Raw genomic sequence first — 213,937 nt, forward strand, 5'->3', positions numbered from 1 at the left:
GGGGCGTTCAGTGATGGGGGCGTTCAGTGATGGGGCGTTCAGTGATGGGGGCTGAGACCTGGCTTGAGGATTCAGGGATGTGGAGGAGGCTGCTGCCAGAACTTCCCTGGTCCAGACCACTTTTACTCTGATGCCAGGGGGTGCACTTGAACTTTACCCCTGCCTGGTGACATCAGCCTGTGTTCTTCAGGTAAAATGGGACCACCTGAAGTCTCACCTGTGCACTCCCACCCTCTCCTCCAGGTGGTCCTGGCTGTGTGGAGAACTGCTTTTCTTACTCTCTGTGGAGGTGCCCTTCCCACTCTCTTCTGTGGCGATTTTTTTCCCCTTTTCACTTAAGCTTTCTTTGTGGTGAATCTCTCTTGCTGCTAATGCCTCTCTTCAGAGCATGTTTAATTCTTTTTGAAGTGCTTTGACTTTGCTCTCCTTTCTTACCTCTCTTCCCCTTACCTCTCTTTTCACAAGCTTCACACCCGGGCACCACCACTTTGTGAGCCTGAACCAACAGCGGATGTTGCCCGTGGACACCGCATTCCTTGTTGCTGGACCCCGAGGCATCCTTAGCGTTGTTCTCCACACAGCACAGCACGTAATCACAGCCAGTTCAGAGCCGGCATGCAGCGTGAAAGCTGTTTCCGACCCCTTACCACTCGTCATCTACCATTCAGATAAACTCCTAATAATTCTTCATTTTTACCTTCTTTCTATCTTTTCAGTTAATTCTCCCAGTCATAGTTGGAAATAAAATAAGCGGTAACTGGGTAATAATTCTATATCTGGGGATTTTAGTCCTCAGGCTAATGTGAAGTCTTATGCTGGTGCTGGTTTAATTGACAGCCGATATGTAACCCCTCCGTAAGGTCTTTAAGCCCTAGGACCAGTCACGTACTCCTGAATTATCCTTCTCTGGCATCAGAGATCAGAGGCAAGACAGCTGACAGGAAGGGAAGGAGTTCCCCTTAGGCAGCTGTGTCCATGACTCTGTGCCTTTGAGGAAAGGTCAGAAGGGGACAGGGGCCCTTTGTTACCATAATTTAACCCATGAGTGAAATGAAGAGCCCAACTGGTAGGATGGAAAAAACAAGAAACTTAAACCGAGGATCTTTTTTTTTTTTAAGTTTTAACTCTGCCACTTAAGAGTTAATGTGGCTTTGGGCAAGTCACTTGATTTCTCAGATTGCCACAACTGTGAAATGAGCACAGTAATGATTACATCATCCATCTTATGGTTTTGTTTTGTTTTGGTTTTTAGAGAATCAAATGAGAGAGTATATGATAGTAATATTTTGAGGCATTTTATGAATTCCAGACTTTATTCACTCACCCATTTGGTCAGCACATATCCGTGGAGTATCCTCTTGCAGAAGGCTCTGAGGCCGGTGCCCAACCCTGTGCTGCCCAACTGCATTCTGGGAGCAGCCCTAGGACGACAGAGCCCAGGAGGGGCAAAGCTTCCGTCACAGCCAGAGCCAAGAGAGAGGACTGGCTTATCAGGAAGAGAGAGCAAACCCATTTCCTGTGAAGTTCTCAGCTTCCCCTACTCACATGTTCTCCAACCTGGGTTCCCACCTCCCCGCCACCTTTGAGAGCAGCCCGTAGTGTCACTGCATATATGTTGTCAGTGTAGCCCGCAGAGCTGCCCATTTATGCTTGTGTTGGCTCACTGCTGCTTATTGTTCCAAGGAGACAGTGCTGGTTTGCGCTGGCAGGATGGGCCGACCCTGGCCCTTGGCCTTGTGAGTTCCACAAACAGAAGCCATGACTTCTTACTCAGCTCCCCAGCTCTGATTCCCATCAGACACTTCCTTAAGGTCTTCTGTGCTGTGACCCTGAATTAGAATAGGCCATTAAGGATTGCTGTCGACATTAAAAAAAAATATATTTTTAGCTTCCTTTATCCTTGTTTTTATTTATTTTTTAATTAATTAATTTTTTTTTTTGGCGGTACGCGGGCCTCTCACTGTTGTGGCCTCTCCCGTTGCGGAGCACAGGCTCCGGACGCGCAGGCTCAGCGGCCATGGCTCACTGGCCCAGCCGCTCTGCGGCATGTGGGATCTTCCCGGACCAGGGCACGAACCGGTGTCCCCTGCATCGGCAGGCGGACTCTCAACCACTGCGCCACCAGGGAAGCCCTATCCTTGTTTTTAGTCAGGGTTCTCCAGAGAAGAAGAGCCAATCTCTCCCCCCACCACATATATATATAAAATGCATGTATGTATATATACACACACACATATATACACACATACATAATTATATAAACACATAATTTTGTGGAGAACATACATATGAATATATATACACACATATAATTATATATACACATGTAATTTTATGGAGAACATATATATAATTATACACACACACACATATGGGGAGAGAGAGAGAGAGAGAAAGACGAGTAGAGAAAGGAAAAAAGAAAGGGAGAGAAAGATTTATTTTAAAGAATTGGCTCACATGATCGTGGAGGCTGGTAAGTCCAAAATCCATAGGGCTAGCCGGCAGGCTGGAGAGTCATGAGTCCCACTAGGGAACCAGCAAACCAGCCATTGTCCTGAGTTCAATATCTGGGTGTTTTGGAGATTCGTGTCCTGCGAATTGGGGAGTGTTTAGAATTTCCAACAGCACGGTAAGACCTAGTCCCTCCTGTTGAGGATCTCTTAGTCTGATGGAGAAGGTGGACTGCATTTACATGTTAGCCATGAAGCAGGTCAGTCAGACCCATGAGTTGCCTAATAGAGATATAAACAGATTTTAATGGGAGTTCAGGTGAACAGTGATTCATTTCAGTTTCAGGGGATTGAGGAAGACTCAGGGTTGAGCCTTGAAGAATGTGTGAGGGACAACCTTTCTCTCTAATTTTTTGAGTCCTCCCATCCCTTTCTCAGACCTTCAACAACGAAGTTCAGCTTTCTACATCCTGTACTTAGACCTAAGCCCAGTGCAGTTTCTTGGACGGTGCAGATAATTCCATAGTGAGTTCAGTCAGATCCTGAAATTAGGATGAGGTGGCAAGACAGAGACAATCACCCAGTGGCTGTATTTCCCTAGGAGGGGAAAGGAGTCTGCCTCTGAAAGCTGGGTCTGAAGATGCCCTCCAGGCAGAGGGTGAATCTGCCTTTGCTGGGAGAGGCAGAGAGACAGCTCCACACGGTGGTATAGTTGGAAAAGGAGAACTAACTTGAGCTTGAAATCCAGCTGCTTTCTGCCGTAAGCGTTGTGTATTTTACTTTGCCAGTTGGACAAGAAAATTATTGAAAGACAGTTTAAACCTAAAAGGTACTAAGCAACTTGAGTACCTAAATAGGAGATGACTAAGGAATACCTTACAGCTTTAGGCCAAAGTCACATTAACCCTTTCTGTTTTCTAGTGGATACAGGCAGAAATTCACACCTCACAAGAATTTCCCCTGGTATTCTGGTGAAATCTTCAAAGGGCTTTGGCAATGCTAATCCCAGTAGGCCTGGCACAGGTGCCCAGACAAATGTGTGGAGTTAGCTCAGGGCATCATGGCAGCAACTGCCCCAAACAGCCAGGGTTCCAATTCTCTATTTAGCAACCGTCAGTATTTACCAAAAGAGGGCTCAGTTCCAAGGTGCATCTTCTCCCAAGGACATGCTTAGGACTCTTAACCTACCCCACTCCTCTCCTCAGTCTGTTCTTTGCACACACACCCATATGCTTAAATAAAATCCTAGGTTCGTTTTCTAAGCTAAGAGAAAAGGGAAGGACCACACAGTGTGTTAAGCAGGTACAACTATAGATTCAGTGAGCCAGAACAGACTTTAAGAAGCCTTTTGCGCAGGAAGACAAGGGGAGGGATTGATTAGCTTGCTTGAAATCACTGGAACCTCTAAAGAACATGATGCAAGATGGTTCTTTTAAAATGAAAAAGAATCAGGAGAGCAAATGAGTTCCTTGGCTCTCCTTTTTTTGTGTGTGTAGAAGAGTTTAGGGATTTCTACCCTGATCTTATTTTTTAGACTTGCAACCATTTTTGGAATCTGGTAATAGTCCCAGGAACTATAGAACAGTGAGCCTGTCCTGCAAATGGGACAAAATGTTCAAATCTAAATAAAGGACTATCACTTAATACTGAGGGAAAAAAAGGTAAGTAAAAGGAAAAAAAAAACTTGCTAAGGCAGAAACAGCATGTTTTTTTCTTTAGGGAAAATTGTGCTTCATTTTTGGTGAGTGCGTTCCTTTTCTACTTAAAAACATTGAAAAGGCATCACAGAGTAAGACCCAGGCTGCAGCGTGACGCTTAAGCCTCCCTCTCAGCCCTACCTCCCACTCCAGAGCCAGCAACCCTGCCATTTCCTCAGCTAGTCTTGCACTGGTTTTTGGAATGGCTCTCCATCCACCTGTAACAACCTCCTTTCCGTTCTCTTCCCCAGAGAGTTCCCACCTCCCTTGGGTTAATAAATTCCTTCTCAGTTTTCAAGATTCAAGTATCTTCTCCTCTAAGAATCTTTTCTTGACCCCCTCGACCCCCCAAGTGTGGAGTGGGGCCCCCTCTTCCCGGCTCCCTACCATCCCGAGTTTACTTCTCTAGGCCTCTCCTGCCACCGTCTCTTTGCCCTTCACCTCTGTGACCACCACACTGCTGCACAGCAGTGGGCCTGGCACAGGCTAGGCCTTCGGTGAATGTCTAGGGAGAGGCAGACTCCCAGATAAGATGTGGTTGAAGTCTAGAAGATCAGAAAGGGCATGCAGAAGGTGAACAAAGATTTCTTCACCAGACTATGACATAGTAAAAATTTTGAGGAAGTAAACAAGAAAGGATGAAGCAACATCTTGGGGTATAAACAGACTGAAAATACAAATAGATTCAGGAAGGGTTTAGAAAAATTGATGGACGTCAGAAGCGTGAAGCAGTTTTAGAGGAAACTCTGGAACGTTTGAAGGGAGACGCCAGTGGAAGTGGCTCCACGTCCTACCAGATGCTTCACGGGACACTGTCAGAGAGGGTGGGCAGACGACATGGGTAGTCATTACTGCTTTTAGGACTACGTAGTTCCCAGGTGTGCGGAGGGGAAAGCGGGAACCACTGTGGGTCCCACGGCCTTCAGACTGTGCCCCCGCCTCTCCCACCTAGAATTCTGTTTGTAAAGGCCACGCTGAAGGGTTCACGTCCATTGTTCCTCTGAACGCCTCCGTCTTCTCTCCTCTCTCTCTTCCTGTACAGGCCGCCAGCCTGCCAAAGGCCATGCCAGGAAGCAGCTCTGGCTCTGATGAGTCTAGACCACCGGGATTCACATTAATTTTCCCATTGCTAAGTTTCTAGTTTATATTTGGTTGATCAGAGAAATATGTGTGATGTGGGTTGCTGGCAAGTCAATCTTCTTTTTCCTTCTTCTCTCTTTCCCCAGTGTATGTTTTCAAACCATTTTATTCCTTCGTCTAGTCCAAAAGAAACTCCCCAGTTCTGCTAGCCAGCCCTACTTCACAGCAGCACTGGAGTCAAATAAATGGGATTGTCTACAGACATCTTCTCTGTTCATCTGGCTGCCAGACTCAGTGGAGAAACGGCTCCCATCCTTGGTTTGTGTTCAACGATTAATAACATTTCTCATTCTCATATGTCTTTTAAAAAATATATATTTTTAATTGGTTCAAGCCAAGAAATTCCTGAAGCATTAGGCCAGTTTACTGCAAATCATTTAATGACATTGCAAACTAGGTTCTTTTTCGTTTCCTCCTCCTTCCTCTCGCACCCCTCCTTTTATGCCCTCTCTCCTGTCCTCCCCACCTCCAGTCTTGACTCTGATCTTCTGCTCTCCTCCCTCTGGGCCTTTCATCTCTTCCCCAACCTCAGCTTTCTCCCACTGCTCCAATCTAGGTGCACACCCCACCTTAACTCAAAAGAAAAGAAAGAAACACAAGATTTAACAACTAATATGTTTGGCATCTACCAAGGTTTTTCTCTCCCCCATAGAAACTGTTTTTATTTAAATAGCATGCCTTGCTTTCATCAGAAAGTGTGTGTGAGAAATTTCATGTCACGTTTCCATGGCTGTCAGGAGACAGCTTTGGAGCCAAAATTATGCAATTGAACAGGCAGAAAAAAATCCTGAAGAGAGCAAATGTATTTGTCCACTCTTCCAGCCTGCAAAGGGACGGTTACTCACTCCACCAACCCCCTTTCTAAGTTGTTCTGGAGATCGAGGTAACCTAACTTAGGTTGGAATGCTGGTGAAGGTGGCAGGGACTACACCTGGGGACACCACTCGTGCGAATTGTTGTACCCTGCCTTGTGTGTTGTTTTAACTGTCTTTTCTATTAGAGTAAAGCTCCTGTGGTTAGGAACTACGTCTTTATCTTCTTGGTATCTTTGCAGCTTCTGGATGGCTGAGTGAATGAATCAGTGGTGTCTGGAAGGATGGTATCGTGCCAGATGCCGACTGCATAATATGCAGATTTTGCCCAGCCTTGTGGGCCGCAGTTGGGTTTGACTTCAGTGGTCTGTGTGCCGGGGCTATGGACTAGTCATAGGCTTAGTCACTACCCAGAATGCGTGGCGTCTGAGAGGCCCGCCCATCCCACAGTAAACCCCGTCGACTCACCAGAATCCAGGCAGTCCCACCTCTAACAGGAACACCGTCAGGACCCAGCCTCCACTCCGCTTCTGCAGTCCGTCACCATGGTTTTCCACTTGTAGCGCACTTCCTTTCAGAGGCTTGACCATGGGGTCGTGCCAGGCCATGGCTCCTCAGGTGACTTGGAGATCAAGTCGTGCTGTGATTCTCTGCCCGTCCGTGAAGCAGTTCAGGGCACTGGAGAGCCCCTGCATCGCAAGAGCCCACACAGGGAGGCAAGGCCTAGGACCCTTCCCCTGCTCAGACAGCGCCTCCCAGTCCATCAGTAGAGCGGTGAGCCCCGGGCGCTTGGTTCTACTTCCTCTGCACCTTTGCTGCCTTTCAGAACACGCAGGGATGGGCCACAGGGTCAGCATGTCACTGGGGTACTCCATCAGGCAAGCTCTTTCTACGTTTTGTAACACTGGCCGTAGACGCAGCAAGCCAGCACAGGGGCAAAGTTGAGGCCTGGCGGCCAGGAGAGTTAAGGGGTTGGATGATCAGTCAGCCTAGAAACTTGCCGATGGCCACGAGGCTGCTGAGCCTCCCGGCAGCGTTGCCAAGTGAGCCCAACTCAGTCGCCTCACGATCTGGTGGATCCCATCCAGCCTCGGCAGATGCGTGCAGGCTCGTCCTGTGCTCCCCGAGAACAGGCAGGAGGGTAGGACGGGACTGACTAGGTACGAGAAATGCCTGGAGGCGTTGAAAGCCGGAAGTGCTCAGGGAGATGGGGATGTTGGTAAATCCAGGCAGCCTCCACCTGAAGGCACCGTCTTACCTGACTTCTTTCTTAAACAGAAGCGAACTTTAATTTTCAGCCTAAGGGAGGAACTCGGGGAGAAGACGATCAAATAAGGAAACTCCCTGAAAGTAAAAGTTGGGTTTAGTGATCACACTGGGGGCATTCTGGGGAGGCAAAGTGTACCACGCGACGGGACAGGTAGAGTCTATAAAAACTGGAGGATGAGCCTACCATCAAGATTCGACAGTTTTGTGTTACGAGAATGAACAAACATACACTGAATATTGTCATTGAATTCATAGATCTACTGAGCCTTTTATTCTTAAAGGAAGGATCAGGCTAGAAGGTGGAGAGAAAGAAATTCAGAAGGGGCTCAAGGGGAAATTTGTCAGTTTGTAGTTTCGCCTATGATCCTGGTGATGGCAGCCACACCCGACATGCCTCTGAAAGTTTTTATTTTCCTCCTTTTATCCCCACAGCTAAGAAGGTAGGAGCCTGATGTACCCTGTAAGTGTGGAGGAAACTCAGAGCATATTGCATGATTTGTGTCTGAGCAGATCCCTGTAATCTGTGTATCCAAGGCTCCTACGTAAGTGATATATGAGAAGATATATGTTCCGTTAAGAAATTGCGTGCTTAGAAGTCAAGGAACCGGGCAGGGTTCCATATGGAGCCTGAGATGTTATGGGCTTTCTCAGAAAGCACGAAGCTCTGTGACAAATAAAGAAGGTCCATAAACCCAGAGATGGCCTCAAAGACCAGGGGCTTCTGACCTGTTGAGAGCTGAGAAACAGGAGTGAGCCCATTGGCATTTGATGAGCGCCGACCCGTTAATAAAATAGTTGGAAGAATACACAAAGAGGGGATGCAGAAGAAGGGTCTGAGGGAAGGTAAGAGGATTAAAGCTGCAAAAACATTCCTCTGATGGATTTCTCAAACACACCAGCCAACAGGCAAGGGCAGGTGTCCTGTCAAACCATTTCCCCCAGGAAACCTGATGCATCGTTGTGCAGCGAGGCCTGAGGCCTGCTAACCCCATCTGTAACTGAAGGGCCTGCCCCTTACTCCCAGCGAGGCGCTCTGAGCAGCCCAGGGACTCAGGAAACTGGCTTTGCAGACAAGGGGGCCTGAGAACAGGCTGCTTCCCTTCCTATGCAGCCAACGAGATCTCCCCGCATCTGCCTCTCATCTGGTGGCCGATTAGAGTGTTATTGATCACAAAGCCTCTGCCCCTGCCTGGCCTCCTTCCTGCCCAGAACTGCTAGAAGAGGGGGTGCTCTGATTTTCAGATCGTCCATCACTTCATTACTCTGCCTTTGATCCCTTTTTAGTGAAACTCAACTTTTGCTCCAGCAGCCAAATTGGGAGCATTTGTCTAGTGAAGCAACAGCTAAAGCTTAAGCTTTGGGGGGACAGGGCCAAGGACCCAACTGCTGCTTATTTGTTTTGAAGCCAGGAGGCTCGCCTGCCAGTCGGCCCTTGTGGGGCGCTGGAAGCCCAGCTGGGGTGTCCTGGGTCCTGCCCGCATGGGCTGTCGTGCACATGTAGGCATCAGAACAGAGGGGCCATGGCTGACCAGTGCCCCCGCTACTGCACACACAGCCTGCTGTCTCCAAGGCAGCAGTGGATTGTCCGAGCATGCAGAAGGCACCACGAGGGGCTTAAGGGGGAGTGCATAGTGTTATCCAGTGTTGGGGCAGTGAGGTGGGTACATGGAGGACAGCGTGCTCCGTGCACGGATAAGACCTCAGTTACAATGGGGCAGAAGCCAAGGGCTAAGCTGGAGATGGCGTTCTGATCCCAGACTCCTTTCCGTTGCTCACATCTTTCTTGCAAAATGATCTGTTAGGCTTAAGTACATTCCTGCTTGAGGCAGATTTTCTTAGAACGAGGTAAAGAAGAAGGGTGAAGCAAAAACTCAGAAACTCTTGGTGGAGTCGTTTTTAGATTTATTAGAGCGTGCATGGGAGTGCTTCTCAGTGACTGAGGAATTTTCCAGGTGCCCCTGAGCTCACGATCGCCCACGGCTCACTTTGTGGGGAGCCTCCTGACTCGGCAGGTAGGGCACACCCTGTGCTGAGGAGGGTTAAGACCTTTGCATTGCTGAAGTGCCTTGCTTGGGAAAGCAGATAGCAACGTCCAGCTAGAACACGCTGAGCCCAGGCAGTCCACCCTCCCTTCTCTCTGGGAGAAAACACATCCGCTCTCCTGGCTGAGAGGCTCAGCCGAGACTGGGCTCCATATTCTGTGGGGCTCAGTGCAAAGGGAAAGTCTTCCAAGCGCAGGGCCCGGCACAGCTGCACAGCGTGCATGCCCACCAAGCTGGCCTTGGGCACAGCCTTCCCAACTAGTCACTCAACAAGAACTAAGTGAGCATGGTGCATCCTGAAGACGGTGCAGTGGGGCTTGGGGCGGGGGCATGGAGTGCAAAATTAATAGGTTGCCCGCTAGGAATTTGCAACTTAGTTTGTGTTGGTTATCACCAACACAAAATTAAATAACGATGAGATAATTCTTTAAAAGCCCAGAAGGCCCTGCACCCACCCAAAGGAAGGAATCCATGAGAGAGCTCACCTTGACCCCCAGGACCCACTGGTTCAGCCTGGAAAGCAAACTGTGGCCATAGAGATGAATCAGGCATTCTGTCATTGTTTTTGCCACACTACTTGGTCAACAGCATGTATTTCTTCTAGTGTATTTTTCATTTCAGTTATTCTTCAACTGATTGGTTGTTCTTTATATTTTCTAATTCTTAGTTAAAAACGTCTTGTAACTTCTTGCTCTATGCATCCATTCTTTTCCTGAGTTCTTGGATCATCTTTACGATCATTACTCAGAACTTTTTCTCTGGTAGATTGCCTATCTCCACGTCACTCAGTTGTTCTTCTGGGGTTTTACCTTGTTCCTTTATCTGGAACATATTCCTCTGTCGTGTCATTTTGTCTAAACTTCTATTTGTATTTTTATGTATGTGGAAGGTTAGTTGTGTTTCTCAGCCATGGAGAAGTGACCCTCAGTAGGGGATGTCCTGTGTATCCCAGCAGTACACTCCCCTCTCGTCACCTGGTGGCCAGGGACCAGCTGGTCCCAGGGTGGGTCCAGACCTGTGTTTTTGGACTCAGTTCCGCAGGCTATGTGACTGTTTTTCTTGCTTCTGGTGTCTGCCCCCCCGGTGGGTGAGGCTGGTCTAGAGGCTTGTGCAGGCTTCCTGGTGGGAGGTGCCAGTGCCTGCCCACTGGTGGGTAGAATTGGGTCTTGGCCATCTGGTGGGCAGGGCTGTGTCAAGGAGCGTGTTTAGAGGTGGCTGTGTGCTCAGGAAGTCTTTAAGCAGCCTGTCTGTTGATGGGTGGGACTGTCGTTTGGCAGAGGTGTGCCGGCACTGGAGCCTGCAGGCTGTTGGGCGGGGTCAGGTCTTGGTGCTAATGGCCCAAGCAAGATGTCAGCCTTCAGATGAGTAATCCCGATACGTTCACCGCCAGCTTTTACGTCCCAAGAAAGAGCCACAGCCACCCCCTGCCTCCCCAGGAGACCCTCCAAGACCAGCAGGTAGGTCTGGCAAAGGCTCCTATGAAGTCACTGCTTTTGCCCTGGGTCCCAGTGCCCACAAGGCCTTGTGTGTGTCCTCTAAGAGTGGATCTCTGTTTCCCCCAGTCCTGTGGAGCTCCTGCGATCAAGCCCCACTGACCTTCAAAGCCAAATGTTCTGGGGTCTCCTCCTCTCGATGCCAGACCCCCAAGCTGGGGAGCCTGACATGGGGCTCAGAACTCTCGTTCCCGTGGGAGAACTTCTGTGATATAATTATTCTCCAGTTTGTGGGTTGCCCACCTGGGGGTATGGGATTTGATTGTATCTCGAGTGTGCCCCTACTACCATCTTGTTGTGGTTCCTTCTTTGTCTCTGGATGTAGAATATGTCTTTTTGGTAGGTTCCAGTCTTTTCTACTGATGGCTCTTCAGCAGTTAGTTGTGATTTTGGTGTGCTCGTGGGAGGAGGTGAGCTCAAGGTCTTCTACTCTGCCACCTTGTCCCGACCAACAGCATGTATTTCTTATTCCACATTTATTACACCTATTTTTCCTGTGACCCTGGAAGTAATCACTCAAGAAACATGCTATTTTCAAAATATCCAAACTTAGATAAAGGTTGGCCACACTTGGATAAGAGGTTCATGGAAAATTTGTTGTGCTAAGCCCTTGAGCTCATACTGTAGACCCAACTCAACTATGAAATTCGAGTTCACAGGCAACATGCGTGGGCATCTTGTACCTGACATGAGTGGCCCAGCTCCAAGATAGTCACTCATCGGTCATCCAGCATTCACTGAGCATCTCCTTGCGCCAGGCGCTGGTTAGGTTCAGAGGACACATACATGAAGAAGACTTGGTCCCTGCCCCTAAAAAGTTCACAGTCGAATATTGGAATCAAGGGGACAGTGATCCTTTCATAGAAATAAAAGGGCTTTCCTCCCCTGCTCTGGCTTGGCTTGACTAAGAACTTCTTGAAAGTTCCATTAAATGGGAAACCTCTTGACCTCCCTGAGTGCCTTGATCACTGAGCTCTCCTCTGGTGACAGCAGTTTGTTTTTGGTAATTAGCTCACGTCTTCTGTGAGAAACCTGATTCCCACCGCTCCTTCTGCTTTGTCTGGGAACCAACCGCACAGGTAGGTGGAGTCTTGCTGCGAACTGCAGTTACGCTGCGAATCAGAATGTGGTGTGGTCGGCACTGAGATGGTGCCTCAGGGCTTTCTGAGTACCTTTATGGAGAGAGTGTCTGGGTAAATATTTTCATCCCTCTTATCGTATTCTCTATTAGTTTTATTTCCTCTCTTAAATTAAATGCAGCCACAATCCTGAACACCAACTTTGGAATGCGGTTTTGTTGCACAAATGGCCCGTTTTGTTCAACCACAGCAGTGATTTGGCTCAAAGAGAGTTTTGTTGTTTGGACCGTTGGATTGTTTAGGAAACATCCTGCTTTGGTTCCAGATGGATCTCCATCCTCTCCAGTTTAAATCCCAGTCTTCCTGCCACTGAGCTAAGTCAGGAGAGACTGCAGCCTGGCGTCAGGACCCTCGGCTCGCCCGCATTCCACTGCCATTAAGCCACCCTGGGGACATCCCTCTTTGCCCTAGAAAATCCTTCGGGCATCCACAGATCCCCATCCTTAGCTCTGAGAAAGAATTAGCCATGACACGACATGTGGTCGGCTCTCTGAATCTGCAGGTGGAAAATCCGAGGATACGGCAGGCCGACTGCAACTGCTGTCCAGCACAATTTTGTATAAGGGACTTGAGCATCCGCCGATTTTAGTGGGGCACCTGGAACCAATCCCCGAGGATACTGGGGAGGACTGCGTAGCTCCTGGGTAGCAGGAATCAGCCTTCTGGTTGTAACCACGGTTAGCAATTGAGCAGAATCTCGGACCTTTCACTTTTCACTGTGGATGTCTGAGGAGAAGGCGATTCTTGATTGAACTGGAAAACAGACAGAAGCATTCTCTATCGTTGTTCCTTTCAGTCTCCATGAGCTGTGCCGGGACATCTGTGCCTTGACTGTGACCCATTTCCAGCCAGGCTCGGTGGGGCCGATGGGCCTAGCCAACTTGCCCCCATGTCAGTGTAACAAAAGAGGCTGGTCTGCGTCACCCGCATCACTTCATGGAATTCTCTACACCCCGCCCCCTCAGCTTATATACACCCAGCTGAGCTCCCCATGCAGTGACGCGGGCCACACGTTCCCTCCTGTAAACTCCTCTAGACACCGAAAGGTTGGAGGAAGGACTCGGAGCGCCCCCAGAGCAGTGTGTGAGCTTCTTGCTGCTGTTGATTGTGACCAAAGACACGGAGGCACAAGCCCACCCTGAAATGTCGCACTGTCTGCCTCTGTCAGCCATCGAGGCCCAACCGGCCCCTTCCCTTCTCTCCACAGATCTCCAGGACTTCAAGTTAGACGTGCAGCACGTGATTGAAGTGGATGAGGGGAACACGGCGGTCATCGCCTGTCACCTTCCTGAGAGCCACCCCAAAGCCCAGGTCCGATACAGCGTCAAACACGAGTGGCTGGAGGCCTCCAGAGGTGAGCCCAGCGGCCGGGGCCAGGAGGGAAGCTGGCCGTCTCTGCAGCGCTTCCCAAACCCCCGTCGCCACGCCGGCAGCCCCTCCCCATGCTCGTCAGCTGTCTTCTGCCCTGACATTTAGCCCTGCGGGATCCTGAAGGGATTGGCCTCCGCTGTGGAGGTCCCGTGAACCTGTCGCGAGGAATCTCTTCATCCTTTGAGGCCCTGGCAAATGCTGCTGAGCTGCTGCCATGGATGAGGGCTGAGACTCTCCCTGTGCAAGCTCCCCGCCACCAGGCACACACAGGAGGGCTGCCTGACATACCAGACATTCCTGGAGCTGTGGGGTTCCCTGTTGGGAGACGGGGCTCTTCCCCCGCACAGCAGAGCTGGTAACGCAACCTCTCAACAGTCACAGCTTCCTGCTAAGTGGACGTGACAGCTGGTCCAGTGGCGACCAGGCTTTCGTCCACAGAGTGCCAGCAGGGAGAGAAGCTCTCTCTCAAGGCCAAGTCAGCTTCTTTCCACAACTGACCTGCACCCAAGGCCAAGTAGACCCTATGGCTGGACCCGACACTTCAAAATGTGTCCCTTTTTAAATGTCCTAGAGATTTAAAAATATCTTTGTTAACTTTCTGGTTATGAAAGGGGAGTATATGTTTACTATAGAAAATACAAAAACCTTTTTTTTTAAGGGTAAAAAGCCTAATCCTGCCACTCAGAAATAACCGGAGACTGAGGAGAGTATGAATGTCTATTGTCCCTAGCAGAAGCCTGGCAGTAGCCCCTAGAGAAGGCCTGCCCATCCCATAAGAGTCAAGGGCTTTTTCCTTTCCATCTGGCATTTGCCTTAAGCAGCTCACACCTGGGGCGGCCCAGTGACAGCCAGGTACCAGACTCAATGAGCCTAGACTGCAGGGACATCCAGATTGCCAAGGGCAGGCCACCAGGAAGCTCAAAGCTGATGACCAGTGCTTTGCCTGCCAGGAAGCTAAACACCAACCCAGCCACCAAGTGTACTGTGAGTCGCTGTGAATCTGTCTCCTGTGGAAAGAAGCTGAACTCAGCCCTGGGACCCCACCCCCATGGCACCCCTGGTCCAGAAGCAGACAGAGCCTAGCAGGCCAGCGATGCAGGGGGAAGGGCTTCAGTGGTATTCATGGAGAGGGTGGGGCTTGGGGCTTAGAATATCCCTCCCTGGCTGCAGAAATTCAACAGTGAGATGGCTCAGAGCTGTGACCGTGACAGAGACTGATGGGAAATTCTAAAGTCAATTCCCTCCTTCCTGGTGGCTTGCAGGAATGATCAGCTCATCTCCCATGTGTGCAGCACGGGCCTCTCAGTCCTTACAAATGGCTCTGAGGCAGCACACGTCATGCTGTTTTACAAATGAGGAAACAGGATCTGAGAGGTTAATGGACTTGCCCAGGATCACACAGTTAGTATGCGGCAGATCCAGAGCTGGAGTCCAGGACTGGCAGATCCCAAATCCTGCCTCCTTGCCATGGCACGCAAGCCCCCTTAAAAGTTATAAAATGCTCTTCCACAGACCCATGTATGAACTTGGGATGGTGGTGGGGTGTCAGCCAGCCAGTTTGTTAGCTGGTTGGTTAGTGTCACTCCCGACACTTCCGCCCCACTAGGCGTGAGGTTTTATGGGGAGAATAGCATTTTCAGTTTGGGCTTGTTGGAGTTCAGGTATACAACTTCTGACTTGGGCCCTGCCTGCCCCGATCCTTTGTGGGAGCTGCTGAGTGCAGTAGTCTGGGCCCACATTCATCCCTGTCCTCTCTTCAGATAACTACCTGATCATGCCGTCGGGGAACCTGCAGATCGTGAACGCCAGCCAGGAGGACGAGGGGATGTACAAGTGCGCCGCCTACAACCCAGTGACCCAGGAAGTGAAAACCTCGGGCACCAGTGACAGGCTGCGCGTGCGCCGTAAGGGGAGGGTCTCATTGACGGAGGGGGGCTGGGGCCGGAGGGGCATCCGGCATGTGTTGTGTTGATGCTACTGCTGCACTGCTGTCTCACTTCTTCCTCCTGACAGCTCTCTGCAGGAAGACCTCGGGGAGCCCAAGGGAATTAGTATCTTGCCCCACTTGGCATAGGTCATAAGCCCCTGAAGAGCTGTTTGATTCCAAATCCACAGTCTCCAGGCTGCCGCCTGGGGCTGGGCCACCTGAGGCAGGGCGGAGGGGATCCTCTGCGCCCAGTCCTGGTCCTACACGCTGTCCTTCCTCTCCTTGCCCCTCCAGGCTCCACTGCTGAGGCTGCCCGCATCATCTACCCGCCAGAGGCCCAGACCATCGTCGTCACCAAAGGCCAGAGTCTCATCCTGGAGTGTGTGGCCGGTGGGATCCCACCCCCAAGGGTCACCTGGGCCAAGGATGGGTCCAGTGTCGCCAGCTACAACAAGACACGCTTCCTGCTGAGCAACCTCCTCATCGACACCACCAGTGACGAGGACTCCGGGACCTACCGCTGCATGGCTGACAACGGGGTTGGGGATCCCGGGGCCGCGGTCATCCTCTACAACGTCCAGGTGTTCGGTGAGTGTCTTCTGTAGTCCTTCTTTTCCTGGGCCTTCTCTCATCTGCACGGCCTCTCTAGAAGCTCATAAGCTGAGGCTCAGACAGGGTCACGTGCCTTGTGAGAGGTCACGTGCCAAGTGAGTGATGGAGGAGAACTGAGAGAGTAGGAGGCCTTGGATCCCAGGGGCCAGGCTGTAGGGGCCCGGTAGCCCTTCCCTGTCAAGACTCTGATGGAGGAGACATGGGACCTTTTCTCTCCTCTACCAACATCATGGGGAAGGAGGGAGCCTTGCCCAACAGCAGTCCCCTCCCCAGCCTGTCTGGGCCTGGACGGAAGGGCTCAGCCTTTCTTACCTCTGCTCTGGTTTCCTGGCAGAACCCCCCGAGGTCACCATGGAGCTGTCCCAGCTGGTCATCCCTTGGGGCCAGAGCGCCAAGCTCACCTGTGAGGTGCGAGGGAACCCCCCGCCCTCCGTGCTGTGGCTAAGGAACGCCGTGCCCCTCACCTCCAGCCAGCGCCTCCGACTGTCCCGTAGGGCCCTGCGGGTGGTCAGTGTAGGGCCCGAGGATGAAGGCGTCTACCAGTGCATGGCCGAGAATGAAGTCGGGAGCGCCCACGCTGTGGTCCAGCTGAGGACCGCCAGGCCGGGTGAGTGCAGCCCAAGGGTCTGAGATTCCAGCTGAACGTTTATAGAACCCTTTTCTCAAATGGAATCCAGCTTAAAACCCCAGTATATAAAATAAATAAAAGTGGCTTTTAGTTGTAAGTTTAAATTTACATTGACTTCCTAATAAGTCAGAAGTGCAGATTTTTAGTAGTGCAGATGACCCATTTAAATACTGTATTTAAAAAAAAAAAACAAACCTTTTAAATTGGTTTGCAGAACCTGTGGCTTCCGAGAGTTCCGTGGAACCCAGCTGGACAGCCACTGGTCTAGCACAAAGGAAAGCACTTCTGTCTTTCTTAGTTTGATTCCTTTCAGTTGACATCTGCATGGATTGAGCAGTTGCTATTTGCTCAGCACTGGGCTAGGCAATGAGGGGGATGCAGAGACCCTACCTTTCCTAGGGAGGAAATAAAACTTACCGAAGAATCAACTGGAGAAAAACACAGCAAGGAGTAATGCTGACTCGTCTTTATCAGGAGCCGACCTCCTGCGCAGGAGGTCGGGCAGCAGAAACTAGTGTTGGCGGAGTCTGTGGACGCTTCCTGAAGGAGGAGCGGCCCCTCCTGCCTCTGAGAGTCTCAGACGTATTTACATTCACAGTTCGCACCTCCAGGTCCCCGCAGTGGAGCAGGGAGAGGCCCACACTGTCCCATGGTGTGGATCCCACAGGGAAGGGGACACGTCCCCACACCCACACAGAATGTGAGAAAAAGGACGCAGGCTCCTGCACCTCAGGAGCAAATTGAGATGGTTTGCTCAGACGCACCTGGTGCAGACACAGGAAAACAAGCCGGTGGCGAGAAGCCCGGGCAGGGGCGTCCAGCTGCCTTTCCCTCCTGGCCAGGCTGGGGCACAGCCCTCTACCCCCACGGAGCCCGGCTGTGTGTCCAGTGGGCTGATGGTCACTTCACGTCCTGAGCCAGGGGCTCTTCCTGCCCTGGCAGCCCTTCCCTCTGACTTCTCCCTGTTTTCTCCATGGAGACAACAGCTCAGCAGGTGGCCAGGGGACTAAGGGCTCTTCCTTACCTTCTCCTTCCGGCTCTGTCCTCCAGGCACCACCCTGAGGCCATGGCGGGATGCTAAGCCGGCCACTGCCACAGCTCCTGTGCCCCCGCCCGGACCCGGAAGCCCTGCCCAGATGCCGAAGGGCCATCCCGGGGCCCTGAGGCCGCCGGCATCGGCGCTGCCAGCGCCCTGGCCGTGCCTGGGAGAGCAGGGGCAGGCGGCCCCCGCCGAGGCTCCTGTCATCCTCAGCTCGCCCCGCACCTCCAAGACTGACTCGTACGAGCTGGTGTGGCGGCCTCGGCACGAGGGCAGCGGCTGGGCACCGATCCTCTACTATGTGGTGAAACACCGCAAGGTATGGTGTCTGGCATTACGCCTGCCTCTCGCTGAGGCTGGGCGGGGGCCTCCGCCCGCTGGCCATCTCCCCTTGAGCTCCTGAAGCCTGGATGAGTCGTATCTGCTGTTGATCGTGACCTTCTGATCCCTCCGGCGTGCTTTCCCACCACCTCCCGGGAAGCTGGTTGTGAGATGGGCATCTGGGGCCCTAAGAGGCCCGGGAAGAAGCCGTGGGTGTGCTTCCAGGTCTGAGCCTCGCACACCAGCCTCTAGTCCCGAGGAGAGTTCGTAGGCTCCCTAATGACCACCCCAGTCCTCCCCTCTGCCGTTCATTGTTGATGTTTTGTTTTGTTTTGAATCTAAGCTCTGCTGGTGCATACCTGCAGGAACCCGGGTGTGGCAAGCTAGCTTCAGAGCCAGGAAAACAAATATCTGTGAGCAAGTGTTTTCTCTGAGGGCTACCAAATACTGCCTCAGTTCTCAGGATCCCTCCTGGCTCAGCTTTGACAAGCAGGCCTTTGAGCTAAAAGCACATTGTGTTGTTCAGACCTCAGCTATTTCTCCTTGGCAGGAGGAGGTCTGTCCAGGTGGATGTGTTGGGAGCTCTCAGGGAGGGATCCGGCCCACCTTCTTAGACACTCTGCCCTCCGAGACAGGACGCAGCCCCCGGGCTGCCACCCCCCCCCCCCCCCCCCCCCCCCCCCCCGCAACCCCCGTTCAAGGCTGCACTCTCACCTGCTGTGACCCCTCAGGGGAGAAGGACATGAAATTCCCCTTAAGAAAATATCCTTGAAAACATTTCTGTTTATCCCAGGTGCATGCTGTTCTTTTCCTAAGGGCATTAGACAGTAGAAAATTATTCTTAATGGATTTTTTAAATCTTATTTGATAAGTAATAATGTATCATAAATGCCAGGTTTTATTATGCATCTCTTTAGTTGTTGCTAACAAAAGTACCATGTGCACTTGGTAGAAAATACGGAAAATATAGGAATGCGGAACGAAAAGCATTTATCAACTTGCCTCCGTCTCCAAAAAGAAACAAAACCAGCGAAACTCAGTGAAAGGTGCCGCCTGTGCAGAAGCTGTGCCCCTGCTCCGGACCCCGACAGCCCCGTCGTTCTGGTCTTCCTCTTAACACGCTCTCCGAGGAGACCTCCGGCCAGGACAGGTCCACAGAGGCACCTAAGGCAAAGCCGCCTCCTAGGTGGGGGTCGAGAGGGGGCAGTTTCTAATTAACCCTCGGCCTGCTGGCCTCTTCATAGGCAGCCAGCAAAGGGGGTGGATGAGTTTTTAACAAAAAGCCGTGTTGTTCAACCCAGGTTATGGGCAGGGCTGGTCCTAATCCTCACTTCCCCGTGTAACTGGACACCTCCATCTGCAGAGTTGGAGACAAAGATCAGGGCGGGCCAAATGCTCGTGGTCCCCAGGAGGCAGGAACCAACATGAGAGCAAGAATAATATTTTTCGGGCCAATAGGTGGCCATGAAACGGCCTCACCAAGAGGCAGGCTGGCAAAGGCCACACGAGGTGATCCGGAAACGCCAGGCTGAGGCCGCATTCACCCTCTCAGTATGCGTGACAGTGACTAATTACCGTTCCATTTCTTATTTTCATTTCTGAGCCCAGTGGAAGTGAGGCCAGCGCTAGGAGGCAGAGGGAGAAAAGGGGCACAGGGGAAGTGAGACGATGGTGCCCCGCTGGGTCTGGCTTCTGTTCGCCTCTGGCCCGTGGGGCACTTGGAGCTGTTAGGTGGACGTTGCCAAGGCACAATTATGTCTTGAAAGCAGTTTCATTCTTGAGGGACTAACGTGTCTTCGAGATCATCACACAAGAAAGGATTTTGAAAGCAAAAATCAGCATTTGGGTTGTGTTTTTTCAGCCCCTCCCCTCTTGCTGGAGACTGGGAGTCAATTCAACTCATTTTCACTTTTTCACATGCATGAAGCCAGCTTTCATTTCCTGGTGCATCTGCAGACCCTGGGCTACTGTGTTTGGGTTTCCAGCACCACTGGGGATTCTCAGTTTGTAAAAAGTTCTCCCTTTGGAACAAGTCCTGGAAGCCTAACATGAATGAGCCCAGACCATCCCTGTCCCTTGAATAGTAGGTTTTGTTCTATTTTGAAATATTCTGCTTGGGGATAAGAGCTTTTCCTACCAGCTGTTTAATTCCTTCAGCAAACCACAGCTTCAGGCCCCAGCAGGCTCGCGGAGATGTGCACAGTTAGCAGTGAAGTCTGTGTCCTGAAAGGTGGGTGGGTGAGATGAAGCAACCTCTCGGCAACGCCTGTCCGGAAGCCTGGAACTCCTTTTTTTTTTTTTTTTCTTTAAAGAGCCAGGAATTTGAAGCCATTAAAGATTAATCTCTAATGGTTACCGTTCATCCACGGCTTTTAAGTTCTAAGCAAGGCCTGAGGGCAGGAGCAGAAAAAGGAGGATGAAATCCTCACCGAGCGGAGGAAGAGGGGGCGCGGCATGTCCTTGTTGGGAACCTACTGTGTGCCAGCTTCAGCGTTCGACACGTCACGTGAATCGTCGGATTTAAACTTCAGAGTAACCTGAGAGGTTTTATTTGCTTCATTTTAGAAAAGAAAAGCTTAGGGATCAGAAAGATTAGGGAACTTGCTCAGGGTTACACAGCTGGTAACCTGTGTGTGTGGTAAGAGACACAACCCAGATTTGAACCCAGGATTTTCTGGCTCCCAGACTTCCTTTCTAGGGTAGGTTACGATGATGAGTTTGATCTCTGGAGTCAAGTCAGGGTTTCTGTGCTCACTGGCAATGTGGTCTTAGACAAATTGCTCATCTCTCTAAACCTCAGTCTCCGCATTTGTGAGGTGGGAACAATATTAACACCCATCTCTTGGGCTGTTGTCGTGGAGGCGTGTTATGGTGCATACAGTGTGCTTAGCACCTAGTAAGCGCTCAAAAAATGTGGCCATTTCTATGATGCTTTTATCATTCTCATCATCATCTCATTAGACTATAAACTAAAGGTACTGTGTGTGTTTGGTTTAAATAGATCGAGGAGAAAGAAAGTTAAATAGGGAGGTTTTTACACTTGATCTTAGGCAAAAGGCCGGGAAGCGATAGGGAGGTTTTTAGAAAGAGAGAAGGTCTTTGGAGAAACTCTCAGCAATGTCGGCTGGGCATTTTGACCCTCCCCACAGAATTTTGATGAGATCATTAGATGAGGGGTCAGGGAGTCCCAGCAAGGATGGATGTCCCAGAGCCAGCAGGAACGGTCTGCCTTCTGTAGGGCCACCTCTCCCCCAACCTGGCCCATTTTCCCTCCCTTTCTTCTGTCCTCTTGGGCTCAGTTCTGCTTTCCTTGCAACCTACAGCCCACCTGTAGCTCCAGGCCAAGATGCCAGTCCTTATACCAGCCACCTTCTCCAGCAGGTCACAAACTCCTCTGACGACTGGACCATCTCTGGCATTCCAGCCAGCCAGCACCGCCTGACTCTCACCAGACTCGACCCTGGGAGCTTGTATGAAGTAGAGATGGCAGCCTACAACTGTGCAGGCGAAGGCCAGACGGCCATGGTCACCTTCCGAACTGGTAAGGGTCCAGTGTTGCCCCCAGCTTGGGGCTTCCATGGGCCTGAGCGGTCCTACCAGGCCAGGTGGGCGTCCTGCTCACCTTGCCCCAGCTTTTCACCTTGAACTTCATCTTCCTTTCAGCTCCTGCCTCCCTCCGGTCTGCATGCCTAGGCTGAGGTCCCACCTCGTATCAGGACAGGCACCAGCTGGCCTCTGGCATCCCTCTGCCCCTTTCACACTCGGGGGCCACGTGCAATCTCATGACTGTCGGGCAGAGCTGGAACTCAGACCACACTTCCAATGTCCTCTATTATTTCCATGGTCTTGTCAGACCCCCTGGCAGAGCTTCAGGCGGAAAGGACTGTGTGCAAAGAGAGACCTAATGCACACTCCCTCTCGTGCTGATCTCAACCCATTTCTACCCAGGACGGCGGCCCAAACCTGAAATCGTGGCCAGCAAAGAGCAGCAGATCCAGAGAGATGACCCTGGAGCCAGCCCCCAGAGCAGCAGCCAGCCGGACCACGGCCGCCTGTCCCGTAAGCCCCCGGCAGCCCCGAGGGCGGGAGTGACGAGCAGTCAGAACTGGAACCGGGTCCACCGCCTCAGAAGGCTCACTGCTGCAGGTTGAATGCGGTCTTGAGTCCCGGAGTCCTTGTGACATTTTCCTGGCCTCTCCCCAGTTAACCACAGCGAGGCGATATGGATTGGAGCTTTTCAAGGGCTCCTTCCAGGAGAGAGTGACCCAGAGAGCCCTAGGGAGATCTGACGCGGCCACCAGGGCGTGAGGGCTGTGGGGTGAAGCTGGCCCCCATCAGGAACAGGCCAGGTCTAGTCACATTGCAACCATCTTCTCATCATGTCCTTTCCTCCCACTTCCTTCCTCCCTTGGGTATGGTCTCCTGCAGCCCCAGAAGCTCCAGACAGGCCCACTATCTCCATGGCCTCTGAGACCTCAGTGTATGTGACCTGGATTCCACGTGGGAATGGCGGCTTCCCCATCCAGTCCTTCCGAGTGGAGTACAAGAAGCTGAAGAAAGTGGGGGACTGGATTCTGGCCACCAGCGCCATCCCTCCCTCCCGACTCTCGGTGGAGATCACAGGCCTAGAGAAAGGTAGGGCCCTGGCCACTGCCCTCCCTGGTCCCCCGGCTGCCCCCGGCCCCCTGGAGGAGAAGGGAAGCTTTGGGGGGTCTTCTCTCTGCTTGTCGTCCACCCACCACCAGGCTCCTGTGGCCACTCTTGGTTGTGTTACCTCAGTCCCACAAGGCCTTCCTTCTCCCTCCCTCTCTCCATGATTGGTCCCAAGCCACCTCCTGTGTGGTGCGTCCTTTTTTTTTTTAACTTTTTATTTTATATTGGAGTAGAGTTGATTAACAATGGTTTGTTAGTTTCAGGTGTACAGCACAGTTATATCCTTTTTCAGATTCTTTTCCCGTTCAGGTTACATAATATTTTTTTTAAAACTTTTTATTTTATATTGGAGTATAGCCAATTAACAATGTAGTGATAGTTTCAGGTGCACAGCAAAGTGACTCAGCCATACATATACATCTTTCCATTCTCCCTCAGACTCCCCTCCCATCCAGGCTGCCACATACCATTGAGCCGAGTTCCCTGTGCTATACAGTAGGTCCTTGTTGGTTATCCATTTTAAATACAGCAGTGTGTACACGTCAATCCCAAACTCCCTAACTATCCCTCCCCCGCCCCACCCTTCCCCCCCTTGTCAGTCTGTTTCTGTTTTGTAAGTAAGTTCATTTGTATCTTTTTTTTTTTTTTAGATTCCACATATAAGGGATACCATATGATATTTGTCTTTCTCTGACTTAACTTCACTCAGTGTGGCAATCTCTAGGTCCATCCATGTTGGGGCAAATGGCATTATTTCATTCTTTTTTATGGCTGAGTAATATTCCATTGTATATAAGTACCACATCTTCTTTATCCATTCCTCTGTCAATGGACATTTAGATTGCTTCCACATCTTGGCTATTGTAACCAGTGCTGCAGTGAACATTGGGGTGCATGTATCCTTTCGGACCATGGTTTTCTCTGGATATATGCCCAGGAGTGGGATTGCAGGATCATATGGTATAGCTCTATTTTTAGTTTTTTAAGGAACCTCCATACTGTTCTCCATAGCAGTTATACCAATTTATATTCCCACCGACAGTGCAAGAGGGTTCCCTTTTCTCTGTGTGGCTCCTTTCTAATGAGGGTAGGAGTGCTTAAGTCCTTTGGGGCTTGCTTTTGGGGAAGGGCTGCCCAAAAGATCCCTCCAGGTCCTGAGCCTGGATGGGCTGAAGGGGAGGGAGATGGTGTCTCCCAGCCCCCAGGTTCAGTGAGTGTCTCTCCCCAGGCACCTCCTACAAGTTCCGAGTCCGGGCTCTGAACATGCTGGGGGAGAGCGAGCCCAGCGCCCCCTCTCGGCCCTATGCTGTGTCAGGCTACAGCGGCCGTGTGTACGAGAGGCCCGTGGCAGGCCCTTACATCACCTTCACCGATGCCGTCAACGAGACCACCATCATGCTCAAGTGGATGGTAAGTGGCCTGGCGCAGCCAGCAGCGGAAGACGGTGCTGAGCTCCATGTTAGGTGGGAGCTGGACGCTGCAGCCCGGGCAGGAAGGGATCACCTTTCTCCCTTGGCTCATCCTAGGCTGCTACCCCTTTAAGTGTTCCTCCACCTTCGTACCTGGGAATTGGGCCAGAGGGACTCAACCTCACAATACCCGGGAAACTTCAGACGGGACTTAAGTCTTTGAAGAAATGACCATTTGTTTCTTGTCTCCAAAAGTTAGGGACTCCTAGGCTAAATAAAATAATGAGTGATCGCTACAGCACTGTCCAGAGAGCCTTGGGGAGATCATCAGAAATGTTTGTCAGGGTCTCCAGTGAATTTTTTACTAATTTTTATTGGAGTATGGTTGCTTTACAATGTTGTGTTAGCCTCCACTGCACAACAAAACGAATCAGCCATACACACAAAGATATCCCCTCCCTTTTGGACTTCCTTCCCATTTAGGTTACCACAGTGCATTAGGTAGAGTTCCCTGTGCTATACAATATGTTCCCATCAGTTGTCTATTTTATACATAGCATCAGTAATGTATATGTGTCAATCCCAATCTCCCAATTCCTCCCTCCCACCCCTTTCCCCCGTGGTATCCATACATTTGTTCTCTACATCTATGTCTCTATTTCTATTGAGAATCAGCCATTCTGACCAGTGTAAGGTGATACCTCATTGTAGTTTTGATTTGCATTTCCCTAATAATTAGTGATGTTGAGCATCTTTTCATGTGTTTGTTGGCCATCTGTATGTCTCCTTTGGAGAAATGTCTATTTAGGTCTTCTGCCCATTTTTGGATTGGGTTGTTTGTTTTTTTGATATTGAGCTGCATGAGCTGCTTGTATATTTTGGAGATTAATCCTTTGTCAGTTGCTTCGTTTGCAAATATTTTCTCCCATTTTGAGGGTTGTCTTTTGGTCTTGTTTATGGTTTCCTTTGCTGTTCAAAAGCTTTGACGTTTCATTAGGTCCCATTTGTTTATTTTTGTTTTTATTTCCATTTCTCTAGGAGGTGGGTCAAAAAGGATCTTGCTGTGATTTATATCATAGAGTGTTCTGCCTATATTTTCCTCTAAGAGTTTTATAGCGTCTGGTCTTACATTTAGGTTTTTAATCCATTTTGAGTTTATTTTTGTGTATGGTGTTAGGGAATGTTCTAATTTCATTCTCTTACATGTAGCTGTCCAGTTTTCCCAGCACTGCTTATTGAAGAGGCTGTCTTTTCTCCATTGTATATTCTTACCTCCTTTCTCATAGATTAGGTGAGCATAGGTGCATGGGTTTATCTCTGGGCTTTCTGTCCCGTTCCATTGATCTATATTTCTGTTTTTGTGCCAGTACGTGAATACCGTAGCTTTGTAGTATAGCCTGAAGTCAGGGAGCCTGATTCCTCCAGCTTCACTGTTCTTAAGATTGCTTTGGCTATTCGGGGTATTTTGTATTTCCTAACAAATTGTAAAATTTTTTGTTCTAGTTCTATAAAAAATGCCACTGGTAATTTGATAGGGATTGCATTGAATCTCTAGATTGCTTTGGGTAGTATAGTCATTTTCACAATATTGATTCTTCCAATCCAAGAACATGGTATATATCTCTCCATCTGTTTATGTCATCTTTGATTTCTTTCATCAGTGTTTTATAGTTCTCTGAGTACAGGTCTTTTGCCTCCTTAGGTAGGTTTATTCCTAGGTATTTTATTCTTTTTGTTGCAGTGGTAAATGGGATTGTTTCCTTAATTTCTCTTTCTGCCTTTGCATTGTTAGTGTATAGGAATGCAAGAGATTTCTGTGTATTAATTTTGTATCCTGCAACTTTACCAAATTCATTGATTAGCTCTAGTAGTTGTCTGGTGGCATCTTTAGGATTTTCTATGTATAGTATCATGTCATCTGCAAACAGTGACCGTTTTACTTCTTCTTTTCCAATTTGGATTCTTTTATTTCTTTTTCTTCTCTGATTGCCTTGGCTAGGACTTCCAAAACTATGTTGAATAATAGTGGCGAGAGTGGACACCCTTGTCTTGTTCTGATCTTAGAGGAAACGCTTTCAACTTTTCACCATTGAGAATAATGTTTACTGTGGGATTGTCATATATGGCCTTTATTATGTTGAGGTAGGTTCCCTCTATACCCACTTTCTGAAGAGTTTTTTTTTTTATCATAAATCAGTACTCAATTTTGTTGAAAGCTTTTTCTGCATCTATTGAGATGATCATATGGTTTTTATTCTTTAATTTAATTATGTGGTGTAGCACACTGATTGATTTGCATATATTGGAGAATCCTTGCATCCCTGGGATAAACCCCATTTGATCATGGTGTATGATCCTTTTAATGTGCTGTCAGATTCTGTTCACTAGTATTTTGTTGAAGATTTTTGCGTCTGTGTTCATCAGTGATACTGGCCTGTAGTTTTCTTGTTTTGTGATATCTTTGTCTGATTTTGGTTATCAGGATGGATGATGGTAGTCTCATAGAATGAGTTTGGGAGTGTTCCATCCTCTGCAATTTTTTGGAAGAGTTTGAGAAGGATAGGTGTTAACTCTTCCTTTAAATGTCTTATGGAATTCACCTGTGAAGCCATCTGGTCCTGAACTTTTGCTTGTTGGAAGGCTTTTAATCACAGTTTCAATTTTATTACTTGTGATTGGTCTGTTCATATTTTCTGTTTCTTCTTGGTTCAGTCTTGGAAGGTTGCACTTTTCTAAGAATTTGTCCATTTCATCCAGGTTGTCCATTTTATTGGCATATAGTTGCTTGTAGTACTCTCTTATGATTCTTTGTATTTCTATGGTGTCAGTTGTAACTTCTCCATTTCATTTCTAATTTTACTGATTTGAGTCCTCTCCCTTTTTTTCTTGATGAGTCTGGCTAAAGGTTTATCAATTTTGTTTTTCTTCTCAAAGAACCAGCTTCTAGTTTTATCGATCTTTGCTATCGTTTCCTTCACTTCTTTTTATTTCTGATCTGAGCTTTATGATTTCTTTCCTTCTACTAACTTTGGGTTTTGTTTGTTCTTCTTTCTCTAGTTGCTTTAGGTGTAAGGTTAGGTTGTTTATTTGAGATGTTTCTTGAGGTAAGACTGTATTGCTATAAACGTCCCTCTTAGAACAGCTTTTGCTGCATCCCATAGATTTTGGGTCATCGCCTTTTCATTGTCATTTGTTTCTAGGTATTTTTTGATTTCCTCTTTGATTTCTTCAGTTATCTCTTGGTTATTTAGTAGCGTATTGTTTAGCCTCCATGTGTTTGTATTTTTTACAGTTTTTTTCTTGTAATTGATTTCTAATCTCAGAGCATTGTGGTTGGAAAAGATGCTGACTGTGATTTCAGTTTTCTTAAATTTACTGAGGCTTGATTGGTGACCCAAGATGTGATCTATCCTGGAGAATGTTCCATGAGCACTTGAGAAGAAAGTGTATTCTGCCACTTTCGGGTGGAATGTCCTATAAATATCAGTTAAGCCCATCTTGTCTAATGTGTCATTTAAAGCTTGTGTTTCCTTATTTATTTTCATTTTGTATGATCTGTCCATTGGTGTAAGTGGAGGGTTAAAGTCCCCCACTATTATTGTGTTACTGTCGATTTCTCCTTTTATGGCTGTTAGCATTTGCTTATGTATTGAGGTGCTCCTATGTTGGGAGCATAGGTATTTACAATTGTTATATCTTCTTCTTGGATTGATCCTTTGATCATTATGTAGTGTCCTTCCTTGTCTCTTGTAGTAGTCTTTATTTTAAAGTCTATCTTGTTTGACATGAGTATTGCTACTCCAGCTTTTTTGATTCCCATTTGCATGGAATATCCTTTTCCATCCCCTCACTTTCAGTCTGTATGTGTCACTAGGTCTGAAGTGGGTCTCTTGCAGACAGCATATATATAGATCTTGTTTTTGTATCCATTCAGCCAGTCTGTCTTTTGGTTGGGGCATTTAATCCATTTACATTTAAGGTAATTATAGGAATTAAGGTAATTCCTATTCCCATTTTCTTAATTGTTTTGGGTTTATTCTTGTAGGTCTTTTTCTTTTCTTGTGTTTCCCTCCCAGAGAAGTTCCTTTAGCATTTGTTGTAAAGCTGGTTTGGTGGTGCTGAATTCTCTTAGCTTTTGCTTGTCTGTAAAGCTTTTGATTTCTCCATCGAATCTGAATGAGATCCTTGCTGGGTAGAGTAATCTTGGTTGTAGGTTTTTCCCTTTCATCGCTTTAAATATGTCCTGCCATTCCCTTCTGGCCTGCAAATTTTCTGCTGAAAAATCAGCTGATAACCTTATGGGGATTCCCTTGTAGGTTATTTGTTGCTTTTCCCTTGCTGCTTTTAATATTTTTTCTTTGTATTTAATTTTTGTTAGTTTGATTAACATGTGTCTCGGTGTGTTTCTCCTTGGGTTTATCTTGTATGGAACTCTGTGCTTCCTAGACTTGGTTGACTATTTCTTCTCCCATGTTAGGGAAGTTTTCAACTATAATCTCTTCGAATATTTTCTCGGCCCTTTCCCTTCCTCGTCTTCTTCTGGGACCCCTATAATTCGAATGTTGGTGTGTTCGATGTTGTCCCAGAGGTCTCTTAGACTGTCCTCAATTCTTTTCATTCTTTTTTCTTTCTTCTGTTCCTTGGCAGTTAACTCCACCATTGTATCTTCCAGCTCACTTATTCGTTCTTCTGCCTTGGTTATTCTGCTGTTGATTGCTTCATATGTATTTTTCATTTCAGTTATTATGTGGTTCATCACTGTTTGTTTCTTCTTTAGTTCTTGCAGGTCCTTGTTAAATGTTTCTTGTATTTTCCCCATTCTATTTCCTAGATCTTGGATCATCTTTATTATCATTGCTCTGAATTCTTTTTCAGACAGCTTGCCTATTTCCTCTTCATTTATTTGGTCTTGTGGGAGTTTACCTTGCTCCTTTGTCTGCAGAGTATTTCTCTGTCGTTTCATTTTGTCTAACCTACTTTGTTTATGGTCTTCTTTCTGCAGGCTGCAGGGTCGTAGTTCTTCTTGTTTCTGTTGACTGCTCCCTGCTGGGTGAGGTTGGTCCAGGGGCTTGTGCAGGGTTCCTGGTGGGAGTACCTGGTGCCCGTGCTCTTTTGGGTGGAGTTGAGTCTTTTCCCTCTTGATGGGCAGGGCTGCATCAGATGGTCTGTTTTGGGGTGTCTGTGAACTTAGTACAACTTTAGGTAGCCTATCTACTGATGGGTGGGCCTGTGTTCCTGTCTTGCTGGTTGTTTGGTGTGAGGTGTTTGGCACTGGAGCCTGCAGGCAGTTGTGTGGGGTCGGGTCTTGGTGTTGATATGGATACCTTCAGGAACGTGCACGCCAATTAATATTCCCTGGGCCCGGGAATTCTCTGGTGTTCCAGCGTCCTGGACTTTATGTCCCCACCCTGAAGGCCCAGGCCCAACCCCTGGTCAGGGTCTCCAGTGAGTTTTAAACTCTAGGCCAGGGTAAAGTTTCCATCCCCCAGTGGTTTTGATCACACGATGATTTCTCTGCTCCATTGTCAACTTGTTTCTTCTTTCTTCCCTGTAGTATATTCCAGCAAGTAACAACAACACCCCAATCCATGGCTTTTATATCTATTACCGACCCACGGACAGTGACAATGATAGTGACTACAAGAAGGATATGGTGGAAGGTGAGAAACACGTGTGTGAGATAGTTTCCTCTGTTGGCAAGGGGCTCTAGGAGTTGGTGAAAGTAGAAAACGTGGGCTGGCCTGCCCCACATCGTTGGCTCTTTCTGGACACACTTGGGGTCATTGAGTTCATAAACCCACATGCTTCGTTCCATGGTGATGGGACAACAGGAACATGGTGGGCACCTAGAACATTGCCTCCAGTGGGGGCCAAGCAAGCCACATGCATAATCATCACGCTGACTCTCTCTCTGTCTTTCCCAGGGGATAGATACTGGCACTCCATCAGCCACCTGCAGCCGGAGACCTCCTATGACATTAAGATGCAGTGCTTCAACGAAGGAGGGGAGAGTGAGTTCAGCAACGTGATGATCTGTGAAACCAAAGGTGATCTCTTTGGGTTCTCTGATCTCCTCTTGCTCTCCCCCCAGCAGACTAGGGCAACGTCACTGCTCTGTGTGCCATGCTGGGTATCTCTTCTCCAGAATGACTCCTTATTTTCCAAGTATCCCCAAACTTTGTCATCTTAACCCTTCTCTTCCTCTGCCTGTGCTCCGTATTAAGTACGAGTGGGCTGCCATCATGACGGTCTCATGGAGCTTGGGAATTAACCCACACGTGAACTCGTGCGTTAGAACCCACTCTTAAGTTGGGAGCTTTCTATAAACACTTTATTCCTACAGTAACATTTGGTACTCACATTGGTTAGTTTACTTAATTTAACTACAACCCCACGGGAAAAGAAAGAAACTGAGCATCAGGACATGTTATACCTTGACCAAGGTCACACAGCTGGTTAGCGGTGGAGCACACTTTGGGCCAAGTTTGTCCAACTACAAGCCCAGACTCTTTCCCTGCACTAAAACACGTTAAATACATTCATATAATAACTTGAATTTTGCACATCGGTCAAGTGGATAGATATCATTTCCATTTTGCAAATACTGAAAGGTGTATTGCAAAAAAATGTAATCAGGAGAAGATCCCAGAGGAACAGGGATAGAGCCAAGAAAACGATCCATTTTCCTGTCACGGCAACATTCTGTCTCCTGTGTGCCCTTCCTGCCCTCTTCTGTCACATACAGTGAGGGGCAGATGCACACACAGCCAGCATTCCTGTGTCAGGGGACACGCAGAGTGCCCGGGGCAAAGAACAGAGACTTCACACAGCCTTCACATTGGTCTTCTGGAAGGACTGAACCTTCAGCAGGGTGGAGGCAGTGGCCTGGGGCATAGGACAAGCCTTCACGTAGCTCCACATGGCGGGAGGATGTGGCACTGGAAGGACGAGAGAGGGCAGTGCTCAGGGAAGAGGCCACGGGCATCAGGGACCCTGTGGGCTGTGAGGTGGAGAGGGGTCGTCGTTAGATTTGTTTGTCAGGAAGGGTCACTGGTGACTATGCAGGAATGGGCTGAGGGGAGAGAACGGGGGCCGCGAAGGAAAGGTGAAGAGAAGGGGTGGGTTTGAGCCTCTTTTGTGAGGGAGCGTAGGGAGGACCAGGGACTGATAGTGTGTTGAGGCTGGGAGAGAGTGAAAGGAGTTCAGCGTAAACCTTGAGGTTTTGAACTTGAAGAAACACACAGGTGGTCATGCCATCTATCGAAAAGGGGAAAAGCCAGCGGGGAACTCGCTTCCACAAGAAAGGAACAACGTGAACCACTTGGAGGCGTACCTGAGTCTGATTCTTCTGAGACGTTGAAATGCAAGTGTCCCGTGAGGGAAGCAGGTCTCCTGCCCAGGGTGGACCCTGGGTAAGGGTATTTGGCGGTCACTGGGATGTAGGCTGAGATCACGGGAATAGAGGGAAGAAGACAGAGTGTAGTCTGAGAGGGACTAGAAGACTTCTCAGTGTCTGAGGCAAAGACAGGAAGAAAAGGGCAGGAAGAGAGAAATGTAAGCAGCAGCGGCAGAGAGGTTACGGGAAACCCAGAAGACTGTAGTATCAGAAAGTCATGGGGGAGGACGGCTGCGAAAAGGAGTTAACGATGTCAGATACATCCTGATAACGGCAAAAGCCAGATGCCGAGGTTGCCACCTCGTAAACTTTCGGATTGGCATTTCTCTAGCACTGTCAGTCCTAGTGAGCCCCGAACCCCGTCTCCCTGCTCTGCACCCCAGCTCAGACCTAGGACTTCATATCTCTCGGTGCACCCAGGAATAGCAAATTCACGGGGAAGTTCTTCCATTCCCAGTTCTTTCTGCTTTCAGGTACTTCTTATATTTTCTTCCAGAAGTTCCCCAGCTATGCTTCTAGAAAACCCCTATACCACTTCTGCCCCCAAAGACCCAGTCTGCCCCTAGTGCTTGGTCCACAAATATCTCAGGGTGTTTTTGAAGTATAAGGCTCAAGTGTCTTCAGCGACGCCCAATTTCACCTTAGAGGTCAGTTTCACGCTGAGCTTGGACACCACACTCATCCGAAGGCCCTGTCTTACAAGTTTGACCCAGCTTCTCACACCCATGGAATCAGGATATTGTTTTCCTATTTTTCATGAAAGGAAATGTCAAAGAAATAGAGGCTGACGTGAGTTTTGTCCCAATTAACAGCCCGGAAGTCTTCTGGCCAGCCTGGTCGACTCCCACCCCCAACTCTGGCCCCGCCACAGCTACCACCCCATGAAACCATAGAGCGGCCGGTGGGCACAGGGGCCATGGTGGCCCGCTCCAGCGACCTGCCCTACCTGATCGTCGGGGTCGTCCTGGGCTCCATCGTCCTCATCATCGTTGCCTTCATCCCCTTCTGCTTGTGGAGGGCCTGGTCTAAGCAAAGTGAGTGAGTGACCGTCCTCAACACCAAGGGGAAGGAGCCTGGGGCGGGGGTGAGGGGAGGAGGGGTCTCCCAGTTCCTAAGGAGGCCTCTGCCCAGGGCAGGATCCCAGGCGCCCTGCTTCACACATGGGAGCTCAAGTTCCTGGTGGGTCCCCCAGAGGGCTTGGAGAGAGTCGGAGAACGCTCACAGATGGGGCCTTCCCTTCGGCTCATAGATGTTGGCAGATGGAGAGGATGAAGTGGGGAGTCGGTCTGTGTTCTCTGCATCCCTGGAGCTCAGTACTTAGCTGGCTCTGTTTTCTTTTACTGTCTCAAGCTCTGACCACGTACTCATACTTTCAGTTGACCCTGCCTCTTCCCGCCTCTCTAGGTCTGTGGCTCCCTCGAGCTTTCCCCCTAATCCTAGGTTAATCTGATTTATCCACTGATTTCTGCTTCAGACGGTAACACATCTGGTCAACTTGCTTCATTTAAATATTGTTCCTTGTGTTAACTTGCCACTTCATTCTCCCAAATCCTGGTCCTGTGTCTCCTCTCCCTACTGCAAAAAACAAAAAAAAAAGTCTAGATGTTAGGAAGAAGTGGGAGACAGGAAGAATTTTCCGAGAGAAAGAATATTCTCTACCCTGGCGCGATGTCAACTCCCCGCCTACCTCATTTGACCTTTAAGTCCTCAGGAGTTTTCTGAGATTCACGTGGGACTTTTTCAAGCTGTCCCAGGCCTCCTTGACCTAAGCGTAGCTCTATCCTTCTGTTCTTCCAGAACATACAACAGACCTGGGTTTTCCTCGAAGTGCCCTTCTGCCCTCCTCCTGCCAATACACTATGGTACCACTGGGAGGGCTCCCAGGCCACCGAGCCAATGGGCAGCCCTACCTCAGTGGCACCAGCGGACGGGCCTGTACCAATGGGGTACATGTGAACACGGCCTGCCCTGCAGCTGCCATGGGCTACCCAGGCATGAAGCCTCAGCAGCGCCGCCCAGGGGAGCTTCAGCAGGTAACGTAGTTCTGGGAGTGTGGGCATACAGGGATGGGTCACCATGGAGGGCGTGGCCGGGCCACCTCCTGAGGCTCCCTCCCTTCTAGCCTCTAATCCCGGGCTGCTGGGCCTGCTGAACAACGAATGGGGAAGTTACCTGGACTCTCTGACGTGACCTTCTCGTTCCTCGTTTGAGCAGCAGGATGACACCGACAGCACGCTGAGGCAGACCGTTCTTGGCAGTGGACGTGACCCCCCCAGTCACCAGATTCCCAGGTACCCAGGCCCCTCCCTGCCTTCCACCCCTGAGCCCCAGCGCTCGCTCTCACTAGTTCCTCAAACCCAGCATGGATCACTGAGAGGTGAGCACAAGTGCTTCACTCACGATCCCCTCATCTGACAAACTGCTCCCCTGGACTTTTTTTTTTTTTTTTTCCTCGGTACGCGGGCCTCTCACTGCTGTGGCCTCTCCCGTTGCGGAGCACAGGCTCCAGACGCACGACGCGCAGGCTCAGCGGCCATGGCTCACGGGTCCAGCCGCACCGCGGCATGTGGGATCTTCCCGGACCGGGGCACGAACCCGTGTCTCCTGCATCGGCAGGCGGACTCTCAACCATTGCGCCACCAGGGAAGCCCTCCCCTGGACTCTTAGCCTAAGGGGGTCAGTTGTTGTGTTTGCAGTTATGATGCCTTTTCTGCTCAGCAATTCCTCCCTCACTTCTCAGGCCAGAGCAGCCCCACCCAGCTGGCTCTGCCCATAGGCCCCACGTCCTCTCATGTACTCAGGACGCGCGTGGAGTCGCATGGAAGGAGACTAGAATTGCCTGTGGAAGCGATGGTGTGGCACCTTTTGATGTCCAAAGGGGAGCAGCCCCTGCCCCGCCTGAGCCCTGCCCAGCTCTGCTGCCCCAGACGGGAGTATCCAGGGCAGTGGGATCCAGGCCCACGCTGCCCCTGCCTCACCCCTCCGCCTGGTTTTGTGCACGCAGGGCTCCCAAGTCGAACCCGGACGAGGGCTCGCTCTTATACACGCTGCCCGATGACTCAGCTTGCCAGCTGCTCCAGCCTCAGCAGGACTGCCACCACCTCCAGGGGCAGCCAGCAGCCACGGGCCAGCCCGGCATGAGGCGTGTACCCCAGGGTCCTGGGCTGGAAGCCACGTGGGACCCTCTTTCTCACCCAGGTCAGTGCTGAGGGCAGGGCGGGCGGTTGAACAGGCTGGGGATGAGGTGAGGTGTAGGCGTCCACGACCCGGGAGTGACGTGCAGGCGGGGTGAGAACAGTCCCTGAAGGCGGTGTCTGGTAAAGACCGTCCACAGCTTGTATATCTGAGATGGGGGTGCAAAGGGGAGCTGGCCACCTCCTTCCCTGCTGAAGGCCCAGCACATCTGCAGGGAGTGTCAGGTGGGTCCAACATGGCAAGCTCTGTCCTCAAAGGCTGAGAGAACGGGCACTTCTCCATTTCAGGGAAAGAAGCCCTTTTGGTCTCAGCATCTCAAGGCCACTCACCAATTCCCGCCGCCTCTCATCACACTAAGAGGCACTCTCTAATCACTCCGAAGTACCTTGCTTTGCTGGGTCTTGTCTCTTAATTAAGGAATGAGGTTGCATCCATCATTAAGCCAGGTTCTCACATCATCAGAACTCTGTGCTTCCAGAGAACTTTCCCTCCTAGGGACTCGATGCACAGCGCGCCCAGCCCACTGTCCTTCTTTGTGCCCATCTTTTTGATACCTGGTTGGGCACAGGCTGGTTCAGAGAATTAGCTGCTGTTTCTTATAGCCTCCACGGTGTGGCTTCCAGGTCACATGCAGCTCCCAGACCCTGGGAGATGAAATTCTAAGACAGGTACCTCCTAGAGCCAGACCCCAGTAGCATCTACACGGGACTCCCTCCATCGGGGGGCACGAGTTGTGAGTGAGATGCTCATGGCCAGAAAGCATAGCAGAAGGGTGTACTAGCAGCCCACACCTGGAGAGAGCAGAACTTTCTTGCACGGTTCCTGGGCTCAGTGACGTCATCTGCCCCTGGTTATAGGGTAGATGCATGAGGGTCTCCACGCTTTCACCACTGAAATGTGCAGGTGGGACGTGGGTAAGAAGTGGCCCATACTTAGAGGGAGTGTAATTGTCCTTTTTGTGGTTGTAGGTCTCTGTCCTTCCTCTAAAGCCAGTAACCAGCTCCCAGAGAGAGCCCAGAGAGAGGGTGACCCAGTACTGCTGAGCACTAGTTCCTGGTCAGTCTGGATTCTAACGTTTCCCACTTTTCTCTCCCCTCAGGGTCCCGGTGCTGCTTGGGCCTCGTACCGGTTGAAGAGGTGGCCAGTCCTGACTCCTGCCCTGCGGGGAGAGGAGACTGGTGTCCCCAGCACCCCATGGGGGCCTACGTAGGGCAGGAACTTGGGATGCGGCTCTCCCCCAGCCCACCGGTTCACATGTCTTTTGAAATACCACCTCCTACAATTTAGGCAGAAGCTGATATCCCAGAAAGACACTATATATTGTTGTTTCTTTAAAAAAGAGAGAAAATTGGTATTTATTTTTCTATAATAGCCATATTTATATATTTATGCACTTGTAAATAAATGTATATGTTTTTATAATTCTGGAGAGACATAGGGAATCCTCCCCACTGAGGTCTGAGGTGGGAAGCAAAGAAGCCGCAACGGAACCGGAGTCAACCGGGAAAGAGCAGCACAGACTGAGGAGGCAGCCCGTCCCTTAGACCCTCCGCCGCTGCCTGGGCCCCTGCAGAAGGCCCACAGAGAAGCCCGTGGAAGGAGGACTCCTAGGCACAGTGACTGCAAGAGAAGGGCCAGGGCCGTGCGATCAGAGGCTGCAGCCACCCGTGACAGTGGCTGGATCTGGTGCTAAAGGAAACGTTTTCCCAAGATGCCCGTGAGACTAGACTAAGATGTGTATAGTACTGTAAGCATTAACAAACCTTCCAGAATCAATAATCTGTGGCAACATATCTCTGTAAAAATAAACACTGTAATGTCTAAATAAATGTTTAGTCTTCCCTGTAACCTACAGCTTAGTCATGTATGAGTCAGCATTCTCTTTAGATGTTAGGATTCAGTCTGAGTATTTGAAGAAACAGCCACTTGTGATGTTTTCAGATCCATCGAGGAGAAGTCTGGAAAAGGTAGCAAATGTTTCTAATTTTGTCTTTTTAAATATTGACTCTCAGTTGTGTTTTCATTAATGCAGATGCGTGGTAACTGTTTAGTCCAAGAGGGACACAGTGTACAGTGGGCGAGGAGAAGCAGATTCACCGTTCTCTGACTGGACTTGAGGTAAAGCTATGGTCAGATCGGAAGGAATGAGGCTCATCTTTTCTATACAGGTGTGTGTTGAAGACTAAGTATTTTCTCCAAAATGCCATTTAGTGAAGTGCTGTGCTACAGGTGAACATATGGTGCCTCGTAAAATTCACTTCCCTTCTTTCCAGAGAAACAGCAACGTGGCCAGGGGAGTTGACTCACTAGTTGTTTAAAATCAACATTTACTCACTGCCGTCCAACCACAGGATCAACCTTTGTCCGGGCAAGTGGAAGTAGACGGAGGCTGTAGCTTTTTGCCGAGAGCCCTACCACACTTTAACTGTTTTCAGGAGGGAAGGGTACCTTTTAGATTTCAGTAGAGTTGAGTTACAGATGAAATGCCACTTGAAACACTTAATCCTCTTCCGGGTCATCAATGGCAGACCCTAGCTTCACACTCCAGTCACAATAAAGTCCTAAGAAAGCCCCAGGAGGTGACTGATGGTCTAGGGCAAGTGCGCCCTCTGCTGGCCAGAAGAGATTCCTGCATCCTTTCTCTGTCCAGCAGCTAAATTGGAACATGGTTTTCAGAAAAGCAGTCTTTTAAAAATATTTCAAGAAATGAAATGAAGGACTGTAGGAATACGGAAATGATAGGAAAGGAGACGTAGAGCAGGGAAGAGAAGAGAAAAGATATTGTGACTTCAGACACAATCTGGCATCAAGGGCCTAGAGGTCACTTCCAGGAGGGGGACAGATCTCACCTCTCAGGTCTGGGCTATAACTCAACTTCTAGCCCATTGGCTTTTGAAAACAAAAAAACTCCCCTGTCTTCTTAATGCTTGATGATCCCAGTGGTTGTCAAGGTGAGTTTTGGTGAACTTCATGGAAGTGGTATGGTTCCAGTGCTGTGCAGAAAGCAGTTTTATGTGACAACAGTGCTTTTAGCTCTCAAAAAAAAAAAAAAGCCTGGGAATGAAAAAGCACTTCTAAGGCAGGTTAAATGAGATAAATGTGCATATTTACTTTAGCCAATTGCAGGAGAGGAGGAAGAGGTTAGGCATCAGGCCTTTAAATTTTAGCCTAGAAAAGGAAACAGCTTAGATATTCAGTTTCATCACATCTTGCATTTCTTTAGATTCAGGTTAATTATTATAGTGCCTTTTAAAAATCTGATTCAGTCAGCAGTGGCTATATAAATTAATCAAAAGGAAGAGTAAGACCTAGTTGGGCAGGAGCTGGTGGTGGTGTAGAGTTCAGCTCATGGCTCAGGACAGCCACACAGGACAGGCTGAGTCGGCAGGAATGAGAAACTCCTTTTCCTGTGAAGTTCTGACAGAGGGGCTGGACTCTACAGTTTTTCTTTCAATGTTGAGATTTGATGATACTATGGACGAGGGTTCAGAATAACCAAGGGACATTAACAGTTGATCCTCGAGTAACTCAGGCAGATTTTTGGCCTCTTTCAAAGGTGAGGCTGCGTTCTCTAAGGGCACAGCAGGAGGCAGAGCACAGTTAGATCAGGAGACTAGGACAGCTTTCCATCCACCCCCAGCCAGGGCTGCACCCTGGTGCTCTCCTGCTTGCTATTAAACCTCCCGAAGACTCAGTTGCTATAGGTTCAAGACTAAGCCTGGGATCAATGAAATGAAACGAAAGCTATCTTTCTTATCTAATTCAAAATAAAAATGAATTAACTGTATTGTCAAATCCCAAACATGCTGTATGAATGCCTAATATTGTAAACTTTAGTGATTTTTGTCTAGTTCAGTTTGGGAAAAAGTAATAATCCTGACTGGTTTTACTCATCCATAGACTAAATTCATTCTTGCTGCAATTAGAATCTCAGGATTCAGAATGGGAAGAAGCCTCAGAGCTTATCCAGATCTCTCATTTGTCTGACAGTGAGGCCCAGGAAAATAATGTAATTTTTACCCTAGCTCTCACCACAACAAGGGGATAGTGTCTCCTCCGGGACCACCCACGGTATCCAGGCGGCCGCTCAAGGTCGTAGCCAGCCAGTTACGTAAGTTTGGTGGTAGCCCTTCCTGCTGCAGCCAAGCTTCAGATGGACGCGGCCCCAGCTCACAGCTTGACTACAACTTCGTAAGAGACCTGAGCTGGAAACACCCAGCTAAGTAGCTCCCAGCTTCCTGACCCTCAGAAACTGGGTGAGATAATGTTGTTTGAAGCTATGTTTGGGGGTGATTTTTTATGCAGGAGTAACTAAGTAGGTAAATCACTCAGAACTGTGACTAGCACATGTTTTTGAAATGCTTGAAGGGCACACATAGTTAAGGGTGTACACACATAGTTTAGGGTGTACAGCAGAGAATGTGATAAAGGGTGCTCTCCAGCAGAAAAGCTGCTACATCAGAGCTCTGTGGTGACGGGCACAAACAGTGAGCTATTTGGACCTCTCAAATAGGAGTATGAAAGGATCTTAGAGACACAATAGGCCAAGTGGCCCCCTGTAATATATATATATTCCAACATACAAAATACCCCAAGTCCTGTCTATAATTTTGGGGGGCAGATCAGCAGGCTAGACGGGTTACGAAAACTTGACCTTGCTGAGGTCGCTTTCTACATTGGTGCAACATTGCCGCCTTTCCCTTTCCTTTTCGGTAACCAATTCATATTCTGGGATGGCCTCAAGGGAGTAGCTCATTAAAATGGACCCATAGAGCACGGAATTTAAAGTGCTATGTTCTAGTACTAACAGGAATCCAAATATCAGTGAAATCATTCTTACCCCCAAACCAAAAGAATACTCCCAAATTAGTTTAAATGTTATATACAATCAAAAGTGATTATTAGAGTTGATCTCTCAGTGATGGGATCTATTTCATTACTTCCTGATCTATATCAAAACCAGCAAATGACTCAAGTAGAAACAGAAAGAAAATGGCACAGGACATGAGAAACTATAGGAAGTGCTTAGAATACTGGTAGAGTTGCAGACACCTTCAGAGAAGAGACTCCTCAACCATTTTGCAAAACACACTTCTGTGCTCCACCCAGAGCTGAGGAGGTTGCTAAAACTATGGGTGATTCGGGAAGCTGTTTATTTTTTTGCTTTATGCCAGTCTAAAGCAAACTGCTCTGCTCTTTCTGTCTGCATTTCCTGAATCCCGACCCCTCAAATAACTGCTTTATGAAGTTAACAATGTCAAAATTCTAAATTGCATTTTTCTCAGATATTGTTGGCAAAATAGTTTTTGTTCTCTTGTGTCCTCTCAGAGAATACCTGATAACATCAAAGTTTATTTTCCAAGGATCCAACGACCAAGAAAAGGAAGTTTTCTCATGGTTTGCTGAATGATCGCTTTTCTTGCTAATGGCTAAGAATTCAGATAACCAAAAAACAAATTTCCTGAAACAGGATATATTACCGATGGTTTCTGGCGATTTAAGGTAACAGCCTCCTAAGACTTCACATTTGACCCAGTTGGTTGCAAACACATCTGCATTGGTTCAGTTCAATAATAAGTAGCTGTTGGGTGCTGTAGTCAGTTTTAAGATAAGCAGTTGGGGGGAAATTATTAAAACTACATGACTGGATGTGGTTTTAGACTTTCAGATGAGTTCACTTTAAAACAGTAGGATTGTTGCAGGCGACAAGGAAACAGAACATCTGTTGAATGAAGTGTCAGAAATCTTGGCTGGATTTGAGAAAAAAGCAAACTTAAGGCCCACGGGCTTCATTCATTCTCTTGTGGAGAGTGAATGGGGGGGAGAACAAGGCCACCTTTCTTACGCAAAAGAGCAACCTCTTCCTTTAAGGCCATAATCCTTTCGGCCTGGACTTGGATCAATTCAGTGACCTTCTCTCTTGCCACAATATCTGCTTTCCGGGGGCCCTGGAAGGCATTGCCCTGTTGAGAGAAAACACCTCCCTGCTTTAAGCACCATTTGGACTATGGAAACACCCCTGTCTTAATTTGTCTTTTAGGTGTGCCTGACTTAAAGAGCCACCGCTCCTGATTTTAAGATGCCTTCAAGTCCTCCACTGAAATCCTACCATTGGAAAGGTGTCCCTTTGAGCTAATAAGGCAACTCTTAGAATGCAAATCCCCTTTAGAGGGTCACTCATGAAGCTAGCTCTCAGTCACTCATACCCTACAGGGCTCATCGCTGCAATTCTAAAAGGCCAGGTACCTCCTTTTCCTAGACAACCCATATCTTGTTTTCCAAGAAAGAAATCTTTATTCCCTCATCTGATTTCTTCCCCTGCCCAGCCAATTCCTGCTCATGTTTCAGACATCAGTTTTAGGGAGGATTTCTTCACCCCATGGGCTGGGTTAGGGTTCCTGTTCTACGTTCTGTCAAATCATCCATCACTCATCATTGTAGTTATTAGACTGAACCATTTGAAATTTGTGACATGTGACCATTTTTTAGCCTAAAAAGTAGCAGTTTCCTATGGTTTGACCTAAGTGCTTGTTTGATATCTTTCTTGCTAGATCCTGTGCCTTAGAAATAGAGCCCAATATGCCTGGATCTCACCACTCTACCCAGCATCCGCCCTAGAACTTGTTACATAAGTAGACGCTCAATAAATCTGAACGTGCATTAAAGGAAGGGACATAACACCTAGTTATCTTCTCCGTGCCAGGTGCTTTATGTCTGCAACCTCATGTGATCCTCACAACTCAGAACCAGGTGGTGTTATTCCAATTTTAAAGATACAGAAACTGACAGGTTTATGAACTGGCCCAAGTCACTATAATATTAAGGACTGGAAGCAAGATGAGAACCAGGTTACCTGAAGCCAAAAGCCCATGATTTGTCTGTTACCCCACTTACTATGGCAGCCCTTCCTCATAAGTAGGGGTTGTCATTACCCAGTACCTTCTTTTTTTTTTTTTTTTTTTTTTTTGCGGTACGCAGGCCTCTCACTGTTGTGGCCTCTCCCGTTGCGGAGCACAGGCTCCAGACACGCAGGCTCTGCGGCCATGGCTCACGGGCCCAGCCGCTCCACGGCATGTGGGATCTTCCCGGACCAGGGCACGAACCCGTGTCCCCTGCATCGGCGGGCGGACTCTCAACCACTGCGCCACCAGGGAAGCCCCCAGTACCTTCTTGCCTCTTCTCCCTTGCCCACCTTCACTTCAGGGGCTGTGAAAACTAAACACTAACCTTAGCCACTTTCTTTTCCAGCTGGGAGTGGCTAAGTAGATGTAGCAGAAAACATTTGCTTTCTTAATGAAAGGGACACAAGAGTCTGGCATTTGGGCAGCAACCACAGAGCTGGGGCAGCTGTCTGTGACTCTGAAGGAAACTTCAGCCACGGAGAGAGTCACAGAGATACTGGCCCTGACATCACAGCCCCACTAAACTAAAACCCCTCAGTCATCTCCTGCAGACTTCTTGTTGAGTGAGGAAAAGCACCCCTATTTGTTTAAGCTACTCTTCAAAAGTGGGGCTTTTGGTTACTTGTAGCTAAATGCATGGCCCCTCATGCCCAGTCAGTCACTCTGAAGTCACCTTAGCTTTTCCCTCATTCTCTTTACCATATCCAAACAAATTTTGGCTCTTCTTACTTTGAAATGTCTTTGACTGTTGGTTTTTTGTCCTTGCCATCTTCATCCCAATCCATGCCTAGATTGTTGTAAGAGTAATAGCTATGGAGTCAGACAGTTTAAAAACAAACTTCCCGTTCACTGCAGCTCTATTTACAATAGCAGGGACGTGGAAGCAACCTAAGTGTCCATCAGCAGATGAATGGATAAAGATGATGTGGCACATTTATACAATGGAATATTACTCAGCCATAAAAAGGAACGAAACTGAGTTACTTGTAGTGAGGTCAATGGACCTAGAGTCTGTCATACAAAGTGAAGTCAGTCAGAAAGAGAAAAACAAATACCATATGCTAACACATATATATAGAATCTAAAAAAAAAATTGGTTCTGAAGAATCTAGGGGCAGGACAGGAATAAAGACGCAGACGTAGAAAATGGACTTGAGGACACGGGGAGGGGGAAGGGTAAGCTGGGACGAAGTGAGAGAGTGGCATGGACATATATACACTACCAAATGTAAAATAGATAGCTAGTGGGAAGCAGCCGCATAGCACAGGGAGATCAGCTCGGTGCTTTGTGACCACCTAGAGGGGTGGGATAGGGAGGGTGGGAGAGAGATGCAAGAGGGAGGAGATGTGGGGATATATGTATATGTATAGCTGATTCACTTTGTTATACACAGAAACTAACACACCATTGTAAAGCAATTATACTCCAATAAAGATGTTAAAAAAAAGAAACTTCCCCACGCATTAGCTCTGAGAGCATGAGCACGTTACTTCACCACTCTGAGCTTTGGAAAGTGGTATTTTGAAGATTCAATGAGACAGCCAATGGAAAGAGACCATACATGTAAAGCTATATATATAAAGATATACTATGTAAAGAGACCTACACAATTAATTCCCTTTCCCAGTCAACTGATCTGCCTCCAAACTCTTTCCTCTCCAAGGTATCTGGACGTTCAAAGCACATCAAGTCAACAGATGTTTACTCCCTGACGACTCTGTGAAGAGTCTGTCTAGGCATCACCGCTCTTGAATACTGCTGTGACCCTTCATTCAATAATTCTTTAGTGGATAAAGGGCCTTTGATATTCAGATTCGAGGCTTCCTCTCTATTTTAGTTGTAAACCTCCCAGAGCCTCTTATTCATTCTTTCTTTTGGACTTTTGCTTAGACCAGTGCTTCTTCAGCTCTAGCATGCAGCTGAATCAGCTGGAAGGCTTGTTCTAGATTGCTGGACCCCTCCCCCACAGCCTCTGATTCTGTAGATCTGGGGGAACCGCACTTTGAGAACCCCTGGCTTAGAACATTTCCTGGGCACGTAAAGAAAACCAAGAGAAAAAAAAAAAAAAAGAAAACAGCATTTTTGCAGGTACTATTAAAAGATTATAGCACATAGTTGTTCAGAATATGCCATACATGTGTTATGTCCCTAGAAGGCAAGGCTTAAATAGGGTGAAACTTTATAAATAAGTATTATCCACCACATGCTGTATTAAGTACTACTAGGTTAGCCTCAATAAATATTATATAAAAGCAAGTTGAAAGCCCTAAAAAGTAACAAGTGTTTTAATAAGTAACATGTGGCCTCCCATAATTCAGGAGGCCCCCTGTAGGTCAAAGGAAGTAAACCTGTATTGGAAATGGATGTTTGACACCAAATTCAGGGAGCATGTTGATGTCATTATTTATACCTAAGTAACCCTACATCTGCAAGGGCCAAGGCAAATCCCTTTATTAGTACTTGTATGAATTCATGGTACCCAGTAGGCATACAGTAAAGCTAGTCCCTCAGGCTCATTTTAATATAGACGGTATCAACTCTGTCCTCAGGGACCCAAGTGGGCCAGAAACGTCCAAGATCAAGGTTTGTTTAAAAGCCAGCACTTGATATTCCCTTTATAGAACATCCCCAATTCTGACAAAAGGTCTGAAGAAAAGGAACATACCTGTTGGTTCTGTAGAATATTCAACTGAGAATCAAGTTTCTTCTTTTCAGTACATAAATCATTCATCTGATGAAGTTTTTTGCTGTGTTCTTTTGTCTTCATCATCAATTCCCGTCGCATTTGAGCAATCTTTTCCTACCGGGGCAGAAAGATGCAAAATGGATTAAGTGAATGAGGAAGCAGAGAAAAATGAATGATTTGATCAAAACCACCAGGCAAATGGAGTGATATGCACATAGAAAAATACAATAAGCCAATAATATCAGAAGCAAGTGCACTGGGTCTGGTTTGATTAAAGAAGAATGTAAGCAGGATGAAAGTAGGTAAAAATAAGATAGACATCACTCCATTGTTGAGCAATGACATTAGGGTGCATACTGAGTGATGGTATTCATTCATTAAAAGGGAGAATGATCCTTTAAGCAGGAAATGTTCCTGTATTGTCTTGGCCCAGGATCCTCAAGGTGACCCGCTTGAATGGCCATACGTGTGCCAGTGGCTTTCCTTTGTTCTCCTACTACTCCAACAAATTATTTTAGATAGCACATATTATCTCCAGCACTACCCTGATAGGGACCATCCCACTGACACGAACACTGAAGTAATTTGTTTCTTCACGGTACAGTGGCAAATCTTCAATGAGACAAGATAGCACTAGGAGGGACTTCCCTGGTGGTCCAGTGGTAAAGAATCCGCCTTCCAGTGCAGGGGACACAGGTTCAATCCCACATGCCATGGGGCAACTAAGCCCACGCACCACAACAATTGAGTTTGCGCGCATCGACCAGAGCCCACGCACAGCAAACTACAGAGCCCACGTGCCCTGGAGCCCGGCGCGCCACAACTAGAGAGAGAGAAAACCCTCACGCCACAACTCGAGAGAAACCCGAGCAGACCTTGCGCCGTCACAAAAAAATCCCGCATGCCTCAACAAAGACCCCGTGTGCTGCAACTAAGACCTGAGGCAGCCAAAGAACAAATAAGGAAAATAAATAAATATTAAAAAAAAGATTAGCGCTAGGAACCTCTCCTCCTCCCCTATCTACTGTGAAGACAGAAAACTGGAGAAGCCATAATTATTTTTGGGCTTATAAAATCTCGTAAAAGTTCCTGTCTCTGAATCAGGCTGTCACTGGGGTACTGCCTCATCTCATGGCTCCGGGAACAGTGTAGGCATTTAATACCTTCTAAGACCCTACCAGCTAAATAGTAGATACTTTGTTATAAAATGTATTACTCAGAGATGTTTTTCTAATTTCCAGAATGGAAATAGCATCAAAAGCTATTTAGAATAATACAATTAGGTCCTCAGAGTATAGCAGTTCATGTCTAACACTATTAGAACGTTTATACCTTAATGCAGACCTCAGAGTAGAATCTCTCTGTAATCTTTCATGCCACTTTGCCATCATATTTACATGAATCCTGGATCCCAGACCCAATGCTAGTGCTTTCATCCCAAGATAGACCAGTGGCTCAACTAAGTGAATGGTAAGAAAGCCGAGACAGGCTTAAGATCATGGAGGAACCAAGTGGGGCTCACACACGTGCCTCCAGGTATACAGATGCTTCGCAGGAACCACTGAAAGCTCACCAGGAGTCCTTGCCTCCACCCAGTGGATCACCTGCCCTCTCATCCTAACCTCCCACATCTTCATTTCCTTTGCGTTTGATAGCTCCTTTCGAAGTTTCTTGATCTTTAGTTCTTCAAGTGTTGTATTCACAGAAAGTGTCTGAAGGGCTTCTAGGTTGACCACACGGCCAAACTTGCTGACCATTAGTTGATTGACTGTTTCTTCCATTTCTAAAAGAAGACAGTCACTGTCAGGTTGTTCACCAGATCCCACTGTTATTAAATGAATAATACCAATACCACTACCATTCTGAGGAACAGCTTTTGCAGGAAGATGATAAGAGATTTTACGTTACCAGTTGGGTTTTCCTCTGTGACTTTTCACCTACTACTTTCCTCACTTAGAATGCACATTGCTCTCTTGTCTTTTCATCTACTTCAAATTCCTGTGTAAAAGGGACTCATCTTTCCCAACTGGCTACACCTTCTGATCTGCCCCTCCTCAGATTATTCATGGGCCCAAATGGGATTATGAGGCCTTCAGTTTTTAATTTTTTATTACTGATCTCTATAACATCTGGTGTTGAGAATAGAACAGTCACTGAACAGAAGTTTCCATCTTATTCCAAGTAAAAATATTAAAATCCTTGCAGTGGTTCACAAGGTCCTACCTGTCCTGCCCTGCCCCTATCATCTCTCCCACCTCCTTTCCCACACCTCTCTCCTCATTCACTCCAGACATCTTTTTCTCAACCTTCTCAAACATTCTGGGCTCACTTGGATATTCTCGTATGGAATTGTCTGGAATTCTCTTCCCGAATAGCCACATGACTCACTCCACACAGCCCATTTTCTGAAAACAAGTTGTGAGACTGGTGAAAGACTCATTTCCAAAACACCCATTTCTGAAGGTGTAACCAAATGTAATTTGTCCCCTAACCAGGGAGAACCACATCTTAGTAAGTATATCACCTTTCCAGGGAGCTCTTCCCTGGCTTCCTATGGACCTCAGCACCCTTTCCCAGTCCCTTTCTATTTTTTTCTTCTTAACAATCCTCTCCATCTAACATGCAATATGTTTTACTTTTGTTTACTGTGTTTCCTCAACATGTGAACACTGGAAAACCTGGAGAAAATTCCATTTGTGGAGTCTGAGCTCCCCAAGAAAGTGTAATCTTGTAACAAGATTTTCTCAGTCACCAGAGTCCCCTAAGTGAAGTCTGAAGGCCCTAAGGTGTAACAAGATGATGCAATTCTGTTACAGTACAGGAATTTGTATTCAGGTATAATCGTTATGGCTGAATGATAATGGTATAATCAGCATGGCTGCCATTTTGCACAATCCAGGGAGGGTTATTCATTTCTATTCTACGTGAGTGGCGCCCCATGGACTTGTGTCATGCGGTGGCCATGATAATCAGTGATGCAAATGAAATGACTGGATTATTGGCACGTGTGGCTAGCCTGTGGCTGCCTGCTTGGCCTCCCTCAGTAAGAACCTTGACTTCCCCCAGCTAGCCCCATATAACAGGGTCCCTCTCCCAAGGCAGCCTCATGTACTAGGACATGGACTCTGGTCCTCGCCACTGTGGAACCAGCCTAACAACACCCTTCTCCTGACTCAGGCCAGCTAGTGTTCCCTGGGCACATAAAGGCTTCTGGAACACTCCCTATCCTCTGTCCCCATGGCTGCAAGCTGTGCTCTCCCCACCCCATGTTCTAGACTCTCCTCTTCTTCCCCATTGGGTCTAGGGATGGAGGCAGGCAACAGTGAGTGACTGTGGTGTTTCTCATCACTGGTAAGCATTTGTTCTTTGAGATACAGTAAAGGAACCACTCCTAGCTTCACCTTCTGAATTAGGAGATCAGTCTTTAACCAGACTCACAACTTGCTTTCAGAAAATGGACCGGGGGTAGGAGAAGAACTCAAAGTCACTGAATAAAACTTGAACCACATGGGACTTTTTTTTTTTTAATTTCAACTAACATTCCAGAAATGTGAATACTTCATTTCATCTTCTTCACACATTTTTCCAAACTGCGAGGTTACTCAGATGGAAATAAGCTTCTTTCCTCATTTTCATACTAGTTTGTTCCTTGGTTTGACAAATAGTATTTCCAAATATAAACAACATTCACAGGCTGCAGAAGCCAAAGGAATGTGAAGTACGTGTGAAACATTGGGGCCTCAAGGTTTATACCTGAGAAAACTCTATGTCTCAAATAAGTGTTATTCAAACATAGAGTCCTAACATGTATTTTAAAATTTTATAATCCAGCCACCCATGAGGGTAGAACCATCATCACTCATTAGAAACTGACCTCTACAAATCCAAGCCACTTGGATTGACTGACCGCTATATTCTTCCCATTATTTTTCTTTTTCAAATTTTCTTTCGAAAAATATTATTCAATTGTGGTAAAATACACATAACAAAATGTACTATTTTAATCTTTAAAGTGTACAGGTCTGTGGCATTAAGGTAGATGCTATTATAGTATTGGTAATATTATTATTAAAGTTGGAATACTTCATCACTTACACATATGTTCCATATATCAAATATTCAAACGGTATTTTAGGAGAATTGTCTTTACTCCATACATCTTATACTATACACCTCAGTTCCATCTGAATTAAGAACGTAAATGTGAGGAACACTAATAGAAGAAACGATAGAAAAATATCTTTGTGACCTGAAAATAGGAAAGGATTTCTTAAGACACACACACACACACAATGAACAAACCATAAATAGATTGATAAAATTAATTATATTGAGATTTTAAAATGTCTGTATCCCAAAAAGATACACTAAATAAAGTAAAAAGGCGAGACACATATTAGAAAAGATTTGAAGTGAATGTAATGGACAAAGACAGACATAAAATATAGGAAAAAACTCCCTACAATCAATAAAATAAAAAAAAACAAGTAAAAAAATGGGCAAAGTGTATGACAGGCAAGAAAAGGAAACAAATAAACAGCAAATAAGCTATGTGAAGACATTCAACCTCAAGGACTTCAGGAAACAGTGAAATACAATTTTAACATCTACGAGGTTGGCAGAAATATGAAAGTCTAGCAGTATTAAGTGTTGATTAGACTATGGAGCCCAGGAAATTCTCACACTGCCAAGGGCGAGAAAAGGGTACAGCCACTTTGGAGGGCAACTTGACAATACCCAGGAGAGCGGAAAATGCACACACACCCAGAGCCCCCAGTCCTGGGGACTCACCTCCTTCCACACATGCACCGGGAGACATGTATAGGAAGGTGCACTGTAACACTGCCTGTGATCATGAAAAATTACAAGTACCCTAAATATCCATCCACAGGAGACTGAAGAAAAACTCTTATAGTCCTACAATGGAATATTGTAGTACCAGTTAAAATGAGTAACTATCTGTAGCAATATGGATTACTCTCAAAAACTGGTTTAATAAAGTGAACTGCAAAATGATAGGAATAATATTATATTACAGTTAAAAACATACAAAGGCACTTTGTATACTGTGTGTGAATACATCCATATGTATACAGACGTGCCTGGTGGTAGATTCTGGGGAAGGAGAGAGCAGAACAGTATTATAAGGAGAAGGGCCTTCAGTTGTATCTTCAATGCTTATTTCTTAAGCTTGCTAGTGGGTACAGGGGCTATTGCTGTATTATTCTATAATTTATTATACATAAAACCTTTAAAAATTGCGAGAAACTGTTTCTATGACAAAATATTTATCCTTTTAAACCAGGAGAATGACCTTTTGATAGAATCAGGAGAGAGAGTAAGTGGGAAGACGGGAAGGTGTTATTTCCTCTCAGTGGTTCCGATCTGTGATGACCTACTGTTTTCAAAGTTGGAGATGGTCACTTGACAGTTCCCTCTCTAATCAATAAATATTACTAAATAAGCCACGGGCTTAATACTCACTCTGTATAGTTTTGGCCATCTCTCTCTTTTCTCGGATGAGCTGTTTACGCCGTTCCCGGCAATCTTTGTTAAGTTTTTGCTGCTGGGAATTTTCCTCGTGGAGCTGGACAATTCGTTCTTGCAGTCGTCCCAAGGAGTGGTTCGAAAAGACCAAAGTTCCAGAAAGATCACTAGGTATTTCTCCGAATACCACATACTCTATCTACAAAAACAAAACAAAACAAATCAAAATAGACAAAGACCAAGCTAAACTGAAGGTCATGGAAAGCATAAGGGAAACACTTCTTTCTCTGTCCCTTGTCACCACTGAGTAAGGTAAAAGCAGGAAGCCACTTTCAAATAGAAGTCACATTATGTCCCTCTGGGACAGCACTTCTTTCCAAAAAGACCATGCTTGATATCTACTGCATAAGGATGGAACGGACATTTCAGGGTTGGCATATTAGGCAAATTGCTACAGATCGCTAATCCTGTTTGGGTCAGGTTAAACAAGATGTATGTAAGGCTGATCTTAGGTTTTTCTTCTAACATACAGCTTTCTCTATTTACGTGACAAAACATGGTACTTCGCTGATATGATCTCTGCATTTTAATGTAAGTTGTAGTTTGAGCGGGATATAGAGATGAACAAAGAGAGGGAAAAAAGAGAAAGAATATTTTCCTTTTATCTTAACCTCCCTCATTAACAAGTAGAGATTAAGTGAAGCTACTTCTTGCATCATTAGTTCATGTCTACTTAAAGATGGTGTGAAAAGCGACATGTGCCCAAGAGCCAACATTTCAAACTCCAAGCCATTCCCTTAAGTCATAGGCTTCTCATTTCTTCAGACTTGAAATGATTCAACTTTCAAAGTGATAATGGACCACAGGGAAATATACATGTTTTCATATTATGCTTTTATAACAATCTCAGAAGGGGTAAGAAAAGTTGGGGTGTCATTCTACAGGTAGATTTCTCACAAGGACTGCACTTCTGCCCCCTAGTGGCCCACGAATTTTTCTCTGGAAAAGCCTGAGTGTCATATGGCTTTCCTGCTCAGACAGGGTGGGGCGACCTCTCAGACCCGTCACCTGGTGGAGCTTGAGAGGAATCACAACCAGCAGCTCATTCAACCGCTGCTGCTTCTCACGTTGATAAGCCTCCAGGGCCTCCTCGGCCATGTTCAGATTAGTTGCCACAATCTTGACCTGTGGAAAGCCCCATGGGTGAGATGTTGAAAAGATTCACTGAATATATACCCGAGGTGGTAAATGAAGCCTTTCTGGGAGGAAGCAAAAGCATGAGCTGGATCTGCTTGGTTGGACTGTGATTAAACGGATGATCCCAGTCTGCAGCCCAGCAATATATATTATTCTCTTCCTGCTAAGTCATGATCCACACCACTTTTTCAATTGTTCTAATGACCCCAGAGTTGTATAGGTTTTGTTAATGAAAACTCAGAAGACTTGTCCCCATCTCCCTTTTGTTTTCTGCAGTAAAAGCATCCCTCAGGGCTTCCCTGGTGCAGTGCCCCGGTCCAGGAAGATCCCACGTGCCGCGGAGCGGCTGGGCCCGTGAGCCATGGCCGCTGAGCCTGCGCGTCCAGAGCCTGTGCTCCGCAACGGGAGAGGCCACAACAGTGAGAGGCCCGCGTACCGCAAAAAAAAAAAAAAAAAAAAAAAGCATCTCTCAGCCTGGAATGTCTTTGTCAGGATGGTTCAAATCTCATTTGGTCATAATGACATCAATAAACTAGAGAAAAAAGCCCTTTAAAGTAATGAAACTACTAACTACAGTATTTCTAAAGCATATAGCTTCATCTCCTAAAATACTAGAAAGTTTTCCAAATCATTTCCTTGTTCAAGAGAAGAAGCAATCTATCAAAAATATTTCTGAATATGAGTCAAGTGACGCTGCTCTAGGAAAGAGTACTTAAGAGGGAAACTGAGCAGATACAGCAGAAAAATCACAATAATTGTACCAGAAGTTTAGCTTAGTGGCCTCCCACATGGAATGCATACACCCCAGAGTGTCAAAGTCATCTACTGGGGTCCGGAAAGAAGTTTCAATTTCTATTTACTTTTATCTTATTCTTGTTAATTTCTGTTTTTGCAAATGTTTCATAATACATAAAATATATTAGTACAATAGTTCATGTATATAATTTATAAATAAATATACATTTATTGTGGGAATATGTGCTCCACAATTTTTTTACTTATAGAAGTATGTAATCAAAAAAGTTTGGAGGCCAATGATTTAGATAAAGAAAGTCCCAGTCATTAAAAGAGCAATGGCCCCTCAACCACAACTGTAAATGGATATAACATGGGAAATGTCTGTTCTCTTACAAGAAGTCCTAACTCATGCCATTGCTATGAAATAGCAATATTATAGCTGCAAGGAGATGTAGCTTGTTGGGAGAGGATGAACAGACCTGAGAAGGGCAGACCAACATACTTTTTTGGATAATGTATCATATTCCTTTCTGAGGTTATCGATCACTTTCTTTTCTTCAACTAAGGCCTCTTCAATGTCCAGCCTTTTCTCTCGAAGTTGAAGGGCCAGTTCAAAGAGACCCTTATCACAATCTGAAAAGACAGTCAAAACAGCAAAGCAGCCCCATTTGTTAGGGAATGTAGTAATACAATAAGTGTGGACTTTGGAGCTTCAGAATTATTAATGTCCATCTACTCCAGCAAGGTTCCATCATACTTAGGGCTCCAGGTAGAAATTATTCTGGGTAGAAATTATGAATGGTATTAATAATCATGATAGTGGTTATGATACTAGTATTGATGTTCTGAGCAGTGCTCTGAGCCAGGCTCGGTGCTGGGTCCTTTATGTACCTTATCTCATTCAAGGCTCACAGGCCCTGCAAGGTAGAGACTGTTGTTCCCATTTTATAGGTCACGACCACCCGACCACCGTAAGCCTCAGAGAGGTCACACAGCTGATATGTGACAGAATGGGATTCAAGTACAGTACCTCTGTATTAATTTCCACTATATCACACTGACAGCCACATTTATCCACTGAGTAATTGATAAAGAATGTGAAAATATAATGGATCACTACAATGGAATTTAGGAACCATAGCTCCATCCCGAGTTCTACCACTAAACTAACTGTGAGCCTTTGTTCAAGCCGTTTAATCCTGCTATAAGATAACAAGTTGCACTACAAGATTTTCTAGCTTTCTTCCACTCACAAATATGATTTTAAGGAGATTCTTATTTTCAAAATCAAAACAAGATTTAAACTTTATTTGACTTTAAAATTTGATTTATAATTGATATGAAATACCTAGGAAAATAATTTCAGATCAAGAAGAAACAGTTTTCCTACTGAGCCATTCATGTATTGAGCCTGTAAGAATATTGGTCTGGACTATAAGAATATTGGACTGTAAGAATATTTCAGACTGGTTTCACCAAGCATCTCCAGGAAACGTAAAAATTGCCCTTACAAAACAGGTTTGAAATATGAAAACTGAATGGTTTGGCAAAAAGGAAGAGCTTTATAAAAATATACTTAAGTATATATTTTTATATATAAATCTTCTGTTTCTCTATAAAATGAAACTTTCTGCATAATTTATGACTCTGAATCAACTAGAGATTGTCTGCAGATTATTTAATTGGGTACTTATAAATATCTGCCTCAAGAAACAGAAAATTAATTGTCCAGAGAGCCCCAAAGAGTATCCATTAGACTATACTTCATACATATTAAGCCATCCTTTCCTTAAATATCATTATGAGACAATCGAGAAACCAATAAAAGGGAATTTTTGGTATTATCAATCCACAGTCACACGTAACAGAGAATGCATGGTTTTATCCCACTTACTTGTTGGGCAGATAGAATCATCAAAAACCTCATCTTCAGATCCAGACTCATCCTCATCACTCTCCAAGCTGGATTCTTCTTCACTTGATTCATCACTTTCTTCATCTTCATCTGAGGAGAGAGGGAAACATTGTTAATAAGCAGAGAAGTTCCTGTGTTAAGACTTTAAAAATAAATCATTTTTCAATGAGTTAGTTACTAGGGAAACAACAGGTAAATAAGGAAATTATTCAGTATTTTTAGAAGAATTTTAAATGGTTACGGATACAGAGACCACAAACTCAAATGCCTGCAGAAGGTTGTGCAATTAATTTCAATGCATTGAGTCAGAGAGGCTGCCAAGCTGCTTATGCTGTGACCCACCTAACACACACTTGGTTATACAGTCCACAATTCCTAAACCACAGTGCTCTGAAAACAGAGAAGGTTTTTCGTAACTTCTCTGAACCGAAGTAATACCATTTATAATCTTCACTTAACCTACTTAGTGTGAATATTCATGTCTTGCTGCAGAAGTATTACGACGTTTGATTTAGAGATTCTGCACCAAACCCTGCTGGGGGTGTTAGTTGACAAAGACTCTCGCCTTTAACCAAACTTGAGTCAGACTCCTCTGAGTCCTCTGACTAGTGCTTGACTTTGAACTAAATGGGCTCTGTCCTGGGCCCATTTGGTTCAGTTTTAGCAAGAGTCCTGCTGAGTAATTCCCCACCCTTGATAGCTGGTCGAATTCCTTATTCCCTACCCTCAATATCTTATCACTCTGGCCTGCCTTCAACAGAAACCCTGTTAGGTCAGTTTAGCAAAGAATTACCCTACCTCTTAGTAATTTTCTATCAACTAACCCTGACCATGCTCCTTGGCTATAAATCTCCACTTGCCTTGTTGTATTCAGAGTTGAGCTGATCTCTCCCCTACTATAAAATTCCATTATAGTGATCCCCCTGAATAAAGTCTGCCTTATTCTTAACAAGTGTCATGAATGATTTTTTCCTTTAACAATGTCATATTTAATATATTTTATAAAATTTTTTGAATACTAAAGTACATCTGCTCCCAAGAGTTTTGGATTAGGAATTGTAGACCTCCCCCACTCAACTCTAACCCCATTTTCTTTTAAAACACCTTGAGCCCATGTGGCAATTTCTATTATATGGAACATCAAAAAACAGAGATAAGAAGTGGACCTTATACTCACTAGAAGATTTGTTAAATTAAAATGTCTCAGAACTTTCCTGGTGGCACAGTGGTTAAGAATCCGCCTGCCAATACATGGGACATGTGTTCGAGCCCTGGTCCAGGATGGTCCCATGTGCCGCGGAGCAACTAAGCCTGTGCACCACAATTACTGAGACTGCACTGTAGAGCCCACGAGCCACAACTACTGAAGCCCGCATGCCTAGAGCCCGTGCTCCGCAACAAGAGAAGCCACTGCAATTAGAAACCCACACACCGCAACAAAGAGTAGCCCTCACTCACCACAACTAGAGAAAACCTGCACCCAGCAACAAAGACCCAACGCAGCCAAAAATAAATAAATTAATTAATTAATTAAATTAAAATGTCTCTTAAAATGACTACAAGTGATCTGTACCACCTTATGGAATAAATCAGCAAAGTTTAAAATTAGGCTTTAAAATTCTTACATAGATTTCTGTTTTCAAGAAAATGAAGCAGATCTACTTCCCCTATTCCTCCCACTAAATACAGCCCAAACCCCTGGACATTATATGTAAAACAAACACAAGAAGACTCTGAGAAGTGGGGAGAAGGCAGCAGACCTACTAATGCACTTCGAACCCTGAGGAACAACACTGTGGTGAGTTCCTTGGGCCTTCTTTTTTGCCCTGTATCTCAGAGGTGGAGAAGACTAAGAAACCTGAAACACCAACAGGTGCAGATAAAGAAAGGCCCAACCAGAACCTGCTCTCTCTAGCCAAATGACCTCACCATGCTGTCAGTAGAGATTCTGTGGGGAGCTGGGACTCCCATCTGCACACAACAATAGTAAGGAGATCTCCCTTCCCTTGGGTTAAAAAAAAGGCTGAGTACCTCCACCTGGCAGTAAGGAGGATGCACCCACTCCTTCCTCTGGCAGTGTTAGAGAAAGCCAAGTAAACAAGTAAGCCAGAAGATTTAAATAAGATACAGAATCTCATACATAATATGAACGTCTCCAGCTCTCAACTGAAAGTCATGCATCATACCAAGAACCAAGAATATCTCCAACTGAATGAGAAAAGACAACCAATAAATGTTAACACTAAGATGACAGAAATGTTAGAATTATCTGACAAAGTACTTTAAACAGGCAAGATAAAAATGCTTCAATGAGCAATTATGAACACACTTGAAGCAAATGAAAAAATGCAATGCCTCAAAGAAATAGTCTCAGCCTATTTATTTGTATAAAGAAGAACTAAATGGAAATTTTAGAACTGAAATATACAATAATTAGAATAGAAACTAATGGATGGGTTCAACAGCAGGATGGAGGGGACAGAGAAATGAATCAGTGAACCTGAAGAAAGAACAGTAGAAAGTAGCCAGTTTGAACAACAGAGAGAAAACAAACTGGAAAAACAAACAGAATCCAAACCCCAGAGCCTCAGGGGCCTATGGAACCATAATGAAAGGTCTAACATTCATGCCATCAGAGTCACATGAAGGAGTGAGGAAAAGAGGGGGTCTTTAAAAGGACTTGAAGAAATAATGGCTGAAAACTTCTCAAATTTGGCAAAGGACATAAACCTACGGATAAGTTGAATGAATTCCAAAGAGGATAAATCCAAAAAAAAATCTACACTAAGACTCATCACAGTCAAACTTCTGAAAACTAAAGAGAAAAAAATCTTGAAGGCAAACAGAGAAAAGGGGATAAGCAATTTGAATATCAGAGGGTTTCTCATCAGAAACTATGGAGACCAGAAGGAATTGGCACAATATTTTTCAAATGCTGAAAGAAAAGAAATGCCAACCTACAATCCTATACCCAGTGAAAATGTCTTTCAGAAAAAGAGGAGAAATCAAGACATACTCAGACTATAGGAAAATTTAAGAAATTGCCACTAGTATACCTGCCCTAAAAGAATGGATAAAAGAAATTCTTTACACAGAAGGAAAATTATTTTTTAAAACAGGAAACTTGGAGCAGAAACATGAATAAATACAATAGGCTTTCCTCCTCCAAGTGTTTAAATTATGTTTGATAATTGAAGCAAAAATTATAACATTATCTGATATGGTTCTAGATGTATGTAGAGGAAATATTTAAGACAAGCATATTATAAATAGGGAAGATAAAGAGATGTAAAGGTAGACAAGGATTCTATACTTGACTTAAACTGGTAAAATGATGACACTGGAGGACTGGGATAAATTATGTATATATAATATATCAATAATATATAGAGCAACCACTAAAAAAAGTATACAAAGAGATACATTAAAAAGTGCTAGAGAAAATTAAAATGGAATTCTAAAAAAAATGTTCAAGTAACCCACAGGAAGGTAGGAAAAAGAACAAACACAGAAAACAGAGAATAAGAACAAATAAAAAATAAAATGGCAGACTTAAGCCCTAATATATCAAATGTAAGTGGATCAATATACCAATTAGAAGACAGAGTGGATGAAAAACATTATTTGACCATATGCTATCAGAAATTCATTTCTAATATAATTATATAGTCAAGTTGAAATTAAAAGGAGGGGAAAGGCATATTATGCAACTATTAATCAAAGCAAAGCAAGACTGGCTATACTAATATAAGATAAATAGACTTCAGAGCAAAGAAAATTACCCAAGACAGAAAAAGACCTTATATAATGATAAAAGTGTCAATCCATCAAGAAGACATAGCAATATTAAATGTGTATTCATAAAACAACAGAGCTGCAAAATATGTGAAGCAAAAACTGACAAAAATGAAAGGAGAAATAGACAAATCCATGATTCTATTTGGAGACTTCAACACCCCCTCCCTCAACATTTGATGCAAAAACTATACAGAAAATCAGCAAGGATATAGAAGACCTGAACAGTATCATCAATCAGTAGAATCTAACTAACAGTAATAAAACACTTCACACAAAACAGCACAATATACATTCTTTGCAAGTGCCCACAGAACATACACCAAGATTGACCGTATGTCAGACCATAAAACAAATCTCAACAAATATAAAAGAACTGAAATCATACAAAGTGTGTTCTCTGACCACAATGGAATCAAACTAGAACTCAATAACAGAAAGATAACAGGAAAATCTCAAAACACTTGGACCTACACAACACACTTGTATATAATCGATGGGACCCAGAAGTCACAATGTAAATTTTAAAACTACATTGACCTGAATGGAAATGAAAATGCACTTGAAAATTTGTGGAATACAGCTAAAGCAGTGCTGAGAGAGAAATTATAGTACTAAACTAGAAAAGAAGAAAAATTCTCAAGTCAATGATTTAAGCTCCCACCTCAAAACCTAAAAACAGGAGTACAAAATAAACCCAAAGCAAGCTGAAGGAAGCTAATAGTAAAGATAATAACAGAAATCAATAAAATTGAAAGCAGAAAAATAATAGAGAAAATCACTTATACAAAGAGCTGATTTGTTCTCAAAAAGATCAACTGAATTGACAAACCTCTAGCAAGACTGAAAAAAAAATAGGAAGATAAGAAACAACTTACCAATATCGAGAATGCAACAGGTGATATTACTACAGTCGCTGCAGATATTAAAAGGATAACAAGGAAATACAATGAACATCTCTATGCACATAAATTTGCTAACTTAGGTGAAATAGACCAATTCCACAAAAAATACAAATTACTACAACTCACCCAATATAAAATAGATAATTTGAATAGTTCTGTAACTATTAAGAACATTGAAATTCTAATTTTAAAACTACCTTGAAGAAATGCATTGGCCCAAATAGTTTCACTGGAGAACTTTACCAAACATTTATAAAGAACTGCCATAAATTCTTTACAATATCTTCCAGAAAAATCAAAAAGGAGAGAAGACTTCCCAATTCACATTCTGAAGCTATTATTCTCCTGATAGTAAAACCAGATATAGTACAAAAACAGTACAATGATCCTCATGAATATAGACATAAAATTTCTTAACAAAATATTAGCAAGTAGAATTCAGCAATATATAAAAAGAATTTTACATCACACCAAGGGAGATTTATTTCAGAAATGCTAGTCTGATCTGGTAATCAGTAATCAGCCAATATAATCCACCATCTTAACGGGCTAAAGAAAAAAAAATCACATAATTGTCAATACAGTAAAGCATCTGATAAAAATTCAACACCCATTCGTGATAAAAATTCATGAAAAATAGGAAGAGAGGGGAACTTCCTGAACTTGATAAAGACTATGAAACACAGGTGTTTCTTAATGGTACAGGTAGCATACTTAATGGTGAAAGATTGAATGCTTTCCCCCTAAAATTGGACTAAGGCAAGGATATCAGCTCTGAGCACTCTATTTCAAGATAGTACTGGATGTTCTAACCAGTGCAATAAGGCAATAAAAGGTAATTGGCATACCGACCAGAAATAAATAAAACTGGCCCTTTTTACAGATAGAAATTCCCAAGGAATCAATCAAAAACCCCTAAAACTAATAAGCAAGGTTATAAGATATAAGATAAACATCTAAAAAGCAATTATATTTCTATATACTAGTATGAATACGTGGACACCAAGATTAAAAGCAATATACCTTTTAAAATTACTCAAAAAAAAGGGAAATACTTTGGTGTAAATCTAACAAAACATGAACTTGAATTGTATGTTGAAAACACAATGCTGATGACAAATCAAAGCTTTACATAAATACATACTATGTTCATGCATTGGAAGACTCAACACAGTAAAGATGCAAATTCTCCCCAGATTGATATAGAAGTTTAACACAATTGCTATCAAAATTCCAACAAGATTTTTTGTAGGTTGAGAAAAAAAATTCTAAAATATGGAAATATATAAGAGCTGGAATAGCTAAAACAATTTTGAAAAAGAAGAATAAACTGGGAGAAATTAGTCTACCCGATTTCAGAACTCAGTAGCTACTACAATCAAGACTATAGTATTGGTGGAGAGATAGCCACATAAATCAATAGAAGAGAATAGAAAACCCAGATATAGAACCACACAAATAGGCCCAAATGATTTTTGACAAAGATCAAAAGCAATTCAATGGGAGAGAGACAGCCTTTTCAACAAATGGTGCTAGAATTGGAGATTCCTAGGAGAAAAAAAAACATTGACCAAAGTCTCACATCTTATACAAAAATTAACTCCAAATGGATCACGGACTTAAATGTAAAATGATAAAACTTTTAGAAAAAAATAGGAGAAAATCTTTAGGACCTAGGGCTAGGCAAAGAGTTCTCAGACTTGACACCATAACAAGATCCAAAAAGGGAAAAACTCAAGATATACAAACAGCTCATACAACTCAACAACAAAAAATAACCCAATCAAAAAATGGGCAGAAGACCTAAATAGACATTTCTCCAAAGGAGAAATACAATAGGCACATGAAAAGATGCTCAACATCACTAATTATTAGAGAAATGCAAATCAAAACTACAATGAGGTATCACCTCATACCAGTCAGAATGGCCATCATTAAAACTATATAAATAACAAATGCTGGAGAGGGTGTGGAGAAAAAGGAACTCTCCTACACTCTTGGTGAGAATGTAAGTTGGTACAGCCACTATGGGAATAGTATGGAGGTTCCTCAGGAAACTAAAAGTAGAATTACCATATGATCCGGCAATCCCACTCCTGGGCATATATTCAGACAAAACTCTAATCCAGAAAGATACATGCACCCCTATGTTCATAGCAGCACTATTCACAATAGCCAAGACATGGAAACAACCTAAATGTCCATCAACAGGTGAATGGAATAAGGAGATGTGGTACATATATACAATGGAATACTACTCAGCCATAAAAAAGAACAAAATAATGCCATCTGCAGCAACATGGATGCAACTAGAGATGATCATACTAAGTGAACTCAGAAAGAGAAAGACAAATACCATATGCTATCACTTACATGTGGAATATAAAATATGACATAAATGAACCTACCTACAAAACAGAAACAGACTCACAGACATAGAGAACAGCCTTGTAGTTGCCAAGAGGGAGGGGGATGGGGGCAAGATGGAGTGGGAGGTTGGGGTTAGCAGATGTAAGCTATTATATATGGAACGGATAAACAACAAGGTCCTACTGTATAGCACAGGGAATGATATTCAGTATCCTATGATAAACCATAATGGAAAAGAATATTAAAAAAGTGTATATATGTGTATAACTGAGTCACTTAGCTGTACAGCAGAAATTAACACAACATTGTAAATCAATTATACTTCAATTTAAAAGAAGAAAAAAAAATTTAAGGGAAAAATTGACAAATTGGACACTGACAAAATTCAAAACTATTGCTCTGCAAACTCTGTTAAGGGAATGAAAAGACAAGCTATAGACCAGGAGAAAATACTTGCAAACCGCATATCTGACAAAGGACTAGTAGGTGTAATATGTAAAGAACTCTCAAAACTCAACAGTACCAAAGCAAACAATCCTATTCAAACATGGGCAAAAGACATGAAGAGACATTTTACCAAAGATATACAGGTGGCAAATAAACATATGAAAAGATGTGCTTGTTAAATTAAACTATCCTATGATATCTTATACCAGATACACACAGACACACACAGACACACACACACACAATCCAGATGGTTAGAGACCTAAAGGTTTATATGCTCTCATCTGTAACCCCATAGTGCCTCTACATTGTCTGTGTTGTAGTGAAATAAAAGGGTGTACTATTTCCCTTAGTTATTTCTCTATTTCATGCTAATGAGAAAAAAATAGGATCATACGTAAAAAGAAATACAAACCAGCATCTCCTTCAACCTTCTTTTTCTTCACCCGCTTAATCCTCTTCTTTAGTACCTTCATGAGAAAGTTAGCAAATTTATTGTTTTCTCCAAGGGCTGCTTGGAAACCAGCATAGAGTGCCTTTTCTTGGTCCTGGATCTTGGCGACTTCATTCTTTTTCTCTTCCATCTCTTTAAGAGTTTCATTTATTTTCCACTAAACGAACAAAAAATAAGAACAAATGATCAATATTTCTGATAAACCAGGTTCAGAGAACAATGTACATTACAATGTAAGGTTACAGCCTACAAACATTTTTTAAGCTTCTTAATAGAAGTTTACATTTCTGATGTTTCTGAATGCAGAGTCATTCATTTATTTGATTAAAATTTTATAATTCTTTTGTAAAAATCAGTTAAGTTCAGAATCAGATAAGATCGATTCTTTGACGTTTAACTTCCTCAAGAAATTAAATTAGGTAAATTGAAATTTTTACTGATATGTGGATATCAGCTAGTATTCTTCCATGTGTGGTCTCAAAAAAGTTTTTTTCATATCAATACAAGATAACTAAAACAAAAAGGCACATCTGCTCTTAGTGAAACTGATATACCTAAAAACTGACATCACTACTGAGTATGTATTATCTAATACAATCCTTCTTCTTTTAAGACAAAGATAGATGGTCTAATTAATCTCTTTAAATTTAACATATATGTAACAAATAAACTTAATTTCCTGTGCTATTCAATTATTTATTACTCTAAAACTGGCTATAATATTTAAGAAATTTACCAGCTTCTTTCCCAAGTATGTTCATTCATAAGGATAATATATAATCAAAACTCAACTTCACATGATAGCTACTGACAACAAAAACAGACTTTTAATTAGGTAAACTAAACATAAGGGTCACTTTTGAAAAATTTATTCTCCTACCTTACAAAATATCAGATCAAATTCATTAAAAAGTATGATTCACTTCTCCCTGAGCACGGCTACCAAAAACAGAGAGCAAACAGGAATAACGGGGAAAAGGAGGAGGAAGAGAAGACAAGAAAGAGATGTGGACTAGAACAAGTGGGGAAATTAAGTTGAGAAGAAGAAAGAAAAGAAGAATCAAGTCCCCTCCATAACTAAGGCTGTAGCCAGCTAGCACTCTTCTGCCCATTCATACTTGCATGTCCTGTTCCTCTTTGTCTAATGAATTAACACGCTCTTGAAGTATGTTCTCCTGTTTCTCAAAATTCTTCAGGAGAAGCATTTCTTGAAATAATGTGACATGGTGCAGGTCAGATAATTTCATCTGAGTATCTAGTTTCAGTTTCCGATGTCTCAGGAGACGGAGTTCTGCATCAAAAGTGACAATCAGTTCTTTGATCTGAGGTGGAAGAAGATTTGAGGGTATGTTAGAAGTTTAAAACAGGTACATGCATTTTTAAAACTATCCAACAATACTGATTTGTTTGGGTAAAAGCATTTTCTTATTATGCCCTTATTATGGATGGAGAATTACAAGGGTGGGTGGGTGGGGCACATGGGTGTGTATACAGTCTCATAATTTAATTTATGTACATTTAATACCATTGATGAACTGGTTTATTAAGTGGTAGGTATTCTGTAACTGCAGTCCTTCGAGCTGTTTCTTCACCATTGATTAAGCCATTGATCAGGAATGCCCTTGGGGCTTCCCTGGTGGCGCACTGGTTGGGAGTCCGCCTGCCGATGCAGGGGACACGGGTTCGTGCCCCGGTCCAGGAAGATCCCACATGCCGCGGAGCGGCTGGGCTCATGAGCCATGGCCGTTGAGCCTGCGCGTCCGGAGCCTATGCTCCGCAAAGGGAGAGGCCACAACAGTGAGAGGCCCGTGTACCACCAAAAAAAAAAAAAAAAAAAAAAAGAATGTCCTTCTTGCTGGTTTCAATCAGAGACTGTGAGCTCTTTGTGGGTAGTATTGTGTCTGTCTCCACTCTATTCCCATGGTATCTCTACACTGCCCTTCACACAGTAAGTACTAAAATAATATTTTCCTCACCTTCTTATTTTGAAAAGTTTCAAATCTACAGAACAGTAAATATTTTTAAACAGATAAATATAATTGTGGAGCCACAAGAAACCTGTACAATCTTCTTGGTTTATTTACAGATGAAGAAATTGAGACTAAAAGTGACTTCCCTGAGATCAAATTTGTTACAGAGCTTGGATAAGAACCCAAATATCGGGCTTCCCTGGTGGCGCAGTGGTTGAGAATCTGCCTGCCAATGCAGGGGACACGGGTTCGAGCCCTGGTCTGGGAAGATCCCACATGCCGCGGAGCAACTAGGCCCATGAGCCACAACTACTGAGCCTGCGCTTCTGGAGCCTGTGCTCTGCAACAAGAGAGGCCGCGATAGTGAGTGGCCCCCACTTGCCGCAACTAGAGAAAGCCCTCGCACAGAAATGAAGACCCAACATAGACAAAAATTAAAATAAAAAAAATAATAAAAAAATAAAAAAAGAACCCAAACATCTCATGTCCTGGTCTAGACTTTATTCCACTGCAATTTCAAATGATTTTAAATCCTCAGTTTTACTTTGATTTTGACACAGCGTCTCCCTTGCCCCATCCCAAAGGAGATGAAGAGATCAACAGAGAGCCCAAAGAGCTGATTCTCCCAATGAAACTAGTACACCAGGAAAAAGACAAACCATTCCATGTTTTTCATTAGGCTGTACTTGAATGGGGAGCCTCGACTATCAAATGCCTATAATGAGTGAGGGCTCAGCCTGGGGCTGAGAAAGAGGAAGATATCTGTGGGTTTGGGTCTGTGAAACTGCTGGAGAATTTCAGAGAGCTAAAAAGCAAAAACAAAAAACACAACAAACCAAGGAGAAGAAAAATTAAACTTTTAATGTATGACTGTAGACTAAGTGGGTTCCACTTTAATGCTTGTTCAACAAATTTGAATTATTTTTAAATTTCTTTGGAGGAAGCACTATGTTTTCTTCAGTGCAACACCATTCTGCAACTATACCACATAGGTGTCCAAGGTTGTAAGGGTTATGCCTGTTTTATTCTCACTACCCCTCATAGCCTGTAAGCTGTATAGGATAGAGAATGTGTATGACTTGACAATTGTTTCATCCCTACTACCTAGCTAGCACTGTTTCTGCACATAGAATGTCCAATAAATATTTGTTAAATTAATAGTTAAAATTAAATCAATTAAACTTTTTACTGAATATCTACTATATGTCTGGCATTGTCCTAGACACTTCAGGGGAATCCTAGAGTTGTATCTAATGAAACAGAGACTAAAAAAAAAAAATAGAAAAAAATCAATGAAACTAAAGCTGGTTCTTTGAAAAGACAAACAAAATTGATAAACCTTTATCCAAACTCACCAAGAAAAAAGGCAGAGGACCCAAATGAATAAAATCAGAAATGAAAAAGGGAAGTTAAAACTGACACCACAGAAATACAAAAGGTCATAGGAGACTACTACTAACAGCTATATAACAACAAAATGGACAACCCAGAAGAAATGGACAAATTCTTAGAAATGTACAATCTCCCAAAACGAAACCAGGAAGAAATAGAAAATTGAACAGACCAATTACCAGTACTGAAATTGAATCAGTGATTTTAAAAACTCCCAACAAACAAAAGTCCAGGACCAGAGAGCTTCACAGATGAATTCTACCAAACATTTAGAGAAGTGTTAACAGCTATCCTTCTAAAACTATTCCCAAAAAATTGCAGAGGAAGGAACACTTCCAAACTCATTCTATGAGTCCAGTATCACCCTGATACCAAAACCAGGCAAAGATATCACACAAAAAAGAACATCACAGGCCAATGTCACTGATGAACATACATGCAAAAGTCCTTAACAAAATATTAGCAAACTGATTCCAGCAATACATTAAATAATCATACAGTATGATCAAGTGCGATTTATTCCAAGGATGCAAGGATAATTCAATATCCACAAATCAATGTGATACACCACATTAACAAATTGAAAAATAAAAAACATATGATTATCTCAATAGATGCAGAAAAACTTTTGACAGAATTCAACATCCATTTACGATAAAAACTCTCCAGAAAGTGAGCATAGAGGGAACATACCTCAACATAATAAAGGCCATATATGACAAACCCATAGCTAACACATTATTGACTGGGGGATCTTTGCAGAAACTAATGCCTGTGGCCATAATATGCCTCTGGCCAAAAATGTGTTAAAGGTGAAAAGCTAAAAGCATTTCCTCTAAGATCAGGAAGAGGACAAGGATGCCCACTCTTGCCACTTTTATTTAACATAGTATTGGAAGTCCTACCCACAGCAATCAGACAAGAAAAAGAAATAAAAGGAATCCAAATTGGAAAAGAAGAAGCAAAACTGTCCTTGTTTGCAGATGACATGATACTATGCATAGAAAATCCTAAAGACACCACCAGAAAACTACTAGAGCTCATCAATGAATTTAGTAAAGTTGCAGGTTACAAAATTAATATACAGAAATCTGTTTCATTTCTATACACTAACAAGGAACTAGCAGAAAGAGAAATTAAGGAAACAATCCCATTTACCATCACATCAAAAAGAATAAAATACCTAGAAATAAATCAACCTAGGGAGGTAAAAGACCTATACTCGGAAAACTATAAGAAACTGATAAAAGAAATTGAAGATCACACAAACAGATGGGAAGATATACTGTGTTCTTGGATTGGAAGAATCAATATTGTTAAAATTACCATACTACCCAAGGCAATCTATAGATTCAATGCAATCCCTATCAAAATACCAATAGCATTTTTCACAGAACTAGAACAAAAAAATTTTTGTGTGAAAACACTAAAGACCTCAAATAGCCAAAATAATCTCAAGTAAGAAAAGTGGAGCTGGAGGAATTATGCTTCTTGACTTCAAGACCATACTACAAAGCTACAATGATCAAAACAGTATGATACTGGCACAAAAACAGACACATCAATCAGTGAAACAGAATAGAGAGCCCAGAAATAAACTCATGCACCTATGGTCAATTAATCTATGACAAAGGAGGCAAAAATATACAATGGAGAAAAGACAGCCCCTTCAATAAGTGGTTCTGGGAAAACAGGACAGCTACATGTAAAAGAATAAACTTAGAACATCCTCTAACACCATACACAAAAATAAACTCAAAATGGATTAAAGACCTAAATTTAAGGCTGGGAAACCATAAAATTCCTGGAGGAAAACATAAGCAGAACATTCTTTGACATAAATCATAGCAATTTTTTTTTGGATCTGTCTCCTAAAGCAAACAAAAGCAAAAGTAAACAAATGGGACCTAATTAAACTTAAAAGTTTTCAGACAGCAAAGGGAACCATCAACAAAATGAAAAGACAATCTACTGAATGGAAGAAAATATTGGCAAGTGATACGATGGACAAGGGGTTAATATCCAACATATATAAACAGCTCATACAATTCAACATCAACAAACAAACAAACAATCTGATTAAAAAATGGGCAGAAGACCTGAATAGACATTTTTCCAAAGAAGAAACGCAGGTGGCCAAAAGGAACACGAAAAGATGCTCAACATAGCCAATCATTAGGGAAATGCAAATCAAAACCACAATGAGATAATCACCTCACACCTGTCAGAATGGCTATCATTAAAACACACACACACAAATAAAAAATTTTGGCAAGAATGTGGAGAAAAGGGAACACTCACACACTGTTGTTGGGAATGCAAATTGGTGTAGCTCTGTGGAAAACAGTAGGGAGGCTTCTCAAAAAACTGAAAATAGAACTACCTTATGACCCAGCAATTCCACTCCTGGGTATATATCCAAAAAAACCAAAAACACTAATTCAAAAAGATATGTGCACCCCAATGTTCATAGCAGCATTATTTACAAGATATTGTGAAGATATGGAAGCAACCTAGGTGTCCATCAACAGATGAATGGAAAAATATGTGGTACATATATACAATGGAATATTACTCAGCCATAAAAAAGAATGAAAATTTGCCATTTGCAACAACATGGATGGACCTGGGGGATATTTTGGGTAGTGAAGTAAGTCATCCAGGTTAAGACAAATATTATATGTTAGCAGTTATATGTGGAATCTAAAAAAAAATAAAACTAGTGAATATAACAAAAAGCAAGAGACTCACAGATATAGAGAACAAACTAGTGGTTACCAGTGGGAAGAGGGAAGGAGGGAGGAACAATATAAGGGTAGGGGATTAACAGGTACAAACTATTATGTATAAAATAAGCTGCAATGAACTAACACACCATTGTAAAGCAATTATACTCCAATAAAGATGTTAAAAAAAATAAGCTACAATGATATATTGTACAACACAGCATATTTTATAATAACTACAAATGGAGTATAACCTTTAAAAATTGTAGATCACTATATTATACACGTGTAACTTGTAATATTGTACATCAACTATACTTCAATTAAAAATTGTATAATTTGTAAGACAAAACTAACACATATAAAACAGCAAGAAAAATAAGTACAAAACCTAAGATGCTGATTTTAAGTGCAAATGGAGTTTAGAAGAAAGGAGAGTATGTAGTGTGGGCAGAAGATTCTGGAGAGGGTTTGGAAGTGAGCTGAGTTTTGAATGACGACAACTTTGGAAGAAGTCATTGTAGGTAGAAGGAAATAGCAAAGAAAAAAGCACAGATATGAAACTCAGAAGTGGGGTGGTAAGTATGGAGAAACAGAAAGAGTGAGAAAACAGCACTGGAAGAAGTAGAGATAATGGGTGAAGAATAAGTTTGGGGAGTAATAGGTGCTGCTTTCAGACACACTGAGGAAGGGGACTCTATACGGCTGGCAGGAGGGAACTTCCATCCAGGAAAGGACCTTTTCCTTCCATATTCAGAGCACCTCCTGCACACAACTGGCCCCAGCCTGGTCCTGATTTTCTTACAAATAAAAATATTTGCCATTCCAGCTCCAGAACAATTCTGAAGCTAGTCATTACCGTGAACACTCTCACTAAAGGGGCAAATCACACATTAGAGAAAGAGCAGGGGGTGAAAAGCAGAGGGTGCCCCATTTTCACCGGAAGGTTTTTAGTTATGCTCCATCCATCATCTGAAGGCTGCTTTATCACTTCTCCTTTACCATGACTTCAGTTAGATACCAATTAACATGGATTTGCCCTTAATTCTTAGCTTTCCAAAAAGAAAAAAGTTGAAAAGCTCCAAAGTTCTGAGCAGAACACAATGATTTTCAGAAGACCAGGGATGGGGAGAAAGCCAAGCCATCAGTGAGTTGTGGGCTGGTCAGGGTTTGGGGAAGATTAAGGTAGAGAAATTAAAAATAATTTTAATTATTTTTAATTAAATTATAATTCAATTTTAATTATCCTGCTCTTCTCTCCTTCAGCTTTAAATAAGCAGTCTCATTTCTTACCCTGTTGATCAAATACTGTTGCATGTACAAGTGTTTAATCTCATCCCTCTTCATAATCTCCAGCTCCACTTCAGTTGGATCTGTTCTTTCAAATTCCATGAACTTTGGAATATCTAGATTGAATACTGTTGCTTTTGATGATCTAGACGATGAATCACTTGTCATCAAATCCCCATCCTTTCCAGAAGAGAGTCTGAGGAAGCTTCCAGCTGAGCCTGCAGACGCTGCCTTTTCCACTCGAGGGGCCGTTTCAGCCTGATTTTTCATCTGCTGCCGCTTAAAAGCTAGGAGGGTTTCCTCATCATACTGAAATCTCTTTTCTGGAACTTCTTCTGGGTATATCTGAGGGATTTGGGGAATGGGGATGTGCTTGGATACGTGAAGAGTCGACTGAATGTTCTTCAGTTCTTGCACCAGGCACTGTATTTCCTCGATGACAGCCACTTTAAGGTCTCGAAGAGAGACAATGCACTTGTTCATGTGCATTTTCTTTGCATAGGCCTGATAAAAAGAACAGGAAGAAAGCAAAATGACAACCTGCTCACAAAGGGCAGCTTGAAATACAATTTGCTTTTGTCCCTTGACTGGAATGCCTAGCAAAAATTCAAGATAAAAATGTATCTGATCATTCCTGTTCTCTACTAAGTTATTTTCTCTAGTTTTTAGGCTTTTCCCCATTTCACCTCTCCATAAGGGGAAGACGGTCTGGATGTGACCTCTGGTGTCCCCCAGCTGGCTTCTAGGGCTGAGTTCCCCCATCCTCCTTCCACCACTCAATGGAAGTCCTTCCTGAGCCCTGTACTCAGCCAGATCCCAGGGAAGGGAAGGCCATTCTTTGGTCAGGAGCACACAGTAACCGTCCTTCCCTGATGAAAACTCAAATCCTATTGGCTTAGACTCACTTAGGGTTGCCCACCTCGGGCCACTTTAGCCTGTTGTCATTCTGTATTTTGGCCACATTCTTTCTGTTACTCCTTGTGCAGGCAAGGTCACGATCCTGAATTCCAGTACCACGTCACACTGAGAGGTTCCTGGACTTTTCCTTGGTTCCTTCTCCACTCATCCGAGCCCAGCTATGCCCCTGCCTCCAGTCACAGGTGCCAAACAGGCCCACTGCTCCCTCACTGCCAGCTCTCTCCCCAGGTTGTGTTTCCTAAATGCCCTGACCAGAGCCTCCAGTCACATGCAACCCTGCTCCTGGTGTGCAGTTAGGCAACTAGATGGCCCAAAGGCTGTTAAGAGTAACTTTGCATAAATATACAGGTTAAGAAAAATAAAAGATCGAAAGGCTTTTCTTCAAGTCGTCTTACAAAACTTACCTGTATATTTACTATCTACTGTAACAAAATAGAGGAGATGTTTTACATACTTAAGAACAAATCTTTAAAGCATTAGGGTTTAAACTCAAAATCCAGCCCTTGGGTGAGTGAGGGACCACTTCTGAAGTACCTGGAGGACCGAGAATTAAGTGGAGAACAAACCGAAACCAGCCTGGTGGCTGTAAGGCCTACCTCTTTTAGGAGCCCAATTTACATACCAAGCCTCTCTTTCTAATTTTCCAAATACCACACACCTAAACACTAGCCATGGATGGGGGAGGTGGGGGAGGAGGCGGTGGTGGGGGGGAAATGTATAATACACAACTTCTAAAATGCTTGATACTTTTCAGTGACTTTGAACTTAACCATGATAAGAATGACTGTTTATTGACTTTGACCATTACTTTAACCCTATGAAGAAGACTAGACGTGTCTTGTCTTACCGTTGTTCATTGGTAGTAATACCTTTTTTTTTTTAAACAGACAATACAACTGAGGCTTAGGGAGAGTTACATGACTAGCCAAGTTCATATAACTATTAAGTGGCAGAGATTGGAACGGAACTCTGATCTTCTGACCGGTAGAATTGTGTGCTCTGCATTATTTAATGCTGTCATTTTAATAAAATAGATTTCAGTGCAATGCAGTTCCATTCAAGACATCACACCTGTCCATCACCTCTACCTGGACTATGAAATTTCAGGTGGGATGACTGGCAAATTGTGATCAAAAGAACATTTGTCTGTGACAACGGATGAAACATGATAGTTGAAACAAGAATTGCCTTAGACAAACAGATAGAAAAACAATCCAAACGGTCACTAATAAAATGTTCAAAATGTCCATTTGATCAGAAAGTTATAGGTATGAGCTATGAAAATTGACGTGTGGCTATGAATCGCCATACCAGGATCTCTGGAGTGCTGGCATGTACAGCATCTTTAGTGAAACAGAAAAAGACACTCCTTCCTCAAGACACTTTACACTTCCATTTGTCAGAAAATTATAAAATATTCAAACATGCTCTATCTGTGGTATGATTGGCACTCTTTTCAATGTGATGCCTTGAAATGGGCAACCTGCACAGCCATACTAGGTGGCCATATACAAAATTCTCCTCAAAATGGTAACTCAGATGCCTTCTGAGCCTCTAAGTGTGAAAAGTCACTTGTCAATTCAAAGCAAGGAATTACTATGACAGGGAGAGGAAACTTTAGGATGAAAACAGGTATGAGAAATCAGGATGATTAGAAGCAGTTTGGGGAAATGCAGAGAGAATCAAAAAGGAATATATTAACTGCTCAGTATTGTGTCACCTACAAAAGTTTGGAAGTCCTTCAAACAAAGGCTAAATACAGTGGTCTATTTTCCTAAGTCTTGGTGGTCCACAGCAGCCAAAAACAATAGCCAACAAGGATGTGTTTGAATTTCAGAGATTCAAAGTTCATAAAATATAATGCCTTCACTCATGAAACTGGTATTGAACCAAGTAATTAATTTGAAGGCTGGTTCTGCCATGTTAACTAAATAGTCATGAATAAATCTCTTATGTTTGGGACTCAATTTCCTCATTTGTAAAAAGGGGCATTATTCTAGATAATCATGAAGCCCTTTTCCAATTCTAAATTTCTATGACTATATATCTTTATGGACCAGCTAACAAAATGGGTGGTTTCAGCAGAATTCAATTAAAAAATCCAGGGTGTGTGCCTCATTGTCATGAAAGCTACGGGTAAGTACCATAGAGTCGAGGTGTCCCAGTTCCTCTTCCTTCTTGGCAGCATTTACTCTCATGTGTTCAGGTATCTTATAGTCTGGGGCTGTCTTCAAATTGAAGTCTCCCATATACAACTGGGCCTCTTTGATGGCTTGAACATCTTTGGGATCTTCATAGTCATCACCAGGTTTACTGTTGTACCTATCAGAAAAACAGAAAACTCAGCCATAAACGTGACAATAAACTCTAATTCGTCTACTTTAGGCATATAATCAAATTTAATCATGAAGCAAAAGCATAATTCTGAGTCTGTGGTGCTGCCTTTTCCTATAGAGCCCAAGATTTTTTTTTATGTTAATGGCTATTTTTAAAGCACCTCAAGCAAAATAATAAGTAATAAATAAAAACTAATCAACTAGATGGTGCTGAAATAATCTGAATCATTCTTAGGCTTTGGTTAACTTCAAAGTAATTTAGATCAACACTGTTATTTATTCCCTCAACAGAAATTACGCTTTGGATACAGGTTTGTTGTTTTTTGTTTAATCACTAAAATGTTAAAGTTTTTAAAAAACATAAATGACTGTCATAAAGTTTGTCATAACATTTTCAAAAAAAGGCATGTGATTCAAAATGATAGCACGAGTATATATGTATTTACCTCCCTCTCTTTTCCCACATTCCATGGAAATGGCACTGTGGGGTGTCAAAGGAAGTAAATCACTAGGAAAGCTGAGAATGGGATAGAAAACCATGAGCAAACTAGTGATAGAGATACATTTCTAGAAGACAGAAAGAAGATGAAGTTGTATTAATGGATAAACCAGACCAATGAAAACTCTAGTCCCAGATACCCGCAGGAAAATGCTATAAAAAGAATTGGATTGGGTCTTCTTGATAGAGTTCCTAGGAGGCTCCAAGCAAAGATGGAGCAGGTATGGAGCAGGGAATGGAATGCTAGACATTATTTGGTAAAATTAATTAGAGGATTGAAAAGGAATGCCTGAACCAGTTGCGCCCTCCCAGCTTTCCCACCTACACACATGCAAGGCAGTAGCAACCTTATACATAAACTAAAACTGAAGTACTAATCTCTACAGAAACTGACCTCTCTGCTTGGGAAATACTAAGGTAGCTATGTTATGGGTTGCCCCCCCCCCCGGAGGGGATCTTCATTGGGAGACCCTAACCTACCTAATTCTTTAAAGTGAAGCCTGTCTGTCAATATGAGCATATAGCTTCAGTCAGCCCTTTAGGGGAAAGCAAACATGCGTATAGCAAAGGAAACACACGCCATCTAATGTATTAACTGACAATTGTTCATTTGTGTATAACAGCACTAAAAGGAAAGATTAATATTTTTAATGAAAGGAAAGGAAAGGAAAGGAAGGAAAGGAAGAAACAAAATACTTCTGCTCTTGCCATGTGAGAGAAACGCAGCCCATAATTATCCTCATGCTACAAATAACTAGAATTGAACAAAAATATATAAAACAACTATGTTCAGACATTGAATGATAAGCAGCACAGGACTGTAATTCCTGAGAAAAGTGAAACAAAATAAGTAATCCTTACTGTCTCCTAGTTTCTGCATGGAGGAAATTACCATACTATGGAGTAGGGTTGGAATCCCAGAAATGAGATTCCACAGAGGCCAGAATGGCTAGAATTTTGTGGTAAAGACTATCAGAGCTACACAAAGAAATCTATAGAGGGCTCTCTTGAGTTTTTGGCTGAGTATTAATTTGTACACTTGTAATGTGAAACACCATGAAGGTGAACAAATTCAGTAGACATTCAGAAGACATTCAGTAGAAACCCCAAAAGAGTCATGCCTTCAAAGTAGGAGAAACAGAAGATTTAGACAATATTATCAATCACCTTGTCCTCATTGACACGTATGGAACAGTACACCCAAGAATACAAGAATACACACTCTTTTTCAAGCACACATTGAACTTTAACTAAGAGACTATATGCAGGCCTATACAATTTCCAATAAATTTAAAAGAATTTAAATCACACAGACTATTTTCTATGACCACAAAAAATTAAATTAGAAATCAAACAGAAAGATATTTTTTAAACCTCAAAATATTTGGAAACTAAACAGCATATTTTAAAATAAATCACAAGTCAAGGAAGAAATCACAAGGGATACTAGAAAATATTTTGGACTGAAGAATAATGAAAATATATCAAAACTAGTGGAATGCAGCACAGGGCTTAGAGGGAAAATTTTACTTTAAATACTTACATTAGAAGAAAAGTATAAAATCAAAGTTTACACCTTAAACTTAAACCTCAACAAGAAAGAAAAGAGTTAATTAAACCCAATTAAACTAGAATGAAGGAAATGATATAGAACAGAAATCAATGACATAGAAATCAGAATCAGACAAACAATATATTTTTTTTAATCTATAACCAAAAGCTAGTTGCTTAAAAAAAATTAATAAAATTGATAAACCTCTTGCTGGAATGATCAAGAAAGAGAGAAGATACAAATTAACTATGTCAAAAATAAAAGAGGACAACACAACAGATACTACAGAAATTAAAATAATAATAAGGGAATAGTATTGTATGAACTATATTATGCCAATAAATCTGATGAAATGCACAAATTCCTTGAAAGACACAAATTACCAAAACTGACCCAAGAAGAAATGGAAGATCTGAATAGCACTGTAATAATTTAAAGTTTGAGTTTATAATTTATAATCTTCCTTCAAAGAATACTCCAGGTCCAGATGGCTTTACTGATAAATATTACCAAATATTTAAGGAAGAAATAATACCAAGCCTAAACAAAGTCTTTTAGAAAATAGAAAAGAAAAACTTCAACTCTTTTTATGAAACCACTGTTATCCTGATAACAACCCAGAGAAGACATTGCATAAAAATAAAACTAGAGAACAATATTCTTCATTAATAAAATATAAAAGTCCTTAACAAATTACTAGCAAATCAAATACAGCAAAATATTTTTTGAAAATATCAAAAGTCTATTTTATTTTTCTGTTTCATTGAGATATAATTGACATACAATATTGTATTAGTTTAAGGTATACAACATAATGATTTGATATGTGTATATACTGCAAAACATTTACCACAATAAATTTAGTTAACATCTATCACCACGCAGTTACAATTTTTTCCTTATGCTGAGAATTATTAAGATTGACTCTCTCAGCTCAAATACACAAAACAGTATTGTTAACAGTCACCATGCAGTAAGTTACATTCCCAGAACTAATTTCTTATAACTGCAAGTTTGTATTTTTGACCACTTTTACCCATTTCTCCCATCCCCACCTAACACCTCTTGCCTCTAGCAACCACCAATCTGTTCTGTTTCAATAAGGTCAGATTTTTTTAGATTCCACATACAAGTGAGATCATATAGTATTTATCTTTCTCTGTCAAACTTGTTTCACTTAGTATAATGCCCTCAAGGTCCATTTGTGTTGTCACAAATGGACTGCTTTCTTTTTTTATAGCTGAATGATATTCTGTTGTACAGTATACATGTGCCACAACTTTTTAAAATCCATTCATCCATCAGTGGAGATTTAGGTTGTTTTCCTGTCTTGGCTATTACAAATACAATGAATATGGGGGTACAGATATCTCTGAGATAATGATTTTATCTCCCTTGTATGTATAACCAGGAGTGGAATTGCTGGATTATATGGTAGTTCTATTTTTAATTTTTTGAGGAATCCCCACACTGTTTTCCATAGTGGCTACACCAACTTATGTTCCCACCAACAGTGCACAAGGATTCTCTTTTCTCCACATCCTCACCAACACTTGTTATCTCTTGTCCTTTGGATGACAGACATTCTAACAGGTGTGAAATGGTATTTCATTGTGGGTTTGATTCGCATTTCCCTGATGATTAGTGACGCTGAACACTTTCACATACCTGTTGGCCATCTGTATGCCTTCTTTGGAAAAATGTCTATTCAGTTCCTCTGTCCATTTTTTTAAATTTTATTTGCTATTGAGTTGTATGAGTTCTTTATACATTTTGGATATTAACTCCTTATCAGATATATGATTGCAAATATTTTCTCCCATTCCATGAGTTGCCTTTTCATTTTGTTGATGGTTTCCTTTGATGTACAGAAGCTTTTTAGTTTAATGTAGTACAGTTATTTACTTTTTGTTTTTATTGCCTTTGTTTTTGATGTTAAATCCAAAAACAAATCATTGCAAGGCTGATGTCATGGAGCTTACCACCTATTTTTTTCTAGAGTTTTATGGTTTCAGGTCTTACATTCAAGTCTTTAATCCATTTTAAGTTTATTTTTTTGTATGGTGTGAGATAGTGGTCCAGTTTTCCCAACCCCATTTATTGAAGAGACTCTCTTTCCTCATTGCATATTCTTGGCTCCTTTGTCATAAACTGACCATATATGCATGGGTTTATTTCTGAGCTATCTATTCTATTTTATTAGCCTATATATCTCTTCTTATGCCAACACCATACTATTTTGATTGCTACAGCTTTGTAATATAGTTTTGAAATCAGGGAGTGTGATAGATACTTCCAGCTTTGATCTTCTTTCTCAAGATTGCTTTGGTTTTTCGGGGTCTTTGGTTGTTCTGTACAATATTTAGTATTTTTTTCCATTTCTGTGGAAAATGCTATTGGCATTTTGATAGGGGTTGCACTGAATCTGTAGATTGCTTTAGATACTATGGATATTTTAACAATACTATGTCTTCTAGTCCATAAGCACAGAATGTCTTTCCATTTATTTGTGTCTTCTTTAATTTCTGTCTCACTGTTCTTATACTCTTTGGTGTACAGATATTTTACCCTCCTTGGTTAAATTTATTCCTTAGTATTTTATTCTTTTTGATGCAGTTGTAAATTTGATTTCTTTCTTAATTTCTCTTTCTGATAGTTCATAATTGGTGTATAGGAATGCAACTGATTTTTGTGTATTGATTTTGTATCCTGCAACTTTATTGAATTTGTTTATTAGTTCTAATGGTATTTTGGTGGAATCGTTAAGATTTTCTTTATATATGACATCTGCAAACAGAGATGGCTTTACTTCTTCCTTTGGATGCCTTTTATTTCTTTTCTTGCCTAACTACTCTGGCTAGAACTTTCATTCTTATGTTGAATAGAAATAACAATAGTGAGTATCATTGTCTTGTTCCTGACCTTAGAGGGAAAGCTTTCAGCTCTTCACCACTGAGTATAATGTTAGCTGTGGGCTTGTCATATATGGTCTTTATTATGTTGAGTTATGTTCCTGCTATATCCAGTGTGCTGTGAGTTTTTATTATGAATGGACGTTGAACTTGGTCAATGCTTTTTCTGCAGCTATTGAAATATGATTTTTATCTTTTGTTAATGTGATATGTCACACTGATTTGTGGATGTTCAATCATCCTTGCATCCTTAGAATAAATCCCACTTGATCATGGTATATTATCCCTTTAATATGTTGTTGAATACAGTTTACTAAATTTGTTGAGGATTTTTGCATCTATGTTCATCAGGGATACTGATGCAAAGAAGGGTATGTGTGTGTGACAGAGAGAAAGGGAGACGGAAGCAGAGCGAGCAAGACAGAGTGAGCCAGACAGTAAAAAGACCTAGTAAGCTTTTGAAATCTCCACAGATTAAATTTCCACTGATGCCTGAGCTTGGTGGAGCAGCTCACAGATGACTGAGTAACTACTGTCTAAAGTAAAGCTCACAGAAGAAGCAGAATTCAGTAGCTTCTCCTAAGGCAACACCAGGTTTAGGATTCTGGTCCAAGGTGGTGACATATGAGGTTCCTGAACTCACCATCTCCTACAGACACACCAAATCTACAGCTATGCATGGTATAATTACCTCTGAAAGAAGTTCAGAAACTAGCTGAATGATTCCCACACGTTGGTGAATGAAAAAATACACATATTGCAATGGATCTTGGCACACTCTCAGCCATTGGGGGCCATTAAGAACAAAGATGCCTTGGATAATCACAAAGGTCTAAGAGACAATGAAGATCTCAGGCCAGGCTGAAAGATAAGGCTCATCTCCCATGAGACCAGATGACTGTACTACTGTAAACTACTGTAAAGAATCTGAAAAAAAGTTACTACACCAAGTAGGCTTAGCAACATCATCAGATTAAAGATAAATATGAGAAAAATCAATTGAGAGGAGTTCCACTTCCAGGAAATGGAATAGACCCACATTTTTCTATTTTTTCCAGCAAGCAGAAAATAAAAACCCTGGACATTATATATAAAACAAATATAAGAAGATTCTGAAAGGTGAAAAGGAGGTAGGCCACATAAAACCTTGGGACCCAAGGAAGTATATGATGGCAAGTTCTCTGGGTTTTATTTTTGCCTTGTATATCTCAGACTTGGAGCTAAAGAAAACAGTAACTCATGTCATATGATCTGTCAATCCCACTCCTGGACATATATTTGGACAAAATATAATTCAAAAAGGTACATGCACCTCTCTGTTCATAGCAGCACTATTCACAATAGCCAAGACATGGAAACAACCTAAATGTCCATTGACAGATTAATAGATAAAAGACGATGTGGTACACGTACGCAATGGAATACTACTCAGCCATAAAAAGAATGAAATAATGCCATTTGCAGCAACATGGGTGGACTTAGAGATTATCATACTAAGTGAAGTTAAGTCAGAAAGAGAAAGACAAATACCATAAGGTATCCCTTAGAAGTGGAATCTAGAATATGACACAAATGAATCTATCTATGAAACAGAAACATACTCACAGACAAAGAGAACAGACTTGTGGTTGTCAAAAGGGAGGGGGCATTGGGGAGGGATGAATAGGGAGTTTGGGGTTAGCAGATGCAAACTATTATATATAGAATGGATAAACAACAAGGTCCTACTTGATAGCACAGGGAACTATATTCAATATCTGATGGTGATAAACCATAATGTCTCACAATATAAAAAAGAATGTATATATATGTATAACTGAATCACTTTGCTATACAGCAGAAATCAACACAACATTGTAAGTCAACTATGCTTCAATTAAAAAAAGAAAAAAAACAGTAACTCAGAAACACCAGTGTGTTTAGACAACAAAAGCCCAACAAAATCCTGCTCTCTCTAGCTAAAGCATCAAGAAAAGAACAGAATGGCGAGAGAAAAAACTTGTAAACACTAAACTCTCTACTCCAGCCAATACCACAGAAAAAAAATTGTGGTGCTACTTCCACCCATGCCAGCAAAGGCCAAGTGGGGAGTCTAAACGTCCTCCATCACCAGGCTTTAACAAGGCAACACAACCCCAACAGAGTGGTGTTAGAGAAAGTGAGTCCTGGGAACCGGGACTTTCATCACCAGTGTGTGGAACAAACCTCCCTACCACAGTGTCAGTGGAGACCCCAAAGAGAATCTGGACTTCCACTCCTGCCTAGCAGTATCAAGGTGATCTACCCCTCCCCCTCCCTGCTGCAGTTGTGTGTGAGGAGCCCTAGTGGAGAGTAATGATTTTCACCATGCTCCACAGTAACAGTGGAAGTCAACTGGAGAGCAAAGTGGTATTAGTGGGAGCCTAGTGGAATCTGGAGCACCAACTTTTGACCAGCGAGTAGCCTCTTCCTTCCTAAGGTGTCAACTGGAGAAGAATGGGTAACCTGGACTTCTATACTCATAATAAGATGGCACTCCTTATCCTGCTGAAATCAGAGAAAGCCAGCTAAAACAGAATGTATAAATAACATCCAGAGTCTCATAATACCCCAAATGTCCAGATTTCAATAAAAAATAATCTGACATACCAAGAATCAGGATGACCTCAACTTGAATGAGAAAAGACAATTACCAGATACCAAACCCAAGATGACAGAGATGTTAGAATAATCTGACAAGTTTTCAAAGCAGCCATCATAAAGTTCTTCAAAAAATCATTAGGAATATGCTTGAAACAAGTGAAAAAATAGAAAGTCTCATAAATAAATGTAGGATAACAAAGAACCAAACAGAATCTTTGAAAGAACTGAAAAACATAATAACCAAAAAAACCCCAAAAACTTAATAGATGGGCTCAAAATCAAAATGGAGGAGACAGAGGAAAGAATCAATTAACTTGAAGATACAATAGAAATTACCCAATCTGAATAGCAGAAAGAAAAGATACTAGAAACAAACAAACAACAACAGAAAGCAGAGTCTCAGGGATCCAATATTGGTCTCATTGGAGTCCCAGAAGGAAAGGAAAAAAAAGGACAGGTCTTCAAAATAACTATAAGAAATAATGGCTGAAAACCCTCCCAAATTTGGCGAGAGACACAGTATACAGATTCAAGAAGTTTAATAAATACCAAAAAAAAAAAAATTCAAAGACATACCAAGATACATCAAACTTCTGAAAACTAAAAGAAAATATATTGAGAGCAGCAAGAGAAAAATAACACCTTATATTTATGGGGAAAACAATTTGAATGTCAGCAGATTGATCATAAGAAACCATGGAGGCCAGCAGGAATTTTTCATGTTCTGAAAAAAAGAATGATAAACACAGAATTCTATGTACAGTAAGAATATCCTTCAGAAATAAAGGGGAAATCAATCCATTCTTAGATCAAATAAAACTAAGAGAATTTGTTACCAGCATACCTACTCTAAAAGAATGGCTGGAGGAAGCTCTCTGAACAGAAATAAAATGATAGAAGGAATCTTGGAACCTCAAGAAGGAAGAAATTATGATGTTAATAGTAAAAATATGGGCAAATACACTTTTCTTCTACTATTGTCTAATTTATGTTTGATGACTGAAGAAAAAACTGTAACTGTCTGATATGGTTCTAAAATGTACATAGAAGAAATATTTATACAATTATATTACAAACAAGGGAAATGAGGAAGGGTGGGTAAAGGGACATAAAGGCAGGTAAGGTTTCTATACTTCAGTCAAGCTGATAAAATGTCAACACTAGGAGACTGTGATTAGTCATGTATTCATAATGCAATACCTAGAGCAAACACTAAAAAGCTACACAAAATGATGCACTCAAAAACATTACAGATTAATCGTATTGGAACCCTAAAATATTCAAGTAACCACAGGGAAGCAAGAAAAAGAAGAAAAATGAAAAATAGAGAATAGAAAGCAAAATATAAAATAGCAGATATAAGCCCTAAACATCGATAATTACATTTAGTGTAAATGGTCTAAATACACCCAGTGAAGAACTGAGATTGACAGAGTGGATTTAAAAACATAAGCCAACTATATGCTGTCAAAAACACACTAAAGTCAAATGTAGCTATATAAGAAGATTGAAATAAAAGAATGAAAAGTTACACCATCAGTACTGAATGCTTCTCCCCTAAGATCAGGAACAAGTTGTGGACACCAGCTCTCCTTATGCTATTTTGACATGTTACTGGCAGTCTTAGCCAGTGCAGTAGGAAAGGAAAAGAAAAGAAGAGGCAAACAGATTGGATAAGAAGAAATAAAACTGTCTCTATTCACAGATTACATGATTGTCTACACAGAAAATCCCAAGGAACCTACAAAAATATTCTCAAAACTAATATGACAGTTCAGCAAGGTTACAGAATACCAGATAAACCTACAAAATACAATTTTATTTCTATACCATGAACACATAGGTATCAAAATTAAAAACAATACCATTTACAATTGACCCCAAAAGTGAAATATCTGTGTGTAAATCTGACAAGATATATATAGGACTTTTATATTAAAAACAACAAAACACTGACGAAATCAAAGGAGATCTAAGTAAATGTAGAGTCATACCGTGTCCACGGATTAGAAGACAACATAATAAATACATCAATTCTCCCCAAACTGATATACAGGATTAAAATAATTCCTAAAGAATTTCAGCAAGATTTTTTGGGGGTAAATATATGATTTATATGGAAAGGCAAAATAACTAAAATGGCTAAAATAATTTTGAAAAAGAAGAATAAGATGAAAGGAATCAGTTTACCCAATTTCAAGACTTATTACATAGCTACAGTAATCTACAGACACTATGGTATTGGCAAAGGGATAGACATATAGATTAATGGAACAGAAAGCAAACCCAGAAATAGACCCACACACATATGCCTAAATAATTTTTGACAAAGGTGCAAAAGCAATTCAATGGAGGAAAAAGAGCCTTTTCAACAAGTGGTGTTAGAGCAATTAGTCATCCACAGGCAAAAAAAAAAGATGAAATTACATCTAAATCCCACATTTTATACATCTTACACAAAAATGAACACCAAAATGGATCACAGACTTAAATGTAAAATGTAAAACTATAAAACCTTTAGAAGAAAAATAGGAGAAAATCTTTGGGACCTATGGCTAGGCAGAGTTCTTAGACCTGATACCAGAAACAGGATTCATAGGAAAAAAAATTAATAAATTATCTTCAACCTAATTAAAAACTTTTGCTCTGAAAAAGATCCTGTTAAGGGAATAAAAAGACAAGCCACAGACTAGGAGAAAATATTTGCAAATAAAATATCCAACACAGTACTCATGTCTAGAATATACAAAGAACTCTCAAAAGTTAACAGTACAAGATAAACACTGTTATCTGAACATGAGCAAAAGACATGAAGAAATATTTAACCAAAGATATAAAGGTGGAAAACAAATAAATGAAAAGATGTGCTTGTTAAATAAAAGTACCTTTAGAGACCTATAGATGAAGACCCAAACTATAGGATGTTAGAAGAACGTACAGGAGTAGTATCTTCTGAATGTTGGGATAGAAAAGAATTTCTTAATTCTTAAAAATCACTGAATATATTAGCAAAATGAAATTCGTAGACCTGAAACTCAAGGGGTCACTGAAGGTCTACCACACTATCACCACCCTGAAAGATCCACCTAACCTGACTTTAATATCTCTATCGGTTTCTACTTATTTTAGTTCTTTATTTAAATACCAACTTCAATAAATGTGAAGATTTTAAAAGATATTTTGAGACTCATTAAAACAAAAGATTTCAGGTAAAAAAAACTTACATTTCCTCCCATTCTTTTTTTCGCTGCTGAATTTTCAGTTGGGCCCTTTCAGCCTTTAATATAAGTTTCCTTGTTTTCTCAATTTGACTTTCCACCATAATTTCACTTAGGGTTTTAGGCCGAAATTTCTTCCCTTTTTCTATGATTGATTCTTCTGGCACACTAATACTCCCACCTGTAAAGAGAGTCAACATTTTTTTTCGATCTTTTTGAAACATCAAAATAAAACTTTCAAATATTGTTTTTAACCTGCCACATTATAAAAATCCAAGAATATAATGAATCTGTAGTATATATTATAATCTGCAGTATATATTAAGCAACTACCATGAGTTAAATCCCATAAGTTATTTTAGAATACCAAAATAAAGAGATCTAAATCACAATTTTTGCTCCTCCGAACCTTATTAAAAAGTTGGTGAGATAGCAATTAGAGAACAAGATAATGAATAACAGACCACTGACAGATATTGAGAGGCAGGGAAAGAGTGTCTGTAACATGATGATGGGGGAAGGGAAAAGCAAGTGAGTCCTATTTGACATGTATAATTTGAGGTGCCATATACCAACTGCAGTGGTCTGTGACCAATCAAAAAACTTGTCAGAAACACACATCTAGAATTGAAAAATTATGGGCTTTATCACAGACACATGAAAAAATGCTCAACATCACTAGTCATCAGGGAAATGCAAATCAAAACCACAATGAGATATCACCTCACACCTGTCAGAATTGCTGTTATCAAAAAGACGACAAATAACAAGTGTTGGTGAGGAGATAGAGAAAAGGAAACCTTTGTGCACTGCTGGTAGGAATGTAGATTAGTGCAGCCACTATAGAAAACAGTATGGGGGTTCCTCAAAAATTAAAAATAGAACTACCATATGACCCAGGAATTCCACTTCTGGATATTTTTCCAAAGGGAAAAAACCCCACTAATTCAAAAAATGTATGTGCCCCTATGTTCACTGCAGCATTATTTACAATAGCCAAGATACGGAAGCAACCTAAGTGTCCATCGATAGCTGAACAGATAAAGAAGATGTGGTATACATATATATATATATATTATACACACACACAATGGAATATTACTCAGCCATAAAAAAAATAAAATCTTGCCATTTGTGACAACATGGATGACCTAGAGGGTATTAGACTGAAATAAGTCAGACAAAGAAAAATACTGCATGATTTCTCTTATATGTGGAATCTAAAAAAACAAAACAAATGAACAAACATAATAAAACAGAAACAGACTCATAGATACAGAAAACTAACAGCTGGTTGCCAGAGGGGAGGGGGTGGGGGGATGAAATAGGTGAGGGAGATTAAGAGGTACAAACTTCCAGTTACAAAATAAATGAGTCGGGGGATGAAATGTACAGCATAGGAAACACAGTCAATAACGTAGTAATAATTTTGTATGGTAACAGATGATAACTAGACTTATCATGGTGATCATTCTGTAATGTATAGAAATATGGAATCACTATGTTGCATACCTAGAACTAACAGTTTTGTAGGTCAGTTAAACTTCTATAACAATTAATTAATTAAAATAATTGATTTTATCAGTTATAAGTATCTACTGGGGGAATTACTCTATGTTCAAGTTGCATAGAGATATACTTTGGATATACACAAAAAAAGTTAAATAATATGGATGGTCATATAGTTATAAGCTACCATTTCACTTCATATTTCAAATATATGGCACCACAGTAAAATAACAGTTTAATGTGGCCTGAGTGGCCACAGAAAGGCTTTATAGTAAAAGTGTAATTTGTATATATAAAATAGATAACCAACAAGGTCCTACTGTAGAGCACAGGGAACTATACTCAATATTTTATAATAACCAATAAGGGAAAAGAATCTGATAAAGAATATAAATATAACAATCACTGTGCTGTACACCTGAAACTAACACAACATTGTAAATCAACTATACTTCAATTAAAAAATTAAAAGTATAATTTGATCTGGATCCCCAAGGACTGGGGAGAATTCAGAGAGGAGAGGAGTGAATTGGTCACTCCATCAGGAACCTGGATGTGGAAGTTTCAGACATAATTAGGAAGCAACAAGCAGGACAATAAGCTAAACATGCCAATCACGCAGTATGAGAATGCGCTATTGGAAATAAATTAGGGATATTGTGGAAGGATTAAATATGGGGATAATGGTTTCAAATTTTATCCTAGAGGCAGAAAGAAGCCATTAAAGGTTTCTCAGTGAAGAGAGTGAACCAGTATTAAGGTCAGTACTGTATCCTGGGCACTAGTCTAGATCTGGCCAGGCTACAGTGACCTTTATCCTTGACTGGGCTCTGCAAGCCATTCCCAGAATTCCTGTCTTCCTCCTACTCACCTGCAGTCATCCTGCAGGCAGTCACAAGAGGCAGGGCACAGGGATTAGAGGCACTATTTTCACATCTGTATTCTCAGCTCATCACTGTTTAAAGCATATGCTCTTGGAAAAGTGTGAAATGCTGTGTTCTAGCCCTACGCTCTGGGATGGGGCCCAGGAATCTGGGAACAAACACTGCCTAGGAAAACTAGCATCTGGGGAAATCCTAGATTTAAGAACAGCTGGACATGGGAAGTAAGAAATCCGCAGCACCAGGTGCTCTCATCCACTCTCAGTCCCATGACTGGGAGTCAAATGTTCTGCTCACAAAAAGATAATTCAACTTTGAAGTTTTAATAAATAGGGACTTAAAAGCCTTCTTGTCATTTAGGTTACCTGTATCTCTCTGACTGTCCTTTCTTCCAGTTCCTTCTTTTTCAAACCTCTCAAATTTGCTCGCTCTTCTCTCTGATTGACTTGGCCGTTTGGATTTGGAGTATTTAGAGGATTTCACAAGCCTATAGGAGGATATCTTGTGTTCACTTTGTATGGCATGAACCACAATAGTATCGCTTTCCAACGAATCACGAAATCTGAAGGGCAAAAAAATTATTTGCAATCATCACCAGTTTAATCATGCTGCATGATTATTACATAATAAAATAAGATCACAATGTACTATGCTGATAAATGATACCACTATATCACACTGGATCCAAAATTCAACCATGCTTATACCAACCCAACAAGGATGTAGTGGAATTTGAATAGGACTTGATTAAAGAGCAAGTCGAATTTTCTTCTTAATGAAAATACTAAACATCTCATTATAAACAGTATAATACCATTGTTTTGATAGTATGAAGAGTCAAAAATTTTCAGACAGACTACAGTTTAAAGGTAAATGGATTATATCAAACTCTGAGGAAATGTAATTCATCTTCCTATCTATTATCTCATTTATTATATCTAATATTTCATATATTACATACATGATAGATAACAGGTGGTGATACATGTATGTACATATTACCCTATTTGTCTCTATAAAAAACATTAAGCTCAGGAGTCTGTACTACTCTCCAGTTCAGCTTTCTCTTATAGCTTACAGACATCTATCTTTTAAAAGTTCTTCATCAATTTAATTGTTGTTATTTTTGGCTGGTTCACAATTATTTCCTCATCTTTTTATGTCTAAGTTGATTTATAGATTCAATGTAATTCCAATCAAAATCCTAGGTTTTGTCATGAAAGTTGACAAACTTATTCTGTGCAAAGGACCTAAGCAATATTGAAGGTGAAGAACAATCCAGAGGGTGCAAAATATCAGATGTCAAGAATAATTAAGGTCTTGTGACACTAGCGCAAAAACAGACAGGCCAATGGAATAAAATGAAGAGTTTAGAAACAGAGCCATATATATGTGGTTACCGGATTTTTGACAAAACCATCACTACAATCTAGTAAGGAAAGGATGGTCTTTTCAGCGAATGACAGTGGGACAATTGGATATCCATATAGAAACAAAAGACACTTGATCGCTATCTTACACCACCCACAAAAATTACCCAAGATAGATAATGGCAAAACAGTAGAGCGTCTAGAAGAAAACGGAGAATTATTCATGAATTGGGAATAGGCAAAGATTCCTTAACTACAACATAAAAGCACTAACCATAAAAAGTTAGTGAAAATATTGATAAATAGCAAAGGAAAACACTGATAAACTAAACTTTATTAAAATGAAAAATTTCTGTTCAAAAAGACACTATAATGAGGATGAAAAGACAAGCCTCAGAGTAGGGCAAGATATTTTACATGCATGCATACACACACATAGATATGTCATATATACATGTGTCATGTGTATGACGAGACGCATCCAGAATATATAACTCCCACAACCCAATTTTTAAATGAACAAAAGACTTGAGCAAACCCCTAACAAAAGAGAATATAAAAATAACCAGTAAGTATAGGAAAAGTGACTGAAAATCGTCACTCATCTGGAAAATGCCAATTTAAATCACACTGAGACACTACTACAGAATAGCTGAAATTTAAAGAGCTGACAATGCCCAGTGATGGCAAGCATGAGTGTTATGGGTTGAATTGTGTCTCCCCAAAAGAATATGAAGTCCTAACCCCTCAGGTACCTCAAAATATGACCTTATCTGGAAATAAGGTCTTAACAGAGGTAATCAAGTTAAAATGAGATCATTAGGGTGGATCCTAATCCAACATGACTGATGTCCTCATAAAAGGAGAAAAGTTGGACAAGCACAGAGGCAATATTATACGAAGAAACACAGAGAGAACACCATGTGAAGACAGAAAATTTAGAGTGATGCATCTACAAGCTAAGAAACACCAAAGATTGCTGGCCAAGCCACCAGAAGCTCAGAAAAAGGCATGGAACAGATTCTCCCTCCCAGCTCTCAAAAGAAACCAATTTAGTCAACACTTCGATTTTGGACTTCCGGTCTCCAGAATTATCAGATAATAAATGTCTGTTATTGTAAACCAGCCTGTCTGTGGTACTTTGTTATGGAAGCCCTAGAAAATGAATACAATGGGAATCAATTGGAATTCTCATACATTGATGATCAGAGTATAAATAAATTGAGCCATTTTGGAGAACTGTTTGTCAGTGTCTAATAAAGCTAAACATGCTTAGAACCTATGGTCTAGCAGTTCCACTCCTGATTATATAGAAAACAGAAATACGTGCTTATGTCCACCAAAAGACATGCACAAGAATGTCAGCATTATTCATCGAAGCCAAAAAATAGGAACAACTCAAATATCAGCAGTTAAATGGATTAATAAATTGTGGTATAACCATTTAATAGAATATTACAAAGCAATGAAAATGAATGAAGTACTGCTACCTGCATCAACATGGGTAATCTTAGGCATGATACTGAATAAAGAAGCCAGATACAAAAGCGTTCATACTGCAGCTTTCCATGTATATGAAGTTCACAGACACAACTAATCTATGGTGATAAACATTCATCTTTGGAGAGTAAATATTTATCGGGAGGAGGCCACGAGGGAAATTTCTGGAGTGTTATAAAAGTTCTTTTATTTTTTTAATTTTTTTGAATTTTATTTCTTTTTTTGGCTGTGTTGGGTCTTCGTTGCTGTGCTTGGGCTTTCTCTAGTTGTGGCGAGCGGGGGCTACTCTTCATTGCCGTGCACAGTCTTCTCATTGTGGGCTGCAGCTCGTGAGCTCTAGAGTGTAGGCTCAGTAGTTGTGGCATGCAGGCTCAGTAGTTGTGGCGCACAGGCTTAGTTGCTCCGTGGCATGTGTGATTTTCCTGGACCAGGGCTTGAACCCGTGTCCCCTGCATTGGCAGGTGGATTCTTAACCACTGTGCCACCAGGGAAGCCCCCTTGGCTCTATTTTAATTTTCTAATATATACATGCTCACATGTTAATTAGTTATAAAATAAATAGTTTGTTAAAACCGAAAGTAAATATGTATGACATAATTTGGTTTGCAAAAAATTTTGCAGACTTAAACTAGGAAGGAGTGAGCTCAGGAAGTCAGTAGCACTGACAAGAGGATTCCTTGAGATTTTAGGAGTTAGTAGGTACTTCAGGAGACCTCTTAATCTGACCACTTCAATAAAGCCACTGGAAACTACTTTCTTCAAATATATGCTCTCAAACATCTTAACTTGCAAGGAATATGCATCCTACCTACTCTGTAGCTTCCTTAGGCCAAGTTGGTGTTTCTCTTTTTCCCAAGCTAATTCCTTTTCCACTCGTTGAATTTTATTAGCTGTTTTCCTGTCAATCTCAGCACGAATTTTGGAATCTAGATCAAAATCCTGCAGATAAGTAGATTTGTTCATCAAAATGAGTACCTTTATCGATAGACTTTATCAATCCTATTTCATACATAAGTACAGATTTTTAAGGTTTGTCCTCAATTTTATGCTACATCATAACTGTCTCCTAAGTATCATAAACTCTCTCATTCTAGGAAAAAACAACATACTTTTGATTTTACTGTCACAAAATATGGAGAAAAGTTCCCAGAAATAATTAACAATGATGAAAATACAGTTACATATTAAAAGATTTTTCCCACAATATAAACAATGAATGCTAACAGAATATTTGGAGAGTTTAAACAGTTTTTTTTAAAAAAAAAAAAGGAACTCTCTCCACCCCAGAATAACTACTGTTACATAACCAGCTGGGCATGGGGTAAAAGTTCATGGCACTTGATCATTAGCTGATCCTTCCTTCCCATGTGACTCCCCACCTAGGAAAGACAGTAATGTCTTTGGTGTCTTCCGGATATAACCAAGTTCTGGTTGAATATCCCTCACCAAAGGGGCCATTTTCCCCATAAGGATACTTAGGGGCCTCGTGTTTCTTTCCTTCACTCCTGGAAAAATATCAGGGCCTTCATTCACACTGAATTGAAAGTAATTATTCTTTCCAGGTGTGTTGGTGCTTTAAATAATGGTGTATGTAAAATGCTTAGCCACAGAACTTACCTCAGTTGTTCTTTATTTTGAATTATGTAACCATATTCTGCAAGTGTCAACACTTTTCTTAGTAAAATAACAAACATCTTTTAACCATTATAAGTTGGTCTTTTAACCAATATAATGAATTAATCATTATGATTTCACCACAGTTTTTTTTTTTAATACGAAATTGGCTAAGTGCTTCTGGAATTATAGGACTGGGTAACCCATGGGTATAGTCAGGATAATAAATTCTGAGTTTTTATTTGATTAGGCTCTTGACAGTAATTCCATTTAAGATAATGTAAAAAAAATTAGGAAAAAGAGTTATCACTAGGAGGTAAATGGGGCTTTGCAACAAGTCACAGAAGAAAAAAATTTAATACAATATTAGCTTAAACAATTTGGTGATTGTCCCCATAGCTACAACTATACTAAGTCATCTTTTAGAAACTTTGTGGATGAACCAGGTACTATCTTTTCAATAGAGTTGATGAATTATGGAAAAGGAACCACAGAGAATCAAATTATATAGTATGTACCTATCCAACGGTTAAATATCTTGGCTAGGTATGGTGATAACCAGATTCAAACTTATATCTTATTACCAAAAAAATGTGAAGTAGCTAAATCCAGAAATAAACTTTGTGTAAAGAGGCTCATCTACATCCAAACCAAGTTGCATGACAAGTTCCACAGTAGTTTAGTTGCTGCCAACACACTGACAAACCAGACAAGGGAAATTTAAAGATGGTTTTAAGTGTTCCTACTTGTTGGGAAAATAGCAGCCTCAATTCAGAAATAGCATATGTTAAAATTAAAATCAAATTTATTTTAGGCTTACTGTCCGTTTAAACTGCATATGTTTTGGTAATTCTTCATTCATCTGTAGTAGTTTCTGTAATTGATTCCTTAAAGCTTTGATTCGTTCTCTCTTCTCAGCCTTGACTTCTTCCCCTTCTTTCACTAACTTGTCATGTTCTCTTTTTCTTCTGGCATTCTCAATACTGAAAACAGAAATTTTAAAAGGTAACAGGTTAAAGATAGAGAAACAGCAGAGAAAATTGGTATTTAATAATTTGGAAATTCATTTAACTTGGTCAGCTTTGGTAAAATGTTGGTGTGTTTTGCAAAAGCCCAGTCCTATTAGGTATTGATCGAAAATTCCCATACCTGTAGGCTTTAGGATCTTCAATATCTTCTGGAATTGGCTCTGTTTCTATTCCAACCTGTAGGAAAAGGAGTAAAAGCTTAGCTCCTTTAAATTGCATATTTACCTTAAAATATCTAATAAGTAGTAAATTGAAGGGTTTTCTCTGCTAATTTCTAACAACCGTAGGCCTGGAAAGTATTGTCACAAAAAATAAACTACGGAAAAAAACTTATTTGTTTCTACTTCATTTAAAGAGGTATGTAGAAAGGTATGTAGAAAGAAAATCACATGTATGCAAAATGTTAATATCACCATATTCCCCTCCAAAATACGAATTAGTAATATTCATGTGTTACTAACAAAAAATACACCAAAAAAATGCTCTAGATCATTTATTTTAAAGTACTGTTTTTTTAGCATATTCCTTTCATACATGCTTTGATTCCCACCACAATACCTCATGTGTATACAAGGAAAAAGTTATATTTTTTAAATTTTAAGTGTTTCACTTGATCTTATCACAGATATTCAGTGAGAAATACACAGAATATAATCCCTCTCCTTGAGAAAGATATGAAATCAGAAATATGACTCTCCCTTTAGAAAGGAAATCAGTTTAAATTAAGTACTATGAAGTAAATCACTTAGAAGTACTTTGTTTATTCAGGTGCTGTGCTGAAAAATGTCTTAGGCTGTTAAAGAAGAGGATTTATAACCCAGTGAATGAAACAAAAAGTCCTAGTTTGCTAGCTAACCAGTTCTTAAGTAAAACTGAACTTATTTTCTGTTCTCTTCATAGCGCATAGGTCTCTGTTTCGCTATCATTTGTTGTAAAGAAATAAAGATTCTCTTTCGATCAAGTTGTTTTATTACAGTACTAGTCTTTATACACATAAAATATAAATCTAAATTTATATAAGACAAGGTTTATGATTTTCATAAAGTGAAGTCATAAAACATGACCAATGTAAGAGACAAGTGATGGCTAATATATTTTAGTTACTATTAATCACTTAGGATACAACTTGACTGAACTCTATTCTTTTATTGCTCAGAGTTAAGCCTCTTGCTTCTCCAATATCAGTTATGATTTCCAGGATTTGATGCTGATATCAGCCAACTCTCTCCTGACCTCAGCTGTTTACAATAAATTTGAGTTAAACAACGGTGCTTCCAAAGAGTTCCAAAACACCTGCCAATTGTTCTCAATCGTGACTGCACTCTAGAACCACGGGGGCTGGGGGGAGGGGTGACTTTTATAAAATACAGACGGTCCCTTACTTACAACGGTCAACTTGACGACTTTGCATTTGGTAGAAAGCATACTTCAAGTTTGGAATTTTGACCTTTTCCTGGCTAGGGACATGTGGTAGATCCTCTCTCGTGATGCTGGGCAGCTGCTGCAGCCACAGCTCCCAGGCAGCCACATGATCATGAGGGTCAACAACCGGTACCCACATAACCATTCTGTTTCTCACTTTGAATACAGTATTCAACAAATTATGAGATAGTCAATACTTCATTATAAAATAGGCTTTGTGGTAGATGATTTTGCCCAACTGTAGGCTAATGCAAGTGTTCTGAGCACGTTTAAGGTAGGCTAGGCTAAGCTGTGGTGTTTGGTAGGTTAGGTGTATTAAATGCATTTCAACTTATGGTATTTTCAACTTCTGATGGGTTTATCAGGGCACAATCCCATCGTATCTCATGTTGAAGAATGTCTGTACTGATGCCTGGGCCTCACTTTCCGAGATTCTGATTTAACTGCTCAGGCATGTATAGTTTTAAGAGCTCCCCTGTGATTCTAAAATATGGTAAGAACCTCAGACCTATGCAGAGCTTAGTTTTTTATTTTGTTTATTCAATTCTTTCTGATTTTGCCTTCTAAAAAGCAGAGGCTGCTTCAGTGACTTCAGAAATATTTATTGCAGTCATAAATAAAAGGAGACCATTATACAAATGTGGAATGGATTTTTTCTATCCCATATGGGTTTCCATAGAGAGTTGGCACTAAGTAGAAAGATAAAGATTTTCTTCTTGTTCATACACTTTCCCTTCTGGAAAATTCCTCTTCCTTAGCTTGACCTCATTAGACAACAGTTCATTCTCCAAATTTTGCTGCTATTAACAGAAATGAAAATTTACCTGCTCAAATCTTCCCTACATTCTTTGCATATTCTTTTGAAGCAGGCTACGTGTTAAATAGGAAGCCAGTGTGTTCACAGGAATTTTAACTTTGGTCTAATACAATCCCTTATGCTTTAGAAGCAATTCTAACAGTTATTAGTCATTTTATCCAAAGGAACCATTTTTTTTTTATTGGAGTATAATTGTTTTACAATGTTGTGTTAGTTTCTGCTGTACAAGAAAGTAAATCAGCTTTATGTATACATATATTCCCTCCCTCTTGGACCTCCCTCCCACCCTTCCCCCCGCCATCCCACCCTTCCCCCCGCCATCCCACCCATCTAGGTCATTACAGAGCACAGAGCTGAGCTCCCTGTGCTATACAGCAGGTTCCCACTAGCTATCTATTTTACACATGGTAGCGTACATATGTCAATCCTAATGTCCTATTTCATCCCACCTTCCCCTTACCCCTCTGTGTGCACATGTCTGTTCTCTACATCCTTGTCTCTATTCCTGCCCTGGAAATAGGTTCATCTGTACCATTTTTCTAGATTCCACATATATGCATTAATATACAATATTTGTTTTTCTTTCTGACTTACTTCACTCCATATGACAGACTCTAGGTCCATCCACATCTCTACAAATGACCCAATTTCATTCCTTTTTATGGCTGAGTAACATTCCATTGTATATATGTACCACATCTTCTTTATCCATTTATCTGTTGTTGGACATTAAGTTATTTCCATGTCCTGGATATTGTAAATAGTGTTGCAATGAACACTGGGGTACATGTGTTCTTTTGAATTATGTTTTTCTCAGGGTATATGTCCAGTAGTGGGATTTCTGGGTCATATGGTAGTTCTATTTTTAGTTTTTCAACGAACATCCATACTGTTCTCCATAGTGACTGTATCAATTTACATTCCCACCAACAGTGCACGAGGGTTCCCTTTTCTCCACACCCTCTCCAGCATTTATTGTTTGTAGATTTTTGATAATAGCCATTCTGACTGGTGTGAGGTGGTACCTCATTGTAGTTCTGATTTGCATTTCTCTAATAATTAGTGATGTTGAGCAGCTTTTCATGTGCTTCTTGGCCATCTCTATGTCTTCTTTGAAGAAATGTCTATTTAAGTCTTCTGCCCGTTTTATGATTTTTTTTTTTTGATATTGAGCTCCATGAGTTGTTTGTATATTTTGGAGATTAATCCTTTGTCCGTTGCTTCATTTGCAAATATTTCCTCCCATTCTGAGAGCTGTCTTTTCATCTTGTTTATGGTTTCCTTTGCTGTGCAAAAGCTTTTAAGTTTCATTAGGTCCCATTTGTTTATTTTTGTTTTTATTTTCATTAAGAGGTGGGTCAAAAACTATCTTGCTATGGTTTATGTCAGAGTGTTTTTTCTGTTTTCCTCTAAGAGTTTTATAGTATCCAGTCTTAAATTTAGGTCTTTAATCCATTTTGAGTTTATTTTTGTGTATGGTGCTAGGGAGTGTTCTAATTTCATTCTTTTACATGTAGCTGTCTAGTTTTCCCAGCACCACTTATTGAAGAGGCTGTCTTTTCTTCATTGTATATTCTTGCCTCCTTTGTCATAGATTAGGTGACCATAGGTGTGTGGGTTTATCTCTGGGCTTTCTATCCTAGACCATTGATCTATATTTCTGTTTTTATGCCAGTACCATACTGTCTTGATTACTGTAGCTTTGTAGTATAGTCTGAAGTCAGGGAGCCTGATTCCTCCAGCTCTATTTTACTTTCTCAAGATTGCTTTGGCTATTTGGGGTCTTGTGTTTCCACACAAATTTTAAATTTTTTTGTTCTAATTCTATGAAGAATGCCATTGGTAATTTGATAGGGATTGCACTGAATCTGTAGATTGCTTTGGGTAGTAGAGTCATTTTCACAATGTTGATTTTTCCTATCCAAGAACATGGTATATTTCTTCATCTGTTTGTATCATCTTTGATTTCTTTCATTAGTGTTTTATAGTTCTCTGAGTACAAGTCTTTTGCTTCCTTAGGTAGGTTTATTCCTAGGTATTTTATTCTTTCTGTTGCGATAGTAAATGAGATTGCTTCCTTAATTTCTCTTTCTGATCTTTCACTGTTAGTGTATAGGAATGCGAGAGACTTCTGTGAATTTTGTATCCTGCACCTTTACCAAATTCACTGATTAGCTCTAGTAGTTTTCTGGTGCTGTCTTTAGGATTTTCTATATATAGTATCATGTCATCTACAAACAGTGACAGTTTTAATTCTTTTCCAATTTGTATTACTTTTATTTCTTTTTCTTCTCTGACTGCCTTGGCTAGGATTTCCAAAACTATGTTGAATAAGAGTGGTGAGAGTGGACATCCTTGTCTTATTCCTAATCTTAGACGAAATGCTTTCAGTTTTTCACCATTGAGAATGATGTTTGCAATGGGTTTATTCATATATGGCCTTTTTATGTTGAGGTAGGTTCCCTCTATGCCCACATTCTGGAGAGTTTTTATCATAAATAGGTGTTGAATTTTGTCAAAAGCTTTTTCTGCATCTATTGAGATGATCACATGGTTTTTATTCTTTGTTAACATGAATATTAACATTGATTGATTTGCATATATTGAAGAATCCTTGCATTCCTGGGATGAATCCCATGTGATCATGGTGTTGATACTTTAATGTGTTGTTGGATTCTGTTTGCTAGTATTTTGTTGAGGATTTTTGCATCTATGTTCATCAGTGATATTGGTCTGTAATTTTCTTTTCTTGTGATACCTTTCTGGTTTTGGTATCAGGATGATGGTGGCCTTGTAGAATGAGTTTGGGAGTGTTCCTCCCAAACTTTTTGGAAGAGTTTGAGAAGGATAGGTGTTAGCTCTTCTCTCCAAAGGAACCATTTTGATAATAGAAAATTTAGGTCTTGTGATAGGGCAAAGGGATATAATTTGGGGATTCAAACCCTCAATCTTCATTACAAAGCCAATAATTTACCTGAATCTTTGATAAAACTCTCACATTCTAATACTAAAGATAATAATATTTTTACAACCCCTTTCAAAGGTACAAATTATGGTATATATCCCACATACGCCTCCTCAATAAGCAAATGAATAAATAGAATGCAAAATATATCAGAAAAAAGTTGGGCATCTTGAAAACAAAAAAACTTTGTGAAAGTGATGGAGACAGAAAAATTGACAGTCTTTTTAATAGAGGGACTTCTACACCTTTAGTAATAAGGTGAATTCAACATCTTTCATATTTGATAACAGAGGCACCAGAAAGGCAAAATTATAATACTGGTAGGAAGATTAGACTGCAAGGTATTTGCGTCTAAATAGTTTCATTTTTAAAGAATATGAGCATTTTAACATCACAATATTAAAATAAAGTTATTATTATTAGTTACATACCCTGGGAGATGGCACCTTGGCTTTCATGACCTTCTTTAACTCAAATTCAGAAAAAATGTTGAAAACAAAGATATTACTGTCTGCTCCAGCAGTCACCAAGAAACGGTCATCAAAGCTAGTGGAGATGGCATTAATGCATCCATAATTATTGTCATGCATGCTGAAATGCCAGTAATCCTCCATATTGGTCAATGAAGGATCATTCTTATTTAGGATATAGACTCGAACTGCTCCATTTTGCATTCCACAAAACATCATTTCTTGGTTAATGCTATGAAACAAAAGGAAAGTAAATCGTTCTTCACATTAATCTGAAAATGTTTAATTTTAAGTTAATTGAAAAATGACTAAAGTTTTAAAAACAAAGATGTTATGGAGTAAGTTGTGTCCCCACAAAATTCATATGCTGAAGCCCTAACAAACTATGGCAGCTCTAGCAAGCTAATACAAAAGAATAGAAGGAGAAAAAGACAATTTGAAATTTGGAGCTATTATATTTGGTCTTCAAAAGAATGACCAGGATATATGCTTAATTCTTAATTATTAAAGGACTAATGTTTCAATTAGTGATCTTTCCAGAATCATTGTAACCCAGAACTTTCGTTATCTGACTGTGCAGTAGCATCCTCCTAAGTAACAGAAAGAAAATCCATACAATTGAACTGTGTGACAAATTCTGACAGAATATTTGATAGAAGGAATTTAAGTAGGTTCAGGAGTAGCTTAGATTCTACTTTAGTCATTTGATTTATTTAACTAAACATTGTTTGAATACTCCTCCATTTGGACAGATCTTTAAAATTGACAATATTAATGATGGACAAAAACAGACAGTAATGGGATATAGTTTTTTTTAAAGCTTTCTGAAATTCTGGTCACCTGAAAGTGATAGCTGTGATGGGATTATCCTCTGTATCCTCAAGAAGACGGAAATCAAAAGGTTCATCTTTCTTTTCTGTGATATCACTGCTTTTGTCATATGGGGGAAACTCACAGTGATATAGAAAACCAGAATCATAGCCACCCTGGAAAAGAGATAGATAACATACAAGGTAGTACCTGAATATAAGAAACCTATGACCACATGAGGAGTTTTTGATTATTTCAAATTTTAACACATGAAATAGGTGTCTTAAAACATATACTTTTGTATGATTTCTATGGTTACAGATGGAGATGCTTTATAAAACCTATTATTAATTTATATGCAACTACATAATTATAAAAATAAAACACCTTACAATGATTTGTTCCTACTTAAAAGACAATACAAGAGGGACTTCCCTGGTGGTCCAGTGGTTAAGAATCCGCCTCCCAATGCAGGGGACGTGGGTTCGATCCCTTGTTGGGGAACTAGGATCCACATGCCACGGGGCAACTAAGCACGTGCACCTCAACTAGAGAGCCCATGCACCCACAACTGCAGAGCCCATGCACTCTGGAGCCCACACACTGCAACTACTGAGCTCATGTGCCGCAAGGAAGAGCCCATGCACTGCAATGAAAGATCCCACGTGCTGCAACAAAGACCCGACACAGACAAAATAAATAAGTAAAAATAAATATTAAAAAAAAAGACAATACATGAGAGATATCATTTCTTTTTTTTTTTTTTTGCGGTACACGGGCCTCTCACTGTTGTGGCCTCTCCCATTGCGGAGCACAGGCTCCGGACGTGCAGGCTCAGCGGCCATGGCTCACGGGCCCAGCTGCTCCACGGCATGTGGGATCTTCCCGGACCAGGGCACGAACCCATGTCCCCTGCATCGGCAGGTGGACTCTCAAACACTGCGCCACCAGGGAAGCCCAAGAGATATCATTTCTATCTACATACTGAATTCCATTTTATTTTAAGGATTATTCGGCATAAGCAGTATTTAACAATAGAGTTTTGTAGATCATGGTTTTCAGAGATTTCCAGTCCAGGAGATTTTTTTTCTCCCTAAGGCAACTGCCAGTTCTGAAAGTGGCAGCTGAGAGGTTAAGAAATTGAGCGGAGCAATCTGTAGTGTCATGGGCTTAGGGAAAGGCAAAGAATTCCCAGGGTCCTCCAAGAAGAAGGAGCCATTGTAAACACACCTTCCACTGGGCTTTCCATTGCAACCCTGGAGCACTATATCCCACACATATGTATAAACCAGAAATAGACTGGACCTCGTAGGAAGTAAAACCTAATTTCAAGTCATCTCAATCACTGACTGGATGAAACTGATCTAGGATTTTTAGTTGCTTTCCAGAACTAAAAATAAATTTCAGGAGACAACAGCAATATACAGAAGCTCAAGCTGATGCTACAGTTTTTGACAGACAAGATCCAGCGTTCAATTATAAAAAAAAAAAAACAAACTAGGTATACTAACAAAGAAAAGTCTTGATTGAAAATCAAAAGAAAAAACAGACCAAAGAAACAAAAGTACAAGAAATAGTGATAGAGGTGTTTTCAAAATGGACTTCAAAATAACTCTGATTAATATATTTAAGGCCTTTGAAGGCAATACAGAAAGAAGTCAACTAGGGTCTATAAAAAAGTAGATAATGGAAAAAATAAAAATTCTAGAACTGAAAAATAAAATGACAAAAATTAGAATTCAATAGATTGGTTTAAAAGCAACTAGACACAGCTAAAACTAGAGTTATGAAGCTGGAACAGAATCAGAAAAAATAGAGTAAGGCAGGAGAGAGAAAATACAGATGTAAAATTTTTTAAAAAGGAGTGTAAGATCTACATGGGACATAATGATAATGATTAATATACACAAAATTAGAATCCCACAAGAAGAGACTAAAAAGATGGACCAGAAGCAGTACTGTGGTTGATAAATGTCTGAGAATTTTCTAAAAACTGAATACAAATGTATTGAAGTACAAGAAATGCAATGACCCACAAGGAAGATATATGAAGAATTTACACCTTTTAACATTACACCATAAAACTCCCAGAAGAGAGCATAAGCAAAACATTCTCTGACATAAATCATACCAATGTTTTCTTAGGTCAGTCTCCCAAGGTGACAGAAATAAAAACAAAAATAAACAAATGGGACCTAATCAAACTTACAAGCTTTTGCACAGCAAAGGAAACCATAAAAAAAAAAGACAACCTATGGAATGGGAGAAAATATTTGCAAATGATGTGACAGACAAGGGCTTAATCTCCAAAATATACAAACAGCTCATACAACTCAACAACAAAAAAACAAACAACCCAATCAAAAAATGGGCAGAAGACCTAAATAGACATTTCTCCAAAGAAGACATACAGATGGCTAGCAGGCACATAAAAAGATGCTCAACATCACTAATTACTAGAGAAATGCAAATCAAAACTACAATGAGGTATCACCTCACACCTGTCAGAATGGCCATCATTAGAAGTCTACGAATAACAAATGCTAGAGAGGGTGTGGAGAAAAGGGAACCCTCCTACACTGTTGGTGGAAATGTAAGTTGGGGCAGCCACTATGGAAAACAGTATGGAGGTTGCTCAGAAAACCAAAAATATAATTACCATACAATCCAGCAATCCCACTCCTGGGCATACACACAGACAATACTATAATTCAAAAGGTACATGCACCCCTATGTTCATAGCAGCACTATTCACAATAGCCCAAACATGGAAACAACCTAAATGTCCACTGACAGATGAATGGATAAAGAAGATGTGGTACATATATACAGTGGAATACTACTCGGCCATAAAAAAGAATGAAATAATGCCATTTACAGCAACATGGATGAAACTAGAGATTATCATACTAACTGAAGTCAAAAAAAAGAAAGACAAATACCATAGGATATCACTTATATGTGGAATCTAAAATATGGCACAAATGAACCTAGCTACAAAACAGAAACAGACTCAGACATAGAGTTCAGACTTGTAGTTGCCAAGGGGGAGGAGGGTGGGAGAGGGAAGAACTGGGAGTGTGGGATTAGCAGATGTAAACTATTATATACAGGATGGATAAACAACAAGGTCCTACTGTATAGCACAGGGAACTATATTCAATATCCTGTGATAAACCATAATGGAAAAGAATATGAAAAAAAAAAGTCTGCATGTATATAACTGAGTCACGTTGCTGTACAACAGAGACTGGCACAACACTGTAAATCAACTGTACTTCAATAAAAAAATAAAGAAGTTACACCTTTTAACACAAAATCTTCAAAGCAACAAGAGAAAAAAAGATGCATAGGTAACAAAAAATAACAATAAAAAGATGTACATAGGGCTTCCCTGGTAGCGCAGTGGTTAAGAATCCACCTGCCAATGCAGGGGACACAGGTTTGATCCCTGGTCCGGGAAGATCTCACATGCCGTGGAGCAACAGAGCAACTAAGCTCGTGCACCACAACTACTGAGCCTGTGCTCTAGAGCCCGCAAGCCACAACTACTGAGCCTGCATGCCACAACTACTGAAGCCCGCACACCTAGAGGATATGCTCTGCAACAGAGAAGCTACCACAATGAGAAGCCTGCGCACTGCAACGAAGAGTAGCCCCCACACAGCTACAAAAACCCAATGTAGCCAAAAATAAATTAAAAAAAAAAGATATAGATGGCAGAATGGAAGACAAAAGATGGTAAGATATCAAAGTTTTAAAAAGAAAATATACAGAAGAACTAAAAGTTTTAAAGGCAAAATAGGCACAAGGCAAAAAAAAACCCCCAAACTTATATATACATATATATGTGTGTGTGTGTGTATATATATATATATATATATATAAAATGTGACAATGAGGTGAGGGGGAGGATACACAACAATAAAGTGCCCTAAGATCTTTTTTCTCTAGAGCTAGTAAAAGAATAAATTTGTATCAAATTATATTAAATTAAGGATATATACTATGACCTTTAGCATCACCACTAAAAACAAAATAGTAAAAAAAAAAAGTATAACTAATAACCTAATAGAGGAGGAAAATTGGGGGGGAAACTACCTAATCATCTGATAGAAGGTGAAAAACCAAACGTAGAATTGGTGTGATAAACAGAAATAATAAGATGGTAGATTTAATCTAAAATATATTAGCCATTACATTAAATATAAAAGGACACAGTGTTCTATTAAAATAAAGATTTTACTACAGGATTAAAAAGAAAAGCCTAGCCATGTGCTGCTTACAAAAGACATACTTTGAAATAAGAATATCAAAGGTAAAGGCAAGAAAATAATCATTAACAACTCTCAGAGTTTTGGCTTAGTAACTGGATGGATGGTTGTCCCATTTACTGAAATGGAGATGGAGCAGGTTTGCACAGGGCAAGTGTGATTTAAAAGTTATATTTTGGGGATTTCCCTGGTGGTACAGTGGGTAAGACTCTGTGCTCCCAATTCAGGGGGCCCAGGTTCGATCCCTGGTTGGGGAACTAGATCCTGCATGCATGCCACAACTAAGAAGTCCACATACTGCAACTAAGAAGTCCGCACACCACAACTAAGAAGTCCACATGCCGCAACTAAAGATCCCACGTGATGCAACTAAAGATCCCACATGCCGCAACTAAAGATTCCATGTGCCGTGACTAAAACCCGGAGCAGCCAAAATAAAAATAAATATTAAAAAAAGTTATATTTTGGACATGTTCATTTTGAGGTGCCAAGTAGTGATGTCAAGTTGGACATACAAGTCCGAATATGAGAGGAGAGGTCAAGACTAGAGATAAAAATGAAATTTATTGGCATATATTTGATATTTAAAATCTTGGGACCAGATAAAATCATCTAGCAAGAAAGAGGGCACCCAAGACCACATCCTAGAGTACTTCAAAGTTCAAAGCTAGTTCAACATATAAGAAGCCAGCAAAAGAGTCTAAAAAGGAGTGGACAGCAGATGGTGGTGTCATGGAAGCCAAAAAAGAAAATGCTTTAAGAAGAATGGAGGGTTAACTTTAGCAAATGTTTCTGAGAGGTCAAATGGACAGAGAAGTGACCACTGAGCTTGGCAGTAGGAAAATCTTTGATGACTTGAAGTGGTGGAGCTAGAAACCTGACTGGAATGTGTGAAAAACCAAATAGGATGTGAAGAAATGAAGCCAGTGACTACAGACAATTCTTTCAAGTTTTCCTATAAAGGAGAAGTGGATGAGAAGAAAAGAGATGTGAAAGAATCAAATCAAGTACTAGGAGCATGTTTATGTGCTGACGATAAGAAATGAGTAAACAGAGAGAGGGTGAAGATACAGGAGACCAGCCAGTTTACTTCAGGAGTAAAATCTTTGAGAAAGTGAGAGGGGATGGGATCAAGAGGCCATTTGGAATAGTGTCCTTGGAAAGTTGCAGGTGACCATTCACCAATTGTTAACAGTAGCAGACAAACCTGTATGGATCTCCATGGGACATTAGATCTCAATAAGACAAGGTAAGGAAATTCCATCTGATTGTTTTTATTTCATTTTCTCAGTGAAATGTGAGATGGGAATTCCTTGGCAGTCCAGTGGTTAGGACTCTGTGCTTTCACTGCCGGGGCCTGGGTTCAATCCCTGGTCAGGGAACTAAGATCCTGTAAGCCACTCAGTGGGGAAAAGAAAAAAAAGAAAAAAAGGAAAAGGAAAAAGAAAAGAAATGTGAGATAAAGTTATCATTAGAAGTTGAGGGAAGGTACAAAATGATTGATGGGAGAAGAATTAAAGCGATAGTTTGGAAAGTGGGAAAGTGAACATGGCTGGGCAGTAGAACCAGCCTGCACTGTGAGTACTGATTTGAGAACTGTGGTCGTGCCTTCAAAATGAGACTGGTTTTCTGCAGCATCTGCTTGGATACAGGCACAGAGTTGGCAAATAGTTGAGTCAAGCAGGGTTAGTGTCACTTCTTCTGAACTATGCCTTGACCTTGTATGCTGGTGTAGTTTAATGGTTAAGAGTGTGGACTCTAGACCCAGACTGCCTGAGTCCAGATCCTGGTTCCACCCCTCATTAATTATACAACCTCAGATAAGTTACCTAACCTCTCCACTCCTTGGTTTCTTCTTATGTAAAATGCAAATTATGAAGAGTGCTTATTTTATAGGGTGGTCACTTAGAATGGTGACTGGTATATAATAAGCAGGTTTCCAGATTTAGCAAATAAAAATACAGAATGAATGTTAACTAAACTTATTGTGGTAATCATTTCATGATACATGCAAGTCAAATCATTATGCTATATACCTTAAATTATACAAAGCTGCCTGTCAATTATATCTCAGTAAAACCAGGAAAAAAGTTTTTAAATGCAGGATGCACAGTTAATTTGAATTTCAGATAAACAACAAATATGTTTTTAGTATAAGTATGTCCCATGTAATACTTATCTGGCACCCCTAAAGGTAAGCATTAAATATGTTTGTCAGGGCTTCCCTGGTGGCGCAGTGGTTGAGAGTCCACCTGCCGATGCAGGGGACACGGGTTCATGCCCCGGTCCAGGAAGATCCCACATGCCACGGAGTGGCTGGGGCCGTAAGCCATGGCCACAAGCCATGGCCGCTGAGCCTGCACGTCCAGAGCCTGTGCTCCGCAACGGGAGAGGCCACAACAGTGAGAGGCCCGCGTAACGCAAAAAAAGAAAAAAAAAAAAGTTTGTCAAATAATTAATAATTCTTGCATATGTTTCAAGGACACTAGAACTCTATCATATTACTGTACAGTTGTTTCTGTGCTTCTCTCCCTCATGATATGAGGGAACTTTCAGAAGGCAGGATCATGTCTTAATTATTCCTTTACCCCATGAACCCCACACAACAGTAGCCATCGATAATTGTTTCATGAAGCACAGAAGATAAAAGGTCAAGGCACTAATACATGGAATCCTAAGGTGCCTCCATCACTACTTCCTATCCTTCTTGCTGCTTGTCTCCTTAGAAGTTGCCATCAAAGATATATTTCTAAGAAATGTTGAAGAGGAATGGAGTTAACTCTCATCACTCCTTATAGCAACAGTACTCAGCTAGGCAGTCTCCTGGCCTGGCCAAAGATCTGATACCAATTATGAATTAGAGATAATAATTGACATAAAAGTATATGTGAAAAAAAAAAGTATATGTGAAAGAGTACTTTTTTGGTGAATGGAATTGAAATTTGTGACAAATTCATAATGAAGGAAATCTTGTTTGCAATAGATAAATAAAATATTTTATAAGGGTAGAAAATATATAGGGGATGTAACTGTCACATTATTGTAACATTTGCAGGTACTTGTCTCGCATTTTTCTCTTCTTCCTTATTAGCCAAGTCCCAATTTCACTCAGGGTGGCAATGTGACCATCTAAAAACAGTCAGCTTCCCAGACTTCCATGCAGCCACACAGCATAGTTGTAGATAATGAAAGGTAAGCAAAAGTCTAGTGGACTGTGCTGCCATCATATTCAAAATTTTAAAATGATAAACACAGCTGGAAAACCCCTTAGCCCTTTGCCCTTCTACCTTTAATTCTCCTCCCCTTTGACCTTCTGAAATGTGTGATTGTCATAGATAACAGATACAATAAGTAGACTTATAAAACATATTAAGATGATATAAAAACAAACACATTCATTCATCAAAATTCACACCTTCGGTAGTAGTTAATAGCTGAAGTCTTACCATAGAGTAAGGAAGTAAGAAAGTGATGGAAAATAATACCTATAATTAGATTAGGGTTGAGATAAAAATTTATTACATTATTACTTACCAAAGAAACCCAGAACTTCCCTGGCCCAGAGTAAAATCCACAGAGGATGTGACAGGGGGTTAAAGGAATAAAGATTTCGGGTAATGGTTCCTCCTCCTCCTCCTCCTCTTCCTCCTGGAGTTCCTTTTCTCCATCTTCTCCCATCTCTGCTTCTAGGCTTTTCCTCCTTTCTTCCTTTTCCTTCTCCTTCAACTCCTTTTGTTTCTTTCTCTTTGCAATTTCTATTAATCTCTTGTGCAAAAGAGATATTGAGATAAAAAAAACTGTAATTCATTCATTCATTCACACTATTATTAAAGAAAGTAGGAGGAAGACAGAGTCCTAGAAAAATTTACAGCTCTAATGTAACAAATAATGTCATTTAAAGATTATTATCAAGTTGGGAATATATTTTTATTGTTAAAATTTTCAAATCTTTGGAATGACTTTCTTCATAACTCCTATTGATCCTGGTTTTACAGAAATTATTTTGCCTTTTTTTTTCCTAATAGAGAAGTTAAATATAGCTTCTCTCAGAGCCTATCACTGTCAATCCATGAATTTGGTGGATTGACATAGTCCACGGGGGAAGCTGGCTCTATCTTTAGCGGTACAGTGATTTAGGCCCTCAGCCTCTATCAACTGGCTATTGCAAAAGCCCCCTAGCACTGGCATCCCTAACTCCCATCTTTTACCTCTTTATTCCATTTACCTCTTAGAATTAAGTTCCAAATTTATATGATCTCATCACATCAATCGCCTCCTCAAAAATTCAAAATGGATTCCAATGGCCCCGAAATTAAATTAAAACATCTTGGCTAACATTTAAGGGGTTCCATGTGGTGGTCACAGACTCCTGTCACACCCCTCCACAAATTGCATCCCTCTGCTTCATGGTCCATTCTTCATTTATCGAAAACTCCAAAACTCTTGCAACTCTGCCTTCCCTCAGGATGTTCTCCCAGCTTTTATTGCCTTCCTCCTCATTTTCAACCTGTCAAAATCCTTCCCATTCTTTAAATACTAAATATCACCTCCATGAAGTCATCCTTGACCTCCTCTCACCCCTCTATCAGAATCATATATTCTTTCCTCTGCGTGCCCCTAAAATTCTTTTCTTTGCACTGTGATTTTAATATCTGCTCATTACCACCTTCTAATACAATAAGCTGCTTTCTACCAAATAAGCTCCTTAAAGTAAAAGTCTATGTCTTATTCTTCTTCTTCGTATTTTCCCAGGACTTAACACAGGATATTTTATATTCTAAGAAAGAAAAAAAATTAGAAGACAATGCTTCAAGGGTATTTCATACCAGAATCTTAGATTTGATACTTGAGAAATGGAAACATTTTATACACATGTCTTTGATTTCATAGGAAACTACATCATGGTCCTCCTCCTCCTCCTTTATAGTTGGAAATGGAGCTTCAAGAACATAGTCATTCTCACAAATAATCAGTAAAGTACTTTCAGGCTAAAAACAAAATTAAAACATATCATTTACATTTAGGCAAATTTTTAGAAGCACAGTTCATAAAGATTTTAAACCAGGGAAACTATAATTGCTATGTATATTAGCCATTTTTAAAAGATACTTATTACCAGTAATAACCACAGTGAGGAACTTAGTCAATCTTATTAATCACTATACACAATTATTAGTACAATTATATCATTAATTAATGAGTTAAGTGTTAAAATTAGATTTAGATTCATTTCCCTTATAGATGCCATATTCTCTGAGCCAAAATTTGGTTGTGAAATGTTATCCCAAACAGCAGAATATTAAAATTAGGACTGCCAAGGAAAATCTGCAGTATGTGAATGGCATATACAACCTCAGCCTCCTTTGACTGATCATCCTCTCTCTGCCTGAGTTCATTTAATGTGGATGTCCCCAAGATTTTTGTTCACTTCCCTCTTCTTTCTCTCCATAAACATGCCCTGGGAAATCTTATAGCTAATCAAGGCTTCATTACCACTCACAAGCAATTAGACTCCAGATTAATCCCTCTAGTCCAGTCCAAAATCATGTATTTAACCATGTGTGGGAAATCCCCATCTTGATAGTCTACAGAAACGTTATTCAAAATGTTTATTCGAAATGTTTATTCATTCAGTTATTCTATTCTATACTTATTATATACCTATTATGTGTTCAGAATTTTGTAGAGGGCTAGAGGCAAAATTATAATAAGAAAAATAGGGATTGTCTCTGCCATTATGAAGCTTACCTCCAATGGGAGAGCCTGTCATTTAACAAATCATATAAATAAATGTAAATTATAACTGCAATAAGTGTTGCAGAGATACCACAAGAGTAAGGAGGTTGTACAAGGCTTCCTGAGAAGGTGGTACCTAAGTCTCAAGGTGAAGGATGAGTAGAAGATATTTTTATAATGACTTAGGGGAGGGTTTGAGGGAGCATGCTATGTAAAGGACATACCATGTGCAAATATCCTGTGGCACATTTGGGCTTTTAAGAAAGTTGTGGCCTTGGTGGTATCACCTAGGTGAAGAGAACAGAGTGAGAAGAGACTGGGACAGAGCCTTGGGGAAACAACACTCAATGGCTGAGTAAGGGAGACTGAGAAGGAGTGACAAGATGTAAGAGAAGGAATAAGGAGAGCATAATGTCCCCCAAATCAAACAAAGATGGTATTTCAAAGAGGAAGTGAGGGTCAACAAGGTCAATTGAGGCTAAGAGGGCAAGAAGATAAGAACTAAAACTGTTAAATGGATACCACCGGTATCTTTAGAAGAGCTGATCTGGTGGAATTATGAGACACAAGAAACTCGTAAGAATGTGTAAAGGAAGGAGTAGGTGTAAGGAAATGCAGTTCGTGGGAATAAACAATCCCCTTAAGAAAATTGGGAGGAGAAACATGGAGCAGTGACTGGAGGAGAACATGAAGTCAAGGAATTTATTTTTTATACATGAGAGTTTTGAATATATTTAAATACTGATGGAAATAATCCATTTAACAAGTAAGGTTAAATTTATATGACAGAAAAGAGAAAATAAATGTGTGAAATGTTGAAAAAAGTGGGAGTAGAATCCAAAGGTCACAAGGGAGAATTGGCCTCAAGTAGGAAGGCACACAGCACCTCTATTGTAAAAAAAAAAAAAGGGAAGAGGAGCAGGTAAATGAAGAGGTAACAGGATTTTACGTTTGGTAGTGGGAAGGTAAAGGAGTTCCTGGCAGAGGGCTCCTACTCTATGAAATAAGTGATGCTGAGAATGAGAGTGAGCGAGCTAGTGGGAGGCTTGAAGCTTTGAGGAGAGGAGAAGTTTTTAAGTGTTCATTGTGGGTGAAAGAGAATTGATAAGAACAATGTCATAGGATTGCTAAGCCATACCATGAATTGTGTTGAGGCCATTTGAGTCACTAAATTATGGAGAAGCTAATCTTCTCTGATGTATGACTACCTCCAGCTGCCCTAGGTAATCACTGTAGGCAAATACAAATCAGTTGGGGGCATTCAGGGATGGATTTTTGCCAGAAGTGTATGAAAAAAAGAGAAGGGAGCTCAAGGCATTGGAAGAGTGCTATTGAACCCTACTGAAAAGAATCATTACATTTAAGCCGGATATAGGGGGAACTTAAGACAAGAGTGGACTAATGAGTGAGGGAAAGCAAATGGTGAATGAACAAGGGGTGCCTGTGACTTCAGAGAACAAGTAGAGCAGAAGTAGCTAAGTTAACAGGCTGGATAGAAGAGAGGTTGAGGTTAGAATGTGAGATATCTGAATAGTAGACTTTTAAAGTTGAGTTCTTATAAGACATTGTAGTCTGAATCATGTCCCCCCAAATTCTTATGCAGAAATCCTAACCCCCAGTATCTAAGAATGTGACTGTATTTGGAGATGGGGCCTTTAAGCAGGTAATTATGTTACAATACAGTTGTTAGGGTGGGTCCTAATCCAATAGGACTGGTGTCCTTATAAGAAGGGGAGATTAGGACACAGAGGGACAATCATGTGAGGACACAGTGAGAAGGTGGCCATCTGCAAGGCAAGGAGAGAGGTCTCAGAAGAAATCAAAGCTGTCAGCACCTTGATCTTAAACTTCTAGCCTAAAGAACTGTGAGAAAATAAATTCCTGTTCTTTAAGCCACCCAGACTGTGGTATTTTGTTATGGAGGCCCTAATAAACTAATAAACTGTGGTAATAGTGCCCAGTGGGTGGCTGTGAACATGTGTGGATAAACTGTAAAGGTCATGGGAAATGAAGAGGTCAAGAAGCTCAGAGGCTGATGTGATTTGATTGACTAGGCACATGGTGTTAATATCATTCAGTATAATTGTTTACACTTCGGATAAAGAGAAAGATAACCATATTCTCAAAATTTTAATAAAGGGGCAGGCTTGACCAGGTGGTCAGATGATAACAGCAACATAAAAAGATAGAAGGTGATATAGCCAAGTTACAAGAGCCTCAGAGGAGCTGTGTTTGTATTTTATGAGTCAAGTCATAAAAGTAATAAATATTGTCACAAATGAAATAAACGTTAACTATTATACTTCTCTCCCTGACCCCAAACATATATAATGAATGCTAAAAAGTTCCACACTTTTCTCCTCAGAATAGAATTTTTTCGAGTACAGAAAAGGGTATTCATTTATTCATTCAGTGAAGATATGGTCAATCCATATCCATGAAGGTAAAATAACCAGACACATTAGAAATAAGACATCAAAAGTGAGAGTCAACAAAACAAATACCAAAAAAATCCATAAAGACTTCAGATGTTGAAATTATCAGACTCAGTCCAAAAAACAATTATGCTTACTATATGTAAAGGAATATAGAAGTATCCACAGGAAGCAAAAAAAATATAAAACTAACAAAACAAATATGACAAACAACCAAATAAAACTTCAAGAACTAAAAAATACAGAAGTTGAAAATAAGATCACAAAGGATGGCTTTAATACCAGATAACTGAAGAGATTACTAGTCAGTAGAAAATATGAGAAGAAATCCGTAAAATACAGCCTGGAGAGATTTTTTTAAGCTAGAAAAATACGGAAGATCTGTCATTTATACGACAGAAAAAAACTGTGAAATTTTGGAAAAAGTAGGAGTAGAGACAGAGAAAGTTAAACAAAATGAGAGGACAGAGGAATTTGTTACAAACAGAAGAACAAGGGAAAAAACCCTTAAAAAAAAAACAATTAATGAAACAGAAACAATTTACCAGATAAAGAGCTCAAAGCATTAGTAATACATATGCTAACTGAATTTGAAAAAAGAATAGATGAACACGTGAGAATTTTAACAAAAACTAGAAAAATATTAAAAATAATCAGAGCTGAAGAATAGAGTAACAAATGAAAAACACACTAGAAGGAATTAGAGCAAACTAAGTGATACAGAAGAAAGCATAAGTGATCTTGAAGGTAGAATAATGGAAATCACCCAATCAGAATAGCAAAAAGAAAAAATAAAATTTAAATGAGGATAGTTTAAGGGACCTCTGGGACACCATCAAGCATACTAACATTCCCATTATAGAGATCCAAGAAGGAGAAGAGAGAGAAAGGGGTTGATAATCTATTTGATGAAATTATGGCTGAAAACTTCCCAAAACTGCAGAAGGAAATAGATATCCAGGTACAGGAAGCACAGAGATTCCCAAACAGGATAAACCACAAGTGAAGAAACTAAAAGAACACAGAAGAACTACAAAAACAGCCAGAAAACAAGTAACAAAATAGCAATAAGTACATGCCTATAAATAACTACTTTAAATGTCAATGGACCAAATACTTCAACAAAGAATTATGGGTGGGGTAGCAATACTCATATAGGACAAAGCAGACCTTAAAACGAATTTTACACAAAAGACAAAGAAGGGCATTATGTAGTGATTAAGGGATCAATACAGGAAGAGAATATAACATTCATTAACATATATGCATCTGGGACTTCCCTGGTGGTCCAGCAGCTTAGGCTCTGCACTCCCAATGTAGGGGACCCAGGTTCAATCCCTGGTCAGAGAACCAGATCCCACATGCCACAGTGAAATTCCTGCAGGCCACAACTAAAGATCCTGCATGCTGCAACTAAGACCCAGCGCAGCCAAATAAATAAATAAATGTTTTTTAAATGTTTCTAAAAAACATATGCACCTAATATAGGAGCACCTAAACATATAAGGCAAATGTTAACAGACATGAAGGAAAAAACTGACAATAATACAATAAGAGTAGGGGAACTTTAACACCCCACTAATGTCAATGGACAGATCATCCAGACAGAAAATCAATAAAGAAGTGGTGGTTTTTAATGACACATTAGACCAGTTGGACTTAATAGATAAATATAGAACATTCCATCCCAAAACCGCAGAATACATATTATTCTCAAGTGCACATGGCACTTTCTCTAGGACAGAACACATGCTAGGCCACAAAACAAGTCTCAACAAATTTAATAGAATAGAAATGATATCAAGCATTTTTTCCAACAACATGGTATGAAATTAGAAATCAATTACACGAAGAAAATTGGCAAAAACACAAATATGTGGGGTCTAAACAACATGCTACTGAAAAACCAAAGGGCCAATGAATAAATCAAAGAGGAAATCAGCAAATATCATGAGACAAATGGAAATAAAAACAAAACTTTCCAAAAGCTATGGACACAGCAAAAGCAGTTCTAACATGAAGTTTATAGTGATGCATGCCTATTTCAAGAAACAAGAAAAATATCAAGTAACCTAACCAACCACCTAAAGGAATTACAAAAAGAAAACAAAGCCAAAAGAAATCAGCAGAAGAATGGAAATAAAAATCAGAGAGGAAATAGAGACCCGAAAACACAGAAAACAGCAATGAAATCAAGAGCTGTTTTTTTTTTTTTAACAAAACATGAACAATTGATTATCTTTTAGCCAGGATCATTTAGAAGAAAAGAGAGAGGACCCAAGTAAACAAAATAAGAAATGAGAGAGGAGAAATTACAACTGACATCACAGAGAAACAAAAAAATCACAACAGAATACTGTGAAAGGTTATATGCCAACAAATTGGATGACCTAGAAGAAATGGATAAATTTCTAGAAACATACAATCTACATAAACTGAATCAGAAAGAAATAGACAATTTGAACAGACGAATCACTAGTAGTGAAATTGAATTAGTAACCAAAAAACTCCCAGCAAATAAGTCTATGACTTCACAGGGGAGTTCTACCAAATATATAAAAAGATCTAATACCTATCCTTCTCAAACTGTTACAAAAAATTGAACACTTCCAAATTCATTCTATGAGGCCACCATTACCCTCATACCAAAACCAAATACACCACAAAAAAAAGAAAATTACAGGTCAATAGCAAAAATCCTCAACAAAATATTAGAAAACAAAATTCAGCAATATGTAGAAAAGATCATATATAAAAAGGATCATACAGCATGATCAAGTGGGATTTATTCCAGAGATGCAAGGATGGTTCAATATCAACAAAACTCAATATGATACAGCACATTAACAAAATGAATGGTAAAAATCACATTATCTCCACCAGGAAGCGTAGACAACCCACTAAACCAACCTTAGCCACTGGGGACAGACACCAAAAACAACGGGAACTATGAACTTGCAGCCTGCAAAAAGGGGACCCCAAACACAGTAAGATAAGCAAAATGAGAAGACAGAAAAACACACAGCAGATGAAGGAGCAAGATAAAAACCCACCAGACCTAACAAATGAAGAGGAAATAGGCAGTCTACCTGAAAAAGAATTCAGAATAATGATAGTAAAGATGATCCAAAATCTTGGAAATAGAATAGACAAAATGCAAGAAACATTTAACAAGGACCTAGAAGAGCTAAAGATGAAACAAGCAATGATGAACAACACAATAAATGAAATTTAAAATACCCTAGATGGGATCAAGAGCAGAATAACTGAGGCAGAAGAACGGATAAGTGACCTGGAAGATAAAATAGTGGAAATAACTACTGCAGAGCAGAATAAAGAAAAAAGAATGAAAAGAACTGAGGACAGTCTCAGAGACCTCTGGGACAACATTAAATGCACCAACATTTGAATTATAGGGGATCCAGAAGAAAAAGAGAAAAAGAAAGGGACTGAGAAAACATTTGAACACATTATAGCTGAAAACTTCCCTAATATGGGAAAGGAAATAGTTAATCAAGTCCAGGAAGCACAGAGAGTCCCATACAGGATAAATCCAAGGAGAAATACGCCAAGACACATATTAATCAAACTGTCAAAAATTAAATACAAAGAAAGCATATTAAAAGCAGCAAGGGAAAAACAACAAATAACACACAAGGGAATCCCCATAAGGTTAACAGCTGATCTTTCAGCAGAAACTCTGCAAGCCAGAAGGGACTGGCAGGACATATTGAAAGTGTTGAAGGAGAAAAACCTGCAAGCAAGACTACTCTAACCAGCAAGGATCTCATTCAGATTTGATGGAGAAATTAAAACCTTTACAGACAAGCAAAAGCTGAGAGAGTTCAGCACCACCAAACCAGCTTTACAACAAATGTTAAAGGAACTTCTCTAGGCAAGAAACACAAGAGAAGGAAAAGACCTACAATAATGAACCCAAAACAATTAAGAAAATGGGAATAGAAACATACATATCGATAATTACCTTAAATGTAAATGGACTAAATGCTCCCACCAGAAGACATAGATTGGCTGAATGGATATAAAAACAAGACCCATATATATGCTGTCTACAAGAGACCCACTTCAGACCTAGAGACACATACAGACTGAAAGTAAGGGGATGGAAAAAGATATTCCATGCAAATGGAAACCAAAAGAAAGCTGGAGTAGCAATTCTCATATCAGACAAAATAGACTTTAAAATAAAGACTATTAGAAGAGAACAAAGAAGGACACTACATAACGATCAAGGGATCGATCCAAGAAGAAAATATAACAATTGTAAATATTTATGCACCCAACATAGGAGCACCTCAATATACAAGGCAAATACTAACAGCCATAAAAGGGGAAATCGACAGTAACACATTCATAGTAGGGGACTTTAACACCCTACTTTCACCAACAGACAGATCATCCAAAATGAAAATAAATAAGGAAACACAAGCTTTAAATGATACATTAAACAAGATGGACTTAATTGATATTTATAGGACATTCCATCCAAAAACAACAGAATACACATTTTTCTCAAGTGCTCATGGAACATTCTCCAGGTTAGATCATGTCTTGGGTCACAAATCAAGCCTTGGTAAATTTAAGAAAACTGAAATTGTACCAAGTATCTTTTCTGACCACAAGGCTATGAGACTAGATATCAATTACTGGAAAAGATCTGTAAAAAATACAAACACATGGAGGCTAAACAATACACTACTTAATAACGAAGTGATCACTGAAGAAATCAAAGAGGAAATCAAAAAAATACCTAGAAACAAATGACAATGGAGACACGACGACCCAAAACCTATGGGATGCAGCAAAAGCAGTTCTAAGAAGAAAGTTTATAGCAATACAATCCCATCTTAAGAAACAACCTAACCTTGCACCTAAAGCAATTAGAAAAAGAAGAGCAAAAAAACCCCAAAGTTAGCAGAAGGAAAGAACTCATAAAGATCAGATCAGAAATAAATGAAAAAGAAATGAAGGAAATGAGAGCAAAGATCAACAAAACTAAAAGCTGGTTCTTTCAGAAGATAAACAAAATTGATAAACCATTAGCCAGACTCAACAAGAAAAAAAGGGAGAAGACTCAAATCAATAGAATTAGAAATGAAAAAGGAGAAGTAACAACTGACACTGCAGAACTACAAAAGATCATGAGAGATTACTACAAGCAACTCTATGCCAATAAAATGGACAACCTGGAAGAAATGGACAAATTCTTAGAAATGCACAATCTGACAAGACTGAATCAAGAAGAAATAGAAAATATGAACAGACCAATCACAAGCACTGAAATCGAAACTGTGATTCAAAATCTTCTAACAAACAAAAGCCCAGGACCAGATGGCTTCACAGGCGAATTCTATCAAACATTTACAGAAGAGCTAACACCTATCCTTCTCAAACTCTTCCAAAATATAGCAGAGGGAGGAACACTCCCAAACTCATTCTACGAGGCCACCATCACCCTGATACCAAAACCAGACAAGGATGTCACAAAGAAAGAAAACTACAGACCAATATCACTGATGAACATAGATGCAAAAATCCTCAACAAAATACTAGCAAACAGAATCCAACAGCACATTAAAAGGATCATACACCATGATCAAGTGGGGTTTTTTCCAGGAATGCAAGGATTCTTCAATATATGCAAATCTATCAATGTGATAAACCATATTAACAAATTGAAGGAGAAAAACCATATGAATATCGCAATAGATGCAGAGAAAGCTTTCGACAAAATTCAACACGGATTTATGATAAAAATCCTGCAGAAAGTAGGCATAGAGGGAACTTTCCTCAACATAATAAAGGCCATATATGACAAACCTACAGCCAACATCATCCTCAATGGTGAAAAACTGAAAGCATTTCCACTAACATCAGCAACAAGACAAGGTTGCCCACTCGCACCACTCTTATTCAACATAGTTTTGGAAGTTTTAGCCACAGCAATCAGAGAAGAAAAGGAAATAAAAGGAATCCAAATCAGAAAAGAAGAAGTAAAGCTGTCACTGTTTGCAGATGACATGATACTATACACAGAGAATCCTAAAGATGCTCCCAGAAAACTACTAGAGCTAATCAATGAATTTGGTAAAGTAGCAGGATACAAAATTAATGTACAGAAGTCTCTGGCATTCCTATACACTAATGATGAAAAATCTGAAAGTGAAATCAAGAAAACACTCCCATTTACCATTGCAACAAAAAGAATAAAATACCTAGGAATAAACCTACCTTGGGAGACAAAAGACCTGTATGCAGAAAATTATAAGACACTGATGAAAGAAATTAAAGATGATACAAATAGATGGAGAGATACCATGTTCTTGGATAGGAAGAATCAACATTGTGAAAAAGACTCTACTACCCAAAGCAATCTACAGATTCAATGCAATCCCTATCAAACTACCACTGGCATTTTTCACAGAACTAGAACAAAAAATTTCACAATTTGTATGGAAACACAAAAGACCCCAAATAGCCAAAGCAATCTTGAGAAAGAAAAACGGAGCTGGAGGAATCAGGCTCCCTGACTTCAGACTATACTACAAAGCTACAGTAATCAAGACAGTATGGTACTGGCACAAAAACAGAAAGATAGATCCATGGAACAGTATAGAAAGCCCAGAGATAAACCCACACACATATGGTCACCTTATCTTTGATAAAGGAGGCAGCAATGTACAGTGGAGAAAGGACAGCCTCTTCAATAAGTGGTACTGGGAAAACTGGACAGGTACATGTAAAAGTATGAGATTAGATCACTCCCTAACACCATACACAAAAATAAGCTCAAAATGGATTAAAGACCTAAATATAAGGCCAGAAACTATCAAACTCTTAGAGGAAAACATAGACAGAACACTCTATGACATAAATCACAGCAAGATCCTTTTTGACCCACCTCCTAGAGAAATGGAAATAAAAGCATAAATAAGCAAATGGGACCTAATGAAACTTCAAAGCTTTTGCACAGCAAAGGAAACCATAAACAAGACCAAAAGACAACCCTCAGAATGGGAGAAAATATTTGCAAATGAAGCAACTGACAAAGGATTAATCTCCAAAATTTATAAGCAGCTCATGCAGCTCAATAACAAAAAAACAAACTACCCAATCCAAAAATGGGCAGAAGACCTCAATAGACATTTCTCCAAAGAAGATATACAGACTGCCAACAAACACATGAAAGAATGCTCAACATCACTAATCATTAGAGAAATGCAAATCAAAACTACAATGAGACATCATCTCACAGCAGTCAGAATGGCCATCATCAAAACATCTAGAAACAATAAATGCTGAAGAGGGTGTGGAGAAAAGGGAATACTCGGGCTTCCCTGGTGGCGCAGTGGTTGAGAGTCCTCCTCCCGATGCAGGGGACACAGGTTCGTGCCCCAGTCCTGGAAGATCCCACATGCCGCGGAGTGGCTGGGCCCGTGAGCCACGGCCGCTGAGCCCGCGCGTCCGGAGCCTGTGCTCCACAACGAGAGATGCCACAACAACAAGAGGCACGCGTACCGCAAAAAAAAAAAAAAAAGGGGAGCACTCTTGCACTGCTGGTGGGAATGTGAATTAGTACTGCCACTATGGAGAACAGTATGGAGGTTCTTTAAAAAACTACAAATAGAACTACCATATGACCCAGCAATCCCACTACTGGGCATATACCCTGAGAAAACCATAATTCAAAAAGAGTCATGTATGAAAATGTTCATTGCATCTCTATTTACAATAGCCCGGAGATGGAATCAACCTAAGTGTCCATCATCAGATGAATGGATAATGAAGATGTGGCACATATATAAAATGGAATATTACTCAGCCATAAAAAGAAACAAAATTGAGCTATTTGTAATGAAGTGGATGGACCTAGAGTCTGTTATACAGAGTGAAATAAGTCAGAAAGAGAAAGACAAATACCGTATGCTAACACATGTATATGGAATTTAAGAAAAAAAAATGTCATGAAGAACCTAGGGGTAAGACAGGAATAAAGACACAGACCTACTAGAGAACGGACTTGAGGATATGGGGAGGGGGAAGGGTAAGCTGTGACAAAGCGAGAGAGTGGCATGGACATATATACAGTACCAAACGTAAAATAGATAGCCAGTGGGAAGCAGCCGCATAGCACAGGGAGATCAGCTCGGTGCTTTTTGACCACCTAGAGGGGTGGGATAGGGAGGCTCAGAGGGAGGGAGACGCAAGAGGGAAGAGATATGGGCACATATGTATATGTATGACTGATTTACTTTGTTATAAAGCAGAAACATACTATCGTAAAGCAATTATACTCCAGTAAAGATGTTAAAAAATCACATTATCATCTCAATAGATGCAGAAAAAGCATTTCATGAATTTCAACATCCATTCATGATTAAAAAAAAAAACAACTTATCAATGTTGGCCTTGAGGGAACATACCTCAACATAAAAAGGGCCATTTATGACAAATGCAGAGCTATCATCATACTCAATAGTGAAAAACTGAAAGCTTTTCCTATAAAATCAGGAAAAAGACAAGGATGCCCACTCTCACCAATTCTATTAATATTTTTAACATAGTATTGGAAGGTCTGGCAACAGCAATCAAATAAGAAAAATAAGACAAATTGGAAGGGTAGAAGTAAAACTCACTTTTTACAGATGGCATGATACTATATATAGAAAAATCCTAAAGTCTGTATTAGAATAAAGTTGCAAAATACAAGATTAATATACAGTCATACACTGTACACATGGTATCAACTACCATCATGCATGATAAACCCACTGGAGAGTTGCTGTTTTACATCCCTTAACCAGGACACCCATGATAAAGGTCAGGACCCAAGGGTCAACATAGTTGGAGATACTTCTGGTAGTCATCTTAGCACTGGATGCCCTGGTCAACAACTAGTTCATCAATATTTTTATAAAATCTTGAGCCATTAACAATTGTCTGTCTGCCTGATACAGCCAATGGTAGCAACAACATTCCTTATCCAAGGAATATCTTGACTCATAGATACCCAAAATATAAATCAAGGTCACATGTCTCTACATGGCTTCATCAGCTTATTCCCTTCAAGCATCCAGACATTGGAAATAATGTTAGAGAAACAATTTATTGGAATTTCCAATCAACCTTTCTTTACTTGGTGTTAGAATATTTTTCCCCTGTAGAGGAGGAAAGAGTTTCTTTCTCCTGAGGTCTTCTGGGGTTTCTATTAGTCTAGAACTACATTATTCCAATTTTCATATTTGAAGATTTCCAAATCACTTGGGTGATCCAACACAGGGCCATAAGTGTGCATTTTAGAGCTATTTAACTTATGGTTCATCTTTATCTTAGTACATAGTTTTGGGGGATATAAGCTTCAGTTAGTGGTTGCCAAGGAGGAGAGGGAGATGGATGGAGGGAGAGTTAGAAAAAAATAGTGAATTAGAATGGATCCTTTAGCTGGTTCCTTGTTTAAACCTTAAAAGAAAAAAAAAAAAAAAGCTTAAGTTAGTGAAGGTTTGTCATAATTTCTTCCTTTGCTATGCCCTCATCTTGAACATGAGTCTCCATAGACTAAGGAGGACATCAGAAAGATAGCCAACTTTTGGGCTTCCCTGGTGGTGCAGTGGTTGAGAGTCCGTCTGCCGATGCAGGGGACACGGGTTCATGCCCCAGTCCACGAGGGTCCCACATGCCACGGAGCCGCTGAGCCTGCGCGCCCGGAGCCTGTGCTCCGCAACGGGAGAGGCTACAACAATGAGAGGCCCACGTACCGCAAAAAAAAAAAAAAAAAAAAAAGATAGTCAATTTTTGAGGTTTTTTTTTTTTCTTTCTTTCCTTTTTTCCTTTTGATCAGAATATGCCTGCCCTCTTAGCAGAATCAGTTTTCGGTACTTGAAGTTTTCCCAGTATTTGTGCTACATCTCACACCACCAATAAGATGCCTTGGTTATTCTGTCAAACCTTTTATTTATCCTCATGAAAAGGTTGAATTGAGCCACCTAGTACTCCATGAGCTAATGCAGACCCTTACCCAATTGTATGTTCTATGCACACATTCTTAAGTAATCTTATTCAAGTGGAAGATGTTGGGTTATTTTTTGTGATAAAATGACAAAATCATCGTTGTAATTGTAATAACTCAACCAGATATTTTTCATCCATCATGTGTATCACAGTAAGTCACTCTCATCACATTGTTAATTCTAAAATACCTGAAAATTCAATTTCATTATACTTCTCTATCCTTCATGAAGGTCTGTATCCTTGATGACTGAATGTAGTTTGTTTTAGAGATGAAAGATGTTAGAGAGGCACTGTTTTGCAGTTTCTATTCTTCCTGTCTTTAATCTGTCTTACAAAATTCCTTCATGAAAAGCTGTATGTCAACAACCAGTAAATTTATTTAAATTTTGAAGACTGATATTTATGTACAGTATGCATATATGTGTACAGAAACATGACATACATATTATGTATATACACATATATGCATATATACATATATATGCATGTCATGCCATTTTTGCTAGGTAACTAGAAAACTTCAGAATCATCTAAAGAGAAAATGCTGTGGTTTTCTTACATATACATTTATTTATAGACTTCATCCCCAAAATGAATCAAAGCAGCAGAATATATGCCCTATAGGAATAAGGAGCTTTAATACTTCTCTACCACATTTTATAGATTTCCTTTTCTAATCAAGTGAAATTCTATAAAAGGAAACTCATTTTCTTTTGTATTACACCTTGATTAATCTTTTTATTTACAACGTGACTAGATAAATCAAGAGGATATTTTATGAAGGTCATCTAAATTCCACTAAGCAAATTAATTGACAAGGGTTGGCTGGGTATTTGTGAAGTACTACGAAGAACTCCATTGTTATTGTTAAGACCTAGACATTTACTCCTTATTAAATTAACAGATTCAATTGACAAATCATAGTTAATGTAATAGTCACCCACTGGTTATACTCTGTAATTACTCTATATGACAAAGTTACTAACATTGGAAAAACTACCAATAAGAACCAATAAGAACTAGCTAAATCAAAGCCCCTTCATTGTGGAGAGCATTTTTTTTCAAATTTTCAAGTAGTGCACTCAAAAATACATTTATTAAGCTTTTATCACTTGAGTAATATTGCATTTTGGGGATGAACTGAAGTGTATCATTTCAATTTTCCAATTTGATAATTAGTAAACATACTCTCCCCATGATGAAAAATATTGAATATTTTAATTCTCATAACTTTAAGAATATAGCGACTATTAATCTTGTCATTCTTTTTGATTCATTAATCTCTCTCAAAAATTGAAAAAATCAGTCTACCCTTGTCTTATTCAAGAAATGATACAAGTTGGATGCTAATATTGAAAGGTTAGATAATGTATCCCAAATATTTTAGATACTAACAACATATCCTAAATGATCTTCAGTAAAATACACTTCCTGAAATCAAATATTTTTAGGGAATAACTGCTTGCCACTTACTATGGACTAAATATTTGGGTTCCTCCAAAATCCATATGTTGAAACCCTATGTGGAGGTGGGGGCTTTGGGAGGTAATTAGATTTAGATGAAGTCCTTAGGGTGGAGCCCCCATTATGGGGCTAGTACTTTTATAAGATGAAGAGACCAGAGCTCTCTCTCTCTCCATGTGAGGAATCAGCAAGAAGGCAGTGATCTGGAAAGCAGGTAGAAGGCCCTCACTATGAATCTGACCATGCTGGCATCCGAGCATGCTGACCATGAGGCTGATCTCAGACTTCCAGCCTCCAGAACAGTGAGAAATAAATGTTTGTTGTTTAAGGCACCTAGTATATGGTATTCTGTTATAGCAGAATGCCAGACTGATAAAATATTCATTTATAAACATCTTATTCAAGGCTAATTTGCAAACTTTTGTTCCTGATTGTCTGATGCTTTAGTTCTTGATTACCTAGAATCTATTTTACATGTATGAACATATCAATCACCCCAAAGTATGCTTAAGCGGAGTGAATGTTTGCAAATATAAAATGACATTTTCTAAGAATTTAGGCATATACTAGGATATGACAACAAATTTGATAAAAAGTTTGTTTCTGTGGTTGTCCTTGCAAATGTTGAAATTGAAGCAATTGTAAAAATAAATAAACTTTACAATAAACAGAAATAAAAAAGGCAAAAAAAGATTAATATACAGAAATTTGTTGCTTTTCTATATACTAATAATGAACTACCAAAAAGAAAAAGCAAGAAAACAGTCCTTTTTAAAACCACATGAAAAATAATAAAATACCTAGGAATAAACTTAACCAAGGAGGTAGGAGATCTATACTTTGAAAACTATAAGACATTGATGAAGTTGAAGATACAAAGAAATGGAAAAATACCCCATGTTCATGAATTGGAAGAATTAATATTGTTAAAATGACCATACTACCTAAGGCAATCTACAGATTTAATGCAATGCCCATTAAAATACTGATGGCATTTTTCACAGAAATAAAACAAATAACCCTAAAATTTGTATGGAACTATAAAAGACACTGAATAGCCAAAGCAATCTTGAAAAAAAAGAACAAAGCTGGAGGTATCACATGCCATGATTTCAGACTATACTACAAAGCTACAGTAATCAAAACAGTATGGTGCTGGCATAAAAACAGACACATAGATCAATGGAACAGAATAGAGAGCCCAGAAATAAACCACACACTTATGGGCAAAATTAATCTACAACAAGAGGCAAGAATATACAATGGGGAAAGTAGTCCCTTTAATAAATGATGCTGGGAAAACTGGACAGCTATATGTTAGAGAATGAAACTAGAACATTTTCTCACACCATATACAAAAAATAAACACAAAACGGATTATAGAGCTAAATCTAAGACCAGAAACCATTACACTCCTAGAAGAACACATAGGCAGAACACTCTTTGACCAAAACCATACAATATTTTTTTGGATCTGTTTCCTAAAACAAAGGAAACAAAAGCAAAAATAAACAAATGGGACCTAATTAAACTTAATCTTTTGCACAGCAAAGTAAACCACTGACAAAAAGACAACCTACTAAACAAGAGAAAATATTGGCAAATGACATGACCCATAAGGGGTTAATATCCAAAATATATAAACAGCTCATACAACTCGATATCCAAGCAAACAATTTTAAAAATGGTCAGAAGACCTGAATAGACATTTTTTTAAAAGAAGACATACAAATCGTCAACAGGCATATGAAAACATGCTCAACATCACTAACCATCAGGGAATTGCAAATCAAAGCCCACAATGAGATATCATCCCACAACTGCCAGAATGGCTATCAACCCAAAGACCATAATTAATAAGTGTTGGGGAGGATGTGGAGAAAAGGGAACCCTGGTACACTGTCAGTGGGAATGTAAATTGATGAAGCTACTGTAAAAAAAACAGTATGGAGGTTACTAAAAAAGCTAAAAATATTACTACCATATGATCTGGCAATTCTACTTCTGGGTATATATCCCCAACAAAACAAAACCCAAGAACACTAATTTGAAAAGATACATGCACCCCAATGTTCATAGCAGCATTATTTACAACAGCTAAGACATGGAAACAACCTAACTGTCCATCAACAAATGAATGGATAAAGAAGATGTGGTTACTCAGCCATAAAAAAGAATGAAATTTTGCATTTGCAACAACATGGATGGACCTGAACGGTATCATGCTTAGTGAAATAAGTCAGACAAAGACAAATACTGTATGTTATCACTTATATGTGGAATCTAAAAAATGAAACAAACTAGTGAATATAACAAAACAGAAACAGACTCACAGATATAGAGAACAAACTAGTGGTTACCAGTGGAGATGGAGGACAAGATACAGGTAGGGGATTAAGAGGTACAAACTACTATGTATAAAATAAACCAGCCACACGAATATATTGTACAGCATAGGGAATATAGCCAATATTTTATAATCAATTCAAGTGGAGTATAATCTATAAAAATACTGAATCACTATATTGTACACCTGAAACTAATATTGTAAATCAACTATACTTCAATAAAAATAAAGTTTAAATAATAAAAATAAAGGATTTCCCTGTGGTGCAGTGGTCAAGAATTTCCCTGCCAATGTAGGGGACACAGGCTCGATCCCTGGTCCAGGAAGATCCCACATATCGCAGAGAACTAAGCCTGTGTGCCACAACTACTGAGCCTGCGCTCTAGAGCCCATGAGCCACAACTACTAAAGCCTGTGCACCCTACAGCCCACATGCTGCAACTACTAAGCCCATGCACCGCAACTACTGAAACCCATGAACTCTAGGGTCCACGTGCTGCAACTACTGAGCCTGCGTGCCTAGAGCCCATGCTCCACAACAAGAGAATCCACTGCAATGAGAAGCCTGTGCACCACAACAAAGAGTAGCCCCCACTCACCGCAACTAGAGAAACCCTGTGCACAGCAACAAAGACCCAATACAGCCAAAAAAAAAAAAGATTAAAAATAAACAATAAAATATCAATACTTTTTAATAGTCCATAGGTCAAGGAAATCAAAATGAAACTGAGAAAATATTTTCAACTGGATGATAATAAAAATACTACATTATCAAAACTTGTGGGACACATTAAAGGCTATAGCTTTATAAGGTACACATAAAGATACATATAAAGAATAATAATAAAATATAAATATCCATTTCATGAAATTAGAAAACAAGAAAATAAACCTTAAGACAGTAAATGTAGGATTGTAATAAAAGAATATAACTTAATAAAATAAAAACCAAAATAAAATCAATAAAGTAAAAAGTTCCTTGAAAACACTAATTGACAAACATCTAGGAAGATTAAGAGGAAGGGAAAAAAATGACCAGTATAAAAAACTGAAAAGGAAACATCATTACAGATCCTGTGACATTAAGAATATTACGAAAATTACAGACAAAAAATTTGAAAATTCTAAGGAAATAAACAAGTTCCCTAGGGGGGAAAAATGTACTTATCAAAATTAAACCAAGAAGAATACATCTGATTGGACCCACAAGAGACCCTGAATAGCCAAAGCAATCTTGAGAAAGAAGTCAAAGCTGGAGGCATCACACTACCTGATTTCAAACTATACTGCAAAGCTATAGTAATCAAAACAATAAGGTATTGGCATAAAAACAGTCATAGAGATCAATGGAACAGAATAGAGAACCCAAAAATAAATCCACATATATGTGGTAAATTAATTTATGACAAAGGAGCCAAGACTACACAAGGGGGTTAAGACAGTCTCTTCAATAAATGGTGCTGGGAAAACTGGACAGCCACAGGCAAAAGGATGAAACTGGACTACTATCTTATACCGTGCACAAAAATTAACTCAAAACAAATTAAAGACTTGAACGTAAGACCTGAAACCATAAAACTCCTTACAGAAAACATAGGCAGTAAGTTCCTTGACCTTGTCATTGGTCTTTGCAATGAGCTTTTGGATCTGACACCAAAAGCAAAGGCAACAAAAGCAAAAACAAAAACAAAACAAAAACAAAGTGAGACTACATCAAACTAAAAAAGCTTTTGCACAGCAAAGAACTCAACAAAATGAAAGGCAACCTTATGAATAAGCAAAAATATTTGCAAATAATCTATCTGAAAAGGGATTAACATCCAAAATACATAAAGAACTCATACAACTCATTAGCAAAAAAAAAAAAGCACAAAGAATCCAATTATAAAGGGGGCAGAAGAGCTGAACAGACATTTTTCCAAAGAAGACACAGAGACAGACAACAAGTACATGAAGATATGCTCAACATCACTAATCATCAGGGAACTGCAAATCAAAACCACAATGAGATATCGCCTCACACCTGTTAGAATAGCTATTATCAAAAAGACAAGAAATGTTGGCTAAGATGTAGAGAAAAGGGAACCCTTGTGCACTGTTGGTGAGAACATAAATCAGTACAGCCACTATGGAAAACATTGTGGAGATTCTTCAAAAAATTAAAAATAGAACTACCGCATGATCCAGCAATCCCACTTCAGGGTATTTATCTGAGATGAAAACATTAACTGGAAAAGATACATGCACCCTCAAGTTTATCACAATATTCTTTACAATAGCCAAGATATGCAAACTATGTGTTCATTGAAGGGTGAATGGATAAAGAAAATATTCCATTGTGATTATATGTACACAATGGAATATTATTCAGCCATAAAAAAGAATGAAATCTTATCATTTGCAACAATATGGATGGACCTTGAGGACATTATGCTAAGTGAAATAAGTCAGGAAAAGAAAGACAAATATTGCATGATATCAATTGTATGTGGAATCTTTAAAAAAGAAAAAAGCATTAGGCACAGAAAACAGACTGGTGGTTGCCAGAGGCAAGGGCTGGGTGATGCTAAAATGGAGGGGTTCAAAATGTACAAATTTCCAGTGATAAAATAAGTCATAGGAATGTAATGTACAGCATGATGACTATAGTTAATAATACTGTACTGCATATTTGAATGTTGCTCAGAGTAGATCTCAAAAGTTCTCATGTATGGTAACAGATGTTAACTAGACTTATTGTGGTGATCAGTTCTCAATGTATACAATTATCAAATCATGTCGCATATCTGAGACTTATTTATGTCAATTATACTTTAAAATTTAAAAAGAAGAATTATAACCATTAAAGGCATTGAATTAATTTTTTTTAAAGCACCTCAAAAAAAAAACCCTATGCTCTTATGGCTCTACTACCAAGTCTGCCAAAAACTCAAAATTCTAATATATTACAAATTCTTCAAGAGAATAGAGAGAGAGAATAGTTTACAACTCATCTTAGGAGATGAAAAAAACCTTAATAACAAACTTGATGATGAACTATGAAGACAGAAAATATCATCCAAATCTTTTTTATAAACATAGATGAAAAATACTAATGTTAGCAAACTGAATTCAATGACACATGAAAACTTTGCTAAACCGGCTAGTTCAAGACAACACAGAGAAACCAGTACAGCCACAGCTCTAAGAGCCAAGATAGCAGGAGAAGGGAAGCTAGGTGAGGTGAGTTGGGCATTCTCTGCACTTCTTTCTCCTAAGGGCATTGGTCAAATTACTGCATGGGACCTAGAAGCCAAACAGAATGCAGTGTTCTAAAGTTTTAGGCATTCTCTCAGAGATGAATAGACACAAGCTGAAGTTCAAAGTGACAAGAAAGTTAGGACCTGATGGCACATGATACCAGAGAAATGGGAAATGCAGAAAAGGGAGCCTGACATTCTGCTGGGCCTTTGCCTTTAAAACATTTGCACAACCCTAAGCTGCATGAGAACAGGAGTTGCTCATTTCATCCAAAAAGTCACATTATTGTTTACTTACTTTCGTTTTTGAAAGATACTACCACTGGGTATAAAATTGTGGGTTGGAAATTATAGAACTATAAACTGCTAAAAGAAGACATCTACTGAAGAAATTCAATCCATTATTAAAAATCCTCCTACAAACAACAAATCAGGTCCAGAGAATAGAAAAGACTTTTTTAAAAAAAAAAAAAAAAAAAGAGAACAGAAATACCTTGATTCCAAACCTGGCAAGGACATTACAAAAGGGGGAAATTATCACTCTGTTATGAATGTAGATGCAAAAATCCTTAATAAAATATTAGTAAACTGTGTGTTAAAATATAGTGAGTTGATGTGTGCTAGGATGACAAGAAGGAGGTCATTTTAGGCAGAGAAGATCAAGTTCAAAGCTTAATGCATGAAACAAAGAGGAACAAGACAACATAGAGGAAGAGACAGATTTAACAGATGTTTAGGGTGCATAACCAATGGGGGGGCTTGGTGAACCACCAAAGCAGGGTGGTTAGAGGTAGGGAAGAGATGGCTCTAAAGATTTTCTGGTTTAGGTAACGGGGAGAATGGTGTTCTCAGAAAAATGCAGGAGGAAAAACAACATGTCTTAGAAAAACTCTAATGAATTTCATTTAGACACATCAAAATCACCCCCAGAAATTCGGAAGATCACCAAGTTCAGTCAATTCTACCTATCTCTTATCCACACGGTCTTTCACACTTTGGTCACATCTTCTCTGGAACACAGCTGTCCAATAGATCTACCTGCCTCTCATTTGGCTCCCTTGTAACTTCTCCACACTGCTGCCTAAGTGATCATGGTAGTGACCACTGCAGATGGAATGGTTCTGTGTGTGATGCAGCTTTATTGGAAACCAAAATAATGAGCAGAAGCTTAATGCATTCAGGAAGGTAGGAGGTCTGACCAGTGAGCTGGTAGGGGCTAACAGCTATTGCTATTTGGACAACTGAAGTGTGCAGTATCAGCTATACATGTTAATTTACTTTTTTCCCTCAGCTTCATTGTAATATAACTGACATAACATTGTGTAAGTTTAAGGTGCATAACGTGATGATTTGGCGCATGTATATATTGTGAGATGAGAGTAACTTACTTTACTAATTCCCAAATAATACTAGAAATATAAGTGTTAATTGGCACCACTGACTGAAATGACTTTTGAATTGTTTTTTTGTTTTGGGGGGGGGGGTGTCTTTTCTGCCTTAATTTTTGTTTTAGTTTCTTATTTTGAAGTAACTATTAATTCATAGGAAGCTGCAAAGATAGTACAAAGAGGTTTATACCTTTTGCCCAGTTTCTCCCACTGGTTACTTCTGCAACAATATCAAAACTAGGAAATCAACATTAATATAGAATGTGTGTATAGTTCTGTGTCATTTTATCACATGTGCAGATTCATGCAACCACCCACAATCAAAACATAAACTATCCCACCACTACAAAGATCTCCCTCAAGCTGCCCCTTATAGTCACACCCACCCCCTTCCCACCCATCATTCCCAACCCCTGAAAAATGCTGCGTTTTTTAAAACTTTGTTATATAGGGAAATGATTGAAGGATGCACAAAATATTATATGTTGTGATACAATAGCTCATGCTTTAACACAGAGCATCCTTTGCAGCTCTCTTTCCTTCGCCTACACAACTTGCACTCTCCTCCTCCCAACTAACTCACATCACGTGTTAACTTCTCCCTTTCTTGATATTCCCTTTCTTGATATACATGCTCTATATTCACAGCACGTATTGTCTATACCACTGATATCACTGATAATTTAGTCACCCATTCCCTTGTGAAATCTTAAATAATTCTATCACAGACCAATATAACTTCTTAAACATGTGTATTTTTTTTTCTCCTTCAGAAGATACTGTTATATACTGCTTATTGAATCCATTGCCAGGGCCTAGCAAAGATGAAAACAATGAGTATTTGTTAATTAAAAAATATTTTTTTCTAGGTACTACTATATTTTTATAGCCATTTTCTTTAGAAGAGCTTAAAATAGATTAAAGATGTTACCCCCCACCTCCAAAATCCTGACAGTACCTCTACGCAGTTCATCAGCATTATTATTATGCTGGAACCCTAGTACAAGTACCTGGTTTAGACATTCAATCAATATTCAGGTGACTGAAGTATCCTATGCTCAAAATTAGGGAAATTAGGGGCATTAAATAAGATTAGTAATCAATAATGAATCCCCAATTGTTATTAGAAAAGAGGCAATGGAAGATTAGAAGAGAAAATGGAGCTGGAATGGGAGCAGAAGGGAAGTAAAGAGATTAAACATGAGGACAAGTACACTCAACACATTCTGACATGTTGTGTTTTGGGCTGAAGTCTCCATTGTTGAAGCAAAGTCTGATACAATAATTAGATTATGGAAGAAGGAGGAGGTAATGGGAAGGGCTTGAAGCTCCTGAGTAACGCTCCACTAGTAAAGCTGAGCAGCTTCCCTGGCCCCTCACAGCGGGACCCAGGAGTGGAGCTAATAATTCCACCCACTATTGTCTATCTACCAGATCACTTCACTACGTAGTAACTGAGATTTAAACACGAAGACAAATAACTACTTACATGAGAGGCTGTAGACCAGGTTAACTGGCAAACAGGTCCAGGAGTAGTAATATAACCGATTGGCTTATAACCCCTTTCCACTTCAAAGAAGAAGACAGTTTGATCTTTACTCTAAGAAAAAGAGAGATACCGAAATATATATTATTATGAAACATATTGCATACAGTACAAAGAAGCATTTAACAGCTATATTACACCCACTGTATACGTATACCTACAATGATCATACTTCCCCAGGTTATTCTGGGAACATTCTTGTTTCAAATATTTGCTTCATTTTCCCCATGAGAACACTTGACAAACCATGTTTTCTTGTATGTGTTTCTGAAAAGATGCTCACCATACCTGTATATAAGATTCACAAAAAATTCCACAATGCATACGCTCACCTATTTATACATAAAGCATTTACATGTTTATTCTCTTCATTTAGGCCAATTCCACATAAGAACATACCTAGGTTATAAAACGTTCATTATACATAAAACATGTTGCATGATTCCCAGTTGAACATTTCTGTTCATTTAAAATAAGCATTACAACTCAATTTGTAAGAATATTTTTAAATGTCATGCACAGACTATACTGAAAGAATCTGAATACAAAGAAAACAAAATAGGGATATATTCTCAGAAAGGAATATGAGCAAATAAGGCATCATTAAGTAGGAAGACTAACAAGGCAGGGTTAACCAGGAAAATTCAACAGGAAACACAAGGAAATCTACTACTTACCCCTGTGGCTAGAACTTCTCCATCACGATCATAAGCTAAAGCAGTGACAGGAGAAGTATGAGGTTTGAAAACCTGTTTCAAACAAATATCTGCATCTGAAACTCTCTTCCGTCCCACAAAACTTGTGAGCCCTTCTGGATCATAAAGTTCAAGAATTCGAACAACGCCATCTTCAAATCCTGCAATAATCTGTGCTCCACTGTTGCTTACCTTGGACAAAAAAGAAATGCAAGGTTTCTGAAATTAGTTGATTAAGAAAGCTGTACTACATAACAGATTTCTGTATTTTATTTAGACTTAAATTATTTAACTAAATAATTAACTAAAATAAATGCTAATCAATAATTCCTTATACTACTTTCTGGTAACCTCCATCTCTTCTATGACAGTTCCTTACCACTGCAGACCATGAGACAGGTAAACAATGACAATCCAAGCATTCAATGAGCAAAAGCTGGTGGAGCGTCTGTCTACTATGTGCCAGGCACCCATCACCAGCAACCCAAGTGTGAGCATAAACAGTCTCAACCCCTGTTTTTACAAATGTATGGTCGAGTGGGAGGACAGACATTAATCAACCGCACAAATGAATATGGAATTATGAACTGAAATAAGTAAACGGAAATAAACATTCTGAGAGCACATAGCAAAGAAAGCTGACCTAGTCTGCAGCTTAGAGGAGAAGTCTGGGCCAGAGATATAAATCGAGCAATGTCTTAATGTACTACATCTGCTATCTCAGAAGGCATTCAGGAGAAGGGCAAGAGCCTTGGTATTCTTTAGAGCAGACTGATCATCCCTGAAGCCAGGCAATTACGAAAACCTTGGGAATAAGAAAACTATATTCCATTCAATTCCAACTGAATGTTTATGCAAACATTTACTAAGTGTCTAAATGTACCAGTAACTCTAGAGGCACTGGAAGTACAAAGATGAATAAGATATGGTGTCGCCATGAAGAACAAACAGTCTGGTGGGAAAGACAATCAATAAAGCAAGTCATCTTAGTACACTGTGATAAGTGCTATAAAAGAGGTATATACGCAGTCCTTAAACAAAAACCGCAAAGGAAGAAGTACGCAGCTCTACGTGAAGGTGGGGTCATGGAGGGCTATGCAGAGGAGATGATATCTGACCTGGGCTAAATTGTAAACAATGATGTGCAGTTTTCCAGAAAGGCAAGAGGGTATGAAGAAGGGGCAATTCAAGCATAATGTCCATATGATCATTACTTGGATATAAGGCTAAAAAAGAAAACATTCTATGGACATTGCCCAAGCATCTGAAAAAATGATTCAATTACATAGGCTGTATTTTAAAGAATTTAGGTAAGAGTGTAAATAGATTAGGATAAAGAGTGATCCGTGTTTGGTAATCTAAATACTCTGTCATTTCCACTTAATCCAGCCTCATCATTGTTCTGCTTCTATTCCCTGGCCTGAGTTCTCCTTCTGGTCTTGATCGCATCATGAAATTCCCCTCCATTCCAGCCACCTCCACATCTACTTTGGGCCTGGAACATTTTCTCTTTGACCTCAACCCAAAACAATAAGGATAGAATATTCCCCAAATATTCCCATGACACTTTAAAAACTTGGCTGTCAATTTTTTGCTATGCCTCTCATGGAGAGGTGGGGTTTAAGTCCCTCCCTCCTTGAATCTGGGAGGGGGGAGCTTGTGACTGCTTCACCCAACTGAGTATGGTACAAGTGACATTATGTGACTTCCGAGGCCAGGTCATAAAAGGACAGCAGCTTCTGCCTTATTTGCTGGAACACTATATCTTGGAGCCCTGAGCTGCCATAAAGAAGTGTGTGACTGCCCTGAGGCCACCATGCTGTGATAATGACCTCTCCACGTGGCATGGGCTTCAGGTAAGCACTGCTGTTGACATCCCAGCTTAGCTTAACCTTCAACCCAGGTGCCAGACCTGTAACAAAGAAGCTTCAGATGACTCTAGGCCCCAACCATTCAAATCTACCCTACTGAGGGCCCAGATACTGTGAAGCAGAGATAATCCATCCTTGTTGTCACCTGTCCGAATTCCCAAACCAGAGACTGAGCAAAACAAGATGATTGCCGTTTTATGCCACTACATTTGGGGTAGTTTATTACACAGCAATAGACAACTAGAACAATGATCTCTCATTTTTTCCATAGCTCTTATCATTATCTAACATATCACATAAATTTACTTATTTTGTTTTTTGTCTGTCTCTGCCTCCTGTCTCCCACTCTAGTGGGAGATTCATGAGGGCAAATATTTTTTTTCTTTTTGTTCATTGCTATATTCCCAGAATCAGGACTGGCACGTTGCAGACATGCTGGAAATATAAAGAATGAATGAATCAGAGTCAGGAAAAGGACAGATACACAAAGTTCTGTCAGGTAATTACTTTTTTTTTTTTTTTTTTGCGATACACGGGCCTCTCACTGTTCTGGCCTCTCCCGTTGCGGAGCACAGGCTCCGGACGCACAAGCTCAGCAGCCATGGCTCATGGGCCTAGCCACTCCGCAGCATGTGGGATCTTCCCGGACCGGGACACGAACCCGTGTCCCCTGCATCGGCAGGTGGACTCCCAACGACTGCGCCACCAGGGAAGCCCATCAGGTAATTACTTTTTAACATGGAACTATTTCTAAACTTTAGGTGGCATAACAATAGATTTTCATTAAAACAGAACCAAAACCACAATAGCAAAGTCATGATATGATTTCTATCACGTTCTGAGTGAACTAAAATTTTTGTTCTTCTCTAAAATCCAGAGTCATAAAATATCTGTGTTTCTAAGAAATAGCACTAATATACCATATTTACAAATAGATTCTAGTAGAAATTCATTATAACAATAAGCTTACCCGTCGTGGTACCCAAGTAAGGGCAGTACCTCCTTGTTTGAATTTCATCTGAACCAAAGGAGTTTTGCTAGCAAAATCATAGAGTCTAACAGAGCCTACAGAAAGACAGTTTTAAAAGAAACATTTATATATATATATAAATATCTTTAATAACTTTAGCTCACTTCACATTTAAGCACTAAACAAGAAACATCATAAAAATTAAATCAACTGATAATCTAATGGAACTTTCTTTAGTTAAAACTTTACATGTATACCCTCAATCAGGTAATTTATAAACATGAATAATGTTTATATGCCATTATATATATATATATATATGCTATGCCATTTTATATAAGGGACTTGAGCATCTGTGGATTTTGGTATCAGTGGAGTCCTGGAACAAATCCCTACACAGATACCAAGGGACGACTGTAGTAAAGAAACAACTGATGACTGACTGGTGGATCAATTTCACCTTGCACAGTCCACATAGATTCACTGTAAGTCAAGAAGGAAGAAAGGAGATGGAAAGAAAAGGAAAAGCATGAATGTGGATAACACCAAGATGAATGGTATTTTCACGAGTAACTTATTGATGTGTCTTTATTTTAATCTCTCGCAATAACCATGGTTGCCGTATTTTGGGCCCTTTCCCCTCTCCTGAAACTCACCTCACTTGCATCAAGAAGCTTCCCTTTTGGAAAAATTCTCAAATACTTTAATCAAACACATTAAAAAATGAATTGAAAACAAAACACAAAGGTCCAGATATGAGTTCCTACTTACAGTCCAAGCCAGTAGTGGCCATGAGATAAGTGAGAGGAGAGACGGCCAAGGCTTCAACGGCTCCAGAATGGAAGGAGAAGAGGCATTCTGGATCTTGGGTCTGATAACAAAAAAAAGATCCTATTAGAGCTCAAAGATAGGCAAAAAGATCCTATTAGAGCTCAAAGATAGGTTAACACAGAACTAAGGCCAAGTTTAAAGAAATGCAATTAGAACCCTGTATCATGTGTGACTTTATCTGAACAGAAATAAGAAAAGGCATAGTAAGATAGAAAGGGCACTGAAGTTTGGAATTAGGAGAGACAGATGATGCAGTTGATGGCTGTGTGATTTGGTACAAGTCACTTCAAATGCCGGTTTCCATTTCTTCATCAGTAAAATGAGATGATGGCAACTGCCTGTCTACAAAAGAGTAGTTGTGAGGATTATATGAGATAATAGACATTAAAATGCCATATGTTTATGAAACCTGTAAAGCACTGTATAATGTTAGGCACTGTCATTGCCACTTTTCTTGTAAATTCTGTTATGAGATAGATCCTTTTTTACGTAAAGTCATAACGAGAGAAAGAGACAGAGACAGTATGAATTCTTTGAATATGTTGAGCAAGTTTTTGATGACAACAATGATCAAATATGGAAAAAGAGTATCTTTTAAAGAACAACAACAAAGGTCTTTACTATGAGAATTAGAAAAAAAGAAAAATAGGCAACTTACAATATTTGAAAAGCTAAGGTCAAGCTTCCATATGGCTCCATTGGAATCCTAAAAAATTAAATACCTAATAGTATTTTGTTCATCGTTTTAGACTTTTATCAAATTAAAGGAATTTTTTTTATGATTTAGTTAAAGGACAAAACATACCAAAAACTTACACATATTTTAAAGTGTGATTGAAATTAAACAATAGCAACTTTCATGCATCTTAGAACACAACGACACAATAAATGAAGCAATCTCATAAAACTTATAGTCAACTTAACATAATAAAAATGCTAATTTGTTTTCTGTGTATAAAATACAAGTCAATTAAATATCAAAATTTATGGAACTCTTCATTGTAGTATCAACAGTAGTCTTAATAGTACAATGGATTTACAGTGACCATAAATTATACTACTATTTTAATTTTATGTCCAAATAACTTTTTTTTTTTTTTTTTTTTGCGGTACGCAGGCCTTTCACTGTTGCGGCCTCTCCCATTGCAGAGCACAGGCTCCGGATGCGCAGGCCCAGCGGCCATGGCTCACGGGCCCAGCCGCTCCGCTGCACATGGGATCCTCCTGGACCGGGGCACGAACCCGTGTCCCCTGCATCAGCAGGCAGACTCTCAACCACTGCGCCACCAGGGAAGCCCCAGATAACTTTTTTTAATGTATTTTTTTAAAGTCTTTATTGAATTTGTTACAGTATTGCTTCTGTTTTATGTTTTGGTTTTTTGGCCATGAGGTATGTGGTATCTTAGCTCCCCAACCAGGGATCAAACCGGCACCCCCTGCATTGGAAGGCGAAGTCTTAATCACTGGACCGCCAGGGAAGTCCCAATGTCCAGATAACTTTAAAGAGCAAAGAGAGAAGAGTGCATCTTACCTGAGACAACCAAAAGTTATTTCCAATTTCATTCATTTTTATCATAGAGAAGAGTCTGACATTCTTGTCTACTTGAAGTTCATTAATGGGCTCTATCTCTAATAATCCAGTCTCGTCTATAGTATCAGCAGTGTCTATTGTCTCAAAATCCCATATCTTAAAAAATAAGAAAATACTTTAATCAATCAGCAGTTTCTGAATGTATATTTTATAAGCCAGAAAAGGCCCCATTTTTTGTTTGTTTGGTTTGTTTTTTTTTTTTTTTTGTGGTACGCAGGCCTCTCACTGTTGTGGCCTCTCCCGTTGCGGAGCACAGGCTCCGGACGCGCAGGCTCAGTGGCCATGGCTCATGGGCCCAGCCGCTCTGCGGCATGTGGGTTCTTCCCGGACTGGGGCACGAACCCGCATCCCCTGCATCGGCAGGCAGACTCGCAACCACTGCGCCACCAGGGAAGCCCCTAGGCCCCATTTTTTTTTCAAAAGTCATTTCTTCTTGTTTCAGGAAAATAATGAGTAGGTATAAATTAAAACACCAGACAAAATCTAACCCTGGGATTTTGCTCTGAAATGGGAATAATGAATTATTATAATTTCCTTTGTATTTATGGAGATTAGTGAGAAAATACAGACCTGAATAAGAATTCTAATTTGCCCAAAGTAAACTTTATTTCAAGGTTTCTGTCAGGCCTTACTGCATATATAGCGGCCGCAAGGAATAAATGGTTCAGTCATCCACTGAGACATCATGACGAGCCTTGTCTTACATTAGATTCGTGGGCTCCTGGAGAGGGGACACAGACCTTCTTGCTTAATGATTCAAGCACTATCTTCATTATAAGCAGAGAAAAATGGATGTAGGTAATGTCTTCATGAGATAATGTTTCTCTTCCTTATCATAGATTTAGACTGTACTATTCAGATAAGGATTGTTGTTCTTGCGATAGGAGACCACAATAGTACTAGGGAAGGATGAGGGAGCACAGTTTCACTTTATGTGGTGAAGAGACTCGGAAGGACTTCCTCTGTGAAGTGCCAAAGCCCAGCCTGGATGGTTCTGTAGCCACATCCTGCTACGTCATCCTAGACTCAACAACTCAGACTCTGGGAGGATTGGTGGTGTCCCACAGAGTAGCATTGTGGAGGAGAGTCCCAGATCCTAGGGTCAGACTAACTCCTGGGAGTTGGAGTAGGTTTTTCCTAGAGGGTGAGAAGTAGAGATTTACAACATAGAGGACTGAAGAGATAAGGGCAGACTTTGAAAGGGGAAGCAAATTAGTGATGTCCATGAAGGGATCTTCTGTGAAGTATTTAACTTCTCTTCTCTTGAGGTTTTCCTCCACTTGATATTTTGACGTTATTTGGGGGTGACATATGCCTTGGAAGGATAGTGAATATGTTGTATGACATAATAAAGGACAAAAGATTCTCAGAGCAATGAGTAAAATAGAACAAAATTAAATTTAACATGACTCAAAAAGCCAATGGTAAGAGGAAAAACTGTGGAAGACATGTCTCTAATATATTGTGGGAGCCATACATAAGCTCAGTAAGTATCAGAGTAACCATACTAGTAAAAAAAATAATAATACAGTCTTACTTCTGATAATACTACTTCCTAAAGAATGTCCGGAGAATACTCCCTTTTATGAATATTTTCTTATGAAAGGCCTCAGTAGAAATATGTACTGTGGGGACCACAAGGCAAATCAGAAGACTGCAGGTTTGCCAGCAACAGCAGGGTACCTACACATGGGTAGGTGGGAGAAGAGGTGTGACAACAGCCAGAAGGATGGAGATGCAGAAGCAATGTCCCAGCTTAGCCCACACTATGGGCAGGACAGTGTCCACAGGTGAGGACAAGCGAGTTCACTAGTGCACAGAGCACCAGGAAGGGAGCATCCAAAGGCAAATCCTATCAGCTCACCTTTGTATTTCTAATCGGTAAACTCAGTATAAAATTACATAACAAATGTTTGGCCTCGTTGTCCCTAGAAAATGACCCATTCATACCAGGCATTTTAGAAGGACATCTGAGTCCACTGTTAATACTGTGCTAACATGGGACGAGGGGAAGATGGCGTAAGAATAAGACACGGAGATCACCTTCCTCCCCACAGATACACCAGAAATACATCTACACGTGGAACAACTCCTACAGAACACCTACTGAACGCTGGCAGAAGACCTCAGACCTCCCAAAAGGCAAGAAACTCCCCACGTACCTGGGTAGGGCAAAAGAAAAAAGAATAAACAGAGACAAAAGAATAGGGACAGGACCTGCACCAGTGGGAGGCAGCTGTGAATGAGGAAAAGTTTCCACACACTAGGAAGCCCCTTCGCGGGCGGAGACTGCGGGCGGCGGAGGTGGGGAGCTTCGGAGCCACGGAGGAGTGCACAGCAACAGGGGTGCAGAGGGCAAAGCGGGGAGATTCCCGCACAGAGGATCGGTGCCGACCGGCACTCACCAGCCCGAGAGGCTTGTCTGCTCACCCGCCGGGGCGGGCGGAGCTGTGCGCTGAGGCTCAGGCTTTGGTCGGAGCGCAGGGAGAGGACTGGGGTTGGCAGCGTGAACACAGCCTGAAGAGGTTAGTGCACCACGGCTAGCCGGGAGAGAGTCCGGGAAAGGTCTGGAGCTGCTGAAGAGGCAAGAGACTTTTTCTTCCCTCATTGTTTCCTGGTGCGTGAGGAGAGGGGATTAAGAGCGCTGCTTAAAGGAGCTCCAGAGACGGGCGCGAGCCGCGGCTAAAAGCGCGGACCCCAGAGACGGGCATGAGACTCTAAGGCTGCTGCTGCCGCCACCAAGAAACCTGTGTGCGAGCACAGGTCACTATCCACACCCCCCTTCCAGGGAGCCTGTGCAGCCCGCCACTGCCAGGTTCCCGGGATCCAGGGACAACTTCCCCGGGACAACGCACGGCGCACCTCAGGCTGGTGCAACGTCACGCCGGCCTCTGCCGCCGCAGGCTCGCCCCACACTCTGTACCCCTCCCTCCCCCAGGCCTGAGTGAGCCAGAGCCCCCGAAGCAGCTGCTCCTTTAACCCCGTCCTGTCTGAACGAAGAACAGACGCCCTCCTGCGACCTACACACAGAGGGGGGGCCAAATCCAAAGCTGAGCCCCGGGAGCTGTGAGAACAAAGAAGAGAAAGGGAAATCTCTCCCAGCAGCCTCAGAAGCAGCGGATTAAAGCTCCACAATCAACTTGATATACCCAGCATCTGTGGAATACATGAATAGACAATGAATCATCCCAAATTGAGGAGGTGGACTTTGGGAGCAAGATTTATGATTTTTTCCCCTTTTCCTCTTTTTGTGAGTGTGTATGTGTATGCTTCTGTATGAGATTTTGTCTGTATAGCTTTGCTTCCACCATTTGTCCTAAGGTTCTATCCGTCCGTTTTTTTTAAAATTCTTTTTCTTAATAATTATTTTTTAATTTAATAACTTTATTACATTTTACTTTATTTTATTTTACTTTACCTTCTTTCTTTTCCTTCCTTCCCTCCTTCCTTCCTTCCTCCCACCGTCCCTCCCTCCCTCCTTTCTTTCCTTCTTTCCTTTCTTCCTTCCTTCCTTTCTTTCTTTCTTCCTACTTCTACTAATTCTTTCTCTCCAATTTTTCTCCCTTTTATTTTGAGCCGTGTGGATGAAAGGCTCTTGGTGCTGCAGCCAGGAGTCAGTGCCGTGCCTCTGAGGTGAGACAGCCAACTTCAGGACACTGGTCAACAAGAGACCTCCCAGCTCCACATAACATCAAACGGCAAAAATCTCCCAGAGATCTCCATCTCAACGCCAGCACCCAGCTTCACTCAACGACCAGCAAGCTACAGTGCTGGACACCCTATGCCAGCAAAACAAGAACACAATCCCACCCATAAGCAGAGGGGCTGCCTAAAATCATAAGTCCACAGACACCCCAAAACACACCACCAGACATGGACCTGCCCACCAGAGAGACAAGATCCAGCCTCATCAATCAGAACACAGGCACTAGTTCGCTCCACCAGGAAGCCTAGACAACCCACTGAACTAATCTTAACCACTGGGGACAGAAACCAAAAACAACGGGAGCTACGAACCTGCAGCCTGCAAAAAGGAGACCCCAAACACAGTAAGATAAGCAAAATGAGAAGACAGAAAAACACACAGCAGATGAAGGAGCAAGATAAAAACCCACCAGACCTAACAAATGAAGAGGAAATAGGCAGTCTACCTGAAAAAGAAGTCAGAATAATGATAGTAAAGATGATCCAAAATCGTGGAATAGAATAGACAAAATGCAAGAAACATTTAACAAGGACCTAGAAGAACTAAAGATGAAACAAACAACGATGAACAACACAATAAATGAAATGAAAAATTATCTAGATGGGATCAATACCAGAAAAACTGAGGCAGAAGAACGGATAAGTGACCTGGAAGATAAAATAGTGGAAATAACTACTGCAGAGCAGAAAAAAGAAAAAAGAATGAAAAGAACTGAGGACAGTCTCAGAGACCTCTGGGACAACATTAAACGCACCAACATTCGAATTATAGGGGTTCCAGAAGAAGAAGAGAAAAAGAAAGGGACTGAGAAAATATTTGAAGAGATTATAGTTGAAAAATTCCCTAATATGGGAAAGGAAATAGTTAATTAAGTCCAGGAAGCACAGAGAGTCCCATACAGGATAAATCCAAGGAGAAATATACCAAGACACATATTAATCAAACTGTCAAAAATTAAATACAAAGAAAGCATATTAAAAGCAGCAAGGGAAAAACAACAAATAACACACAAGGGAATCACCATAAGGTTAACAGCTGATCTCTCAGCAGAAACTCTGCAAGCCAGAAGGAACTGGCAGGACATATTTAAAGTGATGAAGGAGAAAAACCTGCAACCAAAATTACTCTACCCAGCAAGGATCTCATTCAGATTTGATGGAGAAATTAAAACCTTTACAGACAAGCAAAAGCTGAGAGAGTTCAGCACCACCAAACCAGCTTCACAACAAATGCTAAAGGAACTTCTCTAGGCAAGAAACACAAGAGAAGGAAAAGACCTACAATAACGAACCCAAAACAATTTAGAAAATGAGAATAGGAACATACATATCGATAATTACCTTAAATGTAAATGGACTAAATGCTCCCACCAGAAGACATAGATTGGCTGAATGGATACAAAAACAAGACCCATATATATGCTGTCTACAAGAGACCCACTTCAGACCTAGAGACACATACAGACTGAAAGTAAGGGGATGGAAAAAGATATTCCATGCAAATGGAAACCAAAAGAAAGCTGGAGTAGCAATTCTCATATCAGACAAAATAGACTTTAAAATAAAGACTATTAGAAGAGAACAAAGAAGGACACTACATAACGATCAAGGGATCGATCCAAGAAGAAAATATAACAATTGTAAATATTTATGCACCCAACATAGGAGCACCTCAATATACAAGGCAAATACTAACAGCCATAAAAGGGGAAATCGACAGTAACACATTCATAGTAGGGGACTTTAACACCCTACTTTCACCAACAGACAGATCATCCAAAATGAAAATAAATAAGGAAACACAAGCTTTAAATGATACATTAAACAAGATGGACTTAATTGATATTTATAGGACATTCCATCCAAAAACAACAGAATACACATTTTTCTCAAGTGCTCATGGAACATTCTCCAGGTTAGATCATGTCTTGGGTCACAAATCAAGCCTTGGTAAATTTAAGAAAACTGAAATTGTACCAAGTATCTTTTCTGACCACAAGGCTATGAGACTAGATATCAATTACTGGAAAAGATCTGTAAAAAATACAAACACATGGAGGCTAAACAATACACTACTTAATAACGAAGTGATCACTGAAGAAATCAAAGAGGAAATCAAAAAATACCTAGAAACAAATGACAATGGAGACACGACGGCCCAAAACCTATGGGATGCAGCAAAAGCAGTTCTAAGAGGGAAGTTTATAGCAATACAAGCCCACCTTAACAAACAGGAAACGTCTCGAATAAACAACCTAACCTTGCACCTAAACCAATTAGAGAAAGAAAAACAAAAAAATCCCAAAGTTAGCAGAAGGAAAGAAATCATAAAGATCAGGGCAGAAATAAATGAAATAGAAACAAAGAAAACAATTACAAAGATCAATAAAACTAAAAGCTGGTTCTTTCAGAAGATAAACAAAATAGATAAACCATTAGCCAGACTCAACAAGAAAAAAAGGGAGAAGACTCAAATCAATAGAATTAGAAATGAAAAAGGAGAAGTAACAACTGACACTGCAGAAATACAAAAGATCATGAGAGATTACTACAAGCAACTCTATGCCAATAAAATGGACAACCTGGAAAAAATGGACAAATTCTTAGAAATGCATAACCTGCCAAGACTGAATCAGGAAGAAATAGAAAATATGAACAGACCAATCACAAGCACTGAAATTGAAACTGTGATTAACACTCTTGCAACAAAAAAAAGCCCAGGACCAGATGGCTTCACAAGCAAATCTATCAAACATTTAGAGAAGAGCTAACACCTATCCTTCTCAAACTCTTCCAAAATATAGCAGAGGGAGGAACACTCACAAATTCATTCTACGAGGCCACCATCACCCTGATACCAAATCCAGACAAGGATGTCACAAAGAAAGAAAACTACAGGCCAATATCACTGATGAACATAGATGCAAAAACCCTCAACAAAATACTAGCAAACAGAATCCAACAGCACATTAAAAGGATCATACACCATGATCAAATGGGGTTTATTCCAGGAATGCAAGGATTCTTCAGTATACACAAATCTATCAATGTGATAAACCATATTAACAAATTGAAGGAGAAAAACCATATGATCATCTCAATAGATGCAGAGAAAGCTTTCGACAAAATTCAACACGGATTTATGATAAAAACCCTGCAGAAAGTAGGCATAGAGGGAACTTTCCTCAACATAATAAAGGCCAAATATGACAAACCACAGCCAACATCATCCTCAATGGTGAAAAACTGAAAGCATTTCCACTAAGATCAGGAACAAGACAAGGTTGCCTACTCTCCACACTCTTATTCAACATAGTTTTGGAAGTTTTAGCCACAGCAATCAGAGAAGAAAAGGAAATAAAAGGAATCCAAATCAGAAAAGAAGAAGTAAAGCTGTCACTGTTTGCAGATGACATGATACTATACATAGAGAATCCTAAAGATGCTACCAGAAAACTACTAGAGCTAATCAATGAATTTGGTAAAGTAGCAGGATACAATTTAATGCACAGAGGTCTCTGGCATTCCTATACACTAATGATGAAAAATCTGACAGTGAAATCAAGAAAACACTCGCATTTACCACTGCAACAAAAAGAATAAAATATCTAGGAATAAACCTACCTAAGGATACAAAAGACCTTTATGCAGAAAATTATAAGACACTGATGAAAGATATTAAAGATGATACAAATAGATGGAGAGATATACCATGTTCTTGGATTGGAAGAATCAGCATTGTGAAAATGACTCTACTACCCAAAGCCACCTACAGATTCAATGCAATCCCTATCAAACTACCACTGGCATTTTTCACAGAACTAGAACAAAAAATTTCACAATTTGTATGGAAACACAAAAGACCCCAAATAGCCAAAGCAATCTTGAGAACGAAAAACGGAGCTGGAGGAATCAGGCTCCCTGACCTCAGACTATACTACAAAGCTACAGTAATCAAGACAGTATGGTACTGGCACAAAAACAGAAAGACAGATCAATGGAACAGGATAGAAAGCCCAGAGATAAACCCACACACATATGGTCACCTTATCTTTGATAAAGGAGGCAGCAATGTACAGTGGAGAAAGGACAGCCTCTTCAATAAGTGGTACTGGGAAAACTGGACAGGTACATGTAAAAGTATGAGATTAGATCACTCCCTAACACCATACACAAAAATAAGCTCAAAATGGATTAAAGACCTAAATGTAAGGACAGAAACTATCAAACTCTTAGAGGAAAACATAGGCAGAACACTCTATGACATAAATCACAGCAATATCCTTTCTGACCCACCTCATAGAGAAATGGAAATAAAAACAAAAATAAACAAATGGGACCTAATGAAACTTAAAGGCTTTTGCACAGCAAAGGAAACCATAAACAAGACCAAAAGACAACCCTCAGAATGGGAGAAAATATTTGTAAATGAAGCAACTGACAAAGGATTAATCTCCAAAATTTACAAGCAGCTCATGCAGCTCAATAACAAAAAAACAAACAACCCAATCCAAAAATGGGCAGAAGACCTCAATAGACATTTCTCCAAAGAAGATATACAGACTGCCAACAAACACATGAAAGAATGCTCAACATCATTAATCATTAGAGAAATGCAAATCAAAACTACAATGAGATATCATCTCATTGATGAGATGAGATGATATCTAGAAATCTAGAAACAATAAATGCTGGAGAGGGTGTGGAGAAAAGGGAACACTCTTGCACTGCTGGTGGGAATGTGAATTGGTACAGCCACTATGGAGAACAGTATGGAGGTTCCTTAAAAAACTACAAATAGAACTACCATATGACCCAGCAATCTCACTACTGGGCATATACCCTGAGAAAACCATAATTCAAAAAGAGTCATGTACCAAAATGTTCATTGCAGCTCTATTTTCAATAGCCCAGAGATGGAAACAACCTAAGTGCCCATCATCGGATGAATGGATAAAGAAGATGTGGCACATATATACAATGGAATATTACTCAGCCATAAAATGAAACGAAATTGAGCTATTTGTAATGAGGTGGATAGACCTAGAGTCTGTCATACAGAGTGAAGGAAGTCAGAAAGAGAAAGACAAATACCATATGCTAACACATATATATGGAATTTAAGACAAAAAATGTCATGAAGAACCTGGGGTTAAGACAGGAAAAAGACACAGACCTACTAGAGAACGGACTTGAGGATATGGGCAGGGGGAAGGGTGAGCTGTGACAAAGCGAGAGAGAGGCATGGACATATATACAGTACCAAACGTAAGGTAGATAGCTAGTGGGAAGCAGCCGCATAGCACAGGGAGATCAGCTCGGTGCTTTGTGACCACCTGGAGGGGTGGGATAGGGAGGGTGGGAGGGAGGGAGATGCAAGAGGCAAGAGATATGGGAACATATGTATATGTATAACTGATTCACTTTGTTATAAAGCAGAAACTAACACACCATTGTAAAGCAATTATACCCCAATAAAGATGTTAAAAAAATACATAAAATAAAAACAAATTGATATCTAAAGAAAAAAAATATTGTGCTAACATGGATATTCATTTTCCGAAGCTACTATTGATATATCAACAGAATCAAAATAACAAAAGGTCCCCTCAGAAAACTTCAGTGCCAAGATGTAAATGAATTTTGACTAGAATTTAAATATTTACCACAAGAGAAGCATTATTTAAAATGAGGTGGCCCTAGGAGTAAATGACCACTGATCTCCTTCATCAAGTGACCTTTGTGAGAAATAAAAATCTGATAAAACCCACAGGGTGATCTGCAAGGTTTTGATGTGGGCTACTGTCCAAGTGTAAAGAAAACTTACCCTAACACATCCATCTGACCCGATGGTGATGACTTCACCCTCGTCCAGCATTATCTGGTTAATGGGACCCTGGTGACAAGTCTTGCCTGCAGCTCGACTCAGCTCGACTTTGATGTGGCCACCTTCCCAAAGCAGCATGTTGCCCCATTCTGACCCTGAGAGCACCTGGCAGGTGTGCGGAAAGGAAAGAACGTGCATGAAGACAGACAAACGTGTATATATGCTTCAAAGAGCTGGTGAGACTTGTTTCTAAAGATTTTTCTTGGTTATGAAAGTAAAAATTTTTTTAATTTTTAAAATAATAAAATACAGCTATGAAAATTCACTACCCCAGAAACAACCACTTGTCACATTTTGACATATTTGCTCCTAGCGTTATATATAGTTTTACCTCATTGTGTATGCTGGTTAATTTTTCAAACATATCGGCAGTAGATTTCTTTGTACATCTCTTAAGGACACAACCCAGGAGTGGAATTACCAGGTCAAAATTTAGAGACATGTTTAAAGTTCTTGATAGATGAAATTCTACTTTTTAAGAGTGATAATATCAAATGTTATGTTTGATAATTGTGAGGTCAGTACTGAACTCAGCAAATTATAGCAGAATATAATTCAATTTCAAATAAGGATGATCATCTAGAACCACTTCACATTAATGCACTTAATCCAGCACTTCCCAAAGTATGTACCACCAAACACTAGTTCTTAAGATGTTTAACTAATATAATAAGTAATACTAATTGAGTATTGACTCCATGCCAAGCAGTGCTTGAGCACTTAACATATGTTGTTATTTAATCCTAAAAACCATATGAACTAGGTACATTTACCAAGGATACCATGTGCTGTTGTACAGGTTGGGTACTTTATTTTCCCAGAAGAGACAGTTTTTCTCATTTGCACAAAGGAACCATCTGGGCTGATGATGGAAGTCCTGACTATTACTATCCCCATTTTATAAAGTAAAAAAACTGAAGCACAGAACAGTTAAGTACGTTGCCCAAAATTACTCAGAGGAGTCAGGGTTCTAAACCACGCGCTGTGGCTCAAAACCTCCCATTCCAACTAATGCTGCCTCAAAAGACATATGCTAGGAAAAACAAAGTCAAACAAGTTTCTTTTCTCTAGGACCCCTTGGAAGCGTTTTTTTCTTTTTTTTTAAATTAATTAATTAATTAATTTTTGGCTGTGTTGGGTCCCCGTTTCTGTGCGAGGGCTTTCTCCGGTTGTGGCAAGCGGGGGCCATTCTTCATCGAGGTGCGCGGGCCTCTCACTATCGCGGCCTCTCTTGTTGCGGAGCACAGGCTCCAGATGCGCAGGCTCAGCAGTTGTGGCTCACGGGCCCAGTCGCTCCGCGGCACGTGGGATCCTCCCAGACCAGGGCTCGAACCCGTGTCCCCTGTATTAGCAGGCAGACTCTCAACCACTACCAGGGAAGCCCCCCTTGGAAGCTTTCATACAGAAATGTTCACTGGGAATCACCATGAGAAATTTCTAGCTGCAAAGGAATTTGACCAGGAAAGTCTTTTCATAGAGTTTCTGTGCAAAAGAATGTTGCAGGCGATGCCCTTTGGGGAACTCTGGTCTAATTCTTGCCTGCCTGCTCGAGGACTCTGCAGCCCCATTTTCCTCTCACCTAGAGGAACTTATGACCTGACTCAGTCTTTTCTACTTCTCCAGTCTACCTATGCTTATCTATTCTACCTATTTTACCTATTAAGCCTCAGCCCACTTGTCTTTACTTAGACTTCTTTTTTTCTGTCCAGTAACTAAAACCACCAAAAGTCACCAAAGCCTACAAGTCATTTCTTTCTGAAATGTCACTCATGTCTAGCTTCCCTCTTCCATTTGTCCTGAGTAGAGTCCAGACTCTCATTTTCTCTTCTTACATAAAAGCAGTATCTTCCTTCTGAGCTCATCTCCTTGACTCCACATTTCCCTTCTAATATGCTTGGTATTTGTGGCCAAATTTATATATAACTTCTTTCATTTGCAACTCTACTCTTCCAGAACCTAATAGTTCCGCCTGGCTGTTCCAGTCCTCATACACTAGGGCCCCACCATACTTCTCAATCTCATTTCCCACTCCTTCCCAACATGAGTACTCCAACTAATCCTCTAAATATGTAATATTTACTCCTAACTCTAAATATTTCCTTTTGTGGCTCTTTCATTTAAAATGGGTTCTTTTCTCCCCTACCTCTACACAAACTCTTCTGAACCTTTTTCAGATATATCTCATACCATGTTTTTAATGATCTTTAGCTTAATTCTTACAGAATTTGAAGCTGGAATGATTTATTATCATCTTATAGGTTTGGATATATAATTTATAATTTAGCCAGCACCCAAGCCTTTTTATTTCCTACCATACACCATGATTTCAAATTAAGAATATTCCACTAGGCAATCACTAGACCATTTGGTTCCTCAGAGTAATATTTGTATGTTGGCATTTACTTATAACTGAGATGACCACAAATAATACTATATAACTCGTCCTAATAGGAAGCCTTATACAATATTAATGGAGAACTGATCCTATAGGCAATATGTCTATAAATTTTATAAGAAGAAGAAGAAACTAACAGATTAAAATTGCAGTGTTGTAGATGTCACTATACAGTGGCTCAATCTTCCTGAACAATAATTTGGTAATAAAAGCAAAAGCCACAAGACTGTATATAACCTTTGACCCAGTAAGTCTTCTTGGAGGATCATGGCAAAGAAGAGAGAAGGGAAAGATAAACACTATAAACGTTGCAACTCCATGACATAGTTAAAAGTGACCAGTACTATGTGAATATATGAAAATGTTCACATACTTTATATGTGTATATAATATTTAATAAAGACAAAATGATATGTACATGTGGATTATGAAAATTTCACAGAATTAAAATTGATAATCTGAAAAGGCAAAATTAAAAGCTCATTATATTTGCAATTATAGTATCTGTTATTGCCAATACTGGCAGTGCTTTTTAGACTGCTTTCATATATATATATATCACTTCATTTCATTTAAATAATTTCATTATTGTAGAATAGTAGCTGTACTCACCTTCCCATCTGGGAGCTCCATGTAACCTTCTATATCATTAGTGGCTGTTTTGCCAAATCGACCCAATGAACCCTGAAGCTTGAGGCCAGTGAATGTTAGAGCCATTTCCCAGAACCTGCCAACAAATAAGAGCCTGAATGTACCTCAAAGAAATTTTATTAATTTTAATATCACCCAAACACTTACATATTTCATAGTCACATATTATTTCATTTATCCATTCATTCAATTAAAATGTATTAAGTATCAACTACCTGTCAGGCAAACTTCTAGGCAATATGAATTCGGCATCGAGCAAAATAGTCCAAAAAGAAAAAATTCCATGCCTTTGCAGATCTTACATTTTAGAGTTGTGTTTTCCTATGCAATAGCCACACATTTGACTATTTTAATTTAGACTTAAAGTAATTAACATTAAATAAAATTTAAACATCAGTGTTTCATTCAGACTGACCAGTTTCAAGTATTCAATAGCTACATGTGGCTACTGTCTACTAGATTGGCCAGCACAGAACACTCCCACCCTAGCAGAAAGTTCTACTGCATAGTACCACTTTAGAGGATATAAAAGTTTTCCAAAAGTTCTAATTTACTTGTTGTGTAACTTTGAGTGATTTTCTTGATCACATTGTACTTTCATTCGCTCATGTGTAAACTGAGAATATTATTTGCACCAACCTCATGAAATTGTTGAAAAACTCTTTTAGAACAGTGCCTAGCACATAAAGTCAATAGATGTTAAGTTACTAATATTTTCTTATTCATAATCTAAACAAATGAATAGTCAGAATGATGAAAAACCATGTAGAAAAATGAAAGAATCTGGCCTACCAACTGGATGTAGAATAGATAATGGACAGTATCAACAAGCCAATAATATAAAGCCAAGAGCCTAAATGACCAACACTCTTCTCCAAGGCTGTTGTAGGTCCCCTGATCATGTTTCCATTTCCTCTGTTTCTTTTACAGCACACCACACATGAAATTGTTCAAGGTCTATCTTTCCCCAAAGACATAGTACATAGAAAATATGCACTCTAGTAAACAATGGAAAAATTAGAATTTTTTAACCTATAGCCAGCAGAGAGTTAGTTGACAATTCCAAGATTTAAAAATCTGTTCAATTATTCTATATTTCAAAAGGACCAGACTTAAATTGTAATGAAAAGGATTTAAGATAGATTAAAAAACCTTTCTCATAAAGAGACACTGGGAATCAAGTTAAGGGCAGCTCAAGAGTAGTGCTAGAAGGTTGTTAAATAAAGGACAAAATCAATTCCATCCTGAACAAAGAACAAAGGGTATAATATAGTGGAAAACACCCAGAGACCTGAGAGCAAGAGTAGGCTCTGTTACCATTTAGTATTGAGGGTCCTGCATCAGGAATGGTTCTGTTATAATTCTTATTCTACAAGTGAAGACTGAGTTCAGAGACATCAATATGACTTATCCATCTCACAGTATCACTACAACACATTGAACAGTGGATATGAAAGTTCAATATGAACTTGGACACAGCACGCCAATGTTACTAAGGCATTATACAAACTCTCTTAGGAAGTGAAGCCTACAAGAAGGCAGCAAGCAAAATTCAAAAGCCCTTCTTTTATCTATGCTGTTTTCAGTAATAAAATCTCCATACCCAACTAGAAAAGCGGCACTACAGTTAGTTTTTTAAATAACACATTTAAAAATTATCCTAATGTTAACAACATCAGCAAAAATGTCTCCAGCTGGTCAATCCTCTTAGAAAAGACCCTAACAATAAATGACTAGCACCTGTATCAGTCACGCAACCTACTTGATGTGGCCGGATCCCGATGTAGTAAGCTGCTCGTCATCTTCAGGATTGAAAGTAACCTTGAACACTTCCTGGGAAAAAGCTTTTGTCCTCAGTAGGGGCTGCTCTTCTTTCCAATTCCAGATTGTCAGTGTGTAGTCAGGGCTGCCACCAACAGAGGCCAGCAAGGTACCATCGCAGTTAAAGTCTACATATGCATAGGCCAGATCAGTCCCATCTGAAAGGATGAAAAGATGAATGCAAGTCTAATGAACACGAACAGCACTTACTTTTCAAAAGTGTATTATTTAAATTAAAAAAAAGAGAGAGGGCTTCCCTGGTGGCGCAGTGGTTGAGAGTCCGCCTGCCGATGCAGGGGGCGGGGGTTCGTGCCCCGGTCCGGGAAGATCCCACGTGCCGTGGAGCAGAAGGCCCGTGAGCCATGGCCGCTGGGCCTGCGCGTCCGGAGCCTGTGCTCCGCGGCGGGAGAGGCCAGGGCAGTGAGAGGCCCGCATACCACAAATAAATAAATAAAATTTTAAAAAGAGAGAGAGAGAGCACCCTTAGTGGTGTGCATTGGTGGAAGAATGCAAAGACTCCCCTAAAGAAACAATTCCAAAATCACTCATCACCCTTGGCTGTAGAATGAACTACATGATATGGGGGGAGGGGGGAGGGTGAAGAAATCTTAATCACACTTTGCATGAGAAAAACACTTTGAGAATACATTCTACTTTATGAAGCTGGGAAGGGTGACACAAAAGCATATTAGACGGCAGAGAGAAATCAATTTAAAATCTGTCACTGAAAATTTCACGAAATAAAAATTGATGACTTCAGGTTTCTGTTTATGCATGTGAGGAGCTAAGAAATCACCATTCCATCCTAACAACAATTAAAAAGCTGAACAGACTGAAAAATCAACAGCTCTTCTTGGATCTGTACGAGAAGAAAGGAACCAGGGCAAACCCCTGCCCCCAAGAATGGAGAGACCACCAGGTAAATACAGGGATTTGCAACTCACCACAGCAGAGGCTTCCAAGCAGCAACAGCCAGAACAGCTCAAGGAACCACTGCCGGTGAAGTAAAACATGAACTCTAACTGACGAATTGCTGGAGGCTCAGTGTGGACAAGTCTGAGAATTAAAAACTCCAGGGGGACCCAGTCATAAGGTGGCCCCAACAATATTGTGAGATTTACCTCCAGGAGTTGACCAGATTCCTAAAGTAAAAACATCTAGAAAAATTCCCCCAGGCTTCCAACAGAAAGAGGGCAAAAGGAACCATTTTGAAATACCGGAGAGCCTCTGTTCTTCTTAATAAGGTCTGCCCTCAGGGGAAACTAATTAACCAGAGCCTGACGGTTGGAATGTTATCAGAGCTTAACTGACCTGGAGAAGGAAATATCCAACCCAGCCCACTCTAGCCATCCTGTCCTACCTAAGAGGGGAGAAAAATGCTGAGAAACATTTGTGAAGTTCACAGTCCAGAGGCATAGGCTCACCAAAAAACTGAGACTTAATCCCAGGACTAGAGAATGCTTCCCCTGCCCCACACCTTACCACCAGGTGACTAAAGTCCTATTTAAGGCAGTTCTTTTTACCCAGTACATCATGTCTGGCTACCCAGAAAAAATTACAAGGCATACCAAAAAGCAAAAAAAAGACAGTTTGAAGACACAAAGCATGCAGCACAACCAGACATGGCAAAGATGTTGGAATTGTCATATTGGGAATTTAAAACAACTATAATTAATATGCTAAGGGCTCTAACAGATAAAGTAGACAACATATAAGAGCAGATAGGCAATGTCAGTAGAGAGATGGAAATCCTAAGGAAAGAACCAAAAAGAAATGCTAGAGATAAAAAAAAACACTAACACAAATGAAGAATGCTTTTGATGGGCTCATTACTAGATTGGACACAGCTGAGGAAAGACTCTTAGCTACAGGATATCTCAATAGAATCTTCAAAAACCAAAAAGCAAAGAGAACAAAGACTGATAAAAACAGAACAGAATATCCAAGGGCTGTGGGTCAAATACAAAAGGTGTAATGTATGTGTGGTGGGAATACCAGAAGAAGAAAGAGGAACATAAGAAATATTTAAACCAATAATGACTGAGAAATTTCCCAAATTAATGTCACACACCAAACCATGGATCCAGGAAGCTCAGAGCTCACCAACCAGGATAAATGCCCAGAAACACTACAGAAAATGAAAGATAAAGAAAAAAAAATACTGGGGAAAAAAGAAAAAGAGGGGGGACAAAAATCTTACCTAAAAAACACTAACCTAGAATTCTGCGCCCTGAAAAATTATCCTTCAAAGGTGACAGATAGGGCTTCCCCGGTGGTTGAGAGTCCGCCTGCCGATGCAGGGACGAGGGTTCGTGCCGCGGAGCGGAGCGGCTGGGCCCGTGAGCCATGGCCGCTGAGCCTGTGCTCCGCAACGGGAGAGGCCGCAACGGGAGAGGCCACAACAGTGAGAGGCCCGCGTACCGCAAAAAAAAAAAAAAAAAAAAAGGTGACAGATAAAAACTTTCTCAGACCAACAAACACTGAGGGAATCTGTTGCCAGGAGACCTGCCTTGCAAGAAATGTTAAAAGAATTTCTTTAGAAAGATGGAAAATAATATGGGTCAGAAACTTGGATCTACATAAAGGAAGAGAAGCAAAGGAGTAAATGAAAGTAAAATAAAACTTTTATTTTTCTTATTCTTGATTGATGTAACAGATAACTGTTCAAAATAAAAGCAATAACGTATTTGATTATGTATGCTTATGTCCGTGTGTGTGTTATGTAAGTGAAATGAATGCTTATATATAAGCTTATATGTAACTGAAATGAATGACAGCAGCTAAAATGCCCCTTAATAGGTGAACGGATACATAAGATGTAGTACATCCAGACAATGGAATATTATTGAGCACTAAAAAGAAATGGACTATCAAGCCATTAAAAGACAAGGAGGAAGCTTAAATGCATAGTACTAAGTGAAAGAAGCCAATCTGAGAAGGCTGTGTACTGTATAATTCCAACTCTATGACATTTTGGAAAAGGCAAAACTATGGAGACAATAAAAGATCAGTGGTTGCCAGAGAGGGTAGGGCAGTTATGAATAGAGCACAGACGATATTTAGGACAGGCTTTGGGAAAACTCCTATTCAGAATACTGAATGATGTTATAATGATGGATATATGTCATTATACATTTGTCTAAATGAATACAGAACACCACAAGTGAACTCTAAGGGAAACTACGGACTTTGGGTAATTGTGACTGTTAACATCGACTCATCCTTGGTAAAAAATGTACCATTCTGATGAGTTATGTTGATAATGAGTAGGCTAAGCATGAGTGAGGGGAGAGGGTATGTGGGAATCTCTGAAACTTCCTCTCAATTTTATTGTAAACCTAAAAACTGCTCTGAAAAATAAAATCTTTTTTTAAAATTGACTACTGAAATTAATTATATGGAAAACAGAATTGTAAGATAATTGTGATGGTAATTTTATGTGTCAACTTGGTTGGGCTATAGTACCCAGTTATTCAATTAAACATTAATCTAGATGTTGCTGTGAAGATAGTTTGTAGATGTGGTCAACATCTATAATCAGTTAAGATTATCCTTGGTAACCTGGGTGGGCCTCATCCCATCAGCTGAAAGCACTTAAAGCAGAACTAAGGTTTTCCTGAGCAAGCAGAAGTTCTGCCCTTAGATGTAGAATCAATTCCTTCCCAAGAATTTCCAGCCTGCTAGCCTGCCCTACAAACTTCAGATTTGCCAGCCCTCGTAATTACATAAGCCAGTTCCTTCAAATAAATCTCTCATCTATCTCCCACCAGCTGTGTTGCTCTGGAGGACCCCGACTGCTACAATAATGTTACATCTTCAAAATGTTGTTAACCTTAAACGTGAGATATTTTAAAGATTCTACTAGACTCACCTTGAAGTATTCTGTAGGGCCTCAAAGAAGGATATTCATAAATGATAATCTTGGGGAAAACTCCTTTTTCTGCTACTGTGAAGTAAGTTTTTTGGGGGTGAACCTATAAAAGATAAAATCTCACTAAAGCACTGAAAGGGAGATTATCATATAAATCACTCAGTTAGTACAGTATTTAGCATCTGTTACCTTATAATTTGTTTATTAGGATCCATTCTAACAGAAAACTCAAAACTCGGCATCTAATAAATACTTGACAATGGATATAATTTAAACTGAAAACTAGAAGAATACTCATTTTAAGTTTTACTTTCATTAAGAGAGTCATGTCTTAACTCTACAATTTTTTTAATTGCCATCAGAAGAGCTAGAACAGTGGTTCCCAATCTTTAGCAGCCATCAGAATCACAGGCAGGGCTTATTAAAGCACAGATTGCAAGCTTTAACACTAGAGTTTCTGATTCAGTAAATTGGAGCTGGGACCTGATATTCTGCATTTACATTTCTAACAATTTCCCAGGTGATGCTGAATCTGGGGACCACTCTTTGAGAACAACTAAGTTAGATGAATTGCTTACCCTGCGTTTAGTGTTTTGCTTTATTTTTAATGGAGACCTAGGACAAGCAAGACATCTACTTACACTCAACACATAAATTCACCCTGTCTTTTCTGGAAGAGAGCTTATATCCCCCAAACCACATTTCTCATGGCTTTCTCATAGCCTCACAAGAGCATTTCTCATCCACAAATGGATAACTATTTCAGAAAAATTGAAGTGACATGGGCAGTGCAGGAAGGTCCCTGTCACTGTCTGGGCACCAGCAGCCCCAGCACACATGGAGAAGAGCCCCGCCGACACACAAGCGCTCAGGGTTCAGGAGGGTGAGGTTTAGGGTTAGCATTCTTGTTCACACTACACCCCTAACTACTGACCTCAAACCAAATTATTGTGCCACAAAATAGAAAGACGGACATTTCAAAACTATCGTTGGCCACAAAGTGATAGAAAAATAAGCAGGCTAGATATTGCTCAGTCTTCTGCAGATGCGGGGGGACCTCAGGGCTCATGGTACTTTGAGATGGTCCCGACCAACTTCCTCCACAGAGCCTTCATGTCGGGCCTGTGAATATTTGCAACAGCTGGTGCCACCGTAGCATGTACTTGTGTATATATACCTAGCTTTTTGGTTTTGCCTCATTTTTTTTTTTTAATTGGCCGTGCACACGACTTGCGATTTCTTAATTCCCCGACCAGGGGTTGAACCCGCGCCCCCTGCAGTGGAAGCGCGGAGTTCTAACCACTGAACCACCAGGGAATTCCCAGAGAGGGGCCTTTTAAAATGAGAACAAGTTGATTTAGTATGCTTTTATGCTGAGGATGCCTAAGGAAGTAAAGGCTGAAGATACAAGAAAGAAAACGACTGATGGAGACAGACACCTGAGGAGGAATGAAGAGACAGACTCGAAATCACACACAGATCTTTTTGTCAACTGCTTGAAACTACCGAATGTACAATTTATGCTTCATTTCCTAATGTTCAACTCTTTTATCTGGTACTTAGCTTTAGTTATTATGTGAATTATCATTTGTGTTATTCATTTCAGTATTTTTGCAGAATAGCAACATAGCATTTACTGTGAAAAACCTGCATGACTATGGGAAAGTCACTCAACCTCTATTAGCCCCAGTTTCCTTATCTGCAAAATGAGATTATAATATTATTAATATAATATTATAATATTGCATGGAGCTAATGTCAGTGAACGTAGTGGTTGTCATCGTGAATTGAAAATGCCTTAGAATAAAGACTGCTGTGCATCTCATGTAATCCCTCCTCACAGCCTGGCTGGTCCACAGAACAAACACATGGATGGATTTTTGTTTTCTAAGTTACTAAAGGCATACCCCAATGACACCAATTCCCCTGCCACTGCTACTTCGCAGGTAGGTCTGTTCCTTGGTTTTCAAATTCAGAAGGATCAGCTGGTTCCCAGCTACGTACAACACCATATTGCTGTCCAGAAGTTGTAGGTTGGCCCGCTTTCTGCAGTCATAACCAAAGGAGTGTCTGAGGGAAAGTTGCAAAGGAAAACCAGTGAAACAACATAACCATCCTAGAGAGGGGAAAAGTAATGAAATGAATATATTTTTAAAACCCATACCCTTAGTTAGATAAAGATCCAGGGTTGAAGTAGTTGAATTTTATGCTGAAACTTAGAGTTATTTACTGTATTACTAATGTAATCTTGTTTTTAAATTAGGTGGAAATTCTCATACTCTGATTCAGTCTTTTAGTTTTCCTAGGAAAACCCTGAAAGCACATTAATTTTGTTTGCAATAAAAAATAAACTTTCTATTTGGGTACTATAGAGAGTAAAGTAGTCCCCTAAATAATTTCATTTTCCTCTCTCCTGCTAAAACTAAATCACATTATAATGTGGGAGAAAGTCTGTCTTTGCCATCTTTGTACTCCCAAAGCCTGTCCAGTTTGTTGACTGAACATAGTAAAAGGATCATGTAGGCCTCTTCCTTGATGCTGAAAGGCAAGATGTTTAAAATTCTGACATGTTTGTGAAATTCTGACACACCAGTGACAATGTGACTACTGTAAGAAATTCACATAAATATAATTGAAATTTAATCATATGAAAATGATAAAAATTGACTAAATAATACATAATATATACGTATATAAAATAAATAGGCTAACATTTCCTTTCCAAGATCATTAGTATGTACGGGTGTGCAGATGAGTATATACGTGTGTGTGCGTTTATGCTATAGAGTAAAACTGCATTAATTCAAAAGAGATTTAAAAAACTGAGCTATAAAACATTTTTTAAGTGTACTTTGTTATTAAGTTCAAGCTCAAATTAATATAACCCAAGATATAAGTGTAATAATTAAATGAGATCAACTATTAAAAAATTATAGTTTGGCAAAGAAATATATTATGTGGTGTATCTTAAGTAGATATATTCTTATTTTCCAAGAATTCATTGCTGAACACAAAAGTTGAAGGATCACTGGAGCAATCCTTATTTCTTGAGCCCTTGTTTTTGTTTTGTTTTTTCAGTCTGATTTTAGACGATTCCCCTTATTTGTAAGGAAATATTTTCAGAGAAAGAAATTATACAAAACTTTTAACAAGAACGATATGTCGAATGTAAAAAAGGAAGAGCAAATTTTAATTAACGCAATTTGAATTGTGAAGAATATATAAATTATAACTAACTACAAGTAACTATACCTATCTCACTGCCTCATAGTTAAATTGAAAAAAGAGAGAGAGAACATTTCAGGGCATTTGTACAAGAAAAAGGAATTTTATAAATTTAAAAGACATTAACGCCTAAAATTGAATCTTATATAGAAATGCAAATGAATATGTGATCCAAGATCTAGATGAAGCTATTCTGCCCTCATGGAGAATACCTGGGGCCGCTTCACAAATAAAGAGTAGGGTCTACAGCCCCTTATCTTTACAGAGCCTGGTATGGGGCAGGAAGTTTTGCCTACCCTCTCCCTAAACTACTGTTCTCACCTTTCCTTCTTCCTTCTCTCCTTTCCCTTTTCCCAGGTGCCAGTGTAATATTCTAAAGGGCTAGAAGAATGTCTAACTATGAGGGTAGAAGCGGGCTACCATCCCTTCACTAACTTGGATGACAGCAGGGAATCGGAGACATGATCATTTATCTAATATTATCATCTGTAATTTCAGGGGGGAAACTCCCTCTCACTTGCTGCTGTTTTGATTGAAGGCCCTTTCAAATGCAGAAATGGGTTAGACTGTAGCTTGCCAAACACTTTCCCTCTAAATCAATCACAACCTGCTTGAGGGCAGAGACTGCTTCTCATTCATCTGTTTCCTGGAATGCCTACCACAGAGTCTTGAGCCTATTCGGTTGAATGAATGAATGAATGAATAACTAGAGTCTGATCTTTCCCTTTAAACCCCAGAGGACAAGGCAGTCCCTAAGCAGGGCTCTGAAAATGTTAAAATGTATTCTGACGTACCTTCATCTCCCTTCTGTTTTATCTCATCCTCCCTTTTGGCACCTATTCTTAACTTCCTATCAGAGGCCCAGGGCCTTCGCTGTTTGTCCATGTCCATCTAGAACCTCCACTTTAAAGTGGTGTTTAAACACTGTCTTAAGTGCTGTTTAGTGTCTTCTACAAATTATGCTGTGGTTTAGGTGATATTTTATAAATTATACTTTCTTGATTGATTTAGAAAACACACATGTTAAAACTGAAGTAGATGAAGAATTAAAAGGGTATATGGGGATACATGAGAGCAGACTTCTTACAGCTTCTCACAAGAAACAGAGATTATATTTTTTCATCTCTAGAGAGTAGGACTAAGTCTAACGCAGGACATTCCAGAAAGGCAGATTGTAATTCAAGGCCTGGAGGAGCTCTCTAATAATGTAAGCTATTCAAAAATGGGATAAGCTGCTTTGTGATTGCCCTGGTTTTGAAAGTGTTCAAGTCCACAGCTTATACAGCCACTCCTCCAGCATGAGTAGAAAGGATTCATGCACTGAGCCAAACGTCAAGATCGCTCTGACTCCCTTATTTACAGGCTAGGCATCTCTCTCTAATACAGAGATCCTTGTATTCAGAAGCACCAAATCCCCAGTGTTGAGAGCTGGGAGAAGGCAGCACAATCAAAATTACCCGAGAAGCTTTTTCAGAGTACATATATACCCAAGCCCCTCTCCACGTGGAAATAATGCAGTAGGTCCAGGAAGCTATCAGAGCACGTGCATTTCAGGAAAAGCTTCTAGGTGACTAATAAACCACTTCATTTGAAAAAAATCGACTAGAAGGCCAACTGCATAACTTTTATCAGTAACCTGTCCAAAGGCCACAAAGGAAAAAAAAAGGCCCTCAAGAGAGAAAACTCCAGGTTACGAATTTCAGGGTGAATTAGTTTTAGTTACACCTGGGATCAAAATAAAGTTAGAAGATATAATAACAATAACATGATCTATTTTTACATAAAAAGCAAAACTGGGTCAGGAAGTACACTGCCCTTCCCCTCTCAGCACCCCTTTTATAAGGGGCCAGTCAGTGTCTGGGCCATGCGGTCATAACCACTGCCCTTCTGAGGGTAGGCATGCTAAATTGCTAACCAAGGGCCTTAATGGAAATTGTCTCCTAACTAGCACCTCACAAACCTAACATCATAAAGTGATGGCAAACCCTAAATCCCCTTGTTAATCATCCCACTTTTACTTTTCTTCACAGACTTTTATTCTTCTATTAAAATGGGTTATATTGTGCCCACTTCCTCAGGGCTGTCTTCTCTGTAACTCATCTGGTAAATAATGCGAAAGCAGTAATGCCTGACAATGGCCATGTCAGCGTTTCAAGCAGGGAGATCAATGATTTTAACTTAACAGGCATTGAAAAAGGGGTGCCAATCTGGTAGAGGTAAATGGGGATAAGAGGCCTCCTGGTCTCCTTCACATCACATCTCCTGAAAGGACAGCCAGAAAAGCATTATATCTCTTTATGGTTATTTGGCATCTAACAAAAGCTAACAAAAGCTTAGTTTAAATTAAGATCAAGCATTTCTATCTTAAGCTTCTTAGAATTACCTAAAATAGGGGTTGGCAAACTGTTTTTGTAAAGGGCCAGGTAGTAAATATTTTAGGCTTTGTGAGCCAGATGATTTCTGTTGTAACTACTTAAATCTGCCCTTGTAGTGTGATGGCAGTCATAGACTTCATGTAAATGAATGAGCATTGCTGTGTTCCAATAAAGCTTTATTTAGGGAAAAAGGCCAGAGGCCAGATTTGGTCCATGGGCTGCAGTTTGCCAACCCCTGACCTAAAAAGCTGAAATTCCAAGATTATACATATGTAACTGGAGTGGATACACAAGTGTAAGAAGATCCAGCGGTATGTCTGAATCCGGAGTCACAAAAGGCATCGAAGCCAGCTCCATATAATCATAGAAGAAGCTTTCTGATATTTTCTTCTTAACTTCCTCCTCTGCCTCTTCTGCATCTGGGACAGGAGTTTCCATGTACTGAGATTCTAAAAAATTAAAAATATTTTAACTAAGAAGAGTGTCTGGTCAATCCTAAAATCGTATTTCATGAAGACAGGAGGAATGTACGTAGCCCATAATACTCTAGCAGTAACTACTACTTCTGGCCTGGACATAGGATGCCACCCACAAGTGAGCATGGAAGCAGAGGCAACGCGCCTGTGTGCATTGGGGTGAACGCCTAGCCCTGCATGGTTCCGGCAGTCTCAAAGAACAGCGCACGGTCAGTTCTAAGGGAGAGTTAGTCTCACTAATGTGGGATAGATCACTCCTTAGACAATCCCACTCCCCCGAAAAACCCAGTATGAGAGTATGTGATACTCAGAATACACAACTCCAGAGCTGCTAAAGCACCCTATCAGGATATGTTTGATGCCCTTTCTTTTATCACCTCCACACTTCCTGCAACCATTTCTTTTATGGATTTACAACTGTTCAGTTAAAACAGTGACAAGTACTAATAGAAAACCAGTAATACTTACTTCCAATGCTTTCCACATAATCATCTTGAGATGAACTTGAACTTCCTTCCAAATGTTCCACATAGGATTCATCATCCCCTAAATATGACTCTTCCCCTTCAGTAAATGTTTCGCCTGTGGTATCTTCAACAGATTTGTAATCCTCTTTCATAGCGGCTATACAAAGTAATTTGTTTTAATAATTTCTAAATTTGAATTAAATAATTTCTAAATTTGAATTAAACATTGTCTTAAACATTAAATAATTTCTAAATTTGAATTAAACATTTCTTATTTCCAAAGTACCTAATACTTCCAATTCGTTTGTGCTCTAAACTGAATGAATTTTAAACTCAAAAATTGCTACAAAAATCATTTTATTTGGTCACTCTTGCAGCTTTACAAAAAATTTTTAAAGCTTTTCCTGTGAGTAAATCTCCATTTTCACTTCATTTGCAGTCTATTTCCTACCACTGCACACTTACAAGAAAGTAAAGGATAAAGAAAAAAAGATTGGCTAGTATGTTGCTATCATTTTTTCAATTCAATTTCACTTGAACAACACGTTATTTATAAGGACCTTTTATGTCAAAGATAACGCATATTCAAGAATAAACTCCTCTGGGTATGACTATGTCTGAATGATATCCTAGGAATACATCAGACTATTTGCTTCAGGACAAGCTAGAAGAGAAAAAGAATTGGAATGGGAGTAGAATAGATCTAGGTATAAGCCAACATTCAGATCAAGTCCAAACATGGCTATGGTTCACATATACCATGTCCAGCAGGTGAAAGGGTTGGATGAACTTTCAGAATAGTAAGGCAGAAATGGTAAGTATGTCAGAAACACAGTAGAACCACCTAGTCGGTCTATCTGAGATGAGGCTAAAAGAAGAGGAACAAGGCCCAAGACTAACTTGAATGAGGTGAGAAAGCTGGGCCAATCTAATTAGCAGAATAAGAGGACAGGGTTCTGTAGGATTCATGCATTTGGATGGAAAGAAAATAATCCTGGACACCTAAATGGGGCCCACTTCTTGAACTCCCCTAGGGGAGAGCCCTGGGTAAATACTCTCCAGTAATACCATTTAACAGATTTCTTAGCTCTTTCTTGTGACTGTTGCAATCAAACACGATATCCCCATCTCAAGATTGGGATATTATCTGCTGGCCTGCCTCTCTCTGGGAACAGAGTTCAAGCTGCCATTAGATGAGTTCAGGCTGCCAGCTAGGATGAGGGAATCACTGATAAAGGAATCAGAAGTGAATACGAATGAAGGGGAGTAAATCATTTTTCTAAAAATGAATATTCTGAGCCTGGTTGAAGGGTTGTGCCACTGAAAGGAAAAGTGGAGTTTGGAAAAAAACGAATTTAACAGGAAGTAGACACATTAAATCAGACTGGCAAAGCAGCAGATCTTAGCAACTTGGTGACAACAAAGATTTCTATACTTTTTATAATCCCAAGATAGACAGGTGGAAGGATTATGGTTTGATGTACAAATCAGCATTTGTCTTTCTATTCTTGGAAATAATCTAAAATCAACATTGAAAATGAAAGCCAAAATTACAAATGTCATTTTTTGTAGAACTAGAAGCTGCTAAAACCTCAAATCAGAAATGGATGGCAGGGCTGGCTGGTGGAAGGGCTGGCAAAATTAGTGGACACTGAACAAGGATGGGTGCAGGAGGAAGCAAAGGGAGGTAACCAAGGCGAGGAGACACCATAGCCACAGATCTCAAAAAGAGCCAGATGAAAGTTTGTTTTATGACCAAGGAATTTTACAAATTAATTAATTAATTATTTTGTCTGCACCAGGTCTTAATTGTGGCAATCTTAATTAAGGTCTTCGTTGCGGCATGTTTAGCTGCAGCATGCGGGATCTTCAGTTGCGGCATGTGGGCTCTTAGTTGCAACACGGAGACTCAGTTGTGGCACGCGGACTTCTTAGTTTTGGCGTGCATGTGAGATCTAGTCTTGGGATCAAACCCAGGCCCCCTGCATTGGGAGCACCCACTGGACCACCAAGGAAGTCCCTGACCCAGGATTTTATAGGTGAGTTTCCTCCGCTTTTTCTTCTCTCTAGCCAATAGAAATATGAAGCTGTGGTGCCTCTCCTCACCAGCTGCCACAGAGGCAGGCTGCCTCCTGCAAATACAGCTTGCCTCTCTGGTCCTTGTTTACCTCCACCTCCTTTGTGAGATTGGGAACACAATGAGGAAGTCTGCAAATGATGTGACTGTGCACATAGAACATCCATAAGGACTCCCTATAATTATTACAATTTTTAAAAGAGTTTTGCATCGTCACTACATACAAAAACAACATACAAAAATTAATAATTGGGACTTCCATTTTGGCCATGATGAAGTAACCATGATGGAGTACCAGACTGTTCTCCTACTACAATTTTGGAATTATTTAGTTTTCCCTTTAATTCTATTTTTCTTCATGTATTGTGATGCTCTGTTATTAGATGCATACATATTTATGATAGTTATGTCTTCCTAATGTATTGCTCCTTTTATCATCATGAAATGTACTTCTTTGTCACAGATAGTACTCTTTGTCTTGAAATCTATTTTATCTGATATTAATATAGTCACTCCAGCCTTCAAATGCTTACTGTACGCCTACTATATCTTTTTCCATCAATTTACTTTTAACCTATTTGTATCATAATACTTAACGTGTGTCTCATATATCATATAGTAGGTTCTTGCTTTTATTATCCATTCTGATAATCTGTACCTTTTTACAAGACTTATTAGTCCATTAATATTTAATATAATTATTGGTATAGTTGGATTTTGATCTAACATTTAATTATTTATTTTCTGTTTGTGCACTTCCCACTCTTCCATTTTCCCTCTATTTCTTCTTTCCTATTTTTTGTTAGACCATTTATTGTTATTCTTCTAGATTATTTATTCTTTAAAATTCCATTTTAATTTCTGTTAGCTTTTTAACTACTTTTCTTTGTTTGCTTTTTAAATAATTGCTTCAGAGATTATAATATTTATCCTTTACTTCTCACGGTCTACTTAGTTAATATTATAGTAATACACATCTTTCATCAACTGAGGGAACAACCAGTCAAAAACTCCATAAGATATGATGATCTGAAAAACACTGTCAAACATCCCCGCCTGATATATAAAAAACACTACACCTACACATTCAAAGGCACATGGGCCATTTACCAAGAGAGATCACTTGCTGGAACATAAGACAAGTTTTAATAGCTTTTAAAAGATTGAAATAATACAAAATATGCATATTCTCTGATTACAACAGTAGTAAATTAAATTACAGAAGACATTTGGCAATTAAAAAACACACTTAAAAATAATGTATGGGTCAAGGAGAAATTAATAAAGAAATTATAAAACATTTCAAAGTAAATGATAATTAAAATATAACACCAAAATGTGTGGGATACAGCTAAGGCAATGCTTAGAGGGAAATTTATAGCTTTTAGTACATATATAAGAAAACTCAAAAATCAATGACCTAACGTTCCGCCTCAAGAAACTAGAAAAAGAAAAGCAAAAAACCCCAAAACTCAGAGTAAGTAGAAGAAAGGAAATAAAAATAATAAAAATAAAATAATAAAAAAATAATTAATAGAATTAGTGTAAATAATAAAAATGAAAGCAAGACTCAATGAAATAAAAAGGCAACAAAACAATAGAAAAATTATCAAAGCCAAAACCTTATTCTTTGAAAAGATTGACAAAATGGATGCACTCCTAGCTAGGCCCATCAAGAAATAAAAGAGAGACAATACAAATCTTCAGTATCAGGAATTAAAATAGATCCTACAGAGTTATGTCAACAAATTTTACAATTTAGAAGAAATGTATAACTTCTATGAAAGATACAAAGTTACAAAACTTAATAAAGAAGAAAGAGACAACCCTCTATTTATTAAGGGAATTGACTTCACAGTTAAAAATTTTTCCACTAAGAAAATTACAGGCCCAGATACTTCATTGGTGAGTTCCAGCAAACATTTAAGGAAGAAATAATACTAATTCTACACAAAATATTTCTGAAAATAGAAGAGACCAAAATACTTCCCAGTTTATTATATGAAGTCAGCAATAATTTAGTCCTTTGATAAGAATCAGAAACCAATGTCTTGGTAACTAAAGTCCTTCACCCTTGTGAAAAATGCTGCATGGTCTGGCTGGTACATTTGGTCTAAATCTCTTAATAGGACTCTGTTACAGCAGAAACTCCTTGTTGGTTATGGGGAAGAGTCTACCTTAATCTCCATACTTAGGTAGAAAACCAGGAAATTGATTCACTCTGCATGAGAATTCCAAAGGGTAAGATGTTGCCTAGATATTTTAGAAAGACTGAGAACAAGGTAAGGGCTCCAGGAAAAAAAATTCAGCTATCAGGTATGTAGCTGAACCAGGACAGAGACCTCTTCTCACAGCACCAAGGTAGAAGGTTTCAGAGTGTCAGCAGACTATTTCACGTTATCATTTGAGATCCTAAAACCCATGATTTATGAACTAATTTATGAGCTGAGGACAGGGCCAGGCCAGATTTGATAAGACCTGCCCTTAAGAAGGTCTGACATTAAAAAGGGAGGTTCAGGCAGTGCTGGACAAAGGGACATTATCATTAAATCCAACCATCCAGAGCGGGAGAGGAGCAGAGGGTGTTGGTCCCACCCACTCTGGCCCTGGAAGCCTGCTGGGCTTCCACATGGTGTCCCCTGCCCTCTGAGACTACAGGCGGGAGGCAGGCCTGGGCTCCTCTGTTCCGTTGAGCCTAAGCCCCAACCCCCCACACCTTCCAGGGCCTTTTCCAGCCCTGTGGGTCCTAAGCATAGGCCCTGCCCACTGCCCAAACCCTACCCCTGCTTAGGCTCTGCCCTCCACAGCCAAGGCCTTTTCCACCTTTTTTTTTTTTTTCTCCTCCTCTTTCTTGTTATTGTGGTTCTTTTTTACTTTCTGGTTGTTGGTTCATCTATATTTTTATTTTTATATTCTTTCTAACATATCTGTTAGTTTCCTAGTCTAATTTTATTTTTTACTTGTTATTGTTCTCCATTTTTTTTTGCTGCCCCACACGCAGCTTGTGGGATCTTGGTTCACAAGCCAGGGTTAGGGCTGAAGTTCCCGCAGTGGGAGCTCCGAATCTGAACCACTGGACTAACAGAGAACCTCAGACACCACAGGGAATACTCATCAGAGTGAGGTTTCCCAGAGGTCCTCATCTTGGCACCAAGACCCAGCTCTAAGCAACAGCTTATAAGCTCCAGTGTTGGAAGCCTAAGGCCAAACAACCAGTAAGGCAGGAACACAATCCCACTCATTAAAAAAAAAAAAAAAAATGAGATGGCAAAAAACATGTCACAGATGAAGGAGCAAGGTAAAATCCTATAAGACCAAATAAATGAAGAGGAAAAAAGCAACCTACCTGAGAAAGAATTCAGAGTAATGATAGTAAAGATGATCCAGAATCTCAGAAATAGAATGGAGGCATGGATTGAGAAAATACAAGAAATGTTTAACAAAGATCTAGAAGAACTAAAGAACAAACAAACAGAGATGAACAACACAATAACTGAAATGAAAAATACACTAGAAGGAATCAATAACAGAATAACTGGGGCAGAAGAATGAATAAGTGAGCTGGAAGACAGAATGGTGGAAATAACTGCCAAGGAGCAGAATAAAGATAAAAGAATGAAAAGAAAATCTCAGAGACCTCTGGGACAACACTAAAGGCACCAACATTCAAATTACAGGGGTCCCAGAAGAAGAAGAGAAAAAGATAGGGTGTGAGAAAATATTTGAAGAGATTATAGTGGAAAACTTCCCTAACATAGGAGAGGAGATAGTCACCCAAGTTCAGGAAGCACAGAGAGTCCTATACAGGGTTAACCCCAGGAGAAACATACTAAGACACACATCAATCAAACTAACAAAAATTAAATTCAGAGAAAAAAATATTAAAAGCAGCAAGGGAAAAACAAAAAATAACATACAAAGGAATCCCCACAAGGTTATCAGCTGATTTTTCAGCAGAAACTCTGCAGGCCAGAAGGGAGAGGCAGGATATACTTAAAGTGATGAAAGAGAAAAACCTACAACGAAGATTACTCTACCCAGCAAGGATCTCATTCAGATTCGACAGAGAAATCAAAAGCTTTTCAGAAAAGCAAAAGCTAAGAGAATTCAGCACCAACAAACCAGCTTTACAGCAAATGCTAAAGAAACTTCTCTAGGTGGGAAACACAAGAGAAGAAAAAGACCCACAAAAACGAACCCAAAACAATTAAGAAAATGGTAATACGAAAATACATATCGATAATAACCTTGAATGTAAATGGATTAAATGTCCTAACCAAAAGACACAGACTGGCCGAATGGATACAAAAACAAGACCCATATATATGCTGTCTACAAGAGACCCACTTCAGACCTAGAGACACATACAGACTGAAAGTGAAGGGATGGAAAAAGATATTCTATGCAAATCAAAAGAAAGCTGGAGTAGCAATACTCGTATCAGATAAAACAGACTTTAAAATAAAGACTAACAGAGACCTTATCTCTGTTACAAGAGATAAGGAAGGACACTACATAATGATCAAGGGATCAATCCAAGAAAAAGATATAACAATTGTAAACATTTATGCACCCAACATAGGAGCACCTCAATACATAAGGCAAATGATAACAACCATGAAAGGGGAAATTGACAGTAACATAATAATAGTAGGGGACTTTAACACCCCACTTACACCAATGGACAGATCATCCAAACAGAAAAGAAATAAGGAAACACAAGCTTTAAATGACACAATAGACCAGATAGATTTAACTGATATTTATAGAACATTCCACCCAAAAGTGGCAGAATACACTTTCTTCTTAAGTGCACACAGAACATTCTCCAGGATAGATCACATCTTAGGTCACAAATCAAGCCTCGGAAAATTTAAGAAAATTGAAATCATATCAAGCATCTTTTCTGACTACAACGCTATGAGACTGGAAATCAGTTACAGGAAAAAACTGAAAAAAACCACAAATACATGGAGGCTAAATAGTGTGCTACAAGATAAGCAAGAGATCACTGAAGAAATCAAAGAAGACATAAAAAAATACATAAAAACAAATAACAAAAACATGACGACCCAAGACCTATGGGGCACAGCAAAAGCAGTTCTAAAAGGGAAGTTTACAGCAATTCAATCTCACCTCAGGAAACAAGAAAAATCTCAAATAAACAATCTAACCCTACACCTAAAGCAGCTAGAGGAAGAAGAATAAAGAAACCCCAAAGTCAGTAGAAGGAGAGAAGTCATAAAAATCAGAGCAGAAATAAATGAAATAGAAATGAAGAAAACAGTAGCAAAGATCAATAAAACTAAAAGCTGGTTCTTTGAGAAGATAAACAAAATTGATATACCCTTAGCCAGACTCATCAAGAAAAAAAGGGAGAGGACACAAATCAATAAAATTAGAAATGAAAAAGGAGAAATCACAACTGACACCACAGAAATACAAAGGATTATAAGAGACTACTGCAAACAACTATATGCCAATAAAATGGACAGCCATGAAAAAATGGACAAATTCTTGGAAAGGTACAATTTTCCAAGACTGAACCAGGAAGAATTAGAAAATATAAACAGACCTATCACAAGGAATGAAATTGAAACTGTAATTAAAAATCTTCCAACAAACAAAAGTTCAGGACCAGATGGCTTTACAGGTGAATTCTATCAAACATTTAGAGAAGGAGAAAATGGACTTGAGGACATGGGGAAGGGGAGGGGGAAGCTGGGGCAAAGTGAGAGTAGCAGTGACATATATACACTACCAAATGTAAAATAGATAGCTAGTGGGAAGCAGCAGCATAACACAGGGAGATCAACTTGGGGCTTTGCGACGACCTAGAGGGGTGGGATAGGGAGGGTGGGAGGGAGAGACGCAAGAGGGAGGGGATATGGGGATATATGTATGCATATGGCTGATTCACTTTGTTGTACAACAGAAACCAACACAGTATTGTGAAGCAATTATACTCCAATAAAGATCTATAAAACAAAATTTGAAAAAAAAAAGAAAAAACTAAATCATCCAGGAAAATACTGCAAAGCACTAGAAACTAAAAAGTAGACAATCCTGTGTCAGAAACATAGGGAGTGGAAAAAAGTGGAAACGGAAAAACAAACGAGAAGCAAGCTAAAGTTTTTCAGGAGAGTGATATAATCATATTTTTTGGAAAGATAACTCTAATGGTGGTATGGACAGGAAGACTTAAGCAGAAATCCTTGTTGTAAGAGTCCAAGCAAGAGGAGATAGACCTCTAAAATAAAATACGATACGGAGAAATCATGGATTTACCAGACAGGCCTCAGATAAATTGAAAGAATTTAATGTACCTTTTGTAAATGAATTGATTTCCCCAGGACCTGCTCTCCTCTAGGTGAATAGTAAAAATTAGATTCTGAAACTATATTTAGGATTAGAACTAAAAATGTCAATATTCCACTAAGCCACCTAACACCACGATGCCCAGACAGAAAGAGCCAGTCATCTTTTAAAAATCCTATTACAAAATTCTTCACTTTCCCTTCTATCTGCAATTTATGATATCCTTCCACATATGTTATCCAATTTAATCCTCAAACAGCTCACAACGATCATTTTACGGGTGAGAAAATTGAGGCTCAGAAAGGTGAAATAATTTATCCAAGATCAAGCATCTCTAAGTGGAAGACCCAGGACTCAAAACATAAGTCCAGCTCTCTTTCCACTGCACTGTATTAGAGAAGCTCATTAAAGACCTTGTAGACCCTACAGGAAGGAGCCAGACCAGATGTGAAGATGGGTCATTATCAACATAGAGATGATAGTAACTTCGGTGTTCCAGGACTAGAGATAAAATGATTAAAACACAGAATCTGCTCTTAAAGAACTTAGAGTTTAGCAAGGGAATTAAACAAGTCAACCTTTCTGTCGTATAAACTTAGATATGCACTCTTTAAAAATTATTTTACTCAAATTTAATAATCAAGACCCTAAGTGTATATTATAATCTTTACTCACGTTCTGATGCAGATCTAGAAGAACGAGACTGCCTTCCATCACTCTTTGATCTCTCTGATTTCCCCCCATCAGTATCCTGATCATCTGGTTCCTTCATTTTCTCTGTAAGCACAAAATTGAGACAGAGACAGGGATAGAGCTGTAAAATAGAAATCATTAACAGATTATTTTCCCCCTAAACAAATCCCAGGAGCACCAAACACCATGTGTGTTGACAATCTGTGTGTTTGCAAGGTATCAGAAATGATTTCACCAGCTGGAGGGCACACGGCCATCATCAGAGACCTCCGTAGAATGGCAAAATATAGTCAGATATTCCCTTCCTCCAGGCAAACTCGTCATCATGGTGCCCTCTGGTTTTCCAGAAGTCCACAGTGAAACACCACCCAAGCCTATCTTTCCTCTAAATGCTCCACATTAAAATTAACCCTTTGCCATCCTTCCTTTGGTTCATCCCCTCCTCTTCCCCCTCCCATCATCAAAGTCCCCTGGTGTTACTAATCAATTTCAATTTTTAAATATTTGTTGAGGATAACTTCTATGTATCAAATCTTATGTTAGGCACTAAATTGTAGTACTGAACTAGAAAGATACGATCCTTAACTCAGTGGAGCTTTTTTAGAAATATAGATATTAAACAGGTAATTAAAATATAATGAGTGCTACAAAAGAATAGGGTGTTGTGGGCACATACAGCAAGAAGATTAAACTATGTCTGGGGTTAAGGAAGAGGCATTTGAGACACAGGTCATGAGTAGACGTTGGCCAGGCATAAAATGGGAAAGATTATTGGCAGAGGGAGCTTCTAAGAGAGGCTTGTGTCTGTGAAGGCCTGAGAGCAGTCTATTGGCTAGAGCAGGAGAGTGAAATGGACATTGATGAGGAAGCGGGTAGCAGATCATCAAATTGTCTCTAAGCTTTGCTAAGGAGTTTAGAACTTATTTCTATGGTAGTTGAAAGCCATTGAAGGTTTTTAAGGAGGGGAGTGACACGAGAGGTTTTCTCTGTCCTCTCTCTCTATGGCAGCTCTTGTAGATGAGAACATCTACTATGTCTTCCTTCTAAGTCTTCATTTCTCCGCACTAAACATCCCGTGTTTCCTCAACATTCTATGGCACAGCTGGCAGGTAGAGTAGTAGTTCTTTTTGGGTGAGATCTGTGGTTAGATTCAGGTTTGAATCCCAGTTTTGCCACAGAACTAGCTAATTACTTTACATCAATTCCTCGGTTGTAAAATGGGAGTGAAGAAAAAACTATGTATAAGGCTGCTATGCGAATTAACTGAACTAGTGCATTATTACACCTTCCTGGTCTCTCAAGAAAGACTACTATGCCCAAAGCAGCCAGGATCTACACTACACGATCAGTGCATGAGAGTGCAGGATGACAACTACCCACCTTCATCTGGACATTAGGGTTTATACCCTCTGTTTCCTTGCACTGACATCATGATACCCTCTCTTGATTTTTGTGTTTGTTTTTATTTTTTTAGAATTAAAGGATTGAGAAGTTGTATTGCAACCTGATGAGGCTTTGATGTCAGAGGGACTTGTTTGGCCAAGAAAAAAGGTTTACTTGGCCAAGGGCCAAGCCCCTAGCATCCCTTAACCTGTCAGTCCTTTTATATGTACAATGGGGAAGATAAGGTTGTCTGGCAGAGTTATTGTAAGTATTAAATGAGATCTTTTATACCCACAGTTCTCAACTCTGGCTGTACTTTAGAATCACTCGGAAAACTTCTTACAATGTACCATTCTCGGGGTCTCATTCCCTATATAATTCTTTTGTGGAGCCAAAGAATAAGAACCAGAGTTAAGGACCATGGGTTTATATCAAACTCTTCGTACGTATTGGAAAATGGTAGTTTTACTATAATTACTACACATTCTCTTTAATACAGCTAGGGCTCAATAAATATGATCACAGAATCTTGAGAGTTGAAAGAGGGTTAATTTGGTCCAATCTTCCCACCCAATATAAATCACACATCTACAACTCAAGCCCAGGCTAAGAGTATTGGCTAGAATCACACTGACTGGGCTCAAAGCCTGGCTTTTCCTCTTACTATTATAGTTGTGAGGTATTAAACAAGTATTTAACCTCTCTGTGCCTTCTCATCTGTAAAGTGCAGTACCTACTTCACAAGGTGGTTCTGAGATCTCAATGAGTTAATACAGTAAAGCTTTCAAAGAACAGTGCCTTGCACTCAGTAGGTAAAATAGTTGAAGGGATGAATGTTTTAATTCCTGAATAAAGGAACAAATGAAGGAACACACCAAGAGACAGTCAGCTTTAATTTAAACATTTCAGGTAAGAGGGTGAGCACATTCTGTTAATGTTCTCAGCTCTAGTTCTTAGGAAGTTCATTTTCTATTATATGAAATCTTCCTCCCTGCAACTTGGATCTATTTGGCCCTATTCTTCTGGGGACACACAGAATAAGTTTTCCTGTTTACTATAGCCGTTCAAATAATTAGCCAGTTAACTTTCCTACCCAGATCCTCTCTTTTCCCAAATAAAGCATCCCAATTCTTTCAACTATTTCTCACTAACATGTTTTCAACTCCTTTCAGCATCTGGATAGCTCAAAAACTTAATTCCCAATCCATCATATATCCCTCCCAATTTTGTATGTCCTTTGAAGGATCTGGACACTTTCCAGAAGATATGAACCATCACTTTATCTGTTGGGGACATTATATTCTTTCAAGGCAGCCTAATATTACATTATCTTGCCAGGGTCTGGGGGGTGGGCAGGCTCCTCATATACTGACTCGTAATAATCCATCTGTAACCAGCTAGAATGACTAAACCTTATTTCTGTATACCTAACCATGTCCTATCTTATACAACTGAACTAGCTAGGTTTGGAAGTCTATTTGCAGAACTACCTTAAATCTATTTTCATTAGACTCAGGCTTATTGGTCCAGCCTATGGTTAATTCTGTTAACCAACTCATTAGGTAGACTGTGAAGTTTTGAGTCAACCCTGAGGAAGTGTAAAGAAAAAAGAAAATTATAGTACACAGTGTTGCAGAGTGTGTGTTGATAGAAGGAGGTTGGCTGGAAGCTGGACAGAGGGCTCCCCAAGATGACATTACTCAAGATTCATTCCTTAGATTCCAGGGTCGGTCCCCACTCTCACAAACTCAAACACTCCATCTCAGCAGTGTGCCAGAGCTGGTCACGCTGAGATTCATAGAGATTCCTGTATAAAAACAGACACTGTTTTTACTTTACAGTGTGAAATAACAACTGTGGAGAGAATAACAGCTCATGTGTTTTTAATGTTTACCATGTGTGGAGCACAGTTCTGAGGATTCTACACATACTGTTTCATATATTTCTCAAAACTCTATGAGTTAGGTGCATTTTACAGATGAGATAGCAGAGCAGTTACTATTTGAATCCTTCCCTCTCACCCAACTCATGCAATTGACTTCCAAGTCCTGTTGCCCAGTGTTCAGTTATTAAGCCTTTTGAATTCATCCTCTCCCTTCTAGTCCCACTGTCCCCATCCCAGTTCTGGTCCTCACACTGTCTCACCTCTACCATTACCACAGCCTCATTCTCTCCCTTCTCTGGTCCATTTGTACACTGCCTCTTATATTCCTAAAACACAGCTTTTAATGTGCCACTCTTCTTGTTTAAAACCTTTAATGGCTCCTCATTGCCACAGAACAAGAACTCAGATTCCTTGGTGTGGCACAGAGGTCCTTCATCTTAGGGTCTGTAATTCATCTCTTGTCACCTTCCCCTTTCCTGGATCCTCCTCAGCCCCTCCTCCTTCTCAAAAGTTTTAGTCAGTAGCCACCTTGGACAACTCACAATTGGCCAGGCATGCTGAGTACTTGTATGCTACTATATCTACTTGTATGCAACAAGGATTTATTGTGCATCTACTGTGTCTTGCATGTGCTACACACTTACTTGACCTGCATTATCCTATTTAATTGTAACAGGAACCCCATGAAGTAAGCACTACCACCTTCCCTAGTTAGATGAGGAATCTAAAGTGCAGAAGGTCAACTTGCCAAGTGTCACACTTAACAGGTCTGGGTGGCTTGTTGACCCCAGAACCCAGGCACTTTCCCACCGACTCCCTGTTCCTGGCTCAGCCCGGTCCAACACGGACTCCTGCCATCGCCTGTCTTCCTCCCCAGCTGGATCATGAGCTCCTTGCAGGCAGGAACAGCGTCCACGTTCTATCTACAGTGTGTTGCCCCATGCCTGCGAATGCTATCAATTCAAATGTTTGTCGAACTGATCCATAGAAAGGAGAAGGAATGTGTCTCAGCAAAGCCCGGAGAACCCTAGTTCAGCCTAAGAGAAGTCCAAATGGGGTCGACTGATCCCTGATTCGCCAACAGATTTGAGGGGGGAGGTTGTGGGAACTGCCAGGCTGCTGGGGTCAAAACTTACCTAAGGCACCAACCTCCGCCGCGCGTTCCCAGTCACGGCGTCTGCCCCAGGTCTCCGTTTACTGCGGTTACCACGGCAACGCCATCCCGCCTCCCGGGTGGGCGGAGACGGGCGGGCCGAGAGGCGCATGCGCAGCCCTAAGGCCGCTGTCTGGGAAATGCCAAGGCGGTTGCAGGGGTACCCTTGATCTCGCTTGCCCTCTGGCCCGGCTATTTCGTGGCCCATGACTCAGGATCAAGGCCAAACAGAAAGCCCGGCATTCTACCATCTTATTATCCCCGTTTAATTTTTATATCTAGTTTATATTATTATTATCCTAAGGATGATACATTGATGACTTCGAAGCTATGCCCAATAATACAAAATGACTCAAAGGTGCCCTGATCACACGCCGTCATCAGCAAATATACGTCGCTGGGCGATTTTTGTTTTATTTATTTTACTTTATGTTATCTCTGTTGACTTTAAGAGTAAGTTATGTTGTGGGCTCCTTGGTCACAGGACTCCAGGTGCACAAAATATAGGCCTAGCTTGACAGATTTTTTCGGTTTAGCAGTTTGCTCTCCAAATGCTCTGTGGCACAGCCAGCAATCATTATTATTTTTAAGTACCTAACTAATGTTACTGGTTACAAAACATTGTTTTTAAATGGCTACAGCCTCGCAATAATATGACAAAGAATTTTGTATCCAGAATATGTAAAGAACTCTTATAATTCAATAACAAAAAAACTAACCACCTAGGACTTTGAATACCTCACCACATCAGATGTATGAGCAGTCAATAAACACATGGAAAGATGCATAACAGTAGGCCCCAGGGAGATGCACACCACAGTGCACGCATTCCATATCTACTGGGATGGGTAAAAGTTTTAAAACTGCCAGCACCAAATATGGAAGGATGTGGAGCAAATGGAACTCTCATATAATGCTGTTGAAAATGTAAAGTAGCACGACCACTTTGGAAAAACGTTTGGCAATTTCTTTAAAAGTTAAACATTTACCAAGCGATTCCATGTCCAAGGTATTTTCCCAAGAGAATAAAAAATTTCCATCCATACAAAGCCTTATGCGTGAATGTTCATAGCAGCCATATTCACAATAGCAAAAAACTGGAAACCACCCAAATGGTCACTGACAGGTGAATGGATAAATATCTGTACAACAGAATACTACTCAGAAGTAAAAAGGAAGAAACGGATACACACAACATGGATGAATCTCAGGATGAGTGAAAGTAGACAGGCACAAGATATTACAGTGTGTGTGATTTCATTTATATAAAATGCAAACAAATCTATGATGACCAAAAGCAGATCAGTGGTTCCCTAGAGCTGGAGTAAAGGGAGAGATGCACTGCAAAGAGACAGGAGGAATCTTCTGGAGATGATAGAAATGGTCTTAATTGTGGTGATAGTTCTGTCTGTATATACAACTGCCAAAGTCCATGAATTGTTCTCTTTAAATGGATGTATGGATGTATTTTGTTGTATATAAATTATTTCTCAATAAAGTTGGTAAGAAAAAAGTGGCTGTATTATATTTTGTGTTTATTGATTTCTGTAATGTTACACAACGATTTTCCAAAAACTTTGTACCATGCATTTATTGGTAATGTTGAAATGTTCTCTTTAGTCAAGTATTCTCGAGGATTAAAAAACAAGACCATTATCGCGGCTGTTAATTATTAAATAGTATATCCAGGGTGTCAAAAAGCCAGAAAACATAGGATAAACTTACTTTTAAACAGTATGTTAGTTATTTTCAAATAATATGCTCAACATGTTTTATTTCAACCTCCAAACATCTTTAAAGTTAAAGCACTGGATCCAGTTATTAATTTGAGAAAAACACAAATTCACTACAGAATGTCTTTAAAAATCCAGAAGTACAGAGGGAATAGTGTATTTATTTCTACACCAAAAAGCTGGCAGTCATTACTGAATGCTTGTGAGTCAGGTGCTGTTCTTAGCATATTTACACCTATTTACCTCACTTAATTCTCACAACCCTGTAAGAAGGTATTATCTCTGACTTTCAAATGGGAAAAATGAGATTCATCTGCCCAAGGGACACAGCCCAAGGAACACAGATGACATATGAATCCAAGCGTTTTGATGGCAACACTTGCACCCGTAGCCACTATGCTATATTAGTTATTTCTTTTAAGTTAGTAGAAGTCCAATAATTGTTTTTAAAAAGAGCTTCAAGTCCTGGCTTTACTTCTTATAAGCACTCTGACATTGGGTAGCTTATTCGACCTCTAGAGCTCAATTTCCTCATCTGTAAGGGGGGTGGGCGGCATTTAAACACGTCTAACTCATAGGTTGACTGTGAGATTTAAATGCAATAACGGGCTACTGCGGCTTAGCACGGCGCCTGCCACAGGAAAGGCTCAATAAAGGAAAGCTATTATTACCATTATGGTGCTTCCATATTGTGCACACCATAAGAGGGCAGCGCAGCATAGGCTTTGGAGAAAGACTGCCTATGTTCCCATTCCAGTGCCACCACTCCCTGGTTACGTGACCTTGAGAGAGTGCTTACCTCCTCGGATCTAATTTCCTCATCTGCAAAATAAGGATAACAGTACTTACCTCATGAAGGTGTCATGAAGTCATGTGGCTAGAACAGTGCCCGGCACTTAGCACATACTAAACCATTATTAAATTCTGCTAATCCAAATGATTCTGCTATACAGTGTAGGAGTGATTATATCATAACTGGATTTAGCTATCAGTCTAGTTTCTCTCGCAAGCTGCAGTTTGGAGAACTGTCAAGTTTATTAAAGTTTATTAGCACCTGATCAGCAGCTTTCTGGGACATATCGGACAAGACATATGTTAGCAAAAAACTTGCATCTAAAACCAAGAAACACAAGTAATCTGAGTTTGGACCATTAAAAGTAAATACAAATGTAATACATCACAGTCAAATACAGCAGAGTTCACCTGTCTGCAGTGCTATAGATCCATGGTTCCCAAATTTGAGCATGCCCCGAATCACATGAAAGGCTTATTAAAAAAGACACCAGAGTTTCTGATCAATAGGTCTGGGGTAGGGCGCAAGAATTTTCACATCTAACAAGTACCCCAGGTGATAATGATGCTGCTGGCTGGTGTTCACGCTTTGAGACCCACCGATGCAGCTGGCTCTGAAAGCTGATAAAGAGAAACTAATAAAGGTAGTTTAACTTAATTTAAAACAAATATGCACTAATTTATGACTGGGGATAATAAATGTTTTTATAATGATGTTTCCCAAGCTTGGCTGTTCACTGGAATCATCTCAGGAGGTTTTTAAAATACTAATGTTTGTGTCCCGTCCCCAGGGTTTCTAATTTAATTGGTCTGGAGTGAGAATTGGGCACTGGGAATTTTAGAAGGTCCCCAGATGACTCTAATAACAGCTGAAGTTGAGAAGCACTACTCCAAAGGCCTAAGAAAGAAAGGCTCCTTTCGCTCTATCTATTATTCTTGGAGTTTTTTCAATCTACCTTTGTATTTTATCAGCAAAAACAAACATTAACAGGATGCATACTTCAATATCAGTCCCAAAGGTTGCCATGAGCTAGTGGTAAAAGTTTTTGCATTGGTTCTCAGCTCTGGCTGCACATTAAGTCACCATGAGCAGCTTTTTAAAATGCCATGCCAAGGCATCTTAGAGGTTGAAAGGAATATAGAGGAAAAAAATAAAGAGCCAACCAGTTGGAGAATATTAAAGAAAATACACGTCAAAAGAACGCATTCACAAAGCAAGCAGATAACTTGACATTTCAGTAAGAGAAGGAATAACACTAAAATGGGTTTATATGCCATACAGGGATAGTATTTATTAAACACCAAGGTTTAAAAAGTGCAATACAGACGGAAGAATCTGCAATAATGCAAATGCATACAGATGACTTCACATAAATAAAATCAGTGATACCAAAAGATAATAATTATTTTGCCCCTACAACAATGAAGAGGCCCAAATGAAAGCTGCATAGCACACTTCCTACAACAGTGACTTACAACTGCAGGAGGAGGGAAGGTGTTATCTAAGAGAGTTCCCCAAGGCGTTACAGTGTGCTTCCCCCTCGCCACTCCCACCTCACTTAGGCTGAGAATTCCTATCATAGAGCCAAGGAGCAGAGACCATTCAAAAACCAAGTTTAAAACAGAAACCAATATGTGAGATCAAACAGGTGCCTTGAAGAAAAATCTACCCTGAATGCATTGTAGATTCAAGGCTGGGAAAATTGATAGCAACGTTTTGTACTCAATTCTGTTTCAAACATTAAATAAACCAATAAATCAATGTTAGTGCATTCAGATATTTAAGCTCAATCATTATTTTTTTGATATACATTACCATTACTGATAACATTTTCACATGTAAAGACTATGTAAGAATTTTATAATATATATAACCACCCTTACCTGCTTAAGCAAATATAAACAAATACTCCCACACTGACTTTTTTTTTTTTTTTTTTTGCGGTACGCGGGCCCCTCACTGCTGTGGCCCCTCCCGCCGCGGAGCACAAGCTCTGGACGCGCCGGCCCAGTGGCCATGGCTCACGGGCCCAGCCACCCCGCGGCACGCGGGATCCTCCCGGACCGGGCCACGAACCCGTGCCCCCTGCATCGGCAGGTGGACTCCCAACCACTGCGCCACCAGGGAAGCCCCCACACTTACTTTTGAAAACTATACATTCCCTTGATGGAAAAAGTGATGGACTACAGTGACTTCTCTCAAAAGGGGGTGTAAATTTTTCTGAAAGCCAGACTTTAGTCACACCAAGTCATTTTATTGTAAGTTATATGCAAAAGCAGCTTAGTTCTTCAGAAAAAAATAAAAATAAAATAGATCAACATTTGAGATACACTGGACCAAAAAAAAAATCTGAATAAAGATGACAAAGATAAAAATATATTACTCCAAAAAATCCTTGAATTTATTAGAATATAAAACTTTAATTTCCCTCTAGTCAAAATTTTATTCACAAGAGGTTATAGGTTGTTTGTTTGTTGGAAATCTATTTGAAAAGGTTAAAAATTAAAATAATTGCTTTATTTCTTTGTTCCATTAGTACTAAGTCATGAGATCTTTGTAAGTTGTATCTGAAAGAAGAACATAAAAACTTAAAAGCAGGAGCAGGGAAAGGGGAGTGGAAGCTCAAGAATATATTACTGAGAACAAACTCTACAACTCGTCCTCACTTATGACACGTGGGTAGCAAGAGCAAACCAGCCTTCTTCATTTTGTTTCTCAATCTGTTGAACAAAGATGCAGAAAGGCTTTAGAAAGTAATCAGGAGCATGAAACCACTCAAGATTTACAATTATTTATACCAAGTACATAGAACCAAAGTTATCTTACACCACTGAATGGTACTAAAAATTATTGCTACTAGCAATTTTTTTTTGGTACGCGGGCCTCTCACTGTTGTGGCCTCTCCCATTGCGGAGCACAGGCTCCGGACGCGCAGGCTCAGTGGCCATGGCTCACGGGCCCAGCCGCTCCGCGGCATGTGGGATCTTCCCGCACTGGGGCATGAACCTGTGTCCCCTGCATCGGCAGGCGGACTCTCAACCACTGCGCCACCAGGGAAGCCTGCTACTAGCAATTTTTATTCTCTATCAGAGACAATCCCAAATATTCCCTGGTCAACAGATCCCCTTATTGATTTGGCAGACCTAATTTTTTTAAAAAGAATCAATCCAGTATTTTATACAAATCAATGTACAACTTTTTAAAATAACAAAAAAAGTTATTTGACCTTGGTAAATTAAATCTGTTACTAAATTCCAGAAATTAAGGGCAAATTATATAAAATAGTTTACGTTAAAGCTTTTTAAGAATATAAGAAACAACAAAGGACAAATCTTCCAGTGCTGGGCAATCAGAATATTCTGAGCTTACCGATTAATTTGGACTATAAATACTCAGTGTTTATTGAGGTATTCACTATTTTGTCTAATTACTGAAGCTAGTAATAAGAATAGCAAGGAAGATCCCCCCCCACCCCATCAAACAGTTGTTAGCTCACATTTGCAAATGTAATGTTTATGATTTTAAAGATACCCTCACAATTTGCTATGACTAGTCAGTCAAAGGAACTATATTTTGCTGTATTACCAGCACAGAAAAATGCCTTTTGCAAAAATTGTGGATATACTGTAAGATGCTTAGTTTCTCTACATTCCTATAGCAAATCAGAACACATAAAAAATACGTAGGACATTTATTTACCCTTTGTGCCATAACCTCTCTACGTGTGGCACATAACCTCTCTGTGGCACACTCAGATACAGCACACTGGGGCAGAGTGACAAGGAAAGTGACTGGCCCCAGGGCTCTGGTTATCCCAAGCCCTATACAGCCACAGCAAAGACTGAGGAAACCAGTATCTCAGTAAGCCCACAGCCCATTCAAGGCACCCCTGCGTGTCTTGCCACACTATTTGGAACGCTCTGCCTGAAACAATAATGTCCGATCTTTGTTGAAATCTTACTGAATTTTACCTTATTCCTTAGTTACCCTAGAAAACAAAAGAAGTGTATGCTTATTTGTTTTTCCTAATGAAGGTGAATTAGTATTTCTTTTCTTCTGAGAATTTTATATTATCTTTAAGATAACAGGAATAATAATTAAGCATGAAAACTACTAAATCAGCCACCTCCCACCTTTGCCCTCCCAACCTCTAGACACATTTCACAATTACAGTTTATCACATACCTCTGCTCTTGGATTAACAGGTGTCAAGTGCCCACTTCCTGAGGTGGCATTTAATGGAGAACAAGAATTACTAGTAGCCCCTGGAGACCTATTTATGAGAAATAAAAGAGAGTGAGAGAGTAATCTATTATTATTCACCTTTAAAAATTATATAAGACACAATTCTCAATACTGAGAAGAGCTTGATAGGAATGGCTGACTTAAGTCCAAATGAGGTAAATTATTTGCAACATATTTTCACCAACCTCTTTTTTTTTTAATTAATAGATTTTCTTTTTTAGAGTATGTTTAGGTTTACAGAAAGACTGAATGGAATGTACCATTCAGTACATTAGAGGACCACACAGATAAGTTTTTAACATTAAAAGAGGAAGAATGGATGTGCAGGGATGGGGAAGAAGGTCAGGGTCATGGAAGAGTAATGAGACGTGGAGCAGTGCAGTACTAGCATGTAGAGTGGACACAGACAGCCAGGTACATCCTTGGTGTCACCATTTACCAACTACGTGACCCATGGAGGCAAACTGCCCAATTAGCTCTATGAGCTTTGGTTTCACTTACTGTAAAGGAGGAAAATACTATTGGTCAATTTACCCTGTCATATATTACCTCCTAATTTTGTAACCCATAAAACGCTCTACATATGTGCTATTATCCTATTTTTGTCTTTAATAGCCAACCCAATGCTTTTCTACTTAATTAAGGATTGTTCCTCACTCTTCTTCTTTTTTCCCCCAAAATTCTCCTCCCCAATTACTGGATTTTCTCTACATGAGTGAATCTGTCTGAAACTAAGTCAGACATCATGCACTACCTTTTTTCACAAAGAGAATAAAACACAAACCACGTTCTTGATTTTAACCCTACCTTCTTGAATTTAGCCCACTGGTAGGAGAGACAATACTGCATTTTGAGCTTTCTGGGGCTTCCGCTACTGGAATAGATACCTCGATCATCCTCTTTCCTCCTTCTATAATATAAAAATAAACATTAGTTTATTACCTTTCAATAAAATGAAAATTAAAATTTAACTTGATTTCTGTCTTACTGCAAATTATAAAGTTGAGGGTTCTTTCTATATTTTTATCACCATGGACCACAAATACACTTCAAGGATTTTTTAAAAAACGAACTGTGGGACAAGAAACTTTAGTTCTTAGTGTCAATTCAGGAGCATGCCAGTTCCTAGAGAGCCAGAATCTTCAGACAAGTGGTATCATGTCAGATCTGCAAGTGAAAAACAGAAATTAAGAGCTAGCCCTAAAGAACAGGAGATCTTGGTGAGAGCGACTTATCTAAAGCTTTCCGAAAAAAAAAAAAATGAAAAAGAAAGAACATTTCTGGAGTTACACAGTAAAACTTTAAATCTTCTAAATCTATTACATTATTACTGTTACTGAAGACATTAAATTTGGAGGGGAAAGTTGGCTGAAGAGCTCATATGGCCAAAGGCAAGTATAATTATGTACATTTTCAATATTTCAGAAGTAGATAATCAGTCAACAAATATTTACTAAGTATGTACTCATGAAAGGCTCAGGCAGTGCTCCTAAGAATCATGCTTAAAACCAGTAATTTCTGGACTTTAAGGGGTAATGAAGCTCTATTCAATTTTATAACATATTCCTTGGTTGCCCTAGAAAACAAAAGAGGTTCTGCATGACATATGATTTATTTTTATCTTTATCATTATAGCCCACAGAGGTTCCTGTGAAACCAATAATTTTACTTAAGAAAAGAATACCTTAGACAAATAAGCACTGGAATGGAAAGAACACGGTTGCAAACCTACCAGTTTGCTTTAGAATTTCAGACAAATCACTCAACCTCTTTGTGCCTCGGTTTACTTATTTATCAAATAGTTGTATCAGCTTTGTCTACTCTGAAGGTATGTTGAAAACTAAATGAGCCAACAGAAATGAAAGTATTAACCTCAAAGAACTACTGAAATAGATGTCTCATTTGATCACAAAATTATTCTTACGAGTGATCTGCTTTATTTTTTCTTCATTGCACTTAGCACTAACTGACATTGTCTCATGTATTTATTTGCTTATTTGTATTGCCTGCTCCCCCCAGCTTGAATCCCGGAGTAGTCAAGCTGGGCAGGGGCTTGTCCTGTTCGATGCAGTATCCCCAGTGCCCAGAACATGGTGGCACATTCGTTGGTATTCACATATATTGAGTGATTTCACTTATTTATTCTAGTCACAAGTTGCCTCTAGACTTTCTGACTATGAAGGACGGTAGATAAAGCTGTAATGTGAAGGAGCCTAGAATAAACAAAGAGGAAGGACCTTAGGGAAATGCGTTATCTATCACTTTCCAGTAACTTCCAGATCACTCTGTTTTCCTGTTCTCTTTTTTTTTTAATATTTATTTATTTATTTAGTTGGCTGCACCAGGTCTTAGTTGCGGCACTCGCGATTTCTAGTTGCGGAACGCGTGAGGAATCTAGTTCCCTGACCAGAGATCGAACCCGGGCCCCCGGCATTGGGAACGTGGAGTCTTAACCACTGGACCACCAGGGAAGTGCCTCAAATCACTCTGTTCTCTGGGTCTGTAATTCAAAAAGGAAATAACTTCTGAGAGAAAGAGTCTTATTGGTAGATCCTTCATAGGTAACGTACTTCAACCAGCCACAGGACATAGGAATCTCTCTAAAACAATAATGTTTGAACACCTCAGGGGACACACCACTTACTGATACAGAGCTTTGTCTATTCCTGACAATTAGAACCTTCTCTTACACCGGGCCCAAATTAGTCTCTCTAGAACCTTCATGCAGCTCTACCCCTTGAGGGACTTAATAATTCAATTTTTGGCTAAAGAGCAACTTGAGGTCTACTTCCTTTCATCAGTACCTTTTTGAATGTGATCACTATGACAACTAATTTTTCAGTTACTTTCTATTGTTTAGAATCGCCTGTAGCTTCCCACATTCCTAAACGTAACAATTAAATAGGAAGTTTAACTTACAAGTGAAAATGTTTTAATGGTTTTAACAGAATAATAACTTGTAATTTGTTGCTGATGAAATTCTAAATTATTTTGATGCTTATGTTTATAAATAGCTGCAGCATACGCCATGAACGAATCATATACAGAACTAGATCCCATTTACATGTAGGGCAACTTAGGAACTCAGACACCAAAGATTAACTGCAGGCACCATGGGATAGCTTTCTAGAAGCTAGAGAGGAGACCAGCCTTCTAGTCCCATTTCTGTCACTTAGGTCTGTTTCTTTCTATATAAAATTGAAGACACTGAAATATATGCGCTCTGAGATTTCATTTAGCTAAATATATACTTGCAAAATCAAGAAAATGAAAATTTTCATGTGTCTAAGCTTTTAAATCATGAATTTGTGACTAACCAGTCCATGCTCCGAGAGGTGACCGAATAGGTGATACTGGTGGAGAGGAAGGATTCAAACCAACAAGTTTCTGCTGCTCTATTAATTGCAAGAGTTTTCCACGAGCCTCCATACTCTGTCGATTCAATTCTGCAATCCGTTCCTCCATGCTACTTGGTGTTAGAGGTTGTACTGCTGGAAAAGACTTAAAAAAAAAAGGACACAGACTCCATATTAAAAATAATACAAACAATTATGACCTTTTGTAAAAACGAACTCTTCCACTAAGAGTCAGCAAATTAGTATTCATAGCCTTTGCTACATGTGAACTCGAATACTGGGCAAATAGTAATAGAATTTACAAATCTCTTAATTGAAAAATAAAGGCTAAAGTAAAGGGATACTAATCCTTCTAATATCAGTGCCACATAAGCCCTCTAGTCCCTCTGTCCATGGAGAGTGTCTGTGGGACAAAGCAAAGCCTTCCTGCATCTCTTAGCATTTGTTGAGCTGCACAAAGATCACACGAGCAAAGATACTACTCCGAGTGATTGACTTCTAACATCCCTATTAAAGGCAGGTCTGGAGTTTGAATCACAATATACAAAAAAGGACCTGCGATAGTTGAAACAGATGCTTCTATAATTATAATCTTCACACACGCACTATGAGCTATTTGGCAAAGATTTCTAGGAATCTTATCACTCCTTCTGACCATGTGTCACCCTACCCAGGCCACTTTTGGCCTAATATACCTGATTCGAGAAGGCTGGTGACTGGAAAGGAATATGAGAGGTAGAGTAAAAAGGAGCCACCCAAGGAATGTAATGTTAAGTTTGATTTGAAAATTCCTGAAAGGAATGTCACTCTTAAGTACTTCATTTAGTAAATATGTCCCTTTGGGGAAAAACAATTCCTACTAGAAGTCACTAATTTGTAGCTTATGCCTGCTAGTTAAAAAAGAGATAAGCAAAACAGCATGAATTAAAAATCATGTTGTAATTCTGATTATAATGAAAAGGGTGGTGAGGGCAATAGTACTGGATCGTCCTCTCCAGCCCAACTGTTGTACTAATCGGAAAAGGGGGCAAGCTCCATTTTTAATTCTGTGGCTTTTTTAAACCATGTTTAAAAAACATGTTTCAAATAAACTTCAAAACTCTGCATACACAGAAACGTCTCTGTTGACTAAAACTGAGGCAGCTTGAACTTACATACAACTGAAACGATCACTCCTAATCTCCGTCTCGGCTTCTTCTGCCAGTCCCTTCTGACTGCTATTTCTGTCACTCGATACCTGTATTGCCCTTATTGCCCATGAGCCAGTGCTGACAGAGATGGCCCTTACCCCCACCCTCTCCTAACCTTCCTCATGGAAGCCCTCAATCCACAGTTGGTTAAGCCCCTATGGAAGCGATCACTCTGGAACCCCTAATCCATGAAGCTGGCCAGTTCCTTCCCACAGCCCCGCCTCCCATCAGAACTCTGAGAGGCGCCACATTGGCTCATGACAGGGTAAAAGGAAGACTCTCCCGTCACTGGGATCTGCATGAGGGCATGTGTTATCAACACTCCACAACCAGAACTTAGAATCCCTTTGCTCCCCACAAACAAGGAAATGAAGGTTCACGTTGCCAGGTCAGCCCTCAGTTACGTAACTTACAAAATTCCAGCACTACAACATGCAGACTTTTGCTCCTCAAAGTGTAATCCTTGGACCAACATGACCTGGGAACTTATTAGAAACGCACAGGTTCTACCTCAGACCTACTCAATCAGAGTCTGCATTTTAGCAAGATTCCCAGATGATTAGTATGTACATTAAAGCCTGACTTTAATATTCTTTAAAACATCATTTCTAAGGGAAAATGCATTCTGTGTCCTAAAAAATTAACTACTCACGAGCTGAGGGCCAACTACACACAATTCTCTTTTATGAGCCCCTTTAAGAGTAAAAATGATTTCAATTAAAACAGTTATGTGGTAAACTTTCAAGACATATTTATTCTATATATCATATTTAAAACTCCATTCCTAGCTTAATTTTAGCTTTCCTACCTGTTTTACTTTTGTCCTATTTTCCTCATTCATTTCCCCATTTTAAATTTTATGTTGTACTCTTTTAATGCATGTGTGACATAAACTGATAAACAACCTCTACTTATTTTGTGATGAGGACCCGACACAGCATAAGCCATCTAGTACCAGCTTCAAGCACCAGGGTCATTTCTGGATGCTCCAGCAATATACTTAAATACCAATATGTCTGTAGTCAGTCCTTAACTAGTACTCACAGAGGTCATGTTGCTGGCATGACTCGTCTCCTGTTTGTTAAACTCCCGAAGTCCATCCCCTTGCTCTCCCCCTGGCCCAATAATATTATTCAGGTGTGCCTTGATAGCTGAATTCTGCAGTGTCAACTCAGCAATTCGTGCCATGATGTCCTTTCTTTGTATTAATGTCTCATTTGTTCTAAGCTGCTGCCCATCTCCCAATACTGGGGGTTCTTCTGAGAGTGCGGGGTTTCTTGATTGCTGAGTGCTTGAACGGGAATTGCAGAGGGGCTGTGAGGGGTTAACAAAAGGAGCCTGGGTTTTGTTCTGCAAATCTTCTCCCATGTGAGAGGCCCTCCACCTCTGAGTAAAGCGATGACTCTCTTCACTTGAATTCTGAATGTCTGTGCCAGTAGGTACGGTCTTCTTTTCCCAGTTTTGTTCCTTCTCAATTATTTCCACGGTTGGAGGAATTCGTGGGGCAGGACGAGTTTGAGCAGTCCTCCTCAATACTGTAGATAAAATTAAAGCATAAGAAACATGTACCACTTAACCACAGTTGGCACTATAATCATCTCATTAGCCCTCCTTACTAGTTAGAGAAATATTTCAATAGAAGGATTTGGTTTCTGAATGCCTCATTTATTTTAGCAGAGAACTTACCAGCAATACCAGCGCTAACAATGAAGTACAGAGTCTTTTATATTCCTTAGAGCTTTATCGGCATCCTTGTGAAAAACCATCTACCAAGTTCACATTTTAACACATATATTAACTCATACCTGGGAATCTTGGGGGGAGTATAGATATATAATGTAAACTGGGGATGGGCAGGGGAAACATCTCAGAAGAAGTAAAGTTATTAAATGATTACATATGTGACAGAAAGTAGAGCAAAGAACATTACAGTCAGAGAGGACAACATATGTGAAGGCCCCAAAATAGGAAACAGCAAAGAAAGGAGGCCAGTCTGGCTGTAGCATAGCAACAAGGCAGAACTGGGAGTATATGAAACCAGACAGGCATACAGGGCCATTTCTTGCAGAGCTTTTAAAAGCCACGTTAGAAATTTTATAATTTAATCCAAGAGCAATGAAACCTGGAGGTTTGGGAATGACTCAATTTACATAATTTACATTTCTTAAATTCTGTCGATAATTGGAAGGTCCAGGAATAGAAGTAGGGAGACCAATAAGCAGCTGTAGTAGTCAAGAAGAAAGATGATGGTAGCTTTGACTAAGGTATGTTTGCTATAAAGATGGAGAGAAGTAGATACATTTGAGAAATATTTTGGCAATAGAACTGAGAGTGATGAACTGAAAGTAGGGAGTGAGGGAAACGCACAGAGCAAGATGGCATGCACAAGTGAATCGATGGTGATGCCATTTACTGACATGGAGAAGACAAGGAGAACAGATTTGGTGGAAGGAGGATTATTAAGAATTGTTTTGAACATGCTAAGTTTAAGGTGCCTATATATCCATCCAAGCAGATGAAACATGGGTCAGAAACTTAAGAGACTATCTAGGCTAAGATCCAAAACTGGAGGTCACTGGGCATATACTGGGTTTGCCAAAAAGTTCATTCGGGTTTTTCCGTAACATCTTATGGAAGCCACAAGAACGAGTGAGATTATTTAGAGAGAAAGAATAGAGTGAGAGAAGAAACCAGTAACAAGACACGAAGAACTCAACATTTAGAGTCAGATAAAGGAGGAGAAGCTAGCAAAGCAGACTGAAATGGAGCAGCCAGAAAGACAAAGAAATATTACAAGACTGTGGTTTCAAGGAAACAAAGAGGCAGTGGTTAACTGTGTGTAATATTAGTGTAAGACCTAGAAACATAAGGACAGAAAGCGTACAGCGGAGTTAACAACACATTGGCCACTGGAGCCCTTAGCAAGAGTGATTTAGGTAGAATGACAAATATGGGAGTGAATCGGGGGAATAGATGCTTCTATTTCAAGACTACAGACTGAGCATACATTTATCTCGCCTTCTTTAACTGACAGTAAGGAAATATAAACACAAATAAACTCACACCAGTAAAGATAATGGTCTGGGGAGAAGCAGTAGCAAACTAGATATTTCAACACATTTCTGGAAGACTGAGAGTGGATGGGAAGTGTGTGAAAGAATGAAATTGTGCAGAAGCCACAGTCCAGAATATGTCTATTAATTAAAAGGAAGCTACAGGTAAAGCCAGTTTCTTTTGGGGAGTACTGAAAAGGCTGCAGGCTCAAAGCTGACAGGTACAGAGAAAGAGAAAAGTAGGGCTAAACTGGGGAATTACTTGAAGGCCTGTCTTTTATACAGTGATGTCAGTCAACCTGTTGCTCACAACTTCTGACACCCATCCTTGAAAACAACAACAACAACAAAAACAGGGTTGGGAAGAGCAAATGTGGTAGACGCAATTGGATAGCTGGATCCTGCTTCCATATGCTACAGGAAGCCTGCAGTTAACATCTCATGCCCATATGCGCAAAGCAACTACTTAAGGCAAAACATATTGGGAAAACAGACCTAGCCTTACCTACATCATAGAGGAGAAAACTTATGCCAGCTACCTATACTATTCAACCTAGTCATTTATTCTTAAATATGAATGGACAATAAAGGATGACCAGACACTGAGGAAAGCCAGCAGCACAAAAAAGAAAAGCCAGGATAGATAAATAGAACAGACTAAGAAGAGAAGAAAGAAAATTCAGGTACAGAGGAAAATGTAACAAAATTTTAACTGGTTTCCTCGGAAGAGAGTTTCTGGAAGATATTGCATTCATAATGAGCAGCACTGGAAAAAAGGACAATCAGAAAATAAGAAAGGGTCCTTGATTGGAAATTAAAAATATGGTTGGTGAAATACAAAAATGTAAAAGTCAGGCTTGAATATAAAGTGAAAAATACTTCCAAAATATAAGAAGGAAGATATAAGGCCAAATACATGAGAAAATAATCCAGAAGGTCAACATATAATTTCTCCAAACTGCAGAAAGTCATGTCTTCTGACGGAAAGGTCCCACGGGTGCCTCACAGTAATGAGGAAAAAACCCACATTTAGATACACCCTGTGCAATTTCAGAATAAAAATAAAGGGATCCTAAAAGCTTCCACAGAGAAAGAGTAGGTCAAAAATACAAAGAAATAAAATTTCGATATGAAATCAGACATCTTGACTGCAACACTGGATAATAAAAATCAATGGAACAATGCCTTTAATTTCTCAGGAAAAGGGGCTAAGGACCTAGAATTCTATTTCTAGCCAAATCATCAATCAAGTATAAGAGAAAAATGACAATATTTTCAGATTTTCAAAAACTCAAAGTTTACCTTCTATATACCCCTTCTGATGTCTTCTTTCAGAAAATTGAGGGAGAAAACCAAAAAAGAGGAAGAAATGGAATCTAGGACGCAGCAGATCCAAACCAACAGTGTGATAACAGGGACTTCCCTGGTGGTCCAGTGGTTAAGAATCTGCCTTCCAATGCAGGAGACGCAGGTTCAATCCCTGGTGGGGGACCTAAGATCCCACATGCTGCGGGGCAACTAAGCCCATGTGCCGCAACTACTGAGTACACAAGCCACAACTAGAGAACCCATGTGCCACAACTACAGAGCCCACGCGCTCTGGAGCCTGCATGCCACAACTCGAGAAAAGTCCACACGCCACAACGAAAGATCCCACGTGCCTCAACGAAGATCCTGTGTGCCACAACTAAAACCTGACACAGCCAAAAATAAAATAAATAAATATTTTTTTAAAAAGTGTGATAACAGCAAGTCCCAGGATAAGAGCTGTGCAACAGGCCCAGGAAGCAATCCGTTGAGACTGGAACAGAGGTTGGCGGGCTCTGGGAAGGTATCTCTGGTATCAAAGTGGAATGACTAAAGGACGTGCAAATGAAATGGGTGAAGGCACATTATACTTTTGTCAACAAGACGATAAAAGCAATTTGAATCTTCAGGCAAAATAAAAACAGAACAAGAAAATCACAGTATAAACACAGAGCCAAATAAAACATTCTGAGCAAATGATGAAGTGAAATAAGAATTCACCTTGACCTTCATACTATGAACTTTTTCCTTTTGTGTGGCACAAGGACTGATAGTAACAATGAACCCAAAAAGAAAATGTAATTGTTATTTGTTTTCAATGTCAGTATCCATCTATAGATGAGACAGAGAAGATATAATGGTAATGGAACATTGTAAATGTTAACAAACTTGATACTACCAAAGGAAAGGTAAAGGTGACTGAAGATGGGAGGTGGAAACAAAGGAGAGGAAGAAAGAAGGGAGGGGAGTTAGTGTTCTCCTCTCATAGCAGAGAGCTAACAGATACTGCCTGAAGTTAATGAAAAAGAAATAGAAAGTATTTAAAGTCATGAAGTTCTGCAACAGAAGAAATAAAAATAAAAACATAATTATCCAAATTAGATAGAGAAGAGAGGCAGGTGTTAAGATGAATTAAACCCTCTTCTTTAATAAGGGAGAGTCTATAATGATTGTGTAAAGTTGATACTTCAAGAGATGTGAAAATATTTTATGTTAATTATTAAGACCACCATCAGATAAACAGAAATCAAACTGGGATAAAAATAACTGCCTCTTGCGGTAGGCCTAGAGGTGGAGGAGGAGGAGACCCTTGTATGTGCTTTTTTTAACCACCTGCAAATATGAATTAAATTAATACTTTAAAAAGTGAATGGAAGATAAGAAAGCGAAAACAGCATATGTATACCACTCTTTCAAGAAGCATGGTTATAAAAGAAAGTAGAAATTGATTAGTAGCTAAAGGAAAGTATTTATGATGGGAAATTCTAGAACAACACTGTCCAATATGGCAGCCTCTGGTTATACGTGACTATTCATATTCAAACTTTAATTAAAATTAAATAAAATTTAAAATTCAGTTCCATCAGTCACAGTAGCCACATTTCAGGTTCTCAGCAGTCCCAGAAGGCTAATAGTGGCTACCATATTAAATGGGGGAGATACAGAACATTTTTTATCATCACAGAAAGTTCTATTGAACAGTTGTTCTAGAGCATAACTGAATACTGATGATGCACCCTATGTACCTCTCATCTCTGTCTGCATGTTCAGTTTAACTGAACAACTCTTTACATGTGAGCATTCCAAAGAAAATGCTGAAAAGTATGTTAATAAAACTTCACCAATTCAGAATACATATTCCAAGGTAGTTCTATCTGCACACTGTAAAAGAAATGTGCAGTGTTATTTTCAATGCAGAACCTGCTGAAGATGCTAACAAAATGTTGTCTAGAGCAATCCCTGAATAATTTGCTTTCACAAACAGTTAATATATTTGCAGAGTAAAAATATTTATTATAATTATTTCTTTAAAAGGATTTCAAGCTACCTTGTTATCACCAATGAAAAATAATTTACAATATCTCATAAGAGATCATTAGGCAAGCCCATTAATAACATGCAAACATTTGAAAAATTACTTTAAGGAATGAAAGCTAACTTGAACAGAAATCAGAATTGAAATTATATTTCATAAATCTAGCCAATGTTAATAATACTTACTAGACCTCTAAAGAGGAAATATCAAATCACAGCACTGTAGAGCTGGAAGGACATTAAAGATAAAGGAAAAGACTCTCATTTGAGAGACAGGAAAACTAAAGTCCAGGAGAGGTATCTTAGCCCCATGACGACAGCTAGTCACTGGACCGGCAGGCCAAGACTCCAGCACTTTTGACCCTCAGCCTAGCGCTGTCCCCCTGCACCACACAGATCTGACAAACTCTACATTTGCATTGTAAATGCTAAAACAAATTTTATAACAGCAAGGATTTGTCATTTTCTTTAACCTCTTATGGTCTTTTCACGTCCTCTAAGGGAAACGAAGTGCAGAAAATCTGACAAATTCTGTACGTCCTAATGACAATAAAAATTATTCTTCTGTTCCTCTACATAAAAATATAAACACTCTTTTTAAAGAAAGAAAAAATTAGGCAAATCAGGGCTGAATAACATTTTTCTAAAAACTTTGGAGGAACATCTAAGGTAGTTTTTTTGATTGAAGAACTCTTCTGAAAATGAAATGAAAGTTATAGCTCCAGAAAAATGTACATGTGGACAAATAAACATAATTTTCCAAACAGTGAAGGAGTCCATGGAACATCTGAAGACCATCCATGAGCTCCAAGTTTTAAGAATCTATGAGCGAAGGATTAATAATAAATTTTTAAAATATTATTCAAAGTTCTCTTTATATATGCTGCAAAAGTAATTCTAAAGCTACTTTTAATTATACATAGGCTTTCATTATAAAATTCTCCAAGCTGACTGAGCTAAAAACTTTTTCTAAAAAAGAGGTTAATAATCAGATCTGACTTACAAAATCCTCTAAGTCACAGTTCCTGTCTTTCCTTGGTTAAACTTTCCTTACTCTCCGAAGTACAATCTCCCCTTGTTTCTTACCCCTTCCTGTGCCCCTGGACCATAGACACAAATGGGATTCCCCTTACTCTGCATTTTATTGCTGAGGACTTTGGTCCTTTGATCTGAGTTCAATTAATATTTACAATGTCTGATGGAACAGATACATAATGAAATTCACTGTCACATTTCACCATAAGTGTAATACACATGATATAAACCACCCTGAAAGACCCTCCTTCAGCTTAAAGATTAGGTATGGTAATCAGTATCTTTTAAAATTCTGTTTATCAGGGAAAAATGAACACAATATTTTACATATATGAAGCATAAAAAAACAGCTGCCTTATAGCTTTAAAAGAAGCCTGCTTACCATCCTGCAAAGGACAGAATTCTGAGTTGCTCTTCTGCCTGGGTGGTGTTAACAATACCGCTGGCTCAAATATATGCCCTGGAAAATTGCTGGCCAGATTCCTGCTTTCTGGAGGGTTTGGCACCTGAGACAGTTTAACAGGCAAATCTTCCTGTGGCAATTCAACCACATCTTCCCCTCTGAACATCAATGGCACGGAGACATTAGCATTTACAGCTGGACCCTCTGAAGAAGATGAGAGGCTATGAGTACTCAAAGGAATTATGAGCACATTTCAGGTGTTTATACTTAGATGCATTTCCACAGAGGGCAAAATCACGGGGCCTCGGGAGCCTTCACTTTCTAGTCCATATGCTCATTTAGCAGTCCCTCACAGGCAAAGCTCCTGGGGGGCCAGCACTGGGAAGGAGTGGCTGTTTTTGAGAAAAGCACTGCCCTTGAAGACCCACCCTCACCATTGAGTTTATCTCCTGCAAGTTAAATTTTAGAGTCAGCCACTTAGAATCCCTTCTAAGAAAATGCGCCTAGGGCTTCCCTGGTGGTGCAGTGGTTGAGGGTCTGCCTGCCGATGCAGGGGACACGGGTTCATGCCCCGGTCCGGGAAGATCCCACATGCTGCAGAGTGGCTGGGCCCGTGAGCCATGGCCGCTGAGCCTGCGTGTCCGGAGCCTGTGCTCCACAACGGGAGAGGCCGCAACAGTGAGAGGCCCGCGTACCGCAAAAAAAAAAAAAAAAAAGAAAGAAAATGCGCCTAAATACATAAAACTCTTTCCACACAGAGACACTCATCAAAATTATTACTTAGAAGTAAAAACTCCTAAATGTCCTATTCAGCCTATGGCATACAATGATGGCACATGAGGTGAAAAAAAGGTTTTCAAAGCATCACCACAAATGAACTAAAGTCATGAATTTCTGAAAGTCAGTATTTTTTTTTCTTTCCATGACCATCCCGTCCTCTTCTGAACCTGGGGCACCATAATGAAAGGTGCTGGTATTAAATTCCCACATGTCTAGGAGGCTAGTTCTTCTACTTTCTATTTGTGTGACTTTGCTAAGTTACCAACACTTTCTCTAAGCCTTAGTTTTCTCATCTAAAAAATGGGGGGTAACAATGACACCTACCTCATAAAACTGAGTGAAGAACTCTTGAAAATTAAATGAAAGCTATATTATGAGGATTAAACGAGATAATACATGTAAAACACTGTAAAAGTACTTGGCATAGAGCAAGTATCCAATAAATATTAGTTGGAAGTAGCAGTGGCAAATGTAATAGTGTTAATGCTGTTTATGCATAAACAGCCAATAATTACATACAAGTTTACAGTTTTTTTTTCTCTATAAGTATTTTAATCCCAATCTGGGATAATAAGACTATTCCACTCACCTAGACTGTCCATATTTCTACTTGTGGCTCCCCTTTCTAATGTCTGACTTTCTTTGTTATTTATCACAGGACAGTTCTTAATGGCATGTGTGAGTGATATAAGCTGCTCATCTGTTGTGATCATGTACTGCTGAAGTCTTGCCTAGAGAAGAACGAACAAAATAATATCATTGGCATATCAGACAACAAATCATCACCTAGGTATGTATAACTATATCATTTCAGACTTTCAAATACTAAAACAATGCATTCATTAAAACATATAATTATAAATATTTTTAAAATTCCATGATAGAACAATGGTCTAATAAATCACGGAATATTATTAATTAATAAATACACTGCTACAACGATAAGAATTAACCTTTTCATAGGGCTTTCAATTTACAAAATCTCTTTATATAGATGATACACTACTGACTCTCGAGCTACCCTGAGAGATACATCAAGTGGAGGAAACTCAACAGAATATTATATAGACATTTAAACTGATAAACATGAGCATTATAAAAATTTATGGTAATGTATATAAAATAGTGTTAAAAGACTACATATATATATACATATATATCTATATATGTATATATATCTATACCACATATGTATATATATTACAGTTGACACTTGAACACAGGAATTAGGGGCATCAACCCTCTGCACAGTGAAAATTCATGTATAACTTTACAGTTGGCCCTCCATATTTGAGGTCCTGCATCTGTGGATTCAACCAACCACAGATTGCATAGTACTGTAGTACATATTTATTGAAAAAAATTCATGTATAAGTGAACCAGCACAGTTCAAACTAGTGTTGTTCAAGGGCCAATGGTATATACACAAACAGACATAGATATCTCCAAGATGAATAGACATTAGATGAAAATCAGATGTGGTCAGAAGTCAGAAATATTATTAGTAGGACTGCTGAATGAAGTATACTAAACATTTTTATATCCGCCCAAATTTTTCCCAAATTCCACACTCATATATCTAGTGGCCTACTCAACATCTCCACCAGGAACTCACATAGGCTTTTCAAACTTAAAATATACAAAACCAAACTCCTCCTGAACATCCCCACCTCATCAATAAAAACTCCATCCTTCTAACTGCTCAGGCCAAAACTCCTGACTCTTCTCTCACATCTTCCCCTTCACCCCATATCGTATCCATTGGCACATTCTACTGGTTGACTTCAAAATATATTAAGGGGCTTCCCTGGTGGCGCAGTGGTTAAGAATCCACCTGTCAATGCAGGGGACATTGCCTACAAGCTTAAAGTGTTTACAGATTCAACATCAGGTCAAGATACATTCCTTCTGATGATGTCATATCTTCGTGAGGCTGAGTTTTCATTAGTTGCTGTGCTAAAAAGCAACACTGCATAAAAATGATTGTGAATAGGAAATAAGACTGATGGTGTCCAATATGATTCTAAGCTATGAGAAGCTGTACAATGTTTCATGTACAACATGTATACATATTCCATTAGTAAATAACTGGTTATTTAATCATGATAAAAATAAGACTTTTTCTATCAATTTACATGTATTATTTTTTTCACACAGCATCCAAGCTGTTAAGACATAAATGCTTATTAAGTTGTTTGAACCTAACTACTTAATAAATGGAACTGTTGGGTATTTCTTTGGTCTAGGAGTGTCCTGAGGCACTAAGGGCTTGAATGGAGCTAGGGCAGTGATCTCTGATCTAATCTCAACACGACAGCCTAGAGTGATTCTCTTAAAACTTAAGTCAGATCACATCTCTTCTCTATCCAAAACCCTTCAGTGGTTTCCCATCTCATTCAGAACAAAAGCCCAAGTCCTCACTCAGCCTGCAGGGCCCCATGTGATCTGGCTTCCCTGATCTTGTCTCCTCCTGCGCTCCCTCTGCCACATCCCACTCCCGCCACCCTGGTCTCCTTGATGGCTTTGAGCTCAATAGCCATGCTCCCACCTCAGGACCTTTACCCTTGCTGTTCCTCTGCCTCGAGTGCTCTTCCTTCAGCTATCAGCATCCTCGCTTCCTCACCTCCTTCAGGCCTTTACTCAATGTCACCTCCTCAGACAGACATGGGCCATCCTATTTATACCTTCCCACCTTGGGCACTTCCTATGCCTCTTACCTGCTTTATTTTTCTTTATAGTACATAATAACCATCTAACTTACAATATACTTCACTATTTGGGGGTGTGTTTATTTAGAATATAAGCTCCTTGAGGGCCAAGATTTTTTTTTCGTTCATTACTGTATTTCCTGCACCTAGAACAGTTCCAGGCCCACAGTAAGTGCTCAATAAAGATTTGTTGAACATATTAGTATACTTGAAAAGTGTACTATCTTCCTAAGAGAATTGAAATATATGTTCACACAAATACTTGTACATGAATGTCCATAGCAGCATTATTAATTCATTACACACAAAAAGTGGAAACAACTCAAATGTCCTTCAACTGATGAATGGATAAGCAAAATGTGGTAGAGCATATATTTAGAATATTATTGGGCAATAAAGAGGAATGTAGTACTGATACATGTGACAACATGGATGAACCCTGAAAACACTATGTTGTGTGAAAGAAGCCAGATACCAAACACCACATATTGCATGATTCCACTTATATAAAATATCCAGATTAGGCAAATCTATAAAAACATAAAGTATATTTGTGGTTACCAGGGGTTGAGGGGAAGAGAGAATGGAGAGTGAATGCTAATTAGTATGGGGTTTCTCTTTGGGTTAATGAAAATACTCTGGACTTATCTAATGGTGCTGGTACACAACTCCATGAATATACTAAGAAACCACTGAATTGCACACTTTAAAAGGGTGAGTTAAATGGTATGTGAACTATACATCAATAAAAAAAATTGCATGTGTTATATCTAATGTCCATTGACACAAACATAACTTGTCTACTAACTACTGATTTTCTAGTCTCTTTTGGCTGTTAAGTAAAGGTAATAATAACCACTATTTGAGAACAAAAAGATGAATAAAGATACTGAAGATACTATAAACAACTTTAAACAGCGTATGTTATAGGAGGGTTCCTCAAAGGGTATCCTCTGCTATTTTGAGATGAAAAGTAGCTATCATAACACTCATTTCATATTTTGGATAAACTATTATAATATTGGTAGTTATCATTTAAATGTAGATTCTGTCTTCCCCAATAAATAGTAAGTTTCTTAAAGACAGTAGCCTTATTCTACACTATCTGTAGTCCAAGTTTCTACTATACTACCTCCAATATAATAAATGTGCCATAAAAGTTACTCTTGATGATAATAAAGAAGCAGTAAGTAATCATGCCAGCACAAGTAAATCAAAGGCAAAGAAGAGAATCTCATACATCCATAAAAATGCTTTATACTACTAAACACAGAAAAGTTTGGGATCTCATCTAAGTACCTGGGCAGCAGTATTTTCTTCTCTAAGGAGAAGAACTTCAGCTGTCAGAGCATCAATCAGCTCTCGATGATCGCCTAATGCTTGTTCCAGTTGCTGCCTTGTCTCTACTTCTTTACGCAGTTGGAGCTCACTCTACAAAAAAAATGTCAAATAAACTCCCATCCATAGCATCACATGTTGAAAACCAGAAGTTTCTACTCAAAGCTGTCAAAGAAGAGAATACTTACAAAGTACATATTATGTGACAGTAATGAAAATTAAATATTTTTATTAAAAGGTTTATAGTTGATTATAATGTGCTGCTTTATCCTCTTCCCTTCTTTAAATATAACACAATGAACAGAATGGTATGTAGAATTAAACAACTACAATTTTTATAGAAGAGAGTGGAAGGAAGTACAAATACATGTTGCTTGAATGTATGTAGGCCATCTCCAGAAGGGCACACTGGTATCTGCTAATGATAGCTGGCTACAAGGAAGGAAACAGGTTAAATGGAAGTTAGGGGTGGGAATTAGATTTTTCATCGTATATTCTTCTGTATCTTTGAATTTCATACCATGTAAATGTATCACCAATTCAAAAATTAAGTTTGTTAAAATATAATTAAAAATAAAAAATAGGTTTAAATGATTTAGCTTTGTAAAGCAAGTGATTAACTAAAAAGTACATGCTTCTAAGCCTGTAATACATTCAGAGAGCCAAAAGTACATTCCTAGAGATTCCTAACTTCTGGGTAGAAGAATGGTAAGACTATCACAAGTCTGACAGTATAATAAATCTTTAAAAAGCAAATTTAGATAGATCTCTACAAGATGGTGGAGTAGAAGGACCTGAGCTCACCTCCTCTCATGAAAACACCAAAATCACAGCTAACTACTAAACAACCATTGACAAAAAAGGACTGGAACCTACCAAAAAAGATCTTCTACTTCCCAAGATAAATAAGAATCCATGAGACAGTAGGAGGGGCACATTCACGACACAGTCAGATCCCATACCTGCCGGGTGGGCAACTCACAAACTGGAAAATAATTATATTGCAGAAGTTCTCCCACAGGAGTGAGAGTTCTGGGCCCAGGTCAGGCTCCCTGGTCTGGGGGTCTGGCACTGGGAGGAGGAACCCCCAGAGCATTTGGCTTTGAAAACCAGGGGGGCTTGATCACAGGAACTCCACAGGACTGAGGGAAACAGAAACGCCACTCTTGGAGGGTACACACAAGGTCTCGTGTACACCAGGACCCAGGGGAAAAAGCAGTGACTGCAGAGGAGCCTGCGCCAGACCTACGTCCTGGTCTTGGAGAGTCTCCTGGGGAGGTGGGGGGCAGCTGTGCCTCACTGCGGGAACAAGGACAAGGACACTGGTGGCAGAGGTACTGGGTAATCATTGGCATGAGCTGTCCTGGAGGCTGCCATTTTGATGCCAAGACCTGGCCCCACCCAACAGCCTGAAGGCTCCAGTGATGGGATGCCTCAGGCCAAACAACCCACAGGGCAGGAACACAGCCTGATCCATCAGCAGACAGGCTGCTTAAAGTCTTCCTGAGCCCACAGCCACCTCTAAACACACCCCTTGACATGGCCCTGTCCACGAGACAGACAAGACCCCACCAGTGGTCAGCACCAGTCCCTCCTACCAGGAAGCCTGCACAAGCCTCTTAGATCAGTTTCATCCACCAGCAGACAGACACAAGAAGCAAGACAAACTATAATCCTGCAGCCTGTGGGATCGCAAACACAGAAAGTCAGACAAAATGAGACAACAGAGGAATATGTTCCAGACAAAGGAACAACATAAAACCCCAGAAGAACAACTAAATGAAGTGGAGATAGGCAGTCTACCTGAAAAAGAATTCAGAGTAATGACAGTAAAGATGATCCAAGATCTCAGAAAAAGAATGGATGCACAGATCGAGAAGATACAAGGAACGTTTAAGAGCTAGAAGATATAAAGAACAAACAAAAAGAGATAAACAATGCAATAACTGAAATGAAAAATACACTAGAAGGAATCCACTGAAGAATAAATGAGGCAGAAGAATGGATAAGTGAGCTGGAAGACAGAATGGTGGAAATCACTGCCGCAGAACAGAATAAAGAAAAAAGAATGAAAAGAATGGGGACAGCCTAAGAGACTTCTGGGACAACATTAAACGCACCAACATTTGCATTTTAGGAGTCCCAGAAGGAGAAGAGAGACAGAAAGGGCCTGAGAAAATACGTGAAGAGATAATATCCGAAAACTTCCCTAACATGGGAAAGGAAACAGTCATCCAAGTCCAGGAAGCACAGAGAGTCTCATACAGGATAAACCCAAGGAGGAACATGCTAAGACACATGTTAACACATTACTGACCAGGGGCTTTTTGCAGAAGCTAATGATGGTGGCTGGCAATTTGTTATGTAAGTGAATATGGAAACACTAGCATTTGAGTAAATACTGACAACTTTTTTTTGCACTTAATGTATTTATTTGAAACTTTGTACATGTCTTACTAAAGCATTCTAATATTTTGTTAAGAGTGTCATAGGCAGTATAGCAGGCACCTCTGTGCAGGGGAACAGAACATCTATTACAAACATACTGTGTTTCACTGTGCTTTCCCCTGAAAGAGCAGATGCTACACTTTCTGGCGGCACTTCTTTTTAGTCCTGTGGGTATTATTTCCTCTAGAATATGTTTTTATTTTACCTGATAGTTGACAAGGTGGATCTTTGCAGGGGGCTCTTTTGGAAATGCCACAAGAAGGACCAGGTGCGGGACTACCACTACATTCACCAGAATGGTCAGTTACCCATTGTCTAGCTAATAAAAATTACTTGTAAGTCATTTTATTCTGTGCATTAAGGCTACAATAAATTTTAAACACATTGAATAAACTGCAATTACTCAAAAGAACCCCAGTTTCTTATACCATTTTAGAGTTTTCCAGAGGACACTGAAGTTGGACAGATTTGATCAGATCAATCAACTCCTTTCATATATTTATTATACTCTATATACAAGTGGGCTTAGTTATCTGATGGCCAGTCCTCCTGTCTTCTTTTCCTGTAGATGCTATGGAGGCGTCATGAATAGTTGTCACCATGCGGACTAGCCTCTTGTCTTTCCAAATAAGAAGAATCACTTCTCTCTTCTGTAAGAATGTCATTTCTCCCATCTGTAGATTTTTAGATTTCTCCTTTAATTGGTTTAATAGACCACAATTCTCTCTTATAGTCCCACAAACTCTGGTTTTATTTTTCAACAATATTTCAGATGTGGACACAGCTGTAATAACTGTCTTTGTAAATATGGTGCCATGAACCAAGATAAGGTTGTAGGACCAATAATATTGTTTCTTGCAGTTTCTTTCCTTCACCCATGTAAATCTCAAGACTGCATGTATATCCAGTTTCACTTTTGCTAACCATCCTGACCCAAATTCCATATTTTGTAAGTTTTCTGGGATTATAGGTTTGTTTTTTTTTTTGCGGTAAGCGGGCCTCTCACTGTTGTGGCCTCTCCCGTTGCGGAGCACAGGCTCCGGATGCGCAGGCTCAGCAGGCCCAGCCACTCTGCGGCATGTGGGATCTTCCCACAAACCCATGTCCCCTGCATCGGCAGGCGGACTCTCAACCACTGCACCACCAGGGAAGCCCGGACTATAGGTTTTGAATCTGAGTCGTCCTCTCCACTTTATCTTTGCCTCCTCAAGTGATAGCTCTTGTTTGGGTACATAGATCGATTGAAATTTTCATAGAAAACAATCCAAAAGAGATTTAACTTTTGAAATTCTGTCTGCAGGACGTGGAGTTTCCAAGTTATCATTAAAGTGAAGAAATGTCATTATTTGTTTGAACCTTCTTCTCGTCAAAATCTTTGGAAAGATAGGTGTTTCAAGCAAGGGGTCAGTCGACCAATATTCTTTCCAGTGTGACTTTCTTATTTGTTCCATCAAAATTATTAATCCAAGAAACTTCTTCATGTCACTATTGCTTACATCAGTCCATTTTAAAGCCTTATCATACTTTTTATGATTTTTCATTCTGTTGGTGATACAAGTTTGTTTGAGAAGCAACCAACTTGAAACAGTCGTTACCAAAAATTAATTCTGCTATTTCACTAACACTTTGTGGGTTATTACATTCAATAGTTACAGCTGACACACCCGTAAAGTCTTCTAATTTTTGTGAAATGTTGCCTTCAACCCACTCTTCTGTAGAAGCAAAGAAGCATTATCCAGCAGTGTGAGTTTCATTTTCATTTTCTGTATCAGAATCAATCACTAAGGTTTTTTGTCTTTTTGTTGGTCTAATATTCACATCTGCTGAATCAGAACTATATTCTGAAGAACTATCATCTCCTGAGACACTAGTATATATGTCACTAGAAGAATCAGAGAAAGCATCTGCATAAAATTCACTGAAAAATTCTTCTTCACTCAAAATTTCATGATGCATAATTTTTGAAGATTTTACGATAATAAACTTGCATTTATAATTTACACAATGTTGGAACAAAAACCTAATGGAGCAAAACGTGAATAATAATGACAATCGCAAGTTGTATAATGAACCCTTGATCAATTTTAAGCCCTAACAACTTCACACGGTGATATTAATTGTATCACTTTCTAAAAATGTACTGATACGTCTCTGGTCAATAACGTTCAGGTAACAAAAGATGTATTAATACATTGCCCGTCAATAAGTTGTTAATCAAATTGACAAAAATTAAAGACAGAGAAAATATTAAAAGCAACAAGGGAAAATCAACAAATAACGTACAAGGGAATCCCCATAACGTTATCAGCTGATTTTTCAGCAGAAACTCTGAGGCCAGAAGGGAGTGGCAAGATATACTTAAAGTGATAAAAGGGAAAAACCTACCACCAAGAATACTCTACCCAGCAAGGCTCTCATTCCAACTCGATGGAGAAATCAAAAGGTTTACAGACAAGCAAAAGTTAAGAGAATTCAGCACCACCAAACCAGCTTTACAACAAATGCTAAAGGAACTTCTCTAGGGGGAAAAGAAAAGCCCACGACAAGAAATGAGAAAATTACAAATGGGAAAATTAACTGGTAAAGGCAAACATACAGTAAAGGTAGGAAATCATCCATACACAAATATGATATCAAAATCAACAATCGTGAGGACAGTACAAATGCAGGATATTGGAAATGCATTTGAAATTAAGAGACCAACAACTTAAAACAATATTGTATATATATAGACTGCTATATCAAAACCTCATGATAACCACAAACCAAAAATCTACAATAGATATACAGACCAAAAAGGAAAAAGAATCCAAATACAACAACAAAGATAATCAAATCACAAGAAAAGAGAACAAAAGAGGAAGGGAAGAAATAAGACCTATGAAAACAATCCCAAAATAATTTTTAAAATGGCAATAAGAAAATACATATTGGTAATTACCTTAAATGTAAATGGATTAAAGGCTCCAACCAAAAGACACAGACTGGCTGAATGGATACAGAAACAAGACCCATACATATACTGTCTACAACAGACCCACTTCAGACCTAGGGACACATACAGACTGAAAGATATTCCATACAAATGGAAATTAAAACAAAGCTGTAGTAGCAATACTCATATCAGACAAAATAGACTTTAAAATAAAGCCTGTTACCAGAGACAAAGAAGGACACTACATAATGATCAAGGGATCAATCCAAGAAGATATAACAATTGTAAATATACATGCACCCAGCATAGGAGCACCTCAGTATATAAGGCAAATGCTAACAGCCATAAAAGGAGAAATCTACAGTAACACAATAAGAGTGGGGGACTTTAATACTCCACTTACATCAGTAGACAGATCATCCAGACAAGAAAGTCAATGAGGAAACACAGGCCTTAAATTATACATTATACCAAATGTACTTAATTGATATTTATAGAACATTCCACCCGAAAGCAGCAGAATACACATTCTTCTCAAGTACACACAGAACATGCTTCAGGATAGATCACATAGTGGGCCATAAAGAAAGCCTCAATAATCTAAGAAAACTGAAAACATATCAAGCATCTTTTCTAACCACAACACTATGAGATTAGAAATCAACTACGAGAAAAAAACTGTAAAAACCACAAACACGAGAGAGTGGCATGGACATATATACACTACCAAATGTAAAATAGATAGCTAGTGGGAAGCAGCAGCATAGCACAGGGAGATCAGCTCGGTGCTTTGTGTCCACCTAGAGGGGTGGGATAGGGAGGGTGGGAGGGAGATGCAAGAGAGAGGAGATATGGGGATATATGTATACGTATAGCTGATTCACTTGGTTATACAGCAGAAATTAACACACCATTGTAAAGCAGTTATACTCCAATAAAGATGTTAAAAAAAAAAAAACATGCCACCTTTTTGATCTGTGTACTCAACCAGGAAACAAAAACATGAGAGGTACATTCATCTAGCTGATAGGCTTCTGCAGTATCTCTTCAAGCCAGTAGGATCTGTGCCCTGCAGAACAATGTAGTCAGTATGTCTATAGGCCCTGATAAGCTTGAAAAATTATCCATACACTTTCTACATACAAGACTAACCAGAGCCAAGGGGAAAATCATGTCCCCACTTTGGTATTATCTGTCTGATAAGTTTAAATGGGAAAAATGCTTTTCAATTTTTTCCATAGTCATTGAAACTGATAGTTTAATCTAAATAGTAACGTTAACATCAGTGTGACATTCCAGAGCTACTCATGTAGTTTTAATTTCCCCCCCACTTTGGAGAAATGACCTTGCACTACTGTGTTAAAAAGCAAATAGCTGCTTCAATATTTACATCAAAGTGTTTGCTCAATACATTTCAGCATAATAATTACAAACAAGAAGAGAATGCAATTTTGCATATCATAAGTGTCTTCTGAAAGTCACTAAAAATCCTATATCAATCTAGACACTGATTATGTCCATTGTCTCTTTTATGTAATATTTATTTTCACAGAAATGCCTCAGGTGAATACAACTCTTTCCAGCTTGAGCTTTGTATTTTGGGAAATAATTCACAGAGTTCAGTGCTTCCAACTTTGATAGATTTATTGTCATGGCAGTGCCAAACATCTTTTTCTGATACTTGCTTACACAGAGAGACTCAATGGGCCAAGTGATGAGAACCAGAAGTTTAGTGCAGGTGCTTGTCCTAGTTTACACATATTTGGTATTGAACTCCTGGTAATAATGTTTACTTGCATGATGCATTATTGTTTTTCAGAGAGCTACCATATCCATTTCTCTTTGTTACAGAACTGTGGCTGTAATTTCTGAATTACTCCAAAGGTGTCCTGCTTGAGAATGTGTGCACTATCACTCCTGCTAGAACTGCACATCTTCGGACATTGTTATTGCTTCTAGGTAAAATAATAGGGAGAGGAGATATGTTTAGGTGTAAGAATTGAAGAAATATGTTCTACTTAACAAAGATCTCATCAGCAGTCCAGTGGAAAACAGTGATTACATTTAGTGAAAATTCTTCCCCAGGTGGAGCTTCTGGACCTAATGAAGGTGGACGTATTTTTCACTCCTTGCTTTTTCTCAGAGAAAGCAAAACCATTATTCCTTGCAATGATGTGGGGAAAGAACAGTGGGAGCTCTGCTCTCCTACAATGAGTCCACCATGCAGAACCTGGATAGGTTCAGTATGTTAATCCATTTGTGTCATTCCTTTGTTGAGGACAGGTCAAGGATTTCCCTTTGCCTGCAGAGTAAGTAATATTTATGGTTCTTTGCATGGCCCATAAAAAAATCCTAAAGATGCTACCAGAAAACTACTAGAGCAATCCATGAATTCAGTAAAGTTGCAGAATACAAAATTAATACAGAAATCTGTTGCATTTCTATACACTAACAACAAAAAATCAGCAAGAGAAATTAAGGAAACAATCCCATTTACTATCATATCAAAAAGAATAAAATACCTAGTAATAAACCTACCTAAGCAAAAGACCTGTACTCCTAAAACTATAAGATGCTGATGAAAGAAATCGAAGAAGACACAAACAGGTGAAAAGATATACCATGTTCTTGGCTTGGAAGAATCAATATTGTAAAAATGACTACACTACCCAAGGTAATCTACCAATTCAATGCAATCCCTATCAAATTACCAATGGCATTTTTTGCAGATCTAGAACCAAAAAAATCTTAAAGTTTGCATGGAAACACAAAAGACCCTGAATAGCTAAAGCAATCTTGAGAAAGAAAAATGGAGCTTGAGGAATCAGGCTCCCTGACTTCAGACTATACTATAAAGCTACAGTAATCAAAACAGTATGGTACTGGCACAAAGATAGACTTATAGATCAATGGAACAGGATAGAAAGCCCAGAAATATACCCACACACCCATGGTCAATCAATCTATGACAAAGGAAGCAAAATTATACAGTGGAGAAAAGACAGACTCTTCAATAAGTGGTGCTGGGAAAACTGGACAGCTACATGTAAAAGAATGAAATTAGAACATTCTCTAACACCATACACAAAAATAAATTCAAAATCGATTAGAGACCTTAATGTAAGACCGGATACTATAAAACTCTTAGAGGAAAACTTAGGCAGAACAGTATTTGACATAAATCGCAGCACTATCTTTTTGGATCCACCTCCTAGAGTAATGAAAATAAAAACAAACAAATGGGATCTAATTAAACTTAAAAGCTTTTGCACAGCAAAGAAAACAACAAGCAAAACAAAAAGACAACCCTCTGAATGGGAGAAAGTATTTGCAAATGATGTGACCAACAGGGGATTTATCTCCAAAATATATTATATAAACAGCTCATGCAGGTCAATATCAAAAAAACAAACAACCCAATCAGAAAATGGGCAGAAGACCTAAATAGACATTTCTCCAAAGAAGACATACAGATGGCCAAAAAGCACAAGATGCTCAACATCACTAATTATTAGAGAAATGTAAATCAAAACTATAATGAGGTATCACCTCACACTTATCAGAACAGCCATCTTCAAAAAGTCTACAACCAATAAATACTGTAAAGGGTGTGGAGAAAAGTGAACCCTCCTACACTGTTGGTGGGAATGTAAATTGGTATGGCCACTACAGAGAACAGTATGGAGGTTCTTTAAAAAACTAAAAACAGAGCCACCAGATGATCCAGCAAGCCCATTCCTGGGCATATATCTGGAGAAAACCATACTTCGAAAAGAAACACACAACCCAATGTTCACTGTAGCACTATTTACAATAGGCAGGACATGGAAGCAACCTAAATGTTCATCAACAGATGAATGGATAAAGAAGATGTGGTATATATATACAATGGATTATTATTCAGCCATAAAAAAAGAATGAAATAATGTCCTTTGCAGCAACATGGATGGACCTAGAGATTATCATACTAAGTGAAGTAAGTCAGACAAAGATAAATATCATATGATAGCACTTATAGTGGAATCTAAAAAAAATGATACAAATGAACTCATTTACAAAACAGAAACGGACTAGCAGACTTAGAAAACAAACTATGGTTACCAAAGGGAAAAGGTTGGTGGAGGGGGGTGGGGGGGCTAGGGATAAATTAGGAGGTTGGGGTTAACATACACACACTACTATATATAAAATAGATAACCAACAAGACCTACTGTATAGCACATGAACTTATTTATAAAACAGAAACAGACTAGCAGACTTAGAAAACAAACTATGGTTACCAAAGGGGCAAGGTTGGCAGCGGGGGCTAGGGATAAATTAGGAGGTTGGGATTAACATATACACACTACTATATATAAAATAGATAATCAACAAGGACCTACTGTTTAGCACAGGGAACTCTACTCAACACTCTGTAATAAACTATATGGGAAAAGACTCTGAAAAAGAATAGACATATGTATATGTATAACTAAATCACTTTTCTGTACACTTGAAACTAACATAACATTGTAAATCAAATATACTCCAACATAAAAAATAAAATTAAAAAATATAAAACAGAAGTAAACATTTTAATTAATTTTTTAAAAAGAAAATTTAGGAAGACATCTCCAGAGAAATTGATACATGTAAATTAGGTTGGTGAATCAACTTTTTTTAAATGATAAAATTTCCTTAAACAGTTTTTGGTCATATTTGCTTAACAAATTTAAATATATAAAAAATAAATAACAGTTTAAATAGGCTTTTTAAAAAGGTATAATACATAACCATTTCTAATCCCACAGCATTCTGAGGACTGATTATTATTCACAAATGAATTAAAGATACAATTCTTTAAAGATGTAAAAACAAATAAATAAAAGATACAATTCTTGCTTGTCTTATAAATTACTTTTACAACAATAAAATGTCTCCCATTTCAAACACTGAAGCAAAGCCCAAGTTACCAGTGATACAAATAATATGAAGAATTTTCCTAATCTGTGTCTACAGATTACAGGCATACCACTCTCCAAACTGAACTGAAGTGGGAATAGCAAGCAGAGAAAAGCAGTAGAATGAGGACATGTTTAGTAGTTCTCATTAACCTGTAACTGCCAAACAGTAATATTAAGTATTAGCACAAGATATAATGTTATTTATAGCAGGTTTACCTAACTAATTATATTTTACTAAAGCTCATATTAAAATCAACATCACTTATCTGATGTTATCTGTATAAGGATGTAGAGGAAAATTAAGAGGATAAACCTTTACTACAGATCATCTAAAGCTGAGGTATTTTAAACAAAGCTATTCAAATTTGACTATACTTTATTTGGAGATTGCAATAATTCAAGTGTAGAGGGGAAAAACCTACCCATTTCTGCCATTAGTCTGGCAGAAGAGAAGACTCTAATAACCTCACCTCTTTAAGGTACCGAACCAGGCGACAGAGGGAGCTCACGAGCGACAGGGTGAAGCCGGTGAGACCCTGACTGTTCTGGAGCCCCCGGACCTCGCGTCCTGTCCACCGCTCATATTCTTCCATTTCATGTTCCACTTCATGTATCATGTGTTTGAGGACATCTAGGCTGGGGTTACTGCTATTCGGTAAGTCTGTGGAGGCTGTGCTGGCTGATAACACGCTATTCTTCTGTTTTGAAGGAGCACGCAAATCTGGTTTTCTTTTCACTGATAATGACAGAAGTCATTCTATGTTAAGACTGGGAAAAACTACAGTAGAAAAACGTTTGACTGTTGTTCACAATTTATAAAAGGTTTTTTATCGAAGTTATCATCATTTTCTCATAAAGAATCTACACTGTTTGAACCAGATTTACACTATCTATAATGAATGGATGAGAACCATCCTTCTAGAGTTACATGGAATAAAAGGAGGCATTGCCTGGCTACCATTCAACAAACTCTTACTTAGTAGGATCCAACTGGATGAGTTTAAGGGAAAAGACATGCACTAATAAACTAAGATAGCTGTGTCAAGTTGCACGTTTAATAACCCACTTTGTCAATTAAGAGACTGAACCTTTATTTAGCAGCTGCTTTTGCTTCCTTGAGTTCAGCACTTGTCTCACTACATAGCTTGAGTCTAGAGTCTCAGTAGATTCTTCCAGTTGAAGCCTCGTATGGATTCTCTTAACAGCATTGGTAGCATTCAGAGCAGCTAAAAGGGAGAATTTTTCCAGAAGTATCTCAAGTGAACAACAACAAAAAAATTTTAAGCATGTCAATCGACAGGTCAATGAGTATTTACTCAACCAGGCTAAGACAGTCAAAACTCAAGTAATGTTCCTTTAAAAAATTACTGTGCTTAAGAAAGAACATAATGAAGTAAGGTACTACTCTGGGAGAACTAATACAGTCAGGAGCCAAACCTTTTTGTTCTCCTGATGGAGAAGCAGATGATGGAGTTCCTGAAGAGGTTGTTATTTGTGATTGTGTTGCTGCTTTCTGCTGAATATCAGTCCATAGTTTATTAATTAACTCGGAATTATCTTCCGTTATTTTGTGGAGAAACCTATAAATTATGGGACAAGTTATATCAGAATTAATAAGTACTATCATTTAACTTGTTCAACTGTTTGCATGTTTGATTTGAAGAAACTTTTAATAATTCATAATCAAAGAGAAATATGTTTTGCTTTAACTTATAAGATAAAAATCTAAAATGCCAGTCTTCTCGGTATTAGAAGGAATCATTCCATCTCCCTCCCAGTTTCCTAGCTATGCTGGCTCCTAAACCAGGAGCGATTTGCCCTTTCTGAAGTTTTGTGCTATAGGTTATGTCCTCCTCTCTCTTTCTCTAGAGAAAGTACATGGTTTCTATGAAGGAGCTTGTCCTCAGAGCACAGTCTCTGCTCATCACTGAAGTAAAGTGACTGGAGCAGACTCTGCCCCTGTGTTTCAGGGAGGCGGGGAGAGGGAATGAGAAGAAGAGCTACAGTGTAGGGGGTGAGAGAGATAAGCCTTTTCCTGTAATCAGCTTTATCACTGATAAAGCTGATTTTTCAATCTTCAGTTGTCTGATTTCTTTGTCTATTCCCCAACTAGACTAATATTTAAAAGAGGTAGAGGGTCTAAAAGTGGAAACAACCCAAATGTCCACCAGCTGATGAATGGATAAGTAAAATGTGCTCTATCCACACAAAAGAATATTATTCAGCCATAAAAAGAACGAAGTGCTAACATGTTACAATATGGATAAAGCTTGAAGACATGTGACAGACCCCAGACACAAAATATCACGTGCTGCATGATTCTATACAGAGGAAATGTCCAAACAGGCAAATCCACAGAGATTTAAAACAAAAACAAAAAAACCCAGATTCATCTAGCAAATTAGATTGGACTGAAAGGTTTGGGAGAAAATAGGGTCTGACTATTTAAGAGCATAGGGCTTCTTTGAGGGTAACGAAAATGTTCTGAACTTGACTGTAGGTTGAACAATTCAATGAATATACTAAAAATCTGAAGATCTTTGAATATTATGCTTTAAATGGGTAGAGTGTATGGTATGTGAACTATAAACCAATAAAACTGTTATGGGAAAACAACAACAACAACGAGAGAGGAAAGGGGAAATCTTATTTAGTGGCTCTACAAACCTCAACCTAGAGGAGTTGCTTTAAAGCAACCTGCGGACAGCACATTGAACACTAGTTGCTATTAAGTTTAGTTAACAAAAGGCTGTAATGTGGTCCATTCACATTATGGCTAGTTATCAAAGCATCAGAAAGACTCCTCTGTAAGACAGTGTTAGTTAGGTCTAAGTCCAACCTTCAGGATAAGTCCTAAGAAAAGTGTCATAATGAGATTTCTGTACAAGTTGGGAAAATCCAAACCAGTTTGAACTCCCATTACCACCTCTAATGTTTATACTTTTAAGAATTAGGTTATATCAAATAACAACAACAAAATAAGACAATACTATCTATGGTAGGCTTAAGAATGGCCCTCCAAAAGATACTCATAACCTAATCCCTGGAACTTGTGAATGTTACCTTATCTGACTAAAAAGGGACTTTGCAGATGGATTAAGTTAAGGGTCTTGAAATAGGGAGATGATCCTGGACTACCCAAGTGGGCCCTGAATGCAATAATATGCATCCTTAAGAGAGAAGCAGAGGGAGGTTTTGACACACACAAGTGGAGAAGGTGATGTGAAGGTGAAGGCAGAGGCTGGAGTGATGTGGACACAAGCCAAAAACACACCACCAACCAGCAGAAGCTGGAAAACGTAAGGCGTGGATTATAACTTAGAGTATCCAGAGGGAATGTGGCAATACCAACACCTTCATTTCAGTCTAGTGAAACTGATTAAGGATTTCTGGCCTCTAGAACTGTGAGAGAATAAATTTCTGTTGCTTGAAGAATAAATGTAATTCTGTACAAGGTTAGTTATATTTAGGTTCTGAAAGAAAAAGTACTTAAAAGACGATACATATTTCCAGGTATTCCTAACAAAATGGTGACCAGCTAAATTTGAATTACTCTACACATCCTACAAAAAACTATACAGTGAAACAAGAAAAGCATATAACCCATACCTTCTATATTATTGGAAGACAGAGAATACTACTAACTTCAAACTACCTGTAGGTAGAAAAATAAGCATCAAATTCCAGCAAAGATATTTCTTGAGCTCCTGTAAGAAGCCTTTGCAAAGAATGGGGCAGTTCAAAATAACTGCACAGAGAAAAGGAAAGCTGAGAGCCTAATGGTGACAAAAATCACCTCTAGAAAGAAAAAGTCCACTCTAAGTATGTAAATACTTAAAAAAAAAAAAACAAAAAAAAAACCCTGGGCAATCATAACGCCACCAAGAAGTTTGTAGAACCCAAGGTGGTAGTCTTGGGAAGGCATCACTTCTTAAGGAGAAGAGAGTGAACATGAAGGGAGAGGTACCCTTTGGAGGCTGAGTGCTAAAGGAGAAAAGATGCAAAAGTCCTTCAAGACAAAAGAGAACCATGATATTGGAGAACAAGCCAACTTTAACCCACCAACGCTTTTTTTTTTTTTTTTAAAAAGGCTCTAAATAAGCTGTGCCTCACCATAATTGACAGAAGAATCACCTAAAACTCCCAAACCTCTCCACAAAATGTACAGTATAACAAAGGCAGTATATCAAAACAGAAAATTGAAATTGAAATATTTCAGCTAATGAAAATTCCTGCCCCCAACATGCAAAAAAAAGAAGAAAACTGGGCTTCCCTGGTGGCGCAGTGGTTGAGAGTCCGCCTGCCGATGCAGGGGACACGGGTTCGTGCCCTGGTCTGGGAAGATCCCACATGCCGCGGAGCGGCTGGGCCCATGAGCCATGGCTGCTGAGCCTGCGCGTCTGCAGCCTGTGCTCCGCAACGGGAAAGGCCACAACAGTGAGAGGCCCACGTACAGCAAAATAAAAAACACTCAAGAAAACAGGATTTGAAAGATGTTTCCTTAGCGTTAAAAAAAAAAAAGGGCTTCCCTGGTGGTGCAGTGGTTGAGAGTCCGCCTGCCGATGCAGGGGACACGGGTTCGTGCCCCGGTCCGGGAAGATCCCACATGCCGCGCAGCAGCTGGGCCCGTGAGCCACGGCCGCTGAGTCTGTGCATCCGGAGCCTGTGCTCCTCAACGAAAGAGGCCACAACAGTGAGAGGCCCACGTACCGCAAAAAAAAAAAAAAAATGGGCAGAAGACCTAAGTAGACATTCCTCCAAAAAAGACATATAGATGGCCAATAGGCACATGAGAAGAAGCTCATCATCGTTAATTATTAAATGCAAATCAAAACTACAATGAGGTACCACCTCACACCAGTCAGAATAGCCATCGTCAAAATTACACAAATAATATATGCTGGAAAGGGTGTGGATAAAAGGGAACCCTCTTACATTTTTGGTAGGAATGGAGATTGGTGCAGCCACTATGGAAAACAGTATGGAGATTCCTTAAAAAACTAAAAATAGAATTACCATATGATCCAGCAATCCCACTCTTGGGCAAATATCTGGACAAAACTATAATTTGAAAAGATACATGCACCTCTATGTTCACAGCAGCACTATTTACAATAGCCAAGATATGGAAGCAACCTAAATGTCCATTGACAGATGAATGGATAAAGAAGATGTGGCATCACACACATACACACACACACACACACACACACACACACACACACACACACACACACACAAGAATACTACTCAGCCATAGAAAAGAATGAAATAATGCCATTTGGAGCAACATGGATGGACCTAAAGATTATCATGCTAAGTAAAACAAGTCAAACTGAAAAAGACAAATATCATATGATATGTGGAATCTAAAATATGACATAAATGAACTTTCATGAAACAGAAACAGACTCGTAGTTGCCAAACAGGAGGGAAGGGGAGGGAGCGATGGACTGGGAGTTTGGGATTAGCAGATGCAAACTATTATATACAGAATGGATAAACAACAAGGTCCCACTGTATAGC

At 39.8% G+C, this 213,937-nt stretch overlaps 3 protein-coding genes and 1 long non-coding RNA gene across 16 annotated transcripts in view; 1 reads left to right on the forward strand and 3 right to left on the reverse strand.

Annotated features, from left to right (window-relative positions):
- The window catches only part of BOC (BOC cell adhesion associated, oncogene regulated), a 241,596-nt gene extending 203,951 nt beyond the window's left edge, over window positions 1–37,645 (forward strand). For 3 of the 9 annotated variants that reach the window (XM_027104803.1, XM_027104813.1, XM_027104795.1), the window contains 16 exons: window positions 13,250–13,396; window positions 15,174–15,317; window positions 15,635–15,928; window positions 16,287–16,559; window positions 17,631–17,938; window positions 21,319–21,481; window positions 21,889–21,999; window positions 22,369–22,575; window positions 23,822–24,003; window positions 29,557–29,662; window positions 29,927–30,049; window positions 32,211–32,432; window positions 33,196–33,431; window positions 33,613–33,689; window positions 34,403–34,596; window positions 35,693–37,645. In XM_027104803.1, coding sequence (XP_026960604.1) covers window positions 13,250–13,396; window positions 15,174–15,317; window positions 15,635–15,928; window positions 16,287–16,559; window positions 17,631–17,938; window positions 21,319–21,481; window positions 21,889–21,999; window positions 22,369–22,575; window positions 23,822–24,003; window positions 29,557–29,662; window positions 29,927–30,049; window positions 32,211–32,432; window positions 33,196–33,431; window positions 33,613–33,689; window positions 34,403–34,596; window positions 35,693–35,880 — 2,975 coding nt within the window. In that variant the 3' untranslated portion in view covers window positions 35,881–37,645. Of the gene's footprint in view, window positions 1–6,590; window positions 6,874–7,800; window positions 8,212–10,656; window positions 10,868–13,249; window positions 13,397–15,173; window positions 15,318–15,634; window positions 15,929–16,286; window positions 16,560–17,630; window positions 17,939–21,318; window positions 21,482–21,888; window positions 22,000–22,368; window positions 22,576–23,821; window positions 24,004–29,556; window positions 29,663–29,926; window positions 30,050–32,210; window positions 32,433–33,195; window positions 33,432–33,520; window positions 33,690–34,402; window positions 34,597–35,692 lie in introns of those variants that run through there. The other 6 variants (XM_027104841.1, XM_027104854.1, XM_027104863.1 and 3 more) reach the window with 6 other exon arrangements.
- LOC113619698 (uncharacterized) lies at window positions 1,119–5,240 on the reverse strand. Its single transcript, XR_003432501.1, has 2 exons — window positions 2,458–5,240; window positions 1,119–1,829 (listed from the first exon to the last, which is right to left on the reverse strand). It is a non-coding gene; the product is annotated as an uncharacterized LOC113619698 (long non-coding RNA).
- A 2,737-nt stretch (window positions 37,646–40,382) lies between the features above and the next one.
- CFAP44 (cilia and flagella associated protein 44) lies at window positions 40,383–175,220 on the reverse strand. Its single transcript, XM_027119618.1, has 34 exons — window positions 169,671–175,220; window positions 160,602–160,757; window positions 159,947–160,106; window positions 155,965–156,127; window positions 154,058–154,160; window positions 150,128–150,344; window positions 148,327–148,441; window positions 145,260–145,424; window positions 135,668–135,823; window positions 134,795–134,842; window positions 134,077–134,176; window positions 133,306–133,400; window positions 130,447–130,656; window positions 129,713–129,823; window positions 106,412–106,573; window positions 105,120–105,350; window positions 97,342–97,487; window positions 96,463–96,733; window positions 90,949–91,004; window positions 90,620–90,782; window positions 88,994–89,124; window positions 85,681–85,877; window positions 82,932–83,106; window positions 71,931–72,108; window positions 68,872–69,372; window positions 62,609–62,812; window positions 61,452–61,647; window positions 53,499–53,609; window positions 52,107–52,237; window positions 50,738–50,854; window positions 49,667–49,868; window positions 45,805–45,965; window positions 44,162–44,296; window positions 40,383–40,556 (listed from the first exon to the last, which is right to left on the reverse strand). Exons 1-34 carry the CDS (start codon window positions 169,825–169,827, stop codon window positions 40,383–40,385), a joined length of 5,598 nt encoding a protein of 1,865 aa, XP_026975419.1. The 5' UTR covers window positions 169,828–175,220.
- A 3,653-nt stretch (window positions 175,221–178,873) lies between these two features.
- The window catches only part of SPICE1 (spindle and centriole associated protein 1), a 62,709-nt gene continuing 27,645 nt past the window's right edge, over window positions 178,874–213,937 (reverse strand). For 3 of the 5 annotated variants that reach the window (XM_027104893.1, XM_027104885.1, XM_027104911.1), the window contains 11 exons: window positions 209,849–209,991; window positions 209,500–209,637; window positions 208,882–209,147; window positions 198,047–198,178; window positions 194,629–194,770; window positions 193,239–193,463; window positions 186,471–186,961; window positions 184,198–184,381; window positions 181,688–181,790; window positions 180,821–180,908; window positions 178,874–179,355 (listed from right to left, as the gene is read on the reverse strand). In XM_027104893.1, the coding sequence (XP_026960694.1) occupies window positions 179,302–179,355; window positions 180,821–180,908; window positions 181,688–181,790; window positions 184,198–184,381; window positions 186,471–186,961; window positions 193,239–193,463; window positions 194,629–194,770; window positions 198,047–198,178; window positions 208,882–209,147; window positions 209,500–209,637; window positions 209,849–209,991 (1,966 nt within the window). In that variant the 3' untranslated portion in view covers window positions 178,874–179,301. Of the gene's footprint in view, window positions 179,356–180,820; window positions 180,909–181,687; window positions 181,791–181,868; window positions 182,048–184,197; window positions 184,382–186,470; window positions 186,962–193,238; window positions 193,464–194,628; window positions 194,771–198,046; window positions 198,179–208,881; window positions 209,148–209,499; window positions 209,638–209,848; window positions 209,992–213,937 lie in introns of those variants that run through there. The other 2 variants (XM_027104898.1, XR_003432506.1) reach the window with 2 other exon arrangements.

This window comes from Aethalodelphis obliquidens, unplaced genomic scaffold (assembly GCF_003676395.1).
Source record: "Aethalodelphis obliquidens isolate GAN/ISIS:26980383/991018 unplaced genomic scaffold, ASM367639v1 scaffold1, whole genome shotgun sequence".
In the NCBI taxonomy this organism is placed as follows: Eukaryota; Metazoa; Chordata; class Mammalia; order Artiodactyla; family Delphinidae; genus Aethalodelphis; species Aethalodelphis obliquidens.

Bases quoted from the DNA above. Each gene is read 5' to 3' on its own strand.
- CFAP44 (XM_027119618.1), bottom strand. From the start codon at position 169,827: ATGATTTCTATTTTACAGCTCTATCCCTGTCTCTGTCTCAATTTTGTG. The intron at 154,161-155,964 runs GTATGCCTTTAG...TATCTTTTATAG, and splicing joins GGGGAATTGGTGTCATTGGG to GTTCACCCCCAAAAAACTTA. The intron at 83,107-85,680 runs GTAACCTAAATG...CTCTCTTTACAG, and splicing joins GGACAGTCAGAGAGATACAG to GTGGGAGTATTAGTGTGCCA.